The sequence below is a fragment of the Astyanax mexicanus genome, chromosome 9 (genome assembly GCF_023375975.1).
Source record: "Astyanax mexicanus isolate ESR-SI-001 chromosome 9, AstMex3_surface, whole genome shotgun sequence".
NCBI classification, from domain to species: Eukaryota; Metazoa; Chordata; class Actinopteri; order Characiformes; family Acestrorhamphidae; genus Astyanax; species Astyanax mexicanus.
Genome location: NC_064416.1, coordinates 21,972,518 through 22,255,242, shown reverse-complemented (window position 1 = coordinate 22,255,242; position 282,725 = coordinate 21,972,518). Strand labels below are relative to the sequence as shown.

The 282,725-nt window shown below is 37.5% G+C and overlaps 17 protein-coding genes across 24 annotated transcripts; 10 read left to right on the top strand and 7 right to left on the bottom strand.

Annotated features, from left to right (window-relative positions):
* Positions 1-6,654: 6,654 nt before the first annotated feature.
* Positions 6,655-26,316, bottom strand: trhr2 (thyrotropin releasing hormone receptor 2). Its single transcript, XM_022679655.2, has 4 exons — positions 25,273-26,316; positions 20,866-21,503; positions 19,373-19,787; positions 6,655-9,194 (listed from the first exon to the last, which is right to left on the bottom strand). Exons 2-4 carry the CDS (start codon positions 21,255-21,257, stop codon positions 8,406-8,408), a joined length of 1,596 nt encoding a protein of 531 aa, XP_022535376.1. The 5' UTR covers positions 21,258-21,503; positions 25,273-26,316; the 3' UTR covers positions 6,655-8,405.
* Positions 26,317-26,739: 423 nt separating this feature from the next.
* zc3h18 (zinc finger CCCH-type containing 18) lies at positions 26,740-57,508 on the top strand. 5 transcript variants are annotated; one of them, XM_007249211.4, is made up of 19 exons: positions 26,740-26,869; positions 28,818-29,737; positions 32,597-32,681; positions 34,969-35,180; positions 35,313-35,408; positions 35,862-36,019; positions 36,971-37,000; positions 37,162-37,276; positions 37,536-37,822; positions 47,997-48,182; positions 48,377-48,520; positions 48,713-48,796; positions 49,689-49,931; positions 52,067-52,189; positions 52,284-52,498; positions 54,043-54,239; positions 54,342-54,441; positions 54,678-54,774; positions 56,518-57,508. In XM_007249211.4, the coding sequence occupies exons 2-19, from the start codon at positions 28,829-28,831 to the stop codon at positions 56,741-56,743; spliced, it is 3,507 nt and encodes a 1,168-aa protein (XP_007249273.3). In that variant the 5' UTR covers positions 26,740-26,869; positions 28,818-28,828; the 3' UTR covers positions 56,744-57,508. The 5 variants fall into 5 exon arrangements, with proteins under 5 accessions (XP_007249273.3, XP_015461280.3, XP_015461279.3 ...); XM_015605794.3 differs by lacking the exon at positions 26,740-26,869 and adding an exon at positions 27,127-27,257 and having other exon boundaries at positions 54,345-54,441; positions 56,521-57,508; XM_015605793.3 differs by lacking the exon at positions 26,740-26,869 and adding an exon at positions 27,127-27,257 and having other exon boundaries at positions 54,345-54,441.
* A 20,539-nt stretch (positions 57,509-78,047) lies between these two features.
* On the top strand, positions 78,048-81,035 carry il17c (interleukin 17c). The gene is made up of 3 exons (XM_007249214.4): positions 78,048-78,110; positions 78,294-78,547; positions 80,361-81,035. The coding sequence occupies exons 1-3, from the start codon at positions 78,105-78,107 to the stop codon at positions 80,605-80,607; spliced, it is 507 nt and encodes a 168-aa protein (XP_007249276.2). The 5' UTR covers positions 78,048-78,104; the 3' UTR covers positions 80,608-81,035.
* A 1,366-nt stretch (positions 81,036-82,401) lies between these two features.
* tango6 (transport and golgi organization 6 homolog (Drosophila)) lies at positions 82,402-119,086 on the top strand. Its single transcript, XM_007249213.4, has 18 exons — positions 82,402-82,485; positions 83,643-84,298; positions 85,211-85,324; positions 85,802-85,949; positions 86,997-87,103; positions 87,879-88,041; positions 88,321-88,388; positions 89,054-89,166; positions 90,462-90,638; positions 90,736-90,862; positions 91,402-91,596; positions 92,454-92,588; positions 93,508-94,140; positions 95,818-95,875; positions 103,763-103,921; positions 110,304-110,455; positions 113,865-113,978; positions 117,536-119,086. The coding sequence occupies exons 1-18, from the start codon at positions 82,434-82,436 to the stop codon at positions 117,710-117,712; spliced, it is 3,348 nt and encodes a 1,115-aa protein (XP_007249275.3). The 5' UTR covers positions 82,402-82,433; the 3' UTR covers positions 117,713-119,086.
* Positions 119,087-124,096: 5,010 nt separating this feature from the next.
* On the top strand, positions 124,097-134,014 carry has3 (hyaluronan synthase 3). The gene is made up of 4 exons (XM_007249215.4): positions 124,097-124,943; positions 128,250-128,879; positions 129,608-129,709; positions 130,416-134,014. The coding sequence occupies exons 2-4, from the start codon at positions 128,250-128,252 to the stop codon at positions 131,343-131,345; spliced, it is 1,662 nt and encodes a 553-aa protein (XP_007249277.3). The 5' UTR covers positions 124,097-124,943; the 3' UTR covers positions 131,346-134,014.
* chtf8 (CTF8, chromosome transmission fidelity factor 8 homolog (S. cerevisiae)) lies at positions 133,879-136,715 on the bottom strand. The gene is made up of 3 exons (XM_007249216.4): positions 136,400-136,715; positions 136,200-136,317; positions 133,879-134,596 (listed from the first exon to the last, which is right to left on the bottom strand). Exons 1-3 carry the CDS (start codon positions 136,420-136,422, stop codon positions 134,363-134,365), a joined length of 375 nt encoding a protein of 124 aa, XP_007249278.1. The 5' UTR covers positions 136,423-136,715; the 3' UTR covers positions 133,879-134,362.
* A 1,090-nt stretch (positions 136,716-137,805) lies between these two features.
* Positions 137,806-150,281, top strand: tbc1d15 (TBC1 domain family, member 15). Its single transcript, XM_007249217.4, has 17 exons — positions 137,806-137,907; positions 140,039-140,137; positions 140,376-140,450; positions 140,622-140,751; positions 141,490-141,694; positions 142,722-142,824; positions 142,973-143,170; positions 145,776-145,904; positions 147,121-147,224; positions 147,371-147,465; positions 147,612-147,728; positions 147,963-148,063; positions 148,266-148,365; positions 148,554-148,651; positions 148,796-148,912; positions 149,100-149,186; positions 149,702-150,281. The coding sequence occupies exons 1-17, from the start codon at positions 137,884-137,886 to the stop codon at positions 149,903-149,905; spliced, it is 1,986 nt and encodes a 661-aa protein (XP_007249279.2). The 5' UTR covers positions 137,806-137,883; the 3' UTR covers positions 149,906-150,281.
* Positions 150,282-154,692: 4,411 nt separating this feature from the next.
* tph2 (tryptophan hydroxylase 2 (tryptophan 5-monooxygenase)) lies at positions 154,693-165,041 on the top strand. Of its 2 annotated transcripts, none has more exons than XM_007249219.4 (11): positions 154,693-155,234; positions 156,761-156,901; positions 157,597-157,780; positions 157,972-158,072; positions 158,170-158,237; positions 159,728-159,924; positions 161,128-161,263; positions 161,412-161,538; positions 163,484-163,579; positions 163,665-163,798; positions 163,962-165,041. In XM_007249219.4, exons 1-11 carry the CDS (start codon positions 154,776-154,778, stop codon positions 164,134-164,136), a joined length of 1,818 nt encoding a protein of 605 aa, XP_007249281.4. In that variant the 5' UTR covers positions 154,693-154,775; the 3' UTR covers positions 164,137-165,041. The 2 variants fall into 2 exon arrangements, with proteins under 2 accessions (XP_007249281.4, XP_007249280.4); XM_007249218.4 differs by having other exon boundaries at positions 154,694-155,234; positions 157,933-158,072.
* si:ch211-218c6.8 (apoptosis facilitator Bcl-2-like protein 14) lies at positions 164,603-169,347 on the bottom strand. Its single transcript, XM_007249220.4, has 5 exons — positions 168,726-169,347; positions 168,565-168,651; positions 168,388-168,449; positions 166,582-166,854; positions 164,603-165,447 (listed from the first exon to the last, which is right to left on the bottom strand). The coding sequence occupies exons 1-5, from the start codon at positions 168,931-168,933 to the stop codon at positions 165,412-165,414; spliced, it is 666 nt and encodes a 221-aa protein (XP_007249282.2). The 5' UTR covers positions 168,934-169,347; the 3' UTR covers positions 164,603-165,411.
* Positions 169,348-175,566: 6,219 nt separating this feature from the next.
* On the bottom strand, positions 175,567-176,829 carry LOC111194727 (leukotriene B4 receptor 1-like). The gene has a single exon (XM_022679422.2). The coding sequence runs from the start codon at positions 176,811-176,813 to the stop codon at positions 175,911-175,913; it is 903 nt and encodes a 300-aa protein (XP_022535143.1). The 5' UTR covers positions 176,814-176,829; the 3' UTR covers positions 175,567-175,910.
* Positions 176,830-180,414: 3,585 nt separating this feature from the next.
* si:ch211-242e8.1 (uncharacterized) lies at positions 180,415-190,604 on the bottom strand. Of its 2 annotated transcripts, none has more exons than XM_015605785.3 (5): positions 189,577-190,604; positions 183,387-183,581; positions 183,080-183,236; positions 181,649-181,837; positions 180,415-181,481 (listed from the first exon to the last, which is right to left on the bottom strand). In XM_015605785.3, exons 1-5 carry the CDS (start codon positions 189,737-189,739, stop codon positions 181,283-181,285), a joined length of 903 nt encoding a protein of 300 aa, XP_015461271.2. In that variant the 5' UTR covers positions 189,740-190,604; the 3' UTR covers positions 180,415-181,282. The 2 variants fall into 2 exon arrangements, with proteins under 2 accessions (XP_015461271.2, XP_007249287.2); XM_007249225.4 differs by having other exon boundaries at positions 181,658-181,837; positions 189,577-190,603.
* A 1,104-nt stretch (positions 190,605-191,708) lies between these two features.
* On the top strand, positions 191,709-198,750 carry akip1 (A kinase (PRKA) interacting protein 1). Of its 2 annotated transcripts, none has more exons than XM_015605787.3 (5): positions 191,709-195,239; positions 196,831-197,004; positions 197,099-197,194; positions 198,222-198,356; positions 198,489-198,750. In XM_015605787.3, the coding sequence occupies exons 2-5, from the start codon at positions 196,837-196,839 to the stop codon at positions 198,630-198,632; spliced, it is 543 nt and encodes a 180-aa protein (XP_015461273.3). In that variant the 5' UTR covers positions 191,709-195,239; positions 196,831-196,836; the 3' UTR covers positions 198,633-198,750. The 2 variants fall into 2 exon arrangements, with proteins under 2 accessions (XP_015461273.3, XP_015461272.3); XM_015605786.3 differs by lacking the exon at positions 191,709-195,239 and adding an exon at positions 195,258-195,606.
* A 134-nt stretch (positions 198,751-198,884) lies between these two features.
* On the bottom strand, positions 198,885-204,784 carry c9h11orf16 (chromosome 9 C11orf16 homolog). The gene is made up of 8 exons (XM_007249221.4): positions 204,647-204,784; positions 204,337-204,529; positions 203,126-203,482; positions 202,859-202,974; positions 202,067-202,214; positions 201,717-201,951; positions 199,987-200,535; positions 198,885-199,347 (listed from the first exon to the last, which is right to left on the bottom strand). The coding sequence occupies exons 2-8, from the start codon at positions 204,520-204,522 to the stop codon at positions 199,097-199,099; spliced, it is 1,842 nt and encodes a 613-aa protein (XP_007249283.3). The 5' UTR covers positions 204,523-204,529; positions 204,647-204,784; the 3' UTR covers positions 198,885-199,096.
* Positions 204,785-206,909: 2,125 nt separating this feature from the next.
* LOC103022056 (nuclear receptor-interacting protein 3) lies at positions 206,910-212,592 on the bottom strand (the record flags this gene model as incomplete). The annotated part of the gene is given in 8 exon segments (XM_007249226.4): positions 206,910-209,109; positions 209,208-209,295; positions 209,403-209,455; positions 209,554-209,690; positions 209,798-209,880; positions 210,112-210,276; positions 212,339-212,529; positions 212,532-212,592. Coding segments are annotated over 8 exon segments (792 nt in total), but the record flags the coding sequence as incomplete, so codon positions are not given.
* A 3,456-nt stretch (positions 212,593-216,048) lies between these two features.
* On the top strand, positions 216,049-225,162 carry znf143b (zinc finger protein 143b). Its single transcript, XM_007249230.4, has 16 exons — positions 216,049-216,171; positions 219,014-219,129; positions 219,211-219,303; positions 219,465-219,560; positions 219,843-219,923; positions 220,036-220,220; positions 220,346-220,414; positions 220,501-220,617; positions 220,741-220,816; positions 220,910-221,035; positions 221,162-221,341; positions 221,838-222,065; positions 222,207-222,343; positions 222,882-223,037; positions 223,137-223,280; positions 224,783-225,162. Exons 2-16 carry the CDS (start codon positions 219,021-219,023, stop codon positions 224,864-224,866), a joined length of 1,881 nt encoding a protein of 626 aa, XP_007249292.3. The 5' UTR covers positions 216,049-216,171; positions 219,014-219,020; the 3' UTR covers positions 224,867-225,162.
* A 1,313-nt stretch (positions 225,163-226,475) lies between these two features.
* On the top strand, positions 226,476-232,399 carry wee1 (WEE1 G2 checkpoint kinase). Its single transcript, XM_007249228.4, has 10 exons — positions 226,476-227,696; positions 228,463-228,668; positions 228,993-229,059; positions 229,215-229,387; positions 229,502-229,770; positions 229,910-230,002; positions 230,090-230,175; positions 230,262-230,432; positions 230,536-230,681; positions 231,114-232,399. The coding sequence occupies exons 1-10, from the start codon at positions 227,214-227,216 to the stop codon at positions 231,268-231,270; spliced, it is 1,851 nt and encodes a 616-aa protein (XP_007249290.2). The 5' UTR covers positions 226,476-227,213; the 3' UTR covers positions 231,271-232,399.
* Positions 232,400-232,785: 386 nt separating this feature from the next.
* On the top strand, positions 232,786-260,617 carry swap70b (switching B cell complex subunit SWAP70b). The gene is made up of 12 exons (XM_007249227.4): positions 232,786-232,937; positions 235,563-235,703; positions 243,135-243,308; positions 244,714-244,941; positions 245,873-246,019; positions 247,036-247,144; positions 248,065-248,246; positions 254,862-254,969; positions 256,364-256,530; positions 258,133-258,331; positions 258,858-258,954; positions 259,613-260,617. The coding sequence occupies exons 1-12, from the start codon at positions 232,842-232,844 to the stop codon at positions 259,729-259,731; spliced, it is 1,767 nt and encodes a 588-aa protein (XP_007249289.2). The 5' UTR covers positions 232,786-232,841; the 3' UTR covers positions 259,732-260,617.
* The last annotated feature ends 22,108 nt before the right edge of the window (positions 260,618-282,725 follow it).

The window sequence follows — 282,725 nt, the reverse complement described above, 5'->3', positions numbered from 1 at the left end:
AGCTACAAATGAAAGCCTTTAAAAAACGGATCATGAAAGTGTGAGAATATGCTTTGAGCTCCTGCAGAAATGAGGAAACAGTTTGTAAAAAAAAGCTCAAGAATAAATGAAAATATTCAACACTACTACTACACACGGCTTTACTTAAATATGTAGTGCTGTATAAACAAAAAAGTTTAAGCTCAGTTTAAAATAAGTACTGTCAAATATTTTATATACAGTATAAACTTTATACACAGCCTTGACAATCTAATGTGATACTAATGGATTTATTTAGCTCCACTGAGCATATGAGAGCACTTTGTTGTTCTATAAATAAAGACTGTAGTTCTGTATCTGTTTTTCTGCATACATTATTATCTTTCTTTCACCCTGCTCTCACAGAGCAGCTATTATTTTGGTGGTGGGTCATTCTCAGCACTGCAGTGACACCGATATTGTGGTGTTAGTGTGTATTGCTGGTATAAATAAATCAGACACAGCAGTGCTGCTGGAGTTTTTAAACACTGAATTCACTTACTGTCCACTCTATTACACAATTTTACCTAACAAGTCCATCTCGTAAATGTAAAGTTAAAGACAGAAGCTCTGATATTTTACTGCACATTTTGTGTTGGTCATCCTCCAGTCCTTTATCAGTGATCACAGGACTCTATACCCACAGGATGCAGAGAAACAGACAAACTGCACTCTGTAATTAAATAACTACAAAGTGCTCTTATATGGTTAGTGGAGCTGATTAAATGCACAAAAAAAAAAAAGTAAAATATAAAATAGCCATTAGACCGTACCTTGACCTTGACTCATTATGTATATTTAGCCAGGCCAATAATTGTCCCTGAGAACCTTGAGAAGCTAATTAATGCCTTCAAAGCTGTAAAAAGAAATCAAAGTGCTTCCAGCACATCATTTTTACGGTTCTTGGTGCATTAGGACAGGTTAGTCAGGTCAAAAACTGTTCTTAAGAATAGTGAGGATCACAAAATGAAGTTAATTGGTGCCTACAAAGCAGAATATGCCTATAAAAATATATCAAAGCATTTCTAGCTCGCAATTGCCATCGTTTAAAATTTCATTAGAAAATGGCAGTCAGGGGAAGTGTGGAAGTCAATGTTAGATCAAGAATACACAAAAAAATGTATGAGAAGTGGTGCAGTGTTGTTTGAACAAACATCCTTACCTGCAAACCAGTCCTAAAAATCCAAATCGAAATCCTGCAGAGCATAATTTAGTTAAACTAGAGGCAAATGCTGTGAACTGCTAAAGTAACATCTGCCTGACAAGGGTTAAGAAATAAAGTGCAGTTAATATAAAAAGAGACTCCAAGATGGAATTTCTTTCAGACACTTTTAACCAAGTTTTTACAGACCACGTTAGTAAAGATGTGTTCTGTTTTTCAACAGCTAAAATCATATAAAAAAAAAACTGGTGTTGTTCCCTGTAATTATCAGTTTTAATAAGAACACAGGTTTTAAGCAGTGCCTAACCTTTCAGTTGGGTTAAAAAAAGGTTATAGCTGGTGTAAAAGGTGCTGTGAACCACGGTCCAAGACAATGGATCAAAATGTGATCTGATTCAAAGATGTGGTCTTAATTCAGATCAAACAAATTATTGTTTGGTTTGTTTGCAGTGGGAGAACACTTTTTTTTTGGATGGCTTGGACTTTAATGGTTTACACCAATCACTGGAAGTTAAGGCAGGTTATCCTCACTCATTAAACAACAGAAGAAGAAAAAGAACTGTGCTAAAATTGATCCCCCCTTCCTGTATTTACTGTAACTGTAGATTAACCCTTAATTATATACAAATAAAAGGAATCTGAGGGTAATCTGTTACACTTATATATGCTACACATGCACTCAGAGGAATGCATGATTCTGGCTGTGAGGAGGAATTCAGCAGCACACCTCCTGGAAAGGCAATGTACCGAATTGATAATATGCTGAAACCAATTTATGGTAAACATAGGCAAACACAGCCATCTAGATTTTAACTAATTTTACAGAGCATTTATGTTTATGGCTTTCAACTGACACTTTTTAGTAGGAAGTCTTGCACAATGACTCTTCCAATTAGACCCCAGTCTTCCATAAGGTGTGGTAGCACTTTGACAACCAGTGGTGTTTCCAGGGCAGCATACCAATCACAGTGGGATCCCCTAAACAACTAATCATGCCAAATGTGATTTATACAATGTAAAAAAAACATGAATCATGGTTCAGACTTTGATTTGCACTTCAGGTGTGAAAAAGTTGTGTGAAATACACCTGGGCTGGATGGCATATGCAGGCTTACGCTAAAATGCTTGGCTGAACAGCTCACCAGTATGTTTCAGAAACGCAGTCATCATCTTTTCAGGAAAGAATCCTCTTATGACCCGAGGCCAATTGCTCTGACTCCACGATAATGAAGGTGTTTGGGAGGTTTTTTTTAAACTTGGGTGTGTGTAGCACCGTCTCTCAGCAGTTTGCTTACAAGCCAGGCAGGTGTGCAGAAGATGCAAAGCTGTTTTTGACAGATACTATTCATAAGCACTTGCAAGTCCCTAAAGCGAAGGTGCGATTGCTTTTTGCTGATGTCTCCTTCGCTTTTAATACTCTGCAGACTTCTTACCTGAGTCAGTCAGTGTAGCTATGAGTGCAGACGATACAATCCCCCAGACACTGCTTTCTGTTACTCCCAGAAAAGCAACAACAAGCATGCAAAAGTTTGGAAGCCCCAAGAGTTTCAAACTCTCTGATAACTCTTACAAAGGTCTCAGACTTTAATTAGCTTGTTAAGGCTTTGTCTTGTTCATGGTTATCATAAGAAAAGGCCAGGAAATGCATATTTATTTCAAAGCTTTTAAAAGTTCTTCACTCCGTAAACTTTGTTCCAACAGCCATGGACTTCAGCAGACATGGATTTCTCTAAACAGCTGTTTGGCACTCTGAACAAAGAAGTAGAAGCCTATTAGGAGATAGAAAGGTTTTGTTTTTTTGGGGTCACTGTTTCCTCAGTTCAAAATGCACTCAATAAATGGCAGTCATGGTAAAATATGTAAATTAAATAAAGAGGGTGTTAACAGAGATGTTATTAATGAGCGTGCTGACAGCTGGTTAAAACACCCCTAGAACTGCTCAACATGGCATCTGTTTACAGATGAATCCATGCCCTTCAACAAAAAGAGCCATATGATTGGAGATAACTGTTATAGGGCATTGCTTAGATGGGCACCAAGTGAACAACAGTCTTGTCAATAAGGATTTTGGTGCTCTTAAGTACTGACCATACAAGGCGCTTTTACACTGGCATGGTGCCGGTGCTGGTGGCAGGTTCCCGAATGGTTCTTTGCGTTTCCACCGCAAAATCACAGGTTCTGGGCCAGAAAAGCCGGTTCCGTTCTGGCCCTACAACCTTGCTGGTCTGGAACCAGCAAACCTTTGATGCGAGCGGCCAAAAGGGCGGGGCTAAGTTGTTTACAAACCTCACCTCAATTCACAGCTGAAAGCAGCAGAAGCAGCTAAATGAATAAAAATGAATCAACAGTGGCCCACCGAGGACAGCAGCAGAAGTTTCAAGAGGAGCTCTGGTTCGAAGTTTAGACCAAAAAGGTTATTTTTTTTCTTTTTTTTTCTTTTTTTTACATTGGATAGGTCTCATTTGTTGCCGTTTGGGTTGAGACTGCAGTTTAATGAAAGAAAAAAATCCTCATTTATTTATATTTATGAATAAGGGATTATCTACAACAGATTACAGATCATACAGAAATTGCTAGCATAATCTGTTGAACCCATTGTGACATTTTGGCTCAACACCGGTTATTTTTCTTGTTATGTTGTTTAATTGGTATAAGTAGTCTGCTTCATCTTTCTGTAATTGATTTAAAAGTTTGAACTATATAAAAAAGTTTTCAAACTGCAGACAAAACCTTATATTTTAGTCCAAATTACACCCTAAAACACTTTCTGTGCAGGTTCTTCACATTTTCACATCACAAGCATGGTTCTTCATAGAACCAAAAGTGATTATTCAATGGCATTGCTAAAAGCATCTTTATTTATAAGTTTACAGGTGTAAAATCTAATATTTAGGTGGTAAAAGCTAGTATAAATGCTTCAAAATGAAATCTGCTCGCTTGTATTAGAGGTCAGGACGTGAGTTTGAAACATCAGTGTTCTCGTATTTGCCGTACACTGTGCTTTTACAGCACTGCTTTCAGTGTTTCACATCGAAGACAAAAAAAAGTAATACAGTCAGTCACGATAAGCGGGAGCTCTCCTTGATCATAACCTCCTCTTAATCCAAGAGTCTGCGTTTGTGGCCTACGCTCAGGCTGGTGAGGGCCAATGATAAAAGGGCTGGCTTGAACGCGCCTGACATCATCAGCAGGATCAGCGAACTAATGCCATCAGAGAGAGAGGGAGAGGAGCCCGAGCCGAAATGAGAGGGAGATGGCGATAAGCAAATCTGATGGAGGGGGCTGTTGCCTTCCATTCTGAGGAACTCATCTAATTTTATCTGTCCATCTTCTCCGTCGTGGCACAACAGCTCCCAGCCCTCAGCAAAGGAGAAGAATCGGGGGGGGGGAAGAAAGAATCTGTTTTCAAGCCTTTTCTGAAAATGACTTTTGGCAGTGACTCATAATTGTACGATTCGTGCAAAAGGGACGAACAAAGAAAGGAACAAAAAGGACGCTAATGATTACGATCAAACCCTACGTAATGGATATGTGTTATTAAGTTTTTAATATGGACTGCTCCGAGGGCCAGAGGCTCATGGAGCCAGAGAGAGAGTGAGTAAGAGAGTGAGAGAGAGTGTGCCAGGGCTCACGTGAGCAGCGTCAGAAGCCTCATTTCATTGAATGACACCTCAGTTTTGTGATGGCTTATCAGCCGTGGGATTAGTCCCGCTACAACTGGTCGGAAATCCATTCTCGGGGGCCGTCTTATCTTCCCTGCCTACAACCCTCCAATCTAATCGTGCAAAAGTGAAGGGGAGGGGGAGAGAATGTAACCTTAGCAACCAGCTGCCAGGCTACATCTGTGCATACGTTCATGCCACCTGCATCAAGGCAGGCATATTTTTATTGTGAGACTGTTATTTTTACCTTTAGATTGAAACATGTAAACTTCAGGACCCTCGGAACTTCTCAGGGGAGAAGCTGGAGGAGGGGGGTGGATGTATGTGTCTGTGGGTGGTGGAGATGAAAATACTAATTCAGAATGATAAAACGGACCACCGCCTCCTGCCCAGACATCCCTTCAACAAATAAAAAAGCGGGTTTAGACTCCTCGGCCAATCTCCAGCTACCGCAGCAAGGCTATTTAGAGATATGTTAAAGGTTAGGAAATCCATAATAAGAAGTCCTTATTACTTTTCAGCAAATTCCGAGTCTCTCACAGTCATCTCCATAATCTTCATTTCAAGACACCTGGAAACAGCAGGAATAAATCAAAAGCTCGTTAAAATGTAGCTCTCCACTTTATTTCCCAGACAGTCCAAAAGCATATCAAACAGAAAGAGAAAAAAAGAAAACACAAATGTAGTTCTTTTCTTTATTTATTTTGTCCTTCTCAAAGGAAATACCGGCAGAACAGCACATGCTCACAGAACACTCACAGACACCAAGCTCTGATTTCAGACCACCATTACGAGCTGAGCGAATATCAAGCGGATTAAAATCAGAAAAAGCCACTGCAAGCACCTTCACACTGCAACATGCCAAGGACACCATCGCCGTCCTTACTGCCTTTTTTCTTTTCAATAGCCACGACAATTTCACTTCAGCTAATACGCTTCCTGAAGCTGTGTATCCTTTTATTATTTTCATATTCAATTAAAAATCCACAGAAAAAATGTTATTAGTTTTTTAAAAATGATCATTTAGAAATATGATGCTGAAAAATAAGGGGGTTGTTGATGGGTTTGGATTTATTAAATCTAAATCAAAAATAGGAAATGCAGAAATGCAGATGCAGAATCAAAGTATCAAAACAGAAACATCAGGAAACATCCTATCTGACACTGTGGCATGTTAATTAACCCTAAAGGCTTAACAAAGAATAATGTAGAATCTGTTTATTGCATTAAAAGGCTAAACATCTGATAAATGTGAAAGTACATACAATATGAAATGCTAAAATCTTCAATATGCTGTTTGCTTTCAGTCATGGCCTTACATAAACAAAATTGTATATTGCTTTATTGTAAAGCCAACACTGAATTTGACTTAAAAGACCACATGACCCTGAAAAATTTGTAGGATTTTCCAGCTATTGTAGTTTAGCCAAATATACAATATCTACTGTTATTTTGTACCAAAATAACCAACATAGGTTATTTTATGATTTCTAATGTTAAGGTAAACCCCTTCCATCACTGTTAACATTTAAAAATTAATGCAATGTGACCACATTTGCTACAAATCAATGCATGAGATATTGTACAGAATTATAGCTAACTACTAATTTACCTTGAGTGAATATGACTGTCAGCTAATTTAGCTATTGTATATTCAGGCCACAGTAAGTTTTTTTTAATTTCCTATTTTGTTATTTAAACACAAAATGGAAAATACGCAAACAGCCTGTTATATATTTTCTGCATTAGTTTTGTAAACAAATAGCAATACAAATATATATATATATATATATATATATATATATATATATATATATATATATATATATATATATATATATTTGTTTTCTGATGTTGGATTCTCAATTGAATATGAAATAAAGCAATACTCTGATTTTCCTGTGCTCTGAGATCTTTTTTTTTTGCTTCATTATAGAGGGAAAACAAACATTTAGCCTTTTTTCTTCTTCCATCTCCATCAGCATTGCAATTAATAGCTGAAAAACAGAGCTGCCACATCAGCGTAACGAGCTCCAGCACTTTCAAATCAGTCTCTTTACGCTGGCACAGATTTCATTCAATGTTTATCAAATGAAATGTGGCAGTGGAGCAGCAAAGGTTAAAGCAATAAGCAGGAATAGGCAGGTTGGTGATGGATGTAGCAAAAAGATGCAGAAGATAAAGGAGAAGATAAAAGAAAATGTATCTCACCAGATTACCAGGCAGAGCTCACAGTACAGCACAACTGGAATCAGATTAATGAGCCACAAAAGTGGCTGCGAATAAAACAATTTCAAACGCTCGACCCGTCAACTCTGTTCTCTCTTTGTGGAGAAACAGCACAATAGATGCAATGAGCTGTATAAAGCAAATACAACAGAGAACATTACTTCAGTAAAATATCAATGTACATTACAAACAACGATGCCTGACGAAAGTCATTATAGCATCAGAAAAATTACCACTTAGAACAGAATATCTGAATATCACATTTGTGCCATAAACAAAACAGTGACTGCTTTCTACATATAAATATGAACGAGGATGATGGCACTGGGTTCACAACAAAGTGCTTTTCAGGGCTACCTTTCAGTATCAGCAACACTGTTCTAAGTGCATGACTAATCCTGTTGTGGACTGGTCTTAGATGTATGATTAATCTTGTTTACAGATAAATCCTGGATGCAGCAGTAAAACGTCAGTAGTGTAGTGTGTTGTATGTAAAGTGTCTTTTGTGCTCTTTATAAATAAATAGACGACTTGTTAAGGGTCCACAAATGGAGGTTGTCTGATTTGCTCTCTGGACTGGACTGATGCGTGTGCAGTCTTTAAGTGTGGCCCAGAGAACGCGGTCGTGCCTCCGGGCACAATGGCAGATGAAACAGTTGTAAAGCATCACTCTGCTTGAAGCGTGGGCTTTTATGTGGAACAAATGTTGATGCATTACAACTCGCTTCCCCTGGCCACGCTCTCTGCTCGCGCTCTGGCACCAGGCCAGGCTCTGTAAATGCATTGTGTTGGCTGCAGGGAAAACATGGACTGGTGTTGGTCCTGACTTCATGCTCTGAGCTCTGTTGTCAGATAAAAGTGCCTTGTAGGAGTCTGCGGAGGAGAACATGGTCCTGTCTGTGCTTTTAAAAAGCTGGTTGGCTGGATTCATTAGTCTCTCTTGCTCCTTGCAGGCAGAGAGGATGAGCTGTTTAATGCGACGTGGATGAGCAGATAACACTGGAACTTTCTGTAAGGCTTCTAAGCCACAACAGAGAGAACAGGTGTTGCTGATCCGTCCGCCATTCCTGCAAGCGCTGTAAATTATGCAGTGAAAGTGGACTCAGTCTTCATATTCCACAGCAGAACTGGTGTCAGCCGGTGTAAAAACAGAGATCTTTAGGATCCTCTCAGTAATGAAAATTGATGGTGAGATGTTTCTTACTGTTTTTTTTTTTAGCGGTATCAGGTAGTCAGGTAGGGGCTGTAAACCTGTGTGAACACGTTTGTCGCCCAAATGATATCCCTCTGAATGCCTTCAGAGCATCAGGACAGTGGGAGGACAGTGGGAGAAGCTACACCGTGCTGTGTATCAGTTCTTTAGCATTCTGGCCATGTGTAGGCTTCTTCTCATCACAAGTGACCTCTGTATCCATCTTCTCTGTGCTTGAGCTTTTAATGTCTGGCATCACATCAGTTGTAGCATCTTTGCTGATCTCCAGAGCTTTCCTAATATCAATGCACTGTCTCATGATCTCCTTTTCCAAGCTTGGACCATTCTCGTTTTCTTTCACTCCCTTTTCATCCATTTTCAAGTGGTCACAGTCCACAAAGTCTTTTTTCTCTGTGTTGAAGTTTGCTTCATCATTGCGTTCCTCCCCTGTGTCAATCACACCTTCGCTATCTTTGAAAATGGGCTTGTCCATGTCAGTGTTTTCCAAACACGTGCTGTCCGTAGCCTCTCTCTCCTCATCCAGAGTGTTTTTGTCTCTGCAGAGTTTGTGGTCAGCAGTTCCTGAGTTGATGTTTCTGATCATCTCCCTGGTGCCATTGCCAATGTGAGCGGCTCGGGGGTCTCTGGCCATACTACAGGCTGCAGTGTTAAGAGTTGAGAGGGTACGGTGGTGACCGGCTTGTCGCTGGCATCGGTACAGGCCGCGGAATGCTGAGCGGAACTTCTGGGACATTAGGTTGTACACTACAGGATTGATGGCGCTGTTGGCGTAGATGCAAGTCCGGCAGAAGAGCAGGAACCAGGCATCCAGATACGGCTTGCTGACGAAGGAGTTGATAAGCACTAGCGTTCTGTATGGCATCCAGAGTAGAGCAAAAAGGATCACCACCACAGCCAGCATCTTAGTGACCTAAGAAAAGGGTAAAACACAGTAGAAACCCACTGTTAATAAAGGTAAAATTCTTATAAAGGTACAAAGGCATGAATCTTACAAAAGAGGTTGTTCATGTGTTCTTTTACCCTGAAAAAGAAACATCTGACTAGTTAAAAATGTTCATTATGATAAAATCACTCATTTGGTCCAGTATTGTCACAGTCTAAGGAATATTTCCATCACTATACCGTCAATGTAACACAAAAACCCAGCCATTTAGCCATCTTTGTATGACTGTGTTATTTGTAGTTCAAAGATGCCAGGTAGGAAAAGCAGTGGCCACCTAATGAGGGCTAACATCTTTGTGCCACCCTGAAAATGTCCACTACAGATCTGGGAAAAATCAAATGTGACAGGGACACTTAGAACTTGATATCTTGATATCTTGTCATCTTGTTAACAAAATTCAACCACCCTATTTTTTTATAATTTGGCTTTAACAATATTCTAACTGTTCCACCTGATTATATCTTAACTGTTTTAACTTTGGATGTTTGGGTGGGTTTTTTATTTATTTTTGGCCTTTTTACATTCAGGTTTATTTATGCACATTTTTAAAATGCACAAAAACCTAATGGATGGAAAATTTGCTAATGATGGTGTAGATGTCAGACGAAATACGTCAAAAAAGGAAGAAAACCAGCTGATTCCCTAAAGAGGCTTCATCGTTTATTATTGGAGTTAATTAAAGACCCATCAATTGAAATGATCTTGAGGGATTCTGAAAATTCTTCATTCATACTTCTCCGAAGATCCCATTTTGGCACCATCAACCCTAGAGGCTGCTATTACAGACTTTGCCACTATAGGTGATAAGAGTGCAGCAGGCAGTGACCACGGTTTGTGAGTCAGTTATGTTTGTGAGTAATACACACAGAAGTCTGTAAAGTCTATTACAGAGCACTTTCCGGCGCTGCTAACTAAATATAACGCCACCACTCAGGGAAAAAATATAAAGAGCGAGGGCAAAGAGCATTTTTCTTCACTGTTCTGCCCACTGAAGCTAAGCAATGGTCATTTTTCAAAGTGGCAAATTTACAGCTTGTGTTATCAGGGCTTTGAAAATTCATGTTTAGATGTCATGGTGGATAATGAACATCCAATTCCCAGCTTGTGGAATGACTGCTGATTACTGGCTGTGATCATCTCTGAAAATGACTGTCAATGACTGTCAATGACCAAAGCCATAAGTACAGCCAGAGCGCACAGTGGAACTAAGCCGCTCAGGATTTTAATGCAACAACTGTGTTTCCAAATGCTCTATTTGCTTTATTTTTCTAGAGCAGTCCCTGATCGCCCCAAGAATTCCTTTGAGCAGATGTTTCTGAGAGAAAGCTCGAAGCTAAACTGATAATAATGACCGCTGAAGAGCCTATCCATCTTACATCTCACCCATTGTGATATTTTTTTAGATGACAAAAGCACTGTAAAAGTCCTCTTTTGAAAAGAACAAGGCATGTCTATTAAATTCTGATTATATTACATTTTACAGCCCACACTGTGTAATAGAGTAATTACTACCTCACCTGGTCCTTTTTGCACACTGCAAAATTTGCACACTGTCTTGTTATTTATTATTCTTTGTCTGTATGGTGTTGTATTGTCTGTTTGCACTTTTGTACTGTTGCACTATTGTTCTGTCTACACTGTGTTTATGTGCACCATGGTCCTTGGAGGAACGTTGTTTCGTTTCACTGTGTACTCTGTATATAGCTGAAATGACAATAAAAACCACTTTGACTTTGACTTTGACTTTGAATGAATAAATTGGTCGTCCGTTTTTAAAGTATTAGACATGAAAGAGGGAATTCTTTTTTAAAAGGTGCAATGCATTTTTTAAAAGGAATGCATTTATTCAGCATTTTATGTTGTTCTTTCATGTAAAAATAATATAGGTTGGAGTGAAAAATGTTTGGATGCAGTGTTACAAGCCAGTTTACAACTCTTTTATTTTAATTTAGAATAAAACTTGTTGGGTGCTGAGTGGTCAGGCGGTCTAATGCGCTGCCACTATGAGCGGGAGGTCGCAGGTTCAAACCCCCGCTCATGCAGCTTTGCCATCAGCTGTTGGCACTCAGAGGGAGCAAAATTGGCTCTGCTCCCTCTGGGGTGGGTAGATGGCGCTCTCTCCCCATCACACTTAAGGTGGCGCTGGGCGGCACGAGGCGTCTGTGAGCGGATGAATCGGAACCTAGCCGCTGTGCTTTCCTCCGAGCGCGCTAGCTGCTCAGGCAATGATTAATCCGCAGCAGCTCGAAAAAAGGGGTGATTGACTTCACACGTATCGGAGGAGGCGTGTGCTCGTCCGCATCCTCCGAAGGTCACGGGCATCACCGGTGATGGGGACGCACAAGGGGTGGGACAATTGGATATCCAAATTGGGAGAAAATGGGGAAAAATCTGAAATAAAATCATAAAAAAAAAAGAATAAAACATGTTGGCTTTCCTTTTTACGGAGAAAGGGTGGTTTACAGCAACCAGATTCAAATATTATAGCATATTGTTATTATTCCTGAATATTACTGAATAGTTTTGCTATGCTCTTGTTATGTCCTCTCAGCACAAGATAGCTTTGAGCCTTTTTCTTGTTTGTTTTTTGTTGTATTTTACTCCAGTTTTGCTTAGCTAAGGTAATCCAGTTTGTTTTTTGCCACTGGTGAGAAAAGTTGGAAAAGGCTAGCTTTTCTTTTTGTTCATGGAACTCTGTTTTATTTATTTTTTTCTTGTTTTGGCTTTCTTCTGTTTATGTTTTCCCTCTTGATTTTGTCTGATTGGTTGTTTAGACCTTTCTGTCTTTCACTGTTTGTAATTTACAACTCTGCTCTGCCTGTACTGTTGGTTCAGTTTGCAGAATACACTATTTAACATACTATTAATCTTTTTATCTGCGAGCATCTGATCACTTCTTTGTGCATTTGCTGCAAATTCATTTTAAATAAAGAGACACCAAAGTTTAAGTTTCAATGTATTATACAGCAGTGCCTCTTTGATGATCAGTGAACATTTCTAAAACTGCAGTGAATTGTGCATTTGTATGCACAAAACACTGAGCAATAGCACAAATTGTCCGTAGCAAGGGAGACAGATGGGATTAATGGATCAGGATGTTTTGAACATAACTGGTCGTATGTAATGCAGCCGCATTAAATTATGCTTAATTATTCACGAACAAAATATCCGCACACCTTTCGTGACTAATAAGCTTTAGCGTTTGATTACTGCAGGAAGCTGTGTAAGTCTGGTATGGCAGGCTTGAATGCACCTCTGTACCGCTGTGAATCTCTGTGCAGAGAACATGTCAGGGCTATCTTCGTAAGCTTTAATTAAAAACATAAGTGGTCAGTCTTCTATTCCCAGACAGCCTGTGAATGCATAAGCATTTCTGGGCATTTACAGTTACGCCTGAGAGAGAAAGAGAGAGAGAGAGAGAAAGAGTGAAAAAGAGACAGAGCAAGAGAGGGCGAGTGTAGCACATTGTCATACACCCTGTGGCTTTGTGGCCATGGTGACAGTGCATATGTTGGCAGCGTAGAACCCCAGGGAGAGGGATCTAATAAAATCACGTCAGACTCTGCTGTTCAGTCTTTTAGTTTTACTATTCGCAGCCAATAACGCAACCTTCTCCCACCCTCTCTTCTCCTTTGTGTTTGTCAGAATAGTAAACACTTTTAACCAAATTACTTTTAGGCCCGTTAGAGCATGGCATCCGTTTTAGGCCCTGCTTGCGTTTATTAACAGAACAATGCCCTGGAGGAAAGACACAGTCGAACAAACACTACAAATCTCTCTATTGACATATGAATAAAAGGACTCTCCCGAGGCTAAATGCTATTTATCATCCAACACGGGAGATAGAGTGACGACCGGCGAGAGAGAAAGCGAGAGAGAGACCTTCAGCGATCGTGACAAATTCTCAGCACGACCACGCACCCTAATTGAGGCGGCACGGGCCTGGGAGGAGCTTGTTTAATTAACAAAACCGCGAGATAATGAGCGTGACTGGCTGTGACATTTCGGAAAATACATCTGCTTATTGGGATTCCTCGTCAGCCAGAAACAAGGTCTTAACATGACAGAAACAAAGCAGTCTGCTCCTCACGATTAGGTTGAATAAAGAGAGAGCGGCTGCCATGCGATGGCACTACCAGATCCGCAGTGCAGATAACTTCACTCAGACCTGCAGATTAAGCTCCAACCACTGTAGTTCTGTGGGCATCTCAGAGCTTACTGAACTTCACGAACTGCTGAGATAATCGAGTGATCAAAGGGGTTTGGAGGTGCGGGGGGTAAAGAAGTGAGCAGGACAAAGCGGAAAAGTGAGAGAGAAAGAAAGAGAGAGAGAGAGAGAGAGAGAGGGAGTTTCTTCATGATCTTCGAGAGCAGAATCATCAGCGGCATTAAGCATACTTCAGCGAGCGCCACAAATCATATTATGCAAATCTTCTTCTCAAGTGGAGCTCTCTTGTATCTTCAAGATTTTGATCTATGCCACACACAAGCGAGCAAGAGTGTGAGCCCACACACACACACACACACTCATGGACGTGCCCACCAAGATACAGCGTCGCACATACACATCTGCCCGCCCACACACAAGGTCAGGGAGAGTTCTGGGTAACTCTTCATTGAAAGAGTGACAGCTATGAGGAATTTACGACCCAACTCCACAGCCCCGAACAGTCATTAGAGGATGGGGACTGGTGAGAAGGGTTATGAATATAGCCTCCCGTGGCTGGGCTCCAACCCTGCCAGATCATTACTGCAGCCTTTGTTTGTGGGGGTGTGATTAAGCAAGTTAGCGGAAAATGACTGCATAACTAAAGGCAACAGATATCATTTCATTTCTTTTGAAGTGTGTGTGCACAATAGGGATGCTTGCGGACATTCAAATATATGGCTCATTATAACTCATCTTATTAGTCACTTACTGAATTATGTATTTAAATAATGCAGGCATCATATATGGAGATAAAATCGGAATTAGAATTATAGATGTATTGTTTCAAATACAAAATAGAAAAATGGCATTCACCCACAGTATACTCACTGTCTAATCAATTGCCATATCTAATACATTGGCTCACCTTGTATATGTGCAATATTAATGTTAGTTCAACTGAAACTGCATAGTTTGCCTTTTCACCCCTGAAAGTTTGGACCAGAGTCTACACCAAGATTCATGTTTTTGTTGCATTGTGTACACTTGGTCCGGTTAGTTTTGGTTTCACACTGCAGTTAAGTGAGCAGACTAAAGAACTTTACTACATCCTGTTGTCATCACCTAGATGGGCTGCATCTCCTTATACGTCATATTGATTAGTTTATATAATGCTATGTGTTTGGCGAGTTGCTTTGCCTGGTGTTGGTGATAAATTCTAGCTCTCTGTCAGAATCTGATTCCCATTTGTGGACATGCAGGAGAATGAGTGTTAAAGTTTATCCTCAGATTCATTTTATTTCTGTTAATAGTAGGTTTGCCACCTTTCAGAAATGAAAATAAATGGCCCCAACCAAATAAATAGATAATTACAAATATATGTATATATATGGGCATTTGTGGAAATAAAGAACAAATCGCTTCACATGTTAGTTCAATGCAGGAGGCAACATTTAATTGCCAAATAATTTACAGGATGGATTGCAAACGCTAGTTTATAGGTAAAAGTTAATCTACAGTTACAGTAAATGAATTAATTCCCAGTCAAACTGTGTCCGTATTGCTGTGTGACATAAGTTGAAATGAAGCATAACACCTATTTTTTTTCCTCTGGTTTGTCTAATGTTTAACTTCCTGTAATTGATCCGTAAATCTGAACCATCTAGAAAAGTGTTTTCACACTGCAGACTAACCAGATCATGTTTCAATAGATCTGGAGCAAGACCTTTACTTTCATTGGACCATTGAACTCTGGTTCTTTAGTCTGGAACCTTTGGTACCTGCTACTTTGGTTTAGACTTAACTGAAAGGTCTGCAAGTCTGGTAGGTATGAAAGCACCCTTAGTCCTAATGTAGTTCCTTAATAATGTGTTTAATTTCATACACCTAAAATACAAAAATAAATCAGTTAACAAAACAATATTCAATGTTTTGTTCGTTATTTATACAAATATAAAACATTTTATTTTTATTTTATTATTTTATTGTTAAAATACTCTCTAGAGCACATCAGGCACTATCACAACGCTTACAGCACCCTGTCACAGTCTACTGTGATATGAGCTTCCCAGCTCATCTGGAAGAACAAAGGCAGCTAGTTTAATGATTGCGCTTAATGTCTCCGCAGGGATGCTAATAATGATCTGTAATAGAGAAAGGTAATCAAACTGATAGAGCAATAGAGCAAGGCAGGGCGCGTTCTGTTACAGGAAGGGCTCACATCAAGAGGGCTTTAAGTTGTGCTTTGATGTATAAATAATAGTGTACGTGACTGTGTTTGGGATAAAATGCTCAGATGTGCTTTTAGAAGCCAATTTACAACCCTGTTATTTTACCCTTAGAATGAAACAGACTGATATTCCTTTACAAAGACTAACAAAGTTTACTACTATCTTTGTTTAGTAGACAAGTAGTTTAAATAACAACTTTTATCAAGTGGTTTAGCAAAAACCCTTAACAAAAGTCTGGGCAACAATAAAGTTGAGTCAGTAAGAACAGAAATAAAGATTTTTTTTTTATAAAAGCTAATTTTGTTTAACAGTGTAGGGCTTGTGAAAACATAAGAGTTCAAAGTTTATTAACTGATTTAAATTACCACAATGTATCTCAGCATCCACATAGCACAGCATAGGCTACCCTTGTACGCACTATAGCAACAGCAATTTTTTTTTTAAATCATTTTCCCAGTGTTCCCAGAGTTTCTGTTTTCTCCTCTAGCTTCCTCTTTGCATGATGTGGTCCAACAGCCTTTAGCTATTCACTGTTTGAAGTTCATGATATGTTACTTCCTTGTAGTAAATTTTCATTTTTCAACAAAACCATAATCTTGCACCCATACCCACTGCTTTCATGTAAACACTTTCTTAACATTGGAGTGGATGGAGGCCAGTGTTTCAGTGTGCTCTTTTGTCTACGTTACCTACTTCTTCTCCCTCCTTTTAGTTATGTCGTTATAGTCAGACCTACAGAAGTCGCTACAGCCACACTGTGATAATCTGTTCATAATCTCTGTCCTACATAAATCCAATCAGAACCAATTCAGTTCTGTTCTCCTGATCAGATATACGTTTGAACGAAAGTTACCTGCCAGAGACCTTACAAGGGACTTGTAAGAATTTTAAGCCACTCTGTGGTTTATTCAGGTGGAAGTAAAGGAGTGAAGGATAGAAGGAGGGAGGGAGGGCTTCTGCTACTACGAGAAGAGTAAACAGAGAAGAGTACAGCCAGAGTGCAGACTGCTGCAGTGGCCACATTCTGACAATAAGAGCAGCACTACACTCTTCCCTGCAGACAGAGCTGCACTGAGCTGACTTGAAGTATTGGGTTTTAAAGAAGGAATTCATATGTCTAAGCCTCCTCACATTCTATAATTTATATGAATTAATTTACACTGATTAGCTCTTTTGAAACTCTTTTTTACATTCATGTAATTATTCATCACTCATTCAAACATGTAGAGGAATGTAGTATTTTTTTTTTGCATATTACATAGAGCTGGGCAGTATGCCATTTACTATAGATTCTGTGGTCAGTCATTTCCATAATATTTACAAAAGCAAGTGTAAACCCATGCACATACTGCAATGATTTCGGTACTGCACAGGTTCTTTACTATCTTCTACTGTTTAATGGGTAATATCAGCCTGTCTCAGCTTCCTAGCTTCACAAGCCCAACCCATCAAAAAAAAACTGCAACCTAAACAAATCATGTTGTAGTTGATCCAGATCTAGGCCACCTCTTTTTGTGGACCAAACAAGATATGAGTAAAAGCACCTTTAGATACTTCACAAAATGCACAAATGCTTAGCTCCAATGTGTTGCTAGTTTTTGCATCTGCTTATAAACCCTCCTCACTACTCAGTAAACTTGAGATTTTGGTCAGTAGCTGTGAGATGCTAGTCTGGTTATAAGACACCTCAGCCACAGCCTCTTCATATGAAAACTGAGCTTTACTATCAATTTGCTCATTTGCTAACTTCTAATGCTTTAAAATCCTCTGTCCCTCCACACACCCACTCTCATGCAAACACAACTGGATGGCAGTGTCAAATATATTCTGAATATGCTACATTCATGTTAAGAAACTACAGGATTTCTGGGGTAAAACTGCACTTTCAAGTTCATTGTTACTGTTTTTAGAGACTGCAGTAATAACATGTTTATTTTAAATATATATTTAATACTCATGGTTTGCAAAAAAAAATCTTTTTAAATTTTACTGTGAAATAAAGTTTTTCCCCAAGAATCAGGGAAAGTGTAACTTTTTAAACATTTAAATACCTAAATATAAAAAATAAATACTGCTTACATTCTGAATTTCATGCACACTGATATCTTCATATATTGTTTTATTTTCTTGTGTAAAGCAAACCCTATAGTATCAAAGACCTAATGAAATTAAACTATATAACTTATAAAAAGCTATTTAAATATATAGAAAAAGTGATACACTGTGAAACTGCCCAAATATTGAAAAATATAGAGATATAAGTATTTGGTCACACTGCCAAGCCCTAATATCACTATCACCTAATATCACTATCAAGAATTTCCCCCCGGGGATCAATAAAGTATCTATCTATCTATCTATCTATCTATCTATCTATCTCTCTATCTATCTATCTATCTATCTATCTATCTATCTATCTATCTATCTATCTATCATCTTTATAGTTTTGCCTTGACACAAACCTGTTAGTACATTACATTATTTATGTGCACAATTTTATTTATATAATTTTATATTGTGCTTTTGCAACTTTTTATAAAACTATAATATACGGCATTGACTGCTGATCCTCTAGGAACAGACTTATAAATTAATAATAAATATTAATATCAAAATATTTAAAATGCATTTTGTAGGAATGTAGACGTGCAGTCATTGGGTTATTGAGTATTCTGTACAGATAAACAGGGCAAGGCTAAATTATTCAAGATCAGAAGAGCCACAAACAAAGTCTGCCTTTGTTTTTTTGAGGAAGTGATGAGTAAGACAAAAGTCTTAGGAGAGGTGTATACATTATTCATGGCAAACACTGTGGAGACGCTGTATATATAATTTACAAATCAAATCTTTGCATTTTTAACTGCACCTTGTTTTTGTGGCCAAGGAAAATACCAAAAGACAACCCCCTCTGCATGGTGATATTTAAAATAGCTAGCCCCCTGTTCTGTTCATAGAAAAAAAGCAGTCTGTGTCAGGCTGTTACAGGTAGAGGATGACAGCCGTGCCCTGCATTTGTCCTTTAGGGAAGACTCACAACCTGAAGAAAATGCTCTTTTAATGAACCCAGCATGGCAAGTGGATTCCTACTGTGAAGTCTTACAATCTGTGCAGCACATACATGGCCTAACATAACCAAACCAGCATGTGAAGGAAACAGATATTTTCATACTAGGGGAGCAGTAATAGACAAGGTTGTAAATTGGATCCAATGCAGAGGTTCCGGGATATGATAGATTTTTCATACAGAAAAAATAAATAATAAATAATAATAATAAGTGCCTGAACATGTGCATTGTGTTCATGTGTTCAGGAAAAGCCAGTCAGCTAGCGTTTGTCTATAAGATAAATTGGATATCCACTAGGGCTGTGTATTGGCAAGAAAGATACATATCACAATACAGGAGTTCCAATTCAATATAATCGCGATATACTGTGACACTGTAAGTAAGGAAATTGCTTAAATCAAATAAAAAAATGTCACAGTACAAAATACACACTATCATATTCATAAAATCTGATTTAAAAAAAGTTTACTGTGTATGTCATTCTAACAGAAAATATTTTATGTCAGTTTTTTTCCAGTATCAATCAGCCGTATACAACACAGATTGCTTTGGATCATGTAAACTGAAAGTTCTCAAGTCAAATGTTATTATTATTGTGTCTAAACATGTATTTATTTATTTTTTTATTGACAAAGTATGAACATACTCTTGACTGTATTAACTAAACTGTTAACTCAATAAAGATGAAGAACACAAGCCCACCTGCTTCCGAGAGGAGAGGGCACTCTTTGGTCTCCCTTGGCGACCCTTGACTGCATCCACTGGCTCCTTGCAGCTCCTCCTGAGCGTGGTGGCCGTGACGGTGCCAGAATCGGGTGGGTGGGGCAGGGGGCTCAGGTAGAGGATCCGAGCGATGAGGCCATAGAGGGCGATGGCCAGTAGCAGGGGAATGACGTAAAAGATGGCAAAGTCGATGAGGTAGATTGGCAGATAGAGGTCCCGGGAGACTCGGTAGCCGCACTGCACCCTCCCGTCACTGTTCACCTGGATGTCCACCAGGAAGAGCCAGAGCATGCAGTAGACGCAGGTGAAGGCCCACACCCCTGCAATAATGCGTTTGGCCCTGGAGACTGTGCACACTGTCTGAGCCCTCATCGGGTGACAGATGGCTATGTATCTGAGGCGGGAGGAGAAAACAAGACAAGAATATCAATTGACGCAGAGATGACTTATTATAGCACATTTACACTCAAGGATGAATCCTTGCTGACATTAGACTAAAATGTGTTGTGTATTGGCAAGAATGTAAAGAGTTATAATTCAACATATTGAAATATGCTGCAATGCGGTAAATAATTTGATAGTTTCAACATATGCCGAGTCATATTGTGCTTTGTTGGCATGTTTGCTGGGATGTTAAAAATGTTCAGTGTTCAAGAGAGATATTTTCAAACTTTTTTTTATTTCATAAAAACCTGCAAAAAAATGTTCAGTATTTGGCCTTCGCCCAAGTGTTTTTTAGTTTGTTTTGGCCAAAAGATTGCATCCCTAGTATATAAAAAAACACCATCATATGCATACAATCTGAATAAAATAAAATGTACTTTTTCATCCAATTTTCCATCCACTGTCTGCCACCAAACTTTATATGTAAACTGTGTACTGTGTTTTTGAGAACTACATAATTATATAACATATATTGTAAGTAATATTGTGATGCTTCTGATTTTCTTACCCCTTTAAACCACCTTCTCATTCTCATATTTTTAAAGAGAAATTGATGGTTAAAACTTTCTACAGAAGTCATTTATTGAGATTTACCATGTAAAAAAAACATCCAAAATAACTATAATAATACTATAATAATACTGGGTTTTTATAGCCAAAAAGATACAAATAATCTGAAAATTTTCTTTTGAGGGCAATCAGTCCTTTAAAATCATTATAAGTGATACGTGTTTCTAAAAGGATTTTTCACCAATGCACTGTGCATGACTTCATGTTTATGTTTCAACAATTTGATTATGAAACATTTATTAAATATCTAAGTTCCTTTAAAAAGAAACATCAATAAAATACTCTTTAGGGAATCAATAAAGGTCCACCTGTAGCTGAAGCTCCCTGGCTTGTTGACCATAGAATAAATTTGTATTCAAAGAATCAAGAATGGGCATACAGTATATGACTGATATAACACATAATCAGTTACACTGCACTGCAAATGCATCGATGCATTTTACACTGCTATAACTCACCTCTCCACGGTGAAGGCTGTGATGGAGCAGGAGGACACATTGATGCCCAGATACTGCAGGTAAGTGATGCCCAGACACCCTGCATGGCCGTACACCCAGGTGGCCATCAGGCTCTCTGAGATGTTGGGCAGCCCTGCCGCCACCAGCACCGTTAGATCTGCTACAGCTAGGCTCACCAGGTAGCAGTTGGTGGGTGTTCTCATGTGTCGTGTAGTCAGAACCACCAGGACCACCATAATGTTGCCTACGATTCCAACACCGCACACCAACAGCACCAGGAACACGGACACCGTCTTGTACTCCAGAGACTCGGCCACGCGGTCCCCAGTGCTCAGCAGGGAGATGTTCGAGACTGGGTTACTGTCCAGCTTGGAGCTCACGTTTTCCACCATGTTTTGAGAGCTTGTGTGTGCTTGTGTTAGTGTTGTAGATTCAGTTCAGAAGAAGAGTAAGGAAATGTTTTTACAACCTGTCTTGTTGAATCAGCTTTCCTTCATTGACACCCCTTTCATTATTTCCTTGTAGACTGCTATAATTCCATTAAACGTGACACTTTTGATTGCTGCAGCTAAGTCTCTTGTTGGCTTGTAGGCCTTTTTTGTTGCTTCTTAATGCAATTGTCCATCCGATCGATCCCCCTGAAAATAGAGATTGCAATAGTCAATTGGCAAAATGCCAATCTCCAACACCTTTAAGAGGATTTCACCATCCTGTGCTAATTGCTCAATAATTGCATGCATGTCCATGTCCTCTGGCATAAGTAGATAAGTGTTGTATGTATGACTGTGGATAGCAGACCTTCTCTAGGCTGCAGCCTGCTGAAACAGCGCTGATTAAAAGTCACAATGCAGGAATAACATCTACATCTCTCTCTGTCTCTCTCTCTCTCACAGACACACACACACACTCAGTGCTTCCCTCCACACCTGCTGGGGTCACAGAATTTTTTTTTCAGAAGAAAACTCTTCACACATTATCAACCTGTACCGACGATAAGCTGCCAGAGCAAATTATTCAAATGAGACATTTTAGTGGTACGCTGCATTAGGCAGCAAAAAAACCCTGCAAGTCTTAAAAACACACAACTGCCACAGGCAATCTGCTCACTACAGCAGTAGAAATTAAATACAACTGTTTTCAAGGATTTACACTTGGGGATGGGGCAGTGAATGTTCTATAATGCCTGGCCCATACTGCAGTTTTTTTTATCCTGACAGATGTCAAAAACGTGAGTGATCGCACACGTGAAATCATTTTTTACAGATTTTTCAGTCTTTAATTTTTGTTAGCTAGTGTTTGACCAGCCAACACCTCAGTTTTTTTTTTAATCTCACGGGAGTTTCTCATAAACTGTTATAATGTGAGAGTAAACATGGTGGATGACAGAAAAACATCACTTTGTTGAATAAATGTTTTCAACTCAGAAATAGTAATGTATACTGTTTGCTGTAAAAAAAATCTCTTTATCAAGCATAAAGTTAACACATTTTAAATCCACCCTATTCAAAAAAAAATATATGAGCATGTGTTATATTTAGGCGGCCCAGTAGAGTTAGGCTCTGTTTGGTTTAAATCCTGGGTCATGCTGCTTGGCATCAGCAGCCAGAGTCCGAGTCACCACAATTGGCTATGCTCTCTTCCCATATCACACCCAAACTGATGTATCAGAGAAGGTATGAGCGAGTCTTCACCTTCCTAGGTTTGGAGGCATTACTAGTGAAAGGGGGCGTACTAATAAGGAAATGTGGTAATTGACCTTCCAAATAGAGGTGAAAATGGAATAAAATTTGAAATAATTCGAAAAAAATAAATGATCAATAAACGATCAGGACAAACCTTACTGCTCTGGGACAAGATTAGAGGACTAAAGATTGGATTATATACTTCACATTCTACAGAATAATCTGGAAACTGTATCGAAATCGGGAGATTTTTGAGACTGTCGGGAAGAACAAATCAGCCTCAAAATTGATCTGACCATCCTGTAGTGTTGGCCAGGCATAAGATAACATTTGGGAAGTCCACAGTAATATTATACCAAAAAAAAAAAAAAAAAAGAACATGCTTAGTCCAGAAAATTAAGCTTTCAGATCAATTTAGGCTTCTTAACATGCTCTTCTATCTTGTCATCTGTTGCTGGTGTCACAACACAATAAAATATTGTTACATTGACTAGCTCTATTTAATACAGTACCTAACACGAATCACGATCACAAATCTGAAATTTAAAAGATATACTCTTATAAACTATAAAAAAGTGAAATTTCTCTATTTAATACTTCAGGTTATCTTTAAATAAAGAGTCCACAGTTAAACCTGGGTTTGTTATGAAATTCTCTGACTTTATCTCTACTGGAATGTCTTGAGCATCTTGAGCTAAACACGCTCATTAAGTCAGCAGCTGTCCTCTAAAGAGCATTTTCTTGCCGCGCTGTGATGTCGAGCCTGATTCACAGACTGGCGTTGATGGTGAGGGCCAGGCACGCTGATGAGAGCCTGTGATAAGAATTAAGCTGTCAGTCTTTTGGTCAGTCTCTCCTCAGTGAGTGGGATCCAAGCAGAATCATAAAGTCATCGAGCCATTCAAAGACTCTCTTTCACTCTCTCATTTTCTCTATCTATTTCCCTGTCTGTCTGTCTGTCCATCTGTTTATCTATATATCATATATGTATGCAGTTATATTTGTTACATTTACTGGGTCACCTGCTTAATCATTGTTTTAATAAACTGTTGATCCTGCTTTTGTTGGAGTAACTATCTCTGTTTTCCAGTGGAAGACTGTGAGTGTTCGATTACATTCACCACCCCACCTTTTCCCTAAATCCCAACTCATCCCAAAAATATTGGTTGGTGCACCATCATTCCATAGAACACCATTTCACTGTGTGAAAGCTCAATAGTGGGAGGCTTTATTCCCCTCCAGCCCCCAACAGGTATTACACATGGTGGCAAATGGCTCATGTTTATCTGCTCCATAGTAAAGGTGGGATACAATATTGTGATATATCATATAATATATTGTAAGTCGCTTTGGACAAAAGCGTCTGCCAAATATAATGTAATGTAATGTAACTATATATTTTTATTAAAGCACAGGTGCTCTAAACTCCCAAAGATTCGCCCCAATTTAACTTATTAAAGTTACTGCTTCATTACTCCATTAATTTATTATTATTATAAGTATTTTAAAGAAATTTCTTGTGATATATCCACAGAAATTTGATATCATTGTTATTGTGGGCCACATATCCTGGTAATATTGTATTATGAGAAGCCCTGTGATTCCCACACCTACTCCACTGTAACCAAATAATCAATGTTGAATTCATCTGTCATGTTATGGCTGATTAGTGTCTCTCCCACGATCTGTTTTTGTCTGTATGTCTGTCTCTGTCTGTCTCTCTAGTCATTTGTCTGTCCTTCGATCTATCTGTATTTCTCTGTGTCTGTGTGCATCTTTCTCTCTATGTGTCTGTCTGTCTCTTTCTCTATTTTGCTCTCTTTTGTGCTTCTTTCTCTCTCTTTGTCTATCTCTCCCAATTTATTTGTCTGTAAGTCTGTCATTATCCTAATGTCTGTCCTTTTATCACTCTCCCTTTCACTCAATTTGTCTGTGTGTCTTTTCCCCTCTCTCTGTTTGTGTCTCTCTCACTGTTTATCTGTCTGTCTCTCCGTGTCTGTTTCTCTCTCACTTTTACATGGTCCAAGTCTATTTCTTTCTCTTTTCTCCTTTTTCTCTACCTCTTTATGTCTATCTGTCTTTTTTGGCTTGTTCTGTGTGTGTCTCTCTCTCTCTCTCTCTTACTATGTCTCTCTTCCTCTTTATCTCTTTCTGTCTCATTTCTGTCTGTCTGTCACTCTTTCACTATGTCTCTTTCTCTGCATATGTATTTCTGTTAATCTCTCTTTACTTATGTGATTCTATGTTAATAAAATCTTTTTTATTGTCTGGCTGTATAAATTGTATAAATGTACTTGAAAAACAATGTTTCTTCTAAATGCTGGAGACAAACACACTTTCAATTGGTGAACAGGAAATGAGTATTATATCTGTTAACAACAACAACAACAGCAACAATTATTAATTGATTCATTGTGGTGAAGTAGATTATTTCAGTGGTTAGTATAAACAGTGCGTTATTACATGCTATTCTAAACCAGGAGGAAGCAAATACTGGAGAAAGTACAAAAACGAATACATATGAACACATTTAACATAATTCATTGGTTTTTTTTTTTTTTTTTTAAGAAGAACAGTCACAGTTTAACAGCACTGTATATTTCTCTTCACCCTCACACATGCGGTCAGTGCTAAACCAGAGATAACCCGAGCGAGTTAATAATATAAAACATTTCACAGACAGTAACTAACTTCCCAGCAGCTCCAGTGAAGGCGCGTCTCTTACCATTTTCTTCTCTTGGGTTTGGGATTCATTCAGTCCGTGCAGAGAGCGCTGGGTGGTGTGGTGTCGGCTGTGGAGCGCAGGTGAGAGAGTGAAGAGAGAGAGAGATGTGTGGTTCAGGTGAGGAGGAATGCGGCTCCAGCGGGCAGCGGCGGAGTGGGGAGCTCGCGCGCTCCTGGAGCCGCACTGTTCCGTGGGGACGAGCCGGGAGCGTTTTCTCTGCAACAGCGCTCTCTAGTGTGCGCGCGCCACCAGCGCTGCTGCACTTCACCACTGAACACACCACAAGAAGTAAGGAAACTTGTGTTTGGTATATTATTTTAAAAATAAATCTTATACCCTGGGAAAGCCTGCTAATTTCTCTTTTAAAAGGAGCCAATTTTGTAGGGAGCATGAATTTCAGAGCTGAGTATGTGGATTGCATAAATCTTCTCCAACATTGCCAAATAGCTTGTTCTGCCTGTAATATTAATTCTTGTTTTGAGCTTCTGGTACCCCCAGGTGCTGCCTGTGAGATGTCAGTGGTCAGTCAGTAAGTGTCTGCTTCATGAATCTGCATCATCCCACATTTGAATAATTTGGATCTGAATAGGGTCCATACGACAGGGCAACTTCTGTTCCGTAAAATCAAGGTGCGGCTTTATTTGGAATTGAGCCCTCGTACCACTGAAGGCCAAGATTCCTATAACGGGGGTGTCAGAGACAGGCAATGGCAGAGAGGATTTGGCTATTTTTTTCATGGGTGCAACCCATTTACTCAGCTTTGCTGCTTATCCCCCAAATGCCATTTAGAGGCTTCTGAATAGACTTACAACCCCTGACGTAGAGTTTGGCTTATTATGTAACCATCCCTGCATATATGTAGGCAACAATATATGTATATTCATTTTGCTTTGCATGCTAATCGTATATTTCAACATTGAAGGTGCTACACTAGCATTTTTTATATTCATTAGCATTCTTAGTTAAACTCAGTAACTCATAAAGTAGCACATTACAATATACTAACTCTAGCCTGAAATATTATAATATAGTAAAATACATATCTATGTGTATTTCAAACTACATCATTATTACTGTCACCTTCCCAAAATTACAGCTAAGTCCCAGCATTAAAAAAATAATAAAATGTATCTATGACTTAGTCACTCAAATATATATATATATATATATATATATATATATATATATATATATATATATATATATATATATATATATATATATTCTTTTTTTTTCATTGCACTGAATATCAAAAGCTTAATCTAGTGGAAGACACGTCCTACTCTATTCTGTTGTGATTAATTTTATTATATATTTTTTGTTTTATAATACCGACTTTAATTAATTTAATAAGACTCTTTTCGGATGTTTTCTGTGTGAATGGCTAGCCTAGCCTCGCCTTGTGTCGGGTGTTGATGACGATACTGTAATGGCCGCTCTCACGGTGTGTTGCGGGGTCTATGCGTTACTCCGGTAAAGAGAGAATCACTGATCGGCGCTTTCTTTCTTTATTCCCCGGTTAGATTTCCTCACGGAGGGGGAGAGGCCGGGTAGCCCCACATCGAGCCCCAGTCTCCGCGGCGCTGTGTTGTGAAAGGTGACCGACTGTGTTTTAAGCGCGTGTTTGCTGAGAGTTCTCGTTATTGTTGTTGGCCGCGGCGAGTCGGTGCGAGTCAGGGACGCCGCCGGGCAGCAGTGAGACGAAACGGGACGAGCCCTGCGGCCAGTCGCGGTTATTCTGCAGGGCGGGTGTAGTTTCGGGGGTTGGTGTCGGTCCGGGTCCATGAGCTCGGCTGTAGCGGGGTTTGGGCCGCTCTCTGTCGGGCCTGCTGCTCCTGCTGCTGCGCGGCCACCGGCGGAGCGACGCCTCCTCCTCATTGGCAAATAGGCGAAGCTAAGCTACGCTAGCCAGCTGTAGTCGGCGAGCTAGAAAATTGTCCTTTCGCTCGACCATCTCATGAGTCTCTTGCCGTTATTCCGAGCAGGTAACCTCATTCCAAATTACTTACTAAACTACAATTACATTAACTCTGTATGTTACGAAGTGTGCACGGTGTGAAGCAAGGCCGTTACGGGTGCGGAGACCTCGCTAGCTAACCTAGCTTAGCTAGCCAGTATGCTAAGCTAACAGGCTGTTAAACGGTAACGTTAACATAGCTAACTACTTAACCTAGCTAACGTTAGCTAGTAGGCTATCGTCATTAGCATTAGCATCGCCTTGGGTTGTGTTTATCCCTCCTCGGTGTTAGATTAGCTAACAGCTAACTAACTAGCTAAACAATTAACCGAACTAGTTAACCCAACTATTAGGGCTACACATTTAGCTATATTTTTTTGACAACAAGCACAGTAAACGATATTAAATTAATATAAAACAATGTAAGGGTAGTTAACCTAGCTACATATGACTAATAGTAACGTATATACAGTACAGAAATAATAACATTAATAGTGGATGTAGTTAGAGGTTACGTAACCCTAGTTGCAAGATTATGTGCTAATGCATAGCTAGCTTACATAGTTACATAAATACGTACTCACATATTAACCGTTTTATTAGTATTTTGTTTTTTAGATGACTGTTTAATAGGTTATAGTGTTCATCTTTATTTCTCTATTTTTTATTTATTTATATAAAACCTGAACGTTACAAGTGTAAAATTCAGTATATATGCATGTGTATATTCCCAAACATTTACTTGTTAGGTAGTTTACACTAATAGTCTAAATAAGTCTGCAAGGGTATTTTATTTTTGTATTTTTCGTATTCAGAACAATGTAGGACTAATATAGCTACCTAAGCTAACTGCTTTTCTGTATGTTTAAAACTGTGAAGCATAAAGTATCAATGGTAAAAACGCAATTCTGAGACAAAGTTCCCTGGGGTTAATACATTTTTAACTAAGCATTTTCTTAACAGTCACTTCACTTAATTTAATTAATTGTTTCTTATTAAAGGGAAAGGATAGATTGTTTCACTAAAGGAGTGGTCAAGAAAACAGATTCTATATTTTTATTTTTTAAGGAGGAAACAAAAAAAACTAATAAAACAAAGAGAATAGTTGTTAAACTGAAGGATTTATTAAATGAATAGAGCAAATTGTGGAACTAAGGGGAATGCTTTACTAAATTGACAGAACAATTTATTTTATTGCCAAAAAAAAAATAAGGGAAACATTTGTGTTCTTAAATATTTAGTTTTAACCTTGATCATTTTTTCTGGTCCTGTGGAAACCTTTTCAATCAGAATGTGCTCAGTATTGGAATTTAGGCCTGTTAAGGCCTGTTTTTGAAGACTAAGCCACACTTAGATTTGGTCAGAGTTACCAACCGCTGTCAAGGTTGGTGTTGTACCAGTCCTTGGCTAACAGTTCTGAAAGGCTTCTGAAAACCAAAACTGTGTTAAAGGATATTTACAACCCCTTACGTAGAATTTAGCTTAATATGTATCCAGAAAACCATCCTGGCATGTACTTAAGCAGCAATATATGTTCATATTTTGCTTTGCATGCTAATCATGTAAATATGAATGTTTTTGATTACAGATTGAGTGCTGATGGACACCCCTGAGAGCCCCACACAGTCTCCACAGTCTCCAGAGGAGGAGGAGAAAGGTCTGTCAGACAGTGAGCTGCTGGAATCTCCAGAGTCCCCTACTGAGGGGAACAATGAAGTGTCTGACAGTGAGTTACTAAACGATGAGGAAGGAGGAGGAGGAGGGGGAGAGTCAGACATTGATGATGAAGACAAGGTTGATTTGGGTGGGAGAGCTCCAGGAGAAATATCTGACCAAGACGATGACAAGGTAGACGGGATCGCGGGGAAAGATGTACACCAGCAGGAGAAGTCAGGAACCATTCTGAAAGGTGGGCAACACATGAGCAGATCTCCAGAGCGGGAAGAAGAAGAGGAGATCTTGGAAACCCCTAGGTCACCAGACCCTGAATCACCAGAGCCCGTACATCAACAACCCTTCACCCTTGCTGAAGAAGAGCGTGGGGAAGCCAGCCAAGAAGAAGAAGAGGAGGGAGAGAAGACCACTGGCTTAGGCATGAGTCGTCCAGAGTTGGAGGAGGAGGATGAAGAGGAAAGGACACAAAGGAGGGTAATGGCAGTCAGTGATCTAAAAGATGAAAACTCTTCTGTCTCCAGAGAGCTGGATGAGCATGAGCTGGACTATGATGAAGAAGTGCCTGAGGAACCAAATATTGGTGTTCCAGAGGAGGATGACATGGAGAAGGGTCCTGGTGCTGAGGACGGTGAAGCGAATGAGGAGGAAAAAGACAACAAAGAGGAGGGGAAGAGGAAAAGAAGTGAAAGGAACCCTATCCTCCCCCCAGACCAGGGCAACTCTGATCTTAAGAAATCTGAAGAGACAAAAGGCCAAGAAAGAGGCAGGAGGGATTCCTTTCGTGATAAAAAGAAAGATGAAGATGATGGCGAGATTGATGAAGGAGAAATTGATGTAAGTACTCTTACCATAATTACTAGGATTTGTAGAGTATTTGGACTCTACTAGGTAAGTACACTGTGTTCAAATTATTTAAAAAGATGTTCTTAAGAAAAAGAAAGGGACAGTTAATGCACTCATAGAAATGAACTGTGCCTGGAATATAGAGCTGCATTATAATTGGGAAGGGGGATGACATTGTGATATTTTGTTGTTCTGCAAAACATGTTGTGATATAAAAAAATACAGGAGTTTTCTTCAAAAAGTCAAAAATCCAATAGGTACAATAATATTAACAATGCCCATTTTATGTCCAAGATAGGACAGATATAAATGATATTGAGCTTATTTTATTTCCTTTTGTATTAAGCAAGTTGTAGCATGACGTAATGTTTAAGTCGCCTTTTCTTATGGTGCGCATGCTGTGATGTGCCTTTTTTAGCAATGACTATGCTGAACAATATATTGTGCATCCTTGCTGACATATTGTTATTTGTCAGTCTTAAATATTTCAGATCATCAAATAAATGTAAATATTAGTCCAAGGCAACACAAGTAAACACAAAATACAGTTTTTAAATGAAGTTTTTCTTTATAAAATCCAAACCTACATTGCCCTATGTAAAAGTGGTTTATCACACCTGAGTTCAATTTCTCTAGCTGCACCCAGGCCTTATTACTGCCACACCTGTTCTTAATAGAGGAATCACACTTAAATAGGACCTGCCTGACAAAGCCGAAGTAGACCAGAAGATACTCAAAAGCTAGACATAATGCCAATATCCAAAGAAATTCATGAACAGATGAGAAAAAAAAATAAGGTATGTCAGTCTGAAAAAGGTTATAAAGCCATTTTTTGTGATTTTGTGTATAAAGCCAAGTTTAGGGATTCCAGTGAACCACAGTAACAGCCATTATCCACAAATGGCGAAAACATGTAACAGTGGTGAACCTTCCCAAGAGTGACCGGCCGATCAATATTACCCCAAGAGCACAGCAACCACTCATCCAAAAGGTCACAAAAGACCCTTATGACAAAGTAAAAAAAAAACTGCAAAAAAAAACTTGCCTCAAGTGAGGTCAGCGTTCATGACTCCACTATAAGAAAGAGACTGGTCAAAAATGGCCTGCATAGCAGAGTACCAAGACAGAAACCACTGCTGAGAAAAAAAGAACACTAAGGCTTGTCTCAATTTTGCCAGAAAATGCTGGTAGTATGTGATGGTGTGATTGTCTGGGTCTGGTTTGCTGACTTACTCTGATAAATAGAACCATGAATTCTGCTGTCTAACAAAAAGTCCTGAAAGAGAATGTCCTGCCATCTCTTTTTGACCTCAAACTGAAACGAGTTTGGGTTCTGCAGCAGGACAATGGTCCAAAACACACCAACAAGTCCACCTCTGAATGGCTGAAGAAACCCAAGATGAAGACTTTGGAAGTCCTGACTTGAATGTTAATGACATGCTCTATCATGATCTTAAACAGGACGTTCATACAATTGTTATACAACAATTCTATAAAGAAGAGTTGAGCTAAAATTCCTCCACAGTGATGTGGAAGACTCATTGCAAGCTAGTGCAAATGCCTAATTGCAGTTGTTGCTGCTAAGAATAACCCAACCAGTTATTGGGTTTAGGGGCAAAAACATTTTCTCACAGGGCCATGTAGGTTTAGATTTTTTTTCTCTCTTAATAATAAACACATTTAAAAACTGTTTTGTGTAAACTTGTGTTGTCTTTTACTATTTAAATTGTTTGATGATCTGAAACATTTAAGAGTAACAAACATGCATAAGAAATCATAAATGGGCAAAACATTTTTACACTACTGTATTTAGGGAACATGGAAAGAAAACAACACAAGCACACCGGCTTTATTGACCTCTTTTAATTAGTTATTAGCTAATAGCTATGCTCAAATGTCAGCTGCATAATTTAAGTTGCAGACAGCAAATATATCTGCATGATGTATTAAGTGTTGACAAAGCTCTGCGCTTGCTTCCTCAGCATTACACTTTGAGTTTGGAATAACAAGTATTGCACAAAGATTCAGTTTTTGCCCCCTTATGGTGCAAAACTGGCATAAGCAACAGAGCAACTGTTTTTTTTTTTTCATGTCTGCAATGTTTACTTGGCAGTTTGGTGTAGAGAGGTTTAGCCCAACTGTTTATTAAAAGTCTAAAAAAAAGAGTTTTGGTTTGGTTTGATTTTGGCAGCAGGCAACATGCATGCATCCTAATCAAACAGAGATAATTTACATTTGACATTTATTCACAGAAATCAGCTGGTTTAATTCTTATTAATTAAAATTATTAAAATTTAAATTTAAAATCTTATTAAAATTTAATATGATTTGGAAAAAGTCAAGTAATAAATTTATTCCTGTGCTCAGTAAAAAAATCCACAAACTATTACATAGAGACAAGTATTCAGACATCTAATGATGTAGGCATGCTATTTTTGTGTGTGATTCTGATTTGAAGGGCATAGCCACTAGACACTAGAATAGATATCATGGTTACTTTTTGAAGCAAACAAAACATCTTTTGTCTGTTTAAAAACATCTGAGATAAGATAATGTGTTACTTAGACTGCTTGCAGACCTTTTTGCTTGTAACAAATTAATGGCCGCCAAGGCAGTACCTGCAAAAATGCCCTAAAACACAGAACGATTTAAATGAACTACAGCGCTAAGATATTGTTACACACAAATAACCTTAGACAGAATACAAAATAATTTTGTTTATTATTTTATTACCTGTAGTGCTTACATATATAACTAGATCACTTTCATTTATGAAGCTTTTATTCTAAACACTTTTCTTTTAGTTACATGCTTTTTCTGTTCATTACCATATTATGTGATGTGTTTCAGGATGATGATTTGGAAGAGGGAGAGGTCAAAGACCCCATGGATCGGAAGATCAGACCTAGACCTATCTGCAGGTTCTTTATGAAAGGTAGGGTGCATATTGTTAATGTAGCATATTGTATACTGTAAGTTAATAAAAAAAACTTCCCTTCTCTGTGTGCTGTCACACACACATATTGTTGCTGTTGAAACCACATACTGAATATTAGGGGTGGGAATCGTTTACTATCTCACGATTCGATTCGATTCCGATTTTGGGGGCCACGATTCGATTCAAAATCGATTTTTGATTCAAAACGATTTGAATTATAAAAATTTCTGCTTCTGGCTTATGAATCTTATTGAAAAAAAACCCTCCATAATATACACTGGTCCTGGAGCAAGTAATGTGTTACAAAAACAATAAAATGTGCAGGAATGTGGGTCCTCAGTGACAGAGAAATCACTGGGATATCACAATGACGTTAATGAACAATAAATAAATAATAAATAACACTGCTTTATTACCAGGCTACTAGCGGTGGTGTGTAGGTGACGCTGCTGGGCTGATGTGATGATAGCAGTGAAGCGCTAAAGTTCAGGAGCAGCTGCTGATTAACTAGTTAACTTTAAGGTCGTTGTATTTCTTCAGAAAGGGGGCAGGAGGTGGAGAAATTAATTCATATTGTCCATTCCTTAATTCCTCTGTGATGAGGAGCTGAAATTAGCTCTGATTAGCTTATTGTTATTTTTCCGTTCCGCCTTAAATGCTGCAGCCCGCTGCCACCTGTAGCGTTATTTAAGGTGGAACTGGAAAGTTAGCTAGTTAGCTAGCTAACAGTTACTGAAACTAACTACTAGCGATCTTTTTTATGCTTGTTATGAAGCATTCTGCCATAAAACATTGAAACTACACGTTAATCTAAGGTAATATAGTGCTTGTTCTGCCATCTTACCGGTGATTCTCAAACACCTACGCTCTGTGTGTGTCTGGAAGATCTCCGTTTGAAGGGACAAGCCCTATCCCCAGGGTTGCCAGGTCCAACAAAAATACCCAGCCCAAAATCAGTCTAAAACCCGCCCCTCAGAATCGATTTTGGGACATTTTAAATCGATTCTGAATCGTAGTAAATGAGAATCAAGATTCTTATGTGAATCGATTTTTTGGCACACCTCTACTGAATATTGTAGAAAAGTATAATAAATGCACCAACAGAAATGACTGGCTTTTTCTTCTATTAATGGTTTCAGTGGGGCTAGGTCTGGCCTTACGTCACTAAGGAGGCCAGTGTGATTCTTCACTTACGACACTGAATAACTGATAGTACTGCATATTGTGCTCAGGGGCTGTAGTGGTCCTTTCAGAGATATTGTAGGCTTAACTCAGCAAAACACTGATGAAGAGAGGTGCCTACCTGATGAACACTGTGAAGATCTTCTGAGGTAGTTGATGATTTAGAATATGAGTACAGGCCCCTGTCTGTAACCCCAGAGGTTGGGTGCAATACAGTATGTATTATTTCACTTTTTGTTCTCCTGTTAAGTTACTGGAGATCAAGCTTTGTTTAATTTCATACTGAAGACATGTTCAGTTGCCGTCTGAGCATTTAGTGCATCTCTATGGTTATGACACTAGAGGGAGCTTTTGTACATAATTTCCTGTAAAAGTTGCTGAAGTATGGAGAACCATTTGTTGGTTTTGTATGGTTTATGATGTTCATGATTGTGTTAGGCTTTCATAAAATGTCTCATCATGTATGAACTATGCAAAATCTTTGTACTTTCTTACATTTCTGAAAGTATTATAGTAGTTTTATATTTAAGTTAATGGTTAATTCATGCAGTTGAACTGAAAAAACAATTTTGAATAAAATGTAAATGTGTCAAATCTACCACAATATGATTCACTGCAAACTTAAACAAATGTCCCAAAAACACCCTTAAAGCTTCACAGTAAAAAAAAAAAAAAAAGAAAGAAATACAAAATAGACTGCTTTCAATACAGAATGCCTATATTATCACAGTATGGATTTTTTATTGTTTTAAGAATTTGATCTGTATTACTGTGCAAAATTGAATGTGGCACACCACTAGTTGCTGTATTGCTGTGTATTAAAATTAACATATCATCTTTCTTTGAGTGCTTATAAACTGTAACACTGGTTTGTTCTGACAGTGACTTTTTGCTCAGTTGCTACATACTGTTGTCATTTTGTGCATTTCTAGACTATAACAGCAGGTGTAGCTATTTTACACATGTCCTGCAGAATATTTACCCTTATTTTATATTTGATAGCAATAACATGTATTAATTGCACTGCATGTAAATGAGTTCAGTCAAACACTTGTGTATGAAAATAAGAACAATGTTGTTGTTTTTTTGTTTTTTTTGGTAGGTAATTGCACCTGGGGAATGATCTGTAGGTTTATCCACCCTGGAGTGAATGATAAAGGCAACTACTCCCTCATCTCCAAGCCAGACCCCTTCTCTGCAAATGGAGCTCCTCCTGGAGGAGGAGGAGGAGGAGGAGCAGCAGCAGGAGGAGCAGCAGCAGGGGCAGGGGGCGCTGGAGGAGGCCCTCTCCCACTAATGCCCTCAAACCCCTGGGTATGAAATAATAGGCAGACAATTTTTTTTTGTCCACAAGGTGTCTGGAACTGAATCTCAGTAATGTGAATGTAAAAGCATTGTCATGTAGTGTCATTGCATCAATGTAGGTGTGCTGTCTGCTTCACACAGGGGGGTCCTGCCATAGAGGAACTGCCACCTCCGCCCCTTCCTGCGGAGCCTCCAGTAGAGAGTGCTTGGGAGAGGGGCCTTAGACATGCCAAAGAGGTATGATACCATAAATGTCTCTATAAGGATTTGCCGGTCATCAGAAAACCCTTTTCAGGAAAACCCTGTTTCAGGGTCATTAGAATAAAAGGGAATTTTAGAGGCATTCTAGTGACCATTTCACATTTTGATATGTTGTGTCACATTGACCGGACTTTCTGTGATCTCATCGATTCAAATGAGTTAAACCATGGATCTTGCCGTGGTTTCAGTTTTTCCCCCATGTCTTGCTGCTGTTGAGATAACATCTTTTTAAAATGTTGTAGTCTTTATTCAAATTAGATTCAAACAGTCGTGGTTATTGTTTTTTTATAATTTTTTTTTTATTTTGGTTTGTGGTTTATATCCGCAGTTGGTAAATAAATTAATATGGATTTTCCCTTTTGGAGTGAGTGAAGAAGTAATGTGTAGAATATGAATGTGGTTCTAACGCTAATCTGTGGGTTGCCTCAGGTTTTGAAGAAAGCTACAATCCGCAAAGAACAGGAGCCTGACTTTGAAGAAAAGCGCTTCAACGTCACCATTGGTGAAGATGAGCGGGAATTTGACAAAGAAAACGAGTTCTTCAGGGATCGAGGCTATCGCATCACAAGGGAAATTAGAGATCCTGGGTACGAGTTAAGCTTCATGCTCTGGCTGCAAGATGCTATTGTTATTAGGGATGTCATGATACTATAAATTTGCTGGTCAGCACCAATAACATTTAAAGTTGTACCATTCTTGATAACTTAAATTCAGACAAACACACACAAAAAAATACACAAGAAAATAATAATAAAAAAACATATCAAGAGAATAGGTTTAAAATATGTAACAAAAGCTGTGCAAATAATGTAGGCGTAATAAATAGTAAAACAAGATTTTAATTTTAAAAAGATCTGTGACATGTAGCCTTCAGCAAACTTGTTGCATAGTACGTCAACAGTGGTACCCAGTCTGGGCAAACCACCAGGTTCCCTTGTTGATTAGAACAAAAAGTACACTAAATTCTAATGTCGAGTCCATCACTAATGTACACTGAAGCACCATCTAGCAATCATTGTGTCGATGACTGCTTTTTCATAAGGAGTGTTTTGGCTAATTGGGTAAATCCAACCTGCTTCTTCTAGTTGTTCATTGTTAAATTCTTTAATTGCTTTTTCTTCAAAAGCAAGACATACATTTAGACTATGAAAGTTATGTTTTAGTAAAAGTGGCAGAATGAGTAAAAACCTACAAAACAAATATGTAACCTGGGAAATAACTTCTTGCCTATTTAGAAGTAATTGTATTGCTTCTGTTCTGAGTACTTTCAGATATGAACTTGCAGAACTCTCAGATATTGAACAAACCATGCTTTCATAATGTGTGTAATTTTCTTTTAATGTTTGCCTAAGTAAATTCAGAATCTTCTTGTTCTCATGACTGAGAGTTTTGAGTTGTGAAATGAGTTGCTTTAGGATAATTGTAGTTGGAATTAAACCTTTTATATTTGAATAGTGGGAAACAATGTTTGTTTATTTGTTTACCAGTTTAGCACTCAATTTCCTTGCTAAATCCTTCCTCTTCCTGTTAACTTGCAGTGAAATTGAATTCAGAGACCCTTTGTATAGGTAAGCTAACTTTTTTTTTTTATGCATTTTCTCTATGTTCTGTAATGTTATACCGTCATTTTGTTAATACTGTAGTATGGAATGTATGTTACATTATGTGTCTAACATGTTTAATCTACTTACTTTTTCAACCTACTACTAAATAACTACTCTTGTTACAGTGACCCATATGCTGATCCTTATTACGACTATGAAATGGAAGCCTTGTGGAGAGGGGGCCAGTATGAGAACTTCAGGGTTCAGTATACAGAGACCCCTCTGCCGTACCACTACAGCGTGAGTTATATTTTTCACAGCTCACTGATCACTTTCTTTCTTAAGTAATTCTTCCAGCAGTTAGTTTAGTTGCTTCATTTATTTGGCAGTTGTGTCTCAGTAGTAAGAGCTATGTGCTAACCACTGACTGCTAATCTGCCACTCTTGGGGGGGGGGGGGGCGGTGGGTTGGGCTTTCCCTAAACCACTCTACTCCAGAGGTGCTGCCCTGTGATTCTGAATGTTTGAATGCTATTGTACTGTATGTGTGTTTACATTAGGATCGAGAGCGTGAGCGAGACCCCCATGAACGCCATCGTGAAAGGGAGCGCGAGCGAGAAAGAGACCACCGCGAGCGAGAGCGCAGGCAGAGGGAGCGCGAGAGGGAAAGAGAACGTGAACGAGAGAAAGAGAGACAGCGCAGGAAGGAGGAGTGGGAGCGGGACCGGCTAAAACGAGATGAAAAAGAAGGGCGACCTAGAGAGCGGCCGCTGCGAGAGCCACGGGAGAAAAAAGAAGAAAAGGACAAGCCTCTTAAATCACGTTCACCCACTAATATGCCCCCCAGGTAAGTCATCAAAATGTGTTCTAAGCTTTAAGTGATCAGTGGTATCAGGTCTGGAAGCAGAGTTAATATTGACTGTGGAGAGAGCCTATGTGGTACTAGTCATTGTGTATGCTAGGGGTGAAACGATTACTTGAGTAATTAGTTACTCGATTTAAAAAATTGATTGATTAATTTTCTGTGCCTCGAGGACTTTTAATGTGAAACAGCATGCTTAGCGTTATGTTACACACACAGCAAGCAGGTGGAGGAGGCGGAGGTTTTTAGAGCGGAGAGCAGATCAATTTAACTTATAATAAATCAATGAGATTACCATTAATGTACCTTAATAACATAACGACAATGCTGTGGTTAGTTTATTACAACAGAGACAAGTTTTAGACGTGATACAGGCTTTATGTAATCAATAAACACAGCACTGTGGAGTTTATAAATAAATGTTAAGTTAGCTGGCCATGAACTTACTGTATTGTCATTTAAATAAGATGCACAGCATAAAGCCAATGTTCATGCCTTTTTTATTGAGTAATGCCCTATATTTAATACTTACAAGAAATCCTAAGTTTAAATAATTTAACTTAATTTATTAAATTATTACTTGTGGTAGGTATGTCTATTTTGTGTTTTATTTATTTCTATTTGTTTTTGCAATGTGGAAATGTATATGGTGAATTTAAAAACTAAACCAATTGGTCATTCATTAAGTAAAATTTCTTATTTTATGAAATCTCTTATTTTGTGTTTTATCCGATTACTCCATTAATCTAATTGATTTTTCAGTAGAATACTCGATTACTTAAATAATCGATAGCTGCAGCCCTAGTATATGCATGTTCGTAACTCTGAGAATTAGTGTGTGCTTTGGCCTGTTGGCAATCTTCCATGAGGCAAACAAGTAGCTTGTGCTAAAACTATGCTAAACGTGTTAAAAAGTCTGTGTTCAAACACCTGATGAAAAAAGGGTCTTTAAATGAGGTGTACATTTCAGTAGACTAGGGTTAAATGGGATTAACATGGAGTGCATAAAGCTCACCTGCCAACTCAGCATGAAGCGAGACAGTCAAAAGGGTTTTTTCTTATGGAATTGTAACAAAACTACCCATGTCTAGATTTAAAGGTTAGCAAATGACTTTGCATTTTACTTTCAGTCAGGTCAGTTAATACAACCCATAGAAATACATTATACAATCATATTGCCTGAATAGTAGTAGTAGTAGTAGTAGTAGTAGCAGTACTACTACTAGTAGATGATGCTTAATAATCATGGTGGACATTTTTATAGTTTTTATAGTTGGATTTAGAATTTTTATTAAGATCACTGTTCAACAAAGAAATATTTGTCCCCCTCATAATTAGCTCAGGAAGCTTTGCTAATAGCCACTACATAAAACATTGATTAAAAAAAATAATAATAATTTTTAGTGTAGGTTTGCTATCTGTAAGGAACACAAACAAGCCTTTACCAGTTTATTTACAAATCATCCATTCAAATCTTAAGGTGCAAATTAAAAATTTCAGTGTTACGTGTAGGAGCAAACAGTTCACCATCCAGTAAGAGTGTGGGAGCAGGATGACGTCTAAAAATATTACACAAATGAATCTGAAATCTGAAATATTAAGAACTTTATTCTAAATGCTTGCATGCTAAACAACAGGTCACAAAGCCTAGGACAAATTGCATTCTTTGGCATGTGTTGTGCTAATTTCAGTTTGTATTGGTTCTATAAACCAAGAATGCTACTTGGTGACAAGAGTCCCCACAGTTCTATACTATACTCTTGGGCATAGTTTGCCTTGAATGTGTGAAAAAAGGTTTCTCAAAAATTCCTTAACTACAGACCTGTACATTACTCCAGTGATTCTAAAGTGTTGTAATTTGGCCTCTCTTGAACTGAAAATTTCACTTTTGTCTTTGTTTGCGTCAGTTCCTTTTTGGCTGTTATTGAAATGAGTATTACAGAGATATCTGAGGATAGATATTTTGCAGCAGATTATTGTTCGCTTTGACCCTTTAGATTTATGTAACATGTAAGGAATTGCTACTGAAGAGAAAGGCAAGGGGTCTGGTTTCAGTGGATATTATTGATGTTGAGCAGCAGGTGCTGGGATTGTCCTTCTTCAAAAGACTTTGGCAGGGATAATAAGCGGAAACTCCTTTATACTCTTTTCAGTGCCGGGAAGAAAATATTTCCTTAATGTCTGTGTATGAACCTGATTCAGATTGTTGTCACTGTTTGGATCATTATTCTGGGACAAATGTACTGTTAGAAGAAAAATATGTAGTGGACAGAAGGGAATGCTCTAGAAATGTATTTTTTTTAGCTAATGTAAATATCCAAACTGTTTACAACTTGTAGCTTTTAGATGGAAAAATCTCGTAAACCTACTTTTCTAGTAATTCTGCCAGCTTAAGCTCATTAGTTCTGCAGTTTTTTTAAATGAAGTGGTGATTCTCTACTGAATTCAAACTGACTGTAGCTGGTTAGTGTGGTCACAGTTTTGTGATATCTAATAATTGATTGAGGATATTGGACTCTGTCTGTAGCCTTCCACTGCTTTCAGTTTTTAGACATTTATCAGAATGAGGTAGCCCAAACACAAAATTCCTTTTCATCAGTTATGAACATGGGGAAACCCCAGAACTGTCTTATATTAGCATTTTTTTTTAGAAGATTAGAAGAAGAACCCCTTTAGCAAGTTGGGTGTCTGAAGTTTCTCCTTTGTGAATAATTAACACTTAGGGACTCTTTTTCTGCAGGTAGTTGAGTTTAGTTTCATGATAAATTCCATTTGGTCCCTTCATATTCTACTCTGAGCCTTGTTCTTTTTAGGAAGTACTGCCTGGGAAATGTTGTAATAGTAAAACAATGTTTCAGAAATAAAACTCCAAGCTGTTGGTCCAGTCTTGTGAGGTGCCTTGGTAATGATGAATAGCCCAAGATTATGCCACATATATTAACTTTCATTATTAAACAGTGTAAAAATAGTAGTAGACCTTTTCAATATTTTTGTTTGTTTTTGGTTTTTCTTTCATATTCTAAGCAGTAATATTCCTGATAAGGCAAAAGTATAAAATATTTATGGCTTAATGTGTGATCACTCAAAATATACAACAGTAAGATTTCTATGGGTATATACGCTAAAAAGGAGCTACACTTTTTTCATGTGATAACCGTGGATGTCCTGGGAACTTCCTCAAGAACTGAATAATGTTACAGCTCTTGTGCATGATTGGTGCAAGTGCGCACTCTTACCAGAGGGATCTCTAAATCCCATTACAAGCTTTCCCTTTATAAGTTCTGAAAGGAGATAAAGATTTAAAGATGAAACAGACAGTGGAACTGTCTGAGCTGTACTGGAATCTTGAAGCTCTCTTGGTAGTGCTCTGGTTTTGACCTTCATCTTCAGGTGCAGATGAGCTGATCCATTTTTGTTTTTTTTTATGCCAGTGTCCGGGTTTTGGACTTAATTTAGGCAGGCGATGACAATACTACATAGCTCCACCCTCTTGGAGTCTTAGCAACCTGGCGAGCTTAAGCTAAACGAAGAGATGCTGATGCAGCACTGAAGATCTTGGACCAGTTGCCCACGTATCCCATTCCATTTCACCGATACAACTCTGGAAAAAATTAAGAGGCCACTTCAGTTTCTGAATCACTTTCTCTGATTTTGCTGTTTGTGTGTATATGTTCGAGTAAAATGATACATAAAAATATTGTAATTTAGAGCATTTATTTACAGAAAATGAGAACTGGCTGATATAAAAAAGATGCCAAACTTTCAGACCTCAAATAATGCAAAGAAAACAATTTCCATTTCATAAAGTTTTACTAGATCAGAAGTCGATATTTGGTGCAAAAACCCTGGTTTTAATCACAATTTTTATGCATCTTGGCATGTTCTTCTCCACCAGTCTTACGCACTGCTTTTAAATAACTTGATGCCACTTCTGGTGCAGTTCAGCTTTGTTTGATGGCTTGTGATTATCCATCTTCCTCTTGATTATATTACAGAGGTTTTTAATTTGGTAAAATCAAAGAAACTCGTCATTTTTAACTGGTCTCTTATTTTTTTCCTGAGCTGTATATGCTGCAGTGAGGCAGCTAAGGGGCAATGAGAGACACAGCGCAGCTTTAATATTTGAGTATTTTACCATATTTATGTTGTATATTTTTAAATGAAAGCCTGCTGAATGCTCTTCTTAAAACCAGAGTATTATACAGAAAGAAATCAATAAGTTAAATTACAATTTAAATAAAGTTCCTTGGTCCTGGAATGGACAGACCCCAAGGGGGTTTCCTTAGAGAGAAAGTGTTGAATTCTCTGAATTTCTTAGTAGAGAAATCTGCAAGGTCAATTTAGTTTGCACCATGATGACCAATCATCTACCACTACATTAAGGCACCTAAAACCACAATCTCTCTGTCAACAAATTGGATGAAAGGATAATGCTGTAGATATGGAGTATCCCTGTTTATGATTTGTGACATGCAATAGGTAAGGCATGATGTCATTCAACTGTTGATGTGATTTTAATTGCATGCATCCTGTAGATCAGGGAGGTTTAACTTGCAGTAACATGTATCATTATACTTTGCTTAGTTTCAGCTAAGTTGGTTTGGTGGTGTGTCCGTTCTCCGGAAGTTTGTTTGGTTGTTGACAGCTTTTTTTTCTCTCTCTCTCTCTCTCTCCGTCTTTATTGCTTCGTGTTTCTGTGGTTTTAATGCAGTGAATATGTGGTCACTTGAATGTAGAACAGTGAGATTTTCACAGGGTTCCCCTTGTGTGTGTGTATGCATGTGTATAGTGGAAAAAAGGAAGAACATCTCCACTTCATGTGATTACCATGGATGTCCTGGGAACTTGAATGTTTCCTCAAGAACAAAAAAATCGTAGTTCGTTATTCCTTATTTCTGAGTTTCTACTTTTTCTATTAGCTGCAGCCATATTAGAAGTTAAGTCAACTTCATACCAAATCTGCCCTTTTTTTGGGTGTGTTGGAAAGTGCTTTCACACCTACTTTGTTTGGTTTAGACCTTCTAACTTAAGTTTACTTAAAACATTTAGACCAAACATGTAAAGAACACAGTTTGGTCTGACCAAACGAGGTGGTCTTGCTCTGGATCACAGGGATCCATAGTTTGATTCGTTTGCATTGCTTTAATTTAGACTTTCAAATCTATTACAGACCATTGAAGCACGCTGTCATCACCCTTTAAACATGTGAACAAGATATTAACCCACCACAGTTGTCTTGTCTGCCAAGCATAAAAATTGTGCTGCATTAGCAGTATGGCTGCATCAAATGTTTATGTAGTCAACTAATTGTTTCAGCTGTAGTTAGCCGTTTTTGTGAGCATTTGTTGTTATGCTATAAATGTGTTTTAATTGAAATTGAAATAGGAACCAGTGCTGTAAGTTTAAAAGGTTCGTACACTTTCTTTTTCTTACAGTGCAGTAGGAACAAAAATAGAAATTCAATTAATTGGATTCAATTAGATATTCAAACTGTGGGGAGGCGGGAGATAAATATTTAAATGATGCTTTCATTGGTCTTATTTCAGATTTTTTCACAATCATATTTATTTATGTTTCTTTATTTTATTATGTACAATAAATATATATACTGTGTTAGTTTGCCGAAGTGTCAAGTGGGCCCCAGGAATAACATATTGGTATACCTCTTATTTCATTAATGCATCCCATTTATTATGTATTAATAGAAAAAAACACTTTAAATAAAAATTGAGATTTAATTAGTCATATTCCAATAGGAAATAACTGGCGAGCCTTTGCTAGGTTGTATGCTAATGTAAACACAGGCTAAGACAGTTGCGCTAAACTGGGATGAAGTGTTGTAAATAAAGAATATAGTTCTCTCTCCTTAGCGCAGTTTCCTGTTGATACTGCGAGTAGAGAGCTGTGAGTGTAAACCCCACAGATTTGTATGCCTAGTATATGAGTCAGTGGTTTTGTTGATACTGTGCCTCATGTCCATGCTGTGCTCTAGTATTCATGTTTACAAGATAATTGGAATATATCTTTCATAATTGCGTCATAGTAAACATTGTGAGTGTTTGAATGTGTTGCACTAAAGCAGATCACATCATCATCTCCCGCCCCACCCACCCCCATCTCTCCTATCTCTCCTATCTCTCACAAATACACATGTGTGCTAGGTGTTCCTCTCAGAAGTAGAGTATCTTGAAATCCTGGAGATCACTTTGTTTCCTTTTACTCGGTTTCATCACTCTATGAGGTCACAAAGGTGCTATCAGGGTGTCCATCATCATAGCAGCTCCTGTGTGTACTCATGAGTAATGAGGGAGTGTCAGGGCAGTTCCTGTAGTTTTACTCCATTGTGTGGACGGACAGATTAACACTTCCTTTCCTGTCTCTGAAACTTGTGTGTACATAGTAGAAGTGGTTCATTCATAATAATATAATAGTCTTCCTTTATTCTGATGTAAGCAGTACAGTACCAGGAAAATTATCTTCTAGCGTATCCCAGGCTAGAAAGCCCAGGTGAGAGTGCAGGGTCAGTCAGGTCACAGCAGTCTTGGAGCAGAAAAGTCTAGGGCCTTAATAAAGGATCCAGCTAAGCAAGGATTCAGCAACTCTCTAATCAATAACGCAATTATTGAACGAAAATACTAGGCCAAAAAAAAACTGTATACATTATATATACCCTTTTATATATTATTTATACAGAACAAATATATTTATTTGAAGTCATATTGCAGTTTTTTTTTTCTTTCTTTTTTCAATAAATATATATATATATATATATATATATATATATATATATATATATATATATATATATATATATATATGTATGAGGCAGCCAAGATAAAGAGGTTTATCTAAGCTAGTTTAGAAGGTCTATTTGCATAATTTAAATAAAATTAATTTAAATAAAGAATTCAGCATTTCTTTTTACACTTTTGGGAATTGGACTTTAAATTCCCACCTTTTCGTGAACAAGGTGTTTTTGAAGGTGAACAAGGTGTTTGCATTTCTTTCCAAAACTTTATCTGCCTTTCTCTGTGCAAATTTCCCTAACACATGCCTTGAGAAACAGTGCTGTGGTACATTTTTGACCAACACTGCACTGTTTTAGTAAATTTATGTTTAGATTAGCACTACTGAGGTAAGTGGACAGCTAGCTAATCGAGTGACTAGAACAGCACTCCTGATGTAAATTCATGATTAGAATAGTGCTGCTGAGGTAAATGTGTGCACTTTGTCTGTTGGGATGTTAATGTTAAGTTTTCAACAAATATTTTAAAACTGCAGTTTGTATTTAGCCTATGTAATTTATTCAAAGCACTGATGTACTAGTCTATAAACAGAAAACACAATTATTAACATTTCTCTAGCAATTAAGTCTGTGTATTGGCAAAAAACCTGGTGATGCAATATGTATGATGATACATGGATTATAATTTAAATAATGTGACTGCATAATTGTAAGCACCACAATTTTTGGCATTTTATTTTTTTATCACAACACAAAATCAAAACACAGTACAACATATTTGTTGAACAAGATACTCTTGTTCAAATCCTTGTTTAAAATGTATTATTTATGGGTCAAATATGTTTACTCTTTTTTTTTTTTTTTTTTTTTTTTTTTTTTCCCATTATGGAATGTTTATCCTCCCCTTTCCCCTAGTTTGCCCCCAAGTGCACCCATCTAGGAAAAACAGAAAAAACATTTCTGCTTGGGATCACTTTGTTTCTAAATATAGCTTTGCGTCTATTTTTAGCACCCGTGCTCTGCGGGCAGTTTACTGTTGTGTCATCCATGAGGAATTTCTTTTAGACACGTGACTGCTTTTACTGCCGTCAGGCCTTTTTGTCCAGAGGCTTAGCAAACGTAAAGTTCCTCAGTTTTTCATGTTACCCCATAGCCCTGTTCTCTCCTTACCTAGATCTGCAACATCTCTCGTACCATTGTGTTGTACTTTACATTTCTGAAATGCTTCTGGTTATGGATAGTATGTTGTGAGAATAGATCTGAAAATAAATGGAAACTATGTGGACCAGTAGTTCATGCAGCCTCTGAAGTTACTTTTCCATCAGTCGAATGGAAAAACACCATTGGCATATAAGAGGGAAAGTCCCACATGTTTTTTTTATGTCTTTTTTTTATTCATATGTATTTTTAAATAGACTTTCTCTAAAGAAGAAGTGACTTGTGACTTTTTCTCTTTTCATGTGTAAGTTCCTCTTGCACTAAATCATGTTTTTAACGGGTTAAAAGGCAGATGAACTTATATGTTGGGTTTCTTAAGATATGATGCACTGTATCACTACAGCATCCTGACAGAGTATTTTTTTTTCCTTAGTGGAGATTTTGCAATGTGAACTTTGGGTGAATTTATACTGGATTGTTTAGTAACTTGAGAGTCTTGATGTAATTTGAGGTTTGATGGTTAATGTGTGTTGTAAACTTTCAAGAAGTTTTTTGCTGTTTGCTTACACTGGTACTGGTTCTTAAGCCAACGCTCAGATGTATAAATAGATGGTCCTGAGAAAGGTTAGGTAATCATTTTACTTCACTGTTGTCACTGTTAAAATATGGTAATATATAGTAATAGTAATATTGACTTATTTTTGCTGTTTCAGTATTATTTTGTTCCATTTGCAAATGTTTGTAGTAGGTAATCACAACTGGTTTGCTTAAGAGCAGCACTGTTTTGTAGTGATAGCTCTGTTAGCTCAAATCACACATCCACAGAGTATTAGACAGCTCAGTGTGGTTGCCTACAACACAAAACTTGACTGGTTCTGCTGTGTCTAATGATCTAGCAGGCAACACACCGCACAAGCAGTGTTAAAGTTAAATGAGGCTCAAAACGCACCTGTAGAAGATAATGCTTCAAACCTGAGAGCACACAGTGTTTTCGTCTGTTTTGAGGCACATCTTGCAGCTTGGTCGTCCCAGTGTAGTGGTTTTGTATTTCATTTGATAAGAGAACCCACTCTGTGACCATCTTGAATGCACATGAATGAATGAGTTTTTTTGGGGGGGCCGTGGACTAGATAGGCATAGAACTTTTATTAGAAACAATGTAATTTTGAATTACTGCCCTTATTTAAACCTAATCATATCAGTTATACTGCCCATCTTTAATGACATATGCTCATTTTTATTAATAACATACACTCTGGTGTCCTTTTCCTTCTATTTCCCTAAAACATTGCACAGGAATGCAAACGGCTAGTCAAGACAGTTCCGTTAAACATTTTACCAGTCTCAGAACAAAATAGTTTGACACTGTCAATTAACATAGCAGTACTTATTCTTCAGCTGCTTACTGGAATATCCTGTTCTACCTTAGGTCTCATTCCATTGTATTTTCCTTCATTTTACAATGACTAGTTGTGGTCTCTAGTATGAATGAATGCCGCATGAGCTGTTTTTTTTTCTTTGTGAAAAAAAGTGCTCTAGTGTTGCTTTATTTCACCGAATAGTGGTCTTTGAAGAAAGACAGGATTTTGTCTCTTGCTCATGAATATTCATACATGCAAACATATCGCCTCTGATTGGCTAACAGCACTGCAGCAGAGAACGCTTACCTGCCTTCCCCTACAGTCAATTTTACAGCTCTAAAACTAGAGGTGTAACAGTATAGAAAATTCTAAGTTCTGTTCACACCTCGGCATAAACCCCACAGTTTGGTATGATTTCAATGGAATATTGTACCCGGGTTCGAGCACTTTTATTAAATGCTTGAAACCAGGGTTCTCTCCTACAGTCATCATGAGAGGCTCTGTCTTTTGGATCTTATTGGAACAAACAGTGAGCATGATTGTGGCACTTTATTAAAAACAAAAACAACAGCATTATTTAACTGCATAAATTAATTGTTTTCCTAAACAGACAGAGAGAGACCTATAGGCTTTACTGTGTATTCTGCGTTCGTTTACGTGAACCAAACCGTGACCCCTAAAACTTAAAGGACCAAATGTTTTCAGAAATACAGCCATAGTAGTAAAGATTTAGCAAAGGTAAAAGTAGGTAAAGTTAACTCTTAAACTTCGCTTAAAGTCAGACTCTCAGCATCGCTTAAAGAGTGGCGCCGCAGAGGCTGCGACAACCCCGACCCCACCAAAATATGGTAGTATTTCACATGGCATTTACGGTATATCTGTTTCTGTTCTACAGGGGGACAATGGAGCCTCAGCCCAAAAAGGAGATGGCCCCAATGGTGAAACGACCAGATGAGTGGAAGGATCCCTGGCGGAGGTCCAAGTCCCCCAGACGACGGGCTGGGCTTATGGGGTCTCCTCCCCGTGGACGCAGGCGACACCGGCCCTCCGGCTCCTCCGTGTCACTCTCTAACTCGTCTCGGTAATAGCACTACCATGAAGCTGAATTTGTAATTATTTGTAATTAATTATTTTTTTTATTTGTTTTTTGGGGACCCTGAAAGTGTTATTGATGTGATTTAGTAGGGATGTATTTGAAGAATACGTAATGAGCTATACATCTTTGACATTCCTCAGCAATGAACACTAATTCAAAGTTCTCTGCTTTTTTCTCAGGTCTTCATCACGGTCTTCTTCATACACAGGCTCTGGTTCTTCGCGCTCAAGGTCAAGATCTCGTTCCCGCTCGCGCTCCTCGTCGGTCAGCTCTTACTCCTCTCACTCCTCCCAACGCAGCTCTTTCACAGGAAGCCGATCCAGGCAAGTTACACATGTGAAATGGCATGTGATTCAGGTGTAGACAGCAGATAAACACCCCCACAGATTAGCAGTGCACAGCGTATCTGATTATTCCCTCATACCAGTCTTTTACCTGCTTAACCAGAAAAAACATACAAAAATGCACTGCCATGAAATCACTTTGGAATTTTTTTTTTTTTTTTTTTTTTCCAGGTCCAGATCTTTCTCATCATCTCCCTCCCCCACACCCTCAGCTCAGAGGAATGCCAACAAGAATAAGGCAGAGCAGCCTCCAGGGTTAGTGAAAGGACAGAGCCAAACCTCATACTCAGAAATCATCATTCATTCATAGAGTGTGCTTGTTCACGGTAGCAGCTCATTCCGTAAATAAGCTTATGAATGCTTTACTCATTGGTGCGTAATAGTATATTTGTAATTCTGCCATGAATTTGCAGAAACCAGTGACCCTTCCCCCCCCCCCTATACCTAATGACTACATTGAATGTCTCTTGACACCATGTGGCTGTGTGATGTATACTGTTCCAGTCAGAATTAATTTTCAATTTCAAAATGAACTCTGATTTCTGTTTGACAAAGCATACATTGACCAATTTTAGAACCATGTTGACCCCTGCATATTGGATGACTTCTGTGTGCCTTTTTTTAGAGACGTAGTTAAAAGTGGTTAGACCTGGTGGTTTGTTTGTAAAATATGACCTGAGATTCTGTCAGAACATTACCAAAACATTGGAAAGGTCTTGTGGGCTGTTCTCGGTATGCAGGGGAACGTAACCGTCAAAAATGGTGCAAGGGAGGGCAGCCAGTGAACTTGAGACTTGGGATGTATAGAGCTGTTTGTGGCAGATTCCAAGGGAGCTTCAGAGGTCTTGTAAAGTCTTTGTTCATATGTTCTATTAACCAAACACAACACAGATGAAATCAATACTTAACATACTTGAATCTGAGCCAAAATATGCTACCGTAACAACAAATGAAACAATTAAAATCCCTGCCCAAAACGCAGTTAAAACTCAAGTGTCAAACTAAAAGAAACATCAAATTAGTTATTGAAGAATAATTCCACTCCTAAACAAGCTGTTCTGCTGAATTGTGTGCTTGCTTGTGCTTGTGTTTGAGTGTGTGTGTCTCTTTAATAATTTAATAATAAAAGTGTGTTCTCCTTCACAAGTCATCTACTGAAGCCTGGTGTGCAGCCTCCTCCGCCTCCTCGCAGAGATAAAGGGCCCCCCAAGAAGGTCCCCAGTCCCGCGCAGCCGGGCCAGCCAGGCAAACCCCCAAAACCATTTGCAGAGGGATCTAAACCCCCCAACATCCGTGAGGGAGGCAGACCACCTCCACCCCGTGAACCAGGAAAACCCACCAATGTGAGGGAGGGCCGCAAGAAAGAGCGCCATCCTCACAATCCTCGCAGGTCAGTTGTATGTGTGTTTTTATGTTTATGGAGGAATTTGCATTAATCCAGAGTTAGTGAAGTGGGATAGAACAGAGCTTTGTATATGTGGATTAGTGTAGGTGTTTGTGTGTGGAATGCCCTGTGTGGGTGTTCTGATGGACACTGGAAAATCTCAGGTCCCTTCTGGATTTCCAGATCTCTGGCATGAACAAGCTTTTGTTGGTTTTCTTGTAGACATAGTAACTAGTTAACTAATGTTGGTCATGTGACAGTTACACTTCCCTGAGGGAACTCCTGAATTCCCTTTATAAATTAGAACTGGGCTGCTGTTTTAAGTTTTATTTAATCTTGAAATACTGCATATTATTTCAGCGATTTTGTCATGAATAAATTGTTTGGGTTTTTTTGTATCCATGGAAAATGGTGTTGGCCACTTTCTAAAAGACGTGCTTTTGATAATTGAGGAACTATGCACAAAAATTCTTGATTAAACAATAGAACCTTATGATTGCTGTGGTTTCATCTGGTGACACTAAATGAAGAACTGAATTTGTGCCTAAAACAATGCACATGGAATTTGTTGTGGAAGTTGTGTAAAATATTCTTCCTGGGGTCTTTTACAGGGTTAGCCTGCTTGTTTGTGAGATTTGTTTAATGAAAAGTGTCATGTTGTCACTGATGCCACTTCTTTAAAAAAAATGTAAAGTATTTAGGTGCTCTAATCTGGGGTGCTGTTAACTGTGGTTTCTGAAGCTGGTAACTCTCTGATGAACTTGTGTTGTGTAACAGAGGTGACTCTTGGTTGTCATTTCCTGGGGCTCTCCTGATGAGGGCCAGTTTCATGATATCAGTTTTAATGGTCTTTGCGACTGCGTTTGAGGATACTTTTAAAGTCCTTGACATTTTTCGGATTGAGTGACCTTCATTTCTTAAGTATTTTACTTTATTTACTGATGCTCTCAAACACATCAAGAGGGCAAGAAGTCCAAGTTATTATCTCTTGACAAGTTCAGCACAGCTGTAAACTAAAAGCCATTTCAGGTGAATTACTTTGAAGAATCTAAAATAAAACTCTTCTTCTGTAAATATTCTATTCTATTTATTGTAAAGCTCAAGGAAAATAGAATCCACATTCTTGAGTGTAAATATGACTTGAAATAAATAAGTCACTGTCACAGTAAATTCAGTTCATTTTTTTTTTTTTTTTCTGGATAAATATTTTTGGTTGTTGAATATTCAGTGCATCCCAGAAAATGTATGTCATTTGAATTATATTCAACAATGCAGTAAGGAAGTAGGAAAGGCATTTCAGGTTATATTGCATTAGCTCTTCTGAAGTACGTATTTTAACCTTTGGCCTTTCCCATGCAAAAAGTTATGTCGTCCTCAAGCCATCATGACTGACGTAAAATTGTTCTTATACTGTATGTTTTTAAACTGTATGCAGTTCATAACCTTTCTTATGCAATGCATAAACTAGGCAAAACAGGACAGGGTCAGCCTGCTCAGCCAAACGTCATGAGTCAGACATGGTTGTTTCGTTTCGGTAAAAATGAAAATGTTGTGGCTGCCTGTGTTTTCAGGTATGTAGAGGGGGTTGATCCAGGTTTGTTTTGGAGTCTGCTGACACAAGAGGGTTAATAGGAAAGGAATGATGGGTCTATTGGGATTAAACTTTAGTTTAATGTGGACCAGACAGCTTGTTGCACTTTCTTTCTCACACCAGCTGTGGCACAGGCTCAGTACAAATTCTTGTCACATGCCTTATTCGTCACAAGATACTGAGGGTCTACAGAAAAGGTTCTCAAATATTTTACACCTCTTACCACCCATGATTAAACTGAGACTTTCATATATAGCCTAAAAGTCATTACGCACTAACTTCTGCAGTAGGCTAATTGTGGCCTCCGTCCATCATATACAGTGGCTTGCAAAAGTATTCATACCTCTCGAACTTTTTCACATTTTGTCACCGTACAACCGCAAATAATTTGAGACTGGGAAGGACCTTAACCTTCAGCAAAACAATGACCCTAAACATACAGCCAGAGCTACAGTGGAATCGTTTAGATCATAGAATATTTATGTGTTTCACTTAAGTTTGACTTTTTCTCTTCCTTTCTTCTTCCACTCACACCCTCTCTTTCTTTTAGGAGGACACTAAGTGGCAGTGTGAGTGGCAGTGGCAGCAGTTTTACTGGTACCAGTTCACGCTCCAGATCTCGATCATCCTCTGCCTCTCTCTCTCGCTCCCGAACTGGATCCCGTAAATCCAGGTACGACACACGCTTAATACCCCAGATTGCGTATAGACATCTTGTATTTCTGGTCTTTGTGATGATCAGTAATGTGTGTGTGCTGGTCTTGCAGGTCTCTGTCAGTGAGCAGTGTGTCATCAGTGTCGTCAGCTTCCTCCAGCAGCAGCTCAGTACGGAGCGCAGACTCTGATGATATGTACGCTGACTTAGCCAGCCCTGTCTCCTCAGCCAGCTCTCACTCACCTACACCAGGCCATGCACGCAAAGAGCGTGGGCCCCCTCGTGACCGCCCACCCCCACGTGAGCGGGATCCTGACAAAGACAGAGGTACATACTATTACTCTTTCTACACTCTCACTGTTAAGTGAGTAGGCCTGTCACGATAGGATTTTTTTGTGGACAATATATTGTCCCAGAAATGATTGCGATACACAATATTTTTGTACTTTTAAGACTATTAAATGCCACTGTCATAATGATAACAAAATAGGATAAAAAAAGCAAAACTTTTATTAGTCATTTATTTTAATTAGTTAAGGAATTATATGCTTATTGCTTCACCTACTTTAGTCCACACTGTATGTATGGAGTCACAATTATTGAAACATGACTGGCTAAAATACTGTTCACTGTTATATGTGTGAACAAACATACAAATAAACACAATAGACAATATCACGAATATCAAAAATGATTGAGGTCATGTTCATTTATTGTACGATAAATCGATATTGCAATTATTGTGACAGGCCTATAAGTGAGTTTGTCAATTTTGAAACCATGAGATGTACTGAAAATCAACTAAAGAGTTTTATTTCAGCGGATTTCACACCAACCAGAATAACTACAATTTTCAGATTTGATATCCTCTGAAAATGTGAATCGCTGCTGTGGGATGTAAATGATGTGTGTATATAGTGCCTATTGTTAGAGTGCTTTATTAGAACAGTTAGAGCAGTAAAAAAAAGGATTGGAAGTAAATTGCTTCAATGGTTGGGTAACTGGGGGCAGTCTCTACAACAGTTTATTGATAAACAAACTGTGCCTAATTGAAAATGCTTTTTTATATGGCGGGCCCATCAATATTTTTTGTGCTCTACTTTGAGTAGCTTTATATTGAGGCACACAAAGGCTAACAAGATCAACATGTCCAGTTTATCCTAACAAGGTTAGTGGTGTCATATTTTTGGAGTTTTGTAATAATTGAATGGCTTCATCTGCAATGCTGCTTTGCTAGGGTTAGCATTTAGCCTAGCACAGTGTACCCAATAGCTGCCACTGTTCCACTGTAAAGGTACAAATTGCACCATATTTTCAGGATAATAATGCTGTTTTTTGTCAATTTCGGGGGTATAACTGTTAGTCAAGCCTGCTAAAAAACAGTATAGGAAATAGTTATGGAATTGTCCTGTTCTACAGATGTCCTTTGCTGTGTGATCATGCATTAATTAAAGCTTTTTACTCCCAAGTTGTACCCTGTATAACTATGTACGTGACAAATGAAACTTTGCAAATCCAAAAGTAATTCCTTTCATAATTCAGTCTAATGCAAAGATCACAGTGTTTAAGGTTTACAGGTTATCTGGTCCATTTGCCTCAATTGTTGTTTAACTGTGCTAAGACAAACGTGGGTTTCAGTTTTATGGAACTGATCTTAAAACGATAAGGCAATTTGTGCGTATTTGAAAAAGTTAATCACCAAACTTTTATGACCCTTGACGTAAAGTGACATCTTAAGAGTTGACGTCTTCGGTCATATCAGTGAAACTGATCTGAACTTTGTTCAAATAACATGTCATTGTTCTGGTTTTTCTGCTTACTTCTGGTCATTCTTGACCTTTCCAACACCACTTGACATGTGTTTGATGCAGGAAAAATCCCAAAGAAAGACGAGACTTTTAAAGAGGAGAGGAAAAGGGTTGACCCCTCTGACCTTCCACCTAAATCTGACCCTGGGGCGCCGAGGTCTGGCACTGGAAACCGGGGACACCCCATGAATGCACCACCTGCGGGTCCTCCAGGGGCTTATGGATCACATAAAGACATCAAACTCACTCTACTTAACAAGGTAACGTTGCGTTAAAGTAAGAGGTTTTTTTTTGTTTTGTTTTTTTTGCATGCAGTTTGTGTTAACCACGTAGTTAACTACTGTTCCATGTTGCATTTGCAGCAGCAGGCAGACAAAAGTAATAGGAAGAGGTACTTCCCTGCAGACAAAGAGAGACCAACATCCCCTGTCAGCAAGAGGATAGCGTTGTCTCCTGAAAGAGGTGAGAAGCCACTGGTTGCCCTGACACAAAGATCATGCAGTAGAAAATACCCATAACTGGGTCCAGTCTGTTCATTTTGGATTCTCCTCACATGCATACCAACACAATGTGCCTAGGCACTTGGTAACAAGGATTTCCGGAAATCAAACCCTTAACAGTTTCATTTCCTTCAGTGTTTAACACGTGCTGCCCACATACTGATGCCATAATTGTCTAAAAACTAAAATTTCACACAGGTCGTGACCGCAGGATGCCCGGACGCCCACCACTCTCACCGAGAATGGATCGGCCTAGAGGCCAGGGACCACGGCCCATGCCCACTCCAGGAGAGAGGTGCTCACTTTTTTTAATTTCATGAATTGCTCCATTGTTCACCTTTTTTTCACTTCATACATTTAAACAACACAGAAAGTAAGAGAGAGTATTTCTTATGGCCTCTTTTAAAGCTCCAGCCTCATCACTTCTTCCAATCAATAAATATGCAGTTGACACAATAACTGTGTTTGTTTGGACAGTATATGTTGCAATAAACAATATAATTGTGATGGTTCTAACCATATTATGCAATGGATATAATTATAACAGAATAATTAACCTAAAACCAGTAGTGAACCGTTAAGCATAATTAGTTTGAAACAAAGTTCATATACCAGCAAAGATGGCGCTAATGTCAATAGGCTCCCTTTGCTAAGAAAAACATAATGCCTGCAACAGTTACTAAGTCATGTTCAGATATTAAATGTTGATAAAGTCGATAACATTACTGTGACAGACCTAGCTGTCACCTCCCACTAATAACCCAGTCCTGGGTGTGAATTTTTCTGTCAAACAAAGCCTCACCTTAAGAATCTAACAAAATTCAGAAATAATAATTCAGTGAGTCATTACAAATAATTCTTCATTGAGTTCTGTCTTAGAAGTTTGTTTGGCTGTAAGGAATTATTTAAGAACTGATTTACATCAGTCCACTTAATTGCCTCGCATCACTTAGCATTAACTACAACCACACATTAATTTGTCCTTATATAGAGTGTATTGTCCCTATTGTGCCCATCAATGGTGGTCAGTTTTTCTAAAAAATCCCAGTGTACTAGTGAGTCATCTCACTGATGTCTGATTAACTAAACCGCCAAGGCCAGCACAGGTGTAGAGTCACCTTTGTTGCCTTGCAATTGTAAAAGTATTAGCCTGGATGTTCCCTTCTTATGTTTATTCTTTGGATTTTTAGGGCTTTCCTAAAATTCTGGACCTCATGGTCATGGCTGAGTGAAAAATATTTGCTGACTCTCCACCTGTTGTACATAAAATGGGATGTCATTTAAAAGGGGAAACACAGATATATTCTGCGAATGTGTGCCTACAGAGTTTGCACACCTGACGTCACACACAGCCTGTGTGGTTCGGTGTGCATGAGAAGTGACAATCAGCGTTTTAGATGTGAAAAAAAAAATAAATTAGTTTTGTCTCTCTTTTGTGTTGTTTAAATTTTTGGACCAATTACTAGAAGTTTGAGACGGGCTATCATCAGCCTTCAAACAATACAGAAGAAGAAAAAGAACTTGCGATGTGCTGAAATCTATCTCCCATTTTTATGCATCATGCAGCAGTATGAGCACAAATGTTCACACTTGTGATTTCTGTATCTACTGTAACTGTAGATTCATTCTTATTTATAATCAGAAATCAAAGAAATGCGAGAAGGAATCTCTTATACAGATTCTGTTACAAAAAAAGTGGAGTCTAATTCTGGCAGAGAAGCAGATTTCAGTACAACATCTGAAAATGCATCTCACCAAACTGACAGCATTCTGCAGTACAAACCAGTAACTAGGACGTACAGGGAGATACTCACTTCACTGCAGTATGAAACCAAATCTTCACAAGATGTTTGAACTTAGTGCAGACTCTGGTCCAGACTTTCAGGTGTGAAAACACCCTAAAACAATTATCCTCTGAATTTGTACATCATATTTTCCCTTCTAGTTCATGAAAGAAGTTTACCCATCTAAAATAACACTAGAAATTGTAAAAAATGATGGACACATTAATAACGATTAATTTATTTTTTTTTCTCAGTAGGAAGCGTCCTCTGTCTCCGCCATCTAAGTCTACTGGGAAAGGCCCTGCAGTCTCTACAGCCAAGCCCGCTGCTCCCGTCCCAGGCTCCGGTTCTGCTTCTGGCGCTGGATCTGGCTCAGGAAAACCCAGCAGCACACTGTCCCGCCGCGAGGAGCTGCTGAAGCAGCTTAAGGCTGTGGAAGATGCCATTGCCCGCAAGAGAGCGAAGATCCCTGGGAAATAAACAAAAGGCCAGACCTCTCATGGGTCACCCAAGAACACAGAGGGTACTCTGGACGTGGATTTCACGTCAGAGGTAGAGAGGAGGTCTAGGTTTTATATTGCAGCACAGTAGTGGGGTGACAGTTGGACACAGCTCGTCTGTTTTTGCAACAAGATGGAATCTTTACTGTAGTGTCTCTAGGCAGAAGAACAAGTACACTTCTTTTTTTTTTTATATATATAAAGCTTTCTCTCTTTTGCTTCAATTTTTCTTCTCTGCCCACTTGCCATTATTTCATTCATAGCCTGTATTTTGCTCTGCCATTCTGACATGAGGCTACAGATCACTCTACGTTTTGACCATCCTGGACTCATAGGTAGAAACTGCTCTACTCGGACCTCAGCTTTACTGTGGTCCATTCTCGCCCAGTGAGCTCTTTGTCGAGTTCTGTATGTTCAGCATTTCCTGACTGTGTCTCGCCATGTACAAATATTGTTAACCTGATGACAAAAACCACCTGTCTCTCAAAGTGTATGAATCTCGAGAACAAATGAAACTGATGTGAAGTATTGCTTTTATAATATCTGCATTTATTTTTTTTGTTTTGTTTTGTTTTGTTTTTTTGGCTCCCCTAGCTCTTCACCTTAAATAATGTATTTTATTTTGTCCCTCATTTTTAGTTGAGTGTGAGAGGCTGTCGTTGGGACACTCAGCGATAAGGAAGAATTCCGTCTCGCTTTTTGTGACAGAAAAGCTTCTAAATAAACTATTTTGATAAAGAGATAAGAGTGTTTGGCTTTCTCCTCTTTGTGAAAGAAGTCCAGTCATCCCCAAGAATCCATATGCTCCCTTTGCTATAGCAGCACTCCAACCAGATTAGCTTTACGATACGATATTTAGATTACAAAAATCTGGCTCAAAGAAACATTGTTTTGTTTCTGTGGAATTTGGAAAACAAATGCAGCATCAGCACATATTAGGTGCCTGAGAAAACCAATTGGAAAAACAGTGCCTGTCCCTTTTGTATTAAAATTTTTGGAGCAGGACAGGGACAGGGATTAATCCTAGTTGTAGAATTTATTCTCCTTTCAGTAGAAAATCTTTATTCAAAAACATCAGTAGTCCAGGACTAGTCCTAATCTCTGTCTTAAAAACTACCCCTACTTTTTCCTGAATTACTCTGCTTTTCAGCTGGTACAATGCTGTGAGTCGACGTGGGTACACGTTAACATGTATATTGTGCTGAACTGTTTGAGTGACCTACTTTGCCCATGTAATGGAGCAGATGAATGAGAATTGCTTGGAGAGCAAAGTTTGTAAAATACTGGTCAGCTGTAGCTGCGATGCTAACTTTTATAACACAGATAGTGACTGATAAACTCACAAAAAACTGTCAGACAGATAATGCACTTGATTATTCTCACAGCAGAAGTGAGATCGCTTCAAACTGATTCCTAAGTTTGAATTTTACATTCATACTGAGATGCTTCACTTGTTTACCCCGAAAAAGTCTGCAGGACAGGGTGGAATGGGAACATCATAGAAAAAAAGGTAATTAAAGTGAAGGTTAAAATTCCTCTATACTTGTAGTGTGTTTATTCAGAGTAAATCTTAAACCTTTGACCTTTGTTGCACAGGATAAGTTAATCAGCTTTACCAGCCCCTAAATCCGCAAGTTGGGAGCCACCAAAAAGTAAGTTTAAGTTACTACATAATTCATTGTGTTCCTTCATAGTCTGGATGACTTCAGTATTCATTTACAATGTTGGGGATAAAAAAGAAAACATTGAAAGAAAAGTGTGTCCAACCTTTTACCTGATATTAAAAGTCTGTGAATATTGTTGATGGAATGGGAAAGCTGATTTTTATTCACATGACTGTCATCTCTACTCCAGTTTCTATTTGTAGTGATAACTGTGCATGCCCTCTAGAGCAAAAGAAAAAAACAAAGATGTGTGAACTGTGAATCATTCTTCCAGGAGCCCGCTTTTCCTGATGTGTCCTGTTTTCGTTTTTCTTTAATACAGTAAGACAGTTTCTATTTTTACTCAGTGTTTAGTCAGTGGTTTTGTTGACTGTCTTGTGTGTCTAATGCAGTACTCATTCTTAAAGGAGGAATGCACTATAGCTTTCAGAATCCTAAAGTCATATTTTAACTTAAGGGAAGACGAAAGAGCAAATCCATGAAGTCATGTGAGGAGTCATTCATTCATATTGTGCATCATAGCATATCATCATGAATATCACCACTGTCCTAAAAATAAAAGTATCTCCAAAATGGTCATTAGCATCAATTAAAGTCAGTTTAAAATCATTTTATTCCAAGTCATTTGGAACATTTCAATTTCACCATAAAATTCACCATATAATCTGAGGTTCCTCAGCCTGATACAGTAGTTATTAGTGGCCCAATAACAGCACTATTGAAAAACAATAGTTTGGTATTGGTATAAAAGGTGACATATCAAAGATTTCTCTCTTAGCCAGCCAACTAACTTCTGAGGTATCTGAGGTACTTTAGACACCAGTCGTTTGAGGTTACGCAGTTGTGAGAACCTGATTTAGACAAAAAAATATTTTACATTAAAAAGGCATTATTTGATTTCTTGTGGTCTATTATGCCTTAACATTATAAACAGGTGGCCAATGAGGTGGGAAACCCTGATGTTAAGGCTCCTATTTACATGATATATTAATCAAAAATACAAATATACATGTTTTTCTTCAGACAGTGATTATGCTTAAAAAAAAACAAAAAAATGCAATATTCATTGTAATAATGAGGTGGAAATTGTATAAATCTACAGTTTGTGATATCACAATCTTCACACTGTTTAATTTTCAAGGGACTAAAGACTCACTGCAATTTCAACAGTTAATTTCACCTAATATTTCTTATATTGTCTTCATATTTAGCTAGGCATAAAGCTTAAGCTGTCCATCCTGTCCTGGAAAATTATTAAGTTAATTTAAATAATTAAAAAAAAAAAACTCTTTTTAGGTTTTGAGGTGCTGCCACAAAATCTAGCTCCATTTGAGGCTGATCCTTCATTGTAACGACCTCCAGATTATAAAATCCCTGTCTCTATATGTTACCCTGTTCTTCTAGCTCTGAACTCTACTCTTCTTCCAATACCTTCACTTTTCTTTCTGCTATTAATGCCTGATTATACATTTATAACTTCATTCTTACCCTTCTCCTCTCTGTCAAGAGACATAAATTATTTTTTTGCATTAAACAGTAAAATGTGTTTAATTTTCTCATCTGTTAAGGCATTTGAAACAATCACGTACACATACTTATGGTTTTACATAGGAAAGGCACAATTGGTAAGTATACAACTTTTCACCAAACAGCTTAAGCCATCTACAGTTCATTTTACACTGTTATGAATTTGGATGGGTTTTTTGAAAATTGGAAAACATAAAATCTCCTGGCCTTTAAGACTTTGGTAAAGAGTGTTTTATAGAAGGAAAATGTAGGAAAGCATTATTGTAAAACAAAAATATATATTATTATTATTATTATTTTTTTTTATTATTATTATTAGCTTTAGTGGTAGTAGCATTATTAGTATTAGTATGCACTTTGTGTTTTTTTTTTTGGGACTAGTCTGGACTAGTTTTACAGGGGATATTTATTATGTCATTCTATTTTTCGTGGTAATCACGCCTTAGTGTTATATTTGGCACTTATTACTAAAACATAACTTCATCATGAGTTCATGACATAATATTTTTATCACTGTTGTCAGTGCTGTGTTATATTGGAGGAAATCTTTAACTAAGCAATCAATCATTTTGCTGGCTGGTCATCCCCACTGTAAAAGCTGAATAATGTCCCTTCCTAATTTATGTTTCTACATTTTAAAATTTTAGATACAGACATACAATAAAGTAAAAATGGAATAACATAACTAAATGGGTTGCAGTGGTTCCCTATTTTATTTCATATTTAGTTCAGTTTTTTTTTTGTATATAAGGCCTGGAATGGCCTGGAAACCCCTATATTTCTCACTATACTTCCTACACTATTGCCCACTTGCTGAGGTCTTGGTGATTAAACCCTATGAACTGGTGTGTCGTGGCCCCTTCTTAATATGAGTCTTTTACATTACTGTAGCTCTACTAGACGTATCTTAAGACAAGCAATGCGGAAAAAAAGATAATTTTAAACACAGTCTTTACAATTTGATAAGAATAATAAAGGTTTAAATAAAGGTCTTTGAGCTAAGGAAAAGTCTTTGGATTTTTAGCTGTTTAGCTGATGACTGCAGTGAAGACACATAAGAATACAATGAAAAACTTTGTAAAACTGATAATATTAGATTGTTACTCTTTCCTGCTGGTTACCAAATCCCTGCTGACTCATGATTATTGTAACAATGAATGAGTTCTCAGTCAGAACTTCAGGCATGAAACACCATTATTCCATATGTCTTTGTGGTAAAGTGCTACTGTTTGTGTTTGAATGTTCATGAGTTCACTGCACTTCCTTTATTCAGTGTCATTTGTATGACATCAAAGAAACAGATGACGAACTGGCATTTTTTATTACGTAACTTATTTTACTTAATTTAAATTTATTTTTAGGGTAGTTACTTAATAATTCCTAGTTGTAACTGAATAATGAGCACATAGTGTAAATGGTTAAAGATTAGGTTGAGAGTATGTTCAGTGTTGGGGCTTCTGTTGCTGATCTCTGATAGTATATCTCTATAGTAAATGTTTATTTATATATATATATATATATATATGTAGTATATAGACATATAGTATAAGTTTATGAATAAAAGAGACAAATCCTGTAGTTTAAAATGTAGAGTTCTTTACAAAAACAAATGCTATTCTTTAAACATACTTTTAAAATATTTCTTACATATGAGAAGTATTTACCTGAATGTAATTAAAGACTGCTCATGTTTTGGTTTTTAAAAAGTAGGCCTGTACAGTAGGAATATGGCAGTGTGTATCTGTGTTCGAAGGCTGATGCTGCAGCCGATGCTGAAGCTGATGTTCGGGTGAATTGGAGGACCCAACAGGTGTATGCTTTGCGGCCCACTGTTACCCACAATTTACTTTTAATGATGTTAAGTAATCAAAAATCCAAGCCAATATCCAGCCAAAAGTTCAACATCTGTGTAACATTGGGTTTATATGTCAACCCGATTTTTTACTTTCAACAGAAATTCAACAGTTGTCAGCAGTGTCCAGTATCTAACTGGAGTGTAACTTACGTCTGCAGGGTATGTTTACCAAAAAGGATACATTTAGGGTTATTGTAAATACAGGTAGGAATTCTTAGTTAATATGTTGATTATAAGTTATTTTGAAAAAATGTATAAAACATACATTCCTAAATATTTTCATGAAACAAATATCAAAGTACAAAATGCTTCAAAAGCCTTTAGTTTTTCAGGGGCCCTGGTGTAATTTTCTCTTTTATGTGTGATTTTATTTCTGTCCGGATCGACCAGGTAAGTGTTTTTTCCAAATCAAAGCATCTCTATACCCACAGAGCAGTTTATTAAACACCCAATTATTCATGCAATTATCTAATCAGTCAGTGGTGTGGTAAGACTGGTTTCAGCTGGCAGGCCATAGTTATTTAAAACGACAATTATTTTCTTGGTACATTTTGGACTCATTATTACGTTATTAGTCATCACTTGGATACTAATAAATCCAAAAATAGTCCTTTGAAAAGAACAGAGATTTTTGTGCTGCATTAATAAGATACATTTGAATATCAATTGCATTTCTGTTTACTGTTTTATTATTCATTCAGCTCTGGGGCCGTAAGTTCAAACGTAGGCTAGCTGTAACATAAGTGCTAACTAAATTAATGTAATAGCATTACTAAATCAAAATGGGTTGCACAAACTAGTGTATACATTGGAGCTAGTAGCTACTACAAAAAAAAATACACCTACCTCTAAGCAAGTGTATATCAAGCCCATATATTATTAAGTAAGTCATGCTGTTAAGGCTGTGATAATTAAATTATTAAACTTTTTTTCAGAAATTATAAAAAAAAAAAAAAAAAAAACGGTGCTGGTTGATAACTGTTTTTCAGTGATGGCACGTTGATTGCCGTGTTACACATTTGGAAAAGTATTAAACTTGTATAAAGTACAGTATAAAATCTGTACTTTTGCACAGGTTACCAGTTAAAACACGACATACAGATTTGTGGTGCAACCGGATTTAGTAAAAGGATAGTTTCAAACTAACTAGTAGTAACTAAGGACTTAGTAGGTACTTTAAACACAAACCTTAGAAGGAATTTATGCAAAATTGATGCAACCCACCCCTGAAGTGGAGTTTATTTTCTTAAATGTAAACGAGATACACTGCCAGGCCAAAATAAAAGTCCCCACACACTATCATTTTGTTGGACCACCTTTAGCTTTGATTGCGGCACACATTCACTGAGGCATTGTTTCGATAAGCTTCTGCAATGTCACAAGAATTACTTTAATCCAGTGTGGCATTGTCATCTTGGAATATGCCCTGTGCCATCAGGGAAGATAAAATCCATTGATGAAATAATCTGGGCTATATTCAGTATATTCAAATAGTCAGCTGACCTCATTTTGACCAACTGCAGCAACCCCATATAATTTGCTTAGTTAAATCCAGGTTAAGACCTTTTTTTGACCAGGTAGTGTATAACTGTGGGACACTGTCAGTAAGAAAGGTAAAAAAAAGGCCTCCAAATATATATTTTTTACTAAAGGTGAAGCCATTTTATTTCTTTATTATTTTTTATTCCCACTTGATATTAGTTCAGATCAGTCATTCTACATGTTACACTCCTTGTGAGCTGAGGCAAGGAAATGTAACTTGAAAATTCTAGGTAACAGTCACAATGTAATGTATATTTAAATGTACACCCAGCCCACTAGTCAAATCATTTAAGGAGGTTGAGCTGTGATATGGTCAAACACGATAACTACTTTAAAAGAACAAGGTTGAAACTCATAGCCCTTGTTTACCATATAGGAGTGTCCACAGATGGGGAGCTCAAATGCAGCTTACAACAACAAAGCAACAGCTGTTGAAGCAAGTGGATATTAGCGCTATGCTAGCTGAGTTGCTGTTTTCTTAAAAAACAAACTGGACTACTTCACCTGGACTAACTAACTCACTGCAACACTATCCAGTAAGACTGAGGAATAATTAGGTAAAATAACTTTTTGGGGGGGGGGGGGGGGGGGGTTATTTTACAGTGCTAAAAACAAAGTTAGCTAGCTATGTGGCTCTTGTGAGCTGTTCTGTAAACCAATGAATGAAAAATATATATACTGCTGCAGAATGACAGGCTTGTTATTAGGTATATCTGTGCATTTTTTACCCTACCAAAGTCCTAAACTTATCATTTAATTTTTATACATATGGAGAATTGGTGTCCAGCTATTTTTATGATTGTAGATGTATTGCTTTAGCTTAGTAGCTGCTAATTTGTTTGTTCTTCAGCAGAGGAAAGGGGAGCCATTAAAACAACAAGATAATTACTATTATTTTTTTTGTTTTATTTGTAATATGTTATGTATATTATTAAATATTAATTATTTTCATGCATTTGCTTTATTATACATGCTTCATGAAGCACAACCTATGTGGATTTTGAAGGATGATGAAAGTCCCCCGTCAGGTGTTCTATTTACTCTGTTACTTCCTTCAAAGCTTGTTTACCCCAAGGTTAATCATACTCTCCCACAGCCAATCAAAATTGATAAAAAAAAGAGAGTGTTACCTTACCAATGAGGTCATTTTACATTTCTAAAAATAGCATTTTCTATTTTTAGCACCATTGCTCTGCCTGCATATATGCTTTTTTTGTTTATTGCATCACCCTCAAGGAATTGTCTCAGTTGCATGCATGCGTTTACTGCCGTCATTCCTTTTAATCCTGGCACCTTTTCAAGCTGAACGCAGTGTTTTGTGTTCCTCATTTTGTAGTGCTGTTCTCTTCTTACCTGATAGATGCTATTGTTATTGTCAGTGGCTCATGCTATTGTTCTGCTTTTGTTAAAGGTTAATGTGTCGGGAGTTAAAGGCCTTCATGTTTGTCTGCTGAATAAAAGCGAAGGATATATAAGCCAGCCTGCAAGGGATCATTTTTCTTTCATTAGAAAGATAAACATCTTTTGCTTATGTAAGGGAAAGCCCAAAATATTTCTACTTCATCCGTCTTTTAAAAAGGCTTTCCCCGAAGTTTTTGGCAGGTGAAGCCAATCAGATAAGATGAGCACATTTACTAGCATTACCTTATTTTAATTCCTTCTCACATACTGTCACTTGTAACCATTAAATTACTGGCATTAAATCCTACAAATAAATATACAAAAAAAAAAAGATCGCTGACTCGCTGACTCATGATGCTAATCCCTCCAGAGAAGCTCACACTGTCCGTTCAGATTGCATGCGGTAGCCACAACACACTGCGCTGACCCCCATTGGGTGCAATTGTTTCTCCAGTGCCAGAGAAGTGTGGAATGTGTTACGTTTCCACGGCCATAACCACGTCTCTGCCGCGCTTTTGCTTACTGAGGTTAAAGTTCAGCTTGGTTTAACTTCAATAGCGACAAGTGCGTGAACTCATGTGATCTAGGAAAAACTCTATAGGCCAAACAACAAAAAACACAGGTGAAAGACTAATATTAGCGATTAGTGAACACTCTCAGCTATACAGAACTTCCCTACAGAGATAATAAAAGGAAGACAAGAATCAAAGCATTTTCTGATGTTGAGAGACAGATACATGTCTACAGATTCTATAGCTTACCAAAACGTTGGTTTCAGATGTGATGTATTTTAGAAATGTCAACAGCAGCATAGCGCTACCACAACTGTCCAGCGTCCAGCAGAGCGGAAAGCAATGCGGCATACCGCTGGCAATTTAAAACATCTTACCACGGTTATAGCAGAGCTTCAGACCATTCCAAAATCCATACGGAGCTTTAAAAATGAAGACTGAACTGACTTGAGACTTTGCATCTATAAGGTCTGAGTTTGTCAGTATTAAAACCACCATTTCTGAAGTAAAGCACTCCTTAATGAAGTGCAGATAAATTGTTCATGCTGCAAAATAAAGTGGAGCATCTAACTAAAAAGATTAACAGGTTGGATAATAAAAAGTAAGGTTATGATTAGTTCACAGATGTTCCGTGCATTTCTCTACCTCTATTATGGCTACTCTTCCAAATTTAGGTGTAATTTAGAACCCCCAGTGTGCGTGTGCATGTGGTATGTGTGGTATGTGTCTTCAGTACTAGCACTTCGATAGCTGCTTTATTAGATCTTATAAGTTTCCATAAACTAGCACTTGAACCAAACCTTTTTTCTTACAAAAAGGTCACAGCCAAACAATAATACCCAGTCAGAGTTTGGTCGTACCAGTAATTCCATGACACTGTTACTATTCTCTCTGTCCTCAGAGCAGTCATCCTGCTGCATTCTTTCAGAAGGAATGTCATAACTCAAGTACACACAAGTGTATGATTGACTGAGGTGTGCGCAAGGCCAGGGAAGAACCCCAAACGAAGCAATACTGGAAGGTAACACACACGTCATGATTGTTTTAGCACAGGCACTTCCCAGACATTAAATAAATGATTGTTGCTTTTGAGGAAGAGTGTATTGTGATATTGAACCATTGGATAGTGGAACATTCGTAAATTATATCTGTGAAAAATTGAGACTGGAGTCAATGGGCTTGAAGTATGCCTCCAGGTTTCTGGATAGGGTAATTCATAGGGTCAATCCAGGGAGCAGCAGCCCCTTCACTTTTATAGTATTGGTTTAAAAGTGCAATTGGTGATTTGTTTCTCACCAGCAAGTTTTACATTAGATTATTCTCTCTTCACTCCTCAGAACTAATTGTTACTGTGTCTAGCCATGTATGAAGTAGATGTTCATCTCAAACATTCAGTGTTACTCAATATTATAGATTGTTCTCCTATATTTTTTAGTATATTCAAACTATATAGTATACTAAAACTATATAATATACACTACACCAAATCGTCCGAAGTATCCTTAAGTAAGACTCCCTGCATTTTGCACCATGTGTATAATCCATAGGCTTAGAGTCTTAATGTACACTGCTGAAATTAAGGGGTGATGCAATAGATAAACCACTATGATTCCATAAAGAACCGTTTTGTAAAAGGTGTGAGGAAGCTTCTAAGAACCTTCACGTACATCTTTAAACTCACACATTTATTTTTGCAAATCAAAAAGTAGTTCTACTTTTTATTATCTATAGCATAGTTCTAACTACACTTTTTAATGTAGTTGTATATGCGTTTGTGTTTCAAAAAGCTCTTATGTCCATAGTAACTTTACAATACAAATCATTTTTCCTCCACTAGGTGTAAATGTTTTTCTCTTAACTAGTATATGTGTTTGTCTGTGTGTGTGTTAGCTTGTGTGTGTGTTTATGGAAGAATTTGCATGAATGTCTGAGTGTCATGTGTGTCTGTTTAGTGAGATAGAACAGAGCTTTGTATTTGCAGGTGAGTGTAGGTGCATGTGTGGGTTACCCTGTGTGGGTGACCCATCCTGGATTTCCAGAGCTCTGGAATTACAGAGCTTTTGTTGTTTTTTGCTGCCAGGCTATAACCAATGTAGTTTTTGTAACCTTTTATGTTCCCTAAGGGAACTCCTGAATCCACTTTTCCTCTTAGAAAGTTGTTGTTGTTGCAAAAAATAATAATAATAATCATTTGTTTATGAACACTTTACAAGGTATGTTCAGTCTGTCAGTAGCCTTCCACTAGGTGTGTTTGATGGGAATTTTTCTGGGGAACATTTTTCCAGAAGCACATTTGAGAAGGCATGGCTCTCCGTTCTGCACTGGTGCGCATTTATTATGGAACAGCAGGTGCCATCACAAAACTGTTTCTGCAAAGTTAGGAGAATGAAATTGTCCAAAATTCCCTGTATTCCTGAAGCAGTAAGAGTTCCATTCACTGAAACTAAGGAGGCCGAGCACAACTCTTGAAAAATGACCCCACACTATAATCCCCCTCAACCAAACTTTGCACTTGGAATGGAATCCAGAGCACATGAAATTTGGAGGTCTGTAGCGACAAATTTTTATTTTAACATGGCCTACCACTTTGTGGCTGATTTGCTGTCCTTCCCAATTGCTTCCATTGGCACTTGACTGTGCAATATATTGGAACAAAGAAAATTCACAACTGGACTTGTTGCACAGGTAACATCCTGTCACAGTACCATGCTGGAATTCACTGATCTCCTGAGAGCAACCCATTCATTCTGTAATGTTTGTAGCAGTCTGCCTGCCTAGTTGCTTGGTTTTATACACATGTGGCCAATCAAGTGATTAGAACCTGAATTCAATTATTTGGATCAAGTGAATGAATACTTTTGGCAATACAGTGTTGAGGACACAGCGTAGGTATCAGGTTCACTTAATTAGTTAATACCCAACCCAGCTAATGTTGGTAATATCTGGACTGATATCCAGTCTTAATATTAAATTGGTGCATCTCTAGTGCAGGGGAAGATTTAGAATTAGAATTAGATTTAGAGTTAGAGAGAACAGTCCTTGACAGTCCTCACTGAATCTTTTAGTTTTTTTCAGTCTTCACATTCTCACAAAGTAAATAGGTTACATTTCCTTGTTAAAAAAAGTATCTTCAAAGAACCACATTTGCTGGTAAAGTGGATCCATGTTGACAGAAATCTGCAGCAGGAAGTCTGAAACTTATATCACATGCTTCAGTGAGATTATAAATCTAATTATTGCCTGACAAATGATTACCAAGTGGATGAGAGTGTTGCTGAAACTGTATTATTCTTCCACATCTGTACGTAGGCTATCTAATGGAAACAGACTCTGATTGTTCAGTATGGGAGCAGGAAAGGTTTATAGAGTCGTAGGTGGTTTCTCACCTCTGGTCTTTCCTATGCAAAATATTTATTGCCTCAAATCATAAAATGTAATGCGTTGTTTGCTTCTCTTCCTTTGAATAGTAAACTTTCCCTGTCCACAACTTTAGCTGCAACATGATCTTTCTCTCTGCAACTGAGAGACTCTTCCAGATCTGACCAGCAGCATTTAACGCCCAAAAGGAAAACCCAGTCAAATTTGGGTACACATGCAAACACATAATCTATGGTTTCCCCAGGACATGTGCTGTACATCACATCATCTTAATATGGCATTTAACATTGGAACTGTTGTTCCACATTGTAATAGAAGCTGCAAGTGGACAGAAGTAATGGCAAGGGGTGTTTCCCTTAAGAAAAAAAGAGAAAAACATCCCCTCACTGAAAGAATGTAACACTATCTCCTGCTAAATGTCAGAACATCTAGCAAACCATCATCCGTGTATAAAGGTCATGCACTAAAAAATATGTATAGAAGTTTGTCCTGTAATTTTTGGGTTCTGCATACAGACGTGCATATGTACAAAGTGTGGTTAGACCCCATGTAACTTTTCCTTGGTCAACAGTTTCAGTTCCTTATGTACTTAGCCACACACACAGTCTACTCATTGAGGATCATAGAATGTCTGCATCTCCATCTTTCACTAGCAGACCCAGGAGAATGCCTGGACATTCCGTACTCTCACCAAAAACAAATCAGTCTAGAGCCCATTCTTTTAGACCATGATTTTGCGATCTTAATATATGTATATCATAGCAGAATAGCATGAGATCGCCTCTTCCTGTATAAGCGGTGAGGTGTTATCTTGTAAGTGAGACTGAACACTAGCCAGTGTGCTCATAGCACAGCAGAAGAATTGAAATGAGGCCTGATAGTGGGTACCAGGAGCAGAAATACACCATAGGCATTACTACCCACAGTGGACTGCGCAGTGGGTGGTAATGAACATGGCTGTCTGCATCTGCCTAGAATTATCTGTGTGAACAGACAAGCAACTCTCTCAGACTTAACATCCATATTCAGTGCAGTGCATATTCACACATATCCCACAGCTCAGTGCAGTGTTCTTTAGCATCCATGGGACATGGCAAAAGTCATGGGACACAATACTTGTTCTAGACCCAATGACATGTGACATATCAGTGTATACATTGCCAGATTGCTAAATTAAATATGTATATCTGCCGAAATTTCACACTTAAGTTCAGTCCCAGCCCTTTGTTTAATTACATGCACTAAAAAGAGATTGTTTTTTTAGAAAATGTAAAAAAAAAAAAACTGGCAACTCAGCTCAGGGGAAGTGTATTTACTTTAAGTGTAAGGGTTCTGACCTTTGTCATTAAATGTGAAAGGACCAGCATTTAAGAGGTGATGTACTTAAACCATAAGATGGTTGGACCTTACTGTATGTACTGTAGTACCTAAGTGGATATCATTGAGGATATATATTTTTGGATGTTGTCAAGGAGAATCATATCAGCCATTATATACATACTCATATATTGTACATTGTATCAAAAACAGTGCATAGTTTAATGACATTCCAATGAAATATTTGGAAAAGTAAACACAAAGACAAGAAGGAACAGAACTACATAAGCTAAGCTAAAAGGCCTAAAGACTCACCTTGAGACTGTAGGCTAAAAGTTATATAGCTATATCTAATAACAAACAAAGGGCACAGCTTTTGATTTGAGCACTCTATCGGTGTTCATTAATTAAAATAACAACTATAAACCACCACGAACAACACACATGACGCAAATTGGTAGATTCAATTGTTTGTTTACAAATGTAAAACCACTGGTATTCATAGGTTCTCCTTTTTATTTTTTTTATATTTAATATTTAACAGATTGTTCTAATATCGCAGACGTCATAGACGTAGTCATGGTTGAGTGAAAAATATTTGCTGACTCTCCACCCTTTGTTTAGAAAGTGGATTGTCTTTAAAAAAGGGGAAACCTGGTGATATACAGGCTGCTGTGTGTGCATGCAAATTCTATGTCACTCACAACATGTGTGGTCATGTGCATGTGGGAAGTGGCCTTTAAAGATTCACACATGGTTAAAAAATGTATATTTTGTTTACCCCCCAACCACTGGTACAGTGAACTACATAAAAGTAGAAGTGGTACATTGTTTTAGTTTTTAGATTTCGTTTTTTTTTTTCAATACTACTTGATTAGTTTGGCAGGATGATCAGGTTTATACTAGTTAAAACATAAAACCATACCCTGTGCTGATCAAGCACTAAGCTGGTTAACCAGTGTAACAATCTTCAGCTTGCCAAGGTGTTTCATTCAGTTGGTAAAATGATGAGATGCAGTGCATGGTTTCGATGCCATCATTTCAATGCAATATCTAGAAAGGTAAACACATAAAAAAGGAGAAAATGAACTAAAGTAACTGAGATAAATCTATAAGGCCTAAAACTAGAGATCTTGAAATTGTTTTTAATTTGCCAAAATCAACAAATAGTCCTAATAACCTATATAGCAAAATTATCTTTTCATTTCAGTTTATGTGACCTAAATAAAAAAATAACAAATTTACTTTTACTACTGTTTGTGCCCATAAAATTATAATAACAAATAAATAAAAAGAAAACTCAAGCTGACTTATGTTCATTTAGATCTACTTTACAATTTGTAATCTTTAAGCAATCGTCTGTAGTGCGAAGTCAGTGGTTTAATATACGCTGGTACATGTAGCGCAATTTAAAGCAATCGTGTCAGTGAGAAATCAGATGTGTTCAAACCTGTAAAAAAACGCTATGCACAGGATGTGTGAATACTGTAGACGCAACCCTTGATGTGACAGCAATGTGAAATCCTGGATATTTTACATTATTTAGTCATTTAGGCTGGATGTAATTTTTTACATTCCCATAACAAGCTGTGTCTGAAAAAAAGATATCTATGAGAAATTAGACACTACGTAAAAAATTGCATTAACACAAAAGTGTTTTTTTCACACTTTCATCACAAATTCATGCAACGTAATTAATTTAATCATTTAAGACTGAATGTTCTGATTTTGTGGCACACTTGTCTGTATTCACAAATCATCTTACATGATGAGGTGTCTAGATGTGATTTCAGAACTGCTTTGTAAATTAAAGCTATTGAGTTGTTATTTTGTCCATTCCATTAGACAGTGTACATAGATCAACATTAACCCTTTACTTTGCTTTTGATGATTTCATGTCATTGATTTGGGATTCAACCGAAGGATCTAATCAAAGCAAAAAAGCGGTGTACAAAATTGTTGGTACCCTTCAATTAAAGAAAGGCAAACAAGTTACAACTTGAATCTGACAAAAGTAATAAAAAATAAAAATGTGCTTAAACTCAACTAATGAAAATCTGTCTTTTCTATTGTTGATGTAATAGAGTAGTGTAGTCCATTTTCATTTTCAGTGATGCCCTGTGTCATCCATGTTCGGGAGTCCCAGACAGCACAGTTGACCTCACTCTATCTGGGTGGGTATGTCATCCCCCATCTACCCCATCACTCCTTACAGTGCAAGCCAGTGTGGGTGTGTGTTAGCTTATGCAACAGACCTGTCAGTTAGTTTGTGTCTCCTCCAGCAGTCCAGTGACTCAGAGGAAGCACATGCTAGGCTTGCCTGCCAGTAGCGTGTAGTATCGTGTGATAGGGGGTGTCCTCACAAGTTGTGGGAATTGGAAATTACAAACTGTGAAGAAAATCTGTAAATAATCTTCCCAAAAAAGCAGAAATTTAGCTTCAGATACTGTGTCTTACTAATAATGACCACCACCATTCCATTAGCTCATTCCAATGCACTAGTTGGTTATATCACAACCTATTAAAAGCAGAAGATGCTTTTTAAAATGCTATTTTAAAAACTGTTATACATTTGAGAATTATGATTTCATTAAATTATTTACTATGTGGACAATTTATTTTCTCATTTGTGTTAATGTTGTATGTAAAGTGAAAATGTGCAACATAAATAATTTTTGTTTCACAGTTTTTTTTTTTTGAGGCAACAATAAAACAGTGTTTTTAACCAACACAGACTCGACAGTTTTTACATTTATTCTGACTTATCCGTACCTTTGAAAAACATCTCTAAAAAGGGTTGATGTGTAATATTTGTGTACAATAAGTGGAATTGATGAATGTTTTTGTTGAATTTGTTTCTATAAAAATATAAAGTGTATTACTTAACAGTTAAAAAATATGATGATATGTACAGACAGGCACTACTAGACTTTTCTTTGCATTATTAACCTTTAAAATTATTATTGCATCAAGTTCATTAAGTGCTAAAAAATGTTTTTATTTTGAACATATTTGTATGTTTTTATTATTTTTTATTTGCTTGGGGCAATAATTAGTTATTAGTCAGTGTTTTTGAAGACCCATTAGGTTTTAACTGTACACCTATAAAACTACATAAATGTTTAAGATACAACTTTTAGGAAAATCACAAAATAATGCAAAAAGAAAGTGCTAAAGTGCAAGAACACACTAACTTTGTTAACTTTTGGGACTTTACCTTTTAACTTTATAATATAATAAAAGAAATATCTACATGAGTGAAGTAAAATATTTTTTCTTTAGATAATATCTGAGAATGCACACTATTGGAAGACAATGACTAGCCTATTTGTCTGGGCTAGCATAAACCTGCTGATTGGTAGAGATGTTTAACTTTCTGTTGAGCAGATGTTAGGCCTTAATGGCTTTTAAAAAATTACATTTATCTGAAGTGATGCAGCAGCAATGTATTATCTGTGTGTTTTGATTATACGCTGTGCTGCATTGTAGCATGCGCTGTGCTGTGGATGATGAAAAGCAATGATGTCATTGATTTTCACAGAAGTTTATTCAATAGGCGGAATATGGATTACAGCATGTGTTTTAGTAATCAATAAGTGGACAATCACACTTTATTTTTATCTTCACTTTATCTTAGTGATAGGCTGGTGGGATGTTCAGGATATGTTGGTGATTAAGTGTTTGTGACAGGGAAGTGTCTAGATAAAGTATTCTGATAAAAAAAGTAAGACTGATAACATTTTTTCTTTGTGAAATGGGAGGAAGTGCAAGGATATGCTGGTGTTTTTTGGGGGGTTTTAGACTAGTTATTATTGTATGCAAGACTTAAACTTAAAAGTGTTAAACAAACCAAATATACCTTGTGTGGCTCTTATCTGGGGTGCTGTTAACTTGCGGAGGCTGGTAACTCTGATTAACTTATTCTGTGCAACAGAGGAAACTCTTGGTCTTTCCTTTCTGGGGTGGTCCTGATGAGAGCCAGTTTCATCATAACATGTTTAATGGTCTTTGCAACTACACTTGAGGATACTTTTAAAGTTATATAAATTTTCAGATTGACTGACCTATATTTCTTTAAATATATTTTGGGTCTTGCCATAATATAGAATAGAACATTACTCAATTCACTGTATACCAACTCTACCCCTCCACAACACAATTGATGCTCTCAAACACATTAAGTAAATAAATAATTAAATAATTAACTTAACAAGTTCAGCACAGCTGTTACCTGAAAGTCATCCCAGGTGACTCTTCCTCATAAAGCTGACTGAGACAATTCAGCCAAGATGTGTAAAGTTGTCATCTAAGCAAGAGGTTATACTTTGAAGAATATAAAATATAAAACATACTCTCTTTTGTTTAACACTTTTTTGTTTACTAAATAATTCCATGTGTTTTTCTTCATAGTTTGGATGACTTTAGTCACAGTGCTGTCATATACAAAGATTCTAATATTAGTAGAAGGGTTTTTCAGTATTTACTTTGTTGATGATGAATTGGTGGATGATACACTCTTGTGCTTCATTGTTATATGATCATATATGATCAAGCATTCAATCATACCTTTTTAACCTTTTGTGGGAAGATATGTGGAATTTGTTTGTGTAATGTAAAGAATAGGTTAGGAGTTAATTTGTGAGTTTGGGAATAATAAAAAAAACTGCTTCTGTTGCTGTGATCTGTTATTTTATTACTTTTTTTTTAATAGACTTGATTAAAACCACATAAAAAACAGCTTGTCACAACACAAGTTCATTTTTAGTTTAAACTGAATGATTTATTTTACAAAGTAGCAGAAGCAGCATCAAATAACTATGATCTACCAATATTATACAACATATATTATTTACAACAGTAAATTCGTTTAAGATAAAAATATTCATATTTAAGTCATTTTGGAGCATTTCATTGGTCCACTAATCCTAAATTGTTAATGCAATATACAGAAAAAAGTGAAAATTGGCAAAAACAACAAAACTTATTTTTGATTTGATTTAATGACTTTTCTAAAATGTTAAATAGGTTAGTGAGGGAGAATTCCGGTTGCACTGGATACAGGTATATGTTTACATGTGAGCATTATACTGCTGATTTTTGTTTGTTTGTTTGTTTTTGTTTTTGAAGAAGTCCAATGAAAGTACCCATAACTTTCTAATAAAGTGGAAAGTTTTGCGGAAAAGAATTTTACTCTACTCAAGAAGAGCTATTTTTTAGATTCAGTTGTAATGTTAATCATGTTGTGAACTGTTTGTTGTATTATTTTGATTTTAAAAATATGTATGAGAATATTTTTGTAAAAAAAAAAAAAAAAGGTGTCAAAAATAGGCATTTATTTGGCATTTCCTCGAGGGAAATCACAGAACGGTTAGTGTGTTCATTGAGAAAAGCATGTGGGGACAGTGAAGGCTTTTGTAAAGGCAGCCACGAAAGTCTGAGGTAAAAGGAAAATGTGCTGGATACACAGGGTGGACTGGACAGGTCTTAGTTTTATAGAAAAAGGTAAGAAAAGAAAGGTAGGAAAAGCCTATCTCAGGTCCCAGGAAAATCACATGTAGAGAAACCAACTCAGAGACCATGGCCACCTCAAACCCACCTATGAGCCCCGCAAGAACATGTTGGCTAGAACGTCACTGGTACAATATGACTGTAAAGTATTTGGTTTAACCAGTAGGGCTGGGTTTGATACTTGATACCCCACACTGTGCCACACAAAATATACCTGGCTCAGTAAGTTTCATTTAAACTTTAAGGAAAAAGTTTATTTATAGCTCTCATGTTTTCTCTGCATCCCCAATCCCACTTCACTTCCACCCCTTAGCTCCCTTAATTCCCACCTTTATTTGCATACCTTTCTATGCCCATTTCCACACTAAAATCGCCCCATCCTCATTTCAACTTCCACTTTATCACCATCCACATCTGGAGTAAATCTTTGTTCACAGGAAGGATGTCCCAGATAAAGCCCACATGTGGGACCTGTATGTGGAAGCCCAACTGGGGCTTAGCATTTTTTCCAGTTGCCATAATGTCAGCCCCACTTATGGATGTCAATAATGGACCCAATCTGGGTTGTACACTACTATAATATATAAGCTCCATGTAAGGTTATGGTGAGCTCTAATGATGGGTCCCAATAACATATGTACAAGCCCACTTAGCGCCCATGTACCACCCAACTGTGGTTGGATAAGAAGTAGAAACATATACCATATACCATTTTCACACCTGCACACATAATGTCACACTCTAACAAGAACATAGCGGACATATGTAGCCTAGTATGATGAAAACATTGGTGGTAAAGACTCAATAGAACTAGAGCTGTCAAAATGTGTCATCTAAGTTTAACTTTAATATATTTGCATTGTATTTGCATGCATTCATTTTCAATGGACATATATGCAGCTGAAACGTTTTAACATTTTAATATAACATTTTAGTCATTATGGCTTTTAGAAGAATGTTTACTTTTTGGGGGAGGAGTAGTGTAATATAGGATCCTGTGAAATGTTTTCTTACATTACATTACTTATACTTTTATTCTTTTGAAATTTTCAGTACTTGAGCAAAACGCTTGGGTTGATATTCCAACATCTATAGAGGTATGTTAAATCCTAGTATCTATACTTCTACTTAAATGAAGAATGTGAATATCTTTTTTGACACCTCTGCAATGTGAGCCCCTCAAGACAGTGGAGGCTGGGTTTTCAGAGTGGAACGCAGCAGGGTCCGTGGTTGGTGTGAAGATGGATAAACTGCTCTCCATCACGAACGATGACAGTTACCCACTGCGTACCATCTTTTTGGACCATAGGAGCAGTTTCATTGGCAGGTTCCTGTCACAGAGCTGCTCTACAGACAGATTTAGGATATCCTTTGTCCCAAGAGACTCTTTAACTCCTCCCAGCGGAGCCGAAAAAGAAGGATGAGGAGCTAGTTTCACATGTACATCTGCACTTCGAGACTCTATTATTATCTGTATCTCTGCACTACTGACACTTTACTGTAAATTTTTACTTTACTCTACATCCTATTTACTCACACTCCAGGACTCTTTTTGACACTTTACTATACAACCTGTAATTTTTGCACTCCTGGACACTACTGTCACTTTACTGTACATCCTGTACATTTGCACTCCTGGACACATTTACATTCTACTAAATACAAAACAATACACAGGTTTTTATTTTTTCAGTATGGTTGTATGTGCTGATACCTGCTTTTCCCTTTTACCTGATTTATTTTGAATTATTGCACTACCTCCTATTTACGGTCGGGTTACCTTCATACTTAGTACAGTTTTTTTTATTGTTTGTATCTATATATACTTGTATACATCTTATAATAGTTTTAATTTTCTTACTGCACCCTATTTTGCTTCTTTTTTTAAGATCCCAACGTGTCAAAGTCAGAGCGCACCTGCCTCTTAAAGGGAATGACAAGTGACACACTGATTGGTTTATTTCATTGGCTCATTACGCTCAAAACACACTCATGATTAATTATACAGTATCACCCATATTATTGTTGTATTGTAGCTGCTGCTGGCTGCTACATTTTCTTTGGGATCAATAAAGTATCTGTCTGTATGTCTGTATGTCCTTAAAAGAAATGCCAAAACATTAGGCTAATTCAGATTCCCACTCTGTTGTGCCATTGGGGATTTCTGATGATCTAAGTATTTCTGGCATCATGAAGGCAAAGCAAAGCAAAGTAAATAAAAGAAGAAATATGAAGTTAAAATGAAGTTAAAATGAAAGTATATAATGTGTGTGTTTTATTTGTAAATATGTGGTATTATGCTACTGTATAGTCATCGCGCGTGATATGACCCCCCCCCCCCCCCCCCCCAAAAACAAACCATATTATTTATTATTTTTGTTTTGATTAATTGCAGCTGTGTTCCACTCTGAGATCAGGTTCGTCCACCTTTCTCATAAACATAGCAGCAGATGCTTTTCTTGGCTTTATGATACTGGACGAGGAGGAAAAAGGAACTAACGAGTCAATTTCCTTCAGCGGTAATTTCCCAGGTGAGTGAGTGCTGTGCTCTATATAATGGCTTTGCTGCTCAGGTGTAGGCTAAAGCAGAGCTTGGATTCACAGCTTTAGAACTAACAGTAACAAAGCCAGACAGCCATGTGGGTAAGTAAGTAGGCTGTAGTCTAGGTTTTATAGCCTGTAGTGTTTTTTTTTACATGCTGCAGCAGAACTTCAGACCTTATAGACTATCTTATCTCAGCTTTACAGGCTTGAATTAAAGCTTCAGGCATGGTTTAACGGTCTGGACTAACTGTGCTCTCTCTTTCTCATTTCTCTGCTATCCAGTCTTCTCTTTTGCACGGAGTTTTCCTCCTTCTGTTCGCGAGCAGAGCGGCACTGTGCGAGGGCAGGCTCATATCCTGCCTCACTGAGGATAAACTGGTTAAGCGCGTGGAGAGGCTGCTGGCGCACTCCGGCGTGATCGCTACTGCTGAGCGGATAGCGGAGGGCGCTGCTGATGAGCGCTCGTGCCTTGAGTTCACGCGCAGGCACCACTCTACAGAGATCAGAGAGCGCTCTCTCTCACCCTGGAGCGTAAGGTAAGCGTTGTGCGCGCACACACACATATATACACACACACACAAACATACATTTCTCCACATTTAACACTCGAGGGACTAAGATATGTTGTTAAAAGTTTCAATAAGTGCAAAAATAAATACTTTATAAATTGTTACACAATTTACTTTATAATTTGTGGTTGGTGTGGCGCAGTGGATAACACCACTACCTGCCAGTGAGATAACTACCCTATCCTGTGTGAGACTGCAGTTCAATTCCCTGCCTGGGCGACTGAATGCTTTGCTACACCAATAAGAGTTCTTGGGCAAGACTCCTAACACTACACTGGCATACCTCTGTAATAAGAATAACATTGTAAGTCGCTCTGGATAAGAGCGTCAGATAAATGCTATACAAATGTAAAATGTAAATTTAAATTAACAATGAATAAAATAGCCCAACTTTTACTGTGAAGGGAATATTTTTTTTACTTTTACTATGTGTTTCATATATTCACAGCAACGTTGCCAGATTATTACTTTGATTGGAAAGTTAGATTTAAAAATTTTAAAGGACTTTTATTTTTAAAAACGTAATATAAAATTTACGACATTGTAAATATTATATCACATCTAGTATAGAGTGCACTTAAGAAAATAAATGACATAATATTTAAAAAAAATGTTTTGAAAGGGAATTCTGGCAAGGGCACTTTTGTTTTCACTTTTACTTTATGTTTCATATCTTCACAGTAAATTTGCAAGAATAACAATGTGATTGGAAAGTTAGATTTTTTATTAAAATAAACGAAAAACATTATTATTTCTAACATTATGATTTCTTATTAAAATGGTATAAAATAAAACATTAAGGCACTGCTATGTTTTGAACTGATCTCTCAGAGCATGTGGCACTCTTCCAATCACAAGTCGTATAACCAGCTCGCGCTGCAATCCTAGCCTAGCCTCCCTGCAGGCATGTAATAATAATAAAATGTTGGTCATCTGACGTCATGACCAACATTTGACCAGAAATGAACTCTGTTGACGTTGGTGGTCAGCTGGGATGCCTGTAATACATGCTAAATAACAAATCCATCAAAACTGCTTAGAATATCTCTTTTGCTACCTTAGACATTTTAAAATTTAGACTGGCTAAATTACAATCATTATATTATTACCAGCTTATCGATGTTAGGACCTTTGTAGTTTATTTATAGAGATATCATATAGCGGTGTCGTTTGTAATATGTATTTAATTTACATTAAAACTATGGTTCCAACACCTGGTCCTGTATTTGTGCTTACCCTGCTCCAAACACACCAGATCCGTCTAATTAACATCTAATTAATCTAATTAAGCCATTCCTGACTTAAATGTAGGTGAGATCTCCAAACTACTAAAATGTGCAGGGTCCCAGCACACTGCTTGCAGTTTTGTTATTCATAATGTTGTTAAAACAATACATGTTTATATTGTTAGCTAATGGTTAAAGGAACATAATTAGATTTTTTGAAAGTTGTCTAAAAGTAGTATAATGACCAAGAGTTAATGTCACATAAAAACAAGTAGTTGTGACAACACTATGACAATGCTGTTGATAAAACTTAAACAGTGCAACTCTTGCAACTTGTAGCAACGTTGACTTGGTGACAACTTTGTGTGCTTGCTGGGGCAGGGGTTTATCTAATCCAAGGGTTGGTTAGGAACCACTTATTTAAAACATACACTAAACACACACAATCCAACTTAAAAAAGGCCTGATCAGACAGGGGATATAAGAAATGCAGGACATGGAAGAAGTGTGGGTTTCCTTGTGTTCACAGAAGAATGTCTTCTCTTTTCTTTCAGCGAAAAACCATCTGGTCTGGACATGTTCCCTGAAACATACACAGAGGCCAAGTGCTTGTGCACTGGATGCATCATAAACGGCACACAAAGCAATGACTACAACTCTGTTCCAGTAATGAGAAGCATGATGTTTCTGAAGAAGGTCCTGTGTGAAATTCAATCTGACAGTAAACCTAAATATTCCTTACAGATCGAATATAAAACAGTACAAGTTGGATGCACCTGTGTTGTACCCAGTACACAGTGACCTCTTGTGGAGGTTAATATTTAACTGGAAAAAAACTGTAGAGACGTGTCTCATTTAATGGTTGTGTTTGTTTTAAAATACAAATGATGTTATTTTACTTTCTAAATAACACTGTTTGCTATGCTTATGTTTCATAAGCTTAAAAATACATGTTCTACATGAATTATCTAGACTAGCAAATTGTAGCTAGTCTTCTATATAAAATGTTGGCCTGGTTCTGCAGTCTGACATACACTACTGTTTATTTATTTAATAATTTATTGACTATTTATTTTAATTATTTGTGTGTATTGGATGTATTTTATTTGATTTGTTATAATACCATAGCTAATATATTATGAATTAATTATGTAATTTATAGCATTATCATAGAAATGTGGAGTAAGTGTGAATGTTTTACTTGCTGTGAACTGTGCAAATGATGAATTCTTGACCCAATAAAAATAGTTTCTGATACTTGTCTCTACGTTTTGTGCATAACAGGAAATAAGCCTATGAATATTTGTTGCACTTAAACACGTACACATATATTTTTATATTAATTTAATTAATATAAACGAATTTTACACTGAAGACAAACTATCTGGTGAGGCTCAGCATGTCTATCCTACTGCAACGGTCCAGGGCAAGAACGTGATTACATCTCCCCCTGCTGTTTTTTTTTATGGGGAAACACCTTTATATCAGTGGCAAATGTTGTACTGATACCTTAAAAATAATATCTGTGCTTTATTCACTTGTGCTCTGAGAATTGCATTTGTACGTGGAAAAATATATATTCTTTTTTATGTAGTTAAATCTTGCTTATAATAAAATTCAGGAGTGTTGCCTAGGTTTATAAAGATTTGAGGTTCAGACCAGCTTTTTACAGGATTTTTACAGATTTAAGTATCCTGCATACTATGTAGTTTTTGAGAGTTATCATTATTGGAAACAAGATCGAAAGACTGCTTTTAATAGAAAATGACAAACTCTAAGAGATAAAAAAAAACCGTTACTCTCACTATAGGCCCAGAGATCAATGCATTTTATTAATGCATTTTATTATTCTTTTTTCTAAATTCAAGGATAATATATATATTTTACTTTTGTGCACTTAAACAAATTATTAAAAGGAATATAATTGATTATAAGTTCAAAGGGGACTAATTGTGGACATACTACTGGAGCATTATAATTTAATCTACAGTACCACAGTTACAGCAACGCACCTGGATGTGAGGATTTTTTTTAAGGTGTGGCAACACCGTTTCTTCCTATTATTGGCCACAAAGTCAGAAAGTTTATCAAATTACACCAAATGACCTTTTTATGCTTTGTTACAATGTTTGTTTTTTGAGCTGGTATTACTATTTAACTGTCTTATTTAGCTGTACGTGTTTTTACACATTTAAAAAATAGATTTAAAATAATTTTATTTACTGGAATTTTACAAACACTTAATCTTTACTCGAATCTTGCGTCTTATAATCTACTGACTACAATACATTCTAGTTTTTGTAAGTGTTGCACCAAAACGGACTACAAACTCTGTCGCGTAGATTACGTCAAAACCGCACATCCTGCGAAGCGGCTTCGGAGTCAGGTTGTGGGATTTGTAGTTTATGGGAATTGTTGCCTTCACAGTTAAATTCCTTAGCTAAACATGCTTCTATTATAATTTCTCCTGTGTGTATATGGGGGAGGATTTACTGTTTAATATTTTAACGGTGAAGTGTATAGCAGTTTTCCTTCTTAAATAAGATAATAAAAATAGGACTTTTATTTTGCCCTTCGGTCGTGTGTGATACTGAAACACGCGACCGGTTGGACAGTTGAATGGAGAGATGAGCGCCTCGCTGATCAGCGCACTGAGTCTCCTCACCAGACCTGCTCGAGGTACGAGATAAACACGCTGAATAACCGCGTGTTGTGTCTCAGCAGTTCATTTTAATTATAAGTGTTTGTAGGAAAGTCCAGCAGAAAATTAGCTAACACACACTGTAGGATACATAAAGCGTGAAGAGCGTTAACCGGAGAACCCTGTTCATGTTTTACTGCACTTTGACACAGATTGATTATTAAAACCCTAAGTTTAACATAGTGTCATGAGGCTGATGCATGTGGGGTCTTTTAGATCTGTATATGAAGTTCTTAGAACGGCGATGTGATTTTAGAAATAGAGGGACCAGAGGAGATGTGCAGACCCTGATGAAAAATATAACTTTTTTGTCCTGTGTTTTTATTTATTGATTACTTTTCTACATTGTAGTAACATAATAAAACATATTATTAATCCTGCACCTAACATCTGGGGTTACAGATAGTGACCATTCTTTTGGTGTTGATTTATACATTTTCTCTTGATTTAAGTAATCTATGAGAACAAACAAAAAAGCAATTACTACACGTAGCTGAAATTAGAAAATCCTATGGTTAACAGAGTCTTAACAATAAACTTACATCACTGTAGTAAAGCTAAGTATGAAAAATGTTACCCACCGCTACCAATCTGATTAAACATATGATCTCAAAAACACAACAGTAATACAAATAGAACATGAACAGACCCCCAGGTATGGTGAAGATTACTGCAAGATTGGTGCAAAATTAAAAAAGCAATTACTGAAAACGGAAATAACAACACTTATTCTTTTCTGCTAATTCAAAAGGCAGAGGGTTGAGGACTTTATGTTGATTCAACGTTAAAATGTCTAAGTTTTCACAACCATTTAATATTAAATGTTGTTTTAATGATGTTTCAGCGTTAGTTTGCTGTGGCTGTTTATGTTTTATTAGTTGCCTTTTAAAAAACATTTAAATGCCTGATTTAAATTACTACTGTTGTGCTGTTTTCCACGAGTTTTGAGATGTGAAACAGCACATCTGTTCCAACAAACTAATAGAAATCAGTTACTTCTTTCTATTAGTTTTCATGTTTGAGTACATTTAAAAGCTAGTACTGTTGTACTACTGTAGTTCAAGGACAAATATATATTTGTCATTAGAACACTGCATTTCGCTGCTTTTCCCTGACTGTTACTATGTTTTTCCAGAGGCCCAATTGAGTGGTGCACATACAACACAACATGAAGCACTTCTATCTGCCCTCCAGAAGAATCAGAGTGAACTCAGGGAGCGCCTGTTGGCTGGAGGAGAGCTGGATGAAGCCCGTCAGTTACTGGAAGAGGTCAGAAAGGTGTCCTGGTTCTGCACTGACACTGAGGACCTAACCTGGAGCTTTGTGCAGGAATGCCTCCTGCTGCTGCTCTGCTTGTCACGTCACCTGACCACTCTCCTGGATGCCTTTAACCATGACCCAAACCGTGCCGCTCCAAACCCCCGAACCCCAGAGGCCGCTCCTCCCTTACCTCCAGACGTGCTCAGTGTGGCACAGCAGAAGACGCTGGGCACTGTTCTGCAGTTCCTTGTCACCCTAGGCCTTTGCCCATATTTGGCACCAGGTGTAGGGGTGGCCCTGGATCGCCGGTCTGCGTTTGGAGCTGCTGTAGAAGCAGCAGTGTGTCGTGAGGTGGCCCCTTCCTGTGAGCGCCGGCTACTGATCACCACGACTGTTCTAATGGAAGTGGCTAAGCTGTCATCGCTGGCTACTCTGGTCTTTACTCGCCACTTGGGTGATCTAATGGCGGCGCTGTGCCAGTTAGGCTATCGACCCCATCGTCCTGAAGGAGACAGTGCTGAAAACTGCAAGGTATCAGCAAGATTTTTAAAATAACAATGCGAACACATTGTCTGCTTATCCATATTGTAGTCTACATGTTTAGGGCTGGTTCCTCAGATGCAGATTAAAGGAGGACTCCAGTGTAAAATGTACTTTAGGTGTATTAAATCTTACCTTTGTTGAATAGATCACCTCTCTCCTGCAGCTTTCTAAGATCCAGTATTTTGTGCACTTTGCCCAAACAGCCTTTAGAACGTTATTCAGACTCAACGTAGCTCCACACTTCATTGGTAGAATCCAGAGAGCTCTGACATTTAAAATGAGGCACTGTATTTAATATCACTGAATACAATCAAATCCTTACTGAAATGCTCCAAAATCGAGTAGAAACACTTCACTGAACAGTAGAGACACATGCTGCAGATAATCACTATACACCCTGTTTGTAATAGTTATGATTTCTGAAGAAACAATGAATGAGCAGTTCTCCCTATACTTTTGTTCATATATTGTATTTAGATGCTGTAGGAAACACATACTTCTCTACATTTGTCAAGCATTTAACCAAAAAAAGAGCGCTGAGCAACCAAACGCTTGCCTCAAATAATGCACTATAAAAGCACTTTTGTCTAAATAACACTTAAATAAAATTAAGAATCAAATGAATACGTTTATTTGTGATTAATTAACCCCATGTAGTTTGAGGCAACAGTAAAAATGTGCAAATAAACAAATGCACCAATCCTCGTTTTACTGACTGATAATTCTGTCTCTCTTATTTTCTTTCAGTCACAGTTTATTAAGAGTTGGTCTATTGAAGCATATGGATCTAGCTGTTCCTGTTACTTTAATAAATCATTATTAAGTTATTAAAACTTAAATGATGACTTTTGTTTAATGACTGGATGCTTTTGGGTGATGATGGCTCTGATCTCGTGACAGGGACTCACTGTAGAGGAGAGACGGAATTGCAAACAGCAACTTCAAGGTCTTCTGGGAAGAGTTTATCAGCCAATAGTCATCAAGGAGCTGTTGGTTTTGCAAGGGGGACCCAAGGTTTGCACTTCTTTTCAACCAACTTCCAACTTTCCTGTTGTGTTCTTGCTGTTTCTCGATCTGTGGTGTCATTTGTTTACACTGCTGTTCTGATTTAATCACAAGTTAAATTAAAATTCTCAGTGCAGTGAATATGTGTAAAAAATTAACATATATCAAACAGGTCTAGCTGTATATTTGTATCACTCCAGGCTTTGCATGCTGCTTACTGCACTATATATGATGATGTGATGTAACCAAAAATCACAGTATGTTTTAAACACCTTTTGAAGCACAGAATAACTATGAACATTTATCAAAATTACATATTTAGACTATATTCCTAGAGCCTGTAAACAATCAATAATTAGCAGAAGTTCTTTCAAAAAATAAAATAACATGATTCATGTAATATATGATGAAAAATCTTCAAATATTATAATGCTATAACATATTACGTATAACAATGTACAAGCTTACACTGCTACATGCCTCAAGGTGTCTCCAGGCTCAAGTGCTGGCGGCAAGACCCTCGCTCAAGCTCCTGCCTGGCTGAGACGTCTGTGTGGCCAACTGCTGTCTGAGAGGCTAATTCAGCCGAATGGGGTTCAAGCTGTGGTCAGGGTTATTCTGGAAGGATCTGGAGGTAATTACGCACATAGGTAGACTTGTAATGATAATTGTAATCGATTTATCTAAAGGATTCAAGGAGGCTTTATTGTCATTCACATTACATGTGGTACATGAGGTGGAACAAAATTGTATTCTCACGGTCCAGTTTACACCCAAAGAACAATTGTTAAAATAGATAAATATAAGATAAAATAAAATTGAATAAAATAAAATAAAATTAAATAAAATAGAATAAAGATAAATACACAAAATAGGGAGAGTATGCAATTAGCAGAAAGTCCATAAAGCACATAAAGTCCAGAGTGCAAGTTTTGCTGTAGCAGCATGATAGTTATCTAACCTTATATGGACATTAACTCAAGATTTTGTTTCCAACTTTAAAATTGCCTATTATATTTTATTAACATAATGATTTTTCTATGTTTTTATTTTATTTATGTTTTATTTATTTAGGGAATAAACAAATATATTCCAGTTTCAATGTTGAAATATTTTTAATTATCAAAAGTGTATTGTAAAAGTGTATGTTAAAATGGTGTTACTGCATTGTTAGGCTTCTATATCATTATGTTAGTGGGATAAAATCATCCTTAAAATTAAAATCCCTAAAATATTTTATTGCATTACTTTCTAGGACAATATCATTTTTTTCTGTTTAAGTGATGCATGCATTTGAAGGCATGACTCCAGTTGAAGGAAATGATTTGATAATGTGAATCATTTCCCAAATAAACATTAGGGTGAGTCTCTGAGCTTGTTTTGTGTTTTAGCTCAGTGACTCGAAGAAGTGGTGGGTGGGGGAATGAAACATGAGATTGTGGTTAATATGATCACTCTCTTGATGATACATGGTGACAGCCTAGTGTCACGTTTTATTTTATCTGTAGGTAAAAGTTCCATTCTGATGAGAGATTACAGAAAAGCAAAAACTTAGAAAAGCGCAGAATCATGCCTAATATGATCAGAGAGACAAACTGTAAATGTAATGTACAATATCAGTTCATATTAAATTTGACTTCACCCTCTGTCATTGCTTGTCTCTCAATGCACTGTCCACTAGGTGGAGACTCTGACTGGAGAAAATGTGATGCTGTAGCCAAGATAGTGGCAACCTGCCCACAGCAGTCCCTCTCTGCAGAGAGTTATTACAGCCAAGTGTGCCCACAGGTACTGGATTTTGTTGTATGTTGGTGTGGTAGAGCGGAGGGCTGGGCAGTATAATCCTTGATATCATGATAAATCAGGTGTTGTGTGTTTACTTTTTTATTATGTTTAATGTTCTGTCAGTGCGGATATGATTTTGGTATTTAAAAAATCTGTGAATCTTTAAAAATGACTTTGTTCATTATGAACTGGATTCACAAAAGATTCCTAATAAACAGTTTCTAAAAAAAAATAAAAAATAAACACTAAGAAGTTTGTGTGAATGTTCCTAAATCGGCTGTTCTTGTATTATCTTAAAAGTAGATTTTTTTTTGTTTATGTAATTTTTTTTACTATTATTACACACATTATTGTAGGGATGCACTAAAAAGACCATATAAGAAACTGCTCCTAAAAACATTCCAAGCATGGAAAACATTTATCCATCAGTTTTTTTGTGAATCAGCTGAAAGCGTTAGGTGTCAGGAATCGTATGCTTTTCTCAGCCGTTTGGATGGCCCCCTTATTGTAACTTCACAATAAAGAAACCCACCCACTTAATCAGTTGAAGATCCACCATTTCTGTCATTTTGGTTGAGAACACAGCAGGATTAGCCAGCAGACTTCGTCTGATGGAGGGATCTGTGGCAAGTTAGGGTGGGCTTGTGGCAAGTCAACAGATGAAAGAGATGTAATAAATTTCAAGTAGTGTGTTTTGTGCTTCTAGCGTAGTTAAGCATGAACTAGCTTTTTTTGTTACCACCTTAATAATTTTATAAAATTATTCGTTCTTTTTTAGGTACTAGGGCTTCTGCATTTTAAGGATAAGGTAACAGCGCAACAGTTCCAGCGAGTGGCCACCACAGTGGCACTCACAGTGGTGCAAGATCAGCCTGAGTTTGCCCAGCGATTCCTGCTGTCGCCTCTTCTATCACCCCTACAATGCTGTGCGGCAGTTCCAGGTTCGTGTGTGTGTCTGTGTTTGTGTGTGAGAGAGAAATTCTTCCGTTTTGCTTGAGCAGCTCTCAGTAGAGTGACTGATTGAGTATAGATCCCTCTGCTGTTAAAGTGTCCAGCAGGCCTGCAGTCACTGACTGATGGGGCTGTGTCATCAGGTTTCAGTTTGGTAAACCGATACTGGAGTGGGCTCATCCTTATCCTGAGTGGAAACCTAACATTTTAGTTGGCTCTCAGCTTATCTTTGATATTTCTTTAATGTTTAGTGGTGTTCTGTTTTGCAGGAGAGGATGTGTCTCAGGATGCAGTGCCTGAGTGGGAGCTGACCCGCAGTGTGGAGGATGTGTATAAAGTAAGAGAATATTTATACGATATTAGTACATTAAAAGGTGCCACAGAATGTGTTTATTGAGTATTGAGGTTTTTCTTTGTCAATGTAAAAGAAAACCTTGGTTTTAGATACTTAAAACTGTTATTTTGCTTCAAAGTAAAACTAAATTTTCTCATTTTACCTCATTAAGCTACATCAGTGTGACCGCTTGTAGCATTGCTCAGCATACCTAGCTTTGTTTTTAGCACTGTAACAAGAACATTTATATCTTATTTTTTGTAAATCATCTTCATTATAAGTCTTAACATACAGCTAGCATTGCTGTCCTCTCAGTGTCCTCCTAGCATGTTGTTTGGTTAGCTAGCTGTGTTAGCCGGGTTAGCACTTAGCCTAGCACTTGGACTCATTCTGACACGGTCAATTTGAGTTCCCTTTCTGTTTATCACTACAGCTCTAGCCTTAGGTAGTTCTGTTTGTATTAAAGTGGGCAGATCTTAGAAGAAACAGTAATATTAACAAATTGGCTTCTTAGCTTGATCAGTATTATGAACTCTTATGCTTCTACATTAAAATTGATTTTGTTTGTTAGAACTGGCAAATTAATGTATGTATTTGTATGTATTAAAAATTCTTCTTAGTTGTTGAAAATTCATGTTCTTTTTCATATATTGGTTTGTTTCCTGTAGATCTGTGTGGTTGGTAACAGGCCGTCAGGGATGCTGCTGGGTGCTCTGGCAAATGTGGTTCCCACCATTTTCAGCCTGTTCTGCTTCACCAAACAAAATGTCTCGCACCTGCGGTTAGTAATACGATTTAAAAGAATGTTTTGCCCCAAATAATTAAAACATTTTGATTATTTTAAATACCTTTTATTATCTATATATTTTAGATACCTTTTAAGTTTACTCCTTTAAAGCACATAAAATGTCCACAATCCGTAAATAGAAGCTAGACAACAAATACAGTGTGTTTAAAATACACCGCTCTAGTGATGACATTACAGCAGTTTAACCCCGCCTGTTCATATTTACATTATAAAAAGTTTTTCAATCTTGTCTGCTTTTTCAACAAGGCTTAATGCAGAGCAACCAATCGGATCAGATGTTATTTACGTACATCATTCTTAAAGACACAGCACCAAAAACCTGCTTATTTAATTTGGTGGGATAAAGATAGATGCACATTTTTAGTTTATAAACCTATAATAAGCCTAAAAAACTGTTAAAACAGCCTTTTCAGGATACACTGTTTTGTTATGAATTGAGAACAAACACATTTGCAGAAAACCTACATCCTAAAGCAGTTTATTCTTGCCTATTCTTGTGTAATGCACTGTTTTTTTTTAACACTGCACAATACAGAGCAACCAGTCAAATCTGTGGTTATTTACTTTTAGAGTAAATACCTTCAAGAAAGTATTTTTTAATCTCACCTTGTTATGTGTATAAAAGACACCACGCAATCAGTCTTTATGGGCAAGATCAAAAGAGCTGTCAAAAATGTCAGGACAAGATTGTAGGACCTGCACAAGGCTGAAATTAGCTACAATACCATTAGCAAGAAACTTTGTGTAAAATAGACTACTGTTGCTGTGATAATTTGAAAACGGCAGAAATACAAGATAAGTTAATCGCCCTTACTCTAGAGGTCCATGCACGATGCTTACCTTTTGGGGTTAGGAAGATTATAAAATAAAGGGATGAACATGTAATGATCTCAAGGGAGCTGGGAGCAGAGTCACTAAGAAAACCATTAGTAACACACTTCACTGTAATGGATTAACATCCTGCAGTGCCTCTGCTCAAGGGAGCTCAAACTTCGTGTTGCCAAGCGACATCCTCCAAACCATCAGGATTTGGAGATTTTCTGTAAAGAGGAGAAGGCCCAAAATCCCCCCTGAGATGTGCGCAAACCTGGTGATAATCTACAAGAAAGTCTGAAGTGTTTTGCTTGAGGATCAAATACTTATTTTATTTAATATTTTAAAACAGTTCTTAGTACATAGTAATGTATCTCCAAAAACAATTATAATGCAAGAAAAATGTATGATAACTAATGAAGACTTTTAATGTCTAATGTTGATGTGCTCCACAGTGCTCCCTGTCAGGAGATTCTGCTGTGGTATCTGTCTCATGCTGAGCCCTCTTCAGCACTCGCTCTGCTCAAACGCCTGTGTGTTCTGCAGGCAGATGGAGGTGGAGTCGCACCTGGCTTTGAGTTCTCACCTGGCAGTGAGGGCGGGGCAAGGCTCATCCGAAAGGAGCCAGTCAGGTAATTGGCCTGCAACCTTATTTTGTGATCTTTTTTTTTTTATTATTATACGTAGTACATTAAAATGACCTTCTCCTGTTTCTGCTGTGTGGATTAGAGATGAGGATGATGCTCTGTATGAGAAGGTTTCTGGAGAACAGTGGAGAGTGGAGTGTCTTGTGCAGCTGCTGTCAGAGATGAAGGACAGTGACCTGCCTGGAGACTTATTTCTCTTGCTTCTTCAGGTATGTAAGCTTTTTTCTGCTTAGCAGGCTGTTTATGCTCGAAAACCAACAAACCTGACTGAACTGGAGATGTTTTGTAAAGAAGAATGATCCAAAATACCTTCAACCAGAAGACAGTCTCTCATTGGAAGCTGTAGGAAGTGTTTAGAGAAGGATCTACTATAAATTAATTTAAATTTTTCTGTTGGAGTGCCCAAATTTATGCACCCTCCTAATTTTGTTTTAAAGAATTGTTGCACACTTTCTGTAAATCCAATAAACTTCATTTTACTTCTTAAATATGACTGTGTTCATCCGCTATATAATATATTTAACTGAAATTGCTGATCCAAACAACCAATGATTTATGAAGAAAAAACATAAAAAATTATTAGGGGTTTCTGAATTGTTTCATACCACTTTGTATGCCCTAAATAAATGTACAAGCAAGTTATAATGTTGTTAAATCTCTCCTAGTAAAAGTAAGTGAAGCCGTAATATCTGTCCACAGCCTAACATCTAGACCTGGTGCTAAATTTTACTATTAAATCTCTGTGTAGGATTTGACTGGTTTGGCAGCAGAGCAGCAGGACACAGAGAAGGAAGTAGACACATCATCCATGACCCTGCTTAAACTAGAGCAGCACCTGGTGGGGTGTGTACATGGCCAAGGACAAAGGCTGGCTCTCCTTCAGACCCTAGCTGTGATGTGTGAGGGATTGCCACATACGCTGCTGCTACACAAACCTACACAGGTGTGTTTGTTTTTGCCTTTAATAATTGCATATATGTATAGATTTTATTATTATAGTTATTGTTAGTGCTATTATTATTTACGGCTTCACTTTTTTCCTCTTCTATTGTTTAATGGATGACAACAGCCTGCCTCAACAAAAAAAAATCACACTGCAGATGAACAGAACTATTTTGGATGGACCTAATTTTGATCCTTTGGTCAGGATTGAGGTTCACAGCAGCTTTTACGCTTGCTATTTAAGTTCAGAACAAACTGAAAAGTCTTAAAGCAAGAAGAAGTGTTAGTGTTTCAGGTCTGGCTTGACTATAAATTAATCAGATATTCAGATCCACTGGGGAAAGAACTGGTAAATCCTGACCTTATTTGGAGCCTGCGGCTTTACTCGACCTGCTCCTCACTCTTTCGTTCGTTGGTCGAATAAGCTTCTTGCTGGAGACTCCTTATCTGTATCTGCATGGCTTCATCTTAGCAGCCTGGTTCTGTTGAGAGTTTCTGTTAAGAGAATTTGGGACACGGCGTGTTATACTTTAAGCTGTCTAAGAATAGCACACGCTATCTTTGACACTTGGCAAAAATCTATAACGTTTTGTGCGGAACAAAGACACCCATAAATTATCTCAAGTGCTTGGAGGACAGGCTTATTGTTGCTAATGACTCCATTTTTCATTTACTGTATCTCAATTTTGTTGATTTTCTCTTTATGAAATAAATTCAATGCCGCAGTTGTTATATAAATGTGGCAGAAGTATAAGATAGATAGAAAATCTCTTAAATAATTAAAATAATTGAATATTTTCTAATACTGTATTTATGCTGAACTTGCTTTTTCTTTCATGTCTTGCTCTGTTTCTGTAGGTCGTGGCCTTTATAGAGTCAATGCTGCAGAGAGCATGTGTAGGTGCAGAGCTTGGTTCCGAGAATGCAGTTGAGAGTCAAACTCTCAGTATGGGAATGGGCCTGATTGCCACTTTACTCTCTGGAGCTGCACAGGTATAACACACTTCTATAGATTGAAAGTGAAAAGTATCAGTTATTTAGGCAAATATTGCTAATACACTTTAAACAACAAAAGGTTGCACTAAATGTTGCACTACATACTGAATTCAGTATATTAGAAAGCAATAAAATCTTATATAACCTTTAATTTTTTCTTTAAATATTGTTAAATACTTACTAAAATATTGAAAACCATATATTTTTTTCATATGATAAATCACGTCATATTATATTATAAGGCGCACTGTAAATGAATGTCTATTTTCTATTCTTTTTTCACATATAAGGCACACCAGATTATAAGGCGCATTTTAATAGACACTAAGGAACTTAGTAGCTAACTAAGTTAAGTAAAGCTAAGCTAAGTAAACAAAACTCTAATACAAAAATACCTTATTTTAAAGTCAAACAAGCACTGGATGTAAATCTACATAGATTTCTGTCCTGAAAATTGTTAATTTGGGTGAGTAAAACACTTTAGTTTATTTACAGTAACCTCAGATTACTAAATTTCTCCAGTACTAAGGCTGTAGTTTTAGCATTAGAGGCTAACCACTCCAGCAGTTCTATCCAAGGTTAGTCAGGCTACAGGCTGATAATACACACCTCTGAATGGGGAAATGGTGAGCATGGTTAGCAGGTAATGCTAATGCTACTCCAGCAGTGTTAGGCAGGGTTATTAGCAGGCTACAGGCTGGAGAACCTTAATTGAAACTCCTTTATAACGCTGTTCTTCAGTGGAGTGGCTTTACTGTTCCTTACAACTTGACTGGATTAAAAGGCGCTCTGTAGATTTTTGGTCAAATTAAAGGATTTTAAGTGCACCTTTTAGTACGAAAAATATGGTACATCAAAATGAGGATCTTTAAATTATGACAAAATTTAAGATGACTTATTGTATGATTCTTCACAGCTGTCTGCAGAAGACTACTCCTCCATGTCCAGTCTTCTGGCTCCTCTGGAGCAGCTTTCCCAGCAGCACCCTGATCCGGTCATCCAGGGGCTAGCTTCAGACCTGCGGGCCACCATCGCTACACATGGAGCTTACTGCCCGGGTTCTGTGATTAATGCTGCTGGACAGTACGGCCCTGGTGCCTCCACTCAAACACTAAACCTGGACAAGCATCAAAACACAAGTTCCAGAACTTCTTCCACACATGTTCCACACACATCTCACACTGGTCAGCCATCCCCCAAGTCCCCATCTACATCAAGATCTGCTGCCTCTGGATCATCATCATCACGGCAGACAGCAGTCCACAGTACAGCTGTGTCATGTGATAAAATGGAGCAGCAAGCACAAGGTTCTGCACCCGGCCCTCAGCACAGAGCTGGAGGAACAAGCAGACCTGTAGCTGGAGGCATCAACACACAGAGACCTGCGTACACCAGTCCTGCTCCCACTCCCAAAAAACCCGTCTCTGAGTGGCTGCTGGAGGCATGTGACCCAGACGTGCCCAGCAGGGCCATGGCGCTGCGGGCCCTCACCCACATTCTGAAAGAAGGAGACAAGGAGGCACTAGAGTCCCGGGAGAAGCTGTTATCGGTAAGTCTGGGTTTGATTAATGGTTAAATGTTAGAGATAAGTTTCCTCAGGTGTGCTTAGGCATTCTTGTTGTTCAGTAGGTCTTCAGCAGGTCTTGTGACTAATCTCACTTATTCAGCAGGACGTCTCAGTTAGTCCCCAGAAAAACATGTGGCCATCTCTATTTTTTCTTGATTTCTTTAGTGTATTGCATAGTTTACACTGTGTTAAAAAAATCTTGATGAATGGACCAATAGAAATTCTCCAAAATGATCCTAAAAAACGTATTTTACATTGACCTCCATTGAAAGCCAAGAAGGTTTTATCTCTATCCTGTAAAGTTGCAGTTTTGGAGATACATGTTTTTCATTTGAAAGTGACATATATATATATATATATATATATATATATATATATATATATAACATCCATTAAAGCCATCTCTAAGGCCTGAACAGTCATTGTGACATGAAGATAGATATTACTGATATATATATATATATATATATATATATATATATAATTGTACTATATTGTAGTATTTTATAGAATTGTCTAAAATTGTATATTGACAAGCTTTACGAGGTTATTATTCAGAATTGTGTCTTTATTACAATACTGCAAGCAAAGCAGTGTAATGCAACTCTTTAACATTTAATTGTAGAAAATTAGAATAGAATAAAATTAGAATAAAATAAAAACATTAAAAGCCGTTGGATCTGAAGACAGAGTACAACACTCTCTAGTGATCAAGGTTTAACTAACTCATACTTATCTGATGTCTAACACCAATCTTAATTAAAGCGCAATTTCACATCAATACATTGTTTTTAATATCGATACAGTATGGAAAACATTTTGTGATACCTTGATAACTTTATATTTTCCTAGTGTATTAGTGCATCAATAATGTAAATGGTATGGAAACAAGCTTCTCTATGGTACTATAACTGGAATATTTCTAACTGGTGTGAATTTAGCTTTTGCCCTGGGCTTTGTGTAGTGGCACAAACAGTATTGACATCCTTTAGATATGGGCACCCACTGCAACCCCCCACCGCCACCACCAGTCTCCCTATTGGGGGTAGCACATGTTTTATGAATGAGTAATGATGTTTGGTGTCTGGGACCCCTAAGCCACATAAAGGCCTTTGGGGGATTCTGTATGATCTTGTTATTCATCTAATATTCTTTGTCATTTCCTCTCCCCTGGGTGCACACTCTCAGACAGTGCATAAATTTTGTGCATTAAGCTTCTTTTCTTTGGAGTTTGTCTGTATAGTTGTCTGCTTTCAGATGTATATCTGCATGATTGTAGTCAATTTCTAAAGGATATATTAGTAGTGTAGATTTCTGTGTGGGATAAGATGTCAAAATGGGCATTATTTGTAAAATACAGCACTTATGTTTTGTTATATCTGGTAAATTGTTAATTGCTGGTAAATTATATCCCATTTCATTTCTCACTCAGAGAGGTAAATCACTTCTTTGACTTTGCTTAAAATCATATTATAATCAGCCGTAGCCTCCAGCCATTGACAAGAACAAGTGGTACCAATTCAGCAGATTTAATTTGCATTCATTATTGAGTTACCTTGAAGATCTGCTGAGAACTATGCTGGTGCCCTCTTGAATTGTCTCAGTAATAATCAGACAAAGGAATTAATTATCCCTGTCTTGACCTTTTTTTTCTTGCAGCTTTTTTTGGAGAACTTGGAGCATGAGGACTCGTTCGTGTATCTTTCTGCTATCCAAGGTCGGTTGTCTTTATTCTCAAGAATTAACACATTTTAACCCAGTGTAATTGCAGATAACCTGCCTGATGCAGGTGCAGTAATTGACTATGCTTATTTAATGTATTCATAAATTACTTCTGGATCTCACTGAAAAACATCTTCCTCAGTTTTCCCCGTCTTATCCCAAAATAGTTGTGTTAAGAATCATCTTAAAGAGATTTTTATATTTCAGTGTATCTAATCAAATACAGAGATTTCTGTTATAAGTGAATAAAAGATGACATGATCTCCAAAAAGCATTTCTTTACTGTTTTGGCAAACCTTGTATAATCAGTATTTCTACAGCCTTCGATTTATCTTGAGAGAATGTCAGAGTTGGCAGTGTTCCAGTAAAACATTTCAATAACTTTACATTAAAGTCTTTGGAGTTTACCACAACTGGTTTGACAACCATTTACTAGTGATTTATGGCAAATCTTACTTAAATATATCTTCATTTTTATGTTCGGTGTAAGCATTGTTGATAATACAGCTCTGGAAAAAATAAGAGACACTAAAAAAAATAAGATTCTTTGATTTTACCAATTGAAAACCACTGAACTCTAAACTGCTTAAATTTTTGCACCAGGAGTGGCATAAAGTTATCCAAATATTGAGTTGAGAATAGTTGTGTAGTTTATAGATTAAACAACACGGATAAACTAAAGTGGTCTTTCAGTTTTTCCAGAGCTGTATACTGATGCATTATTCAGAATTGTGTGTGTAACCCATACCAACATGAGTGCTTATTAACTGAAAAATACTCTTGTACTGCTTTTACTATTGTTGATGTGCAGTGAAGCCATCTTGGATTTTTGGATCTTGAAACTTGATTAGTTGGTAAGGCTCTCTCAACTCAAGTAGAAATAAGACTTGTTGCGGTGTTCCAGTTGACATTGCAGCCTTGTAACTTACGCTGTACATTTTAAATGTAATTGTGATATTTAAGTTTAAAAGCATGCACATTGCAAAATTCTTCTAGTTTTGTGATTCATCTTGCCGCACTGCTCATTTAAAGACTAAATGACTGTGAGTACCATGGCAAAACATTTTTTTTAATGATGAACCATATCCATAATAAGCTCTTTAAGCTCTAAGATTTTGGAAAAAATGGTTGTTGGACAGCTCAGATTTTTGGGATGTGAGAAATCTTTTAGATGGTGCACCTTTCAGTTTTTCTACCCTAAATGGCACAAAACAAACAAAAGTACACACATTATGCTAAAAATAATGAAACCAACATTTCGTCTTTAACCTTAATGCCACTGTATGCTATATATTAATATCGTGTTTAAAAATAAGGGCTGGACAATTACAATATTATGAACTGTCTGAACTTTTCTCAGCTTAACAAGTAAAGGGTTCTAAGATTTTCTAGCAGGTTAAATATCTGAGTACCTGGCTTTCTGTCCGCTCTCACTTAGCCTTTCCCAGTGAAGGATAATGATAGCAGAAATGTGTCCCTAAGATGAACTCACTAAATCTGCCAAATTTCAAAAGTTCTTGACTGACCATCTTAGATTTAACACTTTTCCGCCACTGTGCCTAATAGGTAGTGTTTTATAAATGGAGATTGTATCCTCATTAGTGTCTGAGCTTTAAAAAGCTTTAAAAGGTGCAGAAGAGCTTTAGAAAGTAGGAAGAAAGTTGGTATCTTGATCCAACAGACTGTCCTGGATTGTGTAGGAGTCTCTTATCATGCCAGGCTGAACTTCAGCTTTCTTTGTTCTGTGGGTTATATCTATCCAGCCTCAAATAGCAGTGATGTCACTCTTTCTTCTTTCTTCTAAAAAAAAAGATAACGTGAGACAGGCTCGTAACTATGGGATGTCGCCAAACTTATACACTGTTTTGAATTAGCCTTGCCACCAGAACCAGACCTGTCTAGTCTTTATAAGGGTTTTTTTTGTTTGTAATACATTATTGATTCGCAGCGTAAAAAAATATTTTATCAAAATATAGATGCCTAGAAACTCCTTAAGACTGGCCCCCCAATTTGACTTACTAACGTTACTGCATCATAATTCCACACGATGGCACTAATCAAATGAATAAAACGCTGCCACTATGAGCGGGAGGTCGCAGGTTCGAATAACAGCCCATGCAGCTTTGCCATCAAGCTGCCGGCGTTAGAGGGAGCAAAATTGTCCTCGCTCCCTTCGGGTGGGTAGATGGCGCTCTCTCCCCACATCACTCCTAGGGTGATGTCTGCAGCACAGGGCGTCTGTGAGCTGATGTATCAGAACCGAGTACCTGCGCTTTCCTCCAAGTGCGCTGTGATGCTACACGGCAGTGCTGCATCAGCAGCAGTTTGAAAAGAAGCGCTGGCTGATTTCAAATGTGTCGGAGGAAGCATGTGCTAGTCTTTACCCTCCTGGTTCTTGGGCATCACTAGTGATAGAGGGAGTCTAAATGAGTGGGTTGGGTAATTGGCTGTGCAAAATTAGGGAGAAAATAGGAAAAAATGTGAAATAAAATTATTTAAAAAAAACAAATGCAGTGGTGAAGTATTGTAGCGATATTAGGGTTGCAACGGTATGAGATTTTCACGGTATGATAACCGTCTCAGAAAATACCGCGGTATCACGGTTATCACGGTATCACAGTTTGTTACATATATTATTAAACAGACCCTTAAAGAAATTACAACAAATGTTTTTTGTTCAATTAGCTATTTATTGTAGAAACCTGGAACAACTATATAGATAATGTCTCCTTAAAAAAAATAAACTGTACACCATTAGGTGAAGGAAACCAGGTTTTTTACACTACTCTTAAGGTCATTAAGGGTGTATATAAATATATATATATATTAGGGGTGTCACGATCTCGATATTTTATCGAAATCGAATCGAAATGAGGTCACGATCTCGAGTATCGAAGTCAAAAAGAGGATCGACGATCCCTCCCGCGCGCGCTACGCAAATAGCGCAGCGCGCTACGCAAATAGCGCGGCACCAACACAGCGCATCCTATTCATTTAAATAGAGATAGCCACTGCATGAGCGCAGTCGGCGGGAGTGTGATCACTGTTTTTTATCTGTGCAACGGGGGAGGGGGGGCGGGGGTTGGGCGCGCAGGTTTTGTATCTGTATCTAACGGAGGGTGGGTGCGCGCAGGTGAGAGCGTGTGAACTCGCTGAAATGCGTGTGTCAGTGTGACTTGAGAACACTGACTATAGATCACAGTGAGGTGGATTAAAAATCTTAAACTTATAATTGACTACACCTGTTGCTTTCCATTGAATTAAAAAAACATCTTTCTCTCAGATAAAGTAAACACAAGCGTGTTTCTGACTAAAATAAAAGCTTTTCAGGAGAGATATAAGTTATGTGTAAATATTTATAAGACAATACCCACATCACTTATCTAACCAGCCTGTACTGATTTCTGCCCCCCAATAATGCTTTCAATAACCTCTTGTAACCCCTGGGAGCCAGGGGTTACACTCTAATAGCCTTTAATAGTCTTCAGTAGCCTTTAAAAGACTTACCTGGCGGCCGTGGTGTGTCCACTAAACTCCTTAGTTATAAACATCCTGAGGTTAGCAGCGCGCTAACTGACCTGTTTATAATGTAATCCGAGCAGTGCCTCCGTGTCGGCTGTTCTAACCTGCTGCTGTTAGCTGCTTGGGCTGAAAGATGAACTGTAGTGAGCTGTATTATCCGGTTAGTGGGGTTAAAACCTTTATTTGTTTACAGAAACAGTAAAAACGGACTGGCTGAGCTCTGTAGCCCGTGGCTGGGCTGTACTGAAGTAGTGACTGAGTGAAGAGAGCGGGGCTTGTGCTGCTGCTGCTAGTGGTTGGATGAAGAACTGCAGCTTCATGTAATGAGCAGTTTCACCAGCCATCCACACACAGCTCTGATAAACTGCTTGTTTTAATAGTGCACACTGTTGCTACCAAAAAAAGTCACTAGATGGCATTACCATATATATCTTAATAAATAATAATAATAATAATAATAATAATAATAATAATAAATATATTATTTAAATTTTATGAGGCATAAAATAATAACAAGAAAAAAAAAACAAGAAAATCGAGAATCGAATCGAATCGTGACCCTCAAATCGAAAATGAAATCGAATCGAGGATTTAGAGAATCGTGACACCCCTAATATATATATATATACACACACACACACACACACACACACGTGTCATACATTACATGTCCTCTAAGAAGTAAAGATCCTGTGTTTAAACTATTCAGTACAATTATTTAAGTTTAAATTATTTAATATCTGATAAACTGAGCCTGGGTCAGTGTCTGATCAACAACTGTTGTAAACGTCCGTTTTACTGCCAAGTTGGTATATAACCAGATACTGCAGAAAGAGGGGATTTATTTCTGACATGATCCTCACAATAGAGATTTCTATTTTAAGGCTTTCACACCGAGTCTGGTTTTAACACATGAAAAACAGGCAGGTCAGAATTTGAAAATTAACGCATGTAAATGAATGGCGTCTTTCACATCCATTCCGGCCAGGACCTTTACACGGACACGTGAATCCGTCGTAGCACGCACTTCACGCCTGTACCTGCGTGCCCAAATTTCGGATAACTCAGCGCTTTTGCGGGCGCTTACCGCATGGGTTATGCACGACTACAAAGAGGTTTTATTTATGTTCAGATTAAAATTATAAACTAAACACATACTTTGCGCTGCACGGCGGGGTGGTGTTCATGGAGATGGGAGAACAGGTTTGACGTATGTCCACCTTTAGCTGTGACTTTACGGCCACATTGATTATAAATCGGATACCCATCCTCGGGTGCGTTCGGCGGGTCTCTGAAATAGTCCCACACTGCTGATTTTAGTTTAGCCTTTTTTTAGGCAGACGGAGATTTGTTTAGTCTGATGCACTTTCTGCTGTTCTCACCGCTGTGTGCTGAGCAGCTGAAGCGGAGCAGAGTTGCGCATGCGCGGGTGAGTTTCTCCGCTGGCTTGCGTTTTACCGGTAATAAGCAAACACACACGCTATGATAACCGTGCATTTTAATACCATGGTATACCGTGAAACCGGTTACCGCTGCAACCCTAAGCGATATATTAAGTATTACTAAGTAGGGGTGGGCGATATGGCCCCAAAATAATATCACAATATTTCATGGTGTTTTTGCGATAACGATATCCTTGGCGATATGACACAACTGCACAATACTAATAATGCACTCCATATATCTCCATATATCCAGTGCTGCAGTAAAATTAATGATACTGGACCGATATAATCTGTCTCTAGTAGATATTTAATGGAAAATGAGAACAGTGTGAATTTTTCTTTTGCTAAAAACAGCAAAAAAGTCGTACCCTGATGTGATAATTAGGAAAACGTTGGCGATATTATCGCGTGCGATATGATATGGCATACCCATATTACTAAGTATCACTGTATTGTGATATCATTATCTTTGTAGGCTTTGTATTGTGATAATATCCTATTGAGAGATGCATCCTGGATGAACCGATCATAAGTGGCCTGCACAAAGTACAGGTGTGAACAGAACACAATACAGCCCAAATATATACCACATTTGAATAAACATAAAACATTCAGAGGTAGTCAGGGACATTTATGATCACATTGTGTCAAATGACCATATTAGCAGCACAATTAACCGCAACATCACTTCCAAAACATACATAATATCAATGAGATCACACCATCCACCGTCTGCACGAGGTAGCTTAGCACACTGCAATAACAAGCCTATAGATAAAGAAAATATTTATGGCTGGTGCGTAAGTGGAACTGGGGTGTATCTTATCAGCCTATTTGGGCTGAGTAAATGGCCACTCGTTCAGTAGAAATTATGTTTTGGCATTCATTTGTGATTAGATCACACAGGATGATGAAAAACAGGCAGGTCAGAATTTGAAAATTAACGCATGTAAATGAATGGCGTCTTTCACATCCAGTCCGGCCAGGACCTTTACACGGACACGTGCATCCATCGTAGCACGCACTTCATGCCTGTACCTGCGTGCCCAAATTTCGGATAACTCAGCGCTTTTGCGGGCGCTTACCGCATGGGTTGTGCACGACTACAAAGAGGTTTTATTTATGTTCAGATTAAAATTATAAACTAAACACATACTTTGCGCTGCACGGCGGGGTGGTGTTCTCGGAGATGGGAGAACAGGTTTGACGTATGTCCACCTTTAGCTGTGACTTTACGGCCACATTGATTATAAATCGGATACCCATCCTCGGGTGCGTTCGGCAGGTCTCTGAAATAGTCCCACACTGCTGATTTTAGTTTAGCCTTTTTTTAGGCGGACGGAGATTTGTTTAGTCTGATGCACTTTCTGCTGTTCTCACCGCTGTGTGCTGAGCAGCTGAAGCGGAGCAGAGTTGCGCATGCGCGGGTGAGTTTCTCCGCTGGCTTGCGTTTTACCGGTAATAAGCAAACACACACTGTATGATAACCGTGCATTTTAATACCATGGTATACCGTGAAACCGGTTACCGCTGCAACCCTAAGCGATATATTAAGTATTACTAAGTAGGGGTGGGCGATATGGCCCCAAAATAATATCACAATATTTCATGGTGTTTTTGCGATAACGATATCCTTGGCGATATGACACAACTGCACAATACTAATAATGCACTCCATATATCTCCATATATCCAGTGCTGCAGTAAAATTAATATAATAAGATATAATCTGTCTCTAGTAGATATTTAATGGAAAATGAGAACAGTGTGAATTTTTCTTTTGCTAAAAACAGCAAAAAAGTCGTACCCTGATGTGATAATTAGGAAAACGTTGGCGATATTATCGCGTGCGATATGATATGGCATACCCATATTACTAAGTATCACTGTATTGTGATATCATTATCTTTGTAGGCTTTGTATTGTGATAATATCCTACTGAGAGATGCATCCTGGATGAACCGATCATAAGTGGCCTGCACAAAGTACAGGTGTGAACAGAACACAATACAGCCCAAATATATACCACATTTGAATAAACATAAAACATTCAGAGGTAGTCAGGGACATTTATGATCACATTGTGTCAAATGACCATATTAGCAGCACAATTAACCGCAACATCACTTCCAAAACATACATAATATCAATGAGATCACACCATCCACCGTCTGCACGAGGTAGCTTAGCACACTGCAATAACAAGCCTATAGATAAAGAAAATATTTATGGCTGGTGCGTAAGTGGAACTGGGGTGTATCTTATCAGCCTATTTGGGCTGAGTAAATGGCCACTCGTTCAGTAGAAATTATGTTTTGGCATTCATTTGTGATTAGATCACACAGGATGAGTTTTTTTATTTCCAGCAAGAAATAACATTATTTTGCGATATCGCAAGAAGGCTAGGTTACACTTAGGAATGAAGTGACTGGCAGCCTTGGCTGGAAGATACAATCTGCAGGACCTGTATTGTGATCTTCCTATTTATTACGTGGAGTAGTTGAAGTTGTAGTGAAACTTGCATAAACTGCAATTTATTGTTAAAACATTACACTTACTGGACAGAATGAGATCTCAGAGGGATAAAATAGCCTTGTTCTGTGCTGCAAGCTTCATGAAGATGGTCTGAGACACTCTTAGTCTTGGAGAAAAGGGTGGGTCGGAAAGTAGACTAGTCTGACCTCGCCTCTTGTTGATGCTGCACAGGACTCAAATTTGTTATGTATTTGACAATATGGTGAAACTTTAATTTCTGTGCTGGATTATCACAAAGATTTAAGTAGAATTATTAAGACGGCTAATGAGTTTGTGGAAACCTGAGGGTTAACAGAGCTTAAAATGTACACCAAAGATTTTAAGGTCAGGCTCGTTGTCATTGAATGATGTTGTGACCTATTTTCCTCCTGTGTGTGCAGGACTGGTGGCACTGGCAGACTCGTTCCCTGAGCAGATCCTGCAGAGGCTGTTGGCTGAGTACCAGACAGGAGACAGTGCGACTTCTCCCAACAGGGGGCGATCTCTAGAGACACGCCTTAAAGTGGGAGAGGCACTGATGAGAGCCAGCAGGGCTATGGGTGAGTACGGGGGGAGTGTATATATATATATATATATATATATATATATATAAAAATGTATACCTGGCAAGATTGTACAGTTAGTCAAATTGTTTCTTAAAGCTTCACATTATAATGGATGGATGAATGGATGTTCAATTGTAGAGCTAGTTTTTATATACCGTATTTTTCGGGCTATAAGGCGCACTTAAAATACTTATTTTTTCCCAAAAATCGTCATTGCGCCTTATAATGCAGTGCGCCTTGTGTATGGATTTTGCTTGTGTTTACTGACCTCGATTTTTATGTGGTACACGGCGCTCTGTTGTGCAGAATTCCTCACCCACGCCAGAAAAAGATCCCCCTCTTGGGCTAGCGCGCGGTTACCTTTGACTGCCGTACTGCCTCTCGGCTGTGGTTCAGGGTAGCTAGTTTCCACTGTAGCTCCGTGGCCAGAACAAGGTGCCGGTAAACTTTCCTTTCCACCCGTTCTGGGGTAATAGCACAAACTGTTTCTTTTTAGCGCCCACTTCTAAGTAAAGTTAACCTCTTAACACGCGCTGGCCCACCGGCGGGCCAGAAATATTTAATATTTCATAACTGGCTGTGTTTCTGAATAGTTATGAACAGTTACAGGTTCAATATAGACATCCAATATACCATTTTAAAGCTTAGAATCTCTGCTTTTGAGCTATTTAGCCTATTTAGCGGAATATCCTTTCAGAAAATAAACATTTAGGGCGAAATATGCCTTGGTTATGATTTTAATAATTCATAACTCTCATATTTGCGTTTATCGTTCGTCCATATTTCATCGAATGCGGTCATGTCATACACCATTCGAACCGTCTGGCTCTCCGGATTCCAGAACTGTGCTTTTACTGTAGGATGTATGTTTCATGAATTAGAGCTGCGTCAGAGCGCATGTTTCCAGTAATAAAAGGCTCTCCTTTTGTCCTGGGGTAACCTCCGGTCACTGCCGCCACCCCCCGAACACACACCCGCGCTCAGCCACAGGTCCTACCTTCAAAACGCGTCCAGACTAAAGAGAATCCATCAATCCAGTCTCCTGTAATCCACAGTTATATCCAAACAGCGCTGGAAATCACTTCATCCAGAAATGAAACTTATCCAATCTTTATCTCTGTTTTAAAACCGTTTTATTCACCGAATTCGGCACAACACGCTATTATAGTCAGAAGCCTCGCGGAGTAATGCGGTACTTGCTGTGCTTCAACATAATATTATGGTCTGTCGGAGCGTTGCGGCTACCGTTGTCAGGAGCGTCGCGGAGTAATACGTACTTGCTGTGCTTCAACATAATATTATGGTCTGTCGGAGCGTTGCGGCTACCGTTGTCAGGAGCGTCGCGGAGTAATACGTACTTGCTGTGCTTCAACATAATATTATGGTCTGTCGGAGCGTTGCGGCTACCGTTGTCAGGAGCGTCGCGGAGTAATACGTACTTGCTGTGCTTGTTGATTTATTGCTCAGAGATGTTGTTATTTTTCACAGATATTGTGAAGGATTTATTGCTCAGAGTTATTGTTACTGATATAAATAAAGTTTCATTTAGTGCGCCTTATAATCCAGTGCGCCTTGTGTATGGACTAACACTAAAAATAGACCGTTCACTCATCGTGCGCCTTATAATACGGTGCGCCTTATAGTCCGAAAAATACGGTAAATATTGTGGGGGAAATTTAATATTTCATGATTAATAGAATTTCATTAAATTGTTAAAAAAAATCAGATTTCAAATATCAATAACAAAAAGCATTTATTTTTGTACTTATATTTATCATCATTTTATTAAAAACTTAAAATTCTGAATTGTAGCTCTACTTAAAAAATAGTAACAGTTTACACCTTGCAAAATCTTACTATTTATCTAAATGTTTCTCTTAAAAATTAAAACATTTTGTTTATCATTTATAAATTGTAGAACTAGTATTGATAAAAATATTGTGGGGAATAAATGTATTATTTCATGATTAATTGAATTTCATTAAATCTGTAAAAATTCTGATTTCAATTATAGAAATGCAGAAATTGTAATACATTTTTCCATTCATGATTTAATAATTGACACAATTGTTGCAAAAAAAACGTTTTCATATATGGAAATGTAAAAAAAATACATACATTTGTGTTTTCAATATTTTTTTAGATTGATTTAAAATTTATTTAAATTTTGTGGCAAGAATTAAGATTTTACAATTAATTAAATTGTTCCTTAATATGTGTATCTAAGCTGCAACATTTCTAGGGCTTTAAACTGTTGTCTGCATGTAGTCTTGTCCGTTTTTTATCCATAATTGACAAAAATGTGTTTGTTCTAATTAGTCATTAGCCCTTTAAACTCTGTATGTAAGCCCACAGTTCATTACTGTCATAATTTGCATCAATTAGCTCCAAAATAGAGCCCTTTGGGACTCCAAAAAATCTGATAAACTAATCAACTGCAGTTTTAGCTTTAGGGTTTACAACAGAATCATTAATTTGGGGTTTAATGAGTTAATCAGAGCTGGAGCTTCTGTTTTTCATGTTCCTTCTGTTTTTATGTGTCAGATCAGGGTAGTGCCAGGTCCCTAGCTCAAGCATGGGTTTATTTGTGGGTCTTTGTGTCTGAGGGTTATTCATTCTGGCCCTGGGGTGTCTGGGGAATTTGGCCCCGCTCCTCGCCGCTAACAGAACATGCTCTCAAAGAGTCCAACAGCTGCTTCACTCGCTCCCAAAAACACACACACAGTCAGTCCCTCATCAGATCCCTTACACTGCAGCAGCAACCCGCAGACCTCCGAGCCTGGCCTCCTGGCACGCTGACTACAACTCATAAGCATTATCTAATGAATTTGAGGTTTCTATTCTTATTGCTACTAATGCAGCTGGGGTTATAGTGGGTGACCATTTAACCACAAGATGATGTTGCACCACTTTCACATATAGCCCATTATTATTATTGTTATTAATACTAATATTGAATTATTTGCACATATTTGTCCTGATTAGGACTTTATGTAAACCTTTAGCTAATTAAAAGGCACAGACAGATGGCGGCTGTCAGAAGGTGAAGGATCAAAGTGGAGGTTGGTACACTTTTGCTGAGTCCCTCTATTTTCTAAACACACACTGATACACGTACACCTGTTCTCCTCTTCCGTTTAACCTGTAATGGAAAAACGTCCTTGTGTCATCACAGCTTTTGAAGGTCTAGCCACAGGGCTTCTGGATGGCTGTGCCAGATCTGAAAGCACCTCATACAGAGCTTTCTGTGGCTAGACCTCTATAGTCAGCTTTCAGTGCTTTCAGGGTATGGTTCAAGTCAGATTGTGACTACATATACAAATAGCACAGCTAATATTGGGTTAAATGCCCCCAAGTTGCATCTTTTCTAGCATTATCAGCCATTAACACACTTCTGGCAGAAGCATTAGATTCTTTTCTTTTTTATTTTTGCAAAACCATGTGCAACTATATTTCTTCTAGTATTATTTTTCTGCTGAATTTGTAGCTCTCATCCCATTTTAACCAAATAAGGGTGCACCAAATATTAAGTCGTATTGAAGTGTTTTCTCTAACATTACAATACATTTAAGTATAAAAAAATATTAAGCATACAGTATTACTTATTATGCATGGTATTTATTTACTGCTTCTTCAAAAACTGCTGTTTTCCTGCTAAACGATTCGAGCTGTACAGGGTTAGGATAGTAGCTGAGGTAACATTGACTTAGCATTTGTTTGATTACCGAAAAAACTCAATTTAAATTTTACTCACATATTACATTACATTACATTACATTACATTTGGCAGACGCTTTTGTCCAAAGCGACTTACAATATTGAAGTGCAAATAATAGAAGAGGTTGAGTACAAAAATAATAGAAGTTAAAAATAAAACATCTATAGATAGGGCCTTAAGGAGGTCAGAGGGAAATAATGGGATAGAGGAGTAGAGAAGAGGAAGAAGGAGATGAGGTTAGAATTAGTTAGTTTGTTAGAGGTGTTAGGAGAGTAAGTGCTCTTGGAAGAGCTCTGTCTTCAGGAGTTTCTTAAAGATAGCGAGAGATTCTCCTGATCTGGTAGTGGAAGGTAGTTTGTTCCACCATTGGGGAACTCTGTATGAGAACAGTCTGGATTGCTTTGTGTGAGTGTTTGGCAAAGCGAGGCGACGTTCATTGGAGGAGCGCAGCGGCCGGGAGGTAGCGTAAGCCTTCAGGAGCGAGTGCAGGTAGGAAGGAGCCTGTACTGTCATCACCTTGTAGGCGATTGTAGCTTTGAATTTGATGCGAGCATCAACTGGTAGCCAGTGGAGCTCAATGAGCAGCGGAGTGACATGTGCCCGTTTTGGCTGGTTGAAGACCAAACGTGCTGCTGCATTCTGACTTAAGTAACACTGTTGAGATAAATTTGTGACACTAGTGAAGTAAACTCTCTTTCTCTTACTTTGAAATTCAAAAGACAAAAACATGTAGGTTATTTATGTATTTATTCATGTATCATTATTTTTCAGAACTGAATCAATTAAAAACCTTTGAAAAAATTTTAGCCTAAAGCCAAATGTTTAAATTTGTTCAGTTTCAGCCACTGAAGATTGCATCATTTTGGTGCATCTTTATTTGTAACTCTTTTCTGTTTGGTCTGAATGTGTGATTTGGGCTTATATACAGTTTTTTGGCTTATGATTGGGTGAACCTTATGTTTTAACTATTTTTGAAATCTTCAGTTATTTAGAAGAGACACTCCTAATCTACAATTCTCTGATCATCCCTGATCAACTTTCCTTCTTATTTTATAAACCTCTCACCACAGAAGTCCTGGAAGGTTGTGCCAGGTCAGAAAGCACCTCAGACAGGGCTAAGCTCTGTGGCTAAGCCAGCATAGTCAGCTGTTGGGGCCCAAGCCCACCGGACCCACCTGGGTTGACTCCTGTTCAAGGTGGCCAAGTGCCAGACATTTAACATTGAATCAAAGCAGGCTCAGACTAATAGCACATAATAGCGCATAGCAGGTACTGGATGCCGCACTGTTTATCTGCTTATAAGGAAATAAGCACTAATTCTCTTTTCACTGAGGCTTGTAAAAACGTCTAGAGTTGTGAAAAATGTTAAATATCCAGCTTGTTACTATGCAGAATTATGCTGAACAACCGACGGAGTACCAGTTTAGCCGTTTGCTCATGCTTCAGGAATGCAACTCGGTCTTTCTCAGACTTTCACACAAAGATGGAGAGATTGAAAGAGGAGTGCTGATCTCAAAGCGGTGTGTGTTGTTTGGGCGAGACAGCTCTCAGCACCTAGGCTGTGTGATGTGTGAGTGAACTAAGGCCATGTCCCTCCGAAGGATCTGTGTGTGTGTGTGTGTCTGATGTTAGAGCTGATGTAGTGGAACAGCTCTGGAAATCTGAGATAATGGAAAAGTTTATATATTTTTTTTCTTGAAAAGGGGCCACTAAATGATAAACCAGCCGTGGATTTCACAGAGGGCAAGTCTTTTAGGATAAAAAAATGATCAGTTGTTGTTGTTACTGAATTTAGATAATAACTTTGAACACATGACAGTAGACGACTTGTAAGCATGCAGTTTTAAGGTATTGGTATTAATTAGGATTGGGAAATATCCACTATTTTCATATTGTCTCTAGTGTCAAAACATTACCATGGCATAAGGTTTTACCAGGGGCAGGAATTTGTGTAAGCTGCGTCCTGTGTTCACGTGACTACAATACCATTAAATTCTGGTTTATTTTTCAACAACAAAAAATATATATAAAAATCAAAGTGAACACATCCTTAAATCAGTCATGTAGTAAATGTTAATGTAGTAAATGGTGCTCTGTCCAATTCTTTTCAGATGAGTCTGGATGGTGATCATCATTATTATCAACATTCTGACCTCAATAAGGCTTTTTTTGCAAAATACAATCAAATAATCACAGCAATTCTCCAAAATCTAGTAGAATGCTTTCCCTAAACAATAAAGGCATTTTTAATACCTTTTAAAGATTAAAAAAAAAACAATTAATCAGCAGGTGTTTTTATATTTTTTCTAATTTTAGTCATGTTCAAGACATAATAAAGAAATATTTAAATTATAATAGTTTACAGAAACTTGTAACAGAATGTCTTTGCGTGTTTTAATAAATAGGCAACTAGTAAACTAGCAAAATATATAGATTCCAATAAATGTTGTTGGTTTATTGTCCAGTCTGCATGTTTAGTATAATTCAAAACTTTGACTTTTACTTTGCTTTGACTTTAGTTATAGTTATTATTTATAGTTATTATTTATTATAGTTATTATTAAATAGTTATTATTTCCACTCTATCTTACAGTGGAAATGCTTTACAGATACTTTTGATATGAACTAAACTGAAGTTGACGCTGTCTGCTCTCTCAGGTGACCTGGCTCCACATTATGGCCGTCCACTGATTGGTGTATTCCTGTGTGGGACGCGGGACGAGGACAGCAGCGTACGTGCCAGCTGCCTCTCCAACCTGGGCGAGCTGTGCCAGCGCCTTCAGTTCTCCCTGGGTCCTTTGGCACAAGAGGTATTAACTAATAGCCCACCAAAATCCAATAGTAACTTCTAATAATTTTTTATTTCTCTACTTTAAGTTGCACCCATTGCTGACAGATGTACAAATACACACACACAGCTTGTCTAGTTCCTGTAAAGAAGTATGACCAACAGAACAGAACAGAACTTTGATGCAAACAAACCTACATAAACCAGTTGGAACCGTGTATAATATCAGGTGTAGGATATAGGGTAAAATTCCTACTGAGCTGTAGAACAGTGGACAGTTCTCTAGAATGATTGTTCTCCATCCTGTACTGTTGTGATGAGTTGGGGATTCAGCATCCTGACCTCACTAATGCTCTTGATGCTGAATGTAATCAGATCCTCACAGAATCATCACACACTTAAATATAACTAAATCTAGTAAAAGGCCTTTTTCTGGACAGTAGATACATTCCGTCCAACATAAGCAGGATAAACGTTTTTGATTGAGCATGTGTCCCAATAGGTTTGATTATATAGTGTTAGTTTAATGTTAAGCCCCTGTTGCACATCCATGTTAACTGTGTGTATGATAATCATCAACTGTGTGTATGATGATTATATCTCTATTTAAATACGTTAGAATGAGTGTATGGGCTATACTGCCCTGGAAATTTTTTTTTCTGATTTTGCTATTTATAGGTTTATGTTTGAGTAAAATAAACATTTGTGTTTTATTCTATAAACTATGGACAACTTTTCTCCCAAATTCCAAATAAAAAAAATGGTCATTTTGAGCATTTTTTTTTTGCAGAAAATGAGAAATAGTGGAAATAACAAAAAAGATGCAAAAAAGGTGCAAAAATTCAAGCAGTTCAGCTTTGATTGATGGTTTGTGATCATCCATCTCCCTCTTGATTATATTCCAGATGTTTTCAATTTGGTAAAATCAAAGAAACTCATCATTTTGAAATGGTCTCTAATTATTTTCCAGAGCTATACAAAACATGTTAATGAAGTTCTTTGCACATAATTACTCTCACATAAAGAAATCTCACCAGCTCTATTCTTGCCAGTTTTAGTCCCTTTCAGAATGAGCTGTTTAAGGGCTCTGTCACTTTTATGCAAATAAGCTGCTGCTGACCACCAATCCTGTGTTTACGCTATAGTGCTATCCAGCTCTGTATGTTCGACCCTGAACAGCAAGCGGTGAGGTGTGGTCCAGGGTGGTTTTATTCAAATGTTCATATTTTGACTAAAATGGCTCATAGAAGCATATGATTCTTTTAACTAATTCACAGAAAATGAATGAATTATTTATTTTTTTGCACTAGGAGCAAAAGAGACCCAAATGAAATTATAAAAGCATGCAAGAAGTGAGTTTTACATATGTCTCCTTTTAACATATGAACACAAGGCACAAAATATCATATTGACATAGTGTATTATTGTACTGAATAGATTTTGGAATCTGAAATTAGTAAACCTCTCCACCATCATAAATCTATGCAGTGCCTTTTCTGTTGGACTGCCAGTGTATTTGATTCTAATTCTTGCTGAAGATTGTATTCCAGATTGTCCTCCAGTAAATTAAAGATGGATTTATTATATTGTCAGTCAAGGTTGTATCACTGTCATCTATCCTGTAATACATAATTATAGCTTAGACTTAGGCTAGACTGTGATTGAGGGTCAGTGTGAGGTCAGAAGGTCAGCAGGTCAGCAGGTGTGAGCAGCAGGCATGCCTTGATCATGAAAGAATGACGATGTCTCAGCTCTCAGTGGAGTAAAGTATCTCTCATATATATCTCAGTGCTCGCTTATCCGTATACTGCTTATAAGTGCTGAACAGAAACATGGATTATGTCAAATGATTAGATTCAAATCTAGATTTATTGTACATTTCAAGTTATATTTCCATTCTTTTACTTTTTGGTATTATTTAAATAATTTCCAGTAAGGCAGCGTTTTCTTCTTTCCCTGTTCCTGATAAAAATAGCACTGACCCAACTTTATCTGATTTTGAAGGGCATTCTCCAGTTATTCTCCTTCTGAGCCCTTCCCCCAGTGATGAGATCTTTTTCCTTTTTTTGTGAAGAGATGGGGGATGGGTGAATAAGCAACAGTCTAATCTTTCTTACGTGCCAGTTTACACCTCCAATTCTATCAATACATTAAATAGAGAAATATCAGTATATAATGCATAACACAACATAATAACAGGACACAACAAAAGAAACAATCAAACTATTTGTATTGTAAATATTGTTTTTTTACTATTTTATTTGAACAAAAAAAATTTTACACAAGCAACCTGGACTACTCAAATACTTCAAAAAGAGTAACTACACTCTAAAACAATATATATATATATATATATATATATATATATATATATATATATATATATATATATATATATATATATATATATATATATACACACACACACATTCAAATCACATTTGTTTTTATGTCTGCTGGGATGAGCTGTGTATTCTGTAGCAAAACATTTAGCAATGTCGGATACCCAGAGTCATTCATGTGATGTGAATGAGGTTGTTTCCTTCTGGGCATTTAACTGGCATTCCAGTGTGGCAGACTAGAGTTATTCTATTACATGCAGGTAATTCTGTTACATAGTAAGCTTGAGTCTGTGTGTTAGTGTGCAGGTTGGTGGATTATTCTGGGATTGGAGTTGGCAGTATCCTACCAAACATCTCTGGGGGCTTCATACCTCTCTTGTTTGAGCCTGGCATTTTATATTGGCAATACTTCTTTACAGGAACTGTAAAGAACAAGCTGTGTGTATACATTTACAAATCCATGTCAGCAGTAAGTGCAGGTAGCTTACTGCATTTATTGGAAGGAGTGTCCACAAATATTTGGACATGTAGTGTCTCTGTCTAACTGCTGTTAAAACACAAGTGGCATTAATATAGGAATATGATAAAAGCATTACATACAACATCCATGTTACATTTCCTGGGATTATCAGTCCTTTGGTGCATTATTTGTGGATTTAAGCATCTATTTTTGAGTTTTCTACAAAAATGTTAATTTAATGTGTGTGTGTGTGTGTGTGTGTGTGTGTGTGTTATGTCACTAAGTAAATGGGGTTGAGGTAGAGTTGGAGAAGGGTGGGGCAGCTGAGAACTTTTCATGAATAAGCAGCTCTGTCACTATTACTAACAGGGGTGCTTATTCATGAGAGTAGCAGTTCTGCAACAGGCTACACTGTGTGTGCGTGTGTATACTTGTGCATGTGTGTGTGTGTGTTTTTACTGGTGTGTTTGTGTGTGTGAGAATGAGAGTGCTCAATCATCAATCGACCCAACGTTGCACCAACATGGACCACAGCACTGCAGACCACTGCAGTCTCCACTGCACACATACAGTCATAACTTATCTCTAAACTGTGTGTGTGTGTGTGTGTGTGTTTCTTTCTCCTACAGTTAAGCACATGTCTCACAGCCCTGATAAAGACTGAAAGAGAGGCAGAGGTGCGAAGAGCTGCAGTTCACGTCATTACTGTTTTACTGAGGGGCCTAAGTGATAAAACCACTCAGGTGGGTACGTGTGTGTGTGTGTTTGAGTGAGAGAGAGAGAGAGATTTAGAGAAAATGAATGTAATCATTCATGAGAAGCAATAAATAAACATGTAAGCGTCGGGTTTAGTTTACTGCTGCTTTTAACCCCTGTGACCAGCACACACATGGTTCAGGGGGAGGAATTCGGGGGCAGCAGGATGGACGAGGCAGACGTGTGGAAGAGGGACTGTCATTTTCTGCTCTCTTATTTAGTCTAGTTCCCACTGAAGCAACATGTATTTTCTCCAATTGTCCTCTTCTGTGAATAGTGTGGTTCCCATGGCCCAGTATACTCTCCGTTTAATCTCAAAGCCACACCCACTACGACAGCAACTCCTGACCTACAGAATCCAGCAGTATAACTGCAAAAAATGGATAAAAAGTGTGGTCCACACTACTTTAATCTTTAACTTTAAATTTCAGTGAATCATATATTAATATGGATATAAAATTGATTTTACCAACCTGACAAGGAATGACATCTGAAACTGATTTTTGCAGCTATGAATATCTTGATTAACAATGTTCTTTCATTCTCTTTTATTCTTGTGTATTTTCCTTCTTTTTTTCTGTTATGAAAATTACACTTAATTATGATCTCTCCTTCAATGGGCGTGAATGTAAAAAAATTGTTTAGTAATTTTATAGGTCTATAATAGAGATTTTTATACAAGGTAAATAAAATATAGAAGTGCACCAACAACAAAAACAGGTTTTTGATGACACAATTAAATCACATTTGTTTATTTTTCTGCTGGGATGTGCTGTGTATTCTGTAGTAACACATTTAGCCATGTCGGATACCCAGAGTCATTCATGTGATGTGATTGAAGTTGTTTCCTTCTGGGCATTCAACTGGCATTCCAGTCTGGCAGACTAGAGTTATTCTATCACATGCAGGTAATTCTGTTACATAGTAAGCTTGAGTCTGTGTGTGTTAGTGTGAAGGTTGGTGGATTATTCTGGGATTGCAGTTGGCAGTATCCTACCAAACATCTCAGATTAATGTTTTTAAAAATAATCATTGGTTCAGTATTAAAAATATTTAGAGTTTTGGTTCTATGTGAAGAAAATATCCTAGTTAAAGGTTGTTTTTATACCTCTGACATCTTCATTTCATTCAAAGTTCTCGTCATGAGACAGCAATTAAACGTGGTCCTGTGGTTAACATAAAGTGGTTTAAAGTCAGAGGATGAAAGCCTTGGCATTTAAATTCCTCATCATCCTCCAGCAAAATGTTTACTCCTCCAGCTAGACTTGTTTCATAAGTGACATCTTCTGAGTTGGTCTGTGCCCATGCAGTCCATCATACAGCGCCTCAAGAACCCACAGTTTTCATTAGGTTTCCATACTGTGTTTTTGTTCCAGATGGCTCTTCTGTTCTGCTTTTTAACAAGGCAAATAAATGTATTTTACAGCTTGGATCTGCAGAAGCACATGGAGCCTTTTCTAAAATTCCGGTTATATCAGTTGAAATGATGAGGTTTCCTTGGGACACCAGTTCATTCCTGAAACACTTGCTTCTCAAACAGATCCACACTGACCTGCTGACCTTTCTGAAGCCAGGCTTCTTTGCTATAGCAGTGCTTCCCAGCACAAATCTCAAATAAGACCTTTCACCCCTTTTACACCCTTCTGTCTTTCTTCTTTACATAAGAGAACACCCTTAGTCGCCCCCGTTAACCCTTTTACCACGGCAGTTATGTATTCTGTGCATATGACAGGATATGTACCTGACTTCTTTTCAACTAAAACTCTATTTTAAGGAATATAAATAAGGGGATTATGAAGGTCTTAAAGCCTGAATTAGACGTTCAAAAATTGTTAATTTACTACTTATTAGGCTTCATTGTGTCTGACCTGTATTAGTACATAACTGGGGGTGTGTTATGTAAAAATCACTAATAATTTCTGCAATAGTTGTTATAATGTACATTTAATTAAAATGAAAAAAGAATCAGTGTTATTTTGGCAAATGGAATTATATAGTTGTCAATCACTTAATAAATAATTTGATTAATTACAATATTTTATTATTAATCAGGGTGAAAGGTATGTATTTTTTTTAAAAGGATCTTTTAATGTGCCGAGCTAATGGAGCTTTAGAATCAGTCTATTTGACAGTAGCAATGCTGTGTTCAAGTTTCCATATAAAACTGCTAATACGTCACCACCAAATTATTAACCATTAAACTTTTATCTCATTTTCAAAATTCTGTGATTAACTGCGATTAATCGCATTTGTGTTTTTTTTTTTCAGACACAAATTTTTATATTGGATATTTAAATGTATATTAAAGAATGAATGTAAGAAATGTAAAATGCAATTATATGTATATTAGTGGTGTTAATTAAAACAATAGTATATACTTGTATGTTTGAGCGGATATAAAATCAGTGTAGGGTGCTGGAATAAAGAATGCATGATAAATTGGACTGTAAATGTCTCAGCTTGGTTGTTAGGATTTCTGAATTTGAACTTAATTTGATGAGTATAAAAGTCTCAGGGATTTACATCATTCAGCCAGAAAACAGATTGGGCAAAACAGCGTTGGGCGGGAGCAGGGCAGATTACGGTAGAAGTAGGGTTCAAACGTGCCTTAATTAATTGCATTAAAAAAAGAGTAACCCATTACTGATTTAAAATTAACAGCGTGCGTTAAGGCTTTAACGTTGACAGCCCTCTTAATTTTACATGTTATTGGTGTGTTAACTGCAGAATTTGTAGATGGTGGCAGATTAATTGCAGAATTGGAGATTATTGAGTTAATAAGAGTTAATTAGCTCTAATGGACCAAAAACTTTTCCATATTCTAAAGTGAGGTTTTATCATGAATTTGGATCCTTAAATGTATTTATTTGACATCTTTTGCACGAAATTTGGAACAATAGATAATACCACTGAAATAGTACTGAAAGTGTTTGAGGCTGAACAAGGTGTTTATTGTGCATTTTTAGTTATTAAAGCAATTATTTCTGATTTCCACATAACAGACCCACATTATGTACTAATAAGGTGAAGCAGACTCCAGCTTAATAATTACTTAATTAATAATTTTACAAATGTTTTTTAGGCTTTATTGAGCAAAGAACAAGACATTTATAAGCAGCTGATTTGTGTTTCTAAAATAATGTTACCTTTTTTTCTTTGGATTCACATTACAAGGGCTAGAAAAATTTCCTTTTCGTAGCTTTGCAGGAACTGTCAGATCAATATCAGAACACTGGTGGAGGTCCGGTCCTCCTGCAGTGAGTAATTATAGCTGTGGCTGTGCGACTGGCTGCAGCTGTTGCAGTAAGTAATGATACGGTAAAGGTAGGTAAAGCAGGCGGGATGAGAGTGCTGATGGCCTGTAGTTTAGAGCTCAGAAACAGCTGAAGACTAAAACTAGCTCCTCCCCCTCCCCCTTTCTTTTCTCTTTTCTCATTTTTCCAGCTATGGGACAGAAACCGTAGCCCACCTGCCCGAGGGGGTGTCTAAAATAACCTGCCCTGTTTCACTGCCTGTTTATCATTTTCTTGCTGTCTTTCGGCAGGTCCTGGGAGATGTTCTGCTGGAACTCTATCAGGCTTTGAAGTGGGTGGTGCGCTCCGACGCTGATGAGGTGGCGGTGCTCCATGCTCAGCTGGCCCTGGAGGAGCTGGATGATGTCATGAGGAAGTTCATCTTCCCCCAGCAGAAACTGGAAAAGAAGATTGTGGTTCTACCATGAGTCTTGACAAATAACCTCATTCTCATTAACAGTTACATAACAGTTCTCATAAACGTGAACCCACTTTTCTGTAAAGAGAAGACCCTGAAGAACATTTTGCTCAAAATTGTCACCACAGGAAAAAAGGAAAGTATTTTCAAAGGCAAGACATCTCTATTATGTTCAGACTAAGGTTGTGTTCAGACTAACGGCACAAAAGCAATATCTAAGTTGTATCCGGATTCATTTTTGATAGTCTCCACAACCAAAAACCACATGATTTTTTTTTTCTCATCTTAACCATATTTGGATGTGGTTACTGCCATTTCAGTCAGATTTTAACAGATTGTGCCGCTTAAATATTGTGACACATGTCATGAGACAAATGAGTTTAAGTAGAATTTTAGAAAAACTGTCAGAGTGTAAAATACACACATATACCACATTTATCAAATCTGATTAAAAGAAAAGTTTCCTTTGTATCCAATCAGAACAGTGGGATCCAATGACAAAGTACAATACTGCTATCTAGTGTGTGGGATTTACACACTAGATACACACAATGAACCACAATCTGACACCAATCTTTACACGAAACCTGATAAAACTGATACTGTGGTTTTGAAAATAAATACTAATTTTCAAGACCTCATCAAATCCAGAGTGACCGAATTGTGAGGTTCAAGAAAACAACAGTGTGGACAAAAATCTCAACAGATCTGATTTGAAAACAAATCCAGTTGCCTGCAATCTGAATGTAGCCATAGACTGTCCAGTAAAAGCAGAGATAAGGAATGTTGCTTTTGTGTGCATCCTTCAGTTTTGGCTGATGTTCTCAAGGCTTGAGAGATGTATTCTTTTAAAAAAAACATCATTCATTCCAAACCAGGAGTTCTCATCAAGACCTGAGAAACCAACAATTAGCTATTTATCTGAGGACACACAGGACACAGCGCAGGCTGAGCAAAGCAAAGTGCGGCAATTGCAATATTTGTCTCCCTCTGCACACACCGCAAGTCAGCATTCTACTCAGCGGCAGTAAAATAGTGCCTGTTTGCCTTTTTCCCTCCTCACTGTTTGTGCTACATATAGAAAAAGCAGGGTTATGATATTGCTGAAAACATTGTAAGACAAGGCAGGGCAATTTGTTACTCCTTGTAGAGGAGTCCTACTCCTTCTGCATGGTGCTGGAACTTTCCATGGCTGCACTTCACATGTCTGTTTACTGTCTTTCCTAATCTGATAGAAGATGGAAAGATGGAAAAATGCTTGGTTTTGAACTTTTATATAGGAACATCGGGTCTGGATTTGTTTCATGAATTGAATTGTGATGAGTGGGTTTCATGCAGTGAGAGTGTGTAGAAGTTTAATTAAAATAAATATACATTTTTCAGATTCTGTCTCTTTGTAATCTGACTTATTTGCTGCATCCTGTTGTGACACACACTAACCAATAGATACACATGGGAAGCTTGGCAAATACATTTAGGTAGGCTTTTAATTCACTGGGAATACTGTGACGATATAGACAATATATTCACTGTAAAAAAAAAAAAAAAAAAACTTTTCCTTGCAAATAAACAAAAATGGGGACCACATTTCCCCGGTATTTTAGTATTTTTTTTAGTGTTATTAATTTTGATAATATTATTCTACTTTTTAGATAATTTAATGTCCCTGATATAATGGGAATATTGAATAATATTAATAATAGTTTTTTTCTTCACTTGTCGCAGTCGATAAGTTAATAAGTTCATATTTTTGTAAATAAACATACAAACAAAGAAACACAATATACACTATCCAGGTCAACAAAATATTATGTCCATATATTGTATTTTGTATTTTGAGTCCATAATTTAATCATGATATTTTGTTTTGCCTTTTGGATTATTCTGCTGTGAGATTGTGTGTTTGAGTTAAAATAGTTCATGTCTAGTCCAGTACTACTTTGAGCTTTACCTTACATTTATGTGAGCTATATTCAATTTTTTTTTTCATTTAATGGCAGCAGCCATAAAGTTAGAAAATGAGTCCTGGCCTGCAGACTTATACAAATGTTGGAAGTAAAGAAATATATAAAATCAATTAAAGAACAAAATTTAGACACAGCTTGACTTCCAACCTGGGCCCTACATGTATAGTACATACTATAACTGAATTAATTTTGCATGCTTCAGGGGACCCTCAATTGATTGCCTGTACAACTTGTTTGGCCCTTGCTTGGTCCTGTTAACACCTAATGTATTGTGGCAATGTTGAATGTGAATGCTAAAACGCTCCCAGCATGCTCGCCATTTGCCCTTTTTACATTGCTGGGGTTATTAGGGTGGGGGTGTTCAGGTGTGTTTATTATGTGCGGGTTTAAATGTGATGTGGTGGTTCTGCTGGGGGGTGACATTCATCCTCCTGAGTTTGAAATCCAATTTGAGCAACCAGAACGTCTAGACTGAGAAGCATCTCTACAAATCCGATAATATGTAATCAAATTTTAAACCACCTCCAAATGTGGTTCAGATCCAATCTGCAACAATTAAGTTTCCTGGCGTTTCTAGTTGTCCAGACTATCAAAAATCAATCTGGATACAATCTAGATGTGCCAAAAATTGGATTTAGGTTGGCAATCTGAACATTACTAAGAGTATCTGCCAGTGGAGCCACCATTTTAGGAGAACTGCCCATTACTGCCCATTGGCAGTCATTTTTGTTCTCATTCTCTTAATATAAAAATGCTTTAGCTTTGCCTCATTACTCTGCCTCTGGTGACCCTACAATATTTATTTGTCTATAAAGGTGACATATTAATAAAGCTCCAAGTGGTCAAGTGGACTGAGGCACTGTACTATCATCCAAGGATCATTGGTTCAGATCCCAGGTCATGCCGGAGTCCAAAAGAACGCGGCTAGAACTAGACAAAATATATCTTTATCAAACAGCTCAACCTGCACACTTCATTCAGTTCCCACAAAATTACTAAAACCGGTACTACCAGATATCATTAAACCGCTGTTAATGATAGTAAACTCATTGCTTACCTGGGGCATGTACCCAAAGCCTTTAACCTATAAATATATAAGGCTGCAGATCCAGGGGTTCATGGACATAGGGAATTGTAATAAACTGAGATAATGGTGCTGTTGTTTGCTCACTGCACACGGTCACTCAGGTTTGTGGACAGTGAAGTGGGTGGTGTTTCAAGGTGCCTCCGTGTCTATGTTACCTTCTATCTCTCTCCCTTTAGTTAGGATGTTAAATTCAGATCTGCAGGAGTCATTAGCCACACTCTGATAATGTTTTGTATTTTCTGTTCTTCATAAATCCTGTCAAAACTAATTCTAGTTTCTAACTGCCCACCTGTCCGGCCCGATACCGATGAATGTTTGACCCTTAGGTTCTCCTGTCCCCTGTTCAGCCAGACTGATGGAAGCCCACCTGCCTCGGACTAGTTGCTCACTCTCCACTACAGATTACATCCAAGTTTATATGAACTCTGTCTAGGAACTGCTTCAATTACTAGTGTTGCTATACACCTGAATATATTAGACTTATGTGGATGTATAAAGACTTTTTTAACATTCATTTAAAAGTTGCTTGACCAGTGGTAGGATGGTCCCCCTTATACAACCCCTGGCAAAAAGTATGGAATCACCAGTCTTGGATGAGCACTCCTTCAGACATTTCATTCTGTAAAACAAACTCTGATCAAAAACATGATACAATAATAAGGTCATTCCAAAGTGCAACTTGTTGGCTTTCAGGAACACTCAAAGAAATGAAGAAAAAACATTGTGGAAGTCAGTGAATGTTACTTTTATTGACCAACCACAGGGAAAAAAATATGGAATCACTCAATTCTGAGGAAAAAAGTATGGAATCACTCAAATTGAAGGTAGAAAATAAGGACACACCCAGTCAATTTCCTTTCCCTAAATGGACACCTGCCTCAGATTAGATCTGCTCGTTAGTCTGCAGTTAAAAACACCTGCAGTCATGACACCTTGGAGGGCTGCTGGACGAATTAGAGTGGCAAGAACCATGGCTCCAACAAGAGAAATGTCTCTTGAAACAAAAGAGAGGATTGAAACTTCTTGAAGAAGGTAACTCTTCACGCATGGTTGCTAAAGATGTGGGCTGTTCACAGTCAGCTGTATCCAAGATATGGACCAAATACAAACAGCATGGAATGGTTGTTAAAGCCAAGCGTACTGGTAGACCGAGAAAGACATCAAAGCGTCAAGACAAGCAACTTAAGGCCATTTGTCTTGAAAACCGAAAAAGTACAACTAAACAGATGAAGCATAAATGGGAAGAAGCTGGAGCCAATGTATGTGACCGAACCGTAAGAAATCGCCTAAAGGAAATGGGATTTCAATACAGGAAAGCTAAAAGAAAACCAACATTGACACCTAAACATAAAAGAACAAGACTGTAGTGGGCTAAGGAGAGGCAATCATGGACTGTGGATGACTGGATGAAAGTTATCTTCAGTGATGAGTCAAGAATCTGCATTGGACAAGGTGATGATGCTGGAACTTTTGTTTGGTGCCGTTCCAGTGAGATTTATGAAGAGGCCTGCCTGAAGAAAACAACCAAATTTCCACAGTCCTTGATGATATGGGGCTGCATGTCAGGCAAAGGCACTGGGGAGATGACTGTGGTTAATTCTTCTATCAATGCACAAGTTTACATTGACATTTTGGACAGTTTTCTCATCCCTTCAATTGAACAGATGTTTGGAGATAATGAAATAATTTTCCTAGATGACAATGCATCGTGCCATAGGGCAAAAACAGTGAAGGCATTCCTTGGAGAAAGACACATTCAGTCGATGTCATGGCCTGCAAATAGTCCAGATCTCAACCCAATTGAAAACCTGTGGTGGAAATTGAAAAAAAATGGTCCACAAGAAGGCTCCGACCTGCAAAGCTGATCTGGCAACTGCTATCAAAGAGAGTTGGCACCAAATTGATGCAGAATACTGTTTGTCACTCATCAAGTCCATGCCTCAGAGACTGAAAGCCGTTATAAAAGCCAAAGGTGGTGCAACTAAATACTAGTGATGTATTTTGAATCATCTTTTGTTTATCTGTTTTTCATGATTCCATACTTTTTTCCTCAGAATTGAGTGATTCCATATTTTTTTCCCTGTGGTTGGTCAATAAAAGTAACATTCACTGACTTCCACAATGTTTTTTCTTCATTTCTTTGAGTGTTCCTGAAAGCCAACAAGTTGCACTTTGGAATGACCTTATTATTGTATCATGTTTTTGATCAGAGTTTGTTTTACAGAATGAAATGTCTGAAGGAGTGCTCATCTAAGACTGGTGATTCCATACTTTTTGCCAGGGGTTGTATGTAAGCCCTGATTCCTCCCAAGGTTTCTTCCTCCTTCAGCCATGAGGGAGTTTTTCTTTGCCTCTGCGTTTACTGGAGATTCTGTATTGTACTGTTCAATGTTTAGCCTGATTCTCTGTCCTTCGATCACATTTCTTTGAAGGTGCTTTGCGACAACATCAGTTGTAAAAGCACTATAGATCTGATTCGATTTGACAATTGGCCTTGCTCTCATGGGTGGGTAGATGGCACTCTTTCCCCACATCACTACCAAGACAATGTTGGTCAGCACATTAGTGGCAGTTCAAAACATGTGCTAGTCTTCACCCTCCTAGTGTTTGGGGCACCATGCATTATAAAGGAAGTCCTCATGAGTGGGTTGGGTAATTGGCCTTCCAAATTGGGGAGAAATGGGATAACATTAGAAGTACATTTTTAAAGATGACTTTGAAGATAACTAATGCATTTCATATTCTAAAGGTATCCTAGGGGTATCTTACCATGAATTCATATTCATTTTGCCCTTTTTTAGGAACTGACTCTTTGTATTGTACCCTTGGTTCAGAGCCAAGGACATTCCCTCGATATGGGGGCTGCTGTGATGCTGCAGCACCAAATGAAACCTCAGAAGCCATGCTGAACCCCCTCCCTCCCTTCCTTCCTCCCCTCAGTGACCCTACTCTACTCTTCACTGCTGTCCAGCCGAGAAAGAGCTATTACACTAATTACCTGCTTTGCCATGCAGCACGGGCAGTGGAAAAGAAAGCAAACTATGATTTTTATTAGAAAGTGAAGTTTTTATTGGTCTAAAAATGGAGGTTAGCTCAGGTAGGACAGAGGAATGTTACAGAGACAATGTACACGTAGTATGCAGAGTGGATATTGATTGTCATAGCACCCTCCCCTTTTTTCTGTACCCTAATATTCTTCCTCTCATTGACTCTTTCCCCACCTCTTCATCAGCCTGCATCAGACCTGCAGGCTGTCAGCAGCATGGTGTGGAGGGAGGAGGGATAGATAAATAAATAAGCCTATAATGGATACATTGAGAGGGTGGGTGTGTGTGAGCAGCCGAGGGGCGAGCGGGTCTGCTCAAACAGTCCCTGAGTCTTGTGGTTGCTGGCTGCACTGCAGAGCAGAGCAGGGCAGTTGAGGAGAGAGAGAGGGTGCAGAGAAGTGAAGGGCAGGCAGGTTGAGAGAGAGTGGGAGAGAGCAAGAGAGAGAGAGAGAGAAAGCCAGGCAGGACAGCAGTGTGACAGCAGAATCGGGTTTGCTGGGATTTGGTGGTTTGTGCTGTGCTGCAGAGAGGTGCAGAATGAAGGCAGGGAAGGTAGCACTGCAGCACAGCTCTCGGGCTAAGCCAGGGAGAGAGCACCCTGGGAACCTGTGCCTGTCCTAAAGGCAGGACATTTCTATCTGCAGGCATGCCGGGCCCTGAACAAGGTAAGTGGGATGATACGCATCAAGAGATTGAATTTAAGTCAATCTCTGGACGATACAGAGAGCATTTCCCAAGGACCAGATGTGCCAGATGCAGTGCAGACCTTCGACCTCTCCATGATGCTGGCTTCGGGAAGGCTGCTCTTACTTCTGAACTGAGAGGCCCGAGGCCTGATGCCTAAGGATTGTGCAGGGGAATAGAAGGAAGGAGTAGAGGTGAGGGGAGAGGGAGTGGGAGAGGGTGGAGAAACCAGGGAAGAAGAAGAAGAGGAGGAGGAGGGTGCTGTATTTTTGGATGAGGGATCTCCTGAATTAAGGGCTGCTGGGATAAAGATGTAGTGTGAGCAGCAGGCAGAACAAGGAGCGTGCTGTAGTGCTGCAGCAGAGAAGAGAGTTGGACAACACACACCCTACAAGTCTGTGTGTGACTCCAGCCAAAGCAGAGGGAGCCCACCATCGCCGCCACTGGGCTGGGAAGGTATGGTATCTAACACATCAGCTGGAGTAATAATGTTTGTTTATGGTGTCTGAGGATATTGTTACGATGTGCTAAATTTGGACTTGACTATAAAGTTTATAGGAATATGCTCTATTCCTAAATAGAGTAATGGCTAGTGTGTTGTGACAGGATTTTACCAGTTTTGGAGGGTGTGCACTCTTCAGCTTGAACAAATGGGCTTCTGTAAGCTTGTGTGTACAGAAAGGTGTAACAGGAAAAAAAACCTGGGGTGCTATAATTGCTCTTTTAAAATGACACGTAGCATGAGCTTTCTCTTTTACAAAGTGTCCAAGTATTAATGTAGGCCTTTGTAAATTTGTAGGGTGTGTGCTCCTAGAGTTATTACATTTACAGTTTCTGTAAATGTGGTACATGGCCTGTTTTACTGGCACTCTTGTTTGTGGCCCGAGGCTTGCTGGCTAACGGCAGGAGCAGACAGGAACACCTCTGAATTCTGTTTGAAGATGTGGGACCTCTCCAAGGAAAATACTGCCCACGTAACTTTCCATGTCATCAGAGATTGACTTAATACAGGGGTCTGGTGGCCTTAGGAAAAGACCCTCCTGAGATTTACGAGTCCCGATGTTAGGTTCTAACACCCAGGCAAGCTTTAGACGTATCAGTTCATTAGCAGTGCAGCCCAGTGGGGGCTAGACTTTTCAAAGGACAAGAGACAGCTTTGATCTCATCATAGCTGTGAATATCTCAGAGGTTACCAAGTGGCTATTGTCACGTGGTACCTTTTGACTAGTAAGTTCACCTGGTTGGTTGTAATTAATTTAGTTTTAACCCCATTTATACATTACATGTTTTCTTTGACTATAACTGCAGTATTTCTAGGACTCTTTAGAGTTCTGCCATGCCTAGTCATTATTTAAACCCTTTTAGGTAATAACCATATATTGAGGATTTCTTCATTTTTGTGAGACATCATTTATTCTCTTTTTTTAAAACAAATTGTAAACCTTTGAATTATTATTTTTATTATTATTATTTGTATTATTTCAATTGCATTTCTTTATTCATAGTAGCACTTAAAATAAAATAACAATAGTAACAATAGTTGAAATAACAAAAGTACAATAGTAGAGAAAATTAAAGAAACACATTGTTAAAATATGGCTATTTAAAACATCCTCAGGTGCTTCTTACCTAACTAAAGGTTTAAAAAAAACTTAGAACATTCAAGGTGTTGCAAAATGTTTTAAAACAATACCCATCTAGTTTAATAAGTGGCATACTGTAATATGATGTAGTTGTGCATGTGCCTCCTAGTGGCAAGAAATTGTAATCTCAGTCATCCTGGCAGAATAAAGTGAATAACTAAGTCATTTTTTACCAGTAACAGTTTCCCCTTTTCTTGAGCATGTTAAATGTCTTTAATAAGTCTTAGCTTGATACATTTTTCTTTGTTTCTGCCTGTCAGAATAAAACAATTGTTTAAATAGTTCAGTCTATTTAAATAGAGATTCTTCTAAGACTTATAAGTATCTCTCACTGCCTCAAGAGATCAATGTCCATTTTTAACAAGGTACTGACAGCAAGCATCAACACAGTCTAAATCTACAAAGGGAGTTGTTGAGTACCCAACCGCATCAACCACCATCCTCTTTCCTGCCACCCCCTTTCCCTCAATCTCTTGTTCTCAACCCTCCCTCTCTTATTCTTCTCCATGAGTCAAGTGTCTTGTCTCAAAGCCAAGTTCCCCATTCACTCTTCCCCTCACCTGTAAGACAGCCTCTGAGCAAGAGGAGCAAGGAGTCAGAAGAATTGCAGTGTTGTATTGGATATTTACAGGTTTCATTATTATCTCTTCATCGGGTCTGAGAACATTCTTTTTGCTCCTCAACCAGGATCTTTTTCTCTGCTGGATTTTTTAAATTACTTATCTAAAGAGAGGCCTGCCTGTTTTTTTTCTTTGGACGCTACAGAGGTAAATCTGGACACTCTGAGGCAACAAACAGTGCAGAACTGTCTCTTCTTAAATGCCTCTAGAGCATCAGCAGCAACTATCAGATAACTAAGTCACTACCGTTACTTATTGTTGCCTATTATGATCATATAATCAAGTAAATCTTGTTTTTTTTCTGACGTTCATTATTACTGTGTAGGTGTTTAGGTTCAGGGTGCACCGATATCATTGAGGCATTGTCTTGAGGCAAACATAGTGGACAGTTCTTGATGTTGTAGGCTGTTCTTTACATATCATCACTCTCTCTGTAAGCACAGCATTTTTTGTGACAGAATAACTGTTGGGGTGCACTTGAGTTTGACATGAGCCTTTTCTTCTTCCACAGTTTCCTAGGCTAAAAAGCCCTAAGAAAATCTAGTTAGAGGGTCAGATACACTTACGAGTGCCTTCCAGCTGCTATCAGTCCTGTGGCTCCAGGTTTAGGTGTTGCATTATCATGAAACTATTTTATCAACCGAGATAACTGATTTTGCTTGTCCATTACTTAATCAAGAAGAAAAAACTACTTATTTATCTTCTGCATTTCGGTTTATGACAATGACAATGCAAACTACTTTTTTTTCAAAACAACCCTTATTTTCTTTTAGAGACCTTGGGAAAAATCACATTGCCAGAGAAAGCAATGTCCACTTTTGCAGCAATGGATCTTATTTCTTCAGTCTGATCAATAGAATTGGCTGTTATGATATGAGGGCAGTGAACTGAGAGTAAGGCTCTTTCTTCTCGTGGGCAGGGGGCACAGACTGAAATAAATGGGGGGATTGTTCTCTGCTCAGGATGCTACAGAGTGGCGGCCAAACCTTTCCAAGCCTTTAATTAAGTTATTAACCTGAGCAAGGGAGATGAGAAGATCAGCTTGATCATTTATTTCTACGTCATTTATTCTACATTCAGAATTCAGACATGGAGGAACTATTTACAGACAGGCCATGAGTGATTGCCAAGAAGTCCAGTACAGCTGAAAATGTAACAGAGGCTCATTAACAGTTGATCTGTCCATATTAAGCAACTTTTTCTTAATAACATTTCTTAAAGAAGACACAGACAACATAAACCCATGTTTTTCTTCATAGTTTGGATGACTTTAGTATTAATCTACAATGCAGACTCATCTTAAAATGAAAAACCTTCTGAATTTAAGGTGTTTAAACTTAAAAATTGGTTCTGTGTGGTTTACAAAATAAATTAATTAAAACATATTGTTTAGTACTTGTACATTAATGTGGTAATTTAAAGTCCTTTTACTTTAATATTTACTGTCTTTTCTTGTCTTTTTCTTACTTTCTGCCCCGACTACCTATTCTCCCCCACAGATGCCCTCTCGCTGTGGCACAGCGGTGCGGATCTTCATTACCACTCTCTTTGCAGCTGTGGTACTCTTTGCTATCCTGCTGGCATATGTGACCGGCTACCAGTTCATCCACACCGAGCAACACCACCTCTCCTTCGGCCTGTACGGCGCTTTCCTCTCACTTCACCTGCTGCTGCAGAGCCTCTTCGCCTATCTAGAGCACCGGCACATGCGGGGGCCCTCACGGCCCTGCCACCTGCGGCGCACTGTGGCCCTCTGCATTGCTGCTTACCAGGAGGACCCTGACTACCTGCGAAAGTGCCTGCGTAGCATTCGCCGCATCTCCTTCCCAAGCCTCAAGGTGGTGTTGGTTGTGGATGGGAACCGACCTGAGGATGCCTACATGATGGAAATCTTTCGGGAAATAATGGGGGGAGCAGAGCACACTGCTTGTATGGTGTGGAAGGGAAACTACCACAGCGATGGGGCTGGGGCTGCAGAGTCGGGCTCAGTGAATGCGGAGGAGGCTGCACGGGTGGCAAGGATGGTTCGCAGTTGTCGTTACTCCTGTATAATGCAAGAATGGGGTGGGAAAAGGGAAGTCATGTATACAGCTTTCAAAGCACTGGGGAACTCTGTGGATTATGTGCAGGTAAGTGAAACTTTTGAATTCCAGAGAAAAAAATGCTTTCTCAAACTAAGATAAAATAAAGGCTTCTTTGTGTGTACTGAGACTAATTTTAGTGATCCTGGATTAAACTAAAATAGGCTGGGAAAATGGAGCTCATGACACTGCCTAACAATTACAAGTTTGAATCCTGAATCATGCAGCCAGAGCTTGAGCCAGCGGAATTGGCCATGATCTCTTCCCTCACACTTTACATTGTAAATCTGGCCAGTGCAGGTATCTGTTAGCCAGTGTATAGGAGCTAGAGACCTGGTGGTTTCCTCTAAGCCTGTTTTTACACTTCAACTGTGTATATCCATACATTTTTTTTAATATCATCATTACTTTAAGGTTAACAATAGTGTTTGGATCTTTTAGAAAGGTTTTATTCATGCCATACATTAATGTTGTTCTATTCACTGTTCAAAGTAGCTTATCTTCTGATCCTCTGCTTTATATCCTGTGCTTACTATCACTATCACACAGAGGTCAAAAGTCATTCCACTGCCTCCTCACCTGCACTCTGTGCACACCTGTGTGCTGTCAGCAACCTCTCATTGCTCCAGCACAGCTGGTGATCAAGAGCTGAAGAAAACAGATAGACTTTCAAACATCTGCTACAAAACCTTAAGGCTGCCATAAGCCCCAGCAATTTCAAATGTACATAGTGTAAAGACTGTGCCATTTTAAAATAAACTTTTATATGCCTGTAGGTGTGCGATTCAGACACAGTTCTGGACCCAGCATGTACTATTGAGATGTTGAAGATCATGGAGGAGGACCCAGAGGTGGGTGGAGTTGGAGGAGATGTACAGGTGAGAAATGATTACAAAGCAGACCTTCACCCATTAACAGAATAAAAAAATACAAAATGCAGTCAGAATATTTTGACTACCTTATGGTTTCTACAGAAATAAATATATAGAAGCACTTTGTAGTTCTGAAGACTGCAGTCCATCTGCTTCTCTGCATACTTTTTTGGCCTGTTTGAATAAACTTTAACTTTGCATTTAGTGTCTCCCTGCTGCCATTCTCTAGTACTGCTGGGTACATTGTAATGGGAGAAATAAGTGTCGGAGATGTAAACTTTCCTTCCTGTCAACTCTATTAGACACTCCTACTTAGGTGGTCAACAGGTCATTCTCCACGGGATGCTTATGGTTGTTGGGACTATTCTCAGTCCAGCAGTGACACTGAGGTGTTTAAAAACTCCAGGAGCACTGCTGTGTCTAATTAATTCTTACCAGCACAAAACACATTTATTACCACCACATCAATGTCACTGCAGAATAAACATAATAATGCATATTCTTTGGTGGTGCTCTGGGACCAGAAAGAAGGATAACAAACTATGCAGGGAAACAACAGGACTAGACTATAATTACAGAGCTACACAACATGCTCCTACAGTATATGGTCAGTGGAGCTCAGAAACAAGGGGGTGGTCAGAATATTCTCATATGACCATGTATTTCCAAGTTTTTTTTTAAACTTGACTAAATTGCCCTTTAATTGTTTCAGATCCTAAACAAGTATGATTCCTGGATATCCTTCCTGAGCAGTGTTCGGTACTGGATGGCTTTCAACATAGAGCGTGCCTGTCAGTCCTACTTTGGCTGCGTTCAGTGCATCAGTGGCCCTCTGGGTATGTACCGCAACTCCCTCCTGCAGCAGTTCCTGGAGCCCTGGTATCATCAGACCTTCCTGGGCAGCAAGTGCAGCTTTGGAGACGACCGGCACCTTACCAACCGGGTGCTCAGTTTCGGATACAAGACAAAGTTTACAGCACGTTCCCAGTGTCAGACCGAGACTCCTACTCGGTATCTACGCTGGCTTAACCAACAGACTCGATGGAGCAAGTCCTACTTCCGGGAGTGGCTTTATAATGCTCTTTGGTTCCACAAGCACAGCCTCTGGATGACTTATGAGTCTGTGGTCACAGGCTTCTTCCCCTTCTTCCTGGTGGCTACAGTGATCCACCTTTTCTATCGTGGGCGGCTGTGGAACATTCTGCTATTCCTGCTTACGGTGCAGCTGGTGGGAATGGTTAAGGCCACCTATGCCTGTTTTCTGAGGGGCAGCCTGGTGATGATCTTCATGTCCCTCTACTCTCTACTCTACATGTCTAGCCTCCTGCCAGCAAAGATCTTTGCCCTGTTGACTATTAATAAAGCAGGATGGGGCACATCTGGGAGGAAAAAGATTGTGGTGAACTTCATTGGGGCCGTGCCTGTGACTGTGTGGGCGGTCATTCTGCTCGGAGGAGTGGCTTACACCATTTACTGTGAGACACAGGAGCCTTTCAGCGAGACTGAGAAAGTACTGCTCATTGCTGGGACCATCCTGTACGCCTGCTATTGGCTAATACTCCTGGTGCTCTATTTGGCTATAGTGGCCAAGCGCTGTAACAAGAGAGAGGAGCAGTATCATCTGCCCTATGCTGAGGCCTAGCATGCCCGTCAATACTACTTTAATGGTGCTGCCAGACAAATAATCTAGATAGGCCTGTCCTGATAACTACAATATAGACATGTCGTACAATATATAGACATGAGCTCAATCATGTTTGCTGACCTCGATATTGCCTGTAATATCTTTCTTAGTGTAGACAGCTTATGAAAATGAATGATCTGGTATGTCAGTATGTTTAAAACAGTGGTTTCGGTTTATTTATGTTTTATTTATTTAGGATTTTTAAATGATCTAAAAATGCTAATTATATCACGTCACGAGCATTTCTGGGACAATATATTGTCCAATGAAAAATAGTTATCGTGACAGGCCTGGATCTAGGATTAGTCTGAAGCTGCCCTCAATTCTCCTGGTGCTATATTCATCCAGTTAACTAACTTAAAGGCAGTTTCCTAGTTTTAAGCCTAGTCTTGGACTACACAGAATTTTAAATGGCGCTTTTAAGCCTAGTCTACAACAGGCTTAATTCCTGATGGTTGAAGGTTGTTTTGTGTACCAGCAGTCACATATCGATGGCCTTTCAAGAAAGCTATTTACCAGCTGTGCAGAATTGTGCTTTTCAAATATAAAGCACACATCAGAGAAAAAAAAGTCCAGCAAAGGTGCTGAATATATAAAAACAGTAATATAATATAATATTATATAAATGTAGAGAGACAGTTTAGACACTAGCATATTAAATCCACAGCAAACTAGTACTAGTACTTAGAACTTTCTGCATGGGAATTATACACTGTATCAAAACTCTGTATCAGGACCCTGGCATCTTCCGCCAAAGTTAGATACTTTTAATCATAATTTAATTGGTTATACAATCTGGCAAAATTCCCAGTGCAGTCAAACAGTTTAAAATCCAGCTACATTCGACATGAAATAAACAATAATGAATCATACTCCACGGCCTTTAGTAAGTTTCCTTTCTAAAATAGCTAATATTACTAGTTTTCATGCTCTTTTTAATCTAGAAGATGGGAAGTGGGGACAAAACAGTTCAGGAATACTGCAATAGTAAAATGCACAGTGTCTGTGAAGAAAAATATCAAGGGTGACTATGCAAACTGAAACTTGAACACGCAAAGAAGACACATAATACTGTATGTTTACAATGTTTGTTCTTGAAAAGCAATGGTAAAAAATACATACCATTTTTTTAAATAATTAATGCTTATTAGTTTTTCATTGTATGTGGGAAATCAGTTAGATTACTTATTTCATGAACTTATTTGTTAAATGTCAACTCAGTATTTTATGTATATAAACAAGGGGTTTGAGTATTGAGTAGTGATATTAAATTTTTACTTTAATATGCAGAATCAGACATAAAGAGGAGTACTGATGCTCACTTATTGAACTAACCCTCATGTAGCAGCACTCTCAGTGCCAAATGTGTGGGTTTACTGATTGCACTTCTGCATACATGCCTCCACACCTCCCTCTCTATGAGCTCTGGCAATCTGGCAAAGAACACTGCAACTAGTGTACTTGACTTATTTAGACTTATTTCAGTAAACAGGCTGGGTGCTTATGAAGTGACTGCATGCTTACATATGCTGGACAGTTGGTTAAAAGTATTATTTGACCTTTGGTAGGCATATTTTCCAAGGGCATAACTTGAATTTTATGTGTATAAACACATTATGAGGAACGGTATTGGTATTTAGGCAATAATTAGGCTTCGGTCATAGCATCTGATGTGGAATGTATAGTGCAGGACCTATAAATTTACTTTACGATTGAAAAAGCCATTTTCATGCCATAAAGAAAACTAAATTAATAGTTGCCAATTTGATGTTCTACTCAGTGTTGACTGGACAAATTCTAGTCTCATATATGAATATGTCTATTTTTTTTTTCTGATAAAGTTAATGGTTATGATTAGGCTACATGGGAATCACAATGGGGCCCTCCATTCAGTGTGAAAGCTATGTGATGTTTATTTTATTGATTTTCTCACACACTTCAATGTAATTAATCTATTTTAATATAAAATATTTGGGATATTTTTATCAAATGCAAGAATACTGATGCAGAGCAATCTATGTACATTGTTTTCATTAGACGCACTGTATGGGGCGTCATGTTTATGGACATACTGTCCAAGGTCCAGGTTAACATTTGAACTGTTAGAGGAAGTGTAAAGAATATACTAAACCATTTTAGGATGCTCTGATTTGAAGAATTTGGGAAACTGTTCATTCAACAATTGATTCCAGTTTAAAATTGAGTGTGGTTCAGTCAACTGCCCGTTTCACAATGCACAACTAACAGTCGCTTTAAAAGCTATTTCATTCATTACACCAGCCTTTTTATGGTATAATGAATCACAGTCTGCTAGGACTTGACACTGGGCTGGTTTCCCAGACAAAGATTAGGCCTAAGTTTAGTCTAAAAAGTGGTTAATCACTGTTGGCGTTGTGGTTTAGTCCAAGACTAGCTTGAACACGTGTCTGGGGAAACCAGTCTGTTACACTCTCTTTGTGTAAACAACTGAAAACAGCAGTCATACATACTGTTTGACCTCAAATGAATTTATTGTGTAAATATTTAAATATGTAAAAGAATGATTTTTTTTAAAGTGTTTGATATGACTATTGCAACATCAACTGTGTTTATTTTTGCATATCTTTATTATACCTTACAAATGTTTTTTTTTTTTAAAATAAACCTTTTTTGTGAACTAAATGCCTACGTGTCCTACACATACATGAAACACTTACACTTTGACAGTAATGGTTTGTCAAATACACAATGAGGACTTTTGCCACCAGTAAATATAATTGTATAGTCTGTAGGTATACTGTATTTGACTACATTCAGCAAATCAATCTCTCGATCATGTACTTTTGTTTGATGTTCCAAGACAACTTCTGCAGTGCATGTTCAACATTTTACCTCAACATAAATCTTACAGAACAGAGTCAGTGAAAACAGAAGTGCTTAACATGCTGCTGAATTATATAGCAGGCCTCCCACGGTGCAGTTTGACAGTCCATTAGCTAAACCTTCTTAGGCACATTAGTAATGATAGGTTTAGGGCGGGTCTTGAATATGAGCTTCTTTTTGATAAGCGCTGTAACAGTGTAGGTGGTAGGCTTCTCTTCGCTACATTCCATGGCTACCTCACCCTCCTGGGGGAGGCCAGAGTGCTTCATCAGGACAGCAAAGGGTTTCTCCAGTTTCACCTGTTTCCCATAGAGGATGTGATGTCCCACTATCAGCACTGGTACACCCTTGGAAAGAAGACAAAAGGTGACTCAAACTGTGTGAATCAACATTAGTGGAGTTATTACTGAATAAATTATTTGATGATGTGACAGCATTTATTACACTAGGGGTCAGCAATAGGACCATCTATTGATGTTATAAATAGTTCTGCATAGTTTATTTCTGCAATAAATCACATATTCTGAACATGATGCATTTTAAATTTGTAAAAAAAACATTTCAAGCCAGAAATAATGATAGTTAGACACTGATGTTCCATCCTAAAAAGCATTTTCCTATAAAGATATGACACTTTAATACCATGTAAAGTAGTCAGTGTACAGCTTGTATAACAGTGTAGATATTATGTGCCCTCAAAATAACACACATATATTAATGTCTACACTGCTGGCAACAAAAGTGAGTAAGTAAAAATGTGTGGCACCGTCCTGGGGAGGAGTACCAAAGCAACTGTCCCTTGCTTACAGTCAAGCATGGTTGTGGTAGCATCATGGTCTTGAGCTGTATGGAGGAGTGGGAAAGGATTCCAGTGACAACCTGTGAAGCTCTAGTGAACTCCATGCCCAAGAGAGTTAAGGCAGTGCTGGAAAATAATGGTGGCCACACAAAAAGTTGTACACTTACTACTTTACATTGTACCAAAGCTATGTTTACATTTCAAGCCACATTGCTCAAATCCAATATTTTGCTCAGATTGGATTGGTTCACATTTACAAACATAAGTAAGCTGTGTCTGTGTGTATGGTAAACAGATCTCTCCCTGAAACGCCTCACATGCGCACATTAATAAGTATAAACCTCACCTTCTTCACAAACAACAAAAAACTCATATTTGAGAGACGACTTGTAGCTTTATAAAGGCCAGGTGGCTTGCTTTTGCAGCTATAGCTGTACAGCTGCACCAAGAGATGTGCGGGTACGAAAGAGTAAAAGCAAAAAGACGCATGAATTTCGATTTGACCGTTCACATTAATGTTGCATGTCCATGGATCGAATACGTATCCGATTTAGGACCACATATAAAAGTTATAAAAGTAACTCAAATCTGATCATTAAAAAAATAAAAAAATAAATCTTGGCACGTTCACACATTGAGCAAAAAAATCTGATTTGAGTCACGATAGCCTGGTAATGTGAACGTAGTGTCATATCATCAGTGTTGTCCCATGAAATTATATATATTTACAAAAATATAAGGGGTGTAATCACTACTGTGTCAGCACTGCACTGTCCTGTCTGTTAAACTGACTTGTCTTTTGTATTTTTTTTTTTTTTACTGTAGTGTTACAGTTTTATGTTGCACTATCGTTACACCTTGCAGTTTATGTTTGTCTATTGTTGTTGTCCCATGTTGCACCATGGTACTCACATGTAATGACAATAAAAGCCTCATGACTTGACTTTTGTGAGATAACGTTACTGTGTATCATCAGTGAATTATGTCTAATGTAACTCTAGACCTTGCTGAGACTGACCCAGCATGAAATACATTTGTGTGTAAAGGTAATGCAGATATGGGAAAGATAAGGTATTTGAATCACTTTTTTTCTACTGCGCTGTAAACCTGGGGAAACGTTAACCTACAGCACATGTAGTAAAACTGGGTACCTCTTTCGTGTAGTGCAGATCTCCCATAAGATTTCCAGCCAGACCAGTGTTCTGTCTCGACAACATCTCACCCTGTAACTCCACCAGCAACCATTCATCAGGACCTTCCCCAGCCTTACTGCAGGTAAACAGAGGAAAGTCACTTACAAAACACCGCAGTTTTCACAGCGAAATGTGATTAACTTATTTTACACACATACCTTGAGATGACTATCTGAACCATGGCAAATAACTACAGCTGATCTCAGTAGGGGTTGATCTCAAAACAAACGCTGTTTATGATGCTAGCTAGCGTAGCTAACGCTCTGTCTGTAAGAGTCAAACTAAACGAAATGCCGTATCTACCGTTAAATTAACTACTTAGCTAAATGTCAATGCAATGAATCATACGTTTACATCTAATAAAAATATGACTGTCGTTTATAAAATCCAAATAACAGCTGAGCAGGAGCTGGCTGTATGTGTATAAACCGTAATAAGAGCTCTCAAGTCTCCCGCCAGTTCAACCTAGTGAACTTTGGCACACTTTCAAAATAAAAGTCTGTGTATGAATTCATATATATATTTATTCATGTATTCCACTGTGAGTCAACACAGTATGTTATTAATATATATTTACAAAGGATAGAACATTTTTTTAAATTACATTTTCACAAATAGTGTCAACTGTCTCACAGTGTTATAATAATAGCAGGTGATGGAGTATAATCAAGTAAAATCAAGTCAAGTACTTATATTGTCAATAAGTTGTATATTTAAATATAATAATAGTGCACTTGAACTATATTTACTTAATAATAATCGACTAAATAATAAATAATAATGAATAAATAATAATTTACATTTTAGCCACTTAATCTGTATTTCAGTGTACACTGAAAAAGTATACTTTATTTGACTGTGCTAACTCTGTACTGGTAATGTACTTAATAGAAATATATACGTTTTTATGATTCAAATGATAAAACTTTATTTTACCAAAACTATCCTATAAGTCTATATTTCTGAAATATATTTCATGTGTTAAAACTATACTTAAAAAGTTTACTTGGTTGGTTTAGTGTTGGTAAAATAACTTTAACAGTTGGCAGAATGATTTATTAAATTGAAGGAGCAATTTACTGATTGTTTAACTGATGGACTAAGTTATTAAATCAGTGTAGTTTGCATCAAGTAACTAAACGTTATTTAAAGTTTCTACCGTGATGCTATGTAGATACATAAATTATATAAAACCCTTAATTTCATTTAATTCATTTTAAAACAAAGAGCACAAGCGCAAAGGATTGACAGGAGTATATACATTACATGTAACAACACTAACAAAAGGAACACAATATAGGAAGATGATAAATCATGCATCTAACATTTAGAGACTTAAAACAAATCGCACTGATTTTACAAATAATTTCATCGTGTACACAACCTGTAAATTCCTCCTTAAATTTATGAAATCTAACGCAAATCTAAACATGTACTTATTTATTCCATTAAAATGTTTGATGATTATGTATGATAAATTGTGTATATTTATTTTAATTTTATGTATAATAATCTTTTAAAAATATTAAGGCAGATCGCAGCAATTCACCCCCGGCTAGTAAGGGCAGTGCGCGTGCGCAGTGCGGGCGCTGCGGAAGCTGAGCTGTCGGTGTTGTAGTGGAGCGCGGACGGCGCAGTGGACATGGCGGCCACAACTCCTCCCAAGGTAGCGAGCTTCGGTGCTCTGTTTTAGTTTCAGCGCTGATTAGAAAAACTCCGTTCTGCTGTGGGGAGGCGGTGCACTGTGGTGTCTAAGCTGTGGGGGGAGTGTTTGTGTTACTGGTCAGGGGGAAAAGGCAGCCGGGGGCTGAGAGAGACCAGTGTTTTTAGCTGTTAGCCGTTAGCACCGTCGTGCTGTAGTTACGGGAACGTTACAGCGAGAAGTTAGCGAGCTAATGTTGTGCTAGCAGGCGTCCTCTGCCAGGAATGCCACGGAGGCACAGCGATCACATGCAGATAGTGAGCTAGGCTAGCTACTCCAGCTAAACTATACAGCTAACAGAAGTCCTGACGGGTTGATTAGCTATTTAACTACAACACTGTTGGCAGCTTTTTTTAGCAGTGAGTGGTGTCTGTGTGTGTTCTGTAACTCTGACAGCCGAGTCGTGCTGTAAACACCCAGGGGTTCACCCAGAAGGTTAACTAACAGCCACAGTATCTCGCATGCTAGCTAGCCTTCCTAGTCAGCTGATTATTTGACGTTGTCAAAGTGAGCTTGCTGTACATCATAACACATTAGTAAGGAGGCCTTTAGCTAGCTAATGTCAAGAAAAATAATATCCAAGACCCAGAACTCCTTTCCACGAGTCTTCCCTCACATTAGGTCTAAAGCTTCAGTATTTTTGGCTGTATATTTTTTCTACTTTAATGCTTTTAGAAGCTTCTTTTAGGTATACCAGTTAACCTATATGTCCTTATGTTTGTGGACACCCCTTGTAATGATTGCCTTTAGCTAGTTACTTTTTAGACTGCACCTGTAGTTGACACAGTTGAAACAGCCCTTAAGTTCAGTTTCTGAAACAGATTTTCTGATTTTGCTATTTAAAGGTATATGTTTGAGTAAAATTAACATTGTGGTTTTATTGTATAAACTATAGACATTTCTCCTAAATTCTAAATAAAAATATTGTCATTTAGAGCATTTACCGGTATTTGCAGAAAAAAGATGCAGAGCTTTTAGACCTCAAATAATGTGTTGGAGAATGTCAATATTTGGTGGAATAACCCTGGTTATTCAATTTTCATTCATCTTGACATGTTCTCCTCCGCCATTCTTACACACTGCTTTTGGATAACTTTATGCCACTCCTGGTGCAAATATTTAAGCAGTTGAGCTTGATTTGATAGCTTGTGATCATCCATCTTCCTCTTCATTATATTCCAGAGGTTTTCAAATTGGTAAAATCAAAGAAACTCATCATCTCTTATTTTTTTCCAGAGCTGTATATACACAGACAAAGCTTGTCTAGTCTATGTAGAGAAATGCTGCCAGTAGAATAGGACTCTCTGAAGCAGATACGTTATATAACAACATGAGCATGCTAACACCATGACTAATGCAACAAGACCACCAGCATTGAGCTGTGGGGCAGTGGAAGGACTCTGGTATAATGGTCCCCCATCAAATACTTTTAAGATGAGTTGGGGTAAGCTGAGGTGGTGATCATCCAACACCCTGACCTCACTAACAAATGCTCTTGTCCATGATTGTACTCAGATTCTCACAGCAATGCTCCACAATCTAATAGATGGCCCTATCTAAGCAGTAGAGACAGTTACGTTAGCAAAAGTTATTTTATTTAATTTGTATAATTCAGAAGAAATAATATGTATCTGTAGTTGTCACATTAGTTTTGTAGATATAGTAGTGTACTTTTTTGGACAAACTTTCAAGTGTATGATGATCCTAAACATATGCTTATGCTTAACACCATCTACATAGAGTCTTGGAATAGAAGTGTTTTAGGTAGTCATGCTTTTTGCAGATAATTTTTCATGCTTCCACAGTTCATTAGAAATAAATAGTTATGGTTTTGGTCACTTTAGCTGTGCATATTTACATGAGCTCAAATGCATGTACACTATGTATATGGCCAGAAGGCTAATATGTTGTTTACTGTAAAGGTGCCTCTGACAGGCTTGGAGGTTCACATTCCTCAGGCTCCAGACTCCAGCCCTGTAACTAACTCGTCTGTCCTGGTTTGAGTTGAATGCTGCAAAAAGGAGGGGCTGCCTTCGGAGATAAAGGAAAGAATCAAGTTCAAAATGTTGTACTGTGTTTCCGTTCTTCTTTTCAGGTGATATTCGAACATGAAGGAGTTTTTATCCACTCAAACACAGAGGAATTGGAAGATCAGGATTCGCTAATATCAGGATACCTGCGGATTGTTGATAAGGTACTACTGACCTGGATGTCAGAGACAGGAAATCCACATTACAATGTTTACACAGGTTTTATTGTCGTTCTGTGATAATAGTTAACCTTTAAGCTTAAAGATAACTCAGTTAAGACATCACAACACACATTCTGAGTTCTTTATGTGTTGTATTATATCAATTAATGCCTGTGCAAATTCTTTTCATTATCAAAACAAATTTCATGCTAAAATAAAATTTTTTTCCCTGTCATTTTAGGATGGAGAAACAGTTGTGGAATATAAGCCTTTGGAGGACACAGTTGATCCCTCAAATATGCTATGTGCCTGCAAGGTTTGTTTTGTTGCTAACTTACTAAATTAGGTACTTAAAGGTATAAATTAAGCTCATTTGTAGCTACACATATAATATCATTTGGATGCTGCCTTTTGCACTATTAATGGATTAGAAGTAAACAGCAGGGATCCCCCAATCATTTACATTTTTTTATTGTGCTGTGTGAAGGACTCCAGCTCAGTGGTGGAGTGGACACAGAGGCCTCATCGTACTGTGGACCAGCAGTTAAGTTACGAGACTGAATGGGACATGGTCAACGCAGTATCCTTCAAGAGGAAAGCCCACACTAACGGAGAAGGTAAGGCTTAAACTATATAGATTGTTTTTTCCCCCATCTTTGAAGGGAATTGCTACATGTTGCTTAATGTATACACATAAAAGGAAAACAAGAGCCTTTGGTTTGGCAAAAATGAGTATATACTGAACACTTTTAGAGAATGTTCATCCAATACATGTCTGATTTGTGGCAATGCAATTTCCTCTAAACAACCATATTGGAATTCATGAATCTTTTGCGTCAAGGACAAGGCAAAATGGTCATGAGTAGATGGGGGAAATGTATGTAAGCAGAGTGTTTTTTTTATTGGTAGGATAGCTATGTAACAGTTACAATAATACTACACAGCCACTCAGTGGTTCTAATGAAAAGGCTGAACATAACCACAGGAACGTGTTGCTGTAGCATCTATTGTGACATGGCTGAATAATGTGCTCTTTTTATAGCAAAGCTTAAACACAATCTCTGTGATAAGTAAATTTATCATTCAATGGAAGTCCAGAGCATTTCTCTTTAGCACATAGTGTCCGTTACAACGTGCAGACTCTTTAAACAAACAGACTAAAATAAACGTTGCATTTGGTGAGAAAACCTAACCTGTATCACTTTTACTTGCTGTGTGAACGTATTCTAAATTTGTGTAAAGCAGGGAGGGTACTCCAGGACCAGGATTCAGAACTGCTGTATTATTTAATGCATAGGGTTTCATTAAATTAATTTGAAATGCTACCAATGTTTTCCCCTCGTCATCCCTTTTAGGTGGCTCAAACCATTTGAATGAGCGAAATAAAGGGGCCTTTTCTTTTAATGTGGCTGATCTCAGGTCTGTCACAGTAAAATGTGAAGGCTGGTCATACCTGATTTTCTGCCTGAAAGATGACACAACATTGCCAGCCATTCATTTTCATCAGGGAGGAAGCCAAGCGTTTCTGGATGGCTTGAGGAAATCAGTGCAACTCACTGAGTAAGTACACAGTGTGACAGAGCTCAATTCTAAAGAAGAATCATATTTGTTTTTTTTTTCTCATCCATTATTCAGTGGCTGATTTGATTTGGTCACTGTCTTATGAATGTGAGTTGCTTTTGCTTTGAATGATGCCCACCTTCACAGGGCAACTTTGTATTTTTAGTGTCTTTTTTGACTTGTCTTGTAAGATTGTGTTTTTTTTTTTTGTTTGTTTTTTTGCCTTCCATGAGTTAGTTTATATGCAACTGTAGTATTTGTCCAGCAGAGTGCAGTGTATTGTTATGAATATATATGGCCTTTATATGTTATGAATGAGATATTAATATGTGTCAGCATATTTAATTGACCAGATAACGAGAATGGCCCATAACCTAAAAGATTAAGCATTTGTTTTTTGTTACTGTCTACAGTTAACATTATTATTTTTCTTTGGTGCTTTCCATTCACCAAAGCAGCTAAAGACTTTGCCATTTACAGTTCTGCCTTTTGAATGAAATGGAATAAAAAAAATCCATAGCCCTCAAAGATTAGTTCTCTAAAACAGCAACAACTTAAATGCAAATCTATTTGTATGGTAATGTGAGGACTTTTTGCTGGGGATTTCAGTTCCTCTAAAAGCGCTTTCTAAATGGCATGTGTCTCAGAGAGAGCACAAAAGGGCATGGAACTGGCTGGTGTCAGGTAGGACAGCAGCTGTCCATTTGGAGTTAAGACTTCATGAGAGAGAGACGAATGAGCTCTTCGTCTTCACGGCGTTAAATATCACAGCAGATTAAATCAAGCCATGAGCATGTTCAAGGCAGCGGTACTGAGGAACAGATAGCTGTTATTAAAGTTCTTATCTCAGTTTTAATAATGAAATGTGGGCTGGGCTTTGTTGCCTTTGCTTTTCATGCCTGTCCACGAGGAATAGGATGTGGCCAAATGTAATGGTTGTTGTTGTTGTTGTTGTTTTTACACTAATATGACTTTTCAAAAATGTAAATGTATAAAATAAAGCAATTTCTTGGTTTGCCATCTGAAGGAGTCCTGATGACGAAAACATTCTGCTGGTTGGAGCCTACAGCAAAGCCTTTTCTCAGTCCTTTGAGAACCTTCTAGATGACACAAACTATGGCCTTGTTCAGGTATGAAAATATGATTTGGAAAAACCCTTTAATAATTGTATTAGTGTCTATATTATTAAACCCTTATTTATAATTGCCATTGAGTTTTGTTTTAACATTACTGTATGCAGTTCTCCTTTCGCTTTTAAAACCTGTTTCTTTTTATTAGAAGTTCAAGAAGGATCCTTACACAACGACTTTGGGTGGTTTCTCCAAAGTCACAAACTACTTCTTTGATGCTTTTCGGCCTTCTGAATCTGAGTGCCAGCAGCGGCCTGTTGAGGAAATGGCGGATATATTAGGGGAGCTGATCCCCGGACTGGAGATCAACCAACAAGAGGAACCTGGTTTTGAAGTCATCACCAGAGTGAGCAGTGTGCTTTGTCTTTATTTCTGTTTTTGCATAGATTGTCAGTATAATTGTATTTGTTTACCGTAAACAGTGGCGGTGATTGAGAAATAGGCTAATTTTGTAGTCTTGATCATAGTTGGTAACTGACTTAACAGACTGACCAAAAATTTCTTTTTTCTCCATTTGGAGTAAAACAATTTTGCCCAGTTCTGTCTGTTAAAAAAGCTTAGAAGCTGACACGATGCTGACATGAGCATTTGAATCTGTATTTTATATATTCAATATCATTATTTTGTGTTGAACTTAATGTTATAATTAATGCATTTTGATTTTAATAGTGCTTTTGTGTTACGTTTTGTTCAGAACCTAATCCCATTGTGTTTGAGGCATTAAGATCAAATTCCCGGAATGTCTTAAGAGAGAACTTGTTACTGATGAGAGAGCTGTAGTAAGGGTGTTGTAGTACATACAGTTGTGGTCAAAAGTTTACATACACTTGTAAAAAAACATAATGTTATGGCTGTCTTGAGTTTTCAATAAGTTCTACAACTCTTATTTTTCTGTGATAGAGTGATCGGAACACATACATGTTTGTCACAAAAAACAGTCATAAAATTTGGTTCTTTCATAAATTTATTATGGGTCTGCTGAAAATGTCACCAAATCTGCTGGGTCAAAAATATACATACAGCAACATTAGTATTTGGTTACATGTCCCTTGGCCATTTTCACGGCAACTAGGCGCTTTTGGTAGCCATCCACAAGCTCCTGGCAAGCTTCAGGTCGAATGTTTGACCACTCTTCTTGACAGAATTGGTGCAGTTCAGCTAAATGTGATGGTTTTCTTGCATGAACCCGTTTCTTTAGCACTGTCCACATGTTCTCAATGGGGTTTAAGTCAGGACTTTGGGAAGGCCATTCTAGCCTGGTTTAGCCATTCCTTTACCACTTTTGATGTGTGTTTTGGGTCATTGTCTTGTTGGAACACCCAACTGCGCCCAAGACCCAACCTTCGGGCTGATGGTTTTAAGTTTTCCTGCAGAATTTGGAGGTAATCCTCCTTCTTCATTATCCCATTTACTTTCTGCAAAGAACCAGTTCCACTGGCAGCAAAACATCCCCAGAGCATAATACTACCACCACCATGCTTGACAGTAGGCATGGTGTTCCTGGGATTAAAGGCCTCACCTTTTCTCCTCCAAACATAGTGCTGGGTGTTGTGGCCAAACAGCTCAATTTTTGTTTCGTCTGACCAGAGAACTTTCCTCCAGAAGGTTTTATCTTTGTCCATGTGATCAGCAGCAAACTTCAGCCGAGTCTTAAGGTGCCTTTTCTGGAGCAAGGGCTTCTTTCTTGCACGGCAGCCTCTCAGTCCATGGCGATGTAAAACACGCTTGACTGTGGAGACTGACACCTGTGTTCCATCAGCTTCCAAATCCTTGCAGACCTGCTTCTTGGTGATTCTTGGTTGACTCTTGACCATCCTGACCAATCTCCTCTCGGCAGCATGTGATAGCTTGCGTTTTCTTCCTGATCGTGGCAGTGACACAACTGTTCCATGCACTTTATACTTGCGTATAATTGTCTGCACAGTTGGTCTTGGGACCTGTAGCTGCTTTGAAATGGCTCCAAGTGACTTCCCTGACTTGTTCAAGTCAATAATTCGCTTTTTCAGATCCACACTGAGTTCCTTTGACTTTCCCATTGTAGCTTTTGTAGCTGAGTCTAATCACTGGGTCAAATGAGCCCTATTTAAATGGGCTCATGAGAAGTCAACAGCTGTAGTCAATCAGAATCACTTACAAGAAGTGAAGAGGCCATGACATGAAGCTAATTTGATTGACACAACTCGCTACATCACCAAAATTGACAAATTTTGTTGCTGTATGTATATTTTTGACCCAGCAGATTTGGTGACATTTTCAGCAGACCCATAATAAATTTATGAAAGAACCAAATTTTATGACTGTTTTTTGTGACAAACATGTATGTGTTCCGATCACTCTATCACAGAAAAATAAGAGTTGTAGAACTTATTGAAAACTCAAGACAGCCATAACATTATGTTTTTTTACAAGTGTATGTAAACTTTTGACCACAACTGTAGCTGCCTCATGACCTGTCCCAAAATGGACCAGAAACTGGCCAGAAATAGACCCAGTATGCCTTAAAGAGGCAAACTGCCAGAGATCTAAAGGCCAGCTTCAGTAGATTTCTTCAGAGGAAAAGAAAATATCTTATATATTTTTGTGGTAAATTAAACCAAGTTTGTATAATAATGCTCACAATGTCTAGACAGTATGGGTTAAACCATATTCCTGCAAAGAACAGCAGGTTTAAATGGGTGAAACTAAGAAAGTGGTGAGGTCTACCTCCAGACCCACTGGGTACAAGCTATTACAAATTAGGGACTTCTTGGCTCAGGCCTAAATTTGGCTATTGTACAAAATATAGAGGAAAAAGGGGTTAAAGAAAAGGTGGGGGGAGGGGAGAGGGCATACATCTTTGTCAAGACATGGTGCAGCCCTTTCTAGAGGGAGAAACTTATTCAGTAAAAGTGAATTTATGTAGATGTATTGATAAATTGATCTGTGTGTCTGTTTGTGTTTGTTTGTTGCAGGTTGACTTGGGTACAAGGCCAGAAGTACAGAGAAGGGAGCCAGTGATGATGGAGGACTGGGCAAAACACCAAGACTCAGAAGGAAGAGTGTCCAATGTGCCTCACTTAAAGCACCTCATTTTCAAAGGGGTAAGAATAGAACTTTTCTGGAGCTATTTCAATTGCAGTAATTTCGTATGATGGCAAAAAAAAACTTATGTAAGAATAGTTTCTCTGCCAAACATTTCCCTTAACTCCTGGCCATCTGAATGTAAGTGGTTGTTTTTAACTGTAAGTAGTGATGCAATATTTCTTAATTGTTTGGTTTCAGAGAAACCAGAAAACCAGTATGTTCTTGCACAAATCACTGGCACGTATCATTCTAGTCATAACCAGTTCTGACCCAGTAGTTAGGACTTCCTTTATCACACAATGACACCAGTGCTGGTAAGTCACATGAGGCCATTCACCACATCATTTTGTGGGACAGCTGTATGTGCTTTAGAAGAGTGTGAACTAACTAACAGTTGCATGATTTGCCCAACATCACACTTACTGATAGAAGAATTAGGAGACCATCTTACCCCGAAGAGAGAGAGCAAAGCTAATTCTACTTTCTTGGGCTCCTGGCCATGAATGGCTGTGGCATAAAACTGGTGATCTACCGACGATGATTCTATCCTTAAGACAGCTGCACCACTTGGGAACCCCCATATTTTGCCTCATACATGCCTATACAGGATATGCATTGATGTCACGTGGCAAACTATTCCACAACAAAGCCACCTGGGCTCAACAGCGAAATTTCGAAATTGCCAAAAAGCCCAATGGTTTATTGACATTAATATGAGGCCAGAATTGTTTTTGTACTAGGTTTCAATACTGAACCACTAAACCAGTGAGTTTCAAACCTTTTTTTTCTGAGGTCACTCGTCTCTGCTGGAGTAATTATTTTTTTAGCCAACTTTTTACTTCTATTCCTTACATTTTCACACATATTTAAATGTATTTTCTATATTATATAATGTGGAGAAAGGTAGTGGGCTATATCCCTCAAAGTGCCCATTTTAGCTAACCCCAATCATGACTAAAACTATAATTCAGATGATTTATAGCTTTAATGTCTGTGGTCTGGGCCATTGTGTCAGTCGATTTTTCGTGACCTGTTTTCTATTTATTTAAGTTGCACCAACACATCATCATGTACTGCTGTTTGTACAGTATGATCTTCACTGTTTAATAGATACTTGCCCACAGACAGTTTAGATTTCAAGATATGGGGGAAGCCACATTCTGTGTTCAGCACAATTATTGTTAGCATGGTTGTCATCTCTTGATTTGTGCTTGTTCTTTTTGTGTGCTTAAGGGCCTGTGCCATGCTGTGAGGAAAGACGCCTGGAAGTTTTTGCTGGAATATTACCCCTGGGACAGCACTCATGAAGAGAGGAAAAACCTGCAGAAACGGAAAACGTTAGTGTTTGTTCATCTCTGCAGACTGTCACCCTTACTTACTGTCAGATAGGAGAGGCCTTAATTACTTTTACCAGCAACTTTTACTCTTTTGTAACTGGTATCGTAAGTAACATTGTGTTTGTCTCTTTTTTTGGGGGCTGAAGGGATGAGTACTTCAGAATGAAGCTGCAGTGGAAGTCAGTCAGTGAGGAGCAGGAGAAGAGGAACTCACGGTTACGGGATTATAAGAGCCTTATAGGTATGAGCTGATATGAAGCTGCTAGTTGTTTTTTAAAAGCTTGAAGTGGCTGTATTCTTAATAATATTAGTTTTAACCATAATTAAGCTATACCGTTTATATATTATCTTATTTATAATATAATGTATATTTTTCTGTATTCACAGAAAAAGACGTTAATAGAACCGACCGAACCAACAAGTTCTATGAGGGCCTTGACAACCCTGGCCTGATTTTACTACATGACATCCTTATGACATACTGCATGTATGACTTTGACCTGGGTAAGTAGTGGCATAGTTTTACCCCATTTTAGAAGGATTTTTTGGCATAAAATATTTTTTAAGCTGTGTTCTGAGAAATTAAAGTTTTTTTTGGTCAGTGTGTGGCGTAAAAACCCTGTAAGCTAATTAATCCTATTAGTTTTATCTGTAAATGCTTTTTAATGTAGGTGAAACTGATGTTTAATTAGAGTTTGCTTCTTCCTGTGCATACACTTAACCTACTTTTCTCTGCAGGCTACGTGCAGGGCATGAGTGATCTGCTGTCTCCAATCCTGTATGTGATGGAAAATGAGGTGGATGCTTTCTGGTGCTTTGTCTCCTTCATGGATCAGATGGTAAGGACATCATCTTCTCTTCCCACACACATCCACATATACCCATATGCACACATGCATCTCTGTTATGTTCTGGGTCTGGTAGCCTGGGTATTTTTAGCATTGTGTGTAGGGTTGACAAGTATAACAGTTATTATATAAGCTATCATTCAAAGCCATACAGTTTTGTAAGTTAAGTAACAGCTGTTTTCCTGGTCTTCAGCATGAGAACTTTGAGGAGCAGATGCAAGGCATGAAGACCCAGCTGATCCAGCTGAGCACGTTGCTGCGGCTTCTGGACTTGGCCTTCTGGAACTATCTGGGTAAGCGTCTCTGGAGAGGCTGTTCACAAAAGCCACACATAACTTGATATGATTTTCCACATATATTATTGATAAGCTCCTGTTTCAGTGGTCTACTAAAGAACTTCTTTAATGGCTTAGTAAGTGTGCACTGTTAAGTGTGCAAAGTTAAGTGATTTGTGTTAATCGGCATGTTTTGGATTTTACAGAGGCTCAGGATTCAGGTTACCTGTATTTCTGTTTCCGATGGTTACTGATCCGCTTCAAGAGAGAACTCCACTTTCAAGATGTACTTCGCCTCTGGGAGGTGGATACATTCATCCATCATTTCAAATATTTACTAATTAGCATATTCATGTATTTGATGTTCTATAAAAATAAATTGAATAGATGTGCATACTTCTTTGTAACATGGTAACAGGGCTCTAAAACTACATTTTTATCTTTATAGGTGATGTGGACAGGGCTGCCTTGTCATAATTTTCACCTGTTGGTATGCTGTGCCATTTTGGATTCAGAAAAACAGAAAATAATGGACAGACACTATGGATTCAATGAAATCCTTAAGGTAATTTATTCCACTTAAAGATATTTATCGAGTTTTGTATGTGTAATTGTAATAATGCAAACCATTACAGAGACAGATAAATACAATTGTAATTTTATTATTAATAGTCTGTCTATTAATTATTGTTTTGTTTATAATGGTAAGTGGGTGGATGTGGCAATAACAGTCTTTTTTTACATTTTTACAGCATATAAATGAACTCTCCATGAAACTGGACATTGAAGAAATTCTTATCAAATCAGAGGCTATATATATGCAAATAAAGAACTGTAAGGTATGTCTTAATTCAGCACCTTGATATGTACCTTTTCATGGTTTGGTTCACACACCACAGTTTGGTTTTCAAGTGAAACTCAGGGGCATGAAATTCTGCAGTGCAAGCGGATGTTTCATCTGTAGCTTGCAATTAAATCAGCATAACACAGAGGCTTGGATGTTTACCACTCCACTCAATCCCCAACCCCCCCAACTCATTCCACTGTTCAACACTCTATCCAGACCCCTCTATCCATACTGTATATGCAGAGCATAAGGCTTGGTATCTTTCAAATATCTGTATTGCTGAAACCAATACTATTAATTTAGGTAGCTAGTAAATAGGATATACTTTGTCATGCATATTGACTCATAAAAGACTGAAGAATACTGAAGAACAGACTTTTTTGATACTCTATATTGTTAAATGAATTTTCTCTGAGTTTTGAGTGTATTTTTTGAGTGTATTGTGTTTTGATATACAGTACCTTTAATAGTTTTGTTTTTAATTTGTTTTCTCTGGTTCCTATTTAGGACTTGCCCAATTCAGTGAGTGACATTCTGGGCCTGAATGCAGTGACGAACGACTCTACATTAGAAACCAGCGAATATGGAGTGCTGGAATCACCTCAGTCCTCACCAAGACCTGCACACAGACAAGACCAGGCCTATTCCAATGGCCATGGACTCTTACAAGAAGCATCACACAACAGATGTAAAGTAGCCTTCATTTCATAGTGCACAGCGTGACATGTATATTACAGGTTTTTTTTCTTAGCTCCTGTATACCAGGATGATGAACAGTATTGGGTATAATGTAGATATTTGCTACCAAATGTCACATTTTAAAGCATCCCAGATGCTTTATCTGATAAAAAAGAATATGTATGAATGTAAAATTAGGATCTAATGTGATCCTAAAGCTATTATTTTTGTAATTTTCTTGTATCATATTGTCTTTCATTGAAATAATCATTCCTTCTCACTGTATAGAGTTTTCAAAATGTTAAGATGGGAGTTTTCATTGTTGATTTTAAGTGCTAATTTGCTTTGTCCCCTAATTACTCTTTTCTGAATCATCACAAATTGATCTAATTAAAACCTGATCTCTTCATGTGGTGTATGGGTGTTCGGCTTGTGTTAACTTGTACATTTTTTAAAAAAATACCATCTCTTCCTTGTTGACGTGTTGCAGCAAGTCTTGGCAACCATCCACTGCGTCTCCTCCCATTACTCTGTTATCTCTCCTTTCTGGCTCCACATATCAGTAGTGAGGCGGAACTGGCTTTCTACTACGAACAGAAGCTGCACAACGTTTTCTTGACTTCGTCATTCTTCTGCTAAATAAACACATGCTAATAGCATGTAAAACTATTTAGTACTAGTTATTATGGACCTTTTATTTGTCCATTCAGTGTTAAAATGGAGTTACAGAATATTATTCCAACAAAAAAATAACAACCTAAAGAAATACACATTTTTAAACAAAGGGCATGGTTCTGGCTTAATAGTATAAATAATTAAGGGCAAGTTCTGGAGAAAGGTTAGATGATTAGATGATCTGCTCGTCACTGCTCGAATTTTATTTTGTTTGCTGCACATTTTCTACTCCACCAGCTGCCATTTTCACTGTCTATCTATGCGTGGGTGAGTGTTACATATATTCTAAACTGGTATGCCAGAAGTCATAGAATAGCAGTAAGTAACAACTTGGGAACGCCTATATAAGTTGCAAAGTGTTACCTTGTGAGTGAGGCTAAACACTGGCCATCATGTTTGTGGTGAAGTTTAAGCAAATCCTGACAGTGGGTGCCATATAGATGGGACATTTCATTTCTAAAGTTGGGCATAGTAATGGGTGGTAATGCCTGTGAATTGTCTGAAGGCGAGAAAGCGCTATATGCATATCCTGTAGGTCAGTTCATCATCCTTTAGTAGGGACATTTCAGACATTCCTGTCCCATGACAGCATGTCAGTGTTACAAAGGTTAGAAACAATCTACCAAAATCCACAAAGCCATGAACTGAAAGTTGCTGAAACACAAGTATTAATCAAGTGCATTTTACTGTCTTAAAAAGTGCTGTCCATGAAAAAGCCCTCGCCCAAAAACACTGTTTCTTTACAATGTCTTTTGATTTTTTGATACAGGATTTTCATTGGACAACAATGATATATAGTTTAATGTTCAGGTGAGAAAACGATGTACCAGTTATATGTTTAAGGATCAATGTTGAAGCATTTGACCCTAAGAACACTGTAGCAGCTAATAAGAACTGTAGTGGTAGCAACACTGTTGGGACTGTTGCTGATGAAACTGGTTCATTGCAGAAAGTGGACAGAGTAATGAAGGAAGAATACCTTAAAAATGTTCACATCTGGACACATCTTGGTGTTCCAACAGGATCATGATCCTAAACACAGCGTCAAAGTTGTCATTCAATTATTTGAGCTGATGGAGCAACTGCACATTTTTGATTAGGGTAAATACTTTTTACAGGATTTTTAAAAGAGACTCAGACTAATCATTTTTCTTATCCTCCTGTTTGTATTTGTGAGTATGGATGTGTGTATTAGTAAGAATGCTGTCAGGCTTTTTTTTTTTTTAGATATTTATTTTTTTAATCTGACTTAACCTTTCATTAGCTCTAATGCAGAAAACCAACATTATTTTAAAAATTAATCATTTTAAATATTTATAAATATTTAGTTTACTGGAAAGGGTAGAAAACCCATGCCAAGGTCCTCACACATATAAGTTACCCATGCATGCATGGATGCACATACACATAGTAATTGCAAACAGTATCTGGTCTAAACATTGTTTAAACAGAAACCTTAATGCATCACTGGATCCAGCTGGCGCTTGTGAATATAGAAGTGTTTAAATAGATTCTATTAAATGAGGGATAAGTTATTTACAATGTCTATGAAGGGAGACCAATACGTAAGGCATGTATCCCAGAAAACCAACACATTTAAATAATCTCTTCAATTTGGACCACTCTTCTAAAGAGATTTAATGTCTATCCAGAATTCAACAACCATATGCCAGATTTTCCAAATATTAGGTGTATTCATTGAGCAAATGTACCTTCAAAATATGTCATTTTGACGTTTGTGTTGAACATTTAAAAGATGTTGCAGGGGATCAAGAATTTAAGATTCTGCAGTCTTCATTGAATGTCTTTAAAATATCTATTACTGACATTCAAATTACATCAATAATGGACCTTTAAAAGGACATCTCATTTTAAACATACATTATTGTCGTCATTTGAGAAAAAAAAATATATATATATATATATATTTAATGCAGGATTCTTTTGATGTTCAACATGGACATCAAAATAATGTTTTCTTTGTCTTTTAAACATTCATTATTGATGTCATAAAATGTTAATTCCCAATTCTTTTCAACGTTTGACGCATCAAGATGATCTCTTATTAAAACATGTTGTAAATATTTACTAAGGATGTCCAACTGATATATTTAGAGGGTTTAAAATGAAGGTTCTAAGAATGTTTCTTAAGACATTTTAACATCAGGTACTTTTACATCAGGCTTTTAAATGTTACCATGTGATTGATTTTAGAAATTTTCAATTAAAAAAATGTATAAAGATTTTGTAACTCTGTTATCTAGAAAAAGATGAGTTCATATGGTATTGTTATTATTGCATTACATTCATGTCTGTTATGTGAATTTCCAATTGAATCTTCAGCTGTATCTTCAACAGATGTTTTTTTCTCTATATATGTAAGTAGTACATTATGTGACGTGACATAGTACCTCATACAGCAGATCTATCCCTGAGCTCTTCAAATGATGAACAAGGTTAAGTGATGTCAATTAGACTTTTGGTTCCTCACTGAAAATTCTGAATTGAAATCTGAGTGGCATTTAAATTGGGCTTTTTTGAGGTATTAGACTGGTTTGTAACATTATTTTCCGTCTGTGACATTTCAGAATGTGATGGGGAGGAAAAGGGAGGGGAGAAAATCCTGAGTGAGGACTGTAGTATCTTTTATCGGCTCATAACAGAACCGCATGCTCACAACAAAGGCACCCAGAATCGCCTCCCCAACTCCTAGCACTTTCATTTCCTGTTCCACAGGAAATTGCCTCAGCGGCGACTGATAGCTTCTCCTCAGAGCTGTAATTTTATCTCTGCTCCAGCTTTCTTTCATTAAAGAAACGTCTGCAATCTGCACTACAGCAAACAGCCGCTCATTCAGCGCAGAGTCAAAACAGTGTGCGTCAGTATAATGTGCTTCGCTTCAGTGCTTACGTCCCTCGTTTTCACTATTGTTATTGACATAGTGGACAGTGAAGTCAGTTTAGCAGTGGATGCTAACCAGTTCTGTGTATTTTGTATTTCCATTTGTACAAACGTATAACACTTTTTGCTTAAAATCTTCAGTATCCCCCTAGCCACCTAGCCCCCTAGCTTGTGACATTCTATATTTAGCTGTTTCTCCTTTATACTTGAATCAGAAATTTAACCTGGTTCCTTAGTTGATATATTTAGTATATCACTTAAAGGATTAACTCTCTCAGCCACATATTGTGATGTTTTTGCTTTAAGGGCCCTTTTAGCTAGACGTCTTATTTGATTCAGTGGAAAAGAGCCACTTTACCTTTATTTAAATGCTGCCTTAACCTCGTGAGTCCCTGTGTCCTCATATGGGAGCATCACATTTCTGCTTTTCTGCACCATGATACTTAATGTTTTAAAACTTTGACTCTTTTGCCTCATATGGGAACACTACCCGTACCATCTAGCAGTTGCATGATGACATTACATCATTACAAGATGGTGGGAATCTCAGACAACTAGTTTTTGGATTAATTAGGTCTCTCTGATCCCAAATGGCAAGGATTATTTTTAAATGTTATAATAAACTACTGTCCCCATATAACTTCCTGTACAATAACAAAGTTTAGTTTTTATACTTGTTTGGTTCTACTAATCCAAAATAGCTAGAATAAAATAAAAATGCACACCAATCAAAAGTCCAGGTCACAGGAGGTTAAGTACACTACTTTATATCTCTAATCAAAAGAAATTAGACACACTTAAAGGTAATACATGTTAATATTTTTGCATTTTGCTTCTCTATTCACTGCAGTGCTGAGAATGGCCCATTAACCAAATAATACTGTACCTGCTGTGTGGTGGTCATGTGGGGTTCTGAGCATTGAAGAACAGGGTGAAAGGAGGATAATAAATAGTGCAGATTAATCAAATGGTAATTACTGAACAAAATCTATATATGTACCTAATTTATTCATTATAAATTCTTTCCATCTTGTTTTCTCAATAAACATTTTTTTATTGTAGCAGTTCTATTTCCAGCTTCAAATTTATGATCCTCCTGCCCCTTCCCTCAACTTGAGATTTTTATGGCATTGACAGTTTACATTACAGGTGCCTCAATGACTGATCCATCATTTCTGATTTCTTATCATTGTATAATTTCTGTCAAAGCATAAAGTACTCAGATCTGTTCAGGGCTTTTTGTGGTGCAGATCAGCCTTCAGTGAATGAATTATAACTGAAATGACATGATCAGAGTGGGGGTACTGACGTAACACAGCTTTTCTTAATGAAGGAGGAAGGCATCAGCCCCTCCGAAACCAATATAAGCACCACGATGCGAGACCTTTATCAGGTTTTATCAGCATCTTTCGTCACGCTATATAAGCACAGCCCTGGCACTGCTGGAGGAGGTGGAGTGCAAGGTAAAGTGTCTCACCCAGACAGTGCTGCCATGGCTTCAGAGGTGCAGAAGAAGAAGAAGGGATCTGAGACAGTCCCCATGTCTTCTGAGATGCAGGGCAAAAGCAAGACCCAAGACACCATGCCTGTCCCGTCTGACCTGCAGAACCAGAGGAAGGGTCCAGAGATCCCCAAGTCACCTGTGGGGCTGCTGAGGAAGAGGGGTCAGGATGCTGTCCCAAAGATGCAGCCAGCTATGATGATGTTCTCCAGCAAGTACTGGGCACGCCGAGGATTATCTCTGGATTCAGCAATGTTTGATCAGCAGCACCTCGGAACCAGTATGGTAAGAATTAAGACAATATGCAGTTAGTTGATTAATATTTATAAGTCAGTATATTAAGTCAGTTTAGTCTAAAATCACATCTGGGATACTACTAGGGGTAGTACTGATCTCTGTAATGCAGTTTTTACTAGTAGAAACTCTCATTTCAGATAAAATGCTTAATAGTGATTATATCAGAACTACAATCTATAAAATCTTTAAAAGACTGACTATTCTGACTATCTGACTATTAGTATTACCAGGACAATATACCCTTAATTTGGTAATTTTGACTAATTATGTATTACCAATGATTTACTTGAAATGTCATGCTCTGTTATCTTTAATAACATTCTTACTGGTAAAACACTCCAGTTAATATATATATATATATTGTAGCATATATAGCATAATATATAATTGTAGCATATATATAACTTTTTTTTTACTTTTAGAAATTGTTCTTCCTTAAATTTACAGTGCAATTCTGACTAGCAAAAAGTCCAGATCCAGATATCTGACTATGATTTGACTTTGATCTGACTAGTGCAAATGCTGGTAGAAGTAATGCACATTTCAGATGTGTGCAGTTTTAGATATCTATAATATAATATAGGATATCTACAATTTCAGTTTTTACTTTACATTTTACATTTTAGATATCTAAAATTATACAGTAGAACAGTAAAACAGTACAGTTTTACGTGTGTTAAATATATTGTTAAGGTGTAGATTTGATTTTATTTCATCTCTGATATCTAAAATGGCAAATTCTACTAGTAAAAACTGTTTTACAAAATCTGTAACCTATGGTTTGTATAACTGATGTGATTTTAAGCTAGAATGGAGTCAGTGTCAGATCACAAGCAATAACTGCATAGGTCCTTTATGCAGAAAGAACCAGTATTTTACAGTATCTAAAAGTGAACAACAACCTATGGCATGTGAAGTGTTTCGATTCAAAAATACAATTAAAGAACCACTTTCTTATTTTTTTTTTGTATATAATAGAAAAGGTGAAAAAAGAGCTTTACACACACGAAAATATTAATACAAGAGTAAATTTGATATTATATAGATAATTTATGACAATATTATAAGTAAAACATATTGTGTATAATGGGGTTTATTAGTGTTTGTGTAATACTATTGTGTAATACTATTACATTTTGTATATATATCACCTTTACCTTTTTAGCTTTCAGTGGAGGTCACTGTGTATGTTTTTATTCCAAGTCATTTTGGAATGTTTCTCATTGACTATTCATCATGAAATAGTGAACAACTGCCAGACTCTCATTATGTCGAAAAGTGAAAAACAGCCGAAATGGAGATTTATCAAGAATATGTTAGTCTTGCAATCAGTCAAACAGATGTACATCTGTCAGTATTATACTTGTAACTGTATGTGTGGTTATATGTCACTGCTAGTGTAAAAACAGAGTTTTGGTTTGAACCATCACTATGCCCATTGCCCAGTTCAGAAAAGCTCTATTGAAGTGAATTATAGGATTTTTAGCCCTCGTTTGCTGGACACTTGTGTGCAGCTTCGCAGGACATCCTTTAGTCGTATAGATGAGAAACCGGACAAAGAGTGGGTCTCCACTATGGACTCTGGGAAGACCGCAGTGATCTTCTCTCTGAAGAACGAGGTGGGCTGTCTGGTGAAGGCTCTACGGCTCTTTCAGGTCAGTACTCTGTTTACAGATCAGAAGGTGGCATGGAAGATGTTTATGTGTATCTGTATCAAAATATAGTGAAACATTATCCAAGAGCATTTTTTTGCTTAAACATGTTCAAGATAATGTCTTAATAAATGTGAAAGCAAATGGTATTTAATTATTTATATGCGTTTTATTTATTTTTTTACCACTGGTGGCCATGGGATGTAGTGAATGTGTAAAACTACCCTCATAAATAAATAATTTGTGTGTTTTTATATTTACACTGTCAATTTGAATGGTTATTTTAATAATAAAAAAACGTAATTTACTTACTTATCTGAAAATGAGTAAAATAAATATGAGTTCCCCTCCTGGACAAGTACAGATATTGATTTTCACTAAAACTTAAGTACAAGTACAAAGTAGGTACACAGCCTTGACATGCACATGTCTAAAAATTTAATGCATGATTGCTTTTACAACAAAAATCTAATAAAAATAAATCAAAAATGTTACATTTTTCAAAAAATAAGAAATGTGCTCTAAATTTAGCAGTGAAAATGCTATTTCGTAACTGTATTTTATACATAGGGTGTGTTCTGCCTATTTCTACTCTAAAATATTATTTAAACACACAGCTATATTTTACAACCAAGAACAAAACTAGCCATTAATAAACAAATTGTTATGAATGTATTGCTCGTGTGAATGATCTGCAGGAGAAGCATGTGAACTTGGCCCACATAGAGTCTCGCAAATCGAAGCGTGTCACCACAGAGGTGGAAATCTACGCTGAGTGCAACTGCACCAAGAAAGAATTCAACGAGCTGGTGCAGCACCTTAAAGATCACGTCAATATCATCTCCTACAACACGCCGCAGCATGTGTGGTCTTCAGAGACTGGTGAGTCTATCACCTGCAGGAATCTGCACCAGTATGGTGAACATCTGAAGCCATCATGATTTACAAATGTGTGAAGGTCTTGTTATTGTTGTATGCCTACAGTGCACGGCTATTATATCTGTGATAATGCTTCTCCTGACTCTTTATTCTAGACTGTTTGGACTGTGTGTGTGTTTTGGGTGGGTTGCCAGATGGGGAAGGAGTGCCTTGGTTTCCCCAGAAGATCTCAGAGCTGGACCAGTGCTCTCACAGAGTGCTCATGTATGGCTCAGAGCTGGATGCTGACCATCCGGTTGGTAAACTGCTAAGTACAAGAGTACTTCTGAAAGAATAATTGGTTTATGGTTCACACTTTTACACAGATTTACATACATTTCCTCTTCCTGCAGGGGTTTAAAGACAACGTGTATCGGCAGAGAAGAAAGTACTTTGTGGAAGTCGCAATGAACTACAAATTGTTAGTAACTCAAGTGCTTTAATTTTTATATTTTTAATCGGATTATTCATATGGAAAGGAAACAGGAATATTTTATTTTGTATATTAAATTATTATATTTCTATAAGAAATTATATTTATTCATATATTTATTCTAATATATTACATATTGAAAAATATGGAATACCAATTTACAAAATATATTTGTCAGATATTGAAATATATTGGCCATTTTCAATATTAGAAATGTCTTTGCTATATATTAAGATATACAAACATATCATCACTGTCCATTATAAAAATTGGTATCTCCATTTTTGTAGATTTTTAGGTTACTACATAAGCTGAACATTCAAACTCTCCCTCAAACTGTGACAAAATTTATTGATGAATGGACCAATAGAAAACCTCCAAAATTTCCTAAAATATTTTTTACATAGTTTTCCATTAAAAGTTAAGAGAGGTTTTATCCCTCTCTTGTAGAATGAATTTGTTTTCATTGAACAGTGACAGTATATGTAACATATATTTAAAATATATGGAATTCATTTATATACAACATATGTTTTGCACATATTGAGGTACTCTGGACATTTTAAATATTGAACATATACTTTATCTACCAGTATATATCAAGATATACAAACAAACATACATCATGAAGTAATAATGCTGACACATTATATAAATCAACTGCCATTTAAAAATGTCATAAAAAAGTTGGATAATTTACATATTTACCTACTAACAGATGTGTTACATATAATGCATACTGTATGTGACCAGTATATGATACCTGATACATATACATATCCAATATACAGTATATGTAAATATGTTTAGAAATACAGCTCTGGAAAAAAATAAGAGACCACTTCAGTTTCTAAATCAGTTTCTCTGATTTTGCTATTTATAGGTAAATGTTTGAGTAAAATGAACATTGTTGTTTTATTCTACAAACTACAGACAAAAGATGCAGAGCTTTTAGACCTCAAATAATGCAAAGAAAACAAGTTCATATTTATAAAGTTTTAAGAGTTCAGAAATAAATATTTGGCGGAATAACTATTACACACTACTTTTGTAAAACTTTATGGTGCAAAAATTCAAGCAGTTCAGCTTGGTTTGATGGCTTGTGATCATCCATCTTGCTCTTAATTTTATTCCAGAGGTTTTTAATTTGGTAAAGTCAACAAAACTCATCATTTTAAGTGGTCTTTTATTTTCTTTCCAAAACTGTATATAAATCCAATATACAGTACATGTACATATACTTAGACATATATGACCAAACCAAAATGATTGATATATGTGCATATAATTTCATATATCACATTTCCATATGGTTAGTATCAGAGATGTTTAATTTTGATGTTGCAAGGCCTGAACAGCAGGCTTGTTTTTGTAACCTACAGGCAGGAGGCATCGTGTAAAGCGTAGACAGTCAGCCCACACATAGTTTACATGCATATGCCTGAACATATGCTTAGCAAATTCTGCTTCTGTCATAGTGGGCAGCCCATCCCACGCATCGACTACACCCTGGAGGAGGTGAAGACTTGGGGAGTGGTGTTCCGGGAGCTGACTAAACTGTACCCCACCCACGCCTGCCGCGAGTACCTGAAAAACCTCCCACTGCTCACCAAGCACTGCGGGTACCGAGAGGATAACATCCCTCAGCTAGAAGACGTGTCTCTCTTTCTGAGAGGTAACTGCTTCATGCAAAGCTAATCCCATCTGAGATTATATAACATGCAGATATTTAAATCCTCATGAAAAGGATTTAGGAAACAGAAACGTCCACAGGATTTCTATAAGAATCTAACAGTGAATAATATCAATCACAGGGTGTTACTATCAGCCATTACATTACAAACACTGACAGTGAGGAGAATAACTGATTTTCTGGTAATAGTGACACCTACATATTATGCGTCAAGTCAAGTCACTTAGCCAGTTGCAAAGTTACAAGTTTAATATTAGCTTTACACACATACACTAAGTATATAACATTGACTATCTGGTCCCATACATTTTAAGAGGTGTGATCTAAATACTGTGCGGCAAGTAAACAGTCAGTTCTTGAAGCTGATATGTTGGAAGCAGGAAACATGAGCTAGTGTAATGTTCTCAGCCACCTTGACACTATGACAAGGCCCAGATTGTGATGGCTACAAATGAATGGGTCAGAACTTCTACAAAACATCTTGCAGGTCTGGCAGGGTATTCTTAGTATGTAGTGGTCAGTACCTACCAAACATACCACAAGGAACAACATGCATTGCGTTGATCCCAAAGCAAGGTCATGGGTGCCCAAATCTCAGGGACTCAATACAACTCACATTAAAGATCTGCTGATAACAGCAGGATACTGAAGTTCAGAGCAGTTTTAGTAAAACAGGGGACCCACACAATTTTAGGCACAATATTAGGTTTTAATGTTATGGCTGATGAGTGCATACCGTCACTGTCCAAAGAAAAACAAGTATCTCCATTTTTTTTTTTTTTTAGTTTACTATATAATTTGAAAAGACAAAATTTCTTAATGAACAGACCAATAGAAATTCTTCAAAATGACCTGACATAAACTCTTTTACCCTTGACTTCCATTGAAAGTTTAGACGTTTTTTTCTCTCTCCTGTAAAGTGGCTGTTTTGGAAATATATATTTTTCATTGGATAGTATCAAAAACTGCAAGAAACCTTAATTCAGTTACATTATATTCGGTTTGTGTATTTGTACCGATTTGAGGCAGAAGCCTATTTACAGGTTAGCCACAACCAGCTGTTTAATTTAACCAATATTATGTAATGAAACATAAGAAAAATGATGAGCTCTATGGCTTCTTCAGCTCAGTATGCACTACACTGATGAAGATTAATCCATTACTTTGCTAAATGTCTGTTTACAGAGAGGTCAGGTTTTACAGTGCGGCCTGTGGCAGGATACCTGTCACCCAGAGACTTCCTGGCTGGACTGGCCTATCGAGTGTTTAACTGCACTCAGTATGTTCGCCACAGTACTGACCCACTTTACACACCAGAGCCGTGAGTAGTGTCTCTTTCTCATTTCAGTGTCATTTCATATCTTGTGTTAGAGTATTAATGTTGTGTAATCTAAAATATACAGATTAGTTTTTTGTTTTTCTAGTTTAAATGTAATAGTTTGTGTTACATCTTTCACACTGGCTCTCAGGGACACCTGTCATGAGTTGCTGGGCCATGTGCCTCTCCTAGCAGATCCCAAGTTTGCCCAGTTCTCACAAGAAATTGGCTTGGCCTCTCTGGGGGCTTCAGATGAAGATGTGCAGAAGCTGGCTACAGTAAGTGCAGGCAAAAGCAGGCTTTCATCTAATGGTGTTGTGTGGGTCTTTAAATGTCACCAGGTCTACTTCAGTGACAGACTCTCATCAAAATACAGTGATTATACCAAAGTGAGAAGGTTACAGGGGCTTGTGGTGACATTTAACCAGCATTTTACTGTCATGATCTGCCCTATAGTGGCGCATTTGCATTGAGTTTAATCTTCAGCTTCTGGCAATTTCAGCCTGGAATATTTTAAAGTAAAGCTATAAAAGCACAAGAGATGAAACAATAAAGTGTATTGCTTAAAACTGAATTGCATTTTGGTGTATTGGATAATTGTATCTTGACTAGCATGTTAGCTTGGAGCTAGAGTGTTTTATTTGAAAAAAATAGCTAGCTATAGTAAATGTAATTTTTAGGCACTCCTTATACTTAACAGAAAAAATATAAAGACGATAAATCAGAATTTTGCAAATCATCTCTATAAACAGCATGGGTGGTGCTACGTAGCTAAATGTTTGTGGAAGGACACCCCTTCAAATTCAGCTACTTGCACAGATGGCAAATGCACACTTACATCTTGTTGAGTCCTTGTTGATAAGTATTTATAAAAATAGGACTCTCTGGAGCAGATCATGAAACCATGCCCAAAATCAGACGTTGGCAAAAGGATTGACGTGTGTAGTGGAACTGTTTTCTCTGGAATTATTGCTACGCCCAGCACTTTTTGTATGAGTTGGGGAGTTGGACTTGTCACTGCATCAAATCTTCAAAGAACTGCTCCAAGTTCTAGTGAAAAGTCTTCCATAGACAGAAAGACAGTTACTCCAACATAAGCAATATAATTCCTTTTTATTACCATTGACTTCTGAAAAAAATATTAAGACTAAGTGTATTTGAACAGTGACACAATCTTCAAAATTTAGGCTCTGCTTGCCATCACACTCGATTTGAAAAAGGAAGCAATTGAAAAAGGATACAATTTAAATGTAGACTTTTAGGTTTAATTCAAGGGGTTGGACAAAATCCTATCAAACGTTTATTTAAAACATTATTTCAGGGGCTCCAAAAGTACGAAAAAAAAAAAAAGTTATTGAACGAATCTTAAAAGCAATTTTCTCTGCTCCAAGAGCTGTTCCCTTGTTAATCCATTATCAGTTAAGCAGGTAAAATGTCTGGAGCTGATACCTGGTGTTGCATTTGCATTTGGAAGCTGTTGCTGTGAACCCACAACATGCAGTCAATGGTGCTCTCAATGGAAGTGAAGCAAATCATCTTTAGGAAGAAAACGAAGAAATTCATCAGAGAGATAGCAGAAATGTTAGAAGTGGCTACATCAACAGTTTGATACATTCTGGGGGAAAAAAGTGTGAAATGGTGAGCTCAAGAAATCAAAAAGTCCTTTATGCCCACAGAAGTTAACATGAAGTGTACAGTCATAAACTTTCCACTCAGATTCAACTAAAAGCAGCAAGATTGATTGGACAGAAATGTAGAGAACTAATGGACAATGAACCAAAACAACCCAGGAGTTTTTTAAGGCAAAGAAGTGCAGTCACTCACCAGATCTGAACCTGACTGAGGAGCATTTCACTTGCTTAAGACCAAACTCAAGGTAGAAAGACCCACAAACCAGCAACAACTGAAGACAGATGCAGTAAAGGTATGGCAAAGCATCATAAAGGATGAAACCCACTGTTTGGTAATGTCCATGGGTTCCAGATTCAGGTAGTTGTTGCCTGCAAATGATTCTTAACAAAGTATTAAAAATTAACATTTTATTCATGGTAAAATTAAATCAGAAAGGGTACACTTTAATTGCGTCCAATTTGTGTGGTGGGGCCTGCAGAGCCCAAATCATGAAGATTGTATCACTGTCCAAATATTTTTGTCTAAATGTCTAATGTAGCTATTTCTTTTGTGTGTAATGCTTCTTTTGTATCTTTTTCATCTTCTGCTCAGTGTTATTTCTTCACCATTGAGTTTGGCTTGTGCAAACAAGACGGCCAATTGAGAGCCTATGGAGCAGGACTGCTGTCTTCCATTGGAGAGCTAAGGGTAAATACACAATCAATATTTTATTCTTTACATGCATTACTCCACAACCAGCATCACAACTAACCAGTCTTCTATAAATTCACAGCATGCGTTGTCGGACAAAGCTGTAGTGAAGCCGTTTGATCCCAGGACCACATGCTACCAGGAGTGCCTCATCACAACTTTCCAGGATGTGTACTTTGTCTCGGACAGTTTTGAAGAGGCCAAAGAGAAAATGAGGTAAAATGACACTAGCTTCCCAGTTTAGTTCACAATTCTTGTAAACATCTCTATGAGAGCATTAAATGGGAATTGGAAGTGTTGACTCTTATGAAAATTAGTAGGAACTAATGTGTTAGTCAACAATGACTACAAACACATGACAATATGGTTCCTCTTACAGGGAATTTGCCAAATCTATCAAGAGGCCCTTCTCTGTCTACTATAACCCCTACACCCAGAGCATCGACCTTCTGAAGGACACCAGAAGCATTGAGAATGTGGTGCAGGACCTCCGTAGTGACCTTACCACTGTCTGTGATGCCCTGGGAAAAATGAACAAGTACCTTGGCATCTAGAGAGAAACGAGAATTGATTTGTCTAATATGTATTTTACATGTTCCGAACTACAAACTAAACGGGTTAAAAATTTAAATTACATATAATATTACAATACACAAGTGGCAAGTGCTGTGCTTTTAGCCTGAAAACAAATGAAGACAGAGTTCAATCTTTAAGTCCAGTATCCTCATGGGTCTGCCTGCTTTCATGACCAGGTTATTTCTATAATTTCCATCATATAGCAGCCAGTATTTCAGATGCTGTAGGCCGCATGTCTGCTCCAGTCCATTCGTGGGGTTGCTGACTGTAATTTGCACAATTTAGGATTATATAATGCGATTTCAAAGCCCCTGACCATCAAATACAACTTCATTATGACTGGCGAACAGGAAGTCTTAAATGGATGATTTAAGACAGGAAGTCAGAAATACACCTCACTCTGTTTGTAATGAATGAATGAATGAAACAAAAAATTAAAATCTCTTGATTTCACATTTTTATTGCATTGAAATGGATTGCTACATATTGTTGATCTGGGGATCCACAAACAACATATACACTATTCAGATCACTTGATCATAAATGGCCTAATAATTGTCTCAGTTCCTTGTGTCTGTTTGTGACCCTGATATATGCTAATTATAGGATAATCAGAATTGAATGTGTGTTTATTTTTTTTTTTTCATTTTAAGCTGCAGAACACAGGCTAAGGTGATCATTGCTGTGCAAGTATATACTGCATAAATTACTCATGAATTTAAAATCAGTGTCAAATGTGAATTGATTAAATTGAATTACTAAGCAACTGAGTGAATGCTACAGTTCACATGTTTGGGTATTACATTGTGGTGCTTGCTTTATTTGTGGTTAAGAAGATATATGTATCATATTCTTGGTCAATAAAATATTATTTTATTATTTATATTATTTTAAATGTTTTAAGTGTTAAGTTGCCCAGTTTGTTGTGACAAAGCCTGTGATAAACCTAGCACATAAAACACACTCACATACACAAATACATATGCAACAAGAAATAGTTAGAATTGTTAAACTTACAAACATAAGCATTAGACTGATTGGTCACTGTTTCATTAGATGCCATTCATTAAGACTTGAAAATGTGCAGGACAATAACAGGTCAGTCCTGCATTGTTGCTTCAGTTGTACAGAAATACATCACAAATAGAAAAATGCATCCCTGTGTTTGATGAGTGCTGCTACAGCAAGGGAACTCTTTGATGAGCACTCAGGAGGTAGCCATACTGCAACACAATATCTTGTAGTATTCCTTTTCACTCGTCACTCTCATCTCTTTTAAACACTTTTTCCTGTAAAGAAGAAAACAAACTAATTTAGGGGTAAATCAAAGAACTATTAAACCTACAGTATGATGTGCTTATTGCAATGTCTATTTCATAATTTAACACACAGTGAAATTAAAACTTATTTATGTACACTTCATCAGAGGTAAAGGACCAAAATCAATATTTGAATGAAAATACTGTTACCTTACCACAATAACAGAATGTCATAAATAGAGTGGAACTTTATTTAGCTATGAAAATTATGCTTAGAAATGTAACACTGAAATTATGAACTCAAATTAGTCAAAATGTAACTGCTTAAAATTTTATTACCTCAGTGATACACAATAAATTGTATAATTTAAATATATAATAAAAACATGACGCTAAAATTGAATGTCTCACCCATCTTGCACCCACTATGAGGCCTCATTCCTGCCATTATCGGGATCAATGCAACACTTATATACATTTTGGATTACTGTCAAAATGTTCAATCAAATATCCAGCATTCTACAGCAGCAGTTCTGAAACTGGAGTCCAAAAAATATAACTGAGGTTGTATTTTTTATATATAATTTTCAGTTACGTATAATTGTCATTAATAGATTCGGCCATTTCTTAAAAAGTGGTAGCAATAAGAAAACATGGCAAAGCCTGCAGTTTTTGTTTTTTTCCATGGGTAGGGCGGGTGGTTGACTGGCAGGAGAACTTCCCATCCACAATAGGGGGCTTCCAACAAAAAAAATTAAGAACCGCTTTTCTAAAGTTTTGTACATGTTTACCAGATGAACCAAATCTTGTTTGTTTTTGACTGTCTTTTATGCTAAACTTACTCCAGGGAGAAAATCTAGAGCTGTGTCCAAAACTGTCCTCTATTCACTGTCATCTATATGTAAAAATCCAGATCAATATATAAAGCATTGTTAGAAAAAACTATTTTTTGAATTGTCTTTTCAAGCTGATTAAAGACCTTACTCTACTAACCAAACAATACACTGATCTATGGGTGTCTCATGTCCACTGGAATGCAGTGCTTGTACACCTTTTATAGTGGTGACTAGGGGACTGTTATAGTGTACTAAGAAGTTTAGTGCACTATATGGTAAATAGGGCACCGTTTCAGATACAGCTTAAATGAATATAGTTAAAACTTACCCAGCCACCATTCTGTTGAATCCACTGTGCAAAATTCTGGTGCAGGTACTGGGCTCCGAAACCCATGGCTCTGTTCATAGGCTGCAGGTCCAGAGCTGTCAGCCTGCTAGTCATCTCAAAGGTCCAGGCAATCTGTTTCTTCTGCTCATCAGCATTTTGATTCTGACTTTGTGAGGGCATTGGACTGCCGATAAAGGCCGAGGCCAGTTTCTCAAACACAGTGTAAGAGAAAGAGCTCTGGAGATAGCCTAAAAGCACACGGTCCTTTTGAATCTGAGAAAAAAATTGCAAAGGTTTAAGAATACAAGAAAAAAGCAAAGTTAATAGAAATGACAATTATTAAATGGGAGAACTTGTGAAGTACTATCAGACCTGCAGGCCTGAACAAATTTTATGAGTCCAAATTATCAATAAATAATTATGAATAATCATCATAAAATCATCATTAAAATCATGATTTATCCATCAACTGTGTGTGTGTTTGTGCAAGAAAGACTGAACAACAGACAAAGATAGCAAGTGGATGAGAGAAAGGAAGCAAGTGAGAGACAGAGTCTTAGCACAGCGATGTTGTGTCAACAATTTGTAGGAAAATGAAGTGTGGATGAAAGTAGCAAATGGCTTTATAGGTAGCTCGATGGATTAGTGTCCTTGCTAACCGTCCATAAATCAGCATTAATAAACAGCGACAACAGCCACAAACACACCCATAACAAACATTGGATGAAATGGCAAAACGCGATATTAAGAGATATACGTTCTTTAAAACATGGAATCATACAAGCGTATTAAGAGGTCAAACTGCGTACATAATGGCAGGTCTGTACCAGTGTTGAGGAATTGGTTGCAATATTGTTTTTGATGATGTTAGGATGAATTTTATTTCTTAGGCACATAGTAGGCACCAAGATTATTTGACCTGAAATAACACATTGTGCTTTGTTGGTATGTCTGCTGCAGGGCTGCACAGTATAATATTTAAGCATTGTTAATGCAATGTGCACAATAGTCATTACACAGGATGTGTAATGTCAAATTACATTAAACTAAAACTTTTTGGCTGTTTAATAAAAAATTCAATTTTACTATTATAATTATTAATGACATATCAAGCAGAGACAGATATTTTGGCTAAAATTGTGCAACTCTTCTCTGCTGGGATGTTCAAATTTTCAGAGTTCATTTTTAAATTGTGGTTCTAATACAACATTTACTACGGAAGACTATAATATATTCTATTTTAATACATACAAAATAAAGTTAAAGAATAATGGAAACCTGTGAAAAATGATTTAGTATTTGGCATTATTTGAAGAAAACTGTAAATATTTAGATTTTATTAAGTAAATACTGTGGTCTGGGACCCCTACCTACGCCATATAGGCTCCACATTGTCATCCTCCATAATCCATCAGTTTCCAAACCAAACCTTGCTCATTTCTGTCATGTAATGCCGACCCTACACCTAATGTTTTTCAAGCTCAGACAAATTTCCAGAGTTGGGATAAAATCACAAGTCTTGCTAGAGTCAAGCTGCAGACGAGTTGCAGTCGTCGAAAGTTTTAGTCAGTCTTTTTCTCGTCCTGGTGTTCAGATAAAATCAACCGTGTTTAATATTATCATATATCTTGAGACTTGGCTCACGCAAATAGTGCCATGAACAATGTCAACAACCAATAGGAGAGCTACGGGAAGCCACAAGGCAAGAATAATGGAAACTTTTATTTTAAAAATTATTTTGTATTTGGTGTTTTGTTCAATTTCAGTATATCAATATTTCACTACTAGATTAATGAAATTCATTACCTTTTCATTCAACTCATCACCAGATTCTTTCAATAATTCAACCAGCCTCTGGATGACATCAACTAAACTCAGAAAGGAAGAGAAAGTAGAACACGTTAATCACACTATCCTCTTTTGATATACTTAATTATAAATCAAAAACAGAAATAAACAGCATCTTATGGGGAGAAAACCTACCACCACTTTGTGCTACAAGCTGATCCTGAACAAGAGGTGTGCTGTCCACAATCTGGACCAGGTTATCAGCCACACCCCTAACATCATCTGTATGTTAAAAGAATGAAATTAGTTGTGGTCACCTGAGACAGAGTGTAGTGTTGAGTGTTTATCTGTCTTACGTGTGTCATCAGAACTGTCAGTTTCGAGAAGACATCTTTCGTTGCTGCTTTTGAGTTTTCTCATCACTCCCTGCTGGGTTGCAGCACACATAGGGGCTACCCTTGGTTTCCCCCTTGGTTTCCCCCATGGCTTTCTTCTACCGCAGTACTCCTTCAGGAGCTGGTGTTCAAAGATGAACTGGCTTTCTAATGAGACGTTGGCTTCCATGCTCCAGCTGTACTCACACTCACACAAGTCCTCAAGATACTGAGAAACCACAGCTCAGTACAGGACCTGCTAAACTGCTCCTTAAAACAAGACTCAGCTCAGCTTAAACACCTTAAACTAGCGACTATACAGCAACTCTGCGCCAACCTGCAGCTGCTGAGAGATCAGGAAGTAGAAATAACTCACTGTCCCGCTGCAGGGCCTGAATCCTGAGCTGTAAAATAACCGAGTTCATGCAAATGAAGCCTACATCCACACACTTTCACTTTCAAAACTTCCGCTCGGTCTGTGTGTGTGTGTGTGTGTGTGTGTGTGTGTGATCTGCTCACTGACTGACCCTCAGGCGTGATAAACAGCTAATGTAATTATTAAATAATAATTTACAACAGAAACAAACTCTAAAACTGCCGGAAACTAAATTAATTACGTTTTAAAGTTAACGAAAAAAAACCCTGTATTTGACCTCTGAGCGTCACTTGTTTTCATACCGCCTCTTTTCCAACAAGTTCCGCCTTCCTCCCTTGAATTGACCAATCAGATCAGCATAGAAACTGTCAGGCTTTCACGGCGCAGAAAACCCATCAGCTGATTCTGTACGTCCGCAAACACCTGAATGTTCAGGTTCACATGCAGATCCATATTATATTATATTAAATTGTTTTAATTTTATTAAGTGTATACTGTTGTCTAGGACCCTTACCTACGCCTTATAGGCTCCACATTGTCATCCTTTATAGTTCATAATTCATAGTTTCCAAACCGACCTTGCTAATTTCTTTCCTGTTAATTAATGTAATATCTATTGTGCATGTATTTATATAGACTTATCTCTTTCTTATCCTTGTTATTTACTACTCAGTCATGTCATATCCTGAGATTTTGTTTTGTTTTAAAAAATAAAGTTAAAAAAGTAAATACTGTTATACAAAACTGCTGATATTTTTCACTCAACAATGCAAAAAAATATATATCTCCTTAATAGATTTGCCTCACTATTAAAGACTGGTTCAGAATAGTTAATAAAAGAAACATCTTACTAGCTATCAGAATTTGTAATATTTGATACCATTTCCTGCATTCTGGTGTATTTTTTAAAGTTGTTATTCACCTAATTTTGTCTAAAAAAGTAACTTAATTTAGTTACTATTTAAGACAGAGACAAATTCAACAATTTAACAAGTCCTCTTTCAACTAGTCCATGTATTCATCAGACTGTTTTTAAATGCACTGCTATGATTACATTTTACATTAGATTTGACTTTTATCCAAATGACGTACATTTAGCAAAACAGGACATAGAAATTCAATGCAAAAACAATTTAATCAGGGCCTAAAGGAGGCCAGAGGGCAATAGAGGGATAGAGGTGGAAAGAAGGGGAAGAAGGAAAGGAGGTTAGAAGTAGTTAGTGAGTTAGAGCTGTTAGGTACGGTGGCCGAGAAAGCCCAACGCAGTGCAAATAGAAAAGCGCTGCAAAAGCACAAAACACATCCATTAAAATTACAACACAGGCGCAGCAAATAGAAAAACGCGCTGCAAATAGAAAAACGCGCTGCAAATAGAAAAACGCGCTGCAAATACAACCACAACACAACGGAATTTTCCCGGGGGACCTTAAAAGATGCTGTACCAGCTAAGCTGCGTCTTCAGTAAATTCTCGGACTTCACTATGTGTACAAAGGACAATAAGTGGCAAACAAGGCGTTTTGTGAAGCAGAACTTTTAATAATATGCACACAACCGTGGTTATCACAGGTAATAAACATAACTTACTTTTCAGAAGCTTGTTTGCCACTTATTGTCCTTTGTATACAGCTGGTACAGCATCTTTTAAGGTCCCCCGGGAAAATTCCGTTGTGTTGTGACTCACTTCCGTTGTGTTGTGATTGTATTTGCAGCGCGTTTTTCTTTTTGCAGCGCGTCTTTCTATTTGCTGCGCCTGTGTTGTAATTTTGATGGATGTGTTTTGTGCTTTTGCAGCGCCTTTCAATTTGCACTGCGCTGGGCTTTCTCGGCCACCGTAGTTAGGAGATTAGATGCTAACAAAAGCCTATGAATACGATGATGAAATTAATGTGATACAATTTATCACCGACAATGGTTTTACAGGTTCATTTTACTTTTTATCTTATGAACACCTTACTATTTTAAGAATACCATACTGTTACTTAAAATAAATAAGGCAAAGCTTACTCATAATATTTCATTGTTTAGTTGAACATTTATTTAACTTGGCCTAGGGTTCATTTTGAGGGCATATACCAAAAAATATGGTTTTAATAAAAGCTGGACATTGTGAGATGACAATGAGGCTGATGTTACCTCCTCCACTTTCACTTGCGTGCGGTGAGTTGTTGTAGGGCAACCCGGAAAACCCAGAGTGGGCTTTTAGTGGAATCAAGTGGAATGGTTTTTTTGTGATGTAATAGAAAAAGTGTTGGCTGAACTAATATTGTACGTTAAATGTGGGCCAAATCTGGATTGAATTTCTAACAGTAGTTGCTAGGCTTTCACAGCCAGCATTTCTAAGTTAATTGACGGTTGAATCAACAGCAGTCCTTGATCTGTATATGGGATACAGGTGAAGATGATAAAAATCCCTTTATCTCTGCAGTAAAATACGTTTTTGACATTTAACATTTTAAAAGGTTTAAGAGCTTTGGATACTACAAAAAATACTTAGTAGTAGTAGTAGTAGTAGAAGCTGTATTGTACGCTTAATACACTTAATAATTTCAGATCACTTTTAAGAGGAATCAGCCACAAATTCTGCATGATCTGCATTTATTTATTACATTTTGACAGTTGCATTATTATTATTATAATTACAACAAAATTTTTACTAATGTTTCTTGTCAAACATGACACCTTCACATGTAATGGTTAAAGAGAAAACATTAAGATATAGCTATATAATATCAGGCAGAAAATTTACAAAAATGCTGGCATGTTATGGGATTAAGTTATATATTAGTTTTGAAAGATAAGTCAACATTGATGTTGCATTTATGTTGTTTTCTATTTTAAAACATAAACTTATATAATTAAAGTGGTCTTTGAACGTAAGTATTTTGTTAACATTTGCATAACATCAATCATTTTCTTAAAATTTTTCCCAACATTGAAACTACAGCTGATATTAATTCAACCACATTTTAATGTTGAAGGTCGGTCATGTGCCAGCTGGGTTGGACTGCGTGCATATGCTGGCCTTAACTGGCTGGAACTGGAGGCATCTGGGCTATATATAGTCTGTGTCTGCTCACTATGCGGCATCACTCACTATGCACAAAGCCTACCTGCCGAGACAGACAGGATGGTGATGTAGCCAAGTTCTGTAGCTGAAGCTCATCAAATATCTGTCAGAGCAGAGCAGTGATGTCTCCATTTGACTGACAGCACCTGCTTTCCAATTTCCAGTCAGATTCACTAGAGAGTCACTACTGCAATCGAAGGTGCCAGCACCTGGTTTTCATTCTGGTTTTGTGCCCACTTTTGATTTATGGCCTGTCTCAATTTTTTACTGTAAATCTAGCATATGGAAAAAGAACTGAGAGCACAGCAGAAACACATGTTGTTATCAATATGTGTTTATTATATGACATCATACTGTTTGTTTGTCTTTTACTTTAGTGATGACAAAACATGAAAAGGCTCTTAAACCTTGGTCAACATTGGTCATCATTCTCACTAAGAAAGTGACATGTTTTTTATAACAGTGCCTTGACTTGTTAAGATAATTAAACTTTTTTTTTTTATCAATGTAAGGAAACAGGGCAAAATGCTATTATTTACAACCAATCCTTTACCAAAGAACCGCCTGTAGTTCCCCAACAAAACATGAAGAACTTGCTACTTCAGGATTTTATCTGGGAACCTGGTCCGTTGTTCAGCTCTGTGGTCACCAAAAACATCTACATTTTACTACCCTAACAGATTATACACTACATGCTATTTTGGTTGCACTCATTACTGAAGCACATGTGCAAATGCTTCCTCAGAGCTTGCCTCGTCTCTATAGAAAATTAACACAAATAAAACAGATTTATTTAAAGTAGATAAGCATCCTATACTTCAGTTCTCCAAAATCTATTGGAAAGCCTTCCCAGGAAAGTGGAACCAGTTACTTCAACAAAAGCAGAACAAATGTCTATGATACCCTTGATTTGGAAAGAAACAATGAATGATCAGATGTCCCTATACTTGTATCCATATAGTATGTAGTTCCTTGTTTTCAGAGTATTTTATTGAATCAGGGCTGGGGCAGAACCCCAGTCAAATTGATCAAAATCAGATCGTGTTGTCTCCTCCAACAAACTGCTCCAGTGTTTGTTTCAGAGCAGGCTATGACCACCTCCTCTCACGGGTCTTATTTATGTTGATTCTTTTGGTGTGAGCATGATACCTGTATTCATTTCAGAAATGTAAAAAAATGAACCATTCTAATTTAATCTACCAAGTCATATTCAATCTAGCATAAAGTGCAGGTGAGAAAATTCCTTAACTGTATAAAAACTTATAGTAATTAAAGTAAAGTCAATGAAGGTAATATAAAGTAACTGACTGATGAGTTTAATGCTTCTTAAAGCTGACACTATTTCTTCTACAAAAATACCTTAGAGAATGCTATTGTATGAAATAGTTAAGAATACACTGTCTGATGTCTGAGACAGTGTTCTACAACAGTTGAGAAAAGGCCTCTGGCCTAAAAAGCAATTTCCATATATATGTAGTAGGAGTGGGACAAAATATGGATAAAGCGATACAATATATATCATATTGTTTTTTTTTGTTGTGATACATTATCGATACATTATTGATACATGGCATCAAATACCAATATTTTTATTGAAACATGGGTGTTCTAAACTCCCTGAGACTTATTCCCCAATTTAACTCACTAAAGTAACGTCTTCATTACTCTACGTGGTGGTGCTAATCAAATGAATAGGGTAAACCTGCAGTGAAGACCATTGATTGTCAAATTTTGTACAACTGACAGCAGTAAATACATAATTCCTGGTATTTGCTTATTTAGGAGTATTTTTTCCTCTTCAGCAACACAGATGCTGTGAAGTATCGTAGAGAATTGTCTTGATATATATATATATATATATATATATATATATATATATATATATATATATATATATAGTATGGCAGAATCACAGTATTGTAATATCATTGTTATGCCCTATGATTCCACCCATATAATGTAGTGCAGAGAGGTCCGTACAAACTGCTGTAAATTCTCTGATGGTTGTAGATTCAAATATTATTGGCATGTACAATTTTAGATTGTAGACATTGTGCCCTTGATCATTGTCTTTCCAGTCATATACTCTGCACCATGTCTTACTGAAACCCCCTGAATGAATTTGCAGTTTCTCAGTCATTAAACTAGGTCAACATTGGTGTCTATTAAGAGGAAATCCCTTTCCTGTCCACTCCCCCTGTACCACCATTATAGCAATACGATATTATTGACTTTATATTATTGAATTTTCATTTTAGCCTATGTTGTATTATACAGAGCAGTCACTCTGTTCACAGTTCCAGTTCTTTTTATTGACACAACTGACCCATAAACGTCATTTGTTTGCTTTTATCAGAGCTAGTTTTCACACCAGCCTTCAGAATTGTGGTTAAACATTGACTGCAAACATGAGTTCATAGATCCCAGCAAAGCAGGGTAGGCAGTAGCTGAAAGTAATTATATAATCATTATAGTTTAGTAGGCTATGTCAATAGCATCAGTGAAAAAGAGATAACAATAAAAACAGTATAATCAGTGATTTTATTGTGGACATTCATGTAAAAGCGAACACTAATACATTTAAAAATGTATATTTTGTTTATTAGCATATCAACTTATATTTCATATTTAAGTACAAGCTGTTTTGCTGCACATATTTATTACAATAATATATTACAATTACGCCCTTGTTATCTATTTTGTTCTCTTTACTTATGGCATCCAGGTTCTGAAAGCTAGCCACAGTGAATGTAACTTGTTGTCTGTTAGACTGCTTTAAAACAAATGTTTTAAATTCATAAAAATAAAACAAACAACATATTTCCTTCTTATGATTTAGATACTTGTCAAGTTTCTAAAATGCATGTATTCACACTTGTGTATCTAGGACATTTAGAAGCCCTTTTAGAGTGTCAGTTACATTTTTGGTTAATATAAGGCCTTCTGTTCTACCAGTGAAGTTCTAACCAATAAGATAGCTCTAAATACCACAGAAAAAATAACATTTAGTGTTTCATTTTAATATGCCATATACTACACTATAAAAACATTATTTTTCCAGTATTTTTTCCATGTACCTGTATTATCTGGAAAATATCCTTGAAATGACATGTGATCATCTGATTTACAAAAAAAATGTATAGATGGAATATGTGAATTAGCACTTTGAAATTTCTTTGAAATGTAAAGTGCATTACAAATAAAATGTACTATTATTATTATTACCTTTTTATCAGCTTTTAGCAGCAAAATTCTAAGAAAAAATAACTAAGAAAAATAACTTAGAATTCTTAAATTTTAATATTACATTTCCAAAAAACAGAGTAGGTATTTTAATTTTATTGCTGTTTGAAACAGTTGTGATGATTAATTTACACTTGGATCTTACAAATCTAATGGGACTTTTCTGTATTTTGGCTGACAAAAAAGGTAGAATAAAAAAAGTTGTTTTCTGGCGGCAATGGCACTGGAAAAGAAATCTAAAAAAGGGTCATTTAAAGTTTTGCTTTCTTTTATTCCAAATGTCCATTTTCAATAAAAAAAACATTTTTACATATTTTCTATGTGTATTTAATAGTAAATAAGCAACTTAAATGATAGACCCATAATTCCAAGAATTCTGAAGGACTTCTCTAAAGGCTTAGAATTCAAAATTTTATTATGCTACCCTTTTTTATCGCATTTTTATAACACCGACAAAACAGACTATTTTTAGTTAGTATCTCAGGTTTCATTACTTTTGTAGCAGAGCACTTGCCTTGCCCGAGTCAAGTAGAAGGAAGGCCCAATACAGACTCCGAAATTGGGGAGAACACTAAACAACTGCAGACCATTGCACAGAAACGCATTCATACCATCATCCCCGATTGCCTCGAGCAGCAGGAGGTAAGGGCCCAGGGCCACTACTGGCAGATAGATTATAGTGGAGGGCACTATTACAGCTAGGATGTTCTTCAGAGCTCTCTTCTTTATGGACGAATCCCGTTGTTCCCCGTTTGTGGCGTCACCTGGACCCTTTTTGCACAGCACCCACACGATGCCCAGCAGGGCGATCAGCATGAAGAAGAAGAGGATGTTGATGATGAAGGAGAGGGCCACAGCTACAACAGGGAGGCTGTAGATGTAGGTGGCAGCTGCCATGGTTATAGTGAGCAGCCAGAGGAAGGCAGAGTATGCAGCGCGGTACTCCAACTTCCCGAGTCTCATGAAGAGCACAGGGAAGGATGCGGCCACAAAGCGTTCCGTACACATACTGGAGAGCAGGAGGGGGCAGCCGAAGTAACTGAGGATGGAGAAGGTGTGACAGATACGGAGGAGCAGTCCGGAGCGCAGACGTGTTGAAATATAGATGTCTAAAGGCAGACTGAGGCAATATATGATACTGAGCACAGCGAGGTTGAGGCCTAAAACCTCAGAGGGTGACAGAGGCTTCTTGTTTCTCAGTAGCAACCAGACCAGGAGCGCATTCGCAGGAAGGGCGATGACTAGGACAGTGATCTGGATGGGTATCCGAGCCGGAGGAGTTCCGTTCTTGTTACACTCGGCTATAACCGAGGCTAAAGAGGACCCGTTCCGTAAGGCCCATGAAAAATTGCTTTGCAGAGATTCCTGTGAATAAGATGCCATGGTAGTCTGGTAGTGATGAGTTTTCCTGGATGAAGAGAGAAAGTTTTGGTAATCATCTATACTCTATGACCAATATTATTTTCTTAAAAGCTGCTTTTGATCATTCAGTGTTTTAAATTCAGGCGCATTTACAATAAAACAGAGAGTATTTGTTAACTTAACTGAATTTAAACTCTATCTCAGAGCAATCATGTAATGTTTTTAGAGTAGAAGGCTTTTGAGAATGAAGTGTGGAGTTTACTGGGATTTGAACATATGATCTCCACACTTTGATGTACAGGCAGTTAGACTGTAGGGACACTCTAAATCACATGTGTCAAACACAAGGCCCGCGGGCCAAATGTGGCCCGCCACGTCCTTTTATGTGGCCCGCGAGAGCTTGTAAAATCTTAGTGTCTATAATAAATAGGTCAGAAGCGTTCTTTGACCAAAAACTACATTTCCCACAATGCTTGTCGATTGTATTACCCGCGAAGTTACGGCTTACTGCCACTACACGGCAGTGTAGTCATTGATGTGGAAACCCTGCCGGAGGGAAGGCGTAACTTCGCGGGTGGAATTGAAACATACAAATGTTTATCCCATAATGTCCAGAAAAAGAGAAGCTGATTCAGACGGACGACTGTGCTTCAAGGCGAAAGACCGGTATGCCTTTTGTGTTACGAAGAGTGTTACTGACCAAAATAAACGCATTTTAGGAGAGATATAAGGTCTGTGTAAATATTTATAAGACAATAGCTGACAAAGTTTTAATGATGTTAATAAACATCACTGCGACAGCGCTAGTCGCAGTTTCACCACAGCAAAGGACGAGGACTTAAATCACTTATCTAACCAGCCTTTACTGATTTCTTCCCCCAATAACCCATTCAATAACCTCCAATAGCCTTTAATAGTCTTCAGTAGCCTTCAACAGTCTAACCTTGCTGCCGTGGTGTGTCCACTAAACTCCGTAGTTATAAACATCATAAGGTTAGCAGCGCGCTAACTGACCTGTTTATAATGTAATCCGAGCAGTGACTCCGTGACGGAGTCACTGCTGTTAGCTGCTTGGGCTGAAAGATGAACTGTAGAGAGCTGTATTATCCGGTTGGTGCGGTTAAAACCTTTATTTCATACACGGAAGAACTTAAATTTTTTAAAAACACTCCAGACTGGCTCAGCTGAGCCCTGTAGCCCGTGGCTGGGCTGTAGCTCTGACTTAGTAAAGACTGCGGGCTTGTGCTGTTGCTGCTGCAGCTCCCACTAGTGGTTGTATGAGGAACTGCTAAATCTGTCACGTTCTTAACAGCTCACAATTTTTGATTTTATATTTATTAAGCCTTATTTCAGTATCAAACGTTTTGATCAAAGTTAATATAACTTGTATTTTATGTCATTTCTATTCACTTGAATAGTTTGGTTCTTGATTGATGGAGTTTTTGGATTTCATAACATGACAAATTAAAAGGATTTATGTTAATAGAGCAACAAGCAAACATTTCTTCCATGCAACTGTAATATTTGATTGAATAAATAATATATTGAGAGTTATTTAACATTAAGGAGTAATTACATTCATTTTATATTACATATGGTTACATTTTCTTACATTTATAAGTCACATCTGGCCCTTAGAGGACAGCCAATATGCCAATGTGGCCCTCGGCCAAAATGAGTTTGACACCCCTGCTCTAAATGGTCAGAAATGAAAGTACAGTAAAAGTATTTTTTTCACCAAAGCGCAAACAGCAGAATTTTACTCTCAAAAGTACAACATAATAATGATATATAAATGGTCAAAATATATCCCTTAAAAATATGTCTCATCAAAACCTATAACTGAGATGGTACCCCTCTCGTTCCTTAGCTAAAGGTACTAAAGGCACTTATTGTGCTACAGTGACAAGAGGGGTACGATCCCAGTTATAGTTTTGTATATTTTTGTTGGGGAGTGTACAGCTGTAAATTCACACTACATGTAAAAACAGTTCTGAGTTTTACGTTTTTTATTTTTCTTGGACTTGTGAAATGTACATAATTTCACAGCTCTAGAGTTGTGTGACCATCTGTGTTTTAAATTTGTTCAAACTGAGATGTAAAAGTAAACTCTTATCCAGATTGATGTACATGGCACAAAGCTACTTTGTAGTACAACTTTAGTTTTTTCCTCAAAAAGGATTAAATTTTAACAGTGTAAAGTTAGCAAACCCGCTGAATGATAATAAAAATGATTAGCAGTTATGTTATTTCGTCTCGTTCCCCAATGCTTATGTTAGCCATGTTCAAGGAGCAGTAAGATTTAACTGACAGCCTAATGATACATAAACATAAGGAGGCCTACTAAAGCAGCGGCTTATAAAACTCAGTGCAGGATATTCTTAATGCAAAACATATTGCAGCCATTCCATTCTAATTTTTCTACCCACTTAGGCATTTAAATAATTAATCAAGCAGAACAAGACGGATGAGCATTAAGCCATGCATACTGACCTTGCCTTTTAGAGAAATGACCTGGAAATTTGTCCTTGTGTCCTTGTCTGCCTTATATACTTATAACATGGTCTGAATGCAAAGTATTTGAATGTTGGTGATGGACCACTGAACATAACTTCCATAGCAAATGACACCCACAGATTATACACAAATCACTGGGTGGCTCCTAATTCATTTACAGTCACGCTCTGGATCCGCCCTCTCATGAGATAATATTTTCATTAAAGAAATGCTGTGCATATTATGTACATATTTTTATATATTGATACCTAAAATCTTGCTTCATCCTGCTTTTTTGGAACAACCGTCTCTACTGTCCAGGAATAGAGTTGTACTAAATGTTGGTGCATTGCTGTGATAATTTGATTGCAGTTAAGTTCAGGATGTTGAATGATTACTGCCCAAACTTATCCACAACTTCCTAACTCATTTCAAATGTACTGGATGGCGCTCCACCATTCTAGAAAACACAATTTTACTGCTCCAGAGCTTAATGTTCTCAATGACCAGAACCCCACCGGACCACCACAGAGCAGGTATTATTTGAGTGGTGTTGCCACTGCAATAACAATGGCATGGTGGTGGTATGTTAAAATATGTGACGCTGACACTAGTGGCTCAGACACAGCAGACACATAGATTTTTCTGTTTAAAAATTGGTTTTAATAAATGTCAGTGTCACTGCTGGACTGAGAATAGTCCAACACAAACTTTGCAGCATCAGATGAGCTTCTGTCTCTGACTTTACATCTACAATGTGGAGCAGCTAGGTAGTGGTGTGTAATAGAGTGGACAGTGGTAGGACACAGGGTTTAAAAACTCCAGCAGCACTGCTGTGTCTGATCAACTCGTACCAGCACAAAACATACTGTACAAACACACCATAATAGTTCTCTGCTCTGTGGCGGTCCTGTGAGGTCCTGTCCACTGAGGAACTGGGGAATGGAGGATAATAAAGTATGCAGAGAAACAAAAGGACTACAAAGTGCTCCTGTAGTTAAAAAACTGTAATGGGGAGGTGGCCATAATGGTATGCCTGATTGATGTATATTGAAGTAAACATAAATACAGTAAAAAGCATTAAACAAGCAAAAAAACACATAAAAACAAGCAAAAAAGTCTCTAAGAACATAAAAGTGCTCATTTGTTTATTGAGAGAGCTTTAAAGTGAATTAAGTATTAGCAGCACCGTAACAAATATGTGGACAACAATATCACTTTATTAAAAATCACATCACTACAAAATGTAAAGCTTAATTTTTGTTAAAGTGGGTCATTTTTTATAGAATACAATTTTGGTCAGCAGTCCACAACAAACACTTTCACATCAATAAGTGAGCTAAGAAAACAAATTCAGTGTCCGACCACAGTTCAGACGAAACACAGAACTGACCAAAGGTAGGTAGTTAATAACTGTTCATCTAAAATATATTGGACTCTATATTAAGTTGTCGGTCCTAAATAAGGAGCATCCTTAAAATTCTTAGCACAATAAAGTTGTATTTACAGTTTTTGGCTGTATTTACAGTCGGTTGGCAGCTTAACCTCGTAAACTTTGCAGAACCACCTGTGATTCCTGGCTTTTGTTTCTCACTTAGCAACATTGCATTCCTGTCCATGTAGTTACTGAATTATAGTAATCCTTATGATGTAATAAAAGACAGGGAGATAAGGAGTTTAAGATATTGCACTGAAATATTCCATCAAGAAATGCACATTAAGCAGGCACCCCAAATGGGATATATATATATTTACATATACTATATATAATATTTATTGTAAATCTAACTGAAAATAATTTACATTTAGAAGAGTTTTTAGTGGTTTACTGTAAAAAAAAAAATAAAACAAAGTGCTTCACCTGGTCACAAAGACCATTTAGTCTCTAAGGAAATTCTCTCATCCTCTCCTTGCTTTCTAGGTAGACTTGGCATGGCCACATCCAGTGTGGGCAGTCATTTGGGTGATTTGATTGTGGCAGAGTCATTATCAGTCTATGGGAGGGTGACAGGAGGGCGGCGCTGAGCTTTGGCCGCATTGGGAGGAGTGGAGATGTGCAGGTAGACTGGCGTTGTGGGGCTGGCCTGAGGGTTTGGAGCTGTTTGTACCCTCTGGAGCACCAGATGGGGGTAGACCTGGCTGTCTGTGTGGTAGACTCCAGGGTGAGGGCTCCTCAGCAGGCTCTCCTGACTCCTGATATGAAGGAAAGTGAAAATGAGAAATGGATCCATTCAGGTAGGTACACACTTACATTTGTTACTGGTACTGATATTATAATTGTACATTACTCAAGTAAAACATTAAGTGAGTTTATCTGCAGTATGTAGGTGAGGCGTTTCTCTATGAAACCACCTCCTCACCTCTCGTACCCTCTGTTTTCGTAGCCTCTTGTGACCCCAGGGTAAAGAGGGCTACCAGCAGGTGCTGTTCGCTCAAAACGCTGAGACACATTGAAGATTTTCGGAGGTGGGAAAGCTTCCCAGTCCAGCTCCTCCCGGACTAACCAGGATGGGCTTCTTCTGGATCTCGAATGGCGTTTTTCTCTTCTCCTGGACAGCAATGAGAACAACAAAAGAGGGATTTATGGTAATTGTGCATATAATATTTTATTTCGCTGTCATTTTTAGACAGTCAATTTGTAAACTCTTAAAAATGAAGGTGCTTCAATGGTTCTTAAAGTGATGTGACAGTAGAAAATTGCTTGGTTTCATAAAGAACCATGGGCCATCCTTCACCAAGGATAAATGTCTACTAAAAAATCATCTAACACACTTATCTAATTAACATTTAGGATTTTTTCAATTTATAAGAAAAATGGAATCCAGCATTACAGCAGAACTGTGTCACCAGTTTAGAAAGTGGAGAGATCAATCATTTTTAACTGTAAATTTAAAACTGTAAATAAAAAAAATAATAATAATATTCTCTTTTCACCTTCTCATAGGCATTAGGACACTTATGGATTGTTTAACAGACAAGGACCGGTTGCTGTGTTCACAAAAGACAATGAGCTGAACAACACCATCATAAAACACTTGTTGTTCAGACAGGCTGGAGCTGATCACATCTTCTAAGCTGGACAACAAGCTAATAGCTTGACAGTTTATGAATTAGTGACTACAGTGAATACAGTGATGTAGTCATATTGATAGATTCCATCCAATTGTATTGGATACTATATAAAGGTATAATTGTTTGGATGAAGTTGGGTGAGGGGAGGAGACATCCAGGGATCCTTACTCCCTTGCTTTCCAATTCTCTCTCTCTCTCCAAACTTTGTCTCGATAGTCTTATTGACTTATAGTATTATTGTCTCGATAGATCTTTTGAGATTGTGTCATTCATTTGAACTGGGAGTTCTCACATTTAAGTATTATTTAAGTTATGCTGTGGTAAATCACTCTACGGCATCAGGTTTTTCTCGTTGAGGAGAGCACATTAACATTATTGATCTAGTTATTTTCTTTTATTCTTGAGTTATTTATTAAAAAAAATAAAAGTTATTTGCTTTTTAAAAGAGTGTAAAGTATATTTTTATGCTGTTTTATTATTATAATTACTGCCGTTCTGTGTGGCATATATTGGTGCGATTTATTGGCTACTAATAACATTCTATATCTGACATGCAATAAAAATTACAAACATTTTGCTTGTCGCAATCATTTCTGATTGACAGAAATAAACATCATAACACGCCTTGTTTATAGTAATCACAAATATTCTAAACATAAGGTTAAAAATGACTGTCAACTGTTTTAATAATTTGTGCACAAATAAAACTGGTAACCAACCTGCTCCTGCCTGACCGGTGCTTCTCCTTCTTTTTGCTCATGTGCTCCTGGATACAGCACACAATAAACGAAACCGTCATGACTAGAATGACCACACCACTGACCACAGACACCAGCAATGCCATACGCAAGCCCTGGTCATCTGGCTTTGGGATGCCTGAGAAGAAAATCAGAAAACAAGTTAATTTTAAAGTCTATTTTTAATACTCCACACAGCTGCAAAGAAGACATATGCACTGAACCGCTGTCCAAACAGAGCAGAACTAAACAGTGTAGATTCACTACAGACAGAAACAAACAGTCTTACTCTCACAAACAGGCAGGTAATTACTCCAGCGTGGAACACCTGCACGGACCATGCAGGTGATCTTCTCACTGCCCACCAGCTGGTATCCCTCCCGACACCAGAACACCAGGATAGAGCCTACAGACACCCCAGTGCCCTGCTCCACATAGTAGGACCCTCTCCGTGGGGGGAGCAGAGACACACAGCTCAAGCCACCTGCAGACGGAGATGGACAGACAGAGAGATGGATAAAATCAATGTATGGACTGGTTTATAGACACAACAGAAAATGAACTGAAGCTAATTATTTATTACAGTTAATCACACCTGCACTTATGGTCTAGGAAAAGATACCTAAATGCTGACGTGTAGGACATGTATGCGGGACCTCTTATATTAAATAAGTGTGGGACAACATATCGATATTGTGATATATCATATTGTTTTTGTTTGTGATAAATTATCGCTATATTTTTATAGAAACATAGGCACTCTAAACTCCCTAAGACTCACCCCTCAATATGACTTTGAGCCAGGTTACTGCTTCATTACTCCACGTAGTGATGCTAATCTAATGAATAGGGTAAAGCATATTAGTTGTCAAAATCTGTGAAACTGACACCAATAAATCCATAATTCATAAAGTATTTTACAGAAATGCCTGCAGTATATTAAGTATTGCAGAATCACAGTTTTATGATATCGTCATTATTGTGAGATGCCTTATATGGCATTGTGGATCAAGGAATGTTAAATTCCTGCACTAAACAGGATGAACCACCCAACCTAGCACTTACGATCAGACATCGCTCGAGCCCTCATAATTCACATTACCTTGCCTTAAGCACACTGGCCAGCACACTGACCTCACTCACAAGATAACACCTCTCAACTTATACAGGTGTGGGTATTCCCAAGACATCCCCAGGGGTAACATTTCATAATTAATTTCCATACTGTTATCCCATGCAAGTGTAAAGTTATTGAAGAGGTATGTATTTGGATGTGTTTGTATTTTGTCTGTAGTATATTTGTATATTTAACAAGTAGGTTTTAATAAAACTACTTATTTTAAAATGTAAATTAGAAGGAAGCCCATTGGTAGAAACACACAAGTGTATTTCTTTAATTGTTTATTAACCTAAAGAACTGTTACATTCATGTTCGAGGAAAAAAGCCAAAACCTGGACATACATTTCTGAGAAAACCTTTATTGGTATATATTTCTGTACATTATGAGCAGAAGTTAAGATCTAAAAATAAGTGGTTCTTCATGTGCATCACTTTAAAATAGCATTTTTGGAAAGTTCTTTCTTTTGAGAGTGTACTGCTGTGTGATGAAGCCAGAAGAACTCCCGTGTGCACTGGGATTTAGTTAAGACTCAGTAAAGCTTAATATCTTAAATCTTATGCCAGTCAACTGTTCATATTTGGCTAGCAGGAGCTTAGAAAGCTTTATTTTGCGTGTGAGTGTGTTTGCGTGTGTATAAACAGCGTGATCGAGCTCTGAGCTGACAGTTGACAGAGCCACAACTCCTCTCGTGACTCATGCCACATGCCAGCATTTTGCATTGCAAAACAAATCGTCACGTCAAGTGGAATCCAATCTTCTAAATAAGATTCCTTATTAAGGGTGGCACTCAAGGCCACTAATTACAGCATCTGTTCAGATCTGACATGGATTGCCACTACACATCAGCACGGACTCTTACAGCCCCTATAGTTTGTCTGGGGATGATTTACTCCTGCTTTATGACCTGCAATTGCTCCATTCAAACTGCTGTTATATTAAATCATAGTGAAACCAATTACAGTGATTGGGGGCTTTGGGAATTGGTTACGGCTTGACTGGCAGCAGTAACTCTTACCTTGCTGCTGGCCTGTGCTAAATTGATTGGCTGGAGGTAAATGACCGACTTGTATATGAAAGATGCTCATTTGATTTGTGAAGCATGCTCCTCCTTTGTGTTTACAGCAGACATGGCCAGACAACACTGTGGTTTAGGAGCTGAGGGTAAAATATGCTTACATGTATTTCCTTTATGGTGCAGATGATGATATACTGTAGTATAATGTCGCCATAATGCAAGAAAAAATATTCCATTTTGCTCTGAATGGCCTTCTTTATATTGAACCACAATTCCATGATGAATAGAACAATATAAATGCTCCAAACCTTCCTGGAATAAAATCTCTTTCTCCTTCTCCTGTAAGAGCTAGAAGGTTTTTTGTGCAACAGCAATGATAAATTAAAAACATTTTATTTAACAAGAAAAAAAAAGGTATACGTATTTAAGCAAAAGAGAGACTTATTGGTGTGCTTTATATCAGCAGGTGACTGCAATGGTCAGTAAGGTGCTCTTTGGTCACAAACCTAAATGTAGCAATAAAGAATCCCACAAAGTCACTCTTACATACACTGATAACCACTGACAGGATTTTACAATATTTAATAGCAACTTTTTACTGCATCATACTGTAAAATTACCTTATTGTAATTTATTTTCTTGCTGTTATTGTGGTAAAATAAGGGGTGGTTGGATGATTTGGTGATTGTAATACTACAGAATATTATTATGAGTTTTCATGGAACACAAGGAATTATTAGACAAACATTTACTGGATACAGGTTAGTACAGCAAAAGTAACTGTAACTGATTTATATGTGTTGCCATTTATAAGAATATACTTCTGCAATGTAGTACTTCAATACAGTTACAGTCTGAAAAAATGCACAGGTGATGGAAGAGGTTTTACTGAGAAAAGGAAACAGAAGAACATTTGTCAGGGGCTAGATCTGGGAGACTACATTTCTAAAATTTTACATTTCTAACATATGTCTTGGGGCTACAAAAAATACTCACAGCAGACTTCATATATGTATATATATATATATATATATTATAATATTAAATATAAATCAATCTGAAGTTTTATTTTATATTGAGTTGCTAAAACCTTTCCTTTTGTTGTTTTTGAATTGAATGTGAAGGATGCAAATCTGAAAAAGCAATAAATGTATTTGTATGAATCTACATTGCTATATTGTTTAAAGACATTTGTAAAAAGTGACAGTTTGGACAGAAGGTTTGGCAACACTTTTACTTCACTGTTCATTTCTTTAATTCTCCTCCCCACAACTGGTTTAAATCTCTGTTTGTTTATGAAGCATACACTGGGTGTTCTTAATGTTAGGTACATGTGCTCAGGAAAACAGGCTTTTACATAATTTATGGATATCATGACAATGATAACAAACCATTACATCACTCATCTTCATCATGTACCATTTAAACATTTGCATCAGCTCTTATGACTGTCACTTATGTAACTCTTCTGTTCCTTTCACTCATCCCAACACTCACTGTTCAATCTATCTCCTTCCCAGCTAGAAAGAGTCCCACTCTGGAAATAGCAGCTAATTAAATAAATATGAGCTACTTTATCAAATATTCATCTATCCCACTGAGAACCTCTATTATAAACATGCGGTGTGAGAACACATTCAAGCCACCGCACAGACATGTTCCATCCAGGCTTTCTGAGCACAGGTGAGGAGCAGAGTGCTACTAAAAATACTGCTCAGAGTGCCCTGAGTAAAGTTCCTCACACGTGTCAGACAGCACTGACACGAACAATCGAGGAGAGCACATGCTAGCAAGCTACAGTGTCTTATGTAATAATAATAAAATCCCACACCAAGCAAACCTGAACCTCAAAAGACAAGAAGGCTTTATTAAAACGAACCAGATACAGGAACAGATCAAAATGCTTAACATGGCTTAGTGTACTAAAACAACAGCATAAGAACACCAAACTTCTCTCAACTATTACTACTTCATAAGCACTGTGTACTGCTGAAAGGATTAACCTATAATCCAACAGGAAGCTAATACATTAAGCCTTTTTTCCCCATTGAAACCCATTCTATTGAAAGTGCTTAGAATGAATTAATGTACACAACTTCTCTCTATTATTACTTTCACAAGTACACTATTGTTTAATGCTGAAAGAAGCTTTAAGTTGTTGATATATATGATTATAATATATTTTGTTTGTCTGCTCCCCTGAACTATAAGATGTTGATTAATCATTCATTTGTGTTAGCACCTCAATACACAAAATGCTGAGAACAGAAACACAATAGAAGAGATTTAGCTAATGATCTTATTCACACTCTTTACACTCAACTTGGTATGTGTCTTAAAATGTCCTAACCACAACTGATTACGTATGTACTCACTGAATATAAGCACTTTTCACATTTAAACCTCTTTTGGGCATTTTAAGGGCATTTAAATCCCACATTTAGATGTTGTGGATGGCATGGCAGAAATAATCGTTGATTAGGCAAGAATTAACCATTAACATTAAATATTCACTGATAAATATGTTCATTAAACATATTTATGTTTATTATTACTTATTAGTTCCAATTATACATAAAATACACTTCCTAAAATGTGACCTAAAGCTATGTCCAATGTGTAATTGCAGTAGTTGTGGTTGTTTTAGCACATTAAGACATGTTAAGCATTTGAAATAATCACCATTTGTTTCTGGTGTGTTTTTCTTTATGAAGAACTATAGTATGTCACATGAGATGCATGGTTGTGTATGCTAACTGTGCATGCAAATCACTGTCAGTCAAAGTGTATTTGCACATGCCAAATGATGCCTTCTGGTTGGGGTGTGTAGTGCTTTTACAGTCTTTTGATTATAATTGATTATAAAATAACTGACTGATTACATAATTAATCTTCATGATAAAAAGGTATCAGCTGATAGATTTCAACCTCTGTAGAGTCTGGAAACTTCACTCAAACATCACTGACCCAAACTGCTAAAACATCTGAAGCCCTAGAGAGAGAACAAAGGGGGTGGAAGGCATATGCATTTTTTGTAAATGCCTTGTTTTTATAAATTCTGGTTTGGACACCTTTCGCTCAATAAAGTAGTAATTTAGTAAAATAGTTTTATTCTCACTTACATTTTTATATTTAAGAATTATTCTAAAAGGGCAAGTCATATAAATGTGTTTTTTGTATTGCAGTAGTAGTAAAAATAGACTCTGTTCAGACTTAAACTCACAACTTGCAAATCATCAGACAATACCCTGCTCAAAAATCAAGCTCAAGACCAGCTGGTCATCCAGAAAGACATACCAGCAAAGGGTATGTTTTCTCTGGATGAACAGCTGGTCTTGAGATTGATATTTTAGGAGGGAACATAATACTCACTTTACAGTATAATAATAAATCTATTGATGAGTGTTAGCTCAAAGTTTGAAGAATCAGAGCATTTACAAAGTGCAAGTTACAAATGTCTTTAACTTGGCTATTCCTAAGTAAATTAGTTAAATAATAAGTTAAATTAATGCATCAGGCTTTTTAGGCATAATTTTAGGCATAATTTAGGACTTTGTTATGTTTAGGAAATTCAAACTTGGTCTTTGATTGTTAAGGTGGCTGAAAAGCTGGTGATCCACACAAACATATATAATCTATGCTGGTAAGATAGCTAGTAACCCGCTTTGGACGAGCATTGTTGCATTTGATTTTGCATTGTTATTCATTCTAGTCAACTAGCTTGGTCTTGCTGGTCATGTTGGTCAAACAGCATGGGCAAGAATGATTTCACTGGTTATCTAGCTTGGTCAAGTTAACAAGGCTTTTCATTTGTTTTGGTAGTATTAAAATAACCAGCTAACCCATCATACAGAGCCTTCCCTAAGCTGGTCAAGAGCTAAGCTGCTAATATTTTATTAGCATATACGATAAGCAACATAACATTTGTTTATTAGCAAATCATTAATAAAAAAGGGAAAATGTGTCAAAATGCATTTATCAGAAGATCTCATGCGTCTGTTGCTTGCAAGATAAACAGCGCCATATATCACTGTAAATTGCTACATGGACACACAAAAAACATGTATCTCCATTTTTTTTACCACATTTTTCAGTTTTTGATATATTCTGGATGTGTCAGTTTTTTAACATTGTGTACATTTCTTATATATATTTCTACATTAATGAACCAATATAAATGCTCTTAAATTACTTGCAATGTAATATTTGTCCATTGATTCTATTAAAAATTTAGAAGTTATTTTTCTTCTCCTATAGAGTTGCCACTGTGGAAAAACAAGGTTTTTGTATAATGTGTTTGTAAAGCATGATAAAGATGCGCCTCAGCCTCATTCCACTCTCACCTGTGTCATTGTTGTTAAGAGACTCTGTGGGCGTGGTCTGATCCTCGGTGGGCGTGGCCACGGTGCTCACGAGCAGGATGGGGCTGACTGATGCTCCGTGGGCAGGGGGAGCCCCCGCGCTCAGCCCACACACTGCCCACACCAGCGGCCACGCGGACCGCATCCTGCCACGGCCTCAGGGGGGCGCCACCCACACTCACGCGCAGCCCGGCCGAGGGGCAGATGAGTCCTGTAGGAGTTAGGGTAATAATAATCCGCACAGCAGCCTACACATATCTCAGCCTCAGCAGCGCTGGCATTAGCATCCCCGCAGCGGAGGAGTCAGAGAGCCTCCAGGTGAGCTGGATCAGGTGAGGCGGATCAGGTGAGGCAGGCAGGCCGGCTCAGTGAGGTGGTCTCCCAGTGCTCTCAGCCTGAAGAGAATCCGTGGAGAATCCCGAGGCTCCGCGGAGAGCCCGAAGTGTCCGCATGCTCGCGCTGAGGATGTCTGGGCGGGTGTTTCTGTTGCTGAGGCTCCGGTTCTGCTCGTGCTCGCTCCTCCGCGCGCTCGCGAGGGCAGCAGGCTGGCAGGCGCTATTACGTAACGCTGAGCTGCACGTGTGGATGTAATTTTATGCTCTCCTAAATCCCCGATCTCATCTCTCCAGTCACTCGCGCGCCCCCTCCACCCCCCGCGAGACGGAAGGGGTATGCGAGGGCATGTCGTGAAGTGCGAGCGTGCGTGTGTGTGTGTGTGTGTGAGAGAGAGAGAGAGAGAGAGAGAGAGGTGATGATGCAGATGATGGTGATGGTGGTGGTGATGATGGTCAAGAGAGGAAGGTGCGTGTGAGATACAGTGAGATAATATAAAAAACTGAGATGTGTGTGTATGAGAGAGAGAGAGAGAAAGAGAGAGAGAGAGACGATAGAGGGAGGAAGGCTTTGTTTATGTGTGGTAAAGAGAGAGATATGGAGATGAATTAATTCTTGTGTGTGCAAGTGTGTGTGTGTGTGTGTGTGTGTGAGAGAGAGAGAAGAAAAGAGAGAAAGAAAAGAAGAGAGAGACACTGAGGGAGGAAGGCTTTGTTTATGTGTGGAAGAGAGAGAGATATGGAGAAGATGTGCAAGAGATAATGCTTGTGTGTGTAAGAGAGAGAGAAAGAGAGAGACGATAGTGGCAGGAAGGCTTTGTTTATGTGTGGAAAAGAGAGATATGGAGATGAGTTAATGCTTGTGTGTGCGAAAGAGAGTAAGAGATAGAAAGGTGAAAAGAGAGAGGGTGGGAGGAAGGTGAGAGAGATGATAACAATGATGTAGATGGTGAGGATGGTCAAGGGAGGAAGGTTTTGTGTCTGTGTTTGAGATACAGTGAGATAATGAAAGAAACTGAGAGGTCTGTGTGTGAGAGAGAGACAAAAAGAGAGAGATGACAGAGAGAGGGAGGGATGACAAAGTGAGGAAGGCTTTGCTTATGTGTGGGAAAGAAAGAGATATGGAGATGATGTGAGAGAGTGTGGACTGTGTGTGTGTGTGAGTGAAACAGAGAAAAGTGAAGGGCAAGAAGGGAAGGAAGGTGAGAGAGAGGGAGAGAGAGGTGACGATTATGATTATGAAGATGGTAATGATGGTCAAGGGACCATGTTTGTGTGTGAGATAGTGATAATTTGAGAAACTGAGAGGTGTGTGTAAGAGAGAGAGATATTTATGAGAAAATTATGACGATGATGATGATGGTCAAGGGAGAAAAGTTTGCATGGCAGGTGGCCGACAGTGTGATATAGAGATAATGTGAGAAACTCAGGTGTGTGTATGAGAGAAAGAGAGAGAGCAGAGACAGTCAGAAAGAAAGAGAGAGTGGGAGAGAGAGACACTTGAGTGAGGAAGGCTTTGTTTATTTGCGGTACCAAAAGAGTTACAGAGATGATGCGAGAGAGTTATAGATTGGGGGTCTGTCTGTGAGAGAAAGACAAATACAAAGAAGGTAAGACAACAGAGAGAGAGAGACAGCCAAGGGAGGAAGGCTTTGTATAGGAGAGACAGAGATGATGCAAGAGTAAGAGAAGTCGAGGGAGGATTTTTTTTGTGTGTGTATCTGGGGGAAAGAGAGTGAGAGCTAGATAATGCATGTGTGTGTGTGAGAGAGAGAGAGAGAGAGAGAGAGAAAGAAAGTGAGACAAAGAGAGAGACACACAGCACAGTGAAAGAGAGATGGGGAAACGATTTTAGTGTTTGTGGTGAAAGGATAGGAGAGACGATGTCTGTGAGAGTGGGAAAGAGAGAGGAAAAGGGGGATGGTTGTGTGTCTGTGTGTACTTCCTATTATTTAATCTGTCATAACACATCAGTGTGTAAAAAAAGTATACAGTATTTTTGCTTGTACACCATGCAGCAGTGTGTGTGTGTTTGTGTGTGTATATATGTATTTGTGTGTGTGCAGGTTTGCATCCTCTTGCAGCAGCAGATGGCGTCTATGGAGGGCACGTGGATGGAACACCACACTGTGAAATCAGTTCAGTTGGATGAACACAGTGGATCTAAAAGCCGTTGTGTGTGAGAGTGTTGTGTGGATGTGAGTGTTGTGTGGATGTGAGTGTTGTGTGGATGTGAGTGTTGTGTGGATGTGAGTGTTGTGTGTGGGTGGGCTGCAATGGAGCCACAATAGCAGCACCACTATTTTTAAATCAGTGTGAGCTCCGTTTTCCAGCTCCAGTAAGCAAAGATAAGCCCGCAGTCCAGATCTGCTGCTTCCTAATCTGGCTATTATTACTGGTGCTGTGGAGTGCTCTATGAATCTTTCATGACTCAGAACTAGAGCCACAAGCCAAGCACGCTCTGACTGAGTCAACAACAACAACAACAACATCATTATGATCTAATTTTGTGACAAACCCTTTTGGGCTTTCTGATTTATAGCTGCACAAAAATCGAGTGATGTCAGGAAGAGTGATGCACAAAGAATGCCTTTTGTCTTTGATAAATATTCATAAAGATACCACAGAAGGTATGTATTAAGCATTTTAAGATTTTCTTTGCTATACTGTGACATGCCAAATGTCTTAGCACAAAGAACTAGCATCGCTATGTATAATGGAGGCTAAAGAATGCCTCACTGACCTGCAGGATATGTACATGGGGCAACTCTAGCCAGACAATTCTTGACACTTCTAGCCAGATACTGATGGTCATAATGATGCAGTTCATAAACAAGTTGAGAAATGTATTGTCCCATTTATCTGGCACTCATTATCACTATCACTTCCCAATATTAGCACTATTACCTACAGAGCCTCCAAGGTAAGATCCTGTATACATAAAAATGACAACAATTTATTAAAGCAAGATACTAATGCACAGCCATCAAGTCTCATTCTCACTCCCTAATAAATAGTGGGCTGAGAACAAGATATTTATGTGTGGTTCGTGCTGGTCGGTATTTAGCCCCACTCACAAGATAACGCCTTATACAGATAACAAATTATACAGGTGTGGGTGTTCCCAAGCCATTCCCTGGGGTAACACATTGTAGTCTATATAATGCATGTCAGTGCATAAAAATGCTTAGGTGTGGCAATAGAAACCTATTTACTTCCCTGTTATTATGCCTAATAATGAAATATTCTTTTCCTATAGTGGGCTTGTGAGAAAAAAAAACGAGCTTTGCTCAAACTATGAGTGTTTGTCACTTCCATGAACTGAACTGTTTTAATTAAGCTATGCCAAGAAAAATAATGGTTTGACATTAAAGGGCACCTTTAAAAGTATTTGAGCAAAATGAATTATTAAAAAAACTGTTCAAAAGTTATTATTATTTTTTTTTTATTCTTTCTTTCTCTTTTAATTGGGACATTTCTTTTACAATAAAACTGGCTATGTGCTTTGTTTGTTTTGCTTAATTCATGAAGGCAAATAATTATGTCAAATAATTGACAGGAGTAGGGGAAATAACTGAAATTATAATATATGGTTATTTACTGAAAGCACTCAAATGACAGCCTAAAATATTTAAGCAGTTATTGTATATTGTACAACCTCAATCTGAACACTAGGCACAAACAAATCCTTTATTAATACTAAAGTCAAACGTTTAGTCTGTAGAATTTTCTGGATGTTCTTACAACTTAACATTTTGGTTACGTTGCTGTAACATCACTTGTGTCAGTGGTTTAATTTTTAGTTCTGGGAATGTTACTTCTAATATTTCCATAATGCAAACCCTTTTTATGTAAAATATTTTCAGAACCTTTCTGGAACATTATTTCTGTAATGTTACAGGCTAACTTTCCTGGAACCTTCTCAAAACGTTGCTAAACATTATTATAACATTCTCAGTTCTCTGGGTTATACTGCGACCAAAATGAGCCACTGCAGGACTGCACATGTGGAGGAATTACTGCCTACCTGCTGTTGTTGTTATTTTTAGCTTAAACCATGTACTCTGGTATTTAATCATGCAAACATATAATGTCCTCAGTCCGCACTGCCATGAGCGTCAGACAATCATACAGTGATCAGTTCAGTAACCCTCTTATACCAGCCACGATCCTCTTAAACTCTCTCACTCGTACATTACAGTGTGTGCTGTTTAAGTACTGCTCAGCCAGCTGAAGCTCTGTAAAGAGGATTATACAGACTGGAGGATCTTCCCTGGCTTTTAAAGATACCCACAGTCTCAGTATTATCATAAGTCTCCAAAAAAGTGGTTGGAGAGGCCAAGCCTTTTCTGGTGAGAAGAGATTTGATATACTTGGATTCTTGTGATATTTTGCTTGGGTAATAGTTGAAGTAGTGCAGGAGTCTCAATATTTATGGACATTACTGTACAGTGCAATTCAAAAGTTTGTGGACACCCCTTCTAATGAATGCATCAAGCTATTACAGCGCATGTACAGTGGACATTCATAGCTTGTAGGCTTGAGAGACATAAAGCAGACAAAAGTTGGAAAAACTCTTTGTAATACCCTTGATTTTGAAAGAAACAATGAGCAGGTGTCTCAATATTTTTATCCTGTTAGTGTAAGAGGACAGACTGAGACAGTTTCATTATGTGTTCACCTTATTACATAATTCTTAATTTTTGTTGGCTCACAATATAATGTAATAATCAGCACATCCCATTATGACAGACTCCCTGGACAAGTATAAATATCTGTGGTTATTCATTGAAAGGGCTAAAATGAAAGCTTAGACATTTTTTTAAAGAATTTATTGTATATAAATAATTTAGCAGAAACAACTAGGATCTGAACGCTATTTGCTAGGTATATAATAGGTGCTAGGTATATCATACAATAAACAGCACATCCCAAGATGACAGACTTCTTCTTTACGTTTGAATATATTCATATTTGCATGAAAACAGCCAAATGAATGATATAAATGTTGAATTAAAAAAAAAACTTTTTGAAACTTCAAGTAATAATAATAATAATAATAATAATAATAATAAGTTTTAATTATTTGAAACATTTGTACATTTATTTGTACATAAAAGTAATGATTAACAGTTCTCTATATTTGTTATAATGTGTTCAGTCAGAGTAAATAAAACGTATTTTGTTATAGAGAGTTTGTATAAAATTTAAAAGGCATGTTTTGTTGGTGTTGACCATTTTACACAAATGGCAACTGATCATTTCAATTTTCCTTCAGCAGAGGGCGACAACGTTTAGCAACGAACAAAACAGGTTTGCCTTTTTCATTTTTTAGGGGAAAACGTTAAATAAAAACTTCATTACTGTACGCCTCAAATGTTACTGTACAATTTAAATACTGGCTGACGTACGTAATTATTGTTGGAACACGAATTTAATGCATTTTAATGCGTTTCATTTTAACGTAGTAAAAAAAAATGAAGGGAAAAAAACTACATTTCCCAGCAGCACTCGGGGAGGAAGAGACACGCTTCACCCTTCACTTTCACATTTCCCACGCCCAGTCTTTTATTTACCGTCATGGTTCAATTTAAACAGAGTCGGGAAGACTATAACACTTCACAGAGCTCAGAGATAACACCAGGGCGGATTTCTGCAGGATATTAGTGCCGTTAAAGCTGTAAGTGTTTCTGTAAATCTTTAATCTTTACGGGAATATTAAATGTTTTAACTTCCCGCCTTCTGATATTATTACTCTGTGAATGCTACGTTAACTCCCAAATAACTCTAGACTAAAGGAAATACAGAGCATTCCAGCACTTCAGCTAGATAAGTGATTTATATTTATCATTGTTATTTGTGTGCAAAGCCTGGGAACCAATCTCAAGTAAAGGTTATTTTTTTTGTATTTATTTAAATTCATTCAAGTGAAGTCACATTGTGTAGAAATAATACACGCATAGCTAATTATTTTGAAGGTTTTCTTATTCTTGCTGCAAATTTTTATACATTCATAAAGAAAAATCGAAACTAGCCAAAGTAGAATACATTATAAAAGCATATAATATGTAATACCTTATTATTTAGTAAATAAATAGTAAAGCAAAACTAAAAGTTATGTTAATAAAGTTATGCAGTAATATTGTATCTATTGAATTTCACATGGTACTTTTTATTTAATTTTAATGCTGCACTTTATTTTTTCATTTACATTTATGGCTTTTGGCTAATGCTCTTTATCCAGTTACTTACAAGGTTGTTCCTGTTACAGATATGGGCCAATGTAGTGTTCAGAGTCTTGCCCAAGGACCTTTATTGGTGTATCACAGTATAGTCACCCAGACACATTCTCCTCTATGATGTGGTAGCTCATAAGCAGGTGGTGGTGTTATCCACTGCGCCACACCAAAAGATTTTAAAAGTTCTTGGTGAGTGAACCAAGACAAATCCTCCAAAATAAGAATCAAAATCTTTTACATTTACTTCTACTTAAAATTATGTTTTTTCCCTTTTCCTGTCAAGTTGCTATTTTTGATATACGATACAAGTCAAGTTTTTTTCATTACACACTATTCTCAGCTACATATTCCCATTAATATTTGTTCTTAATTTGTATTATTTACTTTAAAACAATGAATGAACACATACAATTAGGTAGTAGACAAAGTGTCTGGCCTTTACAAACACCTGACATAGAAACCCAACCTAGGTGGTTTGGGACGAGACTGATTCTATCGCATGAAGCAGACTGAGAGATTAGCAAGAGTTGGCATCAAAGCAAAAGGTGCTACTTTTGAAGAATTAGTGAATAGAACCTTTTGAAAATATATGCATTATAATGCCATAAAAGAATGAACAGTGCAACTAAACACTGAACGTTCCATAATAATCATAACCTCCACAGGTGGCGATGAGGCGGACTGCATCCATGGCAGGGCAGTCCTGGTTGGAGTCTTCACTGCAGCGCTCATCCAAACTTGGGCTTGAGGTGTTGGAAAGAGCCAAAAGACGGTCTGTAGACTGGCCAAGTGTGAGACGGCCCAACCGGAAGCACAATGCCAAAGAGAAACACGCTGAGGTTTAGTGTTCTGCAGTATTCTTCTAGAGTTTTCTACAGTTTTCTAGGCATAGATCATTTAGTTGCTTACCTGAGGCTGGCTGTTTATTTGCAGGTTCAGGAGGAGCTCTGTGTCCATGAAGGCTTGGATCTGGACCGTGCTTTTTCCAGAATAGTGCAGCACATGTCAGAAACTACCCATCAGTGCAAGGTACAGTATAGCCTTACAATGTTCCTCACTTACAGCAACCAGCATTACCAACAGCAGACTTTGTGTGTTCTTGACAAGTTACTTTACTAGAATGAACTTGCAAGAACAAAATAAGAAGACATCTATTGAGATGCTGTGTACTTGGTATTTTATAATAAATGACAATGCAATAGACTATAATGGTAAAATCTGCCTTTTTTGTTAGTTAAAAAACATATTTGAATGATAGAGGTATGCTGTCTTGAAAGCAGTGTATTCATTACTGTAAAGCTTTAAGGGTATTTGTTGTGTAATTGTTAATGCTTGTAGTTTATATTCATGCACTAAATACTGTGCATTTTTAGTATATTTTAAAATTATTTTTATGTTACAATATTTATTTTATTATATAAACTAGCTAGAATTGAATACGTAAAAAAAAAAAGTAATAAAAAAATACTTTTCTTTTTTGCCAAAAAAATATAAAAACTAAAACTGTAAGGTCAGGCAATCACTTGTATGTCCATTGTATTTCACCTGATACTTTTTTATATAAATTATAATTTAGCAGTTTCTCCTTTTTATTGTTTTAAAATTTCTTGGTGAGTGAACCAACAGAAATATTCCAAAATTATTTCATACAAAATCAGTTGTTTGAATATATTGTATGTATACAACTTTAAACTTTTTAATATTTATTTTGTTGCAGTCAAATATTTGGTAATTAGTACAATATTTTGTCATATAGGAAATGTATTGTTATATTTTGATAATATTTAAGGGCCCTATCACCCACCATTTACTACCCATTTCTCAGCTTATTATTGAAAGCTGAACACTGTGCACCTTTTATTTAAAATATAATAACTTAAAAGCATATCATTGTGAGTCTGGCCAGTGTCTTCTGTTGATGTGTAAGCACTAAATTCAAAATGAATCTGTTTACTGAAATGCAACTTGGGCAGTGAAAAATGATCTTAGAAAAGAACACAAAGACACAAAACACACAAGCACATATTGAGAAAAGGCCCTTGTTTTTCCTCTACAGAATTTTTACAAATCTTCAAGTGCAGCAAAGGTCAGCGAGCAGGAGAAAAGCCATGTGTGCCGTTTTCACTCTCAGCAGTCGCCTTCAGGTCAACACCGGCCAACAAATTCGACCTTCAGGAAAGCTCAGTACACTGTAAGTGATGATCAGAGAACCATATTTTCACTAATCAAATAATCAGCAATGATTATGGATTAGCTATTATTATTTAAATTCTAAATGGAAGGACCACTATATGACCCCCCCCCTTTCTCTGTGTTATTAAAGGGTCTTTCTGAACCTGAGGATTTCCTGATTGAAGTGTCTCCAGGCACTTATTCCGTCACAGCAGCAATGCAGGATGCAAGTCCACAGACAAGAGTCGTCCACATCAGTGCAGGGGAGAGCAAGAGTCTCACATTTGATCTCTGACCTCTTGATTATCATCAGGGTTTAGCACCACTTCATTCCAGATCAACATGTCTGAAAAGTGAAGTGACTAGCCAGTCTATATAAAGCACTGATTGCACTAAAATTGCATTGAGATTGACCACAGCTGTGTAAGCTCTTTATTATCCTTTAAATGTGCCTTAATGTGTTTTTGTATGTATATTTAATGCACTGGACTTTTTTTATAATCAGTATTTTAAAAGTATTTTAAAGAATACATCAGGTAATACAAAATATGGCTCAATATTTTTATTTTGTGCAAAGCAATTACTGCATGTTTGTTTTTAATCAGCCTAACTTATAAATGGTGCTGAAATAAACACATTATTTTTATATCACATCAGTATTTGCTGGGATTTGTTGCACATGTATTCTCTTCACAGTGTATAGCTAAACATTAGCATGCACATTTTTTTCCTTTTGATTTTATTCAGAACAGTGTGGCATTAATTAAAATTTTGTTTAACTGAAATCTTTCTCAGTGCAAAAGCCAGTGGAGATACACCTTTAGAAGCTGGTTGTTCAGTCCAGCCAAATATCTCTCTGACTGTTACACCTCTTCTTGCTGAAACAGGAACTAGGTCAAACACCGAGCTGTTATTTGTTACTGTAGAAATGGAGGAGGAGGGACACTCTGTGTGGCTGGATGGTTTTCCAGGCCAAGAATAGCTTACATTTAGAGATCTGGCCTCTATTCCTGAAACAGAACAGAACATTGTTTAAAAAGCCATTCTTAGCCTATAGAGTAAGATAATGTAATATTTTATTTTAGGAAATTTGGAACCATTTCTGCTGTTTTAAAAATAAATCCTGAACAATTGCTCTAATTTTATCCAGTGATGTTGTATCTGGAGCAGAAATGCCTTGACCTTTTATTTTACTGGTTCAAAAATACTACAGTAATATAAAAATATAGAATATATAGAAGATATATATATATTTTTCGTTAGACTATATTTTCTTACTAAAATAAAAAAGGAAATAACAGGGATATGTTCTTTTATTTAAAGTTAACTTGATGGTGGGTCTAATCAAAAATCCTGAACCAAATTTAAGACAGCCCTGATCTAGACAGAATACTTTACAATAGATCTAGTTATTGAGGAATGGAAGTGAAACACTGATGTGCCAAAAGGCCTGGAATAGCAGTATGTAAATTGAAGTGTTACCTCAGATAAGGCATTAAAAAAAACACCCACACCTGTATAAGTTGTGATGCAGACAATTAAAGATGGACTAAAGATGGAGGTGGAGTTTTGTCACCTTGTGGGCCGTCATGCTTTCTAGCTGTAAATGGGTGGTGAGGTACACATATTTTAATTAGGATCACTATTACCTGGTTGTTTGTGGTGTGCCTCCGGAGCTCCTCTCCTCCAATATCTCCAGGCTGGTTTACTCTGTGACTCAGTGTAGGCCTTTTTTAGGCATGATATATCAGTGTTTACTGAGCGGCTCACCAGCTCAGACTCTGTGACTTCTAATTTTTCCTCTTCATCCTCACTTGAAGATGATGGTGAAGGGGATGGTATCTGTGTTTCCTGAGAACCCTGCAGTTCCTTCTGTTGGTCAGCATTAATTTCCACCTTCTCATTCTCTTGGTTGCTCCTGAGAAAAGATGAGGTCTGGGGAAGGCAGCTGTTGATTGGACAATGGCACAAGGCAGAAGCTGCTGAGAGACACTGATGCATGCAGCAGGCTGGTGTCCAGTTTATTTGATTACAGTAAGTGTGGTTTAAGCAGCAGGATGATCTGAAAAGTGCATGAGACTGGAATTCCCTGATGATTTGCTCGTAGTGAGAGGCTGGTATCCACACAGCCAGGTTATTGGGCACATGTGTTCTGAATCCATTCCAAAAGAGAACCAAAAGCCCATTCCCTGCTCCACCTGAAAGAAGAACAGGTTGAGTTTATATTAGGGGTCTTAACTTCTGCGGAAGAAGGGCTTCACTACAGCACAGTTTGGTGTGTTTCCTGCTTAAATAAACAAGTTAATGATCATTAACTAGTAAGTTACAAAGAATATGTAAAGGTCTATGTTCAGACTGCTAGCCCAAATCTGATTTTTGACTAGATTGTATGCAGATTTATTTTTGATTTTACTTTAAGACTGCCAGCTCAAATCCGTTTGCTGACTTACCTAGATTTCATCCAGATTAAATTGTTAACGTCTGGATAGCAAAAACCACATGAAATATATTCTATGCTTTGTGCAGATTTTAAGTCAACAAACAATCTGAAGTAGTAGAAGTGCAGGCGTCTAAGAAGAATGCAAATGGTTAGTTATTGAGTTATGATCTTATTGCACAAGAACCAATGCAGGTATGAAGTGTAGACAGGTAAATCCGATCTGATCGGAACATTGCGGACAGTCAACATCAGATCTGATTTAAGAAAATAATCCGATTTGTATAGATGTATCTCAGTTTGGAGGCTCTGGACGCTCAAATAGGGTTGTAATGTGTCTTGTGCATCACTCAAAATGTGACAAACAACCACCTCATCTAATCCAGTGTGATGGAAATGCCGGAGTCCAGCAAGAGCACCAAAGATTAGTCACTGATGCCACACTCATTACCACAAAAACCTGTGCAGATGTCCGGACACACAAATCTGATCTGATTACCTACAAATAACAGTGCAAACAGTCATCTCAACAGATCTGATTTGTACAGATGTTTCTCCATCTGGATGATCTGGCTGTTCTAATTGAATTTTAATGTACGCTTTGCATCACTCACAATGTGAAATAACAGCACTTAATTAAGAGTGATGAAAGTACAAGAGCATCATGGAAATACATGGAAAACGGCTCTGATCACTTACAACAGATCTCACCAGATCTGATATTAGAAAAGATCCTGCAGTCTGAACACAGCCCAAGTGTGTTTAAGCAGAGGAATTGCCAAAAACTCCCTTCAAGACTAAAATGTATTGATATTTGGTTTAGATCAGAGGTCCTGAATATCTACCATCTACAAAGAGTTCCTGCCATCTGAAGCTAAACAGGACAATGATTGAAACCCCCTGGTTAAAGTACTTGAGTAAAAACAAAAGCTTTGGTCTTACCTCTCAGTGGGTCTCTTAGCTCCATTCCTGAAACGATCCTGCCAGGCCCGTACCTGCTCATCTCCTGCTCAAAGGGAGCTAACACTGTGTCTCCAGGTACAATACTGTGTCCATATCCCTGAGTTATATTGATCATATCTGGTTGGCATGTTGGCTGGGGCAGTGCCAGTTCTGAGGTGCTATCCACCCTGTACCCTGGCTTATCAAATGCCACCATAAAAAACCCTCCTCTATCCTGCAGGAAACAAGACAGGAATTCATGTTGTGATCATTAAGACATTTAAAGCATTCAGAATATTTATAGGGGTTTTATTATTTTGTAATATTAAATAATAATTTTATACTGTTACCTGAAGCTGGTGTACAATTGTCCCCAAGTAGTAAAATCCATCTGCCTCTCTTCTAGCTAACACTCGGCAGCCTGGATAGAACTCTGCCCCTCTCATCAACCTTGCTGAAATACAAGGCGTTGCACTAAAGGGATTTCTAAGAGAACCCCTGCAAAGAAATTCAGTTTTGCTTACATATAGTTTATTATGATACTTTATTCTAGTACACTTATATCATCACTTCAGGTCCAGTGATCATTTTGGGTCGTTTATGTGTACTTTTGCAGTGCACTAAAATACTTCTTTTAGTATATTCAAGGTTACTGGAAAGAAATTGCTCAAGGCCCAGCAGTGAGAGCATTGTGGACCTGGGTATCAAACCTATGACCATGATCAAAAACCCACAACTCTAACCATCCTGCTGAAAGAAACAGCCTGGCCAGATCTACAAGCATGATCAACCTGACCAAGCTAGACTACCAATATGGCCAAGCTTGACCATGCTGGATCACCAGCATAACCAAAATCACTATAATAGTTGACTAGCCTGAATAAGCTTGACCATCGTCACCAAGCTGGTTGACCAGCAAAAGCATACCAACACCATAGATATTAGGGCTGTTCATTGCCATTGGGTGGCACAAAACACATCACTGTAAGAGGGGTTACAAAAAACACACTATTATATGTATAATATCTGCAACTAAAGCAGTGAAATATAACAACAGCCACCAATCTTTACATTATATAAAAAATGATACTGTGTTTTTGTAAATCAATATAGTATTCCAAAACTCACAAAACATAGCATACCAGTATGGGGAAAGACAGACTGCATGCATGGGGTTGTAATGTAAGGCCCGGCAGCATCTATTCTCTGAGAATGATGGTTCTTGAATCTGGTGTTCTGCTGAGTGCAGCAAAGCTACCTGTTATTGATAAGAAAAAAATAACATTAAAATGTGTATGTGAATCTCACAAACAGCCTGCAAATCTAATGGTTGGTAATTGCATTTTCTGTAACTGCACTCTCTGCATGAATATTGTTTTTGCAATATACTGGACTGTGCTTTTTCTTACCTGCTCTGCTGTGCTGCCTGAGTTCAGATTGAGCCTATAACAGCTTCCTCTAGTAGCAGAAGTCAAGCACTTCAGAAAATCCAGCGTGTCACTGTCCAAGGCCTGTTTTTCAGCAATGTGAAAAGTGTGCACTGGACGTGTCCCACAGGTAGACAGTGCACTTAGACAATTCTCTGGGTTGTCTGGGAGACTGTTGGTCACAAGGTGGACAGACTGACAAGCAGGATCAGAGAATGCGGTGGTAAGTGCTGTCAGGAGATCCTTTCCAGGGCTGGTCGTGAGCGTGTGGATCCAGCCCAGGGCTTCATACACTGTATCAGGGGCACAAGGGACCATGTGATCAGACCATGGTGTTACCTAGATGGAAATATTTTTAGATTGTTAGTAAAAGGTGCCAAATAAGAGTGAGAACCACACAAAAGAACTTTTGATTTGATATATCTTTAAAGAAATTATCAAGCATAGTTTAGATTGTCTGCTGTATCTCTAACATATACTGAATTATCTCTGCTTTTAACAGTACCTGGAATAGAACAAAAAATCCCAAGAAGCAGAAAAACAGGATTGTTTACTGAACTAGACAAGTTGATTTTTTTCTATTAAATTACTTTAGAATTACCTGATTAAAATTTTTTAATGTTTATACCACTAAAGGCATTCATTTAAAGGAGCAGCGCTTAAGATATTTTCATTTAAATTGAAAGCAGTAGTATTTCTGTGTGCAGAAGGGACAAAATATTCAAATAAAAGGAATCAGTGTGCTAAACACCCATCCCTGCAATGTCTAACATATTCATTCTAAAAACAAAGTGCTCTGGTAGCTTGTTTTGTCCATGTTTTCGCCATTTTATCTGCTCTGAAAGGCGACTGCACCACAATGCACATTTTAAAAGAACTCTTCTGCATGCTTGGTGCAGTTACACTTTATCACTACAGAGGTCTCTAAATCCACAAATATGTAAAACCCATGTACTGTTGCTGAACAGTATGGAACTTTAGCTCATGGGTGAAACTAGAACTGACTAGTCCAATCCAATTACCATCAAGGCTATGTATTTTGACAGTTGCATATACTTTTGTATTTGTTTTTCCTTAACTACTATACTGAAAATAATACATTCAACAGCATATTTTCATTATTTTAAAAACAATTAATCCAATAAATCACTGTAAACACACTTATCAGTAAGTTGATAGAGGTAATAAGACACCTTATATGAAAACGTGATGATGTTAAAAAGGGAGTTCCTGAGTGAAGCTTTGGCGAGTAGAGTTTGAACAATCAGGTTCTTCACTGTTCCCAGAACAGCGGTCATAGCCTCAGAAGTGTCCAGTATGAGGGTGACGTTCCTGTCTTTCCCCATGAGCACAGGGATGACACCTCGGCTGCTGTCCATCCTTTTTCTGAAACAGAAGGCTGAATTTTATATATCATCCTTCATATAATAACGTCTTTCTGTGCAGCTTGTTTACACTTCAAATGTACTGAAGAATAGATGGAAAAATGTATCTTGGGCCTACCTTTATAAATTCCCCAGTGTGCTCATATCTCTCCCAGTGCAGTCCACAGCACTCTTGTTGTGTATGGGAGTTGCCATAGTGAGGCACCTCAGTGACTAATGACTTACAGCAGTTCCAGTAATTCCCCCTAGTGGTTACAATGTGTGTCACAGCAGCACCACACAGTGCTTTTATTCATTTGAATCTAACATTGTAAATCCCAGGCCTCCAGTGTTGCATAACCCTTACGCAATATATAACATCAGGAACAGTCTCTCTGATGAGAGGCGTGATCACGGTTGTCATTTGAAAGTCACCCTATCAAAGCAAGTCATTTCCAGTAATTGGCTTCATGCCGTGTGTCTGAAGCGCTCTGAAGGTCAGATAATAAGAGCCTGTGTCAAGCTTATGGTCATTAGTTCAAAGACTACTGAAGCTATGATGTGCATCACATAATGCTACAAAATTATGTAGAATTTATGAAAAACCTTTACTTATTCTATTCCTACTAATCTACAGTCCTTATGACACTTTATATTCATGCATAAGCAATGCAGTTGATATGAAGTGTAAAGTAAACGAGTAGTAAGTAAGTAAGTAAGCCTTTTCCTTAGAGACAGTTAATTAATCAACATTATAATATAAAGTACTGCTGCACAGAACTGAAAAAACTGTCATTGCAATATTTATTTTTCTGATATATACAGCTCTGGGAAAAAAGAAACCACTTTGATTTTACCAAATTGAAAACCTCTGGAATATAACCAAGAGTAAGATGGATGATCACAGCCATCAAACCAAGCTGAACTGCTTGAATTTTTGCACCAGGAAGGTATGTTTGTCAGGGTTTGACCCAGGCAGAGAGACGAGGAGGCGGACGTAAACACAGGTAGGGCGAATTTATTAAATAAATATAAACAAATTAACAAAGAACAGCGAAACAAAGAAATAAACAAGAAACGGAGGCAAGATAAAACTAAAACAAATAGGGAGGCTACTAAACCAGAAACTAAACAGAGCTAAGAACATAAACAGGGAATAACTAAAGACTAAACACTAAGCAGGTGAATAGGGAACACGGAAACAAACAAGAGATACTAAAGATAAACAAACGGGGAGACTATAAAACTAGGCGGGATAAACTAAAACAGGGCAAGGGAATAAACTAGGGAAAACACAGGGAACTAGAAAATAACAGAATAAACAGGAAGATAAATATATATTACAAACAAAGAACAAGGGACTCGGGCTAAGGCTATGAAAACACTGAAAACAGAGAAACGCAGAGGGACAGACAACGGGGGACAGTGCAAAGACCGACAGAGGACAAGTAACAGACTATATAACTAAACAGGAAACACACTGGGAGTGGAAACACCTGGGGAAGGGGTGGAGCTACAAATGAGACATGAGGTAATGGAAAATCACAGGCAGAACACAGGGGCACGGGTCACGTGGGACAACACAGGCACGAGGACAGACAGGAAACAGGGCCAGGCGTGACAATGTTATCCAAAAGCAGTGTGTAAGACTGATGCATGAAAACTGTGATTAAAAACCAGGGTTATTCCACCACATACCGATTTCTCTCTTTAACTCTTAAAACTTTATGAATATGAACTTGTTTTCTTTGCATTATTTGAGGTGTGAAAGCTCTGCATCTTTTTGTTATTTCTGCCATTTCTTATTTTCTGCAAATAAATGCTCTAAATGACTATTTTTATTTGGAATTTGGGAGAATGCATAGTTGATAGAATAAAACAACAAGGTTCATTTTACTCAAACATATACCTATAAATAGCAAAATCAGAGAAACTGATTCAGAAACTGAGGTGGTCTCTTATTTTTTTTATCCAGAGCTGTATGTATTGTGAATTGAATCAAATATTTTAACCAGATTTCTCCAGTCAATTATTTAACATGGTGTACTGATAATGATGCACATAAAATTATTGGTATTGTGCAGATATAACAATATAAAACACTGGGATTTGTTCTTTAATATTTGTATAAAGCGAGCTGTTGCATAATATACTTGATTCATTGGGCCTTACCTGACAATGCACATCAAGCAGTGGTGGCTCAGTGGTCAGAGCACTGGCAGGTTATTGATCACATGGTTGTGGGTTCTTTAAGCAATTGAGTGAGGCTTTAAATCTCTTTGCTCCAATGATGTGGTTGACCTGTGCACTGATTTCAGCATTCTAAGCTGTGATATGTGATGAAAATAATTTTATAGCTCTGTGCATATTTAAATGAAAATAAAGGCACATAAAGGTACATGTTTAAATGTTTAAATAAATGTTTATTTTATTAAACATAAATAGGCTACATCACAAGATCAATACAACTGTCTAGTGAAATATTCTGATTATAAACATACAAAACACTTTTGTAAACTTTGTTCTATCAAGGCAATACATGTGAATAGCAGTTATTTTACTAGTTTACTTTGGTGTAAGCCTACTGTATGCTACATTGAGTAAACTAAACATTATAGTGTTTTCCCTGCTGAGACGTATTAACTGACCTTGATAATTAAAGGGAAACTTCTGCAATTATATCACAAATATTTAAGCACTGAAATAGAAACGTTATGTTTCGGATTCTGGTGTAACATGATTCATTAAAAGAAGAGTTTTTTTTACAGAGTCAGATTTCTTCATAATGATTGTAACAAATATTAGTGTCTTAAAGGGTGTTAAATTTGTTCACCTGAAAGGTCGTAAATTGTCATAAAATGACAAACATTCACCTCTCAAAAGTCTTAAAAATGACATAGACAATAAATGTGTAATATGTTGCCACATCACATGTGCAGGGTACTATTTTTAGTACAGTGTAGGCATGCGAAAGTGTACATTTAATGTAAATATGTTTTGCATTAAACGTTATATTGGTGTTGACATTAGGGCTTTTTGCCAATTTGTAATGTAAACGTGCTCTTTATTTTGTCTCTGAGTAATATTAAAAAGTCTACTTTAATATCCCCATACCTGCAAATACCCTGATCGTTATTAATTATATTAGCTAGTATTGTTGGTAGCCTATTTCTAAAATCAAGATAGCTCCAAGATATCTTACCTCTACATTTACATCATTTAGCTTACACTCTTTTCCAGATTGACTAACATTTGAATGATGTTACACAGGTAGGCAGGTGTAACATTGGGAGTCTTGCTCAAAGGCTCTGATTAGTGTTAGTTATGTGACAGCCAATTCAGGACATTTAATCTGCCACCAGGATGATGTAGTTTTTCCTCACTAGGAGAAATTGGAAACCCATATTCCAGCATCAAGTAACATATTTTAATTTTTTTTTAATTCAGAGACACTGAACAGTGATAAAATTAATTACATTAATTTAATTTAATTCATTAAATTAAGCAGAATAATGCGTGGGATCAGTTAAATCAGGCCTGTTGAAGCAGGCAACCTACTGGACAACATAATGCTTAAGTTCATATAAATACTTAAACAACAGCAATCACTACTACTAGGATTGAACCAATCACAACATAATGGAGCAGTGATACCGGATCAGTGGTCCAGATGTATTGGGAGCTGGATGAGAGCAAATGTTCGGCCCAGAGGAACTAGTTAAGAATCACTATATAACACACTTTATATAATATATATATATTAGAATATAAGGCCTAAAGTTGTACTACAAATTACTCTTATTAAAGGAAAACTTTAATAAACAAAACTGGCTACATCCAGGTTTCCAAAGCTAAACAGGCCACTACCTGCTTGTGGGATGTAAACTTGACAGTAAAACTGTCAGCGTTAAACTGTGCAACATCAGAATTCTAATGGGAGGTAGACATCTGGGCTTTAATAAACGGTGCTAGTATTGTTATGTATGTATTACTGCTGGTTGTTAAGCAAAAAGGTATCAGTGCATCTATAGTTAATATCAGTATGTACAGAATTCTGTAGCGGAAGTTCTGATGGTGAAGGTGGTTGACAAGCAGCTCAATCAGATGAAAACTTACTCTGTTGCATTTGATTTGTATAATCAATGATCTATGCTATTTCAGTTTTCCTATGCAGTTTTCCAAATATAAAAGACATATATGAAATTATAATAAATATATATGTTAATCAACTGGTGTCCAATTTCTAGTAAATCTTAGTCACTGGCCAAATTAGTGTAAGCTTGTGTTACGTACACATGGTTTTCTGTGTAAGTGTGTCTGCTGAATGATACTTGGCCTTTATTTATAATTCAGCAGTGTCCTGCTTGGAAAGCTATCTAGCTCATTATGAGCTCTGTAGTACAATTGTGTGTGAAAAACAGTGCGTGTGTGTGTGTGTGTGTAGAGAGAGAGAGACTGGTACATGATAGGGCTTGGTGGTAAGATTCAGTGATTCCAGTAAAGACTGAAATCCATCTAAACTTCAGTTTTGCTTGGTTCTCAAAACACAGCCTTTCCAACAGAAGGAAAATTAATGTGTAGATTCCTTTTATTCCATGGAGACTGAAATGTTAAGCAAAAGTGAGACAAATATTACTACAATGTAACCATATTATTATTATTATTATTATTATTATTATCATACAAGAAGAAAATCTAACCTTCATTTTCATGTCTTCCAGCAAAATGGACTTGCTCTCTTACGGATTTTCCAAGAACCAGCATCTGCTTTTCAGTGTCAATCACACACTGTGAAGTGGACATAAATCATTTTAATTGAATTACAGTTAGTACTGTACAAATACTAGGCCTACTTAAAGTCTGTATTTCGGACATTTGGAACAAAGTGGTTTTACCTTCAGGGCCTTTAGCGTCTTTGTACCAAGTGAGAGGAACATCCTGTCAATTTCTACAAAATAAAGCACATTTCACTTAGAAATAACCCATCTTCATCCTCCAATCCTAATGTATTTTCCCATGTATGATGAATCATCATATTGAGCTCACCCACAACACTAAATAAAAGCTCCATCTTTGTTTGTCCAATGACTAAACTCAGCACAATCTGTCCGATGATTAGTAGGTTGTGCTGGAGTGGCCCTAAGTCAGCCTCGCTTTTGCCACTGATGATCTTTTCCTTCAAGCTGTGGAGCCCATATGACATTGTTATTGCCTTGACTACAAATTGCATGTTTCTCTTGTAAGGTATAGTCATTCTGTATTGTATAGTCACCTTACAGTAGATACATACCCAAGTTTCTCCACACTGACTGATGATATGAGGTTTAATGTACAGCCAGTGTTGACAGTAACCACCACCTCCCGCCCTGAGCACTACAGAGAAGACAGAACAAAAGAGACAACACGTCTTTTACTTAAACTGTCACAAGTCTATGTCAGAAGTCTTAAATCCAGTGTTTAGTCCATGGCTGGCAATCATGACACTTTAGGTTGTCAATTAATTACATCACAAGTTCAGTTGATTAAAAGGTTGTCACAAAATTCAAGACCAAAAATTGGATTCAAATTGCAGAAGGGAAGACCTCAGGTCTAAGGACTCTTTACCTGACCCATGACTTGAATGAGGTCACTCTCCGTCTCCTGTGTCTCGCTGTTAACACCATGGCTCTGAACTATATTATTCACAGGTGCTTTCATTGTGCGGCTGTTGAGTCTGTTTCGTGATAAGTTGGCCTCCAGCAGCCTTCTCTGGAGAATGTTATGTGGTTGCTGTTCAAAGAAAGAAAATCATAAAGGCTGGAAAATGGATCAGGTAACAGTAAAGAACATAAGACCATTTTACACAAAAATGTGTTATTTTGAAGAAAGCAGTTCATGTCGAGTAAGCTAGTCTAAAGAGCAAAGCTTGGTTTCAGATTTCTCCTGGATACTCCCAGTCAACACGTGCACATGTTCAATTCTATCACCAGCTTACCTGGTTTAATATCAACACCTTAGTGAAAAAAAACTTTTAGCTCAAGACCAGCTTGTTACACCTTAGCCTGTGTCTGTCCAGTGTCTTTCCTTTTTTGGTTCCTTCCTGCTCCTGTCCTCTGTTCTCGTGTTTTGTTTACCTGTCATGTTTCCCAGCCATGTGCTACTGTGTTTTGGTCATGTCTCCGCCTTGTCATCTGTAACCCCTCCTGTCTCCTTTGTAACTCCGCCCCCCTCATTACCTCCACAGGTGTCCCTAGTGTGTGCCTGTGTATAAATACCCCATGTGCTCCTTTGTAGTTTGTCGCATCTTTTGTCTCAATTTGTCATGTTACTCTGTCCAGATTGTGTTCATCTGTTTTGTTTAGCCACAGACCTGCTGTGTTGTTTGGCCTCAGTGTCTCAGGTTTGCTTTATTTAGTTTGTTTCTTTGTTTGCGTAGCTTGCTTGTTTGGTTCAGTATTTTAGTTTATCCTCTGTTTCATAGTGTTTTGTTTTAGTTACCTTTTCTTTTTATATTCCCTAGTGTTCTTTTCTTTGTTAGTTTAAATATGGAAAATAAAAAAGACTTGCGTTTACATCCTGCCTCCTCCATGTTACACAGCTTTGCTGGAAGCTGGTTTTGTATGGACCAAACTAGTCTATGATGGTCAAGGTGTTTGAAATGCAGTTCATCCAGAAAAAACATACCTTCTGCTGATAAGCAAGATGATTAACCATCTTTTCAAATGCTGTACACTGCATTTTGGTCATGCTTGGCCATTCTTATCATGCCAGTTGTCTAATATGGCCTTGCTGATTCTGATAAATAGCTTTTTTGGCTTGGCTTGGTCTGATCTGGCTTGGTCAGGTTGATCATGCTTTTAGACCAACTAAACCATCAGACGGTTTGTTTCACATGTTCTTTAGTACATGGTTTTGTTTTGTTGTTGTCTCCACCCAAACCACACCCTGTCATCAGTGTTCTCACCTATCATTTTTTACCCATCTTCCCCAGTTGTTTCTTTGTTTTGTGCTGTGCTTTGTTTGATCATCTTCGTAGCTGGTTTACTTGTTATCTTTATTCTGTTTTGTTCACATTTGCTTTGTCTAGCTGGATTGTCTCATTACTTTGTTGGATTTCTATATGACATCTAAAAAACTCATTGCATTTGCATCATGCCTCCAAGTCTGAGTGGTTACAATTAGTGTTTTACTGATTTAAAAAAATGCTTGCTTTAGATTAGGATCTTTTCCATTCTGTTCTTTTTTCATATGGACATACTGTACTAAACTGTAAGTATTACCATGCAGAGGCTCCTCTGCCATAATTCTAATGTCATATAAAGAGATAATAGAGAGGAAAACCTTTCTCCACATGTAATATGTCTTGTTTACTACAACTCATTATTTGGTCTAGGTCAGTGAAGGACTCGTCTTGGATAAACACATCGCCACATTATATATCCCCTGAGCAATTTCCCAGTGTCCAACACAGGGCTTCCCCTGATTCAGATATGACGTCATGAGATAATAAAACAATAATAAAACATTTTTATGTTTATGTCTAGAAAATAAACACCTGTAAAAAGGAAATTGAAAATAGAGCTTTGTATAAAATACCTAACCTATATAACAAATGATGCAACAAACGGTCAAGCTATAAAGGTTAAATATTCCCTATATCAACAAAACGTTACATTAAACGTTCATTTACTGAAGGAAAAAACTAGTTTTTCTCATCATAAAACGTAATAAACAATCGTTCACGTAATCTACAGACAAATACAAAAAGAAACATTTTCCTCAATCAAACCAGCCTATTTCATTAAAATAATGATTATTCTTATGATAATTATTTTCTAGAAGCACCACCTACCCCCTCTTTAGAGGTTCCCAGTTTCTTGAGGCCATCTAAAGGCAGCAGGTCCGCTGAATCCTTGTGTAAAAACTGGATCGCCTGTTTAATCCTGCGCTGCTGGCGGAGAGCCGCCGCCTCTCTCAGCTCCATGCTGCTCCTCTGTTCAGCTCCCGCCGCTGGAGGCTCCTTTTATAAACCCAGACAGGCGGCGGGGTCCCTGCCTGCTCTCCGTCATCCAACCACGGCGCCCCTGTCTGATATGGATTTACTCCTCAGTGACAGGAGGAAACCATGAGCCTCAGAAACACGGAGAAATACCCTCTTAACCCTTTTCCCCGTCTGGAACAAAAAGAAACCGAGTTAAATAAACGTTTGGCGAATTGTTTTAACTGTGTCAGTTCTAAAACAAAAACAACACATTTGGGTAATTCGTTTTTTATTAATATATTAAATTTTAACTGTAATTGTTACTCAGATTTTAAAGGCACGTTGAATCAACATTAATTTGCCACTAAAACAACATATCGATTTTACGTTGATTTAACACTGATTCAGTGTTATGGTTTTATATGTGTATTTAATTGTATTATATATTACAATTTAATTTGTTTAAATTATTTAAAATTGAATAAATAAATAAATAAATAAATAATACTAAATATATATATATATATATATATATATATATATATATATATATATATATATATATATATATATATATATATATTATCATTATTATTATTATTATTATTATTATTATTATTATTATTATTATTATTTGAGGGGAGCACCTTTTGCCTTAAAGCATTGTTTAGAAGAGCCCCAACCATTCAAAACCTTTGAAGGTTTAACCCCTTAACATGCTTTATTCTGTATACAGGCTACAGGTGTAGATAATACAAAACCCTCTTCCTCTGCAGTAAAATAACTTTCTGAGAATGTAACCTTAAAGAAGCTGCCTCTTTACTCTCTAAAAACTAGACAACCGTCTAGCTGAAAGACATGAAATGTTTAATTTGTATTCAGGAAAATACTGATTTTACAATAAAGCTTAGCAAAATTTTATGATTCTCCCTCCAGCAGACTTTAGCTCCAACCACTAATTAATCCCACCTGGTCCATTTAAGTACTGCCTCAAGAAATGCTTGATCAGTTGAATGGGGTGTGTTTGGTCTGAGACCCCTGAGCTGAGCTAAACCATTTAATTCCATTAAAAATACAGGGGTTGGACAATGAAACTGAAACACCTGTCATTTTAGTGTGGGAGGTTTCATGGCTAAATTAGACCAGCCTTGTGGCCAATCTTCATTAATTGCACATTGCACCAGTAAGAGCAGAGTGTGTAGGTTCAATTAGCAGGATAAGAGCACAGTTTTGCTTAAAATATTGCAATGCACACAACATTATGGGTGACATACTCATGACGTTCAAAAGAGGACAAATTGTTGGTGCACGTCTTACTGTCACATCTGTGACCAAGACAGCAAGTCTTTGTGATGTATCAAGAGCCATGGTATCCAGGGTAATGTCAGCATACCACCAAGAAGAACCAACCACATCCAACAGGATTAACTGTGGACACAAGAGGAAGCTGTCTGAAAGGGATGTTTGGGTGCTAACCCAGATTGTATCCAAAAAAACTAAAACCACGGCTGCCCAACTAATCAGTTAATTAACTCCCTACAGAGTTCAGGATGTATTAAAGTGGGAAAAAGCTAAATTGCGAAGGGCATGGTGCCTCCAGGGCAGAGATAGGTAAATTCTTTTTATATATTTATGTAATGTAAAAACTGATAAAAGAAACCAATTTTTTTGTACTGTGACAATAAATGGTTAATATGGCCAGGATCATAAGACTGATTTCTTGTTTTTAATAAACTTTACCAGCTTACAAGCACATGCACTACAATAAATGTAATATTGCAGAATGTTCAGCAAAGTATGCAATTCAGACAGATAGTTCGCATCTGTCAACACAGTATGATGCCATCTTTATTTCTTTGAGAAATATGGTCTATGCTGTGCATGTGCACTGTATATCAGGCCTGAAATCAGGCATGCTATGTCAACCAACACAAAAATACACTCAGCCATATTTTCAGATGTAGGCTAGTGACTGTTCATCTAATCACTGTGAAATTGGAATGACAAGGGCACCAAATGGGGTCTTGCATGTAACCAAACAAATGGATGATTACACCCTTTGCGGCCACAGCAATTGCACTCTACTCGAGTGTCCTTATGACGGAAGAGAAAAGAAGTCATCAGTCCCACTGATCTGACAAAAAAAATATGTAAAATTCTCTTCTTTAAAAAGTGTGGTGTTCATCCCTGCAGGATCCAAAATCCAGATGCCAGGATCAAGACCTTTATTTTCTATGTTAAAGAAAACTCTATCCTAAAACTGTTACTCAAACTGGTCGCTTAAGATTTTACTTGTTATTTTCCGGTAAGTCCCCACTAAAATTATTGTGTGCATAACTACAGTATTACAAATATTAATATCAGTTTAATATACCTACAATAGTACCCAGTAAACCAATATAGGCTAAACCAACCAGCTACCAAATAAAATTACAGAAAGAAGCCGTGTGGATATAGTTCCTTACACAACACTACTGTTGTAATTGCTCTGTCTTCCGCCTTCCAATATACATATTGAAACTGATACTAATACAATTTAGAGACAAACTAGTGTGGGCTTAGTGTGGTTAAGCACAACAGTGGTATGAAAAAAAGTTTGGGCAATCCTGATCATTTTAATGATTTTCCTTTATAAATCATTGGTTGTTCGTATCAGTAATTTCAGTATATCATAGTAGACGAACATGGTGATATTTGAGAAGTAAAACTAAGTTTATCGGATTTACAGAAAGTGTGTAATAATTCTTTAAACAAAATTAGGCAGGTGCATAGATGTAGGCACCCTAACAGAAATATTACATCAATGTTTAGATAAATCTGATAAAATTATTGTTTTTTTAATAGCTCGGTAAGGGGTGTGCCATATCATATTGTATGCGATAATAAAATTTAATTTGCATTTTGTTGCAGTAGTGTATTCTTGAAATATTTTTAATTCAGTGTTTGTCATATCGAGTATCGTTATTGCGAAAATACCATGAAATATTGATATTGTATAATGATATTATTTTAGGGCCATCGTTTGTACTTATTATGTTACACTACATCTCAAGTTCATTTCACACCGGATTTCTCCTTTAAGACAAATAACTGCAGTTATTTCATGCACGAGTCTGCCTACTCTCAGGCACTATCCCACACAGAGCTAAGCTCTGGTCTGGTCTGGTGTGCATTAGGCAGTGATGTGTATGCACTGCATTGCCCATACAGCCCCACTACTCATCATCACCAGCCTGCGATTCAAAATGGCTGCGAACTCGCTCTTAAAACATGATCCACTTTATGTTGTTCACTAAGCTCCAACTGCACGATTTATGACCGGCACGAGCTACCGGGCTCAGACCCAAGCTCCGGTACTCCTCGCGCTATAATGCGGAGCTCTGCTCCGGTGTCCGCGCGCTATCCGTGTTCATTACTCTGTAGACAATACGGTCCACACACCAGAATGGCGTTTACATGGTGCCCCAGAACGGGAATTTTTCCACCAGTGTTTTTTGCTATGACACGGCTTGGGCCAATGACAGAGCGAGAAAAAGAGCGGCCGTGGCGTCTAAACCAATCAAGTGAGAGAACGGAGGAGCAGAGCCCGCCCACTGGTCTGCGGACTCGCCGGTCATTCATGTTCCTGGGCGGCGGGGTCCGCAGAGCGTTTCCTGCCCTGATGCATGGTGGTCGGACGAAGGGATTGTTGGAAAATTTGGGAGGTTAGTATATAAATGTGTTTTACCCAGTGTGCCTTATTCCCTCACTCACTGCATAGCTGGGGAGTTCGCCGGCGGACGGGTCGCCAAGCTTTGAGGCTCAGCACGAGCTCAATAAAGCGATTAAAACGTTTCGGAAGCGATGTTTTATTTATTAGAGGCTATTGGAGCCTCGGCTCATATCGGTTACAACATTATAACGCTGCTGTTATTCCGCTTCTTCGAGTTAACGCCGTGCCGCTTTTCACCCCTTTTCACCGCTATCTGTGCTTGTTACTTTAGGTTTAGTGATGAGTTAAATAGATAATGCAGAATTATACACGGTTAAGATACGAGATAAAATCAATTATAACCCCGAATACAAGCGGCTGTTTGTGTATTTTAGCCCAACAAGTCGAGACCCCGGGCGTTAATTTAGCTAGCGTTAGCGTAGCTAACCTAGCCTAGCTAGGGTATTTGCTATCATAGTTAGCTAGGCTAGCATGCTAAAGTGTGTATTACGTTAACCCTTGTTTTGCTAACATCTTTAGTTAGCTTGTTAGCCTAGCTTTGCTGTCTAACTAAGCGTGTTCAGTCCTTTTCATTCTACATACTTAGATCACAATTAACGTTACTGTATAAACAAGTTAACGCTGGATAGCAACAGTTCTCTCAGAACAGTTAGCCTAAGCTACAATATTATATCATTTGAAAGTAAGCAAGCTATGCTAACTAACTAGATGCTGCTAAAAAAATATTGTTAGCTTAGCCAACTTAGCTAGCTGTCTATTAAGATAGAAAAACAATATTAATTATATAATTTCAAGGTGTAAAATGGTCTAATAAATGATAGCGTTGGATAAAAACAATTTATTTCACAGTTAACTAGCTACATCCTGTAGTTTAATTGAAGTTACAAGTATATTTATTAAATTGTGGGGACTGTATATTATCTGACAATATTAAATTAATAGATTTCCTAAACTAATGACTGGGGCAATTTACTCCAAATAGTTTTACAGAAATCATAGATATCTAGTGAACTAAATGTGAAAAGCTGCTTGGCGAGGATAAAATAGGTAGTTAGCTAACCAGTGTTACTGTAGCAACAGTTGGATGCAGAGAAACCTTAGCCTTGACACTCAATACAGGCATCAGGTTTAATAAATTCTGTGCCACAGTGGACTGATGTCCTTTAAATAAAGAATAAAGATAAAGAATGAACACTGTGTACCTTTGTGCCATCTAAACAAAGCAGGATTACATTACAGCATAGCTATACAGCTGACAGGATAGCCTTAGCTTCTGAACTGTGTAGTCAGTTGAAGTGTGGATCATGACAGTGCAGCAAGTAAATACAGTGATACGTTTGGAGATGATGGCTGGGCAATGTATTGTAAACTGATATGTTTAAATTCGATATACAGCTCTGGAAGAAATTAAGAGACCACTTCAGTTTCTGAATCAGTTTCTTTGATTTAGCTATTTATAGGTCTATGTTTGCGTAAAATTCTTATTCTTTAATATTTTATTTAATATTTTATTCTATAAACTACAAACAACATTTCTCCCAAATTCCAAACAAAACTATTGTAATTTAGAGCATTTATTTGCAGAAAATAAGAAATGGCTGAAATAACAAAAAAGATGCAGAGCTTTACCTCAAATAACAGATAGATAGACAGACAGACACTTGTTTATCCCAGAGGGAAATTTTGGAAAGAAAACAAGTTCATAAAGTTTTTCAAAAATCAATATTTGGTGGAACACCCTGGTTTTTAATCACATTTTTAAGCATCTTGGCATGTTTTCTTCCACCAGTCTTACAAACTGCTTTTGGATAATTTTCTGCCACTAAAAATTAAAGCAGGTCAGCTTGGTTTGAAGGCTTGTGATCACCCATCTTCCTCTTGATTATATTTCTGAGGTTTTCATTTTGGTAAAACCAAAGTAACTAATTTTTAATGAAAATGATAATGTGCAATTTTTAAGTTTTATTTTGCTTGCATTGTTTGCACACCCATATATGTCCATGTATATTTGATGCCTTTAAATTGTATGTCTTTTTTCAGTTGTTATTTACGAACTAAAAAAATATAAATAGAGGATGGCTCATATATTTAAAGACTATTGAGATTTTATTTGTTTATAAGATCACAAGCTCTAGTTTTTAGAGGAATGACATTCAACAGAGTACATATAGCCAGTCTAATCATGGTGAATATAAAAGAGAACAACATAATTCTGTACAGTGTGCTGTACAGAGTGAGTAGTGAGTCAGTAAAACGCCACCAAATGTGTAGCTGTTTTTTGCTTTTCATTAAACTTTATATTATTTACACCCACTGATAAATGTCCAGTGTACTGATGTTTTGTATTACATATAAACACTAATATTTTAACATTGTTTTCTGTTACATTGTGAAGGTTTATATCTTATCATACAGTATTGTATATCACCATTTGTTTTCAACACATTGAGATATTGCCCAGGTCTTTTGTAAACACCAAGAACATATTTATTCCAGTAGTACAGTCATCCTGTAAATTAGCATTGTGGGAACGAGTGCTTTATCCTTTACAGTTTTCTGCTTCCACTGTTCTTACACATCAAATAAACCTGTCTGTTAAGAGGGTGAGGTGATTCAGGTGGGTTTGAGCAGAAAAACACAAACCTCTGTAGGAATCATATCAAAAGGTATGATGAATCAGGAACCAGACATTAGGGCAGTCTATTTGTAAGCACAGATACTGTAATTGCAGACAGAACAATATTTGTAAATCATGGAACATGATTTCTTTAGCCCTTACAATGTCGATCCAAGTAATTTAAGGTGGTGTAATAATGGCTGGTTGGTTTTCATAGGTAGACCATGCTCTTAGCCCAGGTGAATCGAGACACCCAGAGCATGGAGTTCCAAAGTGTGGAGGGTGACCCACAGCAGGTTACCCTGTGTCTGACGGAGGCTGTGACAGTTGCAGGTGAGGAAAACTCAATGTACTTTTATTTGTTTTGCCTGATCATCTTTGCCAGGCCTATAACTACCAGCATTTGCCTTACAGACAGTGATCACATTGAGGGTATGGACACAGTGAGTCTGCAGGCAGTCACACTGATGGATGGCTCTACTGCATACATACAACACAGCCCTAAAGGTACAGATATTACTGGTTAATACCTAAAACACTGTAGATATTGAAGATAAACAGTCATTTAACTGGTGGATTATCCATCAATGTTTCAACATGTCTGCAACAGCTGCAGGAATAAATTGTCTGGATCTGTAGTCTGACTTTTTTTTATTTCCTTTGTTTAGTTTCTCTTACTGACAACAAGATAATGGAAGGGCAGGTAATCCAGTTGGAGGATGGATCAGCTGCATATGTGCAACATGTCCCAATGCCTAAATCAGGTACCTTAGACAGAATTGCATTTGTTATATAGACTTATTTTCTGCATGTTTTGTATAACTTTATGACTTTTTTTGAAGTTTTGTGCACTAAACATATATGGTACGTTTACCAGGCTGTGATTCATTCATAGACTAAATGTTTCTTTAAATAGGAACTCACCATGACCAAAATTCTATGTTATCCATGACTAGGCTTAATCTCCCAGGCTATCTGGGAACCTGCCCCATCGTGTCTAAATATATGAGGCATATCTTTCACATCAGTTTTAATTTAATCTTCAGTTGGAGAGGGACTAAGACTAGAGGATGGTCAGGCTGTGCAACTTGAGGATGGAACAACTGCATACATTCATGCACCCAAAGGTATAGTGGTCATTGTATTTGCTGTTTTATGTAGTAGCAGAAATATATAAATAAATATATTTCATGAAGCCAGCATTCATGTATTCTGTATCAATGCCTATTCCATTTTCAGAAACCTATGATCAGGGTGGGTTACAGGCGGTCCAGCTGGAGGATGGCACTACAGCCTATATCCAGCATATGCCCCAGTCGAGCACAATCCTGGCCATTCAGGCAGATGGAACAGTGGCGGATCTGCAGACAGAGGGTACCATCGACCCTGAGACAATTAGTGTGCTGGAGCAGTACTCTACCAAGGTGACAATCTCATAATGCTTACCTAACAATTTGGGCACGGGTGATGTAGTACTGATTCAATACTATTGATATAATTATATGTGTATGTGGCAGTTCCTACTAATATACCCAAATTGCTCTTTCAGATGGAGGGTACAGAATGCGGCACTGGGCTGCTCAGTAGAACCGATGCTGATGGCAGTGTTCATATGCAGGTGCAGTTTTTTACAATTACTTATATTATGTACTGTACATCCTGTTTTTGTGTGTGTTTTGTGAATAACAAGCTCTCTGTGTTCAGATTGTCTTGCAGGGTCAGGAGAGCAGGTCTCCCAGAGTGCAGCACATTGGGGAAAAGTCCTTCCGATGTGAACATGAAGGCTGCGGAAAACTGTACACCACTGCGCACCATCTAAAGGTAAAGCCATATCAGTGTTTGCCAGCAAAAATAAAGCATGCACAGTTTTGCCGTGTTAATATTATGTCTGTATAGTTAAACATATTCAGTCTTTTAATTCGATGTTTTGTTTTTGTATAAAAGGTTCATGAAAGATCACACACTGGTGATAAACCTTACATATGTGACCATCTGGGCTGCGGTAAAAAGTTTGCCACAGGTACATTTTCACACATGGACATTCTTTCAAAATGAAATACTTCATTAATTCATTCATTTAAAACATTTACTTATGCTCATATGTATCCTGCAGGGTATGGCCTAAAAAGTCATGTCCGAACACACACTGGTGAAAAACCCTATCGCTGTCAGGAGCTCAACTGCTGTAAATCTTTTAAGACATCTGGAGACCTACAGAAACACACAAGAACACACACAGGTGTGGTAGCTCGAAATCACATCATATTCTGATTAAGCTGTTGCGTAGTGTGTACAGTAGTAATTAGGGTGTAATGACATTGTTTGGTTTTGGTGATTCTGATTTCCTAATCCTCTGTTCTTGTAGGGGAGAAGCCCTTCAAATGTCCGTTTGAAGCATGTGGGAGGTCTTTCACTACTTCAAATATTCGAAAGGTCCACATCCGAACACACACTGGCGAGCGACCGTACTACTGCTCTGAGCCCAACTGTGGAAGGACTTTTGCCAGTGCCACCAACTACAAAAATCACATGAGGATTCACACTGGTATCTAACCTGTCACATTAAACAAAACTCTAAAAAGTTTTAACATGCACTTCATAATCGAATTACTGCAGAGTTGTCAGTAAATTTACTAGGCAAATGGATAATAGGACAACTCATGTATGAACACTTGAGAAAAAATGGGAGTTTACATGGGTGGTCAGTAGCAATCAGATTTTTTCTTTGCAACCAGCCAATAATCACACAGAATAAGATGTGGTGTAAACATGTAAAACCCAAAATTCACATTGTTTATTTTAACACATCAATCTGCAATATTGACATACACCAGCTAGAAAATAGATCATTTAAATCTTGAGGGAGCTATGTTAAACTATTTTTTTTTTTCAGATTTGAGAATTTACTCTAAGCAGATAACAACAATAATCAGTATATAAATATATCATTATGTGAATGTACTCACTTTTATAGCTGTTGATAAAAAAATTATACCTGCATTCTCCTCTAAGCGCATTATTCCTTATTTTTTGTTCCTTAGGAGAGAAGCCATATGTCTGCACAGTTCCTGGCTGTGATAAGCGCTTTACTGAATACTCTAGTCTCTACAAGCATCATGTAGTTCACACTCCCTGTAAGCCCTACAACTGCAACCACTGTGGAAAGACCTACAAGCAGATCTCCACTTTAGCCATGCACAAACGCACAGCACACAATGACACTGAGCCCATTGAGGAGGAGCAGGAGGCCTACTTTGAACCACCCTCAGGTCAGGAATGAAAACAATGGCTTCTTTGAAGCACTCCATTGTAGTGACCGGGTCACGACTAATGTCATTACTAATAACAAGTCAACAAATGTTTTCTGTTTTTTACTTTATTTGTTTATCTGTATGAAATATTTCCTTCAGAGGCCATTGATGACCCTACATTAACATTTACCCCTAACGTGGAGGAGGAGGACAGTGGGTCAGAACATATTTCATCAGGATCAGACATCATGAGTCAGCAGCACGTAGCACTCATATCTCCAGATGGAACACAGCAGGTCAGTGGATGCCAGTAAAATGTGTGACCAAGTTCTTAATTTATATATTTATAATATAATATACAGTACAGTACTACTAAAAGCGTTTCTCTCAGCAACATCTGTGTTTTATTTGTAAAAACTCTGGATCACATTAGAACAGTTGCAGGTCCACATATATACAGTAAAAGGTAAAAAAAAAATCCTAATTGTAAAGAAGGTGGTAGGGTAAATCTTGTAAGCTTGGTTGGACACCTACAGCCAGTGCACAGATATTTTAAATTCCATCACCAGCTCACCTGATTTAACATTTATTAAGCACTGATTTACCAAAATTTGTGTTTGTAAAAAAATGCTGGATGATATTTTCCAATGAGAATTGCTTTAGAGATGAGATGTTTAATGTGGTGTACACTGCTTTTGTATGCTTATTTGTATGTATTCTTAGTGTTTTATTGATCTAATAAAAAACATAATGCACTAGTATTTGGATGGTCTAGGTGTCAATTTTTACTTTGTTTTGTGGTTTTAAAATATCCTGCATTTATATATTTTTTAGGTTCTTTCCCACGCAGATGTGCAAGCAATGAGTGGCACAATAACCATGGTAACACAAGAGGGAACAACTATAACCATCCCTGCTCATGAAGCAATGCTTTCCCCAGGAGAGGCTCACTCTGTCACCATGGTTTCAGCAGATGGCACAGAAGGACAAGTAAGATTACAGCTGTTGGCATTAATATTGTACTAGTGTCCACATCCATTTACAGGTTTGTTATATGTGCTTGTTTACAACAGTTTGTTTGTTTTGTAGGTGGCCATTGTGACGCCCGATTTATCCGTATTCCAGACTGAGGATGGGGAGTTGGTGCAGGAGCAACAGCAGCCTGTGGTATCCAGCAGCCCACACCCGGTTACTCTGCTGGCTACCTCCAATGGCACACACATAGCAGTTCAGGTATCTTTCAGACACACACAGGAGGGTCACTTAGTTCAAACACTACAGTGTTTACTAAGATTACACATAGGCTCCTACTTGAGTCCTATAAAACACTCAAATCCATTTGGGGTGGGGCTGATGGATTGTCTGTATCTGTCTGTATGTTAGAGAATGTTATCCTTTGTTTTAGGTGGGAAGTAGACTGGTGTTTTATGGCTTAAGTGTGTGTGTGAACTTCCATTCAACTGCAGTACTGTGGCAAGCTGTTGTGTAATGTTCTATTCTTATCTGGAGTTTGTCTGTTGACTTTATTGTATAAACTTTTTCATGCTTACTGCCATCTCTGATAAGGTGACAAAACTATGTTCAATCTTCCCCCTTATAATCGAAAGTTCTTAACATTTCACACAGACCTCAGCATAGAGCTAAACCAAGGTTTCCCATGCTATTGATGATAGATTTAATTCCTTATATTGCTTTGAACAATAAAAGTATTTTATTGTGCCATTAGTAGCCTTATAATTAGAGGTGTTATATATATATATATATATATATATATATATATATATATATATATATATATATATATATATATATTTTTTTTTTTCTTTTTTCTTTTTTTAAGTTGAAATATATGATTGAAAATATTTACTAAAACTCACAAAATGATGAACTGCTGATTTGTTTTTTTATTTTACAAATAAGCATTTTATGTAATCAGCTTAATACTAGTGAAGTTAATTTTTACTCTGATTATGAATTATGTATGATTTATCACATGCAGTAAAATTCAGAAGAGTATGCATGTACTGAAGTTGGTTTTCCCATAAACCCAACAATTCTTCATTCTATGATCTCACATGATTCTATTGTCCGAATCCCCCCAGTGAGGGTCTTGTATTCAACTGGCAATCCTCCCGGAGGGTGAAATACAAATTTGGCAACCTACGACCAATGGGTGGGAACACGAGGTTCGGCGGACCACGTGATTAACGGGACACGGAGCAATGTGTAAAGTCAGCTGATACAGAGAGGCCTGTGTGCGTGCGTGTGTCGCGAGACACAGTTAACAACAAATGTCGTGGCGTTTTAATCTCATTGACCAATCCAAACAACAGCAAGTCAATTACTTTAGATTAGATTAGATTAGATTAGAGCCTGTTATATTTTACTTACATTAAAGATCAAGTAGGAACATTTTAAATACATGATTGTATGGTAAAGTAATGTTGAAACCAGCAAAACCAAAACCAAAAAAAAAAAAACCCTGCAGAACTTGAGTTTCACGATTTGTAAAATATGGTTTAGGGAATATAAGATTGAAAATTAGTACAATTATCCCTAATTCAGCGCTGTGTTAGAAATATCAGAAATAACCTGTGTAGTACAAGATCCAATGACACACACAACATGCCATATTTTATTTATTTTTTTAGTTGAAGTGAACACACACACTCAAGCAATATAATATCAAGATATACCATTTCCCTAACATGTTTTTTGTTGTTGTTTTCTACCAGCTCAGTGATCAACCCTCGCTAGAAGAAGCGATCAGAATTGCATCAAGAATACAGCAAGGAGAGACCCCTGGTCTGGATGACTAAGCATGGTCTTCAATGAAATACCATCATGAACTTGTGTGGGTGAATGTGCGTGTGAGTGTTGTGAATATCATGTATCCTAAAAATGGAAGGTTTGTAATGTTTAGCAACATTATGATTGCTCTGTTTCAAGAGGACTGAAGATATGAAAATATTTTTGTGTGAAATAATGTATATAATAATGTTTTGCAACTGGAGTTTTCTGCTGTAAATATTTATTTGATTCTCCTATTGATTACCTGACTTTTTAGGATCTTAATAAATGAATGATCTGAGTGTGTTTCACAAGGAGTAAATGACTCAGTTGTGCTTAACTCTGGCCCTACAGGAGTAGTTGAATAGTTGACACAATTGTTCAGTTTGGGTCTATGAAATTGGGAAAGCTGATACTTCAGCCTTAAACATGTTATTGACATTTATAGTTCACTACAGCGTAATTCCTGAATTATGTGTTAAAACCTGACTTTTTAGGATATTGGGAACTAAATATCTTGATTTAATGTTTCTTTAATTTATATATTGCATTAGATTAGAATTTAAAAATAGTATAGGTCTAAAGTAAAATAGGATTGGCTGTTAGATATTTAGCTAGATAGAATGATGTGAAAAATCACTTCTGCCTTTAATTCAGCGTTGTAATTACAGCGTGTATTAATAGGTTTGCATAATTTTATTTTAATGCACTTTTTTCGTGCATACAGCGAAAAGTGGGCTGCTTGCTGTCTGATGTATGGGCGGAGTTTTGCTCATCCAAACAAGACCATGTGGCTAATTTGTGGAGTCAGCCTCCAAATCCACATATGATGTGAATAGGGCTAATACAGTGATACTCACTTGTTTTTTTGTTTACACGTATAGAATAACAATAGGCTAACTAATTATTGTAAAGTGTGTTTTATGTAGTTACATTCTCACACTAACTTTATACAGAACTCGATATGGTTAGGTCTGTGTCCACAAAAACAGAATTTAAGTACAGTATGTTCCCGATTTGGACAAAAGAAGGTAAATTACCATGATAAAGTGTCCCGTGATCAATCGAGAAATAGGATAGAGAGAGATTAGAAGATGAAAGAGACGCGCGGGGCTTCGCGCCTTTGCCCGGGGTGTTCTGTTGAGTTTTGGTACCCGTCGATATGTGCTTCCTTACGACACTGCGCATGCTTTTTTTTTTTTTTTTAATGTTTTCTTTTTATTCATTTTTATTTTTTTATATTGCGAGCATTAAACAACCTGCTTGAATATTAAAAACATTGTAAATAGCAGATAAAATATTAATAAACTATAAAACGTATCACGTAAGTTACATGACCCTATGTTTTAAACTTTACCTGATACAGTGATTTAGCCTATCCACATATCATACCTGGGCTTTTGCTGATAGTGTTTTCTAATAAGGTTTCTAATATGGTGCGTTTTTGGTATTTTTACCTTTTTAAAAAAATACTACAAGGGTAGCACAGGTTGACAGGGTAGCACAGCTCGACAGAACACCAGTGGACACTTCTCTAAAGAAGGGCACTTTCGGCAAAATGGAGAACGCCCGGCGCTGACGTCGCCTGTTGGCCCCGCCCATCTTTCAAACTGGAAGCTCCTCTCTGATTGGTCGGCTCAGAGTCATTTGACCAACGGTCGCGGGAAGGCTCCGAGCACGCTGGCTGTAGGTGGGAGGAGTGGCGCCCCATTCAAAATACTTTTGTAAACAAAATTATCTTAATACACGTAATTTGTACGACTTTGAGGAGTCAGGAGGTTGTTTTCGTGTTTTTGTCGCTGTGTGTCGGGAGCTCTTTTTCACGGATACGTGGTTTTCATCGCGTACGGACGGGATTGACTGTAGTTGGGACTCCGGGACGCAGTGAAGAAGCAGAAGCCATTTTTTTCTGACCAACTTGCCGAGTTTAGATACGGAGTAGACGCAGGGTTGGGGTAGGAGGTGAGCTTCACGGACAGTATTTGCTGTTTTAACAGAGGTTGTGTGTGTTTTGTGGGTGTCCGGAGACTAAAGTGTCGGTTACTCTACCGATAATCGGGGTTTTGTTTTGGTTTAGTTTATAATCTATAACTGTTAGTTAGATAAACTTTTCAGCGGCTAAGGGTTAGCTAACGCTAACCTAGCAGTCTGCGGAGCTTGACTCCACTCATTAGCTAGCTTAGCTACTGTTAGTTAGCTAGCCAGCGAACATCAGTAAATAGTTAGCTAGCTGGATAGCGCTTGATTACCTATCTTAGCTAATTATCGGTTCTCAATCATGTTTTGCTCACCTTCTGGAGCCTGATTTGACAAGTTAACCTAACTTTTTAAAGAGTTTTTAAAAGTCGTCTTATCGGATTTTTAAAAGCCGAGAAGATGAGTTTCGGCTGTCGGCGAAACCCCGACTTCTCCCCAAACCTGCGGCCCATTCGCCAAAAGTTGTTCTCCAACAGCGACGGCGAAGAGGACAGTATCGAGGAGGCCAACAACAGCACGGGAGCCGAGTCTGGTTTCACAGAACTGGACTCCCCGGTCCTGCGTCGGAACAGCGCAGATAAGAGACACGAAGAGCTGCTGAACAGCAGCCCGCTGAGCCGGACCAGGGAGGAGGACGACGACCCCGAGTCCTGGGACGAGGAAGGCTTCGGTTCTCCGTCTCATCTCAAACCCACCTTCTGCACCAAGAACTCGCCGTCGCCGAGAAAAAGCCCCCGTGCTTCTTACGACAGCTCTCCCGAGAGGACATACATGCCCGAGGATCTGGAGGGGTCGAGCTCCCCCATCCCGGACTGTCCGGATACACCGCCCCATAAAACCTTCAGAAAGCTCCGGCTATTCGACACGCCACACACTCCTAAGGTTAGTTAGTGGTTAATGTTTGTTGTGCTGGTTGTTTTGTAAGACTGGGGAAAAAGAGAGAGAAAGGTCTGTTGCAAACAGAACATTTGGGATAGTAAAGAAGAAATGTTTTTTTTTTTCCATTTTTTTGTTATTTTGTTTGTTACTGCTTCTTACAGTTTTAATTTAGAAAAAAATAAACTTGATTATCTGAGTCTCTGAATTTACATTTTGTGGGCAAAATGGGGAAACTATTTTTCTTTACTGTATTAAATGGAAAAGCTTTTTTTTCCTTAAACGAGAATAACACTTAAACTCGTTACATTGATTGAGAGATTAAACTTTTTTTTTAAGTAGCTTAAAAACACTGTCCGGTATTCAGTAGCAATAATGTTAAAGTAAGCCCAACTTTGGTTAAACTATTGTTTAGTTATTGAAAACTCATACAGGGTTTTGTCAGGTCCTATTTTTTTTTCTTTCTTCTAACGGCCACGTCAATATAAAGTACTTTAAAAAATGTTTCCCCCAGGTGTGTTTGTAGCTACAGTCCTGTGACCCACTTACTCCCTCCTCTAACTGTACACTTACGTAATGTGTTGGAGCTCTAATGAATCATCTCATTGATTCAGCAGAGATTCACAGTTTCTGGTTGCTTGTTTTAAGAGCCTGGAGAAATAACGTTCCTGCTTTTAAAAAATGTAACAGGAAGCTTTTTTTATTTCAAAACTGCTGCACGTGTTTTGTTGCATGTTTTGTCTGCTCATAATTTTATGATCCTGCTTTTCAGAGTTTGCTGTCGAGGGCGAGGACCTCAGCTTCTTCAAACAGACGAGTAGCTCTCTTCAAGAATGTGGATTCCAAAGGCAAGGCCAGTCTCGACGGAAGGCGAAACCAGACACCTTTGGTCAACATTAACCCCTTCACCCCTGACTCAATCGTCCTCCAGTCATCAACGCAACAAAGGAACAACAGGAAACGCTCACACTGGAATGAGTAAGTTCTTGAATAATAGAATAGATAGATGTTTTGTTTTTGTTTTCTTGAAGTTCACTGTGATTTTAAGGTGTGGTCAAAAGCCTCTTCAGCTTGCTTGTTCTAATAATACATGGTTAGGTTTTCAGTATCATATAACGCACATGTTGTGCTGATGTTCGTTAAATTCGTTTATTACCGAAGCTACTCCTACATCAAGTTGGCAAGAAACCAAACCCTCGTGTTTGCTCATAAAGCAGGCCACGTGCTTACTCTGACCTCTCTGCTGCCCCCCAGTGTTAGATGTGAAATATAACACTCCTCTTTGAAATTTCTAATGCACAGCTCCTGTGGTGAGGACATGGAGGCAAGTGATGCTGAAGTTGAAGATGACATTATTCCACCATCAAAGGTAACCATTTTGCAACTTACTATTTTTTTGTTGTTGTTTGATGCACATGAACTATAAAGAGAGTAAATGAACACTTGTTTATGTTCAGGAGTGTAGGATGTCCCTTAATGAAACAGTAGTAATTTTGTTTCCTGTTTCAAAAAAATTCTCTACAGAGGCTTACAATGATGGAGAATAACATGATGTCCAGGTATGCGTCAGAGTTCCATGAGCTAGAGAAAATTGGTTCAGGACAGTTTGGTGCCGTCTTCAAATGTGTAAAAAGACTAGATGGCTGCATCTACGCCATCAAGCGTTCCAAGAAGCCTTTGGCAGGATCTGTGGATGAGTAAGTGATATGTCATTACTGTATTATCTGTGTTTATGGTTTCTAGTAAATGTTTTTAACTTTAAATGTGTGTGCAATACATTTTTATAAAACATTTGAATTTTACCATAACAGGCAGAATGCACTTCGAGAAGTCTACGCACATGCTGTTCTAGGACAGCACCCTCATGTGGTGAGGTATTACTCGGCATGGGCAGAGGATGACCACATGCTGATCCAGAATGAGTACTGCAACGGTGGCACCCTATCGGATGTAATCGCTGAGAACTACAGACGTATGCACTTTCTGTCCGAGTTGGAGCTGAAGGATCTGCTACTGCAAGTCTCTCGCGGGCTCAAGTACATCCACTCAATGGCACTTGTGCATATGGACATTAAGCCTAGTGAGTTTCTTCTGAGAAATATTGTTTTATTTTGCCGTAGTGTTTTCTAGGCATCTTTAATCAATAGTAAAAAATAAATTAAAAACTCAACAGATACAACTTCAAAACAAGTATTTAACATTTTGTGCATTTGTTTCAGGCAACATATTCATTTCACGGAAACCTGCTGTCAGTGTTGAGGAGTTTGAGGATGAAGAGGATGAGGCAAACACTAGTGTGATTTATAAAATAGGTAAGAACACTGAGTAAACACTTCATATATGATGATGGTGTATGTTAAAAAGCATTGGATAAAAATTGACAACCTTTTCTTTCATAGGTGACTTAGGCCATGTGACCAGAGTAACCAATCCCCAAGTTGAGGAGGGTGACAGCAGATATCTGGCTAATGAAGTTCTTCAAGAGGTAAAAGCAGCATAAGCAGATTGTTTTCAGTCATCTAAAATTAACTTCAGCATTTATTCAGTGTAATAACTTTGGTTTCTTTGCAGGACTATTCTAACCTGACAAAGGCTGACATTTTTGCTCTGGCCCTGACTGTTGTCAGTGCCTCTGGAGCTGAGCCTCTGCCTACTAATGGAGAAAAGTGGCACCAAATCAGACAGGGAATACTGCCCCATATCCCTCAAGTACTCTCTCAGGACTTTTTAAGCTTGTTGAAGGTAAAGATGCAGACCTTATATTAATTACCAGTAATGTATTTATTTCTTAAGTATAATTTCCACATGTGCTTCATAAAATTAAAAAATGACTTTCTTGTCATAGCTTATGATCCATCCTGACCCAACACGAAGACCGTCCACTTCTGACCTCATCAGGCATCCTGTCCTACTTACTGCTGCAAGGATGAGTGCTGATCAGTTACGCGTGGAACTCAATGCTGAGAGATTTAAGAACGCCTTGCTCCAAAAGTATGTTGCTTTGTTAAAATTAATATCAAAATAATGGTTTGTCAGTTGAACAGTTCAGAACCTTAGTTTATAGGATTATGTCATAGGAACTTTTAAGATTTATTTTTGCAGTTTACTTGTGAACTTGTTTATTGTGTAGGTAAACAAAAGCAAATGTAAATCACAGGAAAGAACTCTGAAACAAGAAACACTTGCTGTTGTTTCTTTTAAATTTAGTTTGCACATTAGAAATGGATGTGTTGTGTGGTGTTCTCAGCACACTTATAATTTTAAAAGACCTTCCTAGCTTAAGTAATATATTGAACTGCTTGACCAGGGTTAAGAACCTTTACACTAGAGCTATTAATTAAGAATAAGGTGGTTATTGCAGTTCAATGTGAAATGTATCTTTTGATTTACCGTTGTTTTTTTGTTTGCTTTTTTTGTTTTTAGGGAGCTGAAAAAAGCCCAACTTGCCAAAGCTGCAGCAGAGGAGCGGGTTTTGTCCACAGACAGAGTTTTGACTCGCTCCACAGTCCAGTCTAGTTCCAGAAGCTCTCGGCTCATTGGGAAAAAGATGAACCGCTCTCTCAGTCTCACCATTTACTGAACTGAACTTCAATGAAAGAAGAAAGTCCCCACCAGGGGGAAGCAGTGGTGCTGTATCGCAGAATTCACAAGGAGGCAGAATTATCCGTTGCTGATTGGACAGTTGTTCTAAAACTGTTAGTGCTTATACTGTTTCAGTACAAGAGGTTTTTTCTTTTACACTTCACAAAAATGGAGTAACTCTTTGTGGGGGGAGAAGACAACTCTCTTTGCATCAGTTTCAACTGAGCATAGACTGTTTTTGCATGCTCAACTTAGTTTCAGTTCTGCAGACTTTTTCAGTGTAGTTTTTTCTTAAGGTAGAAAACTTCCTTTACATTGTCATGTTTTCTTTTATTTCTGCTAAATGTTCCACAGGGTCTACAGTTACCCTGCACTTCTAACTCTAGTGTGCAGAGTTTCTCAGACATGGGGAAGCTGTGAATCCTCTGTACAGCCCTGATTTGTGAATGTTCCAGACCTAAGACTTGTGCACCTTACTGCCTGTGAAAAATGCCTGGTGTTGAACAAAGAAAGCTTGGACCCTATGTGTAGATTGCCATTAATATGAGCACTTTGGAGGCAATGGGGAACTTGCCAGAATTTTTTGCTGCTATTCATGTTTGTCTATTTCCAGTTGTGGTTGGAAAAATTGATCCTATACTTTTTGCATGGATCTGTTTTAAGATGAATCGAAGATTTGTTTTTGCTATTCAATCAGTCACCTCAAGTCATTCAATAGGAGGTGATCCAGTGTCCTTAACAGAAATCCATATGATTTTGGCTCTCTATCTTTTGAGTAAACCACAGGTAAAAGGTGTAGTATTGATCATGTGAATTATGGGATTGGGCTCAATTTGAAATACTCAGCAAATTAAGCTAGATTGGTGTCAAAGTGTTCTACATTAACTGGAAGTGAGAATGCATGCCTTTTTTATGTAAGCATCTGTCACTTCATGCATCAACATTTTTGTAGCATTAATGAAACAATTGTCTTCAATGAATAGATAATATTTGTATTGTCTATTTTGTCAAAATACAGCATCATTCATTAGGGTACTGTTCTCTGTAAAATATCCTGTAAAAAAAAAAAAAAACAACGTCATGTTTTTCTTGTAAATATGTTCTTTTAATAAAATCCATTTATGTAATGTTATGTTGTTGGTTTGTTCTTGTGGGGTTTACACAATCTGAATAGTCATCCACTCTTACTGTGCTGTGTTTAGTAATGGATGCATATTAAACAAAACAAAGGCAAAAAGCTGTCTTAAAGGACAACCAAAAGGAAATAAAATCCTCATCTTCCCAAAAGATTTACTGGTGACTTCTGAAACTGCTTTCACAGTAGGTGTAGCTTCAGATACATTGAAGTTAGTAAGGTATAAAGGGGTTCCTTTTTAAGCTAGTAGTGTAAGTATGGTGAACGGTTAATTTGTAACACAATAGCCACAAGTGTGCTGAGTTGGTGAATGCTGAGTTGAGTCCCTCCAGTTCTCAGTCATGTGACCGCAGTCTCTCCGTCCCTCTGAGAGAAGCCTCCTCTCTCTCAGCACAAGCCACTAAACTCCACAGCGCGGAGCTGCAGCCGCTGAAATGGGACTAAGGGATGAGCTTCTGAAGTCGATATGGCATGCCTTCACAGCGCTGGACGTGGACAAAAGCGGAAAAGTGTCGAAATCTCAGCTAAAGGTACTTAAACTCTATATAAACCTGACTTTTCTTTATTAGAAAGCTGAATTTCGCCTCTCCGCTCCGAGTGAACGGAGTCGCAGCGCTGTGTTCATACGTTTCTAAACGTGCGTAGACTCCGCTTCTCTGGCGCTGTGGGATTTTCAAGTGTGTGTGTTTATCAACAGCAGTTTCACATCGTAATTTTAAAGAGTTCAACCTTATCTCTGTGTTTTATTACGAAGTATTGACGAGAAAGAGAAGAGAACTAGCTGCAATCCGCTGTTGCCCTTGTGGAAAAGTCATAATAATAATGTATAACTTAAACTACAACTTCAGCTCTGGAACAATTAAGAGACCACATCAGTTTCTCTGAGTTTGCTATTAAAAAGGTATATGTTTGAGTAAAATAAACATTTTTGTTTTATTCTATAAACTACGGACAACAGAATTACCCAATTTTAAATAAAAATATTTTCATGTAGAGCATTTTTTTTTTGCAGAAAACGATAAATGGCTGAAATAAAAAAAGCAAAGAAAACAAGTTCATGTTCATAAAGTTTTAAGAGTTTAGAAATCAGTACTTGGTGGAATAATTTTAATCACAGTTTTCATTAATCTTGGCATGTTCTCCTCCACCAGTCTTACACACTGCTTTTCTAGTGGTTTAACTGTGCTTTTTATGATAAAACTATACTTTTACTAAATGTGTCATAGGAGCCTATACTTCTGCAATAAAACTGTACTTTAGTGAAATCTGCTAACAAAACATTCATTTTGTATTGCTCATAAAAATGGAAACTGTACTGATGAACATTTCTAGGGGTTGGCAATATGGCCCTAAAATAATATCGCACTATTTCATAGTAATTTTGCAATAGCAAATAATTAATAGCAATAACGCATGTGAAGTTGTTACTGTAATAAAAGTAACTTTACAAAATATAAGCCATTACTAGAAATGCAATATATGTCTAGAATAAAGTGGCTTCTAAGTATCTTTGCTGTAAGAGTGGGAATACTTTGTTTTTCTACTTCTGTGTTTTTTGTAAAGTTAACTATCTATTTTTATACAGTCACAGTTTCTGCCTTTGTGTTCTCTGTGGTGGAAAACATCTGGTTTATGTTTAGTCTATTACATTTTTTTAAAAATGTTTCCACTATTGTAACTATTCAAAGTATGCTTTTTAGTACCACACAGGACCTATTTTTGCAGAGTGTCATAATGAGTAATTTGCAGAAAAGCAAATATCTTTATGGAATATCTTTATCCTCAGCATTTGTCAGACTAGGAAATGCTTGCTATTCTTCCCTTTTTAAGGTAATGCTTAAGAATTTAGAAGTGTGAGTAACAGCAAATCAGCTCAATTAACACAACTTAATTCAGTTAATCTCAGATAATGTCTGTAATAATAATAATGAGTGTAATGTAGAAGTGTCTACAATTTCCTGCTACTTTTCTCACAAAAAATCCTACTAAAAAGGAAATAAGGTAAAAATATGTACTAAAAGTACAAAAGTACAAATCCACACAAGTCAGTTAATCGACTGTTAGCTTACTTCTCACCCTGCCTTCTATAAAGCATTTTTTATAGGTTCATTGCTACAGTGAGCACTTGTGCTGTTTTTATTCACAAAAAAAAATGTTCTGTATTAACTTAACTCTGTAGATCTGTTTATACCTTTGTGTGTGGTTTTGCTCTCGTTGTTGTGAAGAGACGTGATGACAAATCATCCTTTAAATAGCTGTGGTGTGGTTTTCTACACTGGATGTTAATAACAGCTTCAGCCGGTGGTAATGAAAAGTACAAGTCACATAATTGACAGATGAAATGTTAAAATGGCTATGTTGGGTCTGTTCAAGGCTTCATAAATACTGGGAAAATGTCAATTTAAGCTAATAGTACTTTGAAGATAGATAGACTGAAGGTTTATGGTTGAATGTTCTATCTCTGAGAGCATACTTTTTTTTTCCAAAATCTAACTAATAAAATGTGAGATTGATCGATGTTGCAGGATCTTGCTTTTGTTCACATATTGACCATGCAGAATTTGGAGGTGCACAAAAAAACAAAAATTCAGTGAATAATGTGAATATTAATTTCTCTATTTAGAATGTTTGTAAAATAGTGTTAATCTACGGTAGTTTATATCCATCTCATTATTTATATCCTCACACTGGTGACTATGCTAGAATTGAAAAAGTATTTTTAAAAGGGGGTGCATGTGGAAAATTTGGGCTGATGGCAATATAAAATTTCTTTATATTTAAATATTTACTGAAAAAGATATGAATATATTTTTACAATTTCGATTTTTGGACAACAGTTAATAGAATTTGTGGTTATGGAGAAATAAGATTACATTACAACATTATAGATACTAAAATGAATAAAATGTTGTTGTTTGCATAACAGCCCAGAATCATTTAATATGTTCTGCTTGAAGGAGTATAATGAATACAAAATTAAGAATTAGTTAATAGTTATATAAATATTTAGTATACCTGAAAATCCATTCATTCTTAAGTTTTGGCACTTTGTATTAAAACAAATGACTTACTTTGATATTCAAGAATCTCTTCTACCAATAAAAACACTCCTGTTCATTATTTAATATATTAATATTTATAACATCCCATTTCAGGTGCTTTCCCACAACCTGTGTACTGTGATGAAGATCCCTCATGATCCAGTGGCTCTGGAGGAGCACTTTAAAGATGATGACGAAGGTCCGGTCTCCACTCAGGGCTACATGCCCTATCTGAACAGATTCATCCTGGACAAGGTGAGCTTCTTAAGCCCTGTTTCTGTTTCTTTTAAAGGCTTTTCCCTAACCCTGTACACTGAGGCCCTGTCTCAAACCCCTCCTTCACTCAGAGTGACAGCCATGTTCAGTTTCACTCCCAGAAGCCCCATTCTGAAAAAGCGAAAGGGTGTTTAGAGTCCTGCCAGCCTCAGCCTTTGTTCAGCCCATTCGCTCGTTATTACAGGAAGCAGGAAAGGTTTGTATTGGAGCACAAACCCAAGTTCACAGTCGTTTCTGTTCAGCAGCAGTGCTTCACTCTACATGATATGTTATTTTTTTATTTAAATTGATTCTGTTTTTAATAAATAAACATTTATTGGCCATATAAATCATTTTATACCAGTGTGCAAGGTATGAACAAAAATGTGATAATGCTGTTGGATACCCTGATAAGAATATAACACATAAAAGTAGATAATTAGATTAATTAGACACAACTCAGAGGTTTATTGGCACTTGGCTTGGCTGTACTCATTTTAGTAAGACTAAGTTGCTCTACCTCAGTCTGACTCCAGCCTAGTTATTTCATGTAAGCACATGTAAGCTTCATCTGTTGCCAAACATGTGCAATGCAATTAAAGGAGCATTCTGATATTTGTGGTGTTATTGCATGTCTTTCAATGTGTTTATTATTAATGTTTATCATGGCAAAGATACAAATAGTAACTAATTGTTACATTTATATATAAAAAAGTTAATGCAAAAATGACATCCTGTACAAAGACAATGTTTAGTTTTTATAATTGTTATGTCCTACTAATCCCAAATAGATTTAATTAAAATTAAACATGGAAATCCAAAGTTTGGGCATTAGGAGGTTACGATTTTTCACATAAAATGCAATAACCCCATGTAACGGACTAAAAAAACACTATATTTTTGATTGTTACTTATTTTGATTCTAATGTCACCGAGAGTTTTGTTTAATGCATTGCAAATAAACACTCACTGCACACTTACTAACTGAAAGTGCAGACTTTCTGATGCTGTATATTTCATATAGAAACTTTGTATCTAGATTTTTCATATTTGGACATAATAGTGAAGCTAGCACTGTTGATTAAATGTCTTGATGAGTGGACTAATAGAAATGCAACAAAATGAGTTTCATATTTTTTTATGCTACTGTTACCATTGTATGCTGTGGAAAGAGATCGTATAGATCACTCCAGATTCAGAAGAACTTTAGAAATCTGGGAAATTTTTCATCACTCCTAATGGCTGTGAATCACACCTCAGTGCAGCGAAAGTCTGAGAACGATGTAGAGTGTTAATGAGTTGTTTTTGGAAGTAGATTTAGGCTGTCATGTCCTTGTGCAAGCGGAAACAGATTAAGGAAGAGGCAGATTGCATAACACACCATCAGTAGTTTTTAGTCTGTCGCTATTGTCAGGGGAAAAAACCCTTCTTCATCACGCCATCATGTTCAGTTTATGAACTTACTGGACGTTTGTTGGTGTGTCTGTTTCTGGTGGTGTGTTTCACCATGCCCCCCTTACCCACGCCCTCTCGGCTGTGTGAGAAACGCCTTTTCCCTTTCCCTGCCCACCCGCTTGACCAACAGCCAAGTTTTTTTTTGTGTGGATGTGTAGTCTGTTTGTACTTTCTCACTCATTCGCTCTTTGTCAATTTGTTCATGTGTTTCTCTGCGACTTTCTTATACTCATTTTTTTCTTGCTCTCTTCGCTTTTTGTTCACTTAATCAGCATTTTTTAGTTAGTCCATGTCAGACCTCCAGTGTGGTGAGAATATAAACTACAGTGCTTTACTTGTGCGTATGAGCAATTGATGTGTATGTGTATGACCTGCTGATCACACGACAAACACGCACAAATAGATAGATACGTTTATTCACACGCAGGCAGTTTCCAGCTAAGATGATTCATGAAGTTGTGATAATCAGAGCCCCCAGGTTTCAGAGCGTTGTCCTAGTGTGGATGTCTGTGAGGTTTTTTTTTGTGAAATGGGGAACAGAGTCATTCTTCCACCTCCATGGCTCTCTCTCAAATCCTGGAATGCATTGTTAATGAAGTGCCATGATGTCAGAAGGGGAACAAAAGAGAGCAGGGCCGCTATACAAGCCCAGGACCTAAAAGAGCAGCCCTCTTTAAAAAAAAAATAGCACAGAAAGACCTGTTTCTTTATAACACTGCAATAGTGCACTTTCAGTACATGTTCATTAACCTCAGTAACAACCTGGATCTGTGTTTTTCAACCCTGGCTCTGAATGCACACCACCCTTCATATTTCAGTGTTTCCCATGCTCCCAACACACCTGATTCAACTAATAAAGCCATTAACATTCCCTTTCAAAGTGGTAGTGGATGGGTTAAATCAGGCACAACACTAATACGTGCAGGGAGGCGTGCCTCCAGGATCAGGGTTGAAAAAACGTGACCTAGATTTCATCATTTATATATAGTTAATAGAACATAATAGTTATGTATAAAGGATTTCTTTATTGTAGCGTAGAAAACATATTGTGAACAGACATGTATGTATAAAGTACTAAAGATTCAGACTTGAGTGAAAGTACAAGTGCTCTACCAAAAAAGGGACCTTAGCACAGTTTTGTACTTAAGTATTGAAAGTAGTTTATTCTAAAATGTATTAAAATGTCTCTGAAAAGTAAAAGTACAAGTATTGTGTTATATAGTTTCACAGAAAGCAATAAAAAGTTTGAGTATCAGACTGCAGGCAGGCAGCAGAGTGAAAGGCAGAACAGGAACGATGCGGTCTCCTTGTAACTGATGTGATTGGATATAATATGATTCACTTGATGAGGCAGCATCATCAAACCCGGTGAGAGTGCACAGAGCATTTACCGCTCTGGCTTTAGTGATAATGTGGGTTTAGAATGATTCCTAACATTTTTTTATTTTTAATTGTAAAAAATAAAACATAAAAAATGTAGCAGATAAAGTAGAATAAACATATTAAATTCATTAAAAATATGTAGTGAAGTAAAAGTGAGAGAAGTAGGAAACAAAAATAATACTCCAGTAGATACAGATACAGTATTTAAGTACTTCAGTACAGTAGAAGAAGTTTATTTGTGTGCACTACGTATTCAGATTAGTCTCTAATACAAAATTGGAGTCTAATCAAGATTGTACATCTTTACATATGGAGCCAATTGTATCTTTCTGAACAGCGTTCTTTAAGAATAGCATTTTGTTTTTTCATATTGGTTTTATTGCGCTTTTTTTAAGTAAAAGAAACAATTGTTTGTATATGTGATAGCTCTAAATGGTGCTGTTTGTTGCATATTTGACGGATATGAAAACGTTTTTTTTTTACAGTATCGCCCAGCCTTATTTAGGCCCTATTAGAGTTTTAGAGTTTTATTAAAATGTGTTTTGTGATTAGTATATGTATATATAGCATTATGTGAAAAGTATTATTTTTCCATAGTGCTTTATAAGAACTGTGTCGGGTTTGGAGGAGTGTGTGTAAGTGGTGTTGAGGGGAGAGGCGGAGATAAGGCCTTGTTTATAAATCTAACTCGCTCTCCGCTCCACAGAATGCAAATGACTGGTTTTCTCTGGTGCTCAGCAGCAGCAGTGGCTCCACAAGGCTACTATTGTGTGTCCCCACTGCGCAGTGCAGAGCAAGATGGGAGGTGTGTGTGTGACGAAAACTGCTGCAGAAAAAAAAACTGAGCTGCTAGTTCAAAACAAACTGCCTCCCAGTTGGAGCTGTGTGCTGGTAGATTATGTTGAGCCAGCATTTTACATGACCTGCTTGTTCGTATTTTGTACCACCTTTAAGGTTAACGGAACAATATTAATAGATATAAATAGCCCGGGACTGTGATTCAGGAATGACCGCACTGACGCTTCTCTGTTTTGAATTGGTGTGGCTAAATTTTATAAAATCATGCGCCTAGCTGTGCAGTCTGCTTTTACAAACATGATAAAAGAATGGGTGGTTCTAAGAAGTTCACTGAATTCCAGATGTGACACTGTAATAGCTGTAAGTGTGTTTGACAGATAAGCTGGTGTGTTTGGGGACATGGGTAGATCCTTTCTTTCTTATCACATTAGTTGTGATAAGGTTAATTTTTGTCTCATCAGTTCATAAAAATAGTTTCTGCCTGGCCTTCCAATTCTTTTTGCTAATTTCTTTTTCCATCTTCTGGTAGTCTCTGTACTTTTGTTTACAAAGGTTGATGTTGTGGATGTCACTAACAGTTATTTTAGGGTCTTTTTTTACAGCACTTACAATTCTGACATCAACTGATCTTGTTTTCTTTGGTCTACCTGTTCAACATCTGTTACTTAGTACACCAGTGATGACTTTCTTCTTCAGGACATTCTAAACGGTTTTACTGTCCGTGGCCAATATTGGTGCAATGGCTCTGATTGATTTTCCATCTTTTCTCAGCTTTAAACTTGATTGTTTTTCATTTATAGACAGCTCTTCGGCTTTTATGTTGTTTACTCTTGACGTTCTGTAAGTGTTTATGCTATTTGATGTTTGAATAATGAATGTATCAGGGTGGTGGGTTCTGATAAAAGATGTTTTCTTCTAAATTGTGTCTCAGTTTCCGATGTAAACTGAAAATAAAAGCTGAAATGTTAATCTTTTGTCTCATATTCAACTTTTAATGTTAAACCAAAATGGTGTCAGTCTACAGCAGAAATAATGGGATATGTATCACTGTTGGAGGGAAGTGTAGAATGGTGGATGTCATAAAAGTTCCTTTGTATGAAATAGGTATAGATAGGTATCCCAATACTTTTTTCTATATCGTGTATTTGTCAATTTTTATTTAGCAAAGTAACCTTGATTATAATGCAATGCAGTCACTCTATAAAACATGCAATGCTTTCAGAATAGGTCATGCAAAGGAAATATATATATACTATATAAAAGAGTATATACAGACCTGCCAAAAGTTATAGGATAGCAGTATTCAAACGAACATGAAGTGTTATTTCATGGAAAACCTTTACACACCTGTATAAGTTCTGAGGTGTTATCTTGTGAGTGAATTTCAACACTGGTCAGCATGCTCATTGTAAGGCACTGTGACTTATTAAATTTCAAATAATCCCTGATAGTGGGTGCAGGATAAAGTAAGATATAGTAGATATATGTAGACAATGAATAAGCAGGTGTCCCAATAGTTTGCATAATTCTTATAGTGTAGATTGTTTTTACCACTAATACTGAATAATACATCTTAAAGAAGGCTGATAATGTGTTTATTTATAGTTGTTAACAGTATAAACAGAAAGTAAATTAATTATTTGCCATGATAATCACTTGATGCAAACCCTTTACTGGCTTCCTGTAGCAACCCACATCAGATATAATACCCTACTAATTGACCTACAAACCCACAAATGGTTCAGCTCCCCTGTACCTGATGGCAATTATTAAAATGCAGTCTAAGAAAACTTCAGCTTGAAGCACCTTTCATATACATAGAAAACAAGCTTTAAGGCTTTTCTTTGAACTGGTAATAAAGTGGTGGAATAAACCTTTCCATATCCAGACTGGTGGTGATGTGCTGCTCTCCAGTATGAACAACATCTTATTATCTTAAATTGGCTGTTGTCTTTTACCGTTTTACCAGCTTGAGGTGTTTAAAGGCTTTCGCTGGTGGGTCGGGTGTATAAGTGTATACGTTAAGAATAAGTAGAATTAAGCAAAATCTGGTGTCCTGATGATGATACAGGTTTATTTAAGGGTTAGCTGAAAATAGATATCAGTGTGTCTATTGGTCATATTTTACCTTTCTTAAACTAAGCTGTTAAATATAGATTTATCTGGGTGCTTTTTTTCTAACATAGCCCACTGAATGACATCATAGTGAAACTCTGAAATGGTGCTGTACTTCCCTAAGAAGCCTAAAATACTGACATGTAGGCCAATAACTGCTACTCACTATTGAACTATGGTAATTAGCTAGCTGTGAAAAAAAATAGTGCTTCTACCTCAGAATTTTGTATTGTAATTTTAAACTTGGACCTTCACTACACACATCGACAAAAATAATACAACTCAAATTCCTACAAAACTTAGCAGCAGTTATACCTCAGGCGGATATATAAATAATTACATGTGTGGTCTGAGGTTTTCCCACAAGAGTGTGTAAATTGCTTCCTCCACTGCCCTATGAAAAGACTTTTAGAGACTACTTTTAGGTTGTGTGGATAGATAGATAGATAGATAGATAGATAGATAGATAGATAGATAGATAGATAGATAGATAGATAGATAGATAGATAGATAGATAGATAGATAGATAGATAGATAGATAGATAGATAGATAGATAGATAGATAGATAGATAGATGTGGCAGGGTACTTGAGTCTCCTTTTAATTGTACAGTATATTTTCCCCACTAAATTTACACTTTCACTGTAATATTGCATATATTATAATTACATTCACCCATAGACTGTATATAAAGATGGACGCCGTGTCGCCGTTCACATTCATTCAATGAAAATGAAGCCAAAATCTTCCGCCATTTTGGCGATTCAGAGACCAGAGTCTGCGCAGTAGAGACCAGAGGAGGGAGAAAGGCTGTGGAGAGACCGCCTACTCATTTAAATAACCCCGCCCCTGAGGGCTGCCTCGCGGTCACAGACTGCAGAGCGAAGCGGAGCGAAGCTGACGGTCTGTTATTGCTCCTGCCCATAAGCAGCCCTTTTACCATAACCACACCTTTTTTTGAATAGAGCCGAATAAAGTTTTAAAAACCGAATTCTGTGGGGATATAAAAATTTGACAATATAAGCAGAGGTTACACTAGCTGTTGCATTTAAATAATGGACTTTTGCCATTGAAACCTATGGGGATGGGTGGAGTTACACAGCTTTCTGCAGCCGAACAGCAGGGGGCGCCCGACCTGTGGTGGCTTCACTTTTAAGAGACGATGCTCTGTCCAGCTATATACAGTCTATGCATTCACCCATATAAAGTTTCATTCGATTCCAATCCTTTTTGTTTTTTTATTATTAGTCAATGTGTGTATTTGTACTGTACGTCTGTTTATGATATTTTGTACTGAGGGGGCAGTGTCTTGTAAATATAAATGTTTGTTAGCTGTCTGTATTTCTCCATGTGGATTGTTATGTAGAATGTAGTGCAGGATGTTTGAGAGCACATTTGCTTGGCTATAATGCTGAGCTGTTTCCCAGCAGTGGGTCCAGCGAGTTAGTCCCTATTATCTGCAGCTTTGGCCAAAGCGTTCCAGAGGTATCCCTGGGAACGCCAGTTCACTGCTAGAAGAAAGCAAACAGTTCTGTTTGTTCCACTCACATCTTCCTGTTCTTGAATACTGGATATTCAGGATGTTCTGTTGATGTTAATGTATAAATCTAAGCAAGTCTTCTCAAAATCCTGAAGAAACAGATTATCTTATTAACCTGTTTGTGTTTGATGCTTCTGTAGGTCCAGGACAACTTTGATCGAGTGGACTTTAACAGAATGTGCTGGACTCTGTGCGCCAGAAAAAACCTCAACAGAAACCATCTTCTCATTTCTGACGAAGATGCATTTAAGATATGGTGCATTTTCAACTTCCTGTCAGAGGACCGGTACCCCTTGGTCATCGTTGCAGAGGAGGTCAGACCGAGAGCACTGCTTTCTGTGAATTCATTAGATAACAATCCATTACATGATGTGTTACAGCAGTTTCCAACATGACTCAAACATCCTAACACCTAACAACCTAACCCATGGAATTTTCAGGCATTCCACAGAAATCCCATTCCCTCCTGTATGTTTGATTTAAAAAAGTTTTATTTACTACGTAGAATTCATAGCACTGCTTATTTATTCATTTATGTATTTACTTGCTTAGGTTTTTTAATTTGTATAATGATGCCTGTTTTTGGCATTTTTACTTCATATGCTATGTGCTTTTTGTTGTTCTTATAAAAAATACAGAAATGCACTCTGTTTCATGACAACTGTTGTAACCACAAGGGTTTGTTGCTTATGGACTTTATGCTATTCATGCTGTTGAATTTCCCAACAGTTGAGGCAGAGAAGGAACTACTCAGCTTCCTGTAGTATTTACCAGATTGTAAACTGGTTGTGTTGCCCTGGATTCTATTGTTATTTTAGTTACAACAAAAAATAATTTTTGTAGACTTGTAGCTCAAACTCTACACCTGGAATGTTCCTTCACACACACCTAATTTAACTAATTACTTTCAGAAGTCTTTAACTGGTTAAAATTGGTTACATTTTAGCATATTAGTATTTGATCAAAAAGTCTGATTTGATTATATATAACGTAATATTGATATTTTATACCTACCATTCAATGTAAGTGTATTATGAATATTGTTATGGCTTTTTTAGTATAAAAAGACACTATCACTGTTTTGTATACATGAACAGATTCGTTACAAGTTAGTATCAAATTGTACTTAAATTTGATATTGGGCTTCTTTGCATAATAGTGTTAATTTATCTCACAAATTGTATCACAATTAATCACAATTAACAGTTATTCAAACAGAAGTAATGATGAACTAATTTAAATATTTCATTGCCTTCTTTAAAAGAAAAATATCATAAGGCCGGAAATATGCATCAGATAAAAAATACACTACAGTATTTAATGTTTAATTTATCTGTAATTTCTCTAACATGCATGCCACCTGGAAATTGTAAACGGAAAGTCTTTGGATTTGCATGGTTTTGTGGGATGTGTAGTGTTTTAATAATTCTATGGTCACAGTAGTTTTGTTTGTTGTATTTATACTATGCTTTAACTTTCACAAAAATAGCTGAAAAAAGAGAGAGAAGACATGTTTTACTGAGATTATGGCCTGAGGAAAGTTAGGTATGTGATGCCTGGTCAGAATAATTTAGGGCTCTCTCACTTTTCTGAGAGGAAAACCATGGGGAGGGAGACTGAAGTTATGTTGCATCTTAAGGCAAAATTAGTTTCTCAAATCATATCATGTATACCAAGTAAACTAGTTCTTGTGTTAAATCTTCATTCTTTGTTTCACAGATTGAGTATTTCCTGCGTAAACTGACAGAAGCGATGGGTGGGAGCTGGATTGAGGAGAAGTTTGAGGACTACAAGACGCAGCTGGGCAGTAAACAGCAGTGCCTGACTGCATGGGAGCTGATTGAGCTGGTGGGCATGGGCCACTTCAGCAAAGGCATGGACCGTCAGACCCTCTCAATGGGCATCAACGAGGTCTTCCAGGAGCTCATTTTGGATGTGCTCAAGCAGGTGGTTTTAAATATTTTGTCCAATAATTCGCAAACAGTAATACATTTATTGGATTATTTTATGTATTAATTTCTGGTCAATGTCATCCTACTGCTCATTACATTCATACTTTACACCTTAACCAACTGGAACAATACAAGGGATGATGTTGTAGTTCTTCTGTTTAGAAAGAATTAAAGGTGCTGTATATAACTGATAAGTGTGTATATAGTAAACAACTGGGGAAAAATCTAAAGTGTGAATACCTTTTATAGATACTATACATTATATTTTACAATGTACTGGGCAATAAAGAGATACCTAGTTACTATGCAGAATCGTTAAACAGATCAGGGGAATTACCTTTTAAGTATGCACTGTCTGTGTGTTAAATCTCAAACTTTCAATGTGCTACTGTGTTACTAATACTGTGAAAAAAAAGGACAGCACTTATTTTATTTTTGGATGCACTTAGATGCATCCAAAAAATAGCTTTTTTATTTAAGCTCAGATCTGTAAATCTTTGTTGATTTGTTTAATCATATTGACAATAAAAAGCATCTTAATTGTGACTTAAATATATAATCCTCTTCATATTCACTAGCTTGCACTGGCTGTGTAGTAACCTCTGTGTAGATTGTGCGCTGCTGTTTGCTGTGCAACCGAAAATGTATCCATGTTTTGGGAAATGCAGGTGGCATCAATGGAGCTCACTGATAGCAGTGGTGTTTTCTGCTTTGGGTTTGAATCAGTATGCACAGAGATAGTGGTAGGGGGAGCAGACTATTGCCAAGGCCAGATGTGCAACCACAGACAGAGAATACCAAGTAACAGGAAATCACTCTGTGTAGTTGAAATGAATGCCTTGTCCACTGCCATACATAAATGACACTTTTAAAAAGGAACCAATTTGAAGTTGTGTGCTCTGTTTTTACATCTACTGTATTTCCAGGGTTATATGATGAAAAAAGGCCATAAACGAAAGAACTGGACTGAACGGTGGTTTCTGCTCCGGCCCAGTTCCATCTCATACTATGTGAGCGAAGACCTGACAGAGAAGAAGGGAGATATAATGCTGGATGGGAACTGCTGTGTTGAGGCAAGACAAACTTCTAAATACAGTATTTTACAGTAGCCTTAAGACTGAACAGTTTCTGTGAGTTACACCATGAAGATACATAATATTTTATTACATAAGATACATAGTATTTTATTGTAGTTTAAGACACATAAGAACATGATTTGAAATCTATTATTTTGACAAGAAACGAAAAAGAAGTAACTGTGAAGAAAATCAGTCATAGAACTAGCGAACAATTGGATGTGTTCAGATTCATCAGAATTTAAATCTTGTTTTACATTATTAACTGCAGATTAAACCAGAAGGTCTTTGTAGATGTTTATCAGTATTTACTATGTAATAAATACAGTATTTACATAGTGTTTTATTATGTAAATTAACATATACTGCACAGATAATTAAAATGCTGTAATATATATTTTATTTATTTAAAATGTGCTCCACTACATCTGCTAATATATATAACATAAGTATGTTTTTATGCAATAAAACATGTTTCTTTAAACACTATATCATGATACGCTAATAAAAATTGTTTATCTCAAAAACAAAATTGGTCATACAGATAATTAAATATGATCATATTGCCCCCTCTAATCAGCTACAAGGTTAATATACAGAAATAGATGTTTATGCTGCAGAAAAAAAAAATGGTTATTGTTTAACTAAATTAGCCAGTTACAGTTACCTTTCAGATCCTAAATTTATAATCATTGCCTAATCTAGACTAGTGTAAGTCTATTTTTATATTTCTCACTATATCCCTTTAGTTTACTGAATTTATAGAAATTAGAAATAGAAATATAAAGCTTTCCAGGTTTTAACAGGCCTGGGTCATTGTAAGGGTAAAATAATTATCTGGACATGTGAACAAAAAATGAAGCGGCAGTGATTCAGGCCTCTGGACGAGTGGGTGGAGTAAGGTTTTAATGCATGTTGAGATATTCCTGTATGACATCATTTTGGTTATTCAATCAATACCCTTCCTTTTCCTGCATGACACTGTGCTGACGAACCCCCCTCTCTCTTTGTAGTCATTACCAGATAAGGAGGGGAAAAAATGTCTTTTCTATGTGAAGTGCTCGGATAAGAGTTTTGAGATCAGTGCCTCGGATAAGAAGAAGAAACAGGAATGGATTCAAGGTAGGAAAGAGACTCATGAGTCACTTTGATGAATACAGGATTTCCTCTAAATTCTGTATTGAGAGTACTGTATTAAAATAGTAAGAGTTAGTAAGTATCACAGCACAGGTCTCAGCATATAATGTAAAACTTTTAATGTTAAAAAACTAGGACAGGAAGCATGCTAAACGTATGCCTCACAGACTGAGAGAGAGAGAGAGAGAGAGAGACAAAGAGAGACAGAGAGAGACATGGAGTAGAAAGAGCATTCTGAAATGCAGCGTTTTAATTGATGCTGCCAACAGGCTGCTAGTGATAGGGTCATATCATTGCCCATGCTAAGAAATGGCTATTGTTTTACCATTAACAAGCTCAAAGTAGCTCCACCCTATATTTGTATAATTCTGAGGGCTCTGACATTTAAAACAGTGAGAATTTGTACAGTTCTGAAAGTGTACAAGTTAAGTGTTTATTAAAAACACTGTTTACACACAGTACCTTAAGGTAGTTCTTTAGGCGCCACCATCTTGAAATTAAGTCGCAATAAGTCAACTGGCGAGCATGAATTAATAGGTAGGACAGGGGAACAGATTGATAAATTAATTCAGTGGAAATGCATGAATATTACAGAAGTATTAGCAACAATCTGAAATCATGCTTGTTAATGGTGTAAAAATAGCGATTTCTTTGCCCCATCACTATCACTGTAAGCCTGTTGGGAGCATCGGCAAAAGCGCTGTGTTTTGAAATGCTGGGGGTTAATGGGGGTGGGATATTCGACAAAAGTTAATACTCATTATCAGGTTTCACTACACTCCAACAGTTCTCCTTCAACACTGATTTCTTAATACATGGAATGTGTTTCTTCTATCCTTCTTCCACTTTGTTCCTCTTTTTGTCTATTTTTCTCCCTTTTTCTTTGCTTATTATCTTTCTCTCAGCCATTCAGACGTGTATATCTCTGCTGAAGGTGGGGCGGCCGGCTCCCCACCGTGAGGCGAGGCACAAGCGGCGCGAGCTGCGACAGAAGCAACAGGCTGAGCAGGAGCAGCTGGAACTCAGGATGAGAGAACTGCAGACAGCCAATGAGAACAAACAGAGAGAGCTGGAGGCCATGAGGAAGGTCTGTAAGCTTCTCTAATTACAGGAAATGGTCACCACACTCTGCCCCTACACTGGGGTCATCCCTTCTGTTTGTTGAGCACAGTTTGGTGTTTTTCCTGCTACTATGTTGCACCTTGGCATTTGACTCATTTGTCAACACTTCTGTCATTATAAGTGTTGATGTATTAGATCATAAATTCTTTAGCGTTTGCTTAAGGCCAGAATCATTTTTAACACCTTGAAGTGGAGATCAGGCACTACTGATTTGGACTCTTATATTAAAACGAGAATTGTCTGAATATGATAAAATATTCAGATCAAAAGCATACAGCACTGTTAGATGTCAGATATACTAGATTTTTCATACAAATACCAACATGTACTCTCTCTTAGAAACTGGTTCCAAGTTTGAAACCAGTAACCAAACAGGAACAAAACTTCAACCACATTTACCCATCATGAATGCATATTTCCACAGGAACTCTCAGTGGTTCTCTGTTACGCCATTTGTTATTCATAGATGCAAATTATACTGAAACCTTCAGTTCTTCTCAGTAGATGTTTTGTTAATTAGCTATTCATGGGAGTTTAAATCAGATTTGACCCAGTGGTTTCATCTCAGTCTGTGGAGGGGGAGGGGTTAGATTTAAAGATTGTGTGTGTGAGGGGTGTGGGGTGATGGGGAGGAGGGGTGTGTTTCGTTTGCTCTCTTAACCCTACTTAACCAGTGTTTCCAGTTGGCTCGCATTATCCTGATTACATTTTGTCAGATACTGGAATATAATCAATCAGTGGCTTTTGTAGATAATTCCTGTCAGAGACCTTTGATCTAAAGTGGGTTTAAAGTAGCTGAATGGTTTAGAATTGTGGATTTGAGTACGGTAATTCGAGTGTTTCCAATTAGCTCTTGATGTTGACAAGAGTGTGTGACCCTTAGAAGTCACACAGTGCTACTATTTGTACTTCTGGTAGATGCTAACTGCTAACTTTTTGTTAGCTTGTATCTATCTAATTTCTTTCATTCTACACTATCTGTCTAAATGTTTTTGGTTTTCAAGGTGCACCCATTGCTTACACAACTGTTCAAGATGTGCACTCACACAGTTTGTGGAGTCCTTGTAGAGAAGTATTGCCAATAAAGTCAGAGCAGATAAACAAATATATATTAGCACCATTATGACTAATTCCAGGCATATAAAGCACCACCCACAGCATTGATTTGTGCAGCATTGGAGGAACTGGGTTCTCTGTAATGATAAGCACCATCCAATACTTTTGGCATTAGCTGGAAAGTTGGGTGATAAAGTGGGGTAATGATCATCCAACATCTTGACCTCACTAAGGCTTTTGTTGCTGAAAGCAATCAACTTGTCTGATTTCCGAAGAAATAAGAAATAAGGAATAAGCAGGTGTCCCAAAACTTTTGTTCATATAGTGTATTTATTTGTTTAATTATCCATCCATCCATTTATCTGTCTAATGAGCTAGCTATCAATCCCTTTATCAGTCTGTCTGTCCATGCATCCACCAATATTTACATTCTCATTTATATTATTTATCAGAAGGTCATATTTAGAGTGACTTAGGAAAGTCCACTAAGAAAACATTCCAAGCTTGTATAATTAGGACATAATCCAAAGCTACTTCTAAATGATCATAATATGATTTGAATATAATGAAACGTTACAGTGGCTACAGCTTTTTTTTTTTTTTTTACATTTTTATCATCCCTTATCATTAAAGCAAATGACAGAAAAGTCTGGAGAACAGACTGTGTGGAAATACATGCAAGCATGCAAGTTTTGCATGTAATTTAATACATGTAATTTAAATCAGTTTTGCCATTCATTTAAAATGTAATTAATTATGTATTTACATTTAAGACCTTTCATTGAATAACCACATTCAGTATCAGTCATTTTTTTGGCTGTCATTTTTTTTTGTTTGCATTCTTTTCTATTGTTTGAGTTAAGACGTACATTTTATATAATATTATTTTTATGTAACAAACCCCCCCCCCCCCCCCCAAACAAAAAAAAAACTAAAATAAATAACCATTTTCTCCAAATTTTCAGAATTGGTGAATATATCGATGTTTTTTCATTCTATGGGCTTCTTTGTATGTACATATCTCTTGACTACTAAGTGTTGGAGCTGATAAATCCTAAACATCCACAGTAAGTGTCCTCAGAGTTTTCACATGAGGTTTGCTCTAGTTTTGGGGATGACTCAGTGAGGTAGTCTCATGACAGATGCCTGTAATAAACAAACTTTAGATAAATCTAAAACACCCTGACTTGTGTAAAACAAGCAACACGTGCATTATACACTATTTCACAATGCTGTGGAGCACCACTGTGCTGCTGTGCAGAAAGTGTGAAGTGGTGACAATCATTGGACTTATTCTGCCAACAAGTTGTCTTTGTCTGCCCCCAGTGAGGCTGAGATGGAGTGTGAATGGAAAACAATATAGCATTGATGAGTCACTGCCTACCCCACTTAGCCCTTTCACAGAGCAGGACAATAAGTGCACCAGGAGATAGCTAGCCTGAACCTCGCTCTTTCCAGTCCTCTCGGAGATCACTCCCTAACACAATACCTGCCCTGTCTGTCAGCTCCCGCACCTGAAATATCTCACACGGCCCTGCAAGACTGCCAGCGGGGCTCCTGCTTCCAAACACACCCACACACGTGCTAGTGAATAGGAGGCAGGGAAGTGGTTACAGTCGCATTTACACCAAAACACTATTATCAGCAAAGATAAGTGATTTAGTTCCTCCTGTAGCCATGCATGACCGTGCTGATATGCTTTATGTTGTATGTTTTAGTTTAGGTGTTATCTCTTACAGTGAATTAGAGAGGGCATGTTTGTTTAGAAGTGTTACTGATTTACACTGCCTGGTACTTGTGAATTTAAACTAAACATGAAATCGCTGTTCCCAAGTTAAAAATGATTGTTTTCATTAAAATTATTTCCAATAAATTGCAGATAAATTAAACAATACTCTAAAAACAGCACCATAAATAAACTATAAAGAAATGTTAGATGTGTACAGAAGCTTGGACGGTTGTATGTAGTTGTTTAATTTTATGTATAGAAAGTGTAAAAATTACTATTATGCCAAGTAATGACAAAAAAACAATCCAACACATTTTAGAACACATTTTATCAATTAATGTGTAAAATGTGTGTGGTCATGAATGGGTGTGATTTTCTCTCATTTTGTATGTATTCTGCAAAATTTAGCTGTTACTCAAAGTGTTTTCATTGCTATAGAGAGTTGCTGCATGAGCTCTATAACAAGAACAGGTTAACACTGGGTAACTTGAGATATATTTGTACAAAATCCTGTAATATTGCTTTACTGCTTCAGTCCACACTTTCTTTTCCTTCAGATCCCAGTTCTGTATTTCTCTTATCAACAAATGGACATGTACAGCTGGCCAGTTTGTGACAGTGGTGTGAATATTTCAGTGTGAATCTCGATTATAGGAATCGAAATGTTACAGGATAAATAGTATAATTAAGTGTCTTTTAAATGATGTGATGTTGATGTAAGGCCGGTCCTTGGTAAGACTGTCCTGAGAAGACTTTTTCACACTTTTTTTGCTGGTTCCTAGAACTAAACTGAAACGAAAGGGAGATTGTGCCTTGTGTGGAACAGTCTACCCTTATATATCAGACTTGCAGAATCTACAGCATCTTTTAAAAAACATTTAAAAACCCACTTTTACTTTTTGGCTTTTGAGAGTGATCATGGGTAATGTGCCTAACTTTTTTAGTTTGAATGTGCTGTGTTTTATTTATTTTACAATTTTTATGTTTTATGTTGTTATTATTTCATTGTAAAGCGCTTTTGTGTCTTAGAAAAGTGCTACATAAATAAATATTACTTACTTACTTACTAATGATGTAGTGGGTGAGAAATGCAGCCCATTAAGTCTGCATCTCTGACTATGTTGAGGTTCTTCAGTTCTGGTACTGGCTGACTAGTGTCCAGCACAGTTTGTGATTTTTCCTGCTGATACACACGTTATAAATATGGTGGGTGGCAGAATCAGATAGAATCAGCTGTGTCTATGCAGTGAAGCTGCTAAAGATGCTTAATGCAGTGCTTACAATTTGTTAAAATAGAAAGCAGTAGTATTCCTGAATGAGGAGGGAAAAAAAATATTTTAGCAAATGCTTTGAATGTGCTTCTGTTACCATCACCAACAGAAGTCTGGCCATGTTTTTGATAGTTTTTTTGGTTACCTAAGAAACTGCTGCTAAAAAAGAGTGCAACAGAGTCCTTGGTAAAATCACCGGACTCTTTCACTCTAAAAAGAACAACAGTGCACTACAGTTCTTTTTTTAAAAGTACATTTACATGATTGGTGCAACTAAATATTCTCACCAAAAGTTGCATCCAGACACTTTAATGATAAGCTAATAATATGGAAAATGTTTTGTTGCTTACTTAGGTCTACAGAAAGAGTTGTAGTGGACTTGTCTGCAGGTTTGTTAGTACGGCCGGAAGGAGTCTGTGTGTAAATGATCGGTCTCTTTCAGGTTTATGTGTGTTGGGTTTATTAAGGAACCCTGCAGCGGTCAGGTTTATTGCCGACCATGTTCTCTGTTGCCTGCTGCTTTACTACTGTTCTGTTTCTCTCCTGCCTGCTGCTAATGACCATTACCACTGTGCTGTGTGCTCAGTAAAGGTCTTATGATCATCTCTCAGGAACAAACTGGACCGTTACCTCGAGGCCTGCTTAAGAAGAAGATTAGTTTAAACGCCTACAGTGCGTTTATGAACTAGTACTAAAGTACTGGTTTGTGGGTAATAGTGCATAAACATTAGGACACATGTTTATACAGAAGTAGGGGTCCAACAATTAATTGTTTGTGGGATTTGGTGAAGTTACCTAAACTTTAATGATGTTATAGGGGTAGGATAATGAAGATTTAAAGGGCCACTAAGGACTCAACCCTTAGCTCAAATGTGAAAAAGACTAAAAATGGCAGGGGTAGTTTGGGAGGGGTACTGAGTGATGTATGGGTTTAGCAGCAGCAGCAGTGTGGCTCTGATAGCAGTGAGATGCAGATGGTTGGACATCAGTAGAGGGGCTGTATTATTGATCGTCTGCTTTGCATATTGTGAGGTGTCTGCGCACCAAAGTTTTTGTTCTCATTTCATATCCCAGCTTGGAAAGTTAGGGTCAGCCAAGTTACAACATCCCTGGGGCAGCGAGGATTACTAAAAGGTCCTGACAGTGGCAGCTTAACAGATATGGGTACTGAACCCATAACCCTGTGAGCAATAATCCAGTGCCTATACCACTGAGCTTGCAAACTAAACAAAGCCAAGCAAGGTTACAAATAAAAAAGCCAGTTACTAGAAGGAAAGGTGGAAAAAATAAGGTGTTTATTGTCATTACTATTGTAATTAACAATATTCCCACCTTAGAAATCCAGGGTCAGAGCACAGAGATGATTATGGGCCTTATGCGATGTGGATATTAAACCCACTTATTAAAATTTAGACAGGTAGGTCAGCCATGCTACAGCAGCTCTGAATCAGAGCCTTACTTAAGAGCCCCAAAGTGGCAGCTATGCCAACTAAAGGTTGATGGGGGTGCTGGATGAATGGAACATTAGGTTTCCAAGTTGCACAGTCATTTAACATTCCTCAATCCGTAGTGCCACATGTATACCAGGAATACACCATAAAAATCATTACATCCCACGGTGGACAGTGCAGTGGGTGGTATTGATAGTGACTGGCAGCATCTTGCTAGAATTGTCTATGTCAACAGACTCAACAGATTCTATCAGAAATTACATTCACATTCACTGCAGGAGAGGCCCCACAGACACATATCCGACAGGTCACTCCAACATTCTTTAGCCACTAGACCAGGGGTGTCCAAACTATTTTTGTTGGGAGCCTGAAGGAGAAATATATTTGAAGTCACGGGGCACACTCTGTAATAAAACAAATAATGAAATATATCACTTTAAATAATACTTTTTTCCTGATTATTTCATTTACATACCATTTTACTTGACTTACTGTCTTTATCTTTGACAGTGTTGTGTAAACTAAGATTTTTCAAATTGATGTTTAATTTTTATGATGCCCGTTTTTCTGCGCACCCTTTCCGCTTTTAGACTCTTTGCTCCGTTTTTCTGGGCTAGAAATGCGCACCCTCTCCACTTTTAGACTCTTTGGCCCCGTTTTTTTCTGCGCCAGAAATGCGCACCCTCTCCGCCTTTAGACACTTTGGCCCGTTTCTGACACCTAGCGTTCAAGCTTTGAATCTCACATTATAAAAACCTGATTAACAGCGGGCCAACTTTCATTCTATTTCTAAAATACCTCGCGGGCCGCTCCAAAAAAGGAAACGGGCCGTAAATGGCCCGCGGGCCGTAGTTTGGACACCCCTGCACTAGACTATGGGACATAGCAAAAGTCTTGGGACTTCAGTTAGGGCAGGATCTCAAAATTCAAATAAGAATTTATTATGCTAAAACTGCATTCCTTATAGTATATATACTATATATGCATATAGTATACAGTACTACATTAACAGTACATATAGTTAATTTTAAGATAATATTAAACATTGTCATTGTTTTTCTGTCACAACCCAGAAACTGGAGGAGGCAGCAACTAACGCAGCTGATGAGGAACGCAGGCGTCTGCAGACCCAGAACGAACTGGAAGGTCTATACAGAGCTGAAATGGAAAAAGAGAAAATGGTATTGACTCGTTTTTATACACACATGCTGCTGAAGATCATTCACAACTAAACTGTATTAAAGCAAAAAGACACAAGAAGCCATGCAGAAATAGGATTTGTATTATTTTTAATAAAATGTTTTATAATGTTTTATAGTAGAATATAAACATCAATGTTAACTTTATTTTTGTTGTTAATATTAAAAAAAAATTAACTGCCAAACTATAGTTTGTTAATGTTATGTTTTTACGATTCACATTAATACAACATTTAGCTGATGAGGTCAGAGCTGTTTTGAGTATTTTATAGCATGTTTAAATGTGACACAAATGCCCAGATTTTACATCTGGCACCTCTGTTTATAAAGTTTCATTCCCACCAACAGTTTGACCTCTTATTTAGTCTTTCTGATGTATTATGCTTGATAATTTTTGCTAAAGCTGGTGTCTAGATTTGCCAAATGTTAGTGGAAATACCCACTTGGTGAAGTCAGTTTTTTGTGAGTGACATCACATCCTCATTGGGAGACGTGCTCCAATGGGGAGTATGATGACTCCTTCTTCCGTTAGGCCTGTTTCATCCGTATTTGTACAGTTTTAGGAAGTTCAGTTTAATGTAACTTCTGTTTTCTGCTGTTTTTCTTTGAATGTGGAAGCACGCACACAGAAACCCACGTTCAGTGTAGTACTCTTATTGTATGATTATAACCATATAATATATAACCCTTATCCTCATCTCGTACTTTGCACACGGAATTTCCTAAATGTCTGTTTTTATATGAACCATGTGTTTAATTTTATACACATAGACGTACATACATAAAGTGTATGTTCATTTCTACTTTGGTGAATTTGGGGATTTTTATATTTCTTTTATATTTTTAATTTGTGTCGATCCTGTCTTATTCTATTACGATAAAAGTTGTCAAAACATTTCACTGCATGTTTAATGGCCGTGCATGTGACAATTATTTGATTTAATTTAATAAATAATTAAACATTTGATTCCTAAATAATTGGACACAGTGACACAGACATTCAGTTGTTTTGGCTCTGTGCTCCAGCTGACTGGCTTTGAAATTAAACAATGTGATGTTTAAATACAGATATTTTTTTCTGTCAAAATCAAAGTCACTGTCCCACTGTTACTTACAAGCTTCACTAAATGCTAAAATACATAATAATACATAATATTAAAGACACACATTCAAAATTATAACAGCTAGTGGTAAGAGACTACTTGCTATAAAATTTCTGTAAAACCCAGTAAACTATTTCTGTTACAGCGTGTGTTATCTCTGTGGTCTGGTATGTAAACCAATTCTCTGTTTCGTTACAGACTAAACCCTCAGTTGAATGCCTTCGCCTGATAAGCTGTAGTGATAATATGTGTGTGTGTGTGTGTGTGTGTTAGGTGAGGCTTCAGATGGAGGAGAAGGTAGCACAGAAGTCCAGTGAGCTGGAGCAGTATCTTCAGCGTGTGAGGGAGTTGGAGGATATGTACCATCGCCTGGAGGAGGCGCTAGAGGAAGAGAGGGAGGCCAGACAGGATGAAGAAACCGTGCGCAAACTCCAGGCCAGGTACAAACACACACACTTACATATACTGCATTTACACACATCTACAGTAAATGTGAACATCTACATTTAAAGCAATCAGAATTTAAAATAGTTTACAGGCTGTGGAATTGAACCGTATTTGACTTTGACTAATATCAGTATAGCTATAAATCCCTGTCAACTTGACAGAAACCATTAGGTAAGACCACAAATCCACAATTTTTGATACAGAAAGAAGTGATAGACATTGGAGCGTCAGAGGATGTGAGGTTCTGTGATTGCTGGCTGTAGCGTGCGGTTCCTGTTCCCTGTCTGACCCTTCACAGACCTGCTTTCTTCCTGCTTTTGTGCTGACCTGTTACCAGCTCAGCATTTTAAACACACAGTGTGTGCTCTTTCTCCCAAAGTTTCGCTCTGTTGTTATCTGATTTGGTAACTTGGTCACTTTTGGGACAAAACTTCATATATCCAGCATGGAAACTTCACTAGAAAAGCAATAAAGTTTTCTAAAAGGCTGTTGGCTTTTTAAGACAATGAAAAAATAACTGGCATTTTAATATCAATGCCAAAAAGAATAAAAAATAAGGTTCTAGATTTTTACTTGACATCCACAATTGTTTAAGCACTTCTGGTTAATTACATGCACTATACTGGCAAAAGTATTTGCTCGTCTGCATGTGACATCCCATTCTTAATCCATAATAAGTTTAATATGATGTTGGTGCACCCTTTGCAGCTATAACAGCTTGAACTCTTCTGAGAAAGCTTTCCACAAGTTTAAGGAGTTTGTTGTAGGATGGAAAAAATTGGACGAATGAAATTGTCCAAAATCGTTTGGTATGCTAAAGAGTTACGTTCTATTCACTAGTATTCACTGAAATCACTGAGCTCCTGAGAGCAACCTATTCCTTCACAAATGTTTGTAGATGTAGTCTGCATGCCTAATACTTGTTTTTATACAACTGTGACTATGGAAGTGGTTGGGAAACCTGATTTCAGGTTAAAAGCATAATAACTTTTTAATATAAGATTTTAATAAGAAGAAATGAAAACGCTGTAATTATGACCTGTGCAACACTTTGAACATCCTTTAAAAGAGGATCACTAGTGATGCCCCAACAAAAGGAGGGTAAGACTAGCACATGCATCCTCCGATACATGTGAAGTCAGTCACCACCTCTTTTTGAACTGCTGTAGTATTGCAGTAGCATCACAGCACGCTCGGAGGACAGTGCAGCGACTCGGTTCTGATACATCAGCTCACAGACGCCTTGTGTTGAGTGACATCACCCCAGGAGTGATTAGGGGAGGGAGTGCCATCTACCCACTCAGAGAGAGCCAGGCCAATTGTGCTCTCTCAGGGCTCCGGTAGCAGATAGCAAGCTATATAAACAGGATTGGAACTGGCGATCTCCTGACCATAGTGGCAGTGCCTTAGTAGGCTAAAATCAGAGCCCCCAAAAACATATTTTTAATGAAACACTGCTGGTTTACAGTTACAGTTAGACAAATGATCCTTGCACATGTTATGCAGGAGCTGTTGTCCCAGTCCTCTGCTCCTGTGCTCTTACTCTTGTATGGGTAAACTGTAAAGTGTGTTGAAGTGTGTGTTGTGTTGTGCAGGCTGCTGGAGGAGGAGGCAGAGAAGCGTACCGAACTGGAGCAGATCCACTTGCGGCAGCAGCAGGCCATATCACAGACGCAAGCTGAGAAGGAGGAGCTGGAGCGAGAGCGACTGGCCAAGGAGGACGCCCTGCAGGCCGCCATGCAGCAGCTGCAACAGCTGGAGTTTGAGAGGCAGGGGGCGCTAGAACAGTATGAGGTACCTAAAATATTGTGTAGATGTATACAGTATTTTACTAGAGATGAATTTGAGGGTCAGTATCTGCAGAAAATAATGAATTAAATATCAGAGAGACAAAAAGAGTTTTTTTGATCCGCTCCAGCAACACATTAAGCCTGAAATAGAACTCTAGCTTCTTTCTATATGTTGAGAAATGTAGTAGGAGATCTGAAGTGAACACACAAACCCAACTACTTCTTATCCTGATAAAAATGAGAGCAGCTAAGCCAAGAGCCAAAAAACTCTCCAGACTAACTGATAAAGGTATATCCATCAGCAATATCTCACATCCCATTTTTATTAACAGTGAAAAAACAGTAGCTTTAGATTTTTGAATTTATTAGATATTAATCCTTGTCTTTAAAAAAGTGCCGAAAATTGCACTTATTTTTGGTGAACATCCCCCTCTATTGGCCTGATATAACAATGGAAGTCAGTGTTGGAGAAATGTCTGATTGTGTGGCTGCTTCTGCATTAATTCTGTGCATTTTATATTTCTAAACAGGAAGTAATGAAGAAACTAGAGGATGCTGCCAATAATACAAAGAGCTGGAAGGATAAAGTCGCCCAACATGAAGGACTCATACGTCTAATCCAGCCTGGTAAAAAACATACACCTTTTTATTTTTTTTTCTTTGATTTTCATGTTTTGGCAGAGAATAATGAAATACAATAAATTAAAATAAAGGATATTTTTATTATGTTCTTCATTCACATCTCTATTACAGTTAAATAAAAAGGTTCATCACTCATTACTATTATTTTTAAAAGTCAAATAACTTCAAATGTTCATTTGCTAAATGTTTTATTTGATCTGATGTATACAGAATGTGTACGCACAATGCATCAACCTCATTCCGCAAAGTGGAATAATTAACAGAGTAGTGAGAAACTTTATGGTAAAATAAAAATAAAAAACTTTACAGAAAAAAGTATCTCCTTTCTTATCAATGGCTAAATATTTTTGACAAGTTCCACTGGCTCCGGTTCCAATATAACTGCCGAGATACAATATTGTTTGTGTGAGCGCAAAAATATGCTCTCTAACAAATAATAATATTACAAACCATTTTTATCCATAGTGTTAATTCATTGTTCATTGTTCAGTAAAGAAAATTAAAATTTATTAGAATTGTTTTATAGAGCAATTTACTTTTAAACTTTACTTTACTAGAGTGAAGTAAGTAGCTTTTAGTAGTTGAAAAAATAATGCATGTTTTTTCTCTCTCTTTATGTGTGTATGTACACGCGTGCTTGCAGGCTCAAAGGGGCCACAGAAGATCACTAACTGGGGCCCTGCGGCCTTCACCGAGGCTGAGCTGAGCCTGAGACAGAAAGACTGGCAGGAGAGGAAAAACAGGCCCACTCAGACCCAGTGAGACTCCACCTGTTTTCTCTCAGTCCCAGTGCAACGCTTGATCCAACATTTCTGTAAATATAACCACTACTGAAGTGGAAACACTGCCCACGTGGGCTCTGTGCCTGATTCCGCTCGAAGGGACCTGTTAGACGGCGTGTGTGACTGTATAGTAGAGTCTAATCTCTAGCTATCTGTTCTCATTCCAGTCATACTGTAACATTTCAGGGCATTATGCCACTTTTGTGGCTGCTTTGAAGGGATTTTATACATTTGATTTTTTTTAAAGTGCCACACTATATATGAGGATGTTGATTTAGATGTATTTTCTGCCAAAGGGATGACAGATTTTCCACAAAAATCACTAATTTAAAGTAACTGTCAAAGATATTTTTTTCAGTTTAAATTCCATCAACCAAGTACTGTCAAATAAAGTATTTAAAAGAAAAAAAAGTCTAACCTTTAACCTTTTTGAAGCCTTTAATTTAGTGTAGAAAACTGTTAAACCTGTAACTTATAGAGAGTAGAATCTGGGCATCAGACAGAGTAAGATTAATTTAAAATTAGCATTAATAAAGTATTACACATAATGTAAGAAGAATGAGAGGATGTTTGAACATACAGTGTAGGAATAGTTTTTTTTGTACTTTGTGTAAAATAACACTTTTTATTTTCGAATGGATTAATAAGAAACAAAACAGTGGAGGTCAGAGCTGTTAATGGAGGCATGACTGCAGTATTAAATGTTACAGTATCAGAGTGGTGTCATTAACCAGGATGTTTTCTCAGATGTTGTGGTGTTTCAACCACAAACAATATGGTGTCTGTTTGCATCAAACTAACAGCATAATGTCCAGACTTCAGGTCATTTGTTTTATGAAGATTCAATAAAACTACAGATCAATCGATGTATGTATGCTTATTTATGGAATAACATGTAAAGAACAGGCAAGAACCTGTTAAAAAAATGTATATGGTTTAAGAGGAACTGTGACTCAAAAATCAAAATGCATCCAATTAATTAAATGTGAATCATATATGTGGAGTAGCTGTAACCTCCTTGCTGTGCCATCAGAGGGAGACAGAGAGTGACCTCCATCCAGCATCAACTGTGCAGAGCTCTCTCTGTGCCCAAAAGTACAAGCAGGTGGTTCTTTCAAACCAGATTTGTGGAGAATTGTATTTTGGACCTAATTACTGTTGTCTTCCTCGAGTACAAGCCAACTCAAAGTCTGTATTTTAGTCAGCCCTAACAGAAGCTGCACGGACTACCATCACACTCAGTGATGGGGGAAGAAGGAGGGCCATCCTGCCCATCCATAGAGCAAAACCTGTTGTGCTTCATGGGACTTCTGACTATGGAGACTGTAGCATCAGGGATAAAACCGATAGTCTATCTACTATCCATATTTAATTCCCCGAACATAATTTCATAATTTCATGTAAATTCGAGACTTACAAAATTGCCATTTTACTTCAGTACCTAAATATACCTAAGCTCAAGTAAAAAAAAGCAAACTGTTTATATGTATTTATATTTTGTTTATACAAACTAGTGTGACAGTATCCAATGCAGCTAAACTCGTTGGTTAGGCTACTTGACCAGCATAGTTTGAAGCACTATCAACATGTGCAAAGTGACTAAACGGCTAAACTGGATGAAAACTTGACAAGTTTGATAAAACTACTGGTCAGGCTGGTACACACCTTCTCATTCAATGTTTGTTTTTATTTGTATTTAATTTTCTACATAATAGATTAATAATAGATTAATAAAAAATTAAGGGACACTTGTGGAATTACAAAGTAAACAACAAAAAGTGTTTGCTCTCCAAAATTTCCTGACCTAATCCCAACTGAGATGGTGATTTGAGGAGATTTGGGATGAGCTGGAGCTTCAAAGCAAGAAGGAAAAGCAGCAGCTATTGTTCAGCACCTCCAGGAACTCCTGCAAGATGCTGAGAAATATACTCCAGCTGACTCTACTTCATAAAGACACTGAAATTAAAATAATAAAGAGTGTGCAGATCTGTCCTCTAAGAAAAATGTGGCTACCTGGAAGATCTGGAACATTCTGGTTTGTTTAACACTTTTTACTTACAAATAATCTGTATGGGTTCCTGTATAGCTTTAATGTCTTTAATACTAAATTCACAATGTATAAAAAATCAAGAGGCGTGTCCAAAATTTTAAGCTGTTTTTATTGTTTTTTTTTTGTTTGTTTTTTCTTTACAATTTGCCTGCAATTTGTCCACATCTGTATGTACTTAATGCTGTTGGTCATTAACTATTCAGGAGCGCATAGCTGCCACCACGTGTTTCCACTCATCAAATAAATGAGCATCACTGGATAAGCATTAATATTATTGAAATATTAAAACATTAATACCTATAGAACTACATCATATTTTAAAACTTTAGTCATACAGTTGTACTTTTCAAAACTGGGTGGGAACTGACGTACAGAATACAGTAAGGATAAGAAATAAAAGTGATTTACTTTTTTTACCTGGAGAAATAAAAAAGCTTTTGTAATTCCCTGCTGTTTCTGTAAGTAAAGAGATTCATTAGTCAGTGTCGTATATGACAAACTGTAAGAGGCACGTGCAGTTATGAACAGCTGTTATTCTTGGAATTCTTTTGGAAATTCTGGAATTTATTTTTTTCACTTCATCACTTCCAATTGCTCTCTCAGGAATAGCTGGAGAGAATGCATGATTTACTGCTTCTATCACTGACACTATTACAGTGTAGAACCAGAGAGGACCATCACGTCGGGTTAGTGTGTAAGCATGAATAAATGTGTTACTGATCAGGCCAGACTTGGAGCTGTTAATGGTTGGCCATCTCACACCACGACATTGTACTCCAAGGACACAATGACTGGATTCCACTCTCACTCATAGTTTCCATAAACTCTTGCTGTCTATCAGAGTCTAAAAATACTTCTAATCTAAATATAATCAACACACAAATTTAGACCCCGGCCCGTGGGGAGCAAATACAGACTGTGAGGTTAATTTCTCAGTCATCAGATAACAGGAGGAAATTTAATTTGATGTTTAGATTGATCGGAGAGCTGCAATCTATCTCATGCACTCGCCTGGAATGACAAAAATGAGACTCGGACTGTATATTGGTTCATAGTAATTGACTTTGGCCTGTGCATCAATGCTGTTGCCTAAGATACCCTAAGGTGATGTAACAGTTAGACACAAATTGGAGTTGTGTTGAAGCACAAATGTAAGAACGCATGTGGTTTTATTAATAAAGCTCAGGGATCAAATCATTTTCCATTTCCTCATCACAAACAAATGCTCAAAGCCATGCCAAACAGGCCTTATTAAGTTTCTCTACATCGGTCTTAGATGTAGATTAAGGAATCAATCTGATTGGCTGTGCTGTTAATGTCAGTGGTCAGTGTACTCATGTCCTGGTTAAAGGTAACCCAAAGGCCAGACCTGTTATTGCCCTAAGGGTGCGATTGTCCAATAGCCCACACTCTCCACCACAAGAGCTGGTGGGGTGAACTACAGGCCTGAGCTATTTTTGCTGCATGTGTTATTGAGAACATTTAATTAAAACAGGTTTACATTTAAAGGCACACTCTGAAACGTTTTTTTTTTTTATTAATGACTTTCATACTGTTTTAGAGGATTAAATCTATGAGTCAATACAGGTTAAACGAAGGTCTTCTCTTTTAATACCACCTTCTTTGTGGTCTGTGGAGGAAAAAAAAACATGTATACTTTTAAGAATGTGTTGTGTTACTAGACAGCTAAGTGGCTAGTAGGGATGTTAATTTATGTACATATGTTCTAAGATACATTTGGTTCGGTAATAGCTAGATAACTGCCTTTCCATTGCTTGCTATTTGGCAAACTTGCTTCCTAAGTGAAGTTCAGTCTAGCTATGTGTATTTATTTTACTAAATAGCCATTTATTTGGCACAGATTTGATTTGAAGTGTGATTTACAATGAGCTGCATAAATTATCACCAGTACAAGATCTACTCACGAAACTACTGCGTCTATCTAGACTAACAAAAATGGTAAGATTTAGAAAAAAATCACTACTTAAATCTATAGACATAATTATACGCTCTATCACTTGTGGCGAGAGGGAGGAGCCAGAGGTACAGCAGCCCATCTTCCTGACAGTGAACATTTACTCCTGGCCTGTAAGGAAAATTTTGTGATGTTATTCGTGATAACACACGACCTCAAGTGTTCTATTGCTATTATACAACAGTTTCTTTTTTTACAAAATGAAAAAAGAAAATAAATGCTAAAGCTAATACTCTCCTCTCCTGCTTTGTGGAGTCATCTTCAGGTGAATGCTGCGCATTTTGAGCATTTCAGCTTGTTTTGCTGGGTCGTGTTGGTTTTAGCTAGCCGGCTGGACTGTAGTTAGGTTAGTGTAGCTTGCTTTAGCTCAGCATTAACTTAGCCTAGCCTGGCTGGTTAGCGTTCTGGCTGTCAGACGGCATTAGCTGAGCGATTTTCTTTCCCTTTTTTTCACAAAAGACAGCCAGCGCTGCGGGCGAGCTTGCCGTGGTTGAGCGCTAGCCTGTGCTAAGCTAACGCTGCCGCTGATGCCGTTGATGATTCTAAGCTGTCCTGTGTATATACGTCGTTACTCGGCAACCCGTCTGTGGAGTGATACAGGTTTAGTGTGAGAAGGCCGTGATGTTATCACAAATATCATCACGGCTAGAACACTTCTCAACCAATCAGATTGTGAGGTCGGAACTAACTGTTGTATAATTTAAAATAAGAGATGCTGGGCTAAGGCAGCTAACAAACATAATGCTTAGATGATTAACAAAAGTACATGCCTATATTTGCTTCAAACTTCTGTAAAACCAAACAACTCCAACAAAGACTCTTTAGTATGCAGCACAATCAGTACAATAGAATGATGCGGAAATGTAAATTATCATTAAAGCAAACGTATGTAAAATTTTTTACTGTACCTTACAGGTTGAAACTCATTTTAATGTGCCAAAAGGTTTGGAGAAAAACGTTACTTAGGCATGATTGTGAACAGTTACGTCTTCGTCAACGGATGGTCTAACAACAGGTATATCTCTAGCCTAATAGAGACAGTTCTACTGTATATGTTTATATATGAGCTTGTCAACAAATGCATATGTACAGCTATTCGTGTGGGGGAGTTTAAGACATAATTTATATTTAAAATTCTCATTCTCATAAAACTCTCAACACTTTCCAGTTGTTAACTGTAAGTATAACTTACAGGTATACATACCAATTCTCACATAATGCTGTTTTAAGAGACAACTGCTGTACGCAATATAATATATTGTCTCTATATATAGTATATAGTCTGGATGCCATTTCCTGTCAAAAGTCAAAAGTCTTACTAGCGCTGAAAACTGGCCAACACTGGACATAATGGACATAGCTGTCTTGGAGCTGATTGTGAACAAACACTATCAGTCCTGCATATTTCAGCTTGCTGTGTGGAGCCCTACCAGATTGCAGGTGTAAGGCTGACATGCAATCGTGCAATTAGGCCAATCATAAAAGCAACATCTATTTCATGCAACTGTGTCCCTCTGGCTGACTGCGCTACGAAGGCAACGGACGTCAACGGTGATGTAAATGGAAGATTCTGCACATTCCTGAGGAGTGCACCTCTGATGTATGTCCAAAGTAAACGGTGCACTGTGCAACAGGGGCCTGCTCATTACCAAACAGCAGAATGCTAAAGAGCACAAGCTGTTCCTGCGCAGGCGCACAGCATCCAGTGCATCAATCACCAGTTTTTTTTTTCATGCTATTATTTCAGCTAGGAGTTCATGTGCACTTGTTTCTAATCTAGAACACGTTGAGCTTGGACACTCTGCAGAATTTTCCCTCTCAGTGACCCTCGAAAGCGATTATTCGCACGACAACAAATAACGCTTGCGCGAAAATGTGCGTGCCACGTGCACGCGCTAGCCCCGCTTTAGGCTTTACGCAACCAGCTGTAAGCGCACACGCTCACGCTCCCTGGCGGCGCCTGCATCCCATCATGCCTCCCTGGGCCCCGCCGGCTCCGCTGGGGGCCTCGCGCGCATTCCGCAGAGCTGATGCTGATCTGGAAGCCATCGGCCAGTTCCGCAGCGTGTACTGTAAAAAAAAAAAAAAAGACTGGAGCTGTGAATGCAGCTGTGAAGAGAGAGAGAGAAAGAAAGAGAGAGATAGAGAAAGTGAGAGAGGGCAGAGGGGTGCTGGAGCCTCTCAAGAGCAATATGCTCCACTTCAGCGCCTCTGGAATGTGCCGTCTGCATTGAAGGAGACCAGAGCTGTGTCCCAAATCACAAACGTACCCCTCTGAACTAAACAGTAGGCCAGAGTAGTAGCCTAGTCCAGAAACTCCACAGACTTTGAAGTCTAGTACTTCAGACAGTTCAGAAAGACCATTCATTTCACACTCAGACTGTCTGTCCAAAATGTTTATAGACATCTAATTAATGTACTCAACTACTATAAGTTGCACTGAACTTGTCTAGTCCATGTAGATTTGAAGTTTTGCCAATAGAATAGGACTGTCTGAAGTACATACCGTGAACCCATCCAGTACTTTTGGGATGGGTTGAGGAGTTCAGCTGAATTTCTCACCTGTTCCTTTCTAATTCAAGGCATTTAAAAAATGAGTTTCTTCTGCATTTATTGGAGTGAGTGTCTGTTCAGGAAGGCTTTCTACTGGATTTTGGAGCATTGCTGTGAGTTTTTCATTGCATTCAGCAACAGAAGTATTAGGTCTTGAGGTCTGTCTGTTGGATGATCACCACTCCACCACTCAAAAAATGCACAGATTGAGCACAATCATTCCAGAGAACACAATTCTTCACAACAGATGCTCCACATATCTATGCTGGGAAGCTTTATACCCAGGCATGCCTTTCTAGCCCATGCCTGGCATTAGTTATGGTGACAATTGGTTCATGTTTATCTGTTCCAGAGAGCCTAATTCTATTGGCAGTAAGTGAACAGCCATTTTTAGAAGCAGAAAAAATGGGTAAGCAAAGAATCTAAGCCACATTGAATTGTGGGTTAAATTGTGATGGCTAGATGACTGTTTCAGAGCATCTTAAACACAGCAGCCTTGTGGGGTGTTGCCAGTTTGCAATGGCTTGATATCTATATAGTTATAGTATATAGTATATATATATATATAGTAACCTATATATATATAGGTTTTGTGGAGTCCATGCCTTGATCAGTCAGAGATGTTCTGGCAGCATGAGAGAGACTTAACATTAAGACGTAACATTAAGCAAGGAATTTTAAAGTAGAAATGCTTTTTTTTCATGAAATATATAAAAGTCAATGATATCCATATGGCTCCCTCCTCAATACATACAGCAACGTTCAGGTGCAGAAGGCATTTTTCCACAACTTGTGTAGTGCACTACTTAGTAAGTGAGTAAGGGTCCATTTGAGACTCAGCCAAGAGTCTTCCTTTTCATGAACATCTGGTGTGAGAATTCTCGGGATGCTAAAGACAGGTCACACCTCATTTCAGGAGAATATACGACCTCTGGATTTAACAAGCTGTGAATGAACCATCATTATCCAGTGGTGTCACAAATTGATAAATAGCAGCATGACTATAAGACAGAGCTGCAGGTTAAAGCTGTGAGCACCTTAGACTGTACATTATCTCACTTCCCCCGTCTCCATCCGTCAGGAGCAGTAGGTTAAGGCAAAGATCAAGCCTCAAAAAATCTCCAGCCTGAGCCGCTTTCAAAGGAAAGCCTGCGGGGTGCTGAGCTCGACCCTCTTTTCAATTGTTCTCCTCAGTTATAAATATGATCCCGGACCATTCTGACCTTTCTAATAGAGTCTGTGCAAAAAGCAAGCGCTGCTGAGACAGACAATAGAGGAGCAGGGAAATGGTTTCATAATGACAGACGGTGTTCGTGTAGGCCGACTCATCTGTCTGCGATTCATCAGTCCTGAGGGAGCGTGAGCATGAGCGGGGCAGAGTGGACTTATGCAGGAATGGCGTATGTGTCAACAAGAGGGAAGAGTTTTATTAGCTGCAGTCCTTTCCTCGTCCCTGCTCCTCTTGCTTGAGGAGCGCTGAGGAATGTGCGGAAATGAGCAAATATAAAACACCAGTCCTCTGCAAAAAAATGTCAACCAACCCCCCATGGACCTAACATCTCCCTCGCCAGCTCACCACAATCTGGGTCTCTTTAGAATTCCTCTGGCTGAGACACATTTCGCCTGGCTCAGAGCGCTGGAGTTCAACCAGAGCATTGTTTACCAGCATCCTTTACGAACGGACTGAAAATAGTAGAGAAAAGAGAGAGCTTCATTAAGGCTGTCTGTTGGAAATCCGTTCGTTTATTAAGGTGAAAGGGCAGGAGTTTGGTAAAGCAGGAGCTGTAGGGTGTAATTAAATTTGAGTCATCATCCGTTTGTGAGTGTTCATGTACTCTCTAAAAATGATGTGCTATTTTTACCTAGAAATATATGGCAACATTTTTGCGCCCCATCTCCATTCTAACCATAATACACATAAAAATATTGGGATGTATGTTTTATTAAATTAAGCAAAGCTTAAAAAAGTATAATTTAAGTAAATTTTTTCAATTATAATGAAGAACAATTACTAGGCTCAAGTCTTGTTAACTTTTCTAAACTTTTGAAATTACTAAACAATATAAACAAACACAATATTGCACTGTTGTTTAAGTGCAATATTCCTTTCTCTATTAATTAACTGTTGTTTAAGTTAATTATCATTTTAGGTAAAATCTTCTCATTTTAATGCGCAATGTTTTATTGCTTAAGAAGGGTTAAGGTGGCTGTAGAAAAGAATGTGTAAAAGCTTTTTAATGGCTTCATGTTGCAACAATATTGTTTCCCAATTTATTATTATTATATATTATTTATATTAATTATATTTTTTGTATTGTCTCCCAAATATTTGACATATAGCTTGTCCCACAGATCCAACTTCAGATACATTGTTGAGGTGGAGCCACTAGATTCATGACTTTGACCAGATGTTTGTTTCTGTATAGTAAATTTTTCATTATTGGAATTACTGAATTTCAAGATTTTTACAATAGTAACACCGAACTTAACACATAATTTTTCACCGCAACTACCTGAAAACACACTAGCAATCCCTGAGACAACACAATAAATACCTGTTATGCTTTAACAATCACCTACAGCAACTTTATGTCAACCAGCTGCCACCATAACAACCACTTAGCAATACCTAAGCAACCCCAATATTCATAGCAATATCATAACAGCCACCCAGTGAACTACTGCAAGCACAAAGCAAAACATATCCTAGTTTCACCCTAGTGAGAATATAGTAAATACTATAGTGATAGTGATAATCATAAATACAACAGGAATATTCAACCAACCACACCGGGTGTCACAGCAACCACTTGGGAGCACCTATTTGGGATCCTAACCTCACCTAGCAACATAGTAAAATGTCTTGCAACGAGCTTGACCTTATCAACCACTAGCCAGCATCACAGCAGCCACCTTGCAACCTCATAAGCACTAATGTATCAGTGTAACCACCTTTCATCCTAGTAAAAACTGACTGAAAGTAAGAACCATTTTTAGCACACTTTTAGAAGTACTGGATGGAGCATAAATACACTGGTAACACCCAAGCAATCACGTAAGCTTTCACCTCAACCTTTTGGCAACACCTTAGCAACCACCTCAGATAACACAGAAACCTTCTGTGAAAATATAGCAACAGCGTAGCAGCCATTCTTCATAAAATACATTTTCATGATTTATAGCATAAAAAATACAGTTCAATAGATTTTAAATCTGCAGTAGATTAAAAAATATTTATTTTTTAAATGGAATGCAAATCTAATTGCACACTAGAAATGATCAAATGCTTTTTCTTTGCTCGCCACTTTACGAGGTCATAATCAAGACAATGTGAATGCTCTAATTTTTCTAAGGCCAAGTCACTGAAGAAAAAAAAGAAATCTCAGTTATGCGACTGTGGCATGCAGAGGCTTCAGTGATTTTTCAGCTAAAATAAATCACTTCTCACCCCCATGAGGACATCATGGAGGAGAACAGACTCCTGACCTACTGAGGAAAGCCTGGATGGGCTTGCACTGTGTCCGGATCATGCCTATAAATTGCAATGTGAATGTGGCAGAGGCTTCTCAGCTTAACCTGCTATTTTCAGCTTCTTTTTTATGACCAGTAGGGGACATATCATCTCCCCTCTATTGGATTCCACAGCTCCAAATCATGACCCCAGATACGTAAAACGTGTAGCTCGTTTGCACCTCCTTGTTGTTCTGGTAGAGAGTGGCAGAAGAAAAACAAACAGGTCACAGAGATTTATAAATTAGCCAAGAAATGTCATGCAGATTTCAGTGTTTTTCTGGACTTTCTGAAAGATTTCCTCTTGTGCTTCAGTGACTTTGATTTAAGAGCCTCTTTGCGCTGCTCTGATCCATATTTCACTCCTTCCACCACCAAAAAGCAGCTGACACACAGTAAACTTAGTGGCTGGAACTGACTATCAGGTATTCAGAAGTGTTGTTTACTCTCCACAGCATTCAGAATTGTTCTACAGTGGCATAAGGTGTTGTTCTTCGCTGGTAGACTCTGTCCATGGTGCTATTTATTACATGGACTCTGTAAAAGCACTGATTGGAAATGATCAGAGCATTAAGTCCTTCTTGCCTTGTGTGACTTAGAGCCTTGGGAAACACTAGAGCAATTTAAGATGGAATGAAAAGTTCTGGGATCCAGCAGTGAACTCAACACCACACTGTAAAAAAAAATCCACATATTTGTTCTCTGGAAAATCTCACTAAATGTCAGGAATACATTGTTTATTGAGCTAACATAAAAAAGTGGAATACATGAATTGCCTGTTTTAAGCTGTTTTTTTTGCTGACAACAACAAGAGCTAAATAAAAGTACTATTTGACAAGAAAAATGGAAAAATAGCAACATTTTCTGTCATTTTAAACAAATTAATGTAATATAAAAATACAGTAGCAGTCAAACGTCTTCTCATTGAATGTGTTCTTCTTTTCTTTTTATGATATTTTACCTTACAAAATTTACAAATTTAATATTAAAGACATTAAAGCTATTCAGAAACACATGCTGAATTTTTATTATTATTATTTTGTAAACGAAAAGTGTTAAACAAACCAGAATATGATTTATATATATGTATATATATACATGTATATATATTTATATACTATGTATGTATATATATATATATATATATATATATATATATATATATATATATATATATATATATATATATAAATAAATAAATATACACAGTAGCCACATTTATCTTTGACAGACACTCTTGTTATTTTAATCTCAGTGTCTTTATGAGGTAGAGTCACCTGGAATAGTTTTCTCAGTGTCTTGTAAGAGGTTTTTTTTTTTTTTTTTTCAAATAATGTTAATCTGAAAAAAATCAGAAATCTTGTGACACTTTTAAGGACTTAAAACTTTTAAGGTTTTAAGGAACACTGTTAAGAAAATAAATGATAATGGACATGATAAAAAGTAGTAGTTTTCTCAATGGAGATGTGGCTTGGCCTCATTGCTCCATCCTTTATTACTAAATCTCTGGTAGGCTGTAACACTTGGCGACACAGGGTGTCCAAACTTTTAGATTTTGGCCTTTTTTGGTCCTTTTTTGTTATTTTGAAACTGTGTAAGATTAAATGTAAAACATAATCATTCATCTTTAACTTTGTGATTACTGTAAATCAGGTCAATATTTTACTCTAGACTGGTAGAGTCCAACATTACCTAAAGTTTGACCAGGAGTGCCCAGACCTTTTCAAGAGAAGACAAAAAGGTCTGTAGATTTTCTTTTCATCTCCTTGTCTCAATAAGTGTCTAAAATAAAGCAGAATTACAATGACTGATGGTTACCTAAAGACTAAAATGTCACATTAAAGCACTAATCACGTCCCACTGCACATTAAAAAAAAAATCATCTGGCACTGGAAGTACAGCATCATAAATCTTAGCGGTCTCCTGCTGCTAGTGATTACGTGTATATTAAAGAAGATGAATAGGGGAACTCTATACAGGCACCTCTGACCCTCCCTGTATTGGCTGCCAGCTGGCCCAGACTAACTATCTCATTCACGAAATAGAAAGGCCTAAAATATCCAGCACATTCAGCTGACCTCCAAATTCTGCTCAGTTTCATTATGCTATCAGCTATTTGCTGGACTTGCAAAATTCAGCATTACAGTAACAAACACAACACAGCAATTTCCAAATCTGACACTAAAAAAAAAGAAACTGGGAAATAAGCTGATAATAGAGAAAGGAATTTAGTTCCTTTATAGATGTTGTCACGTCCAGATCATTCTTAGGGTGTTTTCACACCTAACTTCTTTAGTCTGGACTTTCAGATTATTCAGTCTGGTCTAAACCAAAATAGAATGTGTTAAAATGCTGTCTGAAGGGCCAAAATTCAGTTTGATTAAAAGAGGTGTTCGCTCTACAGATTACTCCAGACTAAATCATGGTCTGGTTCCTCTGCAGAGTAAAAACACTTAGAGGGTTCTGACCTTTCGACCCATTACAGGTAGTTAAGTCAGGATGTTGTTAAAAACAGAATAAGAAAGAACACAGCAGTATATATGTGACAGATTAAACTGGGGATTACTGTATCTACTGGAACTGTAGATTAATAATTATTTATAAACAATATATACACAAATACATTATTACCTGAGAGTAATCTGTTATACTCATTCTGTTGAATAACGCATGCAAACCTAGAAAGACAATTTCTGTATTGACAACATTCTACAATCCAATCAGTGTTGCGTATGTAAAGACATGCCTCATATAGGTGATGATGGAATGTTCTGGCACAAAACACCCTTAAAAATAAAGTTGCTATAAAGGGTTTCAAGCCATACCATATAAAATCCATTTTGTTTCAATAAAGAACCATTTATAAATGTATTTTTTTTTAGAAGTTTAAAGAAGTTTAAAGAAGTGGATATAGAAGTTTTCACACTTCTTTGCACATCTCTTCTATACAAATGGTTCTGTTATGGAACTCGTTGTACATTTTTTTAGGAGTGAAATATTAGGCTTTCCACATACGTCTGGCCTAACCTTTACCAGGCCTGTTTAAGTAAGAGACTGATGGTATGCCGTCACGTTCTGTAGAGATTCTTCACAAGAGTACTTCACAATCACCTATTCCACATCTCCTGACGTGGAACTTTCCAGACACCTCATCAAAGCCACATGGAATATTCATACTGCTGAACAGTTGAAATGAGGTGATGTAAGGACACACTGTTCAGTGATCATCATTCTGACATAGGACCAGAACTGTCTTAAGTTGTTGGACATGTTTTGTTCTTTTAAAAAAAAATAAAAAATAAAAAGAAAACAACAACAGGTGGGCCAATATCAATGTCTGGATATTCAATTTACACTTCTGACCTTGAAGGGTTTGTATGTGTGTGTGTGTGTGTTTTTGCAAGCTGCAAACAGTGTCTGATTTCCTTCCATAATTACAGTGGTGGCTATGAACAATAGCATAAAGGATATAGCCTTGGATGTAGTCATAACCAGTGCGGTGTGTGTGTGTGTGTATCCTGGCAAATTCTGCAATTCATCTAACTGTTATCCACTTATTGAGTTTTAAACATAAATTAACCTAAACCTTTCATAGCAACTTTTGCAAGGTTGGTTAAGCTTTACAAATCTTTTGCAATCGTCTCATTCAGTGTAATAACAAAGTGATACACATAGGTTTGTTAGTGTTACTAAATTCAAATGATAAGACAGCTTTTGTGAAAATTCTTTTGTGAAACTCTAAAGCTAGGTCATCTTTACCTCAACTATGGCCACACTCATGGGGATTTTTGTCTAGCACGTAATGTTTCTCAGACTTGAATGTTTCCAACTGAGACCTTTGGAAGCTTTCCTCAAGTCTCTTCTGCTGAGTTCTAGGCCAATCTTGGTATAGGTAAATAATAATAAGAGTTCACTACATGGAAGAGACAAAACTTCCAAAAACAAACATGAAAGACTGCTGTCCTATTTCAAAAGCAAATCTATCTAATAAACTAAAAAAGAAAAGCAACACAGATCAATTCCAAAACCCCCAAACTGTTTCATAAAATATCTTGTTATATTGACTCCCCCAGCTTTTTACATACATGAATGAGAGCCCTGGTTAAAGTAATAAATATGCTACATTTTCCTTTTAGCAGATTTTTGTTGCCAAAATTTGCCAATCTTTCCAAAGAATCTGCATTTGTGGGTGGAGTTTGGACTAAACTAATTGTGTATAATTGCTATGTGCACAGAGAGAGCACTGGGGAAACTGCGGAAATCTCTTTCTAATAAGCGGTTCTTACAGACAAAATGCATGCGATGTGTGAAAAAACTCTAACTGAGGTCAGCATTACATATATTACTAAGATAACAAAATGTTCAAAAAGGCTCATTCAGTCCAATATACATGATTTTTACTAAGGTTAAGGACCAATCCCATTTCACCCCTTGGCCCTACCACTTACTCCCTACCCCTTGTTTTCGAGGGTAGCCCTTCCCCTTGGAACACAATTGCAAGGGTAAGTGGTGAAATCTTCTACCCTAAAAACTGAGACAATCCTTAAAGTTCCCGATACGTCATCAGGATCGCTAAACTTCAGTAGCTTAGCTGCTGGTTTACTAGTTAACTTTAGGGCACTGTATGTCTTCATAAAGGGGGGAGATGGTGCAGAAATTATTATTATCTATTCCTTAATTCCTCTGTGATGGAGAGCTGAAATTAGCTTTAATTAGCTTTTATTTTATTTTATTTTTTTGTTCCGCCTTAAATGCTGCAGCCCCTGCCATATGTTGCACCATTTAAGGTGGAACAAGAAAGTTAGCTAGCTAGCTACTGAGACAAACTACTAGCAATCTTTGTATGTATGTTATAAAGAATTTGGCCATAAAACATTGAAATTACAGATTAAACTATGGTAATATAGTGCTAATAGTCACTTTTAACAAGACATATATAAATATTAAAATTGAAACGGATGGACTAAACAGAGCCCAATTTTTAACGTCTATATTTGGTGTAAATAAAGGTCATGACGGACAGACCAAATTTAGCCCAAATAAAAACATCCAAATAATGTCTGGTGCTTGGTGGGTGGTGTTTTGTCTGAATATAATTGGGTAGATTCTCTGATGCTAGATGCTGGCAGTATGACGAATGTGAAATGATGTAGAAAACCCATATTTGCAGTTTTGCAAATACCCGCAGTATATTGAACTTTCTCAGTTTTATTTGGTTGTCAGCTGCACACAGATCCCAGACCTAAACCTTCCAGTTTTTATTTGATCAATGTGCTGTTTATAAGCAGTAGAATAAGAAGTGGAACTGGAAATATCCTGTGGTGGTTCTGGTGGATCAGAGCAGGACAGGGCTGCAGTCGGACTCCCAGCGGGAGCTCAGCCTCTGCATAGTTCACATGCCTGCCCCCCGAGCCCCATTGACCGCCAGCGCATTAGCTGCTCAAGTGTCACTTGTGTAACAGTGATGAGACAGCCTGCTGAAGAGGCGTTAACAAATGGCTTCCGCCATATCATAACTAATTATGGGTGAAAAAAAGATTCATAGAAGTACATATTTGGTTAATTAGAGATAGGTTTCCGATCTACTGAGCAGTTTCAGTTTGTCTGATGAGAAATTAAAAAAAAAAAAAAAAAATCTGAAGTTGCTTAAGGTTCATAATTTTTCATGTTGGTCAAATATCCTGATCTTACATTATTTTATAAATTTATATGAAATTATACAAACTCTGTAATTTAATATCATGCCATGTCGGTACCATAATAACATCACTCCTAACTTCAGACCTAAAAGCAGCATCCTCATGTTTGGTATCCATCTGTAGTTGCTACAGGATGTGATCTGTTTGTGCATGATTCATTTATTATTAGCTAATTCAGTAAAAATGTAAAAATGTTAACAGTGGACAATAAATAAACTATTAGTGCAGAATATGGTAGAACTATAAAATATTATTAATAGGGCATCTCAGAGGGTGTGTCCAAGTAGTGACCAGAGTAAATAGCAATTTATTGTAAACGAATTACAGAGTATTACAGTATACAGTAGTTTTAGTATAAAAAGTACATTATAAGACTGTAATTATTCTTTACATTAACTATATGTAACTTAAATATTTGGGCAATATTCAGGCAGCAGGGACACTGCAAAGTTACTCCATTGCAGTTCTCTTCCATCAGCATGAAGTCACACTTTGCAGTAAGGATAATAGTACCTTGCTCTTATGACCTACAGCACTGTGGACAGGCAGTCAACCAATATATTAAATATAGCTTAAAGGACGTTTGCCCCAGTGGGCATGGATTTACACTGACAGTGAGAGTGGGGGCACACACCCATTATACCAAAATAAATGATGAAAAGATGTCATTTCGAGAAGATTTTGAGGAAATTTAGGTAATATTTATTCAAAATATGTGGTGAACTCTACTCAAACAAAATGAATGTGCTTCAAATTTATTAAGTAGACTATACAGGTTACATTTTACAGTCTATAATTTGTTAGGATTCAGGAAGCTTTAGCATGTGGTAGATTTGACGTGTTTCTGCCTAGTGAATAGTCTCACAACACAGCGATAATTTCTTGAGAAACTTCTGCAATCTAATCACGTTTTTTCTTTCTTGAATGCTATGGCTCAATGTCCAGGTGTTAGCTGTTTTCCTAGGGCACCCTAATGTACATTACATTCTACAGTTTTAGAATGGAAATCATTAAGCAGTTGTTTACAGTATGATCTTACTGTTAAAATACAGCATTGGTTGCAGTGTACAGTTAAAAATACCACGAAGTTTGCATTTTAAAGAAAATAGTTGAGCTCTTACAAGCTAGTTTGAAGACTGATCCTGATCAAAGGTATCAAAAGTATTAAAAGCACATCAATAGTTTTTTTTTTTTACATGATGAGAAGCCGAAATGAAAACAGGCTGAATTTAAGTAGAAGTAATTTTTAAATGTAAGAAGTAGAAAGTACAGGTAATTGTGAGTAAAACTAAAAAGACCGAAAAGACGATACAGATAACAAAAAATTCTACTTAAGTAAGGTAACAAAGTATTTGTACTTCATTTTAAGGTAGATATACTCCCTGGAGAGCATGCCAGTCAATCACAGGGTACCACATACAAACAGTTACTACACACTCACACAAAGGGGGCAATTTAACTTACATAAATCACCTATCATGTGTATCACCTACATTATAGATATGGGGAGAACACACCAAGCTCCCTTTAGTGAGCCCACATCCCCAGGCCCTAAAGATGTCTGACACGTGCACTAAAATTAATGTCTTCCACAGTAAATACACACTTATTGAACAGATAAGAAGTTTTTTTTATTACAATTTCACAGTGTACAATGATCTCTCCTCTGTTGTTTGGGTTCCAGACCCCTGGTCCAATGAACACAGGGAACAGTTTACAATGGTATGTAGGGGACAATTGATGAGCAAGTTCTTGGTTCACTGTGACTTGTCTTATAAGGAATAGTGTAATAAAACAAACCGGTTCTGAATAATATCCATACAAGGCTAGAGAAAAGGTTTATACTGCCTCCAACGGCAAGACCTTCTCAACTCTTGCACTTTGTCTCTGTGTACAGCAGGTAGGATTGGGTTACTTATAACGAGACCCGGACCATACCGAATTGCTGTTTGTCCGGTCATCGCTGCACATGGAGAAATAGTTCATAACGTCTTCTAATTTTTCTCCTCTGTTTGAGGCTGATTCTAACACAGCACAGCTGAGGAGTAATCATCGGCCCCCCAGGCTGAGTTCAATAAACTCATTCACATTCTCAAACTGATCCAGCCCTTTACGCGGTTAGTTTATGTGGCATTGTTTAGTCGAGAGGCAGGACCTGATTTAATGCTTCTAAAATGTGCAGTGTCATGCTTTAGTGACCACCAGTGCTCAAAGACAGCCTGTCATAATTAAACAGCAGAAAAACCCTGTCCCCATACAGCAGTTTAGAACTTTAAGGTCACAAATAATGTAAGGTCACATAAGGACACTGGCTTTGAACAGTTTTTGTAAGTTCTGTTGAATTTCTTGGCTTTTTGGTTATGATATTTTTCATTTCAGCAGTGAAGTTTAGCACAGCTCGCATCACTGTAATTCAATATAATAAAAGTACAATCTCCACATTAATCTCAATGACCTTCTTGTCAATATGTTCTAGCAGTGAGACAATCCTAAAGCATGATGTATGACCAGCATTCACCAGCTTTTTATAAAGTTTTATGGGAAGAAAACGCTAAAGCAGTGCTACGCTACACTACAACACACACAGTTTGTGTAATCTTGAGAGAAAAGAACAACAGATTAGTGTAATAAAAGTAGCCCACTGACACATTGCCATAAATTTCAGTTCCTAGAAAAAAATCCATGTGGTTGGCATCATTTAACTAATAAAACGCCCTCACAAAAGCAACAAGCCTTGTATTAAACTGTTGTAAAATCACACATTTTTAGCATTAATCTCATTTCATTTAAAACAAGCAGATAGCATTTCATTTACGATCTATAAAATATGTGATGTGTCTTGCCAAAGTTAATGATGCTTGAAAATTCAGAGCCCTTAATTCTGCTTAAATAAATGACTACATGTTTACTTCCAAACAGATAAACCAAGTTTTTGTCATCTTTCAGAAAATAAATGTTTAATGAGAGTTTTTTTGTTTATATTTATCCTGTTAATTTTCCAGAGCAACAGTAAGTAGTATTTGTGGTATCTTATTCTGACCATAGAGGGCTTTGTTGTTGATGGGATTTAAATGTATAATCTTCTGTCTCATGTCAAGAAAAAAAAAGTATACAGCACAGTTTTACAGCACAATAGTCCACAGTAACTAACCAAAGTGGATGTACACAGACAAACACTTACAATAAACAAAAGTCTCAAATCAACTAAAACGTGAGTTTGGAGAATGTTGTGTTAACTCAAAACCCCTCTGTAAATGGTCAGTTACTTTATCATTTTAAGTTGATCTGCCTTTTAAAAATATTTTTTTTATTATAAAATTTACAACACAGATTCTACAATGTAGAAAAAAAGAAAAACATTGAATGAGAAGGTCCAAACTTTTTACTGGTACCAAAAAGTAATGCAAAAGTGATGTAACAAAGCAATCATTACATCATTATTGTATGTCGCTTTGGACAAAAGCATCTGCCAAATGTAATGTAATGTAATTTTACATTGATAAAGTTTTTTACTTTTGAAAAACTGATCTAACTAAATTGCAATAAAAACATTCTTCTTTTTAATGATTTATTTTTGTAATTGATAGAAGTGCAGGTGTCCCATAGTTTGTGATAGATCCATGTTTAGTACAGCTGGTGTTGTTCGGCCCACATTGTTACATAACTTTGTTATTTTTATTTTCCTCGATTTCAGACCATCAACACAAAAATATGAACATAGTTCACATTAGATTCCTATTCAGTACTGCAAGTTGCTTTTTTGGTCTAAATTGTTACATAACTGTGTTTTTAAATTTCTACTCATCAATGCAAAAAGTACCTCTGTTTGTATCCAGAAAATGCCTGTAATATCTTGGGAAAAGCTGCAAATCCCAGCAGCTCATGCTATGTCACCATAAACACCTGAATTGGAACTGTCACTAATTAACATGGTTATCAGATCCAGGAAGACAAGAAAGCCACATCTGAAATGCTGACATATTTCAATGTTACATAACTGTTTATTCTTAAGGTGATGACAGCCATAGTCAAAAAGAGTGAAATCAAGAACAAGTCTTCCAAAGTTTACAAAAATAGAAACGGGAAACTGGCCTTTTTTTTGGCATTTCTGAAGTTTCTTTGACGTTTCAGACGATCTCAACCCATCCAGTTAAGTAAAGCTGAACTCATCAGTAGAACAAATAAAATAAGAACTGTCATTCATACCTACAGTAAATACAGTACCAGTCAAAAGTTTGTACACACCTACTAATTTAATCTTTTTTATTTATTTATTTATTTATTTATTTTTACATTATAAATGAGTACTGAAGTCATCCAGACTATGAAGGAACACATAATAATCATGTAGTTAATTAAAATTGTTACACAAACTAAATTATTCTGTAAAGCATTTAGATTTGCTTTTTTTTGGGGAGCTGTTAACTTGCAGTTTCTGAGGCTGGTAACTCTGAAAAACTTATCCTGTGCAACAGAGGTAACTCTTGTTCTTTTCCTGGGGCGGTCCTGATGAGAGCCAGTTTCATCCTAAAGTTTTCAAGTGGTCTTTGCGACTGCACTTGAGGATACTTTCAAAGATCATGAAATCTTTCAGATTGACTGACCTTCACTTGTTAAAGTGTTTTTTTTTTCTTGCCATAATGAGGATTAGAACATTACTTAAATAGGCCTGTTCACTGTATAGCAATTCTACCTTTTCACAACACAATTGGTGCTCTCAAACACATTAAGAAGGCAGGAAAAAGCAAGAGGTGTCTATACTTTTTTGTTTAATAAATAATTTCATGTGTTTTTCTTCATAGTTTAAATAACTTTAGTACTGATCTACTATACAGAAAAGTTTTAAATAATGATAAACCACTGAATTTGTACATTTATAATATGTGAATAAAAGTGAATAGATGAAAAAAGATAAAGATAGGATATTAATAAATAAAGATAAGACATAAAATTAGATATATTGTTTGTTGTTTGTTATTTGTTTGTACTGAGTGGGTCAACCCGAGTAGGATGGGTTCCTTCCAAGGTTTCTTCCTCTTAAAGGGAGCTTTTCCTTGCCACTGTGTCACCATAAACATTGGCATCTCTGTGGTGCTGCAAAGAGGCGTGGACCTGTTTTTCTCTGTAAAGCTGCTTTGTGACAACTTTTGTTGTAAAAAGCGCTATATAAATAAAATTGAATTGAATTGAATATCTATAGGTTAGATAACTGAAAAAGGTGGTGGCACGTCAGTATTTTACACACAGAGTACATCCACTTCCACTAATGCAAATTATGGTAAATCCAGTAAACCCTTGATGTGGTTAGTCAAAAAGGATATTACACAACATTTCCTGGAAAGCCACATGATTCACCTCTTAATTCAAAATCTAAAAAGCTAAAAGCAACTTTGGATGTCAGGGAAACAGGGGTGTTGATCACATTTTTCGCACCACAGCTGGGCTGAGCTGACCCAGGAGCCACAAGCCTAATGGCAAATGACAGCTGCGTACTCTTACCCTAGGCCCATGTCTTCAATTACAATGCGCGCACCCTTTCGCAACTCAACACATATGTTTCGCTTTAGGCCCGAAATATTTTTAGCAACTCAAAGAGTTGTGGTGGTGGTGTCTGAATGGTGCACGAACAGGGCAGGACATAAAAAGACTGCAGGACGTTACTACGAGAGTGATTGCATGACACAGAACAGGGCTTCAGTATGGGATTAATATTTGAAGAATTCGAACAATCAAAATGACCTAAAATGGTAACGACAGTTGGCGTTTTAATTAATTTGGCCTCAGTGTGTCCTATGCGAGTGTTCAATCTAATGCCAGGGTTTTATTTCTATTGTCCCTCGAGTGTTCTCTCCTCTGGCTCCTCTTTATGTGGAGAAAATGCCATTGTTACCAGTGCACACACTGGAAACATCAATTGGAAACACATGGACACGTCCCTTCTGTACGAGGTGGTTAAACACTTCAATCTGCAGTGCTAAAAAAAAAAAAAAGTATACACCAACTGACAGCACTGCATTCCAGGGCAACATTTACTTATGTACTTTCAGTTCTGGCAATTTGGCTGATTGTAAAAGAGAGATGGGTCTCTTTTTTGTGGTTGGGTTTGTTGGGAGCACATGCCAGTGTCAATGCAGGGGGGGCAATGATTCCTGACAGACTGTTGGTTGCATGCATAGGAGGAAAAGGGTGGGAATGGGACAGATGGAGAAGAGGATAAGTGTTACTGGTAGTGCTGGCTAATTGTATTCTGACAGTGTGTATTATCTAAAGGAGGAAGAGCAGGCCTGTTACCTAAATGCTTTGAGATGTTTCACTGAAAAAAAGAAAAAATCTGCAGACAGAACTGCTTACAGTAATGTACCCAGCTTAACCAGCTCTGTGTGAGAGTCTCTCATCACTGCATGACTGAACCAGTCAACGTAAGGCTTTCGATCTGATGCTGCATATTTTCAAACCACTAACCATGAAGCATTACAGAGTTCCTGGATGTGCTTAAGGGAAGCTTTTGCCCCTCAGGGTAATGTAGCACAATGCAGATGCTCAATAGAGAGATCTATCAGTTTGCCTCATCTCCTCTTCTGCTGCTATGGGGGATTATCAGTCCCTGAGATAACACATAGTCCATCTAGTGTGTGCTAAATGTCATTATACAGTGGTGGAGTACAGAATTACTAATATAAAACTTGGTAGTTTTAAATTGTTTACATCTTTGTTAATGGATATCAGCAAAGCAAAAAAAAACATGTTATGTTTACTAGATATTATGCCCTGATTATGCAATAAATATAAAAAATAATTATTAGAACGTAACTTATTAGTAATTGTTATAAATGATGTTATAAACCTTTGTATTTTTGCATTTATTTATTGATCAAGCATTTACACAAAGGAATTCTGTTATTAATAGACATGTTGGAAAAACATCTGTTATGTTGGAACTATAACATAGAACATTTTGTAATTGCAAAAGTACCACATTTTGTACTTACATGTTGTCATTTAGAATGACCACAACACTATGTTATAAAAACAACAAATTATTACATAAATCTGTTCATTTTCTAAGGTTATTTTGTTATTTTATGTTGTACAATATTATAGATGAAATATGTATCTCTTGTAATTATGAGACCTTCTTTTAAAATGTAATGTGGTATTATAATTGTCATACATATTATAATTATAAA

What these genes read in the sequence shown, in the direction of transcription:
- trhr2 (XM_022679655.2), bottom strand. Translation starts at nt 21,257, where the DNA reads ATGGTGGAAAACGTGAGCTCCAAGCTGGACAGTAACCCAGTCTCGAAC. An exon ending in ACAGCCTTCACCGTGGAGAG is followed by an intron (nt 19,788 to 20,865) that starts GTGAGTTATAGC and finishes CTCCCGCCTCAG; the next exon opens with ATACATAGCCATCTGTCACC. An exon ending in CCCTCTCCTCTCGGAAGCAG is followed by an intron (nt 9,195 to 19,372) that starts GTGGGCTTGTGT and finishes CCCTTTTCTTAG; the next exon opens with GTCACTAAGATGCTGGCTGT.
- zc3h18 (XM_007249211.4), top strand. Translation starts at nt 28,829, where the DNA reads ATGGACACCCCTGAGAGCCCCACACAGTCTCCACAGTCTCCAGAGGAG. An exon ending in TTGATGAAGGAGAAATTGAT is followed by an intron (nt 29,738 to 32,596) that starts GTAAGTACTCTT and finishes GATGTGTTTCAG; the next exon opens with GATGATGATTTGGAAGAGGG. An exon ending in GGATCCTGACAAAGACAGAG is followed by an intron (nt 52,499 to 54,042) that starts GTACATACTATT and finishes TGTTTGATGCAG; the next exon opens with GAAAAATCCCAAAGAAAGAC.
- il17c (XM_007249214.4), top strand. An exon ending in CTCTCACCCTGGAGCGTAAG is followed by an intron (nt 78,548 to 80,360) that starts GTAAGCGTTGTG and finishes CTTTTCTTTCAG; the next exon opens with CGAAAAACCATCTGGTCTGG.
- tango6 (XM_007249213.4), top strand. Translation starts at nt 82,434, where the DNA reads ATGAGCGCCTCGCTGATCAGCGCACTGAGTCTCCTCACCAGACCTGCT. An exon ending in CCTCACCAGACCTGCTCGAG is followed by an intron (nt 82,486 to 83,642) that starts GTACGAGATAAA and finishes ATGTTTTTCCAG; the next exon opens with AGGCCCAATTGAGTGGTGCA. An exon ending in GTATCTTTCTGCTATCCAAG is followed by an intron (nt 95,876 to 103,762) that starts GTCGGTTGTCTT and finishes CTGTGTGTGCAG; the next exon opens with GACTGGTGGCACTGGCAGAC.
- has3 (XM_007249215.4), top strand. Translation starts at nt 128,250, where the DNA reads ATGCCCTCTCGCTGTGGCACAGCGGTGCGGATCTTCATTACCACTCTC. An exon ending in ACTCTGTGGATTATGTGCAG is followed by an intron (nt 128,880 to 129,607) that starts GTAAGTGAAACT and finishes ATATGCCTGTAG; the next exon opens with GTGTGCGATTCAGACACAGT. An exon ending in GAGTTGGAGGAGATGTACAG is followed by an intron (nt 129,710 to 130,415) that starts GTGAGAAATGAT and finishes TAATTGTTTCAG; the next exon opens with ATCCTAAACAAGTATGATTC.
- chtf8 (XM_007249216.4), bottom strand. Translation starts at nt 136,422, where the DNA reads ATGGTTCAGATAGTCATCTCAAG. An exon ending in GTTCAGATAGTCATCTCAAG is followed by an intron (nt 136,318 to 136,399) that starts GTATGTGTGTAA and finishes GTTTACCTGCAG; the next exon opens with TAAGGCTGGGGAAGGTCCTG. An exon ending in ATCTGCACTACACGAAAGAG is followed by an intron (nt 134,597 to 136,199) that starts GTACCCAGTTTT and finishes CTTCTTTCCAAG; the next exon opens with GGTGTACCAGTGCTGATAGT.
- tbc1d15 (XM_007249217.4), top strand. Translation starts at nt 137,884, where the DNA reads ATGGCGGCCACAACTCCTCCCAAG. An exon ending in AGCCCACACTAACGGAGAAG is followed by an intron (nt 140,752 to 141,489) that starts GTAAGGCTTAAA and finishes CATCCCTTTTAG; the next exon opens with GTGGCTCAAACCATTTGAAT. An exon ending in GGATTATAAGAGCCTTATAG is followed by an intron (nt 147,466 to 147,611) that starts GTATGAGCTGAT and finishes CTGTATTCACAG; the next exon opens with AAAAAGACGTTAATAGAACC.
- tph2 (XM_007249218.4), top strand. Translation starts at nt 154,776, where the DNA reads ATGAAGGAGGAAGGCATCAGCCCCTCCGAAACCAATATAAGCACCACG. An exon ending in AGGCTCTACGGCTCTTTCAG is followed by an intron (nt 156,902 to 157,596) that starts GTCAGTACTCTG and finishes AATGATCTGCAG; the next exon opens with GAGAAGCATGTGAACTTGGC. An exon ending in TGTGTGGTCTTCAGAGACTG is followed by an intron (nt 157,781 to 157,932) that starts GTGAGTCTATCA and finishes TCTTTATTCTAG; the next exon opens with ACTGTTTGGACTGTGTGTGT.
- si:ch211-218c6.8 (XM_007249220.4), bottom strand. Translation starts at nt 168,933, where the DNA reads ATGGAAGCCAACGTCTCATTAGAAAGCCAGTTCATCTTTGAACACCAG. An exon ending in GCTTGTAGCACAAAGTGGTG is followed by an intron (nt 168,450 to 168,564) that starts GTAGGTTTTCTC and finishes TTCTGAGTTTAG; the next exon opens with TTGATGTCATCCAGAGGCTG. An exon ending in GTGATGAGTTGAATGAAAAG is followed by an intron (nt 166,855 to 168,387) that starts GTAATGAATTTC and finishes TTTTTTTCTCAG; the next exon opens with ATTCAAAAGGACCGTGTGCT.
- LOC111194727 (XM_022679422.2), bottom strand. Translation starts at nt 176,813, where the DNA reads ATGGCATCTTATTCACAGGAATCTCTGCAAAGCAATTTTTCATGGGCC.
- si:ch211-242e8.1 (XM_015605785.3), bottom strand. Translation starts at nt 189,739, where the DNA reads ATGCGGTCCGCGTGGCCGCTGGTGTGGGCAGTGTGTGGGCTGAGCGCG. An exon ending in CACCGGTCAGGCAGGAGCAG is followed by an intron (nt 181,838 to 183,079) that starts GTTGGTTACCAG and finishes ATTGCTGTCCAG; the next exon opens with GAGAAGAGAAAAACGCCATT. An exon ending in GAAAACAGAGGGTACGAGAG is followed by an intron (nt 181,482 to 181,648) that starts GTGAGGAGGTGG and finishes CCTTCATATCAG; the next exon opens with GAGTCAGGAGAGCCTGCTGA.
- akip1 (XM_015605787.3), top strand. Translation starts at nt 196,837, where the DNA reads ATGAGGCGGACTGCATCCATGGCAGGGCAGTCCTGGTTGGAGTCTTCA. An exon ending in AAACTACCCATCAGTGCAAG is followed by an intron (nt 197,195 to 198,221) that starts GTACAGTATAGC and finishes TTTCCTCTACAG; the next exon opens with AATTTTTACAAATCTTCAAG. An exon ending in TCAGGAAAGCTCAGTACACT is followed by an intron (nt 198,357 to 198,488) that starts GTAAGTGATGAT and finishes GTGTTATTAAAG; the next exon opens with GGTCTTTCTGAACCTGAGGA.
- c9h11orf16 (XM_007249221.4), bottom strand. Translation starts at nt 204,522, where the DNA reads ATGGACAGCAGCCGAGGTGTCATCCCTGTGCTCATGGGGAAAGACAGG. An exon ending in TCATCACGTTTTCATATAAG is followed by an intron (nt 203,483 to 204,336) that starts GTGTCTTATTAC and finishes ATTTCCATCTAG; the next exon opens with GTAACACCATGGTCTGATCA. An exon ending in CAGGCAGCACAGCAGAGCAG is followed by an intron (nt 202,975 to 203,125) that starts GTAAGAAAAAGC and finishes TATCAATAACAG; the next exon opens with GTAGCTTTGCTGCACTCAGC.
- znf143b (XM_007249230.4), top strand. Translation starts at nt 219,021, where the DNA reads ATGCTCTTAGCCCAGGTGAATCGAGACACCCAGAGCATGGAGTTCCAA. An exon ending in GGAGGCTGTGACAGTTGCAG is followed by an intron (nt 219,130 to 219,210) that starts GTGAGGAAAACT and finishes TTTGCCTTACAG; the next exon opens with ACAGTGATCACATTGAGGGT. An exon ending in CTACTTTGAACCACCCTCAG is followed by an intron (nt 222,066 to 222,206) that starts GTCAGGAATGAA and finishes TATTTCCTTCAG; the next exon opens with AGGCCATTGATGACCCTACA.
- wee1 (XM_007249228.4), top strand. Translation starts at nt 227,214, where the DNA reads ATGAGTTTCGGCTGTCGGCGAAACCCCGACTTCTCCCCAAACCTGCGG. An exon ending in TTGGCAGGATCTGTGGATGA is followed by an intron (nt 229,388 to 229,501) that starts GTAAGTGATATG and finishes TTACCATAACAG; the next exon opens with GCAGAATGCACTTCGAGAAG. An exon ending in AAGAACGCCTTGCTCCAAAA is followed by an intron (nt 230,682 to 231,113) that starts GTATGTTGCTTT and finishes TTTTGTTTTTAG; the next exon opens with GGAGCTGAAAAAAGCCCAAC.
- swap70b (XM_007249227.4), top strand. Translation starts at nt 232,842, where the DNA reads ATGGGACTAAGGGATGAGCTTCTGAAGTCGATATGGCATGCCTTCACA. An exon ending in GAAACAGGAATGGATTCAAG is followed by an intron (nt 247,145 to 248,064) that starts GTAGGAAAGAGA and finishes TCTTTCTCTCAG; the next exon opens with CCATTCAGACGTGTATATCT. An exon ending in CATACGTCTAATCCAGCCTG is followed by an intron (nt 258,955 to 259,612) that starts GTAAAAAACATA and finishes GCGTGCTTGCAG; the next exon opens with GCTCAAAGGGGCCACAGAAG.